Below are 217014 nucleotides of genomic sequence, written 5' to 3'. Positions count from 1 at the left end.
ACAGGGGAGAAGTATGGGCCTACCTCCCGCTTTATGAGATGTGCTCTCTTTGCTAGCATGCTTTGATTTTTATACCCAAGAGAGCTGGAGGCTCTAAAGCCATGACCCTTCAACTTCTCCAACCAAATGTCAGCTACAAGCATTCCTGTGGTGTCTGCCAAAATTCATGCCCAGTCTCCCTAGCCTCTTGTTTCCTCCTCTCTCTTTTTCCTTAAGGCCTCAGGTTTGGTTTTGTTGTTGTTGTTTGTAATATCCGCCTTTAGTCAAACTGAGACATCCTGGGCCTTTCCTAGCCAATCACTGGATGAGCCTGAGAGCTGACAATTTTCTAACGGGAACATGCCCAATGTAACTGAGCTCTATTGAGCAGGGAAGGACAGTCCCTCAGGCTGGCAACCACGTTTCTGATGTAACGAGGGTGGAGCCAGCTGCCCCTTGCCCTCTGCCATTAGTAAGTCTTCAAGGTCTTGGTCACTGCCCACTGCCAGGGTGTGGGTGCGACTGTCAGACCAGTGGCGGAAATGGAGGAGACATTCCCATTTCTCAGTTCACCATGGGCTTCAGAAAACTAGGGGGAAGGAAGAAGAAACAGAAACAATCCTTTCAAGAAACCTGTTAATTAAGATTTAGCTAGAGAGTGGGAGCCCAGGGAACAGCAGGAAGCTTGTCGGACGAGGAACCTGGGGTCTCAGGGGTGGGCCCAGCTCTGCCGTGTTTTGGCGCTATGACTTCGGGAAGGTTGTTTCACCTCTTGGGGCTTCAGTTTCCTCATCTGGTAGGATGAGACTAGAATGGCTTCTAACTTCCCTTTCAGTTCTGACGGTCAGTAAGGCTAGTCTCTGATCTGAACATGGAAATTGGCACCGGTGAGCGAGCACAACTAAGCAATGAAAATTCACTAGAAGCCCTGCTTTATGAAAGAGAGAGAAAAAGAACAGCTGATTCAGAAGGCATCAGTAAAACATATACACATGGACATATAGGCGCACACACACACACACACACACACGAAAACATTGCATAGAAGACTGTGCCAAGAAAGTGGCTGGACTCATTTCGTCCATAAAAGCAGAACCCGGGGTTCTGGGTGGTACGAACACAGCCCACCTCATTGACGGAACTGAGACGGAAAAGATGATGGGTCCTCATGTTGTCAATTCAGGTGAAAGCCAAGAAACATCAATGGGAACCAAAATCTGTCTTCTACTGGAACCATTTTATCCTATGGAACATTTTTATAAATAGTATCAGCAGCATTGCCTAGATTCCTGTTAAAGAATTTCAAAGCAAAGAAAGGAACTTCAAAGACCAGCTCACCTAACTTCCTATAAAAAGGATTTATAGATTCCTTTTATTAGGTAGAGTGATTTTCTCACAAGTTTTCACCAATGTTAAGAGACACTGTACGTCAATATCTCCCCAAGGCCCATGGTCAACTGGATTCAAAGCTTCATAACATGACTCATGGATTTCTGCTTATCCTGTTTCTCCAAGCACCAGTGCTCTTCCCAAAGATGGATCCAGAACACAATGTCACAAAGAGCTCACCCTCACACACCACAGTTTCATTTGAGGGACTCAGAAGGAATAGAGGTGGACTTTGCTCAGAAGCAGTTTAACAGCAAACACATCAGAATATGTGCTTATAAAAAAAGAAAGAAAACACCCTACCAATGACCTCAATAGGCTCACCACCTAGACCCAAGACCCAAACAGTTTCTTCTTGCATCTCCCGATCAGATAATTTTGAACGCAGTAAACACTTTCTCCAGGTTTATTTCTAGAAGGTGAAGGGGCAGAGGTAGGGAAGAGATGACAAATTTGTGGAAAACTCCTGCCAGCCTTTAGACTCCCTTGTGGCTCAGTTGGTAAAGAATCCACCTGCAATGCAGGAGACCTGGGTTCGATCCCTGGGTTGGGAAGATCCCCTGAAGAAGGAACAGGCTCCCCACTCCAGCTTTCTGGCCTGGAGAATACCATGGACTGTATAGTAAGTACTGCTGCTGCTGCTAAGTTACTTCGGTTTTGTCCAACTCTGTGTGACCCTACAGACGGCAGCCCACCACGCTCCCCCATCCCTGGGATTCTCCAGGCAAGAACACTGGAGTGGGTTGCCATTTCCTTCTCCAATGCGTGAAAGTGAAGTCTCTCAGTCTTGTCCGACTCTTAGCTACCCCATGGACTGCAGCCCACCAGGCTCCTCCATCCATGGGATTTTCCAGGCAAGAGTACATGGGGTTGCAAAAAGTCAGACAGGAGTGAACAACTTTCACTTCAACTGGAGGAGGGAAACTTGCTAAGCATGACCACAAGGTGGCGTTGACATCTCCCAGTCACCTTCTGATGATGGGATTGAGGACACAGTGCCTCCAGATTTTCAGAACTCATACCAGACCAGGACCCAGGAAAACTAGCTGACTGATCTGTAAAAGAAACAACAAAAATGGTAGCAAGAAAATGCAAACCAAAATTCCAGAAATAGTTTAATCCACCCTACCCTTCATCTACCAGATCTCCACCCCACTACTCATGGAATACGTAAGACACCCAACACCTATGCCCTCCCACCTGGGAAACCAGCAGCCCTCTGCACAGTGAAGCTCTTATTTCAAAGACACATGTGAAGAACCAAGGTTGCCAATGAGTTCAGTGCCAAACCAAGCAATCTTTAATCACATTTATACTTTCAAAATCCAGTCCCAGAACCAAGCCATAGATTAAGGGACAACAGGTCATTATGGAATCTTCTCAAAAAGCCCTTTTAAAAGCATCATTTGAGAGTGGACTTATGACTTCCTCTTTGTCCTCTCTTCTGGAAGATAAATGGGACCTGTGAGAACAGTGGGTGCAACAAGCAGAGGGGGTTGAAATAGACTAGCTAGTGGCCTGGATTTGCAAATATTCCTGGGGCATGCAAACATTTTTCTTTTTCTTTTTTACCCTCCACTCAGATTTTCAGGAAAGGTGGAACCACTTACTTAGGATATGTGCTTTTCTATGGTTTGCTTTCTTATCACCAGACTCCCATTCAATCTAATCCCTTACTTCCATTTCTTTCCCTCCAAGCGGGACACTAGGGCATCCCAAGTGGCTCAGTGGTGAGGCGTCTGCCTGCCAGAGCAGGGGACGTGGGTTTGATCCCTGGGTTGGGAAGATCCACTAGAGGAGGAAACGGCAACCCACTCCAGTATTCTTGCCTCGGAAATTCCATGGACAGAGAAGCCCAGTGGGCTTCTGGGAAGAGCCAACTCATTGGAAAAGACCCTGATGCTGGGAAAGATTGAGGGCAGGAGGAGATGGGGGTGACAGAGGATGAGCTGGTTGGATGGCATCATTGACTCAATGGACACGAGTTTGAGCAAACTCTGGGAGATAGTGAAGGACAGGGAAGCCTGGCTTGCTGCAGTCCATGGAGTTGCAAAGAGTCAGATATGGCTGAGTGACTGAACAACAAAAGGGGGAACTATGTTTGCATCTCACTGTCCATTCTTAAAACTTTGATAAGGAACCTCAGAAGGATTCACACTTCAGTTTCAATAATCCCAAGAGGGTGGGGTAACCTACTTTCACTTGTCTCAAACTTGCCACAGCTGCAAGAAGGACCTTGGGACCCCAGAGGCCTGTAAAGAATCTGGGAAGGTTAGGAGTGTTGCTTCTTGCACATATCTCCAGACACCAAGAGCTGCTGATTCAGCCTCCCTGGGTGGTGTGTTTTCCTCTCAGTAACGATGGCAGAGAGGTTCTTTGCTCTAAGGACGAGTCATGGGGCTAGCTGCTGCACTGCCTGTAGCCTTTCTCTGGTTCTACCTCAGGGTCCCTTGGCTAAGACCCTGAAGATCTTTGACTAAATGCATCCCTAAGCCTTTGTTGCTTCTACCACTCAACCCCACACAGATGGGACAAAGTTTTCCTCAGCAATTCTGGAGCATTCTGTCACTACCAGGCCAAATGAGCACCCACAGGCTAAAGGAAAACTCTTAAAAACAAATAAGGAAAAAACTCCAGGAAAATGGATGTGTTGGTATAGGTCCACTATGAAAGAATGGCTCGAGTTCATCCTAACTGTATCCAGCCTGGATTTATGGTCTATTCCGGGCTCGTCAAGCTTTGAGAAACAACTGGGAAGGAAAAATTAAATGCAAAACACAAAATAACATAAAAAAAGAAGCTGATGGGTCATTGGAGACTAAAAGCAAGCTCTTCAGAGATGGCCCCGCAGTGAAAATAGCAAATAAACAAACACAACAGGGACCAGGCGTGAGGAGCCCTGGAAAAGGGACCAGCATTAGTCCTTTGGGTGCTGGCCCCCCACCGGAGCTCCCATCACTTCCCCCGCCTCACACGAGGAGGAGCGAAGGCACCAGCAGAGGTCTTCACACCACAGAAATGAGAAGCAAGCGGCTTTCTTTGCTTGCTCCACCTGTCTGCCTGGACCTCGCTTTTCCTTCACAGCAGCCACAAACCCAATTTACCATCTCCAGCATTTCTGATTAATTTTTCAAGGTCACCCCTTGCCTGAAGCATGACTTCATTGCACCTGCAGCACTTCATTGTCCAAATGTCCTTGGCAAACCTCACCGTCTTTGGACAGAGTTGCACTTCCTCCCCACCGGAAATTCTCGCTCCTTCCCCAAGCTTAATAAGGCTACTGCAGAGCATCCAAAGAACACAGATCCTGTTCCTCAGAAAAACCCCTGTCTGCTGTTAATTTCCTAAAACAGCTCCTCATTGTCGGCAGTGAGGCTGGACTGGTGCTAAATTTCCAATTCATTTAACCCTTCTGGTCTCACAGTTCCACTCTCCCAGGTACTCGCATTGGCTTATGGGCACCAGGGGTTCATGGGCTGCAGTGCAGATATCCCAGGAGGCCTGGAACACCAAAGCCTTGAGAGAGGGTTTAGGTCCAGATGCGTGGCCAGGAGGTGAATGCACGGATGATCACATTGTTTTCTATTGTTTTCTTCCCATCAGGCAGCCCCCCAGGCTTCCCCTGGCAGCCCCCCAGGAAGACGCTGTGTTGTTCAGTAATATGCTCAACACAGCTTCCAAACAGCAAGTGTTGGGAACCTTCAGAGCTAGAAAGGCCTCTGAAGCTCATCTAAGCCATCCCTCTCATTTCATTCTCCAGGAAACTGAGGCCCAGAGAGGTTAGGCAACTTGCCCAAGTTCACACAGCTAATTAGTAACAGAGGTGAGATTAAATCTGCCATAGGCTCTTAAACTTTTCTCTCCCCAAATGAAGACTAAGAGAAACGGTATTGATTATATACCTTTTATTTCCCAGATACTGTGTTAGAAGCCTGACATCTATTACTTTGTTAAATCTTCCCCACATCTCAACCCAAGTTTAATCATCTTACAGATGAGTGGATAGAAGAACAGGAAGATTAAGTAACGCGCCCAGAGTCACATAGCTGCTAAGCAGAACCATAACGGGAAGCTCTCTAATTCTAAAGTCCGTGTTTTTGCGGCTTCATGAGGCTGCTGCCCTTTATATTTATTTAGCCACCTGGCCACCAACTTGGATTTGCTAATGTCCTCACAAAGGGGCCACTTCCTCTCTCCTCTCTGTCTTTCAAGAAAAGGGAATTCTTACATCGTTTTTGCCACATACTCCAGGGGACCTTCAACCTCACCATCAGAAGTAAGAAACATCCTGGCAATGTTTTCTTTTTTTTTTAATTTGGGAAATGAAAGAGAGGGTCACTGTGGGAGGAGAAGATAAGGACCAGAATACAAACAGTTTCCCCCACCCCACTCCTTGGAGAACATGAAGCCTCTGTCTCAGCCAACGTTAGAAGAGTGGGCAATTCCAGGGTCATTCTTCTCAAACTGAGGCAGGAGGCGTGGCCAGGATTGAGAAAGGGGACACCCCAGAATAAGCATGGCATGTGCTCCTAGAGTGTCAGTTTTACTCTTGAATTTGGGAGAGGGGGGATTCTATTATTCATGTATTCAAACCAATGCAGTTGGTATCAAATGCAGAAATGCCGAAAATGTTTAGGCTAAAGCCTGTAAGTGATTTGGGCTCCCTCCTTCCAAACTCTCAGGGTTACTAGGACCTTCATGGTTCCTTGCAGGGACAAATCAGTGGAAATTTTTGAGGAATGAGGCTAGAAAAAGGCAGGAGACAAATTACTTTTGTTCATTCCCTGATTTCTTTACCCGTCTCCCTACCTGCTTTCCCCTCCCAGTGGGCAGAGGGGCTCAGAGGACTGTGGCTATAATCTCAGCTCTCTTGGCTACTTTGGGGGATTTACAGGGAAATCAGTACTTGGCAACTTGTATTTTTCACTGCCTGGCCCGAACTCCAGACATGAGCCCCTTTCTCTTATTTGAACAACATTTATATGTAAGGAATAGATGTCCTGGGAGAGATCTCTGCATCCTGGTCCTCTCCCATGTTGGGGCTGCTTGGGCAGCAGTGACATCTCTGTGTTAGACGCAGCAGACGTCATGGCTTACAAAAAATGTCAGCCAGGGAAGCGCTTCCCTGCCAACCCTCTGTCCCCACCCGTGCCCTCTCCGTTGCTGAACTCACACCACGGCCACACAGAGCAAGGTTCAGAATCCACACGAGCTACTGTTAACACACAGACTCCCCCCTTCCTATCATTCCAGCCTCTAAGCCACTCCAGGCCCTAGGCATTCCCAGCTACCCTAAGCAAGTCACCGTGACCTTGAAGGAGCTGTTACCTGGGGCTCGGCAGCTGGACCCCACCCCAGTGGTCTCTAGACTGTTGTTCTGAGAAATCACAAACACCAAATCCTCCAGTCCCTCCAAATTTGAGTTTGTTGTTTTAACCTTTAACAGCCTTTTCAGGTAAAAAATAACAAAGATCGATTTACTCACTTTGTAGCTACACTGTGCCTGGAAAAGCATTTACTTAAAGACTAGAAAGACTAGATGGAAGAAAGGAAAAAAACAAGAACACGTGGTGTACATACTCCTCAGGCGTTAAGTGAGCTGAAATAAAAATAAAAACAGACAGAGGAAGGGAGAGGACAAACCAACTTCCCCCCATCCTTCCACGGCACTGTAGCTCAAAGACTGGAATCTCCGCTTGTTAACCATTGTTAACTAGTATTTTTAGTCCTGGTTGCTTTTAGCCTCTGTAAAGTTCCTTTTTTAAAAACACATTTTCTATACGTTAATAAAAGATCCTGAAGGAATGATGTGCTTTTGTGGAGTCCTGTGGGGAATCCTGGAGACGCACCTTTCTTCCCAGGAAGCTGGCTTTGCCTCTGCCCAGGACCTTCCCCCAGCCCTCAGGTTCACCCGTCACTTTCACCAAAGCATCTTCCCAGAATCACCATTTTGGGTGGTGGAAGGGTTGCTAGACCCAATTCCATGGTGTTTGGGTTGGGGGAGTGGGGGCTCTCCCACACCAACAAATGGTTCTCGAACACTGTGAGTACAGGTGCCTTCCCTGGTGGGCCAGTGGTTAGGATATCAGGCTTCCACTGCCAGGCTCCGAGGTTCGATTCCTGGTCAGGAAACTAGATCCTGCAAATCGCTTGGTGTGGAAAAAAAGAGAATCAGGTAAAGGGCTCAGTCTCACAGGACCACCCTCCACTTCAGACCCCAGTCACAAGCCCAGATTGCTACCCGGGCTTCTGACCAATGGGCTACAAACTGGAGATTCCGGTGACTAATTTGCCAGCATAGCTCACAGAGTTCAGAGGAACATTTTCCTCAGTGCATCATTGGTCTGTTATAACAGGATATTTCTCAGGAACAGCTCCACCTGTTCATCAACCTGGAAGCTCTCTGAACCCTGTCCTTTTAGGTTTTTATTAGGTATTATGTGACTGAGTAAATCATTGGCCCTTTGGTGATTGTTCCAACCTCCAGTCTCTCTCTCTTCTCTCCCTGGAGGTCAGGGGGTGGGGCTGAAAGTTTTAACCATCTAATCAGGTGGTTGGTTCTCCTGGCAACTAGCCCCCATCTTTGCTGCTGCTGCTGCTAAGTCACTTCAGTCGTGTCCAACTCTGTGCGACCCCAGAGACAGCAGTCCACCAGGCTCCCCCATCCCTGGGATTCTCCAGGCAAGAACACTGGAGTGGGTTGCCATTTCCTTCTCCAATGCATGAAAGTGAAAAATGGAAGTGAAGTCGCTTAGTTGTGTCCAACTCTTCGTGACCCCATGGACTGCAGCCTACTAGGCTCCCCCGTCCATGGGATTTTCCAGGCAAGAGTACTGGAGTGGGGTGCCACTGCCTTCTCCGAGCCCCCATCCTTAGGTGTTTCCAAAAATCACCTCATTCACCTAACCAGACAACTTTATCACTTCTCAGCTTTTAGGAAATCCCAAGGGTTTGGGGAATGGTAACCAGGAAAGATGGATGAAGACAAGTATACATTTATTATAAGTCACAGTAACTTAGCCAGGCTGATCTCACGCTCAGTGTCTTGCTACTCCATCTGTGTCCCTTGCCTCCGGTTTTCCCATTCTCTCATCACATCCTCACTATTTCTATCCTCTCCTTCTTCTCTCCACCACCTTCTCCTCCTCATTTCTTTCTTCATCTTTCTCTCTCTTCCGTCTGCATCTCCCACCCTCTCTGAATTCTCCATCTCACCTTTTGCGTTTCCCATCAGGAAAGGTCACAGCTGGGTGACAGCCTCTGCTGGATGCCCCAGCATCACCCAGACTGGTCCTGTCTATGATTTTGAGTTCTTGATCAGCCACAAAGACTGACTCATTGTCCAGTTCCTTCAAGCCTGGGGTGCCCAGTGGTAGCTAGATCGCCAAGGCTCTAGTGCCATCTATGGGCACCAATGGAGAATGTCTAACAGGCACAGCCTGCTGAGCTCCCTACCTGAGGCTCAGTCAGTTTCCAGCTCCTGCTTCTCAGACTTGTCACCTAGGATAACATTTTCCCTTTCTCTCCCTTGAGAACAGACCCAGTGCCCAGGGTCAGATCAACTCTAATCTCCAGGTAACATTAGGTGAGACCCACCCGAGTAAAAGGGCTTTCCCTGGTGGCTCAGTGGTAAAGAATCCTCCTGCCAATGCGGGAGACGTGGGTCTGATCCCTGGGTGGGGACGATCCCCTGAAGAAGGAAATGGCAACCCACTCCAGTATTCTTGCCTGGGAAATCACATAGACGGACTGGCTGGCTACAGTCCATGGGATCGCAAAAGAGCTGGACTCGACTTAGCAACTAAACCACAGCAAGACAGGTAACAGCCCCAGGAGCAGGGTCATGAGGAAAACTTGCCTCCAGTTCAGTTCTGCAGGCACACAGAGCCAGGAAATATGGAGAGGACTGTGACAGCGCTTTAGGTGCCATAAACCCAGATAGGTTCCTCCCCAGCTGGACAGGGAAGGGGCAGGCAGGGAACTGCCCCAGGGAGGTCTACCTGGAGGGCTGGGTCTCAGGACAACAGGAATTCGCCAAAGGAAAGACAAGGAAGGAGCAGTTAGAAGGAGAGCCTGAGGGCATGAAACAGCGTAACCTGTGTGAGCAGGACTAAGAGTGGTGAGTATTCATGTTGGCCTGGCTCCCTGAGGCTCTGGGCAGGGGCGTGGCGACAGAGTGGCTCACGGGGACAGACAGAGCACTGTGAGATTCCAAGGCCAACAGGCAGAGGCTTTTCTCCACATCTCCATGTTAACAGGGGGACAGATTCCCAGCCTTGGAAGCAATAATAATTTTTTTTTTAATGTTTATTTCTCCTAGCCTTTTCCAGGTACCAGCAGGCCTGTCCTCAACCCTTGGGCCATGTGAGAAACAGGGACAAAATCCCAGCTTCCAGTCACATGACAATTTCCCCTGGATGGTGGCAACCCACTCCAGTATTCTTGCCTGGGAAACTCCATTGGCAGAAGAGTCTGGTGGGTTACCATCCAAGGGGTCCCAAAGAGGTGGCATGACTGAGCACAGATGCAGGAAGGCAGAGGCCCTACACAGAGAGGGCAGAGCACTTTTCTTAGCCTTTTCCTGAGCCTCATTTCCTAAAAATTAGATTTCTATAATATCAGACAAGAGAGGCCCCTTTTTAAAGAAGCCACATTTCTGGGTCCTATTTTAAATAAGCCACTCCCAAAATCCATATATCAGAATTATGTTACCAGAGGAGGGATCTTTATAGTATTCGGATAAAACCCATCCCTGAAATCTCGTTCTGAATGTTACCTGGGAAAAGGAGACTAAAGAGACATAGGGATAAAGGGATACAGTGGAACTCAAGGGCATCTCAAGAATTTGTATTTATACCTGAAGAGGCTGAATGCAAAGCTGTGTTCTAGCTTAAACGAGCATAGTTCACTCATTGCTTAAGACCTTAGGGTACATTGACAACCATCTGAACACAGATTTAATCACTGCTGTGTTCTGGGAATGAAGAACTGCCACGGGTGAAATTTAAAAGTGGGTTATTAAGCAAGAGAACTGTTGACAACATTAGTAATTGGTGCAATTACCAAAAACATGACCTAAACCCAGTAGCATCTTCTCCCTGCTAATGATCCCAGCAGTGATCTCTTTGCCAGGCAGCAATAAGGCACATCAGGGTGGAGTAAGAGCCCAAGGGGTCCGTATCTCACCTCCCGTGTGAAATGTACAAGAGTCTCCATTGCCCAGGATTTCAGTTGAGTTTAGTTCTGTTCAATTCAGTTCAGTCACTCAGTCATGTCCGACTCTTCGCAACCCCATTAACTGCAGTACGCCAGGCCTCCCTGTCCATCACCAACTCTCAGAGTTTACCCAGACTCGTGTCCATTGAGTTGCTGAAGCCATCTAACCATCTCATCCTCTGTTGTTCCCTTCTCCTCCTGCCTTCAATCTTTCCCAACATCAGGGTCTTTTCCGATGAGTCAGCTCTTCGCATCAGGTGGCCAAAGTATTGCAGTTTCAACTTCAGCATCAGTCCTTCCAATGAACACACAGGACTGATTTCCTTTAGGATGGGCTGGTTGGATCTCCTTGCAGTCCAAGGGACTCTCAAGAGTCTTCTCCAACACCACAGTTCAAAAGCATCAGTTCTTCGGTGTTCAGCTTTCTTTATAGTCCAACTCTCACATCCATAGATGACTACTGGAAAAACCATAGCCTTGACTACACAGACCTTTGTTGACAAAGTAATATTTCTGCTTTTTAATGTCTAGGTTGGTCACAACTTTCCTTTCAAGGAGTAAATGTCTTTTAATTTCATGGCTCCGCAGTAATTTTGAAGCCCCAAAAAATAAAGTCTGACACTATTTCCACTGTTTCCCCATCTATTTCCCATGAAGTAATGGGACCAGATGCCATGATGTTGGTTTTCTGAATGTTGAGCTTTAAGCCAACTCTTTCACTTTCATCAAGAGGCTTTTTAGTTCCTCTTCACTTTCTGCCACAAGGGTGGTGTCATCTCCATATCTGAGGTTATTGATATTTCTCCCGGCATTCTTGATTGCAGCTTGTGTTTCTTCCAGCCCAGCGTTCCTCATGATGTACTCTGCATAGAAGTTAAATAAGCAGGGTGACAATATGCAGCCTTGACATACTCCTTTTCCTATTTGAAACCAGTCTGTTGTTCCATGTCCAGTTCTAACTGTTGCTTCCTCACCTGCATACAGGTTTCTCGAGAGGCAGGTCAAGTGGTCTGGTATTCCTATCTCTTTCAGAATTTTCCACAGTTTATTGTGATCCACACAGTCAAAGGCTTTGGCATAGTCAATAAGGCAGAAATAGATGTTTTTCTGGAACTCTCTTGGTTTTTTTTGATGATCCAGCAAATATTGGCAATTTGATCTCTGGTTCCTCTGTCTTTTCTAAAACCAGCTTGAACATCTGGAAGTTCACAGTTCATGTATTGCTGAAGCCTGGCTTGGAGAATTTTGAGGATTACTTTGCTAGTGTGTGAGACGAGTGCAATTGTGCGGTAGTTTGAGCATTCTTTGGCATTGCCTTTCTTTGGGATTGGAATGAAAACTGTGGCCACTGCTGAGTTTTCCAAATTTGCTGACATATTAATCCAGGATTTCATGCAACATGCAGCAGGCTCGTAAGTCCACACGTAACTGCATCTCATACTCCTCTTCCGTCATCTGCGTGCAGTGAGCACCTGCTATGGACCAGACCCAGGGGCATTGGTCCTGGACGTGCAGAGATTAAAGGGCAGAACTTTAGCTTCTTTTTGCCTCTTTCTATTTCCGTCCACTGATACCAAACTCCCTATTCCCCAGTTAATATTCCATACATATGTGAGTAAAGAGCCTCGCTTCAAAACTTTTAAAATTAAATAGAGCAAGTTTTCCAAATTTGTGTTTATGTGTTCACAAGCACCTGGAAAGAGATGTACAGTAAAATAATTCAATCAGCTAGGATGAGGGTTGTCCTTTCAATATCGACAATTGGTTTTTTTGGTCTGCTTTTTTAACTCAGACACATTTCAAACACTTCAAGCACTAAGAAATGTGGCAATCAGGGAAATACTTGAATCCAAAAAGCTAACAGAACCTTCTCAAATGACTGATTCCTATACAATCTTTCTTGGGAGGCAGGGGGTGGCGGGGACTGGCATCAGAAGATGTTGTTCTGGTAGTTTGGGGTGTGGATGGCCTTTAATGCCTTGCATAAGAATCACTATGCTCAGAGATGACCACTAAGCACACATTCATAGCTTGTGTAAAAGCTTTGAGTCTGCTCTTCCTGACAAACAATAAGCCCTTTAGAGGTTTCTGGGAAATGAGTATAAATTACAAGAAATGCAGTGGCAATTATGAAAGTTCAATATGCTAGCTGCACAGGAAATTTAAAGATCCAAGGAAAACAGAGAGAACTCTGAGGGGATGCGTAAATTACGTCTGGGTGCAAGCAATACCTGGTGTGATTTGTGACCCACACTCACTTTTTATGACTTTTCCACTCCACAAAAATAAAACCCACAGAGTAATAACCAAAACTCATATTTACAACCAAAGCTACCCTGAAACAATGAGCAGCAATGGCAGCCTGGACTGCTTTTAAAGGAAACCAGCTGACTTACTGACTTAAATGAGACAGGGATCACCAAGGAGGTCAAGGTGCAACCACCTGCCCTCCCCCTCCCCCAGCCCCACCTTGTACCCTTTAGAGACTCTGAGAGACATTTACGTAAATCTGCTTTTCACCATTTTTGTCCCCCACCCAAGAAATGATTGAATTTTAACTGAGTTTGAATTACCATGCTTGCTAGAGGGCAGGGTTTCAATACTGCAATACGATGGACATTTTGGTCAGACAATTCTTTGTTATAGGAAACTGTCTTACACATTGTAGAATATTTAGCAGTGTCACTGGTTTCTACTCACTATACTCCAGTTGGATCACCCCCACCCCCCTCCACCGGCCAAAAATACCAGCAGACATTGCCAAATGCCCCGTTGGGAGCAAGATAACAACTGCTGTCTAAGGAGACTTATCACAAAAGAAGACGACTTCAATACCAGCGTCACTGAAGCAACCTTTTCAGAAGCTTCAGCCAGTCCCCGTCAGTCCAAAAGACAAAAGAGTCGCCCAAACTGAACACTGCTGTAGCTTTTCTATTGAATTTCTTTTTATATAGTTTATAAAAGTTTGAAAAGCATATATCTGTGCTTTTTTTAGTTTCATTTTGTTGGAATTACTCTGGGTACTTTTGTGATATAAGATTAGATTCCAAGGCAGAAAGTAGAATTTATCAGATGGTGCTTACTGAAAATGAGAGTTTGACTTACAAATGGTTCCATTTGTCATAGCTCTCCAGGAATCAATTAAGTTTCAAATCTAGGGTCACTGGGAAATTAGACCTTTGGCTCTGTTGCTTCATCTGATGGACAATAATAAATGGTATCGATTGCCTAACATCCCTAGATACTGCACAATTTCATATGTCCTGAAGGTTGCTTAAGAAAAGAGAAATCAAGGGAGAGTTGGGTAACAAAGACAGGAGCCAGAAAACTCTACTTAGGTCCAGGATTCTGATCCAATAAGCAAGGAGGGCCAACATCAGTGCCTGTGTTGCCCAGGAGAATGTGTACATCCAAGTTACTTGCCTAAGACGGTCCTCTGTGATGCTGGGGAAAGCAACAAGCTAACCAGACCCCCAACCAGGGAGAACTTTTTAATTGGGTCACAAAAATAGAAATGGAGCAAAACGGGGAAATAGATAGTTGTCCGTGAAAGAAATCTACTGCAACACATGACAGACGCACAGCTACCATTAAACCCCTTTCCCCAGCTCACCCTCCCAGACAAGCTCTTCCACAACAGGAAGGGGGATGCAGGGAGAGATGCCATTTTTCAGAGGAGTCGCCAGGCTGAGTTTTCTTTCCTAGTGTCCCAGCCATGCCTGTGGGGCCACTTGGCCTAGTTTTGTGCTTAGAAAAAACTGTTACCATAGTAGATCATCTGTAAAGTTATGTTACCTGCAAAGGTCATTTGGGATCAGGAGAGGATCCACATGGCAGTGTGACTGACAGCTCTCTTGGTTAGATGGGACAGGTCTGGTTCAGTCTCTCAAAAACTTCTGATGAGATCCCTTTCTTGTAGGGATGCACACAGCCACAGAGCTCACAGCAAGGGAGGAAAATGCGGGATTCACAACTTGGTGCCATAAGAAATGCGCTGCTTTCCATCACGGTCTTTTCCACCACAGAATTTTCTTCCAGATCAATAAGCGCAGACCCTCTCCGATTGGGGTCTGGCTTTATCAGATTTCTAGATCATTTGTTTCTCTTCCAAGACCAAACCCTTCGGAAGAGTCAGTCCTCCAGTGTGGTGCAGTAGAGAGCATATTTTCTTTCCAAAGGCTTGGAGAGGGGTGGATTGGAAAAGTACCAGAGAGAAGAGTATTCCCCTCATCTGCAAGCTCCTTGGGGGACAAGGCTAAGTTTTCTATTTCTTTTCCTAAAATTCAACTCAGCCCTCTGTATGGACTCAATACAGAATTGATGTAAACTGAATCAAATTAATCCTATTTCACGTCTACAAAAGAGATTCAGTGAACAACTTTAATTATGCTAAAGTTCAAATAGAGCTCTAAAATAGCACACTCTGAGACTTATTTGAGGAACAGAGGAAAGAACCCTGGATATTAGGTCAGTGGTATATGTGATGGAACCATTTCTACCACTTACTGGTAACACTTCCCAGGGTAAGTCCTTTTGCCTCTCTGAAGCTTAACATCTTCATCTCTAAAATGGGAACAAGAATAGCCATACTTCTTACTTCTCAGACTACCGTGAGAGGCAGACATTAAAATGCACAGAAAAAGCTTTCAAGTAAGTGTTCTCACTACTGGAAATGTGCTAACTTGGTGAAGGTATAAAAATGTTGAAAATCATGCTTAAACCGCAACTACCTTCCCAGCAGTGTTATGAGCTAAAATTTCACCAACCTAGTTCCCTAAAGCAACTTATTGCCTTAAAAAATGCCCTGGGCAAAGTAAGAGCCTCAGCTTGCTATCATGGGTCAGCCGATGGCTACCTGAGAACAGGAGGGGGCAAAAAGATGAGAAGCCAGAGAACAAGGAACAGAGGACACAAGAGTGGAACAAAGCAGGCCCAGCAGAGGTCTGCCCTCCAGTGATTCTTTCGGTGAAGAGAGGTGAAGAGGAGCAGGCAGCGTTGAAAGCCAACCCAATATGGTCCAGAGCTGCTGTCTAAGGACAGCCCGGTTCCGGCTCATCCCCCAACCAGACCCTTCCCTGGGACACTGGATCAGGACCAGAGAGACCCTAGCAGGCACCAGAGACTCTTAACAGCACTCTTTCAGATTCATGGGTGAGATCTGTATTTATCAAAACTCCTCACAGGAGACCACACCTGATTGTGGTTGAAGTCTGCTGGGCTCAGGCGTTAGGCCCCCAAAGGGCATGCTTCACCAGCACAGATGACAACTTCTACTCTGAGGGCTCCCATCTGGGTTCTGGGGGAACTGTGGGCTTCAGTTTCGTTAAGTGCGGCAACTGGGGCTACAACCCAGATGCTCAAGGGACAGAGAGCCCAAACACTGCCATCAGCCCTCTTATATTCTCCCAATACGAGGCTCAGATCCTTACCCTCACTTCTACATGAATATGAAACACGTCTGTAGAATATTCGTATGAAAGGGCCATTGTTCTGGATGCCCATGTCTCAGCCCAGGCTTGCCCTCCAACTTTGCTAAGCCCCACACAAGAAACAGTGTCTTGTTCTGCTCCTCAGTGAGTATGTGCTCAGTCACTCAGTTGTGTCTGACTGCGACTCCATGGATTGTAGCCTGCCAGGCTCCTTTGTGCACGGGATTCTCCAGGGAAGAATACTGGAGTGGTTGCCATTCCCTTCTCCAGGAGATTTTCCCAACCCAGCAATGGAATCTGTGTCTCTTGCATTGGCAGGCAGATTCTTTACCACTGAGCCACCTGGGAAGTCCTTCTGCTCCTCAGAATGGACCCCAAACTTCCTACTGACAGAAGCTTGGTTTCTCAGAGAAGGTCCTGTCCCCACTCCAGAGGTGAGCACTCATCTGTCCCCCTCCAGCTATAACATGGGGACCATAGCTTGTCACAACCCAGCTCTGATTCTGCCTGGTGCTACAGGGGGCAAAAGGCTCATAGCCACCTTCAGAGCCATTCGTTTGTCCCAGGTCCTGACCTAAGAAGAGAAGAGGAACAGAAATTGCCACCTTCACATGAGTCCTCAGCTCCTACTTACACCCAGGGGCATAGACAAATTTGCGGTTCATCAACCAGTGTTTTCACTCTGGTGGTGTCACATGGACTGGACAGATGTGCTGGGCACTAGAGCCCCTCTGCTGCCATTTCCCCCATCAAGGCATGGTGAAAGTATGACAGGAAAGTGTTAGTCATTCAGTCATGTCCAGCTCTTCACAACCCCATGGACTGCAGCCTGCCAGGCTCTTCTGTCCATGGGATTCTCCAGGCAAGAATACTGGAGTGGATTGCCTTTCCCTTCTCCAGGGGATCTTCCTGACCCAGGGATCGAACCCAGGTTTCCAACATTGCAGGCAGATTCTTTACCGTCTGAGCCAGCAGGGAAGCCTCATCAAGGCACAGTGCTGCATAACGAAAGCAAGAGCGTTTCTCCCCACACAGAGAGCCCGCTGCCAAAAAGGCCCCACAGGACAGAGAGGGAGACATGTCCTTCAATATAGCTTCTCATCTGAGCCCCCCAGTTATTCCTGACCTAGAGAATCCATTCACTCATTTTTCATTTGTGTGTACATTCATTCATTCATTTACTCACTCAACAAAGAGTCACTGAATACCCCTTGTCTGTCCTCACTGCGCAAAGAACTGATAGAAAGCTAGGGCCACTAGAGCGCAGAGGGATGGTGAGTGGGTAATACAGAAGCACCCATGAAGGAGGGCAGGACCTCATCAGACAGGGCCTTGCTAGACACACGTGAATTCTGATCCATTTTAAGAGTAGTGGGAAGCCACGAGATGAGTGAGCAGATTCTAAAAAGGAGAGAGATGATCATATATGCATTTGAAAGAGTTGACTCTGGCTCTCCTACAAATGACTAGGGGATGCACAAGATGTGGCTGGGGGGCAAGTCAGGAGTGGTTCTGATGAGAAATCAAGATAGCCTGGGCTCAAGTGGTTTTAGCAGAGTTGGGGAGATAGGCATAGTCAAGAGATGTTTAGGGCATAAATCGACAGAACTCAAACACGTGGATGAGCAACACTGAGGTCACAAGATAGCCTGTAAGATTCTGACTGGATGGACAGTGGCAATGCAGGAAGTTGAAGGCACTAGGTAAGAACCGAAGGCAGGAAATTCCATTTCACATGTCAGATAGAGGCACTCTGAGATATCCAAGTAAGAGGGCAGCTGCATGTACAGGTCTGAAGTTAAAGGTAGGGCATGAGTCAGAGACATCTGGGGATCACATACAGGACCAGCTTCATGGACATGTGACCTACACAGTCACACAAGGCCCCACACTTAGAAGAGCCCCACTCTTGGTCTAATGTTCTGCGGTCATCATCTTAAAATTCTGAACAAAGTGATCCACATTTTCATTTTTCAGAAAGTCCAGTAAATTGTAGAGCTGGTCCTGAACACGTATCCTGATATCAAGATGGATACTGAGAATAACTGAAGCTGCAGACATGGATTCGTTTTGTTCATTGCACAAATATATGGAGAACTCAGTGTGTTTCAGGCATTGGTCTATGCACTGGGGATACAGCAGAGAACAAAAGAGACAAAAATATCTGCCCTCGTGGACTTTATATCACGGCGAAAATGAAAGTGTTGGTCATTCAGTCGTGTCTGACTCTTTGCTACCCCATGGACTGTAGCCTACCAGGCTCCTCTGTCTATTGGGATTCTCCAATAGACAGAAGACTGGAGTGGGTGGCCATATCCTCCTCCAGGGGATCTTCCTGACCCAGGGATGGAACCCATGTCTCTTATGCCTCCTACATTGGCAGATGGGTTCTTTACCACTAGCACCACCTGGGAAGCCCAGCCCTGGCCTCTACCCACTAGATACCAGCTGCACACACAGGCACACACACCCAAGCTTTGACAAACAAAACTGTCCCCTAGGGGCAAAATCATGCCCTGCCCTTTGAAAACCACCCCTCTGAGGACAGGGCACAGTGGCTCAGGCCTAAGCCAAGCAAGAAAATCCTATCCCAGCCCACAGTTAGTGGTTCAAGGCGAACAAAGTCCCAAATTACTTCCAGAAGATTGAGACAAACATTTTTTAGCAGGTTCCAGGAATAAAAGTCCCATTGCCTCTAAATTTTGGGGTTTATGGGTAAAACACTTAGAACCAGTGTATCCTTTTCTTTTCATGAAAAATGTCAGGCTCAAAATGAACCTAACACCACATGAGGCTAAACAGAGATGCTGAAAGAAACTGAGTTCTGATTACATAGTTAAGCTTCAGAATCCAGTCTGACCTAGATTTGTGAAAACATCCTCTTTTTTGTTTCAGACAGTTTCAGTTGGGTTTTCTGTTATTTGATACTAAAAGAATCTTAACCTATAAAATACAGTAAGTAGGTTCATGATATGTAGGCCCCAGGAAATTTTTGACTCAGTCTAAAGAATACTTACCAATAACTTCCAGTTTTGAAAAAAAAAATTAAGAGAAGTTGAAATTGCCTTTTTCCAACTTTGACCTTCACCACAACCATCCTCAAAGTCATGTTGGTTGCATACTTTAATGGATAATGTCAAAAGAGTTCCATCAGATAGCCCCCATCAACATGTCCTGGATTCCTAGCTCATCCAGAATGGTCCCAAGAGACTCTATATATAGAAGAAAGGAAAAGTTAACCAGAAAATTAAATTCCAGATGTTTGTTGCTGTTCAGTAGCTCAGTCATCTCTAACTAATCGCTACCCCATGGATTGAAGCATGCCAGGCTTTTCTATATCTGCTGGAGTTTGCTCAAACTCAAGTCCATTGAGTCGGTAATACCATTCAACCATCTCGTCCTCTGCCACCCCTTCTCCTTTTGCCTTCAATCTTTCCCATAGTCAGGGTTGTTTCCAATGAGTCGGTTCTTTGCATCAGGTATTGGAGTACTGAAGCTTCAGCTTCATCACCAGTTCTTCCAATGAGTATTCAGGGTTGATTTCTTTTAGGATTAACTGGTTTAATCTCTTTGCTGTCCAAGGGACTCTCAAGAGTCTTCTCCAGCACCACAGTTCAGAAGCATTAATTCTTTGGCACTCAGCCTTCTCTGTGGTCCAACTCTCACATCCACACATGATGACCACTGGAAAAACCATAACTTTGACTATATGAACCTTCGTAGGCAAAGTGATGTCTCAGCTTTTTAATATACTATCTAGGCGTTTATATTATTGCTTTGTGATGACATTGGGAAATTAACCCAGCTAGCGCAGCTGTTGTCAAAAACTACAGTCCACAGGGTCCATTTTCAGGGGACACTAAAAATCCAAACTCCTTTACCAGAATAATAAGATAAAACTTACCTTTTTCATTACATTGACATCTGCATCAATCATGGTAAAACTGCAGGCACCTCAGGACAAATCAAGGCAATGGCAACTAACTCTACTCGTAACAGTATTTTTAACTAGCACTAAAAAAAAAAAAAAAGTAGTTTTCCCTTACGAATGTCCTTGATTAAAAAAAATAAAAATTATTAATTGTGTTGCATCTTGATCCTCAGTGCATGTCTTTTTAATTCTGTGTGACTAAATGGGGAAAATTCTTAAAGGACTTTTGTGGCATATCCAAGTACAATAATTATCTCAAAGAAAAGAACTTATGCAATTGTTTGAGTCACCAGCTGAACTTGTTGGTTTTTTTATTTTCATGGAATGCCATTTATACTTGAAAGAACAACTGACAGACTAACTACAGATTTTCACACTTTGGAAGAACTTTTCTTTAAAATGAGCCAAGTGAGCCTGTCATTTTGAGGAAAACAATTGACAGTATTTGCAGCTAGTGATAAAAAATTGAGCTCTCAAGAGAAAATTAGAATTTTGAAACAACTTGTATCCACCATGCTAAGCTTGACAGCTTCAAGAAACTTAAGAAAATTGCTGATGAGATAGGTGGTGATGTTTAAAGACGTGATTGTTTGATTTTGTGTAATAAAATACATCAAATTTGAAATATCTACATAACTCATTGAATGGTTTTTCTATTATATTTCTGTTTTCTACTATGTCACTTTCCTATTGATCTTAGAAGTTATTTTTATATTCTAGATAGAAAGCATTTGTCAGCTATGTGTATACTCCAAATATCTTTTTTCACTCAGTTGCTTGTTTTTCCACTCTTTTATGGTGTCTTTGATAAAGAGAGTTTCTGATTTCAATGTAATCGGGTTTATCAATCTTTCCCTTAATGGTCAGGGTTTGTTGGTCTTGTTTTTTGAGACATGAATATATTCTCTTGTGGTGTTTGTGGTTTTATCTTTTACATTTAGCTTTTTAACCTACCTAGAATTTTTTATTAGGAAGAATTATATGATGTCCCCTTATTTGACTGTTTTGGGCTACAAGATAATAATTTTCTAGAGCTCAACACAATGTATGATGTGGGCAGGGATATATTTTCATTTTTTTCCATATGAATAAAAATCTTCTCAGTACTATGTATTTAAAAGTCTATCCTTGCCCACTGATCTTCAATGCCACCTTTGTTTTTTACTATCCCAGACCCAATACCACATCATCTCAATTATTGTGGCTTTAAAATAACTTGATATCTGTAGAGCAAGACCTCTTACCTTATTCCTTTTATTCAATAGAGTTTGACTATTCCTGTCTTTTTGAACTTCCAAATAAATTTTAGAATCAGTTTGTTAATTTCCACCAAAAAAATTGGTATTTTTCTTGACATTATATTGATCCTACACATTAATTTGGAAAAATAGGCCTCCTCACAGGTTGAATCATCTAGTCAGTGGACACAGAATATTTCTCAATTTACCGTGTCTCCTTTAATGTCTCTCAGTAAAGGATTATAATTTTCTTCTAAGAGGTCTTACACATCTGTCACTGGACTTCCTGCCAGCTATTTTTTGGCTCTGAGATTTGATTTCACTGTATTTACAAGCTAATGTTGGCCTATTATTGTTTCACGAATGCTGGCAGAAGACAGGAGACTCCTGCAGAAAAAAAAAAACTCTTATTACTCCCAATAAGAAACATATGCATTGGTTTTCCTTGATTCGAGTCCCACGAAGGAGCCCAGATGTTCCGAATCTGTCCACGTACTGGGTTTGCTTTATGGTTAAGGATCACAGAGCATGAGAAAACCCATTATTTTATTGCGAGCAATAAGCAAGTTTGCTCTTTGGCCCAGAGGAAGACATTATTTCATCTCTCAAGAACTCTCAGTGCCAAAACAACCTTACGATCAGAGTAGTATAAGAGTTGGCAGAACCATGAGTTCTTGACATATCCAACAAAACATGCAGGCATATGAAAGACTCCTGGAGGAGGACCTCCCAACAGTATTTCTCAGAGCCTTGTAAAAATGTCAAGTTTTTTTTTGTCTGTTGCTGATACAGAGAAATGTCATTGAATTTTTCACATTAATTTATTATCTAATAATCTTGGCGGTTTAGTTGCTAAGTCGTGTCCAACTCTTGCACCCTCATGGACTGTAGCCTACGAGACTCCTCTGTCCAAGGGTTTCTCCAGGCAAGAATACTGGAATGGGTTGCCATTTCCTTCTCAAGGGGATCATCCCAACCCAGGAATCAAACCTGGATCTTCTGCATTGCAGGCAGATTCTTTACCAACTGAGCTACAAGGGAAGCCCTCAAATAATCTTAATAAATTCATTAATTCTAATAACTTCTCCTTGGATGTTATAGGAGTTTTATAAATAAAATGATATTTTGAATAATGAAATGTTTCTTTTGATTCAAACTTTGTATCTTTTCTTCTTTTTTTTTCCTGCTTTATTTCACTGGCTAAACTAGAGTAATCCTGAGGCAACTGATGACAGTACTCTTATTCTTTAGCTCAAAGACAAAGCTTTTGCTGTTTTACCATTATAGATAATGCTTTCTCTAGTCCTCTTCCCCTACTTCTGCCAAAATCCTTTATTAAATTAAATAATTCCTTTCTATTTCCAAGTTTCTGAGCAATTATAATAAATGGACAACATTTTTCTGTATCTCTTAAAATTATTGCATGATTTCCCTCCATTCATCTAGTAATATTAAAACAAATTTAATTTTCTAATGTTAAAACCTTGCTTAATTGAGATAAACTTGACTTTGTCATTTTTATACACTGTTAAATTTAATTGGCCTTTCTTTATGCTTATGTTGGCATTTGAAGTATAAACTCTCAAAGTACTGCTTTAACTTCATTGCACACATTTTGATTGGCAGTATTTTTATTATCATTCCATTTAAAGTAATCTGTAATTTCTCTAAACATTTCTTCTTTGAACTGATTATTTAGCAGTATGCACTCCAATTCTAAACATACTTTTTAAATTACCATTTTATCATTGATTCCTTCCTAATTGGATTGAGCTGAGAATACCCAATCTATGTTATTCAGCCTTTTAAAATTTGTTAAGTTTTGCTTTTGGCTCAACATACAGACAAATTTTTGTAAATATTCTGTGAATTTTGAAAAAAATGCATTTCCCAGTCAAGTCAATTATACATATCCATTAAATCAAGTTTTTTTTCCATCATGTTGTTCAAATATTCTGTATTCCTACTGATGTTTTTTATCTACTTGTTCAATAATTACTGAGAAAAGAGTATTAAAATGGCCCACTATGATTGTAGATTTTCTTTTCTCCTTGTAGTTATCATTACTTGGATAGAGATTTAGAACTTTTGTTACTAAGGTATACGTGATTTTAAATTGTATCTTTTTGGAGAATTAAACTTTTTATTGAAGTGGTCCTCCTTATCACTAGAAAGAATTTGGCCTTAAAGTCTATATTTTCTGATCTTAAAATAATTGCACCTGGGGCCTTCCCTGGTGGTCCAGTGGTTAAGAACCCACCTTCTAATGCAGATGGTGAAGGTTTGATCCCTGGTCGGGGAACTAAGATCCCACATGCCACAGAGCAACTAAGCCTGCGTGTTCTTTTGCCCACACACGCACCACAACTGGAGAGCCTGCACTCTGCAGCTACTGAGTCCACTGGCTCTGGAGCCGTGCTCTGCAACTAGAGAAAGCCTATGCACCACTCTGAAGACCAAGCACAGCCAGAAATAAATAAATTTGGGGGGAAAATAATTGCACCAGCTTCCTTTTGTTTAGATTTTGTCTGATACATCTTTTTTCACTTGTTTCTGTTCACTGTTTCTACATCTTTTTATATGTTTCTTTTATTAATAGCACATAGTTAATTTTGTGTTTCACCAAATCAGATCATCTTTCTTTCTCTTAACTGTGGCATTTATTCCTTTTTGTTCTTGATAGGCTTTATTTTTAAGAACAGTTTTAAATTTATAGAAAAATTGCAAAGATTCTTCAGAGAGTTTTTGTATTTCTCACATCCAATTTCCCCTACTGTTACCATTTTTACATTCATACAGTATACTTGCTCTACATGATGAACCAATATTGATACATCATTATTAACTGACATGTTTTGGAGAGGAATACCATAAAGTGCCATTTTCATCACGTCAGATCAAGTGTACATGCTATCAACATGTATTATCACATGTATTATATGGACCTTGATCACTTGACTGAGATCATTTTTATCAGGTTTCTCTGTTGTAAAGTTAGTCTTCCCCACCCCAATGCCCCATACTGCAGTCTTTGGAAGGAAATTACTATGTGCCACCCATGCTTAAGGAGTAGAAACTCACGTGTCACCTCCTTGAGGGCAGTCTACATATGTAATATACTTGAAACATTTCCGCAGAGGAGAAATCTCTCTTTCTACTCCATTTATTTACTTATATCAATACAGACTCATGGATATTTGTTTCTAGTTTGGCATATAAACCAATGTTACTTTATTTCTTGCTCGAATTGCTCCAGCTTTGGCCACTGGGGGCTCTTTGGGTTGACTCAATGGCCCCTTTGATCTACCTACATCAGTATGAGGTGTCTGTTTGCTTGTCCATTTATTTTTTAGCATTTTCTTTCTTTATGGCACTGTAAGATGTCCATGGCTGATCTTGTATATTTCATGCTCCAGCCATTTCTCCAAGGAGTCTTGTTCCTTTTATCAGATTAACAGCATTACAAACCAAATCTGGGCACTAGGTATGCTCACTACTACTGAGGTGTCATTTCTTTTAAGCCCTTTCAGCTGATAAAACAAAGAAATACACTATATATGGGTGTATATCAACCAGTATTAATGATATTTCACCATTTGTTTTTATATTAGGTTAGAAATGAGTTCTTCTTCATGTCTCCAACTCATTACCAAGTGAATGATTCTAGCCTCGTCCCTAAGCTTACTGGTAAATTTTCATTCCAACAGTGAGAAACTAGGCTCCTACTATCTGCTGTCATTTACTTAATTCTTCAATTCCAGCATGCACGTAGAGCAGTATCAGAATTTCTAACAAGTATGTCCATGGGAAGCAACTTTATCAACTAAAATACAATGCTTATGTTCAGTTGCTTTTGCCTTATAGATTCCACTCATTTCCAAAGTGACTTAGGTCAGCACATTTTCCAGTGTTTTGTTTGTGTGTGCTAAGTTACTTCCGACTCTGCAATCCCATGAACTATAACCCACCAGTCTGTCCTTGGGATTCTCTGGGCAAGAATACTGGAGTGGGTTGCCATTTCCTCCTCCAAGGGATCTTCCCATCCCAAGAATTGATCCCAGGTCTCCCACACTGTGGGCAGATTCTTTACCATCTGAGCCACTGGGGAAGCCCTCCGTCCGGTTCAATGAAATCTTTTTAAATACCTCTGTGATAGAGATTCTATTGCCATAGTTTGAATTCTTTCCTGGGATCCCCCAGACTCCTAAATGATTTTTTTTTAATTTGCATGCATTGAAGTTTAGTGCTTATGTTATAAAGTTCTACGGGTTTTGATAAATGCACAAGGTTATTTATCCACCATTTCAGTGTCATACAGATAGTTTCACTTACCTAAAAAATTCTCTGGGCTTCACCTATTCCCTCACTCTCCTCCCAATTCCTTGGCAACCACTGATCTTTTACTGGTTTCAAGAGCCCTACCTTTTTCAAAAGTCATATACTTCAGTTCAGTTCAGTCACTCAGTTGTGTCCGACTCTTTGCAACCCCATGGACTGCAGCACGCCAGGCCTCCCTGTCCATCACCAACTCCCAGAGTTTACCCAAACTCATGTCCATTGAATTGGTAGTGCCATCCAACTACCTCATCCTCTGTCGTCCCCTTCTCCTCCTGCCCTCAATCTTTCCCAGCATCAGGGTCTTTTCCAATGGGTCAGCTCTTTGCATCAGGTGGCCAAAGTATTGGAGTTTCAGCTTCAACATCATTCCTTCCAGTGAACACCCAGGACTGATCTCCTTTAGGTTGGGTTGGTTGGATCTACTTGCAGTCCAAGGGACTCTCAAGAGTCTTCTCCAACACCACAGTTCAAAAGCATCAATTCTTTGGTGCTCAGCTTTCTTTATAGTCCAACTCTCACATCCATACATGACCACTGGAAAAACCATAGCCTTGACCAGATAGACATTGTTGGCAAAGTAATGTGTCTGCTTTTGAATATGCTATCTAGGTTGGTCACAACGTCCTTCCACAGAGTAAGTGTCTTTTTAAATTCATGGCTGCAGTCACCATCTGCAGTGATTTTAGAGCACCAAAAAACAAAGTTAGCCACTGCTGCTGCCAAGTCACTTCAGTCGTGTCTGACTCTGTGTGACCCACCCCATAGTCATGTCCAACTCTGGCAGCCCACCAGGCTCCTCTGTCCCTGGGATTCTTCAGGCAAGAACACTGGAGTGGGTTGCCATTTCCTTCTCCAATGCATGCATGCATGCTAAGTCGCTTCAGTCATGTTCGACCCTATAGACAGCAGCCCACCAGGCTCCTCTGTCCACAGGATTCTCCAGGCAAGAATACTGGTGTGGGTTGCCATTTCCTTCTCCAAAAGTTAGCCACTGTTTCCCCATCTATTTTCCATGAAGTGATGGGACCAGATGCCATGATCTTTGTTTTCTGAATGTTGAGCTTTAAGCCAACTTTTTCACTCTCCTCTTTACTTTCATCAAGAGGCTTTTTAGTTCTTCACTTTCTGCCATAAGGGTGGTGTCATCTGCATATCTGAGGTTATTGATATTTCTCCCGGCAATCTTGATTCCAGCTTGTGCTTCTTCCAGCCCAGCATTTCTAATGATGTACTCTGCACATAAGTTAAATAAGCAGGGTGTCATATACTTAGAATCATACAGTATGTATCCTTTTAAGACAAGTTCTCTTATGTAGCAAAGTGCATTTAGAGTTTTCTATCTTTTGTGACTTGATAGCTCATTTATTTTTATTATTAAATATTAATAATATTCTGTTTCATGGATGTACCATAGGTACATTTTATACATTCACCTATTGAGGCACATTCCCATTGCTTTCACTGTTGAGTAATAGACAAAAGTTTTCAACTCAGTTGGTGAATACATAGGAATGTGATTGCCATAATATGGTAAATATTTAGCTTCTGTAGAAACTGCCCAACTGTCTTCCAAATTGGCTGTACCATTTTCATTCCCAGCAATTAATGAGAGGTCCTGTTCCTCTGCATTTTAGCTAGTATATGATATTGCCAATTTCTTTGGATTTTGGTCATTTTCATTGGTAAATGGTTGTATCTCATTGTTGCTCTAATTTGAAATCCCCTAAATCACACTTTGCTCAAAATTCTACAAGACACACTTCAGCAATACATGAACCATGAACTTCCAGATGTTCAAGCTGGTTTTAGAAAAGGCAGAGGAACCAGAGATCAAATTGCCAACTTCTGCTGGATTGCGGAAAAAGCAAGAGAGTTCCAGAAAAACATCTATTTCTGCTTTATTGATTATGCCAAAGTTTTTAACTGTGTGGATTACAATAAACTGGAAAATTCTGAAAGGGATGAGAATACCAGACCACCTGACCTCCCTCTTGAGAAACCTATATGCAAGTCAGGAAGCAACAGTTAGAACTGGACATGGAACAACAGACTGGTTCCAAATAGGAAAAGGAGTACGTCAAGGCTGCATATTGTCACCGTGCTTATTTAACTTATATGCAGAGTACATCATGAGAAACGCTGGGCTGGAGGAAGCACAAGCTGGAATCAAGATTGCCAGGAGAAATATCAATAACCTCAGATACGCAGATGACACCACCCTTATGGCAGAAAGTGAAGAGGAACTAAAAAGCCTCTTGAGTAAAGAGGAGAGTGAAAAAGTTGGCTTAAAGCTCAACATTCAGAAAACAAAGATCATGGCCTCTGGTCCCATCACTTCACGGCAAATAGATGGGGAAACAGTGGAAACAGTGACAGACTTTTTTGGGGGCTCCAAAATCACTGCAGATGGTGATTGCAGCCATGAAATTAAAAGACACTTACTTCTTGGAAGGAAAGTTATGATCAACCTAGACAGCATATTGAAAAGCAGAGACATTACTTTGCCAACAAAGGTCCGTCTAGTCAAGGCTATGGTTTTTCCAGTGGTCATGTATGGACGTGAGAGTTGGACTGTGAAGAAAGCTGAGTGCCTAAGAATTGATGCTTTTGAACTGTGGTGTTGGAGAAGACTCTTGAGAGTCCCTTGGACTGCAAGGAGATCCAATCAGTCCATTCTAAAGGAAATCAGTCCTGGGTGTTCATTGGAAGGACTGATGTTGAAGCTGAAACTCCAATACTTTGGCCACCTGATGCGAAGAGTTGACTCAATGGAAAAGACTCTGATGCTGGGAGGGATTGGAGGCAGGAGGAGAAGGGGACGACAGAGGATGAGATGGCTCGATGGCATTACCGACTTGATGGACATGAGTTTGAGTGAACTCCGGGAGTTCATGATGGACAGGGAGGCCTGGCATGCTGTGATTCACGGGGTCGCAGAGTCGGACACGACTGAGCAACTGAACTGAACTGAACTGAATGACAAAATATTGAGGATCTTTTTCATATGCTTATTCGCCATCTAAATTCATTGTTTAGGTATCCATTCAGATCTTTTGCCCATTTTAAACTAATTTGTTTTTCTTATCTTTGAATTGTAAGTGTTCTTTGTAAATTTTCACTTATTCCTTTTACATTTAATGAGATGACTGATATATTTCTGTATGCACTCCACTTAATTTTGTGCTTTCTACATGTTGTATTATGTTTCTCCCCTAACCCTCATCAAAGTCTAAATTTAAATAATATCTTTACTCTTCATCTAGACAATACAAATATTTTATAACACCTTAACAGGTCAGGAAGCAACAGTTAGAACTGGACATGGAACAACAGACTGGTTCCAAATAGGAAAAGGAGTACGTCAAGGCTGTATATTGTCACCCTGCTTATTTAACTTCTATGCAGAGTACATCATGAGAAATGCTGGACTGGAAGAAACACAAGCTGCAATCAAGACTGCCGGGAGAAATATCAATAACCTCAGATATGCAGATGACACCACCCTTGTGGCAGAAAGTGAAGAGGAACTAAAAAGCCTCTTGATGAAAGTGAAAGAGGAGAGTGAAAAAGTTGGCTTAAAGCTCAACTTTCAGAAAGCGAAGATCATGGCATCTGGTCCCGTCACTTCATGGGAAATAGATGGGGAAACAGTGGAAACAGTGTCAGACTTTATTTTGGGGGGCTCCAAAATCACTGCAGATGGTGACTGCAGCCATGAAATTAAAAGAGGCTTACTCCTTGGAAGAAAAGTTATGACCAACCTAGATAGCATATTCAAAAGCAGAGACATTACTTTGCTGACTAAGGGTCGTCTAATCAAGGCTATGGTTTTTCCTGTGGTCATGTATGGATGTGAGAGTTGGTCTGTGAAGAAGGCTGAGCACCGAAGAATTGATGCTTTTGAACTGTGGTGTTGGAGAAGACTCTTGAGAGTCCCTTGGACTGCAAGGAGATCCAATCAGTCCATTCTAAAGGAAATCAGTCCTGGGTGTTCATTGGAAGGACTGATGTTGAAGCTGAAACTCCAATACTTTGGCCACCTGATGCGAAGAGTTGACTCATTGGAAAAGACTCTGATGCTGGGAGGGATTGGGGGAAGGAGGAGAAGGGGACGACAGAGGATGAGATGGCTGGATGGCATCACTGACTCGATGGACATGAGTCTGAGTGAACTCCAGGAGTTGGTGATGGACAGGGAGGCCTGGCGTGCTGCAATTCATGGGGTCACAAAGAGTTGGACATGACTGAGCGACTGAACTGAACTGAACTGAATACCATTTATCATCCTCTAGACTTACCGTTTCAATTAAAGTAGTTTACTTTCATCATATTGTAAAAAGTAAAACCCCACACAAGACGTTATTGGTATTGTTTATGAGGATTTAAATTTGCCCATGTATTTACCATCCTCTCCCTCTTCATTTCTTCTTTGACTGTAAGCCTTCCGCCTGGGATTGCTTCCTTTTTGCATGCAGTTCATTCTTTAGAATTTCCTTTTGAGAGGTTCCTCTGGCAGCAAGTTTCCTTGGTTTGAGGGGTTTTTATTTTATTCTTATCCTTGAAATATATTTTCTCCGGGTACAGAATTCCAGGTTAGTGTTTTTTGTTTGTTTTTTTTTTTCCTCATCACCCTGAAGATCTGATTCTGGATTTCTATTACTTCTTTTGAAAAACTCAACTTTCTATTGTTCTTTAAAGGTAATATATGTTTTACCTTCTGGTAAATGTACCCTCTTCAGATTTCTCTTTGTTGTTCATGTTCTGAAGTTTCACTGTGATGTGCCCAGACGCACATTTATTTTTTCTCTTCCTAGGATTTGTGTTGAATCTGTGTATTTTAGTCTTTTTGTGTGTGTGTGATACCTTTAAGTAGAGTTTATTTCATAAAAATATTGAATCACTATGTAGTACACCCAAAACAAATACAGGAATGTAAATCAACTGTACTTCAGTTTAAAAATATAGTTGATGTCCTTAACAGTTATCAAAAATCCCCAGCTCCTCTCTCACTGAACACTTTCCTTGTTCCATTCTCACCACTCTTCCGAATGGCAATTAGCATTTTTGTTAGATCTTTACATTTTGTGTTCTAAGTCTCTGGAGATCTCTGGCATATTTTCCATCTTGAGTGTCTCTATGCTAGTCTAAACAACTTATCTGACCTATCTTCTAGTTCACCCATTCTCTCTTCACCTCCATCTAATTTGACGTTAAACTCATTCATTGGTTTTCAGTTTGTATTATTATAATTTTCATTTCAATAAATCATATCTTGTTTTTCTTCAAATCTGCATTAAATTAATTACTCAAGGAGTTCATGACACTGAGGTGGCTCTAATGACATGGCAGCCTATGGAATCAAACCAAAATCTAAACCTGTAAAAAGCCTCAAGTTTCTGAAATCAAAACACTAAGAACAACCCATCACAAACAGCCAGTTAGGCTTTAAGCTGTAGTCAATCAAATAATTTCCTTTCTTTTTTTTCCCACTTTCTATGTAGAAGTCTTTCTCCTGCTTCTCTTGGCAGAATGCTCCTAACCATTTCCAGCTTGGCACTGCCTGATTTGAGTAGATTTTTGCTCAAATAAACCACTTAAATTCATAATATGCCTCAATTTAGACATTAACATCTGCTTAGACCCTCATTAGTTTTGTGTTTTCTACAGACATTTTAAACTTGTTTTTTAATTCTTTAAGTAAGATAATCATTTATTTTGGATCATGAGATTGATAATTGCAGTATCTGATGTCTATGCAATCTCAAAAATGACAGAATGATCTCTGTTCATTTCCAAGGCAAACCATTCAATATCACAGTAATCCCAGTCTGTGCCCCAACCAGTAATGCTGAAGAAGCTGAAGTTGAACGGTTCTATGAAGACCTGCAAGACCTTCTAGAACTAACACCCCCAAAAAATGTCTTCTTCACTGTAAGGGACTAGAATGCAAAAGTAGGAAGTCAAGAGCTACCTGGAGTAACAGGCAGATTTGGCCTTGGAGTACAAAACAAAGCAGGTCAAAGGCTAACAGAGTTTTGCCAAGAGAACACACTGGTCATAGCAAACACTCTCTTCTAAAAACAACAGAAGACTCTACATGTGGACATCACCAGATGGTCAATACTGAAATCAGACTGATTATATTCTTTGCAGCTAAAGATGGAGAAGCTCCATACAGGCAGCAAAAACAAGACTGCAAGCTGATTGTGGCTCAGATCATAAACTCCTTATTGCCAAATTCAGACTGAAATTGAAGAAAGTAGGGAAAACGACTAGACCATTCAGGTATGACCTAAATCAAATCCCTTATGATTATACAGTAGAAGTGAGAAATAGATTCAAGGTATTAGATCTGACAGACAGAGTGCCTGAAGAACTATGGAGGGAGGTTCCTGACATTGTACAGGAGGTAGTGATCAAGACATTCCCCAAGAAAAAGAAATTTGTAAGGCCTCTAGTGAGGCCTTACAAATAGCTGTGAAAATAAGCAAAGCTAAAGGCAAAGGAGAAAAGAGAAGATATACCCATTGTATGCAGAGTTCCAAAGAATAGCAAGGAGAGATAAGAAAGCCTTCCTCAGTGATCAATGAAAAGAAATAAAAGAAAACAATAGAATGGGAAAGACTAGAGATCTCATCAAGAAAATTAGAGAGAACAAGGGAACAGTTTATGCAAAGATGAACACAATAAGGGACAGAAATGGTATGGGCCTAACAAAAGCAGAAGATATTAAGAAGAGGTGGCAAGAATACACAGAACTATACAAAAAAGATCTTCACGACCAAGATAATCACGATGGTGGGATCACTCATCTAGAGTCAGACATCCTGGCATGTGAAGTCAAGTGGGCCTTAGGAAGCATCACTGCAAACAAAGCTAGTGGAGGTGATGGAATTCCAGTTGAGCTATTTCAAATCCTGAAAGATGATGCTGTGAAAGTGCTGCACTCAATATGCCAGCACATTTGGAAAACTCAGCAGTGGCCACAGGACTGAAAAAGGTCAGTTTTCATTCCAATCCCAAAGAAGGCAACGCCAAAGAATGTTCAAACTACTGCACAATTGCACTCATGTCACACGCTAGCAAAGTAATGCTCAAAATTCTCCAAGCCAGGCTTCAATAGTATGTGAACCATGAACTTTCAGGTGTTCAAGCTGGTTTTAGAAAAGGCAGAGGAACCAGAGATTAAATTGCCAAAATCTGCTGGATCATAGAAAAAGCAAGAGAGTCCCAGAAAAAAACATCTACTTTTGCTTTATTGACTATGTCAAAGCCTTTGACTGTGTGTATCACAACAAACTGTGGAAAATTCTTCAAGAAATAGGAATACCAGACCACCTGACCTCCCTCTTGAGAAATCTGTATGCAGGTCAAGAAGCAACAGTTAGAACTGGACATGGTACAACAGGCTGGTTCCAAATTGGGAAAGGAGTACATCAAGGCTGTATATTGTCACCCTGCTTATTTAACTTCTATGCAGAGTACATCATGAGAAACACTGGGCTGGAGGAAGCACAAGCTGCAATCAAGATTGCTGCGAGAAACATTAATAACCTTAGATATGCAGATGACACCCTTGTGGCAGAAAGTGAAGAGGAACTAAAAAGCCTCTTGATGAAAGTGAAAGAGGAGAGTGAAAAAGTTGGCTTAAAGCTCAACATTCAGAAAACAAAGATCATTGCACCTGGTCCCATCACTTCATAGCAAATAGATGGGGAAACAATGGAAACAGTGACAGACTTTATTTTGAGGGGCTCCAAAATCACTGCAGATGGTGACTGCAGCCATGAAATTAAAAGACACTTACTCCTTGGAAGGAAAGTTATGACCAACCTAGATAGCATATTCAAAAGCAGAGACATTAATTTGCCAACAAAGGTCCATCTGGTCAAAGCTATGGTTTTTCCAGTGGTCATGTATGGAGGTGAGAGTTGGACTATAAAGAAAGCTGAGTGCCAAAGAATTGATGCTTTTGGACTGTGGTGTTGGAGAAGACTCTTGAGAGTCCCTTGGACTGCAAGGAGATCCAACCAGTCCATCCTAAAGGAAATCAGTCCTGAATATTCTTTGGAAGGACTGATGTTGAAGCTGAATCTCCAATACTTTGCCCACCTGATGCAAAGAACCAACTCATTGGAAAAGACCCTGATACAGGGAAAGATTGAACGTGGGAGAAAGTGATGACAGCGGATGAGATGGTTGGATGGCATCACCAACTTAATGGACATGAGTTTGAGCAAGCTCCAGGAGTTGATGATGGACAGGGAAGCCTGGCGTGTTGAAGTCTATGGGGTGGCACAGAGTCAGACATGACTGAGTGACTGAACTGACTGACTAATGTCTATACAGATCTATTTCTTCTGTTGACATATTTAGTATTTATTCATTGTTAGTTGTTCCTTTTCCTTTGTGGAGGGAGGAGAATTCTTGAGGCCTTGGATGGAAGCAGTTTCGCTCAGAGAGGCTTTGTGCTTATTTTTACCAGATGGTTGGGGCATTGCCATTCTGGAAATATCTTAAAATCTGACGTGAAGTTTTTCTTACCACCTGGGTCATGTGAATTGGATTTACATGTCCACACAAATGTCAGCTTAAATTTTTAATCATCAGGAAGAATTGTAAATATTATTATTATTACTACTATGAGGGCTTCCTGGGTGGCTCAGCGGTAAAGAATCTGCTTGCCATGCAGGAGACACACGTTCGGTCCCTGGGTTGGGAAGATCCCCTGGAGAAGGAAATGGCAACCCGCTCCAGTATTTTGCCTGGGAAATCCCATGGACAGAGAAGACTAGAGGGCTACAGCCCATAGGCCATGGGGTTGCAAGAGTCAGACATGACTTAGAAACTAAACCCCATTGTTCCACCACCATTACTACTATTACCAGCTTTGTCTGATACTTAGGCATCTTACCTTGAAATTTCCTATGTGTGGAAGGGGCACAGCTGGGTTTCATTCTGGCTCACGCTGACACTTAGCACGTGACCCATTTGGGTTCCAGGATTGGGAACAGTCACTGGAGTTTGCTTTCTCTTTGCTCCCTACTCTCTCTCTCTTTCTCTTTCTCTCTCTCTCTCTCTCTCTCACACACACACACACATACACACACGCATACCAGGCACTTGTCCTAAAAAACTGAAAATTGAAGCACAAGTTCATCAGGTTCAGCAACAGCCCTCGGGGTAAAAATTTTGCTTACTTCTCTAGCTTCCTGCCTTCCCTTAGATGTTGGATGGATAAATCCTTGCTGCTATATTTACCAGTTCTTCAGTGCCTTTAAGAAGATTTTAAAAATATACATTAACCAACATTTTTCATAGTTATTAGCAGGAAGATTGTTCCAGATACCTAGTCATTATATTACCAAAGCAGAGCTATGTATTTTCTAAATGTGCAGGTCTGTAGCAATGAAATAATTCAAAGTGAATTCCTACTACACAGGACAATGTGGAGATCTGTACCTTGACACTTTTTCAAAGGGAATTTAAAGAAATATGATGGTAATTGCCTTTTTTAATAATATATACCAAACTAGATGTTTCAGGCTAGTGGGGATTAGAGGTTCAACCTCTGTCCGTGGATCCAGCAAAACTAGCTCTTCTATAAGGAAACAGATTTCATTAATTCTACAAATATTTATAGTGCAACTAATCTACATCCTGAGGATACAGGAGTGAAAAAACCAAGTCTCCATCCTCATTGAATATAAATTCAAATGGAGATTCATGCCTGTGCCTTTCTCAGCACCATGTTCTAACCAGCAGAGTTATATAGCACAGTTGAGATAGAGCTATCAGTGAGTGTCATATTTCCTGGGGCCAACTCAGCAGGTGTAAAAAAATAATAAAGTGAAAAGAGGGTTTTTTTTTTCCCTTTTTTCTTAAACAGCCTGTGCTGCATGGATGAGCCATTATTTTTCTTTCCTCTGAGTTCAGTTTTCTTAAATCTCAGCCCTTTCCACAGTGAACATAATTGGGAGCAACAAGGATACACTGAGTCATTTGCATGACAAACCCTGCTACAGTCAGTCGGTTGCACTTGGAGTTTCTTCCTTTGAGGAAAATCAGATTTCCTTTTGTCCTTTATAGTCCATGTCAAGTCACTGCGCCAGATCTCATCCTCAGGTCTGGGGAGTGAATGGGAAGTTGGATATGCAGTTTAGTGAGTTGGAAATGCCCAAATAAATCCAGTTTATTTCAGGATTAGACGGTCTTGACCCTAATTTCAACTGCTGACAACCTGATTCTACCAGAATACACATGAGCAGACACTAAGTCGCACGATACAGTCTGCAAGCTGGAGGAGACGGTTCCCCCCTTTTAATCTGCTGCATGATCTCAGGTTCATACTTAGAGACCCCAGAGACAAAAGGAGAAAAGCTTCTTCCATGCAAAGTCTTGCCCTCCAAGCCCCTATGATACAATTTAGAAGAAAGCAGGGCACAAAATTGCCCTGTGACTACTTCTGTGTGTATCACTTGCATGTGAGGAAAGAGCACAGGGCAGCATTTTGCAGCATAAATTCCTCAAGACCCTTGCAGTGTTACAGGGAGTTAGGAATATACTTGTCTGTCTCTTTCTTGAATCATCTGTAACTGTACTTACATATTCTGAGAAGTTACACATTGAAGTAAAGAGAACTGTATTATCCAAACATATTCCAAATTTCCAAAATCATCTGATGAAAGCTTTTTTTTTTTTTTTCCTGCCTATCTAGTGTTCCATGGAAACACTTTGGGAACATGTTCCGAGGAGAACTTAGGTATCATCATGGTTGTGTTAAAGTGACAGGATTATGGGTGCCTTTTCTTCGTCTTTTCAAATCTTCTGTCCTCTACATTTTGTTTTGTTTTTTAAAAAGAGCCTCAAATGAAACAGTAAAAAATTTCTGATCAACTGTTCACTACAGCTGAAGTGTTACTTTGTCAAAATATTTATTTCTTTGTGTGACATGCTAGATTTCCATGGCATCACTGACGCAATGGACTTGAGTTTGAGTAGGCCCCAAGAGTTGGTGATGGACAGGGAAGGCTGGTGTGCTGCAGTCCATGGGGCCACAAAGAGTCGGACACGACTGAGTGACTGAATGGAACTGAGCTAATCATTTCTACTGTAAATACTTATATATATATATATATATATATATATATCCCAGTTTTTGGCACTCTAAACTTAAGGACTTCCCTGGTGGTTTAGAGGGTATAGCATCTGCCTGCAATGCAGGAGACCTGGGTTCAATCCCTGGGTTGGGAAGATCCCCTGGAGAAGGAAATGGCAACCTACTCCAGTATTCTTGCCTGGAAAATCCCATGGACAGAGGAGCCTGGTAGGCTACAGTCCACGGGGCCACAAAGAGTCAGACACGACTGAGTCACTTCACTTTAACTTTTAACTTAATATAAACTATATCATAATAAACTATTTTTGCCTCAAAAAAAATAAATTTTGTTTGTTTGCTTGTTTGGGTGTCAAGGTTCATAGTTGCAAGCTGGATGATTGAAGCAGAAAGGGAATAATGATACTGAAAAAATACTGAATTCACCTGAAACTATCATAGCATTGTTAATCAGCTATACCCAAATACAAAATTAAATGTTTAAAAACAAAAAAAGACATTGAGTTGCCCATGGAGGCTCCAGGAGGATCAGAATCAGACTTAAATGTCATTCATTCCAGAAAAGCACCCAAAATTCTCTTGTAGAATTGATCCTGTGAAGACTTAATTGTTGCTTCCCCTGGACACAGACCAATTGCTTCTTCCACTGATAACCCTGATCCTGGACACTGGTGCCTGGGCTAAAACTGTTACCACCATGGACTCTGGAAACTTGATCTAGCTTCCACTGGCACCATTAGCCTCGCCAAAATGGTATCTGCACAGCCAAGGGTCTTTTGGATTCATAGCTTCCAAGTCAAAGTTACCCTCGGTGAATCCAACTCATGAATTGTTAGTCATATGACCATGGTATGCTGCCACTGCTGCTGCTAAGTCACTTCAGTCGTGTCAAACTCTGTGCGACCCCATAGACGGCAGCCCACCAGGCTCCCCTGTCCCTGGGATTCTCCAGCCAAGAACACTGGAGTGGATTGCCATTGCCTTCTCCAATGCATGAAAGTAAAAACTGAAAGTGAACTCACTCAGTCATATCTGACTCTTTGTGACCCCATGGACTGCAGCCTACCAGGATTCTCCATCCATGGGATTCTCCAGGCAAGAGTACTGGAGTAGGGTGCCATTGCCTTCTCCGACCATCCCCTCTACCTATTACAAATTTTACAGCAAGATGAAGAGTATTAGAGATTTATCCACAAACAGCTGAGACTGTAGCAAGCTATAAGAACATGTTATTTGAAGAGCCAAACTCACTCACACCTGTGGAGCTGCTGGCAATGACTCAGGTTTGAATGTTCCAACCCAAACCTCTCATGTATTTTTGCATGTTCACCTCATCACACCAACTCCAAGTAGCCCTTCAACACTTCTCTGTACAGCCTGTATTTTTAAAGAAAATTCTATTGGTTTCTACAATACTGAAATGAAAATGCATCCCTTCTCCTACCCTTCTCCTAACTGGGAAATGCACACAGCTGGTCAGCTCAGTGTGGTGAAGTTAAGCTATGTCTTCCCTAAGAAGTTCTTGGGTGACCTGAGCATGTTTAAGGAACTTTTCAACTGCCAGGAAATATTCAACCACCCTAAAACAGCTGCCCAAGAACAGCCCTGGTATTCTGGGAGTCCAACAGTAAAACAAAGGGAAAACAGAGGTTAGTGGTGGAATGAGCCTGGGATTTTGGAAAAGCAAAGTATGATATGAAACCTGACACCAGGCAGAAGCCAAACCCCTCCTAGATGAACTGTCCACTCAGGGAAAACATGGAGTGTGGGGCAAAGAAAGATAATATCACTGAGGTTCAATAGCTCTACTGTCCAAAACTCTTCTGAAAGAGCTAGTCAGAAGAGAAAGAGCATCTCCTAACTGACCAGAGGGAGAAGAGTTCCAGAGGCCAATAGGCCATCTGGCTATATACACAACATCAAACCAGTCAATCCTAAAGGAAATCAGTCCTGAATATTCATTGGAAGGACTGACGCTGAAGCTGAAACTCCAATACTTTGGCCACCTGATGCAAAGAACTGACTCATTGGAAAAGACTCTGATGCTGGGAAATATTGAAGGCGAGAGGAGAAGGGATGACAGAGGATGAGATGGTTGGATGGCATCACCGACTCGATGGACATGAGTTTGGGTAAGCGCTGGGAGTTGGTGATGGACAGGGAAGCCTAGTGTGCTGTAGTCCATGGGGTCATAAAGAGTCAGACATGACTGAGTGACTAAACTGATCTTGTACCAGTCCTGTTTGGGTACACAAATCATCCCTTTGCTGCTACTGAAATCTTAAGAGCACAATCCATATCCACTCTCTGGTTTTATCTCTGTAACTCCAAAGATAATGGTAAATATTGGTAGGGAGGGAGAGGGGGAGAGAAGGAGAGAGGAAGGGAGGGAGAGTGAGAGGGAGGAAGGGAGGAAGTAAGGAAGAGAGAAAGGGAGGGAGGATATTGAAGCAGAAATGCTATACCACCAGAGATTTCAGGGACACACTGACAAACCCATTCATATTACAGGAAAAGTTTTACTTTTCCAGTTGAAGAGTTCTTGGCTCATGCTGGGAAATTACTTGAAGGACAAGGTAATTCAACACACTCTTCCCCTGGTCAGTTTCAGCACTTCCTCCCATTTAAGGTTTCACATTTTAAAACCATAAAAATAACTAAAGAGTGCAGTAACAGGATTGGCCAGGGCCCATGAATCCCTAGAAATATTCTCACAAAGTCATTGTAGAAACCCAATGTTGTGTGTCTAAGTGGTCTCCAGGGTGAACACATAGCTCCCTCCTAGGGGATATGACTTGGAGCATGAATGGAGTTTTACCTTGGGTTAGAGATGGGCATTAAGAAATAACTAGTTTCCACTGACTGATTCCTAGGCTCCAAGCACACTGCAATCTGGCTTCTGAATACCACCTACTCCAATAAAACTGCTCCAACTAAGGTCACTGACAACTTCCTTATGGGTAAAATCAACAGCCCCCTCATAATCCTTATTTTACTTAATCTTTCCACAACTTTTATCATCTCCCATGTACCTGTTTCTTCAAATCTCTTATTTTTTTAGTTTCTGAATTTCTTATTTCCATTCTAGTTCCTCTTTCTCAGTCTCCTAGCAGCCATCTCTTGCCCTGTCCATCCCGAACCTGTTAATGTCCTCTAGTGGTGATCTTGGTCCTTTGCCAATTTAATCTACTCCTCTAGCAAGGACTCCAAACTCTCATTTCCCACCATACCACCCAGCCCTTCTCAGTTGACTTCTATAAGGGCATGAAGCTCTCGTGCATCCATTGTATATAATTAATAAACTTCTATGTATCTAGAATGGGAGTAGGTATCAACCATCCTGGATGAGAACTGAGAAAACAGTTACTCAAATCATATCCTGTCAGGCTTAATTCTCTCCAAGAACCTTTACTGAAGCTGGATAGCACTGGACCCCTAGAGCCAGCTGCTTAGGAGACAGCTCCACTTGGCTGTTTCACAGATATCACATGTCAATAACAAATCTGTTGCCTTCTCTCATAATTCCTCTTCTCCTGTGTTTCTTAGTTTGATGAAGATTGTCACTATATTACTGCTTCCTGATTTTTCTATCTTTAGACATAATCCATTAACTACTATGGAAGATTAAGATGGGATGTTCTCTTTCACACACACTCCTGTTCCCAACATACACTTTCCATCCATCTTACTTACAATTTAGAATTTTTGTAGGATATTCTATTTATATTATTATAACTATGTAAACACATTTAATAACTGAGCCGTATAATATACTCTAATGACCTTTCCTTTCCTGAACAACTTTCTGTTTTCCCTGGAAATAATTGTGGTCTTTTGTTTGTTTGTTTGTTTACTTAGATTTCTGTAAACAAACCTTAATTCTTTTTTCGTGTAATCATCACTAATTCAACTCCAAACTCTTATCCAATTATGTAAACATCCTTGATGTATTAGAGCTCTTATCAATTTTACTTCCTTAAAGAAACTGCCTACAGATAAACTTCATTGTTGATATCTCACCAGGCTCCCTGCAGAAGCCCTTAGGTCAGTATCTTTAGATCATTTTTCTTGAGTTGGTCATATTTCCAGAGAAGGCTCTTTTCATCTCTTTCTTGAAGGATAAAGATGTGGTTGTCAAAATTCTGAGAGCCTGGTAGAAGCTGAAGACTGAGGATGTCTCAATCTCAGTATGTCAACTTTTACTAACTCACTGTATTTTCAATATGATATTCCCATACTTGATTCAATGTGGTGTCCATTTTATTCTCTAAAGAAAACAACTCTCTAGTCTTCTGTCAGAGTTGAAGTGGGAAGTCATTTTCTTATATAGAAAGGGAGATGATGTGGGGGGTCTAACTCTTTAAAGTAACTTGAACCACTTCTCCTCATTTTATATCCTCCTTTCCTTCTACTTCCAGAGTGTCTGTCACCTTTGATTCCTGAGACTTTGGGGGACAATCTCTGATTCAGATTGGCTTCCCATTTATTAACAGTTGTCCCCACTGCTTACTTAACACTAGGGTTCCACTTTCTCCAGGATGTTGATCAATTACCACTCTTCCATCTATTATCTAGCTTCTAAAGTATTGTTACGCTTGTGTTTTCCCTGTTTGTTCTTATGGTTTATATATTTATAAAAACCCCATTGTCATCTTTTAAAACATCTTTTAATTTTGGCAGGGAGAAATATAATGTATCTGATCAATTTACCTTCCTTAAATAAAAGCTCCTAGCCTTTTAATTATATCTCTTGCTGCTCTTCCAAGGCCACGCTACTTGTAGCTCTTCAAATGAGCTTTTTCTCTCACACATACACATACACACATTTTCATGTTACTCTCCCTGCTACATCAGCTCTCTGACTCCCCCTTCCCCCACCTCTGCCGAGGAACTCCTGTTCATCCTTCACTAGGAGCTCTCACCTCCACCAGGACACTTCTCAGACACTTTCCTGTGACCCTATAGCTCCCTGGACATCTGCTCACCACAGCACTTATCTTCCTGGATAATATCTGCTTATTTATTTTTCTGTTCTTACCCACTGGACTTTAAAGACATACTAATGGATCTCTCACAAGGCCTTCTTCCTCCAGGGACACCTCTGGCAAAAGAACATTTCTTTTAACTAAGTGGAAAATGAGAGACTATATGAGATGCTTCCCTAAGGCAGGGTTCCAGACCAGGAGTTTCAGTGCAAACCACGAAAAAATATTATTATTATTATTATAAAAGTCTCTCTCCTAGATTAGTTCTCAAAGTTAGACAAGAAATTAACTGTCCTCAAAATTATGCATACTGCTTTTTAGTCAAAGCACTTTAGCATTCATCAATTAATTATAGTAATTTACTATCATTAGCTAGCTAATTAAATTTGAAACTGAACCTCCAGAGGAGAAACAACAATTTGGAAATACCACTCCAGGCAGATGTCCATAGGCTTAACTCCTAATTTCTTGACCTTCCATGAAAAATAGTGGGTTCTGGGCTGGAACTGGGCCAAGCAACCATCCCATGCGTTACTCCTCCTCATTACAAGCATCCAAGCCTAGTTCCTCTCCTCTCCAGAGTTTCAATAGCAAACATTTCTGAAAGTGTCCCCCCAGGTGACATACTCATCAGAATCACATTACTATTTTCAAACAGAAGCCAAAGGCCATCTCCAACATAAATACACACAAGATGCAGAGCTTCTCTGGCACTTACTCTTGAAAAAAAAAAAAAGAGAATAAAATGACTAGCGCTATAAACCAAGCCACTCTTTCAGTGTTTGAGGACTGCTTAAAAAGTGCTTTTGTTGGTGTGCTGATAAAATGGACAACCTAGAAGAAATGGACAAATTCTGAGAAAGGTACAATCTCCCAAGCATGAAATAGGAAGAAACAGAAAATATGAACAGAAAAATTACCCAAAATGAAATTAAACCAGTAATTTTAAAACTCCCAACAAACAAAAGTCCAGGACCAGGTGGCTTCACAGGTGGGTTCTACCAAACATTTAGAGAAGAGTTAACACCTCCTTCTGAAACTATTCAAAAAAAATTGCAGAGGAAGGAAAACTTCCAAACTCATTCTACAAGGCCACCATGACTCTGGTACCAAAACCAGACAAAGATACCACGCAAAAAAGAAAATTACAGGCCAATATCACCAATGATATCAACAATATTACCAACGGGCTCCCCTGGTGGCTCAATGGTAAAGAATCCGGCTGTCAACATTTGTCAATAACAAATGTCAACAAGGATGTGGAGAAAAAGGAATCCTAGTACACTGTTAGTAGGAATATAAATTGGTACAGCTTCTGTTGAAAACAATATGAAAGTTTCTAAAAACATTAAAAACAAAACTACGATATGACCCAGCAATTCCACTCCTGGGTATATATCTGAAGAAAACCAAAAACACCAATTCTATAAGATACACATACTCCAGTGTTCATAGCAGCATTACTTACTATACATACACACACACACACACACACACACACACTCAATGGAATCCTCAGTTCAGTTCAGTCGCTCAGTCATGTCCGACTTTGCGACCCCAAGAATCACAACACGCCAGGCCTCCCTGTCCATCACCAACTCCTGGAGTTCACTCAGATTCACGTCCATCGAGTCAGTGATGCCATCCAGCCATCTCATCCTCTGTTGTCCCCTTCTCCTCCTGCCCCCCATCCCTCCCAGCATCAGAATCTTTTCCAATGAGTCAACTCATCACATGAGGTGCCCAAAAGTACTGGAGTTTCAGCTTCAGCATCATTCCCTCCAAAGAACACCCAGGACTGATCTCCTATAATCTCTTACTCAGCCATAAAAAGAACAAAATTTTGCCATTTGTAGCAACATAGATGGACTTGGAGGACATTATGCTAAGTAAAATACATCATTCAGAGAAAGTCAAATACCACATGATATCACTTATATTTGGAATCTAAAAACCACAACAAACTAGTAAATACAGTGTAAAAGACAAACTAGTGGTCAGCCCTGGGGAGAGGGAAGAGAGGAGGGGCAGAAAAGGGGTAGAGGAGTAAGAGGCACGAACCATCAGGTACAAAAGAACCTACAAGGATATACTGTATAACACAGGGGATATAGCCAATATTTTATAATAACTATAAATAAAGTGTAACCTTTCACACTTGTGAATCACCATATTGTGAAACTTTTATAATATTGTACAGCAACTAATATTAAATTAAAATAAACACAGTAAATCATCAAAAAAGTGATTTCGTTGGGGCATAGATTTGGGGGAGGATGAAAACAATGGAATTGAAGAAGGCAAACTTCTACTTAGGTAACTAGTAGTCTCGTAATACAAAACAGACTCCCAGATTTATTTCTCTTCCATACATAAGAGACATGACCTTTCACTTGAAATTTGTGGAGCTTTTCACTTCTTAATGAGAAGGAAAGTGAAGAGAAAAATTACCTGGTGTGTGTTGTAGCCCCACATATGTATTGAAATCACTGGAAACATGCTTATGGAGCATTAGTCCCAAAGCAGTCTGATAAGCATCCATTTGCTAACCCTGAGATGTAACCTCCTAATCCATTAAGGCCCCTACCCCTAACAGGAACAGCTTGGCTTTTTCCCCTTAAGAGAAAGGGAAGAAAAAAGAAGTACAAATATCTCAGGATACAGTGATTTTTCTAAAAAGAGCAAAACACTTCTATGCATTCTATTGCAGATTGCTTATGATGGAGTCTGATTATGATGCTGTTATTATTTACATCACATCACATTAATAAAGATGACAGCAATAATAATAGCAACAAGTTTCAGGTGCTTTCACAGTTTAAATTACAGCTTGTGAAATACTTGAGAAATATTTTATTATCTCCATTTTTACATGGAATCAGGCTCTTGTAGAGAAAGTGATTGTCCATGGCCAAAAGGTAGTTGATGACACAGCTGAAATTCCAACTCTGGTCAGTTCAGTTCAGTTCAGTTGCTCAGTTGTGTCCAACTCTTTGTGATCCCATGGAATGCAGCATGCCAGGCCTCCCTGTCCATCACCAACTCCCAGAGTTTACCCAAACTCATGCCCATTGAGTCGGTGATGCCATCCAATCATCTCATCCTCTGTCGTCCCCTTCTCCTCCCACCTTCAATCTTTCCCAGCATCAGAGTCTTTTCCAATGAGCCAGTTCTTCACATGAGGTGGCCAAAGTATTGCAGTTTCAGCTTCAGCATCAGTCCTTCCAATGAATATTCAAGACTGATTTCCTTTAGGATGAACTGGTTGGATCTCCTTGCAGTCCAAGGGACTCTCAAGAGTCTTCTCCCCCACCACAGTTCAAAAGCATCAGTTCTTCAGCACTCAGCTTTCTTTATAGTCCAACTTTTACATCCATGCATGAATACTGGAAAAACCATAGCTTTGACCAGACGGATCTTTGCTGGCAAAATAATGTCTCTGCTTTTGAATATGCTATCTAGGTTGGTCATAACTTTTCTTCCAAGGAGTAAGCTTTTTTTTCATGGCTGCAGTCACCATCTGCAGTGATTTTGGAGCCCATAAAAATAAAGTCTGTCACTGTTTCCATTGTTTTCCCATCTGGTCATTTGATGACAATTGTTACAGAGTTACTCCATTCTCTCCATGTGCATTAAAGTGCTTATAGCTGAAAATAAAAGAAATCTCAGCCAAAAATTTTAAAAAAAGGGCAATTGATTCAGTGCTTCAGTGACATCAAGGACCCAGATTTTTTCCATTTTTCTTCTTTACTACCTCTGTTAGGTCAAATGTTTTGCCCTCATGGTTTTAAAATGCTACCACAATCCTAGGCATCACCTGTTTAGACAAAGTCCAGACACAGAAAAATGACTATCTCTATAACATGTCCCTTTTTAAAAAGCAGAGGCAACTGCCCTTCACACTTCATTGGTCATAATTTCATCATATGCCCTATCTTAACTTGCCTATCACTTGCCAAGTGGCACCATCTTGATCGACTTACTAGTCAAGATTCAGTGCACTAAGGCTAGGAAAGTGCCCAGTCTCTGCAGAACAAAATGGATTCTCAGAGAAAAGTAAATAAAATTTGTCAGCAAAGAAGAACAGAGGAATGCTCTGGGATTGGGACCAGGTATCACTCCATCAATATGGCAGACCATTTTCTAAAACATCCTGCTATCAAATACTGAAACAAAACATCTGGTAATTTTCTAACTATAATTGATATATAAGGCTACCAGAGTATGTTGGTAAGTCACTTCAGTCGTGTCCGACTCTGTGTGACGCCATAGATGGCAGTCCACCAGGCTCCCCCATCCCTGGGATTCTCCAGGCAAGAACACTGGAGTGGGTTGCCATTTCCTTCTCCAATGCATTAAAGTGAAAAGTCAAAGGGAAGTCACTCAGTCGTATCCGACTCTTCGCGACTCCATGGACTGCAGCCTACCAGGCTCCTCCGCCCACGGGATTTTCCAGGCAAGAGTACTGGAGTGGGGTGCCATCGCCTTCTCTGACCAGAGTATGAGAGAAATGTCAAAGTCCAATATGATTAAATATGTGTGGTGCTAGACATACAACACTGCAGAGGGAACTCCACTAACTGGAAGTAAAGAGACCTGAGTTCTACGAACTAGTGGATGGTTGTAACCTTTCTAATCTTGACTTCTTTCTTTGTCATACTAGTTAACAATGGGAGAAGGCGATGGCACCCACTCCAGTACTCTTGCCTGGAAAATCGCATGGACGGAGGAGCCTGTTGGGCTACAGTCCATGAGGTCACTAAGAGTTGGACATGACTGAGCGACTTCACTTTCCCTTTTCACTTTCATGCATTGGAGAAGGACATGGCAACCCACTCCAGTGTTCTTGCCTGGAGAATCCCAGGGACGGGGGAGCCTGGTGGGGTGCCGTCTATGGGGTCGCACAGAGTCGGGCACGACTGAAGCGACTTAGCAGCAGCAGCAACGGCAATTAACAATGCCTGCCTCTATCTACTTCTTAAAATTTTTCTTACTATAAATGGCTTACTAAATCATTGTTGCCATTAAGCTGAAGTCATTTTCCAATGAATAAACACAACAGGGAAAATTTCTGGTTTTGAAGTCATGTTGAGCGTTCCTCTTGCTGGGTCCTCCCCATGACTTCCTTCTCCTCCCCAGGTCTCAAACAAACCTGAAACATATTTTGTGAATCCTCCGCTCCTGGTGCCTGACCCTGAGCTGTGGACCAGGATGTCTGTCAGCCAGCATCTGAGGGTATTTTCAGAATTCAGTGTAACGTACATTGAACCCACTGTCTGTCTTTTCATCTCAGTGAACTATTTGATGAGGATGTGGGTGTCAGGGATCACAGTGATCCCAGTGAAGCTGAGGAGATTCAGAGGGAACTAACAGTGATTTGACCACTTCTGTTTCTTTGCAACATGAGAGCTGTTTCATCAAGCACTTTTACCTCTCACAAGATTCTTGGCTACCTTTCTCCATGGTTCTTTCTCTCTCTGGTCACATCTTTTGGACTGGGATTCATTCTCTGATTATAACTTGGCTGTGTCTCTCTTACACACTGAGTCAAACTTCACTGCTAGGTTTATCCTAATGGTATGCCCACATCACTCAATTTGTTCTTATTGACGACATTGGTTCTGGTTTACCTTCACTCCTATAATTCAGAAGGCTTTTAGCTAATTGCCTATGAGAGAGCATATCATAAAGCCACGTCCAATTGAACTGGAAGAGACATAGCGATCATCTTGCTACTCAAAGTATGGTCTGCAGATTAGCAACACTGGCTGCTAGAGGCTTTTTAGAAATGCAAGCTCTCAGGCCAGCCCTAGGCCTACTGAACCAGAGTCCACATTAAACAAGATTCTTGGGTGATTCATATGCATATCAAAGTTTGAGAAGTGCTGATTTAAATCAACTACCTCATTTCACAATGAAGTCAAGTGACTTCTCTAAGGTCTCATGGCAAATTATTAACTGAATTGGATTGGATCTCCAGTCTTTTAATTACGAAAACTGTACCACACTACCCTTAAATACTACTGATTCACTTTCATACTTAGTTCACCCAGCTTTCATTTTCATATAGGATGGTAGGCATAAAAATATATCAGTATTTGGGTTACAAATTCAGTTCTGTTACCTGCTACTATGTGTTATTTTGACAACATAGCTTCATTGTATTCTGCAGCCTTCTTATTTTTCATCCCTTGATGTAATAATTAATTCACCAGGACTTTCTCTGGTCCAAATAATGACATGAATAGAGCTTCTCTTTTGAATAGAGCACCTCCTCCTTTGTCTCCCCCTTTTATGACTCCATCAGCTGAATTTGCAAACTAGTCTCTCTAACTAATATTTTATTTAAAATTCCTCTACCTACATTTATTTTTATTTTTTTATTTATTTTATTCCTGTACTTATATTTATTGTGTTTGACTCTTTGCAACCCCATGGACTGTAGCCTGCCAGGCTCTTCTGTCCATAGAATTCTCCAGGCAAGAATACTGAAGTGTGTTGCCATTTCCTACTCCAGGGGATATTCCCAACCCAGGAATCGAACCCGGGTCTCCTGCACTGCAGGCAGATTCTTTACCTTCTGAGCCACCAGGAAAGTCCTAACATACCTATATTTATAAATAAAGATAATCTAAAGTTTTTATTTTAGTTTAGTTCTCAGTGAAGATCTGGAGATTAAAATTATGAATGCTTCATAAAATGAACTGGGAAGCTTGATCAGTTATTTTAAAATCTGTGGATCTCCTAAATGAAGAATTTTGTGGGTCATACTCTGTGGTTCCTCTATATTTTGAACACTTTTTACAAGATCATCCTATTTGAAGGATCATAACTAACTAAAACCAAAAACAAAATAATGTTTTTAGATGAAATATACCTCTATGTTCGCATCTTTCTGGTATCTCTTGAGCAGGCTGAGGATAGGATGGAAGAACGGAGAAGGGGAAAGATGCCCTCAGATTTCCCACTCCATCTCTCATTGTCTTCTACCCTGAAATATAAGAGAAAATTCCATGTATCCACAATCCATGTTTATCTATCAATACCTCCACCCATGAAACGTCCAGTAGCACCCTTCCAACTTCTTTTATTCTGTATCAAGCAGCTAAAGAAATGCAGCTTAAGAATCCTAGGTTCCATTGCAGTACATTCTTGGTGTTCTTTTTTTTTTTTCCATTTCAGTGCCCTCAAAATAGAGAAGGAGCGCTTGGACAGCTCACAGTCACACTCAGGCCTTCTGACGAGGCGTGTGTTAGCAGGCATGGGAGCATCTATGGGGCACTCTGAGGCCCTGAGCTGGAAAGATGTGCTCATGATTCATGTTTCTACAGCAAATGACAAGAGGAAGAACAGAGCCTGCCACTTATTAGCAAGTGTCCCTGCTGTCCTTGTCCTCACACGCTGTATTTCTCCCTTTAGGATTGTCTCGTAACCTCAGGACCAGCCTGCATTTAGAATTTCCTGAGTACCAAAAAAACCCTATAATTTTATCACTACCGCCCCTGCCCCTCAGTTTTCTTTGAGCAATCTTTGTGATTGGAAGAAGCTAAGAAATATACAGGAAGTCTGAAGAATCTTAAAACTTAGTGCTCAAAGACAAATGTTTCTTTCTCTTGATTAATAGGTCAAGTAAGAAATTGCTTCTATAATGTGGTCTGAAGACATTAATCAACAAAAGGTCTGCCTACCTCATATATTTTCCCCTCTCTGGCCTGAAATTCTGCTACTAATTTTGCTGATGGGAGGGAAATTAGTTTCACTTTCTTTTTGCAGGGATGGATAGAACACAGACAGTGCATCCAAATTCGCATCTCCCTCAGTTTGCCCAGGACTAACTTTGCTCTAAAATTTTCATAATGCTCAGGTGGGTAGGGAGCGGGGGGTCCCAGGTGGATATCGGGGGCTGTAGGGAGGAGGATGGTTGTGGAAGAGTAGGAAACACAGAGAGACAAACATTTCCAAACTAGAAGATCCTCCTCCTAACTCAATACTCTATAAAATCCAGGAAGAAGAAAGGCTTGCAGTGCCTCTCAGCCTCCTTCAGCTCCAAGAATTTCCTCTCCTGACAAGGAATTTCCTCTCTTCCCACCCAGCAACTGAGTAGGAGAATAAGGAGGTATAGGAAAAAAAAAGAAAGAAAGAAAATTAGCAACCAATATTTCCTGAAGTAATCTGTGCATTGATTTATTTATTTCTGTATTATTTATATATATGTTAATTTTATGCAAGTAATTCCAGAGTTGTAAGTTGGTTTTACTGTTTCCAGCATGTAGATCTGTGGGGAAACCCTCCTATTATTCAAACACCAAAGCAGTGACAAAACAACTTGAGAATTACAATAGGATGTAAAATACAGGAACAGTGACAAGGTGGTCCCAGGGGTATCTGCAGGCACAGTTGTTAGTTCGCTCTTCATGTTCTGAATTGAAGCTACGGAAAGGCTCAGGATCCAGAAGACTCACCTCCTTAGAGAATATGTTTACTCATTCCTTCATTCTTTCAACAAATACTAAGTAATCTGTAGTATAAGCTAGAAATACCTACTGGGGGCTGGTCATGGCCACGCAGGTATTAAAACACTGCTCTTGTCAGTCAAAAAACTGAAAATCACAATGTGATGTGGTGAGCTGTAGTGGTGGGCTTCCCAGTAGCTCAGCGGTAAAGAATCCGCCCACCAGTGCAGGAGACGTGGGTTCTTCCATCCCTTTATCAGGAAGATTTTCTGGAGGAGGAAACGGCAACCTGCTCCAGAAGGGGGCGACAGAGGATGAGATGGTTGCACAGCCTCCCGACTAAATGGACATGAATTTGAGCAAACTCCAAGTGAAAGACAGGGAAGCCTGGTGTGCTGCAGTCCATGGGGTCGCAAAGAGTCTGACACAACTGAACAACTAAGCACAGACACACACACACACACACACACAAACTGTAGTGGTAGAGTCTTCGGATAGAATGAAGAAATGCATTCAACTTAGAGAAGGTGGTGTGGGGGGTGTGCGCGTTCAGGAGTAACATGGCATGCATAGGGAACAAAGACAACTTATTGTGAAGAGGACGCCAGCAAATCAGACTGGAGAAGCCAGGAGGGGTCGCTCATGAAGAACAGTGTTGAGGAATGTGCACTTCACCCTGTAAATAAAAACTGGGGAACCACACACAGAATTCAATCAAAGGCACATTATAGCCAAACTTAATTATAAAGTCCAATCATCTGCCAGGTCTGGAATATGAGCTGGAGAAGGTAAACAATGGCTGTAGGAAGAGCAGGTAGGAATCATTGCTGTGGTTAGGAGAGAAGTGATAGGAGCGGAAAGTGGGGAAGTGGCCGGGGGATGGGACAGGAAGAGAACTCTATGGCAGGCAAAGCCAACCACATACGGAGAGAGATTGAATGAGAAGCAAAGAAAGGAAGATGTTCAGGATGGCCCTAAAATGTCTTACTTAAGTGACTAGTATAGTAAATGGTGGGGCCACCAATCTAGCTAAAGAACATAGGAGGAAGTTTGGTAAGAAAGATGATGACTTCAGCACAGCCATGTTAGGTTTGATGGGTCTAAGTACCATCCCAGTGCAAGCTTCCAGCAAGTCAATTCAACAGAAGGATCTGAAGTCAGGTAAGAAGTCTGAGATTTAGGAATTATCAGCAGCAAGGTGATAGTGTAAACCATAAAAATGGGTGCACAGACTCTGAGAACTAGGTAAAATGAAAAGGGAGCTGAACTAGTGATGAAACCTTTAAGGAACGCTGAAATATAAAGGGCAAGAAGAGAGAAGATTGTCCATCCACAGGAGATCTGGAGGAAGCAAGAAGAACCAGAAGAGTGAGACTACATAAAAGGCAAAAGAGGGAAGAAATTCAAAAGCCTACATCAAACGCAATAGAAGTACAGCAAAACGTAGATCTTAAACATCTCATTGGATATAGTGGTTAAGAGGCCACTGGTCATTTTCAGTTCAGTCGCTCAGTCATGTCCGACTCTTTGTGACCCCATGGATTGCAGCATGCCAGGCTTCCCTGTGCATCCCAGAGTTTACTCAAACTCATGTCCATTGAGTCGATGATGCCATCTAACCAACTCATCCTCTGTCGTCCCTTTCTTCTCTTGCCTTCAATCTTTCCCAGCATCAGGGTCTTTTCCAGTGAGTCACCTCTTTCCATCAGGTGGCCAAAATATTGGAGTTTCAGCTTCAGCATCCGTCCTTCCAATGAATATTCAGGACTGATCTTTAGGATGGACTGTTTGGATCTCCTTGCTGTCCAAGGGACTCTCAAGAGTCTTCTCCAACATCGCAGTTCAAAAGCATCAATTCTTTGGCACTCAGCTTTCTTTCGGAGAAGGCAATGGCAACTCACTCCAGTATTCTTGCCTGGCAAATCCCATGGATGGAGGAGCCTGGTAGGCTGCAGTCCATGGGGTCGCTAGGAGTCGGACACGACTAAGCGACTTCACTGTCACATTTCACTTTCATGCATTGGAGAAGGAAATGGCAACCCACTCCAGTGTTCTTACCTGGAGAATCCCAAGGATTGGGGAGCCTGGTGGGCTGCCATCTATGGGGTTGCACAGAGTCAGACACAACTGAGGTGACTTAGCAGCAGCAGCTTTCTTTATAGTCCAACTCTCACATCCATACATGATTACTGGAAAAACCATAGCTTTAACTTTGTCAGCAAAGTAATGTCTCTGCATTTGAATATGCTGTTTAGGTTGGTCATAACTTTTCTTCCAAGGAGCAGGTGTCTTTTAATTTCATGGCAGCAGTCACCATCTGCAGTGATGTTGGAGCCCCAAAAAATAAAGTCTCTCACTGTTTCCATTGTTTCCCCATCTATTTGTCATGAAGATGGGACCAGATACCATGATCTTAGTTTTCTGAAAGTTGAGTTTTAAGTCAACCTTTTCACTCTCCTCTTTCACTTTCATCAAGAAGCTCTTTAGTTCTTCTTCCCTTTCTGCCATAATGGTGGTATTACTGCATATCTGAGGTTATTGATATTTCTCCTGGCAATCTTGATTCCAGCTTGTGCTTCATCCAGCCCAGCGTTTCTCATGATGTACTCTGCATATAAGTTAAATAAGCAGGGTGACAATATACAGCCTTGACATACTCCTTTCCCAATTTGGAATCAGTCTGCTGTTCCATGTCCAGTTCTAACTGTTGCTTCTTGACCTGCATACAGATTTCTCAGGAGGCAGGTCAGGTGGTCTGGTATTCCCATCTCTTGAAGAGTTTTCCACAATTTGTTGTGAACTACACAGTCAAAGGCTTTAGCACAGTCAATAAAGCAGATATTTTTCTAGAACTCTCTTGCTTTTTTGATAATCCAGTGGATGTTTACAATTTGATCTCTGGTTCCTCTGACTTTTCTAAATCCAGCTTGAACATCTGGAAGTTCACAGTTCACATACTGTTAAAGCCTGGCTTGGACAATTTTGAGCATTACTTTGCTAGTGTGTGAGACGAGTGCAATTGTGCAGTACTTTGAGCATTCTTTGGCATTGCCTTTCTTTGGGATTGGGATGAAAACTGACCTTTTCCAGTCCTGTGGCCACTGCTGAGTTTTCCAATTTTGCTGGCATATTGAGTGCAGCACTTTCACAGCATCATCTTTTAGGATTTGAAATAGTTCATTTTAACTTGATCATTTTAATGAAATGATGGAAGTTGAGAGATGTTAAGAAAAAAAAGGGGGGGAGAAGGGGACGTGAAGAAGTAAAGACAAAATCCAGCCCACCCTAAAGAGTCTGCATGAGTAAGGAAGAAAAGAGGTTGTTGAAAGCAAGAAGATGTGGATTCAAGGGAAGCTTCTGATATCAAAAGTAACTTGACCAAGTTGATAGAGAGAAGTGGAAGAGACAGGTTGGAGGGGGATGAATGATGTGATTAAGTCCCAGAAAAGGCAGGAAGCCACAGGATCAAGAGCACAAGTGAAAGGATTAACCTTGAAATGTGAGCTAAGAGTCAGGAGAAGTGCAACTATTTTCCTGGGAGGTTGCAGCATGGAATATCAAAGGATGAGGAGCCTCTGTGAATGGGGATTGCAGAGGAAGTTGAGATTTTGAGGAGATCCAGGTGTCAGTTAAGACAAGAAGGTTGAGGACTTTTCTGAAATCTCTTTAGGAATATAGAACAGTGTGTGTTAACAGCGGGAAGGGAGTTAAACACACTCAGAGAATTCTCCAGCCCTTGGTAGGGTAGAAAGTAGTCTGGCTTAAACTTAGGGGACGTGGCAACAAGTCTAAGAGTTCTCCATCTAATGAAGAAAGATTTCAATGTGACCATGACTTCTATTAACACATCCCATAAAACATTAACAGCATCATTACTAATGCAAGAAAACCTTCTCATGCCAGAGTAAATAAAAAATAAAGGTGTGAGCTTAGATACTAGACAAGGTGGCTCTGAACAGGAATTTATGTTTCTGCTAAGCTGGTTTCTGCTCACTCACACTCTTTGTCTTTTTTCATTTACATTTCTGGGTTATTTTCCCATTATGGTCACTTATTTACCTGACAGATGATAGAAGGTCAGCTAAGGATGGAGTAAGATTAGCATATAAACAAGATTTTTAAATAGCTGGAACAGAGAAGGACTTTAGAGCCTGCTAATCACTGGAGACTTGACCTCAAGTGAAAGTGTACTTGGGCAATCCTCAGCCAGCCCTCAGAATGCCCTGCCTTGCCTCTGATGACCTAGAGTGAGTCACCATTCAACTTAGCTATAAGCTGCCACTGTGTCTTTAATTTAGCTCTAGAATTCTGAAAAAAAAACAAAACAAAACTTAAGTCACAAATATACAGTACTTGAAGGAAAGGTTGAATGGTGTAAAACTGAAGACCTTAGACTTAAACCTGGGTATGAATGTCAGTTGTCAGGCCAAGCTTTATTTCCCTTAGCAAGTTACTAGAATGCTGTGTAAGAGAAGTCACCGATGAAGGGAAGTCATCTATGGGTCGAGTTCTTTATGTACATAACCAGAATATCCCCACCTCTATGAGCTTCCTGGCTCAGCTTCTCCCAGTGTAACAGTCTGAGCTTGTACTTAGCCATACTAAGTTAGAGAAATCTAGTTATCTTTTCCAGAATTTCCCAGGTGGAGGCAAATGCTCTTCAGACTCCCATTATCTGCTCATTTCTCAGCCTCCTTCACCATCCACCTCCTGAGATGCTGTCCTCTCTCCTTTTCCAGTGTTGCGTGGACACAGCCCCTTCTCCTTAGGCCTCCACACAGCACCGACAGAAAGCTTTTCCCGAAGGTCTGTGTTCATGGAGGCAGTCACCGATCAGAAAGCAGACTGAAGTGGAATATCACACATCAGGCCAGACAGCATCTCTTGCTAACCCTCCACGCGTCTGGGATCTCAGCCTCCCCTTGTGAGCCTTCCCTCATCTTCTCTTTCCTCTGTATTGCAGGGCCGGGAAACAGACATGTTCTCTTGTGTTATTACACAGGGTATTTCCCGGTCCCCTTGGTGCTCTGCCTCACTCCCCTGTACATTGCCTTCAACAATCACAGAGGGCTCTTTATGTGAGCTTCCACCCCGGGCTATACTTCCAAACAACACAAAGAATCATCAGAGCTTTGAAACAGCAATTTTTCTTGCACAAGCACCAGATCACACATCTGGTCTAAGATCACTGCTCCATAAGTAGAAAGGAAAGGAAAAGAAAAGCTATTCTCTCTCTGTCCTTGCAAATGCCTGGATCCTGAAGTTCTGGGATTCTATTTTCCTGTGATACCTGTGTCACTTTAAATCCCCACAGCAATGTTCTGAGACATGTATTATCATCCTCATTTCACAGATGAGGAAGTTTAAGCTGAGAGAATTGAAATGATTTGCCCAGGGTTCCAAAGCTAGTAAGTAACAGAGTCATGATTAGAACACAGTGCTTGGACTGCTGCTCCCTCCAAATAGCTGGAGGCCACCATGCTGTGAGGAAGCCCAGGCAGTGACACGAAGAGCAGCACCAAGAGACCAGGCATGTGAGTGAAGCCTTCAAAGTCTTTCCAGCCCATGTTAGATATCAGCTGGCGACAGACAAGTGAATGACCCCAGCCAGTGTCACATTGGACAAAGTTATCTGGTTAAAACCTATGCAAATTTCTTACCAAGCCTGTTTTTAAATCCAAAAAGTCAGAGCCCTTCAGGAGGCTTCACGAAGCAAGGTAGGTCACCCAGAAACCAGACTGGGGACGAACTGGGAGGTTGGGATTGACATATATACACTCCTATGTATAAAACAGATGACTAATGAGACTGCTGTACAGCGCAGGGAACTAACTCTGCTCAGTGCTCCCTGGTGATCTAAATGGGAAGGAGATCCAGAAAAACAAGAGATGTATACCCTCATGCTGGGAAAGACTGAGGGCAGGAAGAAAAGGGGGCGACAAAGGATGAGATGGTTGGATGGCACCATTGCCTCAACAGACATGAGCTTGAGTATACTCTGGGAAACAGTGAAGGACAGGGAAGCCTGGCGTGCTGCAGTCCATGGGATCACAAAGTCAGACATGACTGACCGACTGAACAAAATAACTATATATAGATACACACACACGCACACACGTATAGCTGATTCACTTTGCTATATAGCAGAAACTGACACAGCAGTGTAAAGCAACTCAATTCCAAAATCAAAATAAGAAAAGAAAGAAACAAGACTTCTTTCTCACAGACTAATTTCTCCTGAAGGCTCTGCCTGTGCAGTGGGCAAAGAATAACTTAGCCCTGTAGGACCAGAACACCCAAAGGTAGAGCAGATTCTGCTGAGCACAGACCCAAATCAGTTTTTAGTTTCAGGAAAGAAATATAACGATATCTCTGTCCACCATGGCATTGCTGGTGTCTGTGTCTGTAAATCCCCGGGCTTAGCGTCCTCCATGCAGACAAACCATTTCACTACTTGTGTTCTATCCCCATAAATCTCATCTTCCCACCCCAGAGCCATTCTGGCGCTTTGAGCCTCCCTGCGCTCAAAGAACTAGTTTCTGAGCATTTGTAAAACGCACGTCCATGAAGCATCTCGTGTGCGCCAAGTGCTGTTCTACGGCCAATGGATTCCATACAGAAAGGGCAGACATGGGACTGCCTGCTCTGAAGGAACTTTGACCAGGAAACCAGGCAAGAAATAAGAAAACAAATCAGTAAGATATAAAGATGAGGGCTTCATAGTAAGAATTATGATGAAAAACCACATGAGATCCAGAGATGGAGCAGGATGAAGGGAGGTGGGGTGTGGTAGGGAACAGTGTCTATTTTTAAAGACCCCTCTGAAAAAGTGAGTTTTGAGCAAGGACTTGAATGAATCAAGGGAAGGGACTGAATGGAGAAACGGAGGAAGAATGTTCCAGGAGGAACAGAAAGCACATGTAAAGGTCCTGAGGAAGAAAGAGGTTGAGGCTATTCATGGTAGAGCAAAAAGGCACTGTGGCTGGAGAGGAGGGGAGGGGAGGCTGGGCAGGTGCACTGGGATCACGGGGTGGAGGCTTTGCACCAAAGCGGAGAAAGTGGGTGTTCTTCTAGCATGCTCTGGGAAGGTGCTGGGCAACTGTGAGCAGCACACTCTGGCCTGCCACGTGAGAAACAGACTCTAGGGGGGACCAGGTGGAAGCAGAGAGACGAGTTGAGAGATGACCACAACTGTCTAGAAGAGCAGTGATAGTCGCTCGAACTTGAGTGGGAGGACATGATAAGACATGGGATGTGATTTGAAGGTAGAGTGTCTCAATTACACACACATAATTATTATTCAGATCCAGTTCCTCAGCTCTGAGATTTGGAAGCATTTTCATTTTTTAAACTGATGATCAAAAATGCTGAGCTGGGTACTCCATCAGTTCAGTTCAGTCGCTCAGTCATGTCTGACTCTTTGTGAACCCACGGACTGCAGCACGCCAGGCTTCCCTGTTCATCAACAACTCCTTGAGTTTACTCAGACTCATGTCCATTGAGTCGGTGGTGCTATCCAACCATCTCATCCTCTGTCGTTCCCTTCTCCTCCTGCCTTCAATCTTTCCCAGCATCAGGGTCTTTTCCAGTTAGTCAGTTCTTCGAATCAGGTGGCCAAAGTATTGGAGTTTCAGCTTCAGCATCAGTCCTTCCAAAGAATATTCAGGACTGATCTTTAGGATGGACTGGTTGGATCTCCTTGCTGTCCAAGGGACTCTCAAGAGTCTTCTCCAACATCACAGTTCAAAAACATCAGTTCTTCAGCTTTCAGCTTTCTTTATAGTCCAACTCTCACATCCATACATGACTACTGGAAAAACCATAGCTTTGACTAGATGGACTTTGTCAGTAAAGTAATGTCTGTGCTTTTGAAAATGCTGTCTAGGTTGGTCATAGCTTTTCTTCCAAGGAGTAAGCGTCTTTTAATTTCATGGCAGCAGTCACCATCTGCAGTGATTCTGGAGCCCCAAAACATAAAGTCTCTCACTGTTTCCACTGTTTCCCCATCTATTTGCCATGAACTGATGGGACCAGATGCCATGATCTTCATTTTCTGAATGTTGAGTTTTAAGCCAGCTTTTTCACTCTCCTCTTTCACTTTCATCAAAAGGCTCTTTAGTTCTTCTTCACTTTCTGCCATAGGGTGGTGTCCTCTGCATATCTGAGGTTATTGATATTTCTTCCAGCAATCTTGATTCCAGCTTGTGCTTCTTCCAGCCCAGCATTTTGCATGATGTACTCTGCATATAAGTTACATAAGCAGGGTGACAATATACAGCCTTGACATACTTCTTTCCCAATTTGGAACCAATCTGTTGTTCCATGTCCAGTTCTAATTGTTGCTTCTTGACCTGCATACAGATTTCTCAAGAGGCAGGTCAGGTGGTCTGGTATTCCCATCTCTTGAAGAATTTTCCACAGTTTGTTGTGAACAACACAGTCAAAGGCTTTAGCATAGTCAATAAAGCAGAAGTAGATGTTTTCCTGGAACTCTCTTGTTTTTTTGATGATCCAGTGGATGTTGGCAATTTGATCTCTGGTTCCTCTGCCTTTTCTAAGTCCAGCTTGAACATCTGGAAGTTCATGGTTCACGTACTATTGAAGCCTGGCTTGGAGAATTTTGAGCATTACTTTGCTAGCATGTGAGATGAGTGCAATTGTGTGGTAGTTTGAACTCCATCGGGTACTCCATCAGTGCCCCCTGATGTAGGAGGGTTGCCACAGCTATTGGACAGCTCTCAGGTGGGGAGATGAGTGGATTTAATAAAATTGGGCCCCAAAGGAAAGCTTCACGTAACCATGTGCCAGGGTTGCCTGTTGGTTCTCTGTCTAGGCAGCCAGATCAAGCGACAATCATACAAATATCCACTGAGTTTGTCATATTTGCCATCTTGAAGGAAATCTGAGTTTTGTGACATGTTCCTTGGAGAACAAAGTAATTAGGTTTTTAAAGGCCTGATCAATATACGTTGGTAGGTAGAACTAGTTTCTGGACAGAGAAGGATCAATTTGCATAAGGAACCCCAGAATCTTCTAAGAAGGAAGTAATCTGGACCCCTATATGTTTCCCTCAAGGTTTAAAATTAGGAGGAAAATTGGTAGCCCTCACCATGTTTCATTGGCATGGAGATTCCAAAGGTCCCCAAAACAGGAAAGGCCAAGATGCCACGCTGGGGTCCCTGGCTCATCCCAGGAGCCTGAGGTTCATGGGGCTTGGCCAGTTCTGGGAGAACAGGGGCTGAGTACAAGTGAGTCCTCACACTTCAGTTCTAGGGCCCGTGGCTTAGAGAGCTGTGACTTCAGCACCCAAACATGGGGTTCCTCAGTGAAATGGTAGTGATAAGAGTCTGCATCTGTGAAGACATCACAGTACTGTAAATGGTTGTTAGCAGTGGCACCACGCAGCAGCAAGAAAAACAAGCTGCACAGGACCAATCAGACACCACCTCATCATCTCCCATTGTTTGAAGGTATCTCTGGATCCCTTTGGACTGAATGAGCCCCTGGTCTTCACGGACAGTGGGAGAGGGAGGGGCCTTAAGATGCGTTCCTGCACTTCCTGAATATAAGGACAGATGAGGGCCCTAGTGATTAACTGAGGAAATCAAGAGAACCACATATTCGAGAATGGATACATACATGGTATAGTGCATGGTACACCATATATGTGGTAAGATAACTCCATGTAAAGAGAGAACAGACTGCCTTACGTCAGAAAAATGTGGCATCAGCTACCTTTACTCGTAAAGAAATGGGTCATTTTATTTATCCTTTTGCTTGTCTTTATATTTCCTGCAATGAACATGCATCACTTTTTTTTCCAAGAAAGAAAAAAAAGTAAATTAAAGAATATTCACATCCCTCATCAGATCCCTCACCCTGCCACCAAGTGCTCTGTGGGTGACCCTGGGAACCCACAACCACAGATAGCTTCTGGGTGCTCTTGTGGCTCCTGGGACGGTCATAGGTGGTGGTTCCTAGGCTGGTGAGTGGCCAGGGCCTGCCAGCCTCACAGCGGGCATCCCGGCTGGCCTGACCTCTGAGTTGAAGTGTTTCCCCTGCCCAGGACAGGACGGTGGCGGGACCCACCTCCACATCCTGTTATTGATCAGGACTTCCTCAACTGTTCAGGGGGCCCCATGAGGTGGCCACTCAGGGATGTCAGGCGGGGATTCCCACACAAGTTCCCTGATGCCACATGTATTCTTTAAAAAGAGAGTTTCACTTCAGGTACCAGGCATCACACCCACAGAGCAACAAATAGAACCTCTCCTGTGAATTTGCATGCCACAGCCTATCCTCCTGGGGTCACTTCACTGCCACAGACATTTATATATTACCTTCATGTGGTCAGAGCTCTGAGCTGCAGGCTGAGGGAGACAAAGATGAGAACCCTGACTCTGTGCTTCCAAAGATCCTCCAACCCAGAGGGAGGCAGGAGACATAGAAGAGCCTCTGACCCAGGAAGAATGTCCTGTGAAAACAGAGACCCGCAGGTCAGCACGTGATTGACTTCCTCCCACAGCAGCCAAACCTATTTCTGGTATCAGGTCCTGCTTCAACAGGTCTCAGATGCGTCCCCTCACACCCATTGCCATCACCTCTGTGATGGTTCTGCCCTCTCCAGCTCTCACCAAGACTCGCACAGCAGCTGCAGACCATCTTTCAATCCAAATGCACTGCCAGGATTTTTCTAAAGTCCCCTCTCTCCTTTAAAGTATTCAACAGCCTCCTATGACCTTCTATGACCTTCTGTATGAAGTCTTATCTCTAGCATTTGGTGCCTTTCCTAACATAACCTATCTTTCCTTTTTCTCCCTGCCCTCTAGCCCCTAGCAACCCTCTACAGTCACCTCCCACCCTCTCCCCCACCTCAGCCCACACACACACATCCAGAACACTCCAACAAGACCAGACTTAGCAACATTCCTCAAATACAACACAGCCTAGAAGATCCTTTGCCTTGATCTCTGCTTTGTCAAAAGTCTGTTTATTCTTCAAGGTGCAATTTAAACGTCTCCTTTTCTGCAGAGTCTTCTTCAGACCTGAGTCAGAATTAATCCTACCCTGAACCATAATAGTAATTTGCTTATATCTTCTTAATTGCACATATCATATTATGCTTTGCCACTCTCCGCTTAACCTTGAGCTCCCAGGAAACAAACATTACATGTCATTCCCTTTGTGTCCCCCACAACACAGGACCTAGCAGACACCAGACACTTGTTTGCTACTTACTGAATCAAGATGAAAATCATTCTTATGCTTTTCAATACCAAAAAAAAAAATTAAGAAGTGTCATGGTTCAGGCATTGGCTTCACAGATCTCAGATGGTTTTCTTTTTGTTTAGTCACTGAGTCGTTTGGCTGTCTTTTGCAGCCTCATGGACTGCAGCCTGTCAGGCTCCTCTGTCCATGGGATCTCCCAGGCAAGAATACTGGAGTGGGTCAGGATTTCCTTCTCCAGGGGATCTTCCCGACCCAGGGATCAAAACTGCGTCTTCTGTACCTGGGAAACCCACATGTACACTTACACACACACTACTAATTTCAGAGTTTCCCTAGAGAACCTCCACTAATACAGCAATCATCTCTGGACAGGCTGGAAAACTAAGCAACTCTTGCTAGTACAGAAGGCCTGGCCCCAGTGGATATGGCATGTCGATTCAAGTATAATTATTCATACAGGAACACTTTTTTCCAAGCCCTAATATTTCTTCCACATGGAGGGACAGCCACTAGTGTGACACTCCTGACCCTCACTCCACCATGCCTCACTCAGCTGGTTGGTGAGTTAAATGGAAAAAACACCTTCGTCTTCTTCCCATTCCTCTCTGCCTTTTCATGCTCTAAGTCTTACCTGAAAAAATGTCCAGCTACACTATAGCAGGGTAGCTAAATCTGTCCAACTCTGCGCTCAGTTAGCGGGGTCATTTGATTCTCATTATAAGCTGCATCTTCCAACTTAGCCTCTATCAGTAATAAAGAAAAAATTTTTTCTCCATTCTTACTGTTTGTTTCCTGTTTAGAACCCTTAGCAGTGAAGAGGCCCCCAGGCAATACTCATATCTTGACTCAGCTTCTGAAGTGTCTACCCGAGGAACAGCCCACCCTGGGCCCTTGGATATCTCCTAAGGACCCTGGAGTGGCCTTTAGGTTGGGAGTCCAACCCCTCTTGGCACTTAAGAGGATTATTGCACTTGCTTCCAACTGTGGGAAGCTGTGAGAAGCAAATCAGAACATGTATGTGAAACTTTCTGTGAAGTATATCCCAGTACTTGAGTGCAAGGTGGAATTATTTCTGTAGCTGTTTTCATCCTGTTGATGTAAAACCCCAGGGGCCCACCGTGCCATGTTCCACTGACTGTTTGCTGGTACCCTGAGGGGCTGTGTTACACGTGTTCTACCAACATTTGGACCAGCTGCCATGTGGCTCTGGTGAAGCACTTCCCATAGCATCCTCCATGTCCCACCAGATATCAGTGCCCAGTGGCAAGATATGGACGAGCACATTTCCCCTCCTGCTGCATAGGGTAACCAGTTTCTCAGACTCCTGAAGCAGGACGTGCCTGCCCAGGGTTTTGTGGCGTTTACAAGAACTCTGCATATCTTCTTGCAGCCAGTTCCCTCTCCCCTAGGGGAGCCCTGTCCCAGGGCTTGAACAGGTTTGCATGACAGAAGCTGGGTTCACTTCATCACTTCACTCCTTAGAAACCCAGTACCCTGTTACCAGACCAAGATGGTGGTGCTTGGTCCCAGCTTCCACAGGACAAGGAACCTTCTGGGAGGCTCCTGAGTCCCTGACTGGATCACTGGACCAATTTCCCAGGGATGCCCAGACATATCTAAATTCCAGGGGTGGATGCAGTACACCCTTTATAATAATTCGTGACTGGCATGACCAGGCCTCAGGTCTCCCTACAACAGTTATACAGGTGCCCTCCTAATCTCATCCCTATTTCCTGGCCAAGCCCCTTTCAAACCCAGCCCCTGGGTTCCCCTCCAATCCTTGCTTCTCTCTCTCTCCCCAACGCCCCTCCCTCTTTCTCTCTCCCACTCCCTCCCTTCCTCTCTCCATGTCTCCTTCACTTGTCCAAGTAGAAGGGGTGAGATAAGAAGGGTGAGAGGTGGTGAAGGCACAAACAAGAATCAGCCTGGGGATATTTTCCCTCCACTGTTCAAGCAGATCATGTATTTTATATTTTGCCAGCCCTCAGAGAGTGAGAGAGAGTTGGGAGTTTTTACCCTGTGCTGTGTATGCTCACCTCCCTTGGGAAGCAGGCAACATTCCAGCACAGGGCGATCCCACACCCACGCTGAGTTCTGCAGCCTTAACTCCCAGGTGGTCTGGGATTTCTGTGGATGGGGCCAGAAGGGTGGAGAGCGTGTGCCATGGATGGTGCACCTGCCCCTTTAAACGGTCAGGGAGAAACACCGCTTCCTGGAGGGCAACAGCAATACCACCTCGAGCAGCTGGCTCCGCTTGGTGGAACATTCTTCCACACTAAGTCTCATCCTGTCTGCCAGCCCCGAGCCAGCTGGTTTCCTTCTCTGCAGGTCATTCTCTAGGGAGGGTTGGGGGGCAGGGAGATTGGGCAGGAGAAGAGTGTTTAGAGGATGAAAAGGTTCAGGAAGCGTTTTGCTCTCTTCCAAAAAAGGACTGAGCCAGGAGAGCTGAGGGATTCCCCTTCACAAGCCAGTGGTGTTGAGGACACAGGCAAGGGATGCTATCATTTTAGCACTGATTGTCCCGCATCTGGACCCTAAGAGGTCTATGACGCCTTAACCTCACCCCTGCTGCCACACATGTGGCAAACGCTCTGATTGCAAACTCCTAGGGAACACAGTTGGGGAGCAACTTACTCCGTGTTAAGTGTGCAGGGGCTGAAACCAAGACACATATCTGGGAGACGCTGTTAAAGGATGATAAGAAGGCACCCAAGAACCTCCAAAGAGCCCCTAGGATGAGGGGCCTGTGCTAGTGTGAGGCTGGGAGTTACATTTGTCCCCTAAATCCTTCCCCCCTGTCTTTCCCACTTTGGCAAAAACAAAATATCAAAGAATAGAGAGGAGTATTGGTCCACAAACTTGATTGTATGGGAAATGTCATGTGGATTTATGTACTTTGAATTTGACTCAGAGTCCTTTACCCTCCAGTCTAGTGGGAAATTCAACCCAGTCATTCCTCATTCCCATATCTTAAGGCTATGCAAAGGACCCCAGGGATGTTTATGAGCTCAAAATATTGGAGAGGCGCCTCCAGCGCACACTAGTGACTGCACTGTACCTCCACGTGACCCCTTGAAATCTAACCTTCCTGTGACTTTCCTGCAGCTTTAGATGGGGACTGTAGGAGACTGCAAGCCCATTCCCTCTGGAGCCAGGGTCTTGCCCACCTAGGAGTGCCATCCCCTTCAAAATCTTGCCAGCCTCCCATCAGGAAAAGAAGTAGGGGTTCTCCCTCTTTGTGAGGCTCTTTGACCCCCTTATCCCTCCCTTAACAGAGAAAAGGAATCTCACCTCTCTCACCTCTTTGTCCTTGAAGGTCCTAGTCTTCCCAGCTCCTCCCTCCAAGAAAACCTGGATAGAATCTGCGTGAGTTGAAGGCAGTCACCTCAAGCTGCTAGCTGGTAGGACAAATAATCCTGCAGATACAAGTTAAATGTTGGACAAGACAGTTGAGGATCCAGCTTCTGGGGAGCCTGCATTCTATTTTATGTTGAAGACATAGAGACAGGCTTGAGGAGGGCAAGTAACCATGTGCAGAGCAGGGGTAAAAAGGATCCTTGCAGGCAATGCCAGGGACCAGGAAGAAAATCTCCCTAGGGGGTAGGAGGGAGAGTAAGAGTACGCTGGAGACTGAGAGGCCAGGGAAGTTTCTCCATGAACGTGTCCTCCTGCGGGCTGAGGCCTGAACGACAAGGAGCGCGGCACATGGAGAGTGATGGAAGAGCCCGCCAGGTGGGAAAACACCAAACACAAGACTCCTAGTTGGGCACACATTTGACTCAGGAATAACAAATAAAAAGCCAGTGGACAGTTGCGCTGACTTCAGAGTTGGGGTTAGGGACTCAAATCCAGGGGAAGAAGGACTGTCAAGAGGAAACGCTTTTGCAAAGGAGATAAGTGAGTCCTGGAACAACGTAGCAGTCTGGAGTCCAAGGAGGGAGGTGGTGATGAGGGAGCCTCCAAACATGAAGAAGCATGACCACAGACTCTAGAAGCACTGATGACTGACCTGGAGAATTCAGCTTCCCTTTTCTGGGTTATAATTTTCTTGTGGCAGCATCAGGCCCTTGGGAAAATTCTATCAAGTAGCTATTAGCTTTCAATGAGCTGTTTTGGAGCAATCAAGTCCAGGCTGTGTTCTTGTTTTGGGGACTAGATCACAGGAAGCACTATAGATGTGGTTACAACAAGCCCAAAGTAATGAGCAGGGCAAACTGAAGTCAAACAGAGCTGGGAGAAGCCTGGATGACTTGAGGGATGCGTGGGAGAACTCCTTGATGATTTTCAGAAATACTAAGGAAAGGGACAGAATTACTGAAACATGCGGGGGGGGACTCAGACCATGACAGCTGATATTACCAGCGGTGACGGCTGATGGCCAGAAAAATCTCTTAAAAGAGAAGTAGAACTGAACAGATGGCTGAGGTTTAGATCATACTTAGAAGAACTGATCTGGATCTCCAAAACAAAACGCAAAGCCTTCTCTCAAGAACTTCCTTGGTTAAGGTATCTCAAAGCTGCGACAATTAAGTTTCTGGAAGCACTGACCAGAACAGCAGTGTGTCGCCTCTTCCACTTGGCTATATTGCCCCTCCTTAGGCATCACCAGTTGGAGAAGGAAATGGCAACCCACTCCAGTGTTCTTGCCTGGAGAATCCCAGGGACAGGGGAGCCTGGTGGGCTGCCGTCTACGGGGTCGCACAGAGTCGGACACGACTGAAGCAGCTTAGCAGCAGCAGCGGCGGCAGCATCACCAGAAGGAGGGGCCTCATGTGGCCAAGCTTGCTTAGAGGACCTGACGAATCTCCTGATACAACAATGCCAAGAGTGAGATGGGAGAGCTGGGTGAGAGAACTCGGCTCACATAAAGGGCGGAAAAGGCTTGGCATAAGTCAAGGGGGATGGGCAGGATGACTTTCCAATAAGCCTGGTGCTGCTGCTGCTGCTTAGTAACTCAGTTGTGTCCAACTCTTTATGACCCCATAAACTGTAGCCCACCAGGCTCCTCTGTCCATGGGGATTCTCCGGGCAAGAATACTGAAGTGGGTAGTTATGCCCTCCTCCCGGGGATCTCTCCAACTCAGGGATCGAACCCAGGTTTCCCGCATTGCAGGCAGATTCTTCACCATCTGAGCCACCAGGGAAGCCTTCTAATAAGTCTATTGTAATTTGATTAATTCATTCAGTAGAATTGGGAGGCATCGGCAATTTCTGTCCTCATGGGGCTTATATTCTAACTGGTGAAAATGTAACAAGTAATAAAAGCATAATAAATACGTCAGTCATCTGGTATGGTGGGGAGAGAGAAGTGCTTTAGAAAGGAAATGTGGAAGAAGGGAAGGGGGATCGGGAGTACTGGGAAGAGGGCTTGTGGCGCTTTTAATACTGTGGTCCAAATGCGGTGACATTAAGTGGAACATGAAAGAGGTGAGGGAGGGGTTCCCTCAAGCAGAGGGAACAGCCAGTGCAAAGGACCTAACATGGGAGTGTGGCTGATGCCTTGCAAGAACAGCCAAGCATGGCTGGGCCATCGAGAGGGAGCACAGAGTAAAGGGATGACCAGGGCCTGTCCTGTGGGGCCTTATAAGCCACTGTTAGAACTTGGGACCCATCAGCTGCAACAGAAACCATGATAAGCTCCACAACGGCAGGGGCTACACATTTTCATCCCTGCCTCCCCAACACCTGGCACATTACCTGCATCCAGCAAACACTTGTTGAATGAATCACTGCCTGTAAAATGAGCCCTTTATGATGTCCCAGTGCGTGGGCCAATGCTGAGTCATCAGCACGGCCCCCACTCCCTCTCTCCCACACCTCCACGCCCCTCTCCAGGCCTGCAAGCACCCATGATGCAATATCAGGCTGTATCACCACCACCCAAAGGCGCGGCCTCACCCACCCTAAAAGAAGACATCGTGCGTCTCCAGAGACCACATTATCTGAAATTCTTAGAGGAAAGGGCTGGAAACGTAGGTCACTGTGAGCAAATGAAACAAATCAGCCCCTAGTCAGCCTTACCTCCAGGCCCTGCGTCCCTGACTGCGCCTTTTATGGCATCCGCGCAGCCTGCCCCCTCCCACTTCCTGCCCCCTCGCCCCGCCCCGCCCCAGAGTCCATTCACTGAGCATGGAAGATTTCCTCAGGAAGGAATTCCTGTGCAGAGTCAATTAGAACACAAGGCACACTAATCAGCAAGGGAGATGGGTGAATTCATTTTCTTTTCTGAGACGACGGTACCAGTCAGCATATCAGATTTTTTCCCAGAGCCTGAAGTGTCAGTCAACAACTGAACAGAAAAAGGGGGTGATCACAGCCCCTCCCTGGCTCCTCCCCTACCACACTACCTGAAATTCAGGGCCCCAAGGTCCAGCGAGAGACCAGGGGACGTCTCAGGCCAGCAGGCTCCTGTAGGACCTCTCCTCCAGAAAAGAGGAGAGTGACACCGCTGGGCCCCTACCCCTGGGAACTAGATATAACTGAGCTGGGAAGCTTGTAATGAAGCTCTGCAAATGCTTTGCAAATGATAAGGGCCCACCAGCACTGTCCTTTGACTTTCAGAGCTGCGGTAATCTCCTCCCTCCCCAGACGAACTCAAAGACTCCTCACACTTTCCCTCAGTCCCTTCCTCCTTCTCAGGCACCTGCCAGCCTCAGGAGACTAAGAAGGCCAGCACCTGCCAGCCCTGCAGGAAAGCCCACCACACCTGTGAACCCAGGATCAGGGAACAGACAGTGTGAATGAATCTAAAGATGCTCGATTAACAGAAAGGTAACCTCTTCAGATAGATGTTACTGAGAGGTCAAGGGGGTTACTATGCTTCTTAAAATATAGATCTATTTGGTTCAAACCCCCATTTTATATCCTAGGGGGGAAAAAAATCTACTGCCTGCCTTGAGATTTCAGCAAATTGCAAGGGAACCTACATCCTTCTCTCACCTCTGGCTCCAATTTCCTGCCCTTACTGAATTCTCATTTTCTGCTCTCCATAATTCTGCGCCTTTTCCTCCCAACCCTGTCCTCTCACCCAAAAGCAATTATTTTTACAAGCATCAGACGTTAGCTGAATGTTTATTGACGGTTTTTAGGTCATGAGGAATGGGTTACATTTTCTCACCACACAGCAAACGACCTAACATCTGATACCAGCTGTCCTATTTCTTGAACATCCTCTAGGGATTTCTCACAGGCCATGCCTGAATGTGAATCGCCTTGGCTCCCTCTCTCCCTCGCTCCCCCAGGGATTCCCCCACTCCCGGCTCAGAGCACTGGAGTCCCTCCCCTGCTTCGCATCCAAAGCCAGTCTAGGTGTTCCATGGAAGCAAAACCGCTGGACTCTTTTAGCAGGGCCAGCTTCAGAAGACACTTGCTTTAAATGGTGCTTTTGCTCTGTTTTGCCAATGAAATTGTAATTCATAAGGAAGCAAAAGAAATTTCTTCCATTTCATTTTGCAAGCTCACTCCATTATTTGTAGCATTTGTGGCCTGCTATTTTTTGGGCTGAGAGCTTCCAGTTCCATTCATTGCTAAAGAAATAGACTTGCTTACTTTGGATCTTGCACCCCTCCCCCTCCTTAGTTTCATCCCTTCCCCCACCCTAAACAACATCAGCAGTCTGTAAATTGTGTAAATAATGTTTTGACTTTACCAGTCGTCTTTGCCACCAAGTGGTCTAAATCAAAAGACTTAACCTGGGGTCTAGGAACCCCTTAGGAAGCTAAGCAGAAGTTCAGAACATCCACGAATCCCTAAAACTATATGCAACTCTGCCTTTTTCTGAAGAGAGGCTTTATAACTTTAATAAGATATTCCCCCCAAAGGTTTTAGCCATTTATCAGGTAGCTAGAGAGCAGAGCTCTGTGGCAACAATGCAGCCTCAGATGATAAGGTAGCCTTAAACCAGGTCACTATTTAATTGGCAGTTTGGGAAAGAGAATAAATCATTATTTTTCTTTAAAGTAACTTTTCCAAAATAGCTGCTGTGAGAGTTGTAAAAAAAAAAAAAAAATCAAGAGGAGTTAAGAGCAGGGAAAATGAAAATACAAATTCTTATTTTTTACAGAGAATTTTTGTAAATGTGATTCAATAAGCTAGTGCCTAACAGCTAATGCCTTTTCAGAGACATCGATAAAGTGATTCTGAAATGCAGACACTTACTCCTGCATTTCACATTCTGAAGAGTCTGGTTTTATAATCTTAAAATATTAACCATAAAAACAAAGATGAATCAGATACATAGATTTATTGTATTCACTGGAGAACAACTTAGCGCAGATAAAACAACTGCAACAAATGAACCCAAAGTTAAGGATGGATGGAAGCCTAGAGCCAATTAAAGCAAAATGGGAAAGAAATTTAAGTCTGAAAATTGAAGATAAGGGTTGGCAATTATCCTACCATCTAACCAAACATACAACTGCCACGGTTCCGGATGACTTGATGTATTTTTAATTATCCTATCAAGTGTTTGACTCTAGTTAGAAAAAAATGAAATTGACTGTAAAAAAAAAAAAAAGAAACCTTCATCTCTTTTCCCCCATAATTCAGAAAGAGAAACATCATGTCTGCCCACATAGTGTCTCTACATGTAGACAGAGCTGTGCAGTGCCATTAAAATTATATCATAAATTATAGAGAAATAATGCGCACCATCTCCTGATCTGTGTTTACCTCATATTAATTCTCAATTGAATGTGGAAATGTTTAGTTTTGCCTCATTTACATTGTTAATAGTCTTACACTAGATTACTAGGAAACAGATGAGAAAGATCTTTAGAATGTGGCAAGTGGTTTAAAAGTCTTAGCTGAATTTGCCCTGTGGAAGACAATATTATACTTAAGCTCCAGGCAAGAGGGCCCCTGGCCTGGACTGAAGTGTTAGAAGGGCTCCCGTATCTCACAGTTCTTCCCAGGTAGCGCTAGTGATAAAGAACCTGCCTGCCAATGCAGATGTAGGAGATATGCATTCCATTTCTGGGTCGGGAAGGTCCCCTTGAGGAGGGCACGACAACCCACTCCAGTATCCGTGCCTGGAAAATCCTATGGACGCAGAAGCCTGGTGGGCTATGGTCCACAGGGTCACAAAGAGTTGGACACCACTGAAGCGACTCAGCACGCATGCACATATCTCACAGCAGACATAAACACACACACACAGATGATCATGTGAACAGTTCTGTGACTTGGCATCTGGTGCTCAGAGGTGGTGCAGAGTGACCCACAATCCCAAAGATCCACACTTGCTTCCAGCGCCCTTCATGGCCCTAGAGAATACTTCACATCTCCTGCCCATGTCCTCAAAACAGAAGGCGGCTGGGTCTGGATGCCACGAATGTCTGTGGGTTTTGTCCTGCAGATATTGAACCACAGGGAGGATTCAAGCAACAGAAGCACTGAAGTATAGAAGAGACAAATTAGCTTGCCAAACTCTTCCTCTTGGCGTAAACGCAATACCTCTTGCATACCAAATGATTGGTTCCTAGTAAGTGCCAGGTGTCTGCTTTCTTCCGTCTCTTTGTATTCTAATTTAAGGTTCCAGAAGTAATCACAAATGATCACAGTATTTGCAACAGATGCAGGTAGCAGCTGAGGAACATTATGCAATATTAAACAAACCATATCACCCTTAAATTTGTGTATATGGTTGAAGCATGGTATCAGCATTTTTACTGGTAACTAGAAGAACACTGAATGCTAAACTGTAAATGGTTTTGTTTTCATACAAACACTTTAAAGTATTTAATTAAAGTTCAAGAAAAATCATATTACATTTCAGTTTTATTTAAAATACAGTCAATACTTTTTCAAGGAAGATTGAGTAGACATATTTAGATATAGCTATTTCTTCCACTAGAAATCCTGGACATTATACATAAAAATAAAGACAAGAAGTCTCTGAAACAAAGAGAAGAAGGCAGACTGACAAGAGACGTCAGAACCCAAGGAATGGCAGAGTGATGAGTTCCTGGGTTTTCTTTTTGCCTCGTGCATCCCAGACTTAAAGCTGAACAACCCAGCAGCCCAGAAATACTAACAGACAGATAAAACAAGCCCCAACGAAAGCCTTCTCTCTCTAGACAAAGAAATAGGACAAGGGCAGCCTAGCAGACAGAAACAACTATAGACTATACTTTTTAGACTCTAACAACTCTACTCCAGCCAATCCCCACAAGAAACATCTGTGGCCCCATTCCCACCCATGCCAGCAAATTTCAAGTGGGATCCTAGACATCCTCGCGTACATAAGACTGTAATTAGGTGCTTCAGCACTCTCAGTGGTATCAGGGAAGGTCATGTAGGGTGCCCAGACTTTCATCCTCACCACCAGTAATGAGCTCCCCCCAGGCCTCGGTTCAGTGGAGAACACGCTGACAGCTCGAACTTGTACCCCATGAAGCGATAACGAAGAGCCCCTGTCCCTCAATCCCCTCTCCGGTTCTGTCAGAGGCCGCCTACTGGAGAGTCAGCTTTCACCAATGGCCAGCAGTAGCCAGGTCACTCTAACTGCAGAGTCAGTGGAGACCGCATGGGGAGCTGGAACCTCCCCTCCACCCCAAGCAACTCCCTCGGGGTCAGCTGTCAAGAAAGAACAAGCGGATAACTTGGATGTCTACTTCTATTTTGCAGTGATGGAGCAATGTCTCCCCTTCTCCTGACCACCGCTGCTAAGTCGCTTCAGTCGTGTCCGACTCTGTGCGACCCCATAGACGGCAGCCCACCAGGCTCCCCTGTCCCTGGGATTCTCCAGGCAAGAGCGCTGGAATGGGTTGCCATTTCCTTCTCCAATGCAGGAAAGTGAAAAGTGAAAGTGAAGTCGCTCAGTCGTGTCCAACTCTTAGTGACCCCATGGACTGCAGCCCACCAGGCTCCTCCATCCATGGGATTTTCCAGGCAAGAGTGCTGGAGTGGGGTGCCATTGCCTTCTCCATCTCCTGACAGAGGGGCACAAAAAAATTCATGTGTGTGTGCTCAGTCACTCAGTTGTGTCCCACTCTTTGTGACCCCATCGACTGTGGCCCACCAGCCTCCTCTCTGTCCATGTGATTGTCCAGGCAAGAATACTGGAGTGGGTTGCCATTTCTTCCTCCATGGGACCTTCCCAACTCAGGGACTGAACCCGCCTCTGCTGCACTGGCAGGTGGATTCTTTACCACTGTGCCACCTGGGAAATCCACAACAAAATAAATAAATAAAAACAATTTCAATTAAAAATCACTTTTCATACCAACAACCAGAAAAATCTCAAACTGAATGGGAAAAGACAATTGATAGATGCCAACATTGAGATAAAAAAGACATCAGGATAATCTGACAAAGATTTTAAAGCAAACATATTCAAAGTGCTTCAATGAACAATTAAGAACATGCATGAAACAAAGAAAAACACATAGTCTCAGCAAAGAAGTAGAAAGTGCCAACAAAGAAATAAAAGGTACAAAGGAGAACCAAATGGAAACTATAGAACTAAAAAACGATAACCAAAATAGACGCTCAGTGGATGGACTCAACAGTGAGCTGAAAGACAGAACAACAGGCACGGCTCAATCTGAACAACAGGGAAAATAGATTGGAAAGAAAATTAATGGTGGACTTCCCTTGGCAGGAGAATCCCCCTGCCAGTGCAGGGTACATGGGTTTGATCCCTGGTCTGGGAAGATTCCACACGCCTTGGAGCAACTGAGCCCATCCACCACAGCGATAGAAGCCCTGGAGCATGAGAAGTCCAGCAATGGACCTGGGTACCACAGGGAAGAGCAGACTTGAGAAAGCCGACAAGCAGCCACCAAAAGCAAAAAGCAAAGGAAAAATAAATTAATTTAAAATTTTTAATTATACAAATTTTAATTAAAAAATTAATTAGAGGCTTGTGGAACCATAACAAGAGTTCTAATATTCACATCAAGGCAGTTGTAAAGGAGATAGAAAGTGGAGCGGAAGAAATACTCAAAGAAATAATGGCTGAAAACCTCCCAAATTTGCCAAGAGATATATATAGATTAAAGAAGCTTAGCAAACCCCACAGTACTCTTGCCTGGAAAATCCCATGGATGGAGGAGCCTGGTAGGCTCCAGTTCATGGGGTCGCTAAGAGTCAGGCACGACTGAGCGACTTCACTTTCTCTTTTCACTTTCATGCATTGGAGAAGGAAATGGCAACCCATTCCAGTGTTCTTGCCTGGAGAATCCCAGGGACGGGGGAGCCTGGCGGGCTGTCGTCTGTGGGGTCGCACAGAGTCAGACACGACTGAAGCGACGTAGCAGCAGCAGCAGCAAACCCCAAGATTATACACAAAGAAATCCATGCCCAGATGTATCATAATTAAACTTCTGAAAATCAAGACAAAGGAAAAAAAACTTGAAAAAGTCAGAGAAAGACACCTTGCCTATAGGGGAAAAACAATTTGAATGACAGTGGATTTCTCATTAGAAACTAGAGAGGTCAGAAGAATTTTTTCTCAAGTAAAAATATTTTACAATATTTTTCAAGTGCTGAAAGAAAAGACTTGTAAACCCAGAATCCTACCTAGCAAAAATCTTATCTAGGAATAACGGAGAAATCAAGATATTCTCAAATGAAGGAAAACTAAGACGATTTGTCACCAGAAGACCTACCCTTAGAGACTAGCTAGAGGAAGTTTTCTAAACAGAAAAGGAAAAAGAAAAGAAGAGAGGAAAAAAAAATGTGTAAGGAAAAATGTAGGTACATACAATAGGCTTTCTCTTCTTGAGTTTCTAAATTATTTTTGATGGTTGAAGCAAAAATGACAACACTGTCTGATATGATTCTAAGTATACGTAGAGGTAAATTTAAGACTGTTATATAATAAATGGGGAAGTAATGGGATATAAGGGAGACAAAGCTTCTATTATTTCACTCAAGCTGGTAAATTCATAATACCAATAGACTGTGATAAGATATATATATATATACACATACATGTAAATAGAACTTTTATTATATAATGTAATTCCCAGAACAACTATTTAAATAGCTATACAAAGAGATACACTCAAAAATACTATAAACCAAATGTAATTCTAAAGAATATTTAAGTAACCCACAGGAAGACAAGAAAAATAAAACAGAAATGAAAAACATGAGAAGAATAAGAGAAAAAGGAAATGGCACATTTCAACCTCATCGATAATTATATTAAATGTGAAAGTGAAAGTCGCTCAGGTGTGTTCGGCTCTTTGTGACCCCATGGACTGTATTCCAGTTCTTGGAATTCTCCAAGCCAGAACACTGGAGAGGGTAGCCTTTCCCTTCTCTAGAGGATCTTCCTAACCCAGGGATTGAACCCAGGTCTCCCACATTGCAGGCAATTCTTTACCAGCTGAGACACAAGGAAGCCCATATTAAATGTATATGATCAAAATACATCAATTAAAAGGCAGTATCGGGAGAGTGGATTAAAAAACATGACCCAACGATATACTGTCTATAAGAAATTCACTTTAAACATGACAGTATAAGCAGGATAAAAGTAAAAGGATAGAAAGAAATATATAATGCAAACATTAATAAAAGGGAAGCAGGAATGACTATATTAATATTAGATAAAGTAGATTTCAAAGCAAGAAAATTACCAGACCCAGAGGGAGATGTTCTATAACAGGGAAAGGGTCAATCCACCAAGAAGACATAGTAATTCTAAATGTGTATGCACCAAACAATGGGGCTGCAAAATATGTGAAGACAAAACAGACAGAATCGAAAGAAGAAATAGACAAATCTACAATTATAGTTGGAGACATCACACTGCCCTCAATGACTCTCAGAATAACCAGACGTAAAGTCACCAAAGATACAGAGATATCCACCATCAACCAACAGTAATAATCAACATTTATAGGATATTCCACTTAACAACAGCAGAATACATGTTCCTTTCAATTGCCCATAAAACATGTACCAGGAAACACCATGCTGCTAAGTCACTTCAGTCGTGTCCGACTCTGTGCCAACCCAGAGACAGCAGCCCACCAGGCTCCCCTGTCCCTGGGATTCTCCAGGCAAGAACACTGGAGTGGGTTGCCATTTCCTTCTCCAATGCATGAAAGTGAAAAGGGAAAGTGAAGTTACTCAGTCTTGTCCGACTCTTCGCGACCCCATGGACTGCAGCCTACCAGGCTCCTCCGTCCATGGGATCTTCCAGGCAAGAGCACTGGAGTGGGGTGCCATGGCCTTCTCCAGGAAACACCATAGCGTGGGCCATAAAACATATCTCAACAAATGTAAAATAATTTAAATTATGTGGTTTATGTTTTGGGAACTCAAACTGAAAATCAATAACAGAACGATAACAGAAATATCTCCAAACTCTTGGACACTTAAACCACACACTTATAAATAATCCATGGTTAAAGAAGTCTGAAGGATTTTTTAAAACTTATCAAAATGGAAGAAAATAAAAATATAACATATCAAAATTTGTTAAACATGGGTAAATCAGGATTGAGAGGTAAATTTATAACACTAAATGCATATGTCAGAAATGAGAAGTCTCAAATAAATAATCCAAGCTCCCAAATAATCAAGAACTTAGAAAATGAAAAGCAAATCCAAAGTAAAAGGAAAGAAATAATAATGATACGAGCAGAAATCAATGAAACTGATAACATAGAAAAATCAATGAAACAAAAAATAGAATCTTTGAAAAGACAAATTTGGCAATGCTCTATCAAGGCTGACAAAAAGGGGAAGAGAGAGAAAGAAGGACAGGGAGGACATGAATTACCAAGATCAGGAATGAAACAGTGGGTATTGCTATAAACTCTGCAGATCTTAAAAGGAATACAAGTGAATACTACAAACAACCCTACAGGCCTACATTTGACAAATGAATAATGAAAAATAAAAACAAAAACTTGAAAAATTTCGAAGTTCTCTTTGAAAAATTTTGAAATTTCACTTGCAAAATAAAAACTACCACAATTCACTCAATACTAAATAGATCATTTAAATAACCACGTAACTATTAAGCAAGTTGGATTTTTAACTTAAAAACTCCCAAAAGAGACATCTCTAGGACCATATGGTTTCACTCGGGAATTCTATCAAGTATTTAATTAAGAATTAACACCAATTCTACACAATCTATGGCATCTGGTCCCATCACTTCATGGGAAATAGATGGGGAAACAGTGTTAGACTTTATTTTGGGGGGCTCCAAAATCACTGCTGATGGTGATTGCAGCCATGAAATTAAAAGATGCTTACTCCTTGGAAGAAAAGTTATGACCAACCTAGATAGCACATTAAAAAGCAGAGACATTACTTTGTCAACAAAGGTCTGTCTAGTCAAGGCTATGGTTTTTCCTGTGGTCATGTATGGATGTGAGAGTTGGACTGTGAAGAAAGCTGAGCACCAAAGAACTGATGCTTTTGAACTGTGATGTTGGAGAAGACTCTTGAGAGTCCCTTGGACTGCAAGGAGATCCAACCAGTCCATTCTAAAGGATATCAGTCCTGGGTGTTCATTGGAAGGAATGATGCTGAAGCTGAAACTCCAGTACTCTGGCCACCTCATGTGAAGAGTTGACTCATTGGAAAAAACTCTGATGCTGGGTGGGATTGGGGGCAGGAGGAGAAGGGGACGACAGAGGATGAGATGGCTGGATGGACATGAGTTTGAGTGAACTCTGGGAGTTGGTAATGGACAGGGAGGCCTGGCGTGCTGCAATTCATGGGGTCGCAAAGAGTCAGACACAACTGAGCGACTGAACTGAACTGAACTACATAATCTCTTCCATAAATAGAAGAGCGAACTTTTCCCCACTCATTTTATGCAACTAGTATTACTTGATACCAAAACCAGACAAAAATAGTACCTAAAAAGAAAGCTACAGACCAATATCCCTTGTGAATTTAGACATAAAAATAGTTAACAAAATATTAACAAGTACAATTCACCAATATGAGAAAAGAATTATATACCATGACACAAGAGGGGTTTATTTCAGGGATGCAAAGCTGGTTCAGTACTTGAAAAGCAATTGTAATCCACTAGTCAACAAATCAAATAAAGAAAATCACATGATTATATTAACCGGTGCTGAAAAAAATTTTGACAAAATTCAGTATTCATTCATGAAACAAATTCTCAGAAAAATAGGAATAGAAGGAACTATCCCAATGTGACAAAAAAGAATCTATAAAAACCTACAGCTAACATTATACTTAGTGGTGAAACTTTAAATGGTTTTCCCCTAAGATCTAAAACAACGCAAGGATGACTTTCCTCACCACTCTTACTCAACATAGGGCCAAAATTTTTAGCCACTGCAATAATGCCAAGGAAATAAAAGGTATACAGATGAGAAAAAATTAAAATATGAAACAAAATTGTCCCTATTTCTAGATGACATGTATGTGAACCGAGAAATTCCAGATATACAAGCTGGGTTTAGAAAAGACCAAGGAACCAAAGATCAAATTACCAACATTTATTGGGTCATAGAGAAATCAAGGGAATTCCAGAAAAACTTCTGCTTCATTGACTACACTAAAGCCTTTGACTGTGTGGATGACAATAAACTGGAAAATTCTTAAAGAGATGGGAATACCAGGCCACCTTACGTGCCTCTTGTGAAACCTGTATGCTGGTCAAGAAGCAAGAGTTAGAACCAGACATGGAACAACAGACTGGTTCCAAATTGGGAAAGGTGTATGTCAAGGCTATGTATTGTCACCCTGCTTATGACAAACGCCAAACTACATGAATCACAAGCTGGAATCAAGACTGCTGGGAGAAACATCAATAACCTCAGATTTGCAGATGACACCACCCTTATGGCAGAAAGTGAAGAGGAACTAAAGAGCCTCTTGATGAAAGTGAAAGAGGAGAATGAAAAAGCTGGCTTAAAACTCAACATTCAAAAAACTAAGATCATGGCATCCCATCCCATCACTTCAAGACAAATAGGAGGGGAAACAATGGAAACAGTGATAGATTTTATTTTCTTGGGCTCCAAAATCACTGTAGATGGTGATTGTAGCCATGAAATTAAGACACTTGCCACTTGGAAGGAAAGCTATGACAAACTTACACAGTGTATTAAGAAGCAGACACATCACTTTGCTGACAAAAGTCTGTATAGTCAAAACTCCTAGAACAAATACGTGAATTTAGAAAGGTTACAGGATTTAAGATAAATATGCAAAAACCCATTGTTTTTATATAGACTAGCACTAAATGCATAGCCATTTTAATTAAAAATACAAAACTGTTTACAATCACACACAGAAAACAAATGGGTGCAAACCTAACAAAACATGTACAGGACTTGTATGCTGAAAACTATGCAATACTAATTAAGCAAATCAAGAAAGATCTAAATAAACATATCATGTTTGTGGATTAGAAGACTCAAACTAATAAAGATGTCAGTTCTCCCCAAATTGTTACACAGGTTTAACACAATTCCTGTCAGTATATGGGCAAGACTTTTTGTAGATATGAAGATTCTTCTAAAATTTATTTAGAAAAGGTAAAAGAACTTGAATAGCTAAAGGTACTTTTTTGGGGAGGCGTAGGGTGGCGCAGCACTGGGGCTTAGCTGTGGCATGTGGGATCTAATTCCCTAACCAGGGCTTCCTGCACTGGGAGGATGGAGTCTTAACCACTGGAGCACCAGGGAAGCCCCACTAAAACCATTTTGGAATAAAGGATTAAAGTAAAAGGAATCAATCTACTCTATTCCAAGACTTATGGCATAGCTACATTTACTAAGATTGTGACACCAGTGGAGAGATAGACTCTCAGACCAATGGATAGAATAGAGAACCCAGATATAGGCCCACACAAATATGCCCAACTGATTTCTGACAAATATGCAAAAGCAATTCAACAGAGTAATTTTTCAGTAAAGGATGCTGAAGTAATTGGTTTGTTATTGCTGTTGTTCAGTCACTCAGTTGTGTCCAACTCTTTGTGACCCCATGGACTGCAGCAAGCCAGACTTCCCAGTCCTTCACCATCTCATGCTCAAACTCATGTCCACTGAGTCAGGGATGCCATCCAACCATCTCCTCCTCTGTCATCCCTTCTTCTCCTGCCTTCAGCCTTCCCCAGCATTGGGGTCTTTTCTAATGAGTTGGCTCTTTGCATCAGGTGCCCAAAGTATTGGAGCTTCAGCTTCAGCATCAGTCCTTCCAATGAATATTCAGGACTGGTTTCCTTTAGGATTGATTGGTTTGATCTCCCCACAGTCCAAGAGACTCTCAAGAGTCTTCTCCAACATCACAGTGCAAAAGCATCAGTTCATCAGTGTTTAGCCTTCTTTATGGTCTCCATAGGTTTTTAAAAAAAGGAATTTTGACCTAAATTTTATACCTCAAATTTAACTCCAAATGGATCATAGACTTAAATGTAAAACACAAAACTATAAACTTTTAGAAAAATGGGAGAAAATCTTTAGAATCTAGTGCTAGGCAAAGAATTTTTAGACTTGACATCAAAAGCACCATTCAAAAAAGGAAAAAATGGTAAATTTCCAGGGATTAAGATGTGAGCAGGAGAGAAGTGTGTGGCTATAAAAGGGCAACATGAGGGATTCTTGTGGTGGTAGAAATGTTCTTTATCTTAGCCATCAATTTCAATAACCTGGTTGTGAAAATGTGTTCTAATTTTATAAGATAATATCATTGGAGAAACTGGGTAAAGGATATGTGGAGTCTCTGTATTATTTCTTATAACTATATATGAATCTATAATTATCTGAAAATTAAAAAATCAATCTAAAAATTCTATTCATTTGCAATAATTTTTTTCATTTTACTGTATAATTATAAATGCTTTATAACATCTTTAGTAATACACATGAAAAATAATGTCAAATTTTCACTTTCTAATATTTCAGTTCAGTCTCTCAGTCATGTCCGACTCTTTACGACCCCATGAACTGCAGCACACCAGGCTTTCCTGTCCTTCATCAACTCCCAGAGCTTGTTCAAACTCACGTCCATCAAGTTGGTGATGCCGTCCAACCATCTCATCTTCTGTCATTGTCTTTTCCTCCTGTCTTCAATCTTTCCCAGCATCAGGGTCTTTCCCAATGACTCAGTTCTTCGAATCCGGTGGCCAAAGTATTACAGTTTCAGCTTCAGCGTCAGTCATTCCAATTAATATTCAGGACTGATTTCCTTTAGGATGGACTGGTTGGATCTCCTTGCAGTCCAAGAGACTCTCAAAAGTCTTCTCCAACACCACAGTCCAAAAGCATCAATTCTTTGGCACTCAGCTTTCTTTATAGTCCACCTCTCACATCCATACATGACTACTGGGTAAACCATAGCTTTAACTAGACGGACCTTTGTCGGCAAAGTAATGTCTCTAACATTTACTTCCATTTATAACATTGATTAAAATATATTCAAATGCCATTTTGATGATGTCATTCCCTTGTTTAAAAATCTTTCCATGTCTTTCCAAAGGCCTATTGTATAAAATCACGTTAGGTTGATAACTGAAAAAGACACATGTACCCCAGTGTTCACTGCAGGACTAGTATAATAGCCAGGACATGGAAGCAACCTAGATGTCTGTCGACAAAACAAATATTGTACGTTAACGCATACATGTGGGATCTAGAAAAATGGCACAGGTGACCCTATTTGCAGGGCAGGAATAGCGATGCAGGTGTCGAGAACAGTCGAGCAGACATGGTTGGTGGGGGGAGGGGGGATAAATGGGGAGATGAGGACTGACGCATATACACTACCATGTACAAAACAGATAGCTAGTGGGAACCAGCTGTATAGCACGGGGAGTTCAGTTTGAAACTGTGGTAACCTCGAGGCATGAGATGGGGGAGTAGCGGAAGGGACTGTCTAAGAGGGAGGGGATATATGTACGTACACTGTACGGCAGAAACTAACACAGCATCGTAACGCCGCTCTACTCCAGTTTAAAAAATAAGTTTGTGGAACAGCTGACTATCCAGCTCACATGACTTCTTCTTTCTTGGGGCTTTTTGTCCTCCCTTTTTCTCATCCTTCCCCCCGACCCCCAAATAATTCATTCCTTATTCTCCTAAAGTCCCTTAGACTTTTGTTCACAGGACAGTGTGCATGCTTGCCTGAGAGTGCCTCAAGGTTGGGGATGGTACATTTTTCAGACACGCTTTAGACACATCAGAGTTCAATGCTGATTGATAAATAAGGTGTTCGACCTACGGACTGAACAACTGAATGAATGACCTTGAAATACCTTATAAATTATACAACGTAGGTTACTTTTTAACTTCACTCCAGGATCTTTTACAAAGAGAGAGAGAGAAGAACAGAAAAAGATACAAAACCCCATAACTCAGGAGGAAGAGCCCACATAGCAGCAGCACACACAGGGAAGAACGAATACGTGGTTGGAATCATGAACATCACTGTACGGCTTTTATTAATAAGTTTGGGGTCAGGTCCTTTGAATTGTTCTTTAGGACCAATGGGAGAAGCAAAGGTGAGAAATCATTGCGTCATTTCCAGCTACTCAGAGAAGAATCCCAGTGTGAGTCCTATTTGTCACAAAGAGACACAAAGACACATCAAATCATCAAACAGCACATTTCAGTTTTATGCACAGTCCCAGCCTTAAGGAATTTACAATCCACTTTCCACTGTAGTCATTCCAAACACTTGTCTTTAAAGCAGTTTAATGTAGTAAGGAAATAATGCATGAGAAGGAGCAAGGGTTGTTGCTTCAAATAGGCCTGAGTTCAAGCCTGGCTTGACCCTTTGTTAGTTATAGGAGTCTGTCACCTAATTTGTTTCCATGACTGTAAAATGCAATATCAGACCACTTAGCCATGGGGCAGGTACAAGAATTAAATAAGATAATATATGTAAACTGTGGATCACAATGTCTGGCACACAGTAGGTCAATAAATTATGACCATTTCTCTCCCCATCAAAAGCACCAATCTCTGGATTATGAATTTCAAAATGCCTTCAGGTGAAATATTTTTTCTCATTTAAACTGTATTAGAAACTAAAGTCATAACACCAAGAGAATACCCAAGAAAAGTATGATACGTGTAAAAAATGTTACGTTAGAAACTCTGCAGGGCTCTCAGTCAATACTTGTTGACTAGCAAATACATTGTCAGATCATAAAAATCACAGAGATGGAAAGAGATAACAGCATAAAAAGGTAATTTGGAATCAGCACAGGATAATGACTATACTTCAATAAGTATTTTATTTTTATAAGCCACAGTAAAGGAAACTGGAAATCATTTAGGAAAAAAGTCAGGTTTTCTTTTACAGCCACCAGTTTATATGAATACCAAGAGGCAGAGTACCCCAAACGTTGGCATCTCATTGGCAAAATTGCTAAACTAGAAGCAAAAATATTTCACATATTTAGGGGTGTGTGTGTGTATTCACAACTGTGGCTACCTTTTTCTACATGACCCAGGGAGCAGGAGACCTAAACAATCCTACACACCCATGACTGAAGCACCGATTCAAACAAACACTTCCTGGAACATCATTATCTCAAAGACAGGGTTTATATAAAAAATGTTTATTGAGCTTTACTGCATTCCTGGTACCGTGCTGGACTCAGGGACACTAAGATGACGGATCCAGATTCCTGTCCTCAAGAGCAGAAGTAGGCATAGAAGTAAATAATTACGAGTGGAGAGTGACTGGCTATACTTGGGGTATACACAAGGACACACTGAGACACAGAGAAAGCAGTGGTCCATTTAACCTGCAGGATTAAGGAACTATTTCTCAGAGGCAGTAACGACTGAGCTAGACCTTAAAAGATAATATGCTTTTCATGCCAACTGATGGTAAAGGCAAACCAAGCAGGGAAACCCCTGGATGAAGGTCCAAAGACTAAAGATGCACGTGAACTCAGGGAATTGCAACAGTTTCCTGAGAATTAGGACTTTTATAAGTCATACATAGTGTACATATACATACTATCTCACATGCATAGTGTATACATATCTTCCTATCTTTGTGAAATTGGCAGCAAATAATTATTCCAATTTTGTTGATGCATGTACCATGAACTTATACTCCCTATGCCATGAATTCATCAGTCTGCCTAATATTTTTAAACTAAACATGTGGAGGTTGTTAAATGGCCCTCAGTTACCTATGTCTTACTCCTCATAGGTTGCTGAATTTATATGAGACAGGCCACCCACAGTGATGAAGATCCTGGAGGGATGCAGAGGAAGAGAGACTGAAGGATCTAGGGACACAGCTTCCCAGCATGGGCATCTCAATGGCCCAACACAATAACCCAACATCCTGGAGAAATCAACATTCTCGAATTGTCAAAAATACGCTAGAACTGTGAGCAGTACATGAATCTGTCCTGTACATTGTGAAACCTAAGCCTTAGGTTATTTTGCAATATAAAAATAAAAAGTTTGCCATCAAGAAAAAAAATTTAAAAAAAAAAAATTTTAAAGACAAGATGTGCCAATTTGTGGAGAGACTCTCGGCACCCTAGGGTTTTGAGCCATTACAGATCATCTTATTTAGGCTACAGAAAGAGCTGCTATGTCCACAGCAGGCATCACTAAGTGATCTCAGTATGTTTTCCCACTGAACCTGAGATAAGGGGAGGTCAAAGCATCCCTTGTACTGTTAAAAATAGTGCTTTTAGGCACCATCAAAATGGCTCTATGCTTGCATTAAAATTGTCACTTCAAAATGTTATCTACCCAATTTTGTGTCCCAGGTCTGCTACGGAAGGGTTATATCTCCTTTCCAAAGATCACGTAATTTCTTTAAGCTTCTAATCCCTCCCTTGCAAAATGAAGATCTGGACCAAATAACCTCCAAAGTCCCATTCTGACAGTTCACAATTCTGACTTCTCTTTTTACCACATCCAGTTATCCCAAGCCACTATCTATACTAATAACCACTTGCCTTGGAGAGCAGAAGTCTAACCCCTAGTCCCAAAGCCATGCAGGTGAATCCTTGACCCAAACAGCACAGTTCATATGAAATGCCCCATGGGACCATCTGATCAGTGTTTTTGCCCCTTGTTTTGGGCAAATGTGCACTAGAAGTAAATCAGTAAGAAAATGATTGCTGTCCCTGGAGCAGTGACTTGAAAATCAATATTTGCCTTGTCCTCTGTGGTTTCATTTCCTGCCCGGAAACAGAGCTGGGTGCTGCAGATGAGGCCTGAGATGACAAACACTTCTGATATAGGTTCTGAGTTCAGCATGGCTTCCTTTGCTGAGATCTTGCTAAACACGAGAGAAACTTTTCTTTGGTGGGATCAGGCAGAAAGCACAATTTGGATGGACTTCACTCTGGGTTTCCTACTTTGGATGAAATTAGCTGGCATGCCACCTTCCAAAGGGCTTTCCAGCCTCAAGGAACCCTCAAAGTAGGTAGAGAAAGAGGAGGCACCCAAGGGTGCCAGCAGCCAGTGGGCAACAGGTGTGAGAAATGCAGCTGCACTGGGCACCCAGCCAGGAGGACCACAGAGTTGCCCCAGGAAGAGCCTACCCCTCAGCAACACTGGGTATAGCCTTCTACTAGGGCAGTGAGCTCTGCCTGCATATTTATAAGAGCACATAGGCAGTGTTTCAGAGCCTGAATTATAAAGCCAGAAACATGGGTTCAAGTTCCATCCCTGCCCTTTACCACTTCTCCGAGCCTCAGCTTCCTCATCCTTAAAATGATGCTAACAGTAGAATCTAATCACAAAGATCATTGTGAGCATTAAATAAAACAAGGAACAGAAAGCAAAAAAGTAGTCACTAGTTTACAGTGCTTTGCTGAGTTCTGCTTGTGTGTTCAGTCACTCAGTCATGTCTGACTCTTTGCGACTCTTTGGACGATTGCCCGCCAGGCTCCTCTGTCCACGGGATTTTTCAGGAAAGAATATTGGAGTTGGTTGTCATTTCTTCCTCCAGGGGATCTTCCTAACTCAGGGATCAAACCCGTGTCTCCTAAGTCTCCTCCTGCATTGCCGGTGGATTCTTTACCCTCTGAGCCATCGGGGAAGTTCCAGCTGTACTTGAGCCTGAGGCAAAAGGAAAAATCAGTACTACCAAGCTTGTCTTATTTAAAATCTTGATATTTTATGTTGGGCATGAATTTTTCGCATTTTTTAATTTTTAAAAACATTGTATTAAATAATTATTTATCTTGACTATTGAGGGACTTTGGGGAGGTATACCTTAACTCTTGCACACTCACCTAAGAACTCAGTAAATGTGGTTTAACCACCATCATATGATGGCTGCACATCACAATTTAGCACTTAATTACCTAATTTCTTGTATTAGTCATTGCTCTAGGTGGTTATGTCCTGTTTTCCAACTAATTTGTGCACTTATTAAGGGCACAGATTATGGCCTATATCTTTTACTCCTAAAACTGCTGAGTCATAAGAGATTCAAGTAAGTGCATGTCCGGTGATTACTTATAGCCCAAGGCAGACAATTTCCATCTCCACTGTCCTCTAATTGTTCCATGTGTTTAAAGGTTTCTGTCTCATGATCCTTGAGGCCAGAGATGGCATCTGGCATTTATTCTATGTGCCATGTCTGGTGTAAAGGTGGGGGACAGAGAACTGGCAGAGACCTCTGAGTTCATCTGATCCCACCTGCTCACTTTACAAAGAAATTATTTGCTGCCCAAAGAAGTTCAATGGTGTAGTAAAGCCACTCAGTGATAGTGCTGGGGTGAAAACGCAGGTCTTCTAGACTCTTTCTACTCTAGTGCTCTGTTAATTTTGTTTAACCTTGTCATGCCCACTGTATCAAGCACAGAATTCTACAAGTAGGTAAAATTCAATAAGTGATGGAGATGATTGATTTCCGGAACTTGAATAATCTTCTTGGCTTAAACAGGGACTAGGGAGGGAGTCATTGCCTGGAAAAATGACTGTGTATTTACCAGCTATCCACATCTCCTGGCTCAGTGTGGCAAGGTGGTTATGAGAACACTGGATTTGGAGTTAGACAGATCTGTGTCCTGGGTTCACTACTTCCTAGCCATGTGACCTTGGATAAAATTAAGTTTCTTAACTGAATTTTCCTCATCCAAAATGTAAACTTAACAATGGTACTTACCATATAGAATTGTGGGAAATTACACAAAACAGAAGCATGCGATGAGTAAGGAAGACTGTCTAACACAGAGTAAATTCTCAACAATATTCGCAATAATGACTGTTCTAAAAGTAAAGCCCTAAGAGTTAGGTGGGCCATTAGGGGAGACGGATAGAATCATATGTGCATTCATGCATGCACACTCAGTCACTCAGTTGTGTCTGACTCTTTGCAACCCCATGAACTGTATGTAGCCCATCAGGCTCCTCTGTCCTTGGAATTCTCCAGGCAAGACAGGGGAAAGTGAAAGTGAAAGTCATTCAGTTGTGTCTGACTCTTTGTGACCCTATGGACTGTATCCAGGCAGTCTCTCCTGTCCATGGGATTCTCCAGCCAAGAATACTGGAGTAGATTGCCATTCCCTTTTCCAAGGGATCTTCCCAATCCAGGATCGAACCCAGGTCTCCTGCATTGCAGGCAAATTCTTTACCTTCTAAGCCACTGCAAGAATACCGGAGTGGGTTGCTATTTCCTTCTCCAGAGGATCATTCCCATGTAGGGATCTAACCCACGTCTCCTGCAGCTCCTTCATTGGCAGTGGGATTCTTTGCCACTGAGCTACCTGAGAAGACCTAGAGTTATACGGATGGCAATATACCCACATCTTTATGTAATCATGGATAAAGACGGAGAAGAGGGAGCTAAATGATCAATTAAGCACTTAGAATTATGCAAAAGACTAGAGATATCTTCAAGAAAATTAGAGATACCAAGGGAACATTTCATGCAAAGATGGGCACAATAAAGGACAGAACTGGTATGGACCTAACAGAAGCAGAAGATATTAAGAAGAGGTGGCAAGAAGACACAGAACTATACAAAAAAGATCTTACTGTCCCAGATAACCACAATGGTGTGATCACTCACCTAGAGCCAGACATCCCAGAGGGTGAAGTCAAGTGGGCCTTAGGAAGCATCACTATGAATAAAGCTAGTGGAGGTGAAGGAATTCCAGCTGAGCTATATCAAATCCTAAAAGATGATGCTGTGAAAGTGTTGCACTCAATACACCAGCAAATATGGAAAACTCACCAATGGCCATGGACTGGAAAAGATTAGTTTTCATTCCAATACCAAAGAAGGGCAATACCAAAGAATGTTCAAATGCCCAATTGCACTCATCTCACACGCTAGCAAAGTAATGCTCAAAATTCTCCAAGCCAGGCTTTAACAGTACATGAACTGAGAACTTCCTGATGTTCAAGTTGGTTTTAGAAAAGGCAGAGGGACCAGGATCAAATTGCCAACATCTGCTGGATCACAGAAAAAGCAAGAGAGTTCCAGAAAACACTTACTTCTGCTTCATTGACTATGCTAAAGCCTTTGACTGTGTTGTTCACAACAAACTGTGGAAAACTCTTCAAGAGATGGGAATACCAGACACCTCACCTGCCTCCTGCCAATATTGTATGCAGGTCAAGAAGCAACAGTTAGAACCAGACATGGAACAACAGACTGGTTCCAAATTGGGAAAGGAGTATGTCAAGACTGTATATTGTCACCCTGCTTATTTAACATATGCAGAGTACATCGTGTGAAATGCCAGGCTGGATGAAGCACAAGATGGAATCAACATTGCTGGGAGAAATATCAATAACCTCAGATATGCAGATGAAACCACCCTTATGGCAGAAAGTGAAGAGGAACTAAAGAGTCTCTTGATAAAAGTGAAAGAGGAGAGTGAAAAAGCTGGCTTAAAAATCAACATTCAAAAAACAAAGATCATGGCATCCAGTCCCATCACTTCATGGCAAATAAATGGGTAAACAATGGAAACAGTAATGAACTTTATTTTCTTGGGCTCCAAAATCACTGCAAATGGTGACTGCAGCCATTAAATTAAAAGATGCTTGTTCCTTGGAAGAAAAGCTATGACCAACCTAGAGAGCATATTCAAAAGCAGAGACATTACTTTGCCAACAAAGGTCCATCTGGTCAAAGCTATGGTTTTTCCAGTAATCATGTATGAATGTGAGAGTTGGACCATAATGGAGGCTGAGTGCTGAAGAACTGATGCGTTGGAACAATGGTATTGGAGAAGACTCTTGAGAGTCCCTTGGACTGCAAAGAGACCAAACCAGTCAATCCTAAAAGAAATCAATCCTGAATATTCATTAGAAGGACTGATGCTGAAACTGAACTCCAATACTTTGGCCACCTGATGTGAAGAACCGACTCATTAGAAAAGACCCTGATGCTGGGAAAGATTGAGGACACGAGGAGAAGGGGACAACAGAGGACGAGATGGATAGATAGCATCACCAACTCAATTTTCATGAATTTGAGCAAGCTCCAGGAGTTGGTGATGGACAAGGTAGCCTGCTGCGCTGCAGTCCATGGGGTCTCAAAGAGTTGTACACAACTGAGTGACTGAATAACAACAATAATAATATACCCATATCTTTATATAATAGTGGATAAAGACTGGGAATAGGAAGCTAAATTATCCATTAAGCCTTTATAATTATACTGTATCTATCCCATGAAGCCTTATAAATAACTCTGATACCCAACCTATTCTGTGAGATCTCAGTTCCACATAACTGTGACAAGGACCCCACAAGTACATACACACCAGTAGCTTAGCTCCTGAAATCTCACAGATTTCCAAAAGCAATAGGAGACTGGCCCAGCAGACTGCATCCTGTCATAGAGTCAAGAGTGCCTAACTATAATCCCACTTTTAGTTTCATTTCAAGAGAAAACAAACTATATTAGCAAGGACGCCCAATCGATAAGCTGAAGCCCAGACAAATATAATACGACACTCCATGACTTGGAATGTTGCCAGCATAAGCCTGACACTATGAACAATGGATGGAGTGACCCAGGGAAACCAACTGCATAATCGAGTTCACACCATACCCTCATCTACTTTTGATCTTTTTGCCCTCCACACAAAGCAGGGCTCCAAAGCCAAATTCATATGACTCCACAGGAAGATGTAAGGTAGAGGTCCGTGTGAAAAGTTATCGTATTTTTTAGTACTTAGAACTTGAGGGAAAGAGACTTAGATATCCCAAATTTCCAATCAAAGACTCCAATATTTTGCATTTTTGGAGCATCTTTCAACCAAAATCCTGAAACCACTTCTGCTTGTCTGATATTAGCATCTCAGAGAAGCAGCCAAGAGTTTGTTGAAGCACTTTAAAGAGCACTTAATGTTCAAATCCCTTCTGAATTTTGAAAAAATGAGGGAAAACACAAATACTCTACTGGCAATCTGAAAGTTCTGTTAAAATTCAAGGTTTCATGTACACTCGTGGCAGATTCATGTAAATGTATGGCAAAACCAATACAGTATTGTAAAATAAAATAAAGTAAAAATAAAAATTAAAAAATAAAATAAAATTCAAGGTTTCCCAAAATCAATGTGGTATCCTAAATTGGATCCAAAAACAGAAAAGAAAAAAAAAAAAAAACGGGGTGGGGGGAACATTAGTGGATGTATTGGTGAAATTCAAAGAGTCCATAGTTCAATTATTAATACTGAGTTGGCCAAAAAGTTTCTTTAGGTTTTTCCAAAAGCTGTTGCAGAGAAACTTGAATGAACTTTGTGGCCAACCCAACACCATACTAATGCTAATTTCTAAATGTACAGCAGTCACATTAGATATCAGCACTAGGTAAAAATGAATGAAAGATATTTAATATCTCTGTATTTTCTTTGTAACTTGCCTATAAATCTAAAACTATTCCAGAATTCATTCAAAAAGTTATTTTTGAATTAGCAAAAAATTGTAAGTCAGGATTTCTTTCCCAAAGAAACTTAGGTGAGTGAGCGATATGGGGGTTCCTATTCCCTCTCCCCAGTAAAAAGTATATTAAAAGGAAAAAAATCTCCAGTCTTTCACTAGAGATTAACCTAAAGATGGCGGCCAACTCTGTGTCTCCTCCAGATAACATGTTGGAAGGCAAGGGGAACTGGGCTCTCCAGTCTGTGAAATGGAGATCATGACCTCTCTTTCAAGCATCCCCATGGGGAATTAAGCACACAGAGGATGTAGAGCACTCTGCACATATCAGGAGCTGCATGGGAGTGTCATTTTCCTTTGCACCTTCTCAGGACATCCTCACTGGCAACTCCTGTCAGTCTCTAGGGGTGGAAGGATGGCTCCTATATCTTGGTAGGAGGGCTCCCCATGTCCTTGGCCTTGGAGAGCCTGCTGGATGGCTTGGCACCTGGACAGTGAGCTGTGGTGTCTCAGCCCCACCTCTACAAGCACTCATGCTCTGCTGGGCTCCTGTTAAAACTCTCTGGAGGCAGCTCTGTCCTTGCACTACTTTTTCAAGAACAGCCCATCCATCACTGTGGGGGGATACAGAGACAGAAAAACCTATCACTTTCTTAACTAATTTACTTTTTCAGTAAGAGTGAGAAGGGAATAAATGAGTCATGAGCTGAAACTGGGGGGGCTCAACCTTGCCCCATAGACTGGCACTGTGCAAGCCACAAGGTGGGTCATTTCTAGAGCAACCTTTGCTGCCCTTGGCTTGGCCCAACTTTTAATATGTCTGCACTGACTCACTGTCTTTTGCTTCAAGGAAACTTAAATTAACTAGACTTTGTCATTGTGCGACAGTGTAGAACCCACCTGTTCTTCCTGACATTGCCTGGTCTTACAGATAGAGACTATTTGGTGAAAGTCCCAAGTTTTCACATCCTATGTCCATAGGTTGTAAATTTTCTTGAGTAATCTCTATTCCAAATATTCTGCCTTATGGATCCTAGAAAACATCAAAACGTCCCAGAAACGGAAAACGTTTTAGGATGTCTTCTCTCCCCGGCAGCCTCATCTACCTAAAGGTAACCACATGCTCTACCAGCCCATCAGCTTTCTTCATAAGAGGTCAAGGGACTTTCCTGGTGGTCCAGTGATTAAGAATCCGCCTCCCAATGCAAGGATCGTGGGTTTGAACCCCGGTTGGAGAACTAGGATCCCATATGTCATGAGGCAACTAAGCCTGTGTGGGGCAACTACTGAGCCAGAACACTCTGGGACCCACAAATAGAGTCTGTAAGCTGCAACAAAAGATCCCACATGATACACGGAGATCTCATGCACCACAATTAAGGCCCTTCTTTTCATGTCCGACTCTTTGCAACCCATGGACTGTAGCCCACCAGGCTCCTCTGTCCATGGGATTTCCCAGGCAAGAATACTGGAGTGGGTAGCCTTTCCCTTCTCCAGGGGATCTTTCCAACCCAGGGATCGAACCCGGGTCTCCCACATGGCAGGCAGACTGTTTACCACAGAGCCACCAGGAAGCCCTCACAACTAAGGCTGGAGGCAGCCAAATAAATAAATAAATACTTTTTTAAAAAGAAGTGGCCAAGGTACCCATCGGGTGTGTGGGTGCCATCAAGGACAATTCTCATGCTTTTTGGCCACTCAGTATCTGAATCCCCTTCATTGGTGTGCGTCCCTCTCCCTGTGAGGCAGAACTGTTCTCCCCTCTATGGAGCCGGCGATGACAGGTATTTGTGGTGACTGGCCTCCTGCACAACAGAAGGGCTAGCCTTGAACTGCTGCTGCTGCTAAGTCACTTCAGTCGTGTCCAACTCTGTGCGACCCCAGAGATGGCAGCCCACCAGGCTCCCCCATCCCCGGGATTCTCCAGGCAAGAACACTGGAGTGGGTTGCCATTTCCTTCTCCAATGCATGAAAGTGAAAAAGTGAAAGTGAAGTCGCTCAGTTGTGTCTGACTCTTAGCGACCCCATGGACTGCAGCCTACTAGGCTCCCCCCGTCCATGGGATTTTCCAGGCAAGAGTACTGGAGTGGGGTGCCATTGCCTTCTCCGAGCCTTGAACTAGACTCTACCAAATGAACCTCGTCCAGATGTCAAATTGGAAACTAGTCATACGAAAGAGCAGGGATCACACAGAATCCCATCTGCTCATCCAGCTTACAGACATAGCAGGGGCAGCAGACCCAGGACAGTCTCCAGCACCCACTGTTAGCGTGGCAGAGGACAAGCGGCAGTGTCTGGGCTGAGAAGAAGCTGCCATGCGTCTCCACCAGGCCAGTCCTTCAACACTATTGGGCTGTTTCCCCTGGCCTAGGAGCCCCTGGGTCTGGCCCTCTGACCTTTCTGAAAATTCTATGAACCAGAGTCTACTTCACAGGTCAGCAACCTATAGTCACACAGGGCCCCAGGCTCAGCTTACTGACCCTGTGTTTAGTTAAATGGTCAGATTCCCACCTTCTAATCCTTCAAATTTTTCACCAAGAGGGCTCACGTTTTCATTTTGCACTGGGTCCTACAAATTATGTAGCTGAGCCTGCCGTGAGCTGGCTAATAAGCTTAGGGCTTCTGTGCGCCATGGAGCCCTTTGGAGGCCTGATGAAGCCTATGAGGTATATAAAGAATGTTTTGAAATGTACACAATGAAATACATGGGAATCCAGCTATATTAAAATATAGTTTAAATATTTTTTGTAAAACAAATATAGGATAGCATAATAAGTGTGAATTTCATTAGCACATTAAATAAATCTAATGACAAGTCTAATAACTGCTGTTGCCCAGAAGTAGTATGAGCACAAATAATATTCTAGAATGCCTGCAATAACTGAAATGTGACTTGAACATACCTATGAATTCTAAAGGTGATAAAGTCACAGATATCTGATTTGTTGTCTATATTTATAACTGAGGGAAATGCTAAGTTCAGTGAGAGAATTTTTTAAAGTGAGGGCTTCCTGGTGGCTCAGTGGTAAAGAGTCCCCCTGCAATGTGGGAGACCTGGGTTTGATCCCTGGATTGGGAAGATCTCCTGGAGAAGGGAATGGCAACGTACTCCAGTATTCTTGCCTGGGAAATCCCATGGACAGAGGAGCCTGGGGGGCTACAGTCCATGGGGTCACAAAGAGTCAAACATGACTGAGCAACTAACCCTTTGACTTTCGATATAAGTCACAGACACCTTATTTTTTCATTACAGTTTAATTAATTAAAATTTAATATAAACATATCCCTTTTCTGATTCAGTCAGCCAAAGCTGTTGCTTTGTTGCTTACAAAGAGAAGCCTGTAGGATACAGGGGCCTGATGTGACCCAGGCCCCAGGCCGAGCACTGAGCATGCCAGGCTTCTCCACAGAAAACAAGTAAACCAACAGTCAGAGTGGCCCCGAGGGAGTCAAATGCGTATCCAACATAGTTCAGCCTCAAGTGTTAGGATCTTAGATGGGAAAGTGTCAGTGCTGACAGTCCAGGATGCTGGACTCTTACAAGCCCTGGGCATGTTACAAACTGGACATGTTACAAATCCTACATGTGTGGTATAAACCAAGGTATCTAGAGGTTTGAGCACATGGAGATCCCTTCCATGTGGGAAGGTCAACTACTAACAACTAACAACAGTTCTACCACCTGAGAAGGGAGATAAGATACATGACAATATAAACACTGCTCCAAGGCCCACAGTAAGTTAACAGAACACTGAAGAATCCCCTTCCTCAATTTCCCAAACCCTAATTCAGAATCCTTTCTTCTAGTCAATTGTTGTTGCTATTGTTTAGTCACTAAGTTGTGTCCGACCTTTTGCGACCCCGTGGACTGTAGCCCATCAGTCTCCTCTGTCCATGGGATTCTCCAGGCAAGATTACTGGAGTGGGTTGCCATTTGCTTCTCCAGGGGAGCTTCCTGACCCAGGGATCAAACCCAAGTCTTCTGCAGTGGCTGCCGGATTCTTTACCACTGAGCCACCTGGAAAGTCCTCTAGTCAAATTACCTCTCAGATATTTCAACATGAGTTTGTTTTTTGCACATCTCCTAGGAAATATGATCAAAACATACCTCCCCAGGTACTATTCTCTTGTTGCCCTTCCACTCTTCCTTTTGGGGGGAGAAGACTCAAAAGCCCCTCAATACAAGGGAATATCTATCCTTTCAGCACACTTGAAAAGCCCCCATTTATTTAGAAAGTAGAAAACAATCCATTTGCAGATATCTTTAATTTTCCAAAGTTATTTTCTATCCATTGTTACACTTGATCTCTGGGCACATATCACTATCCCTATTTTAGAGTTGAGGAAACCGAGGGTCAGAGAGGCTGTGACTCGCTTAAGGTCACAGAACAAGGAAGAACATTCAGGTTTCTTGCCTCTTAGCCCAGTGTCCTTTCCCCTGCCCATAACCCTCCTCTGAGCAGATCACAACAGAAAGGGAAGAGGTCTCTGAAAGGGAAGTACAATCATGCAGATCATCCAAAAAAAAAAAAAATCAAGACACCCACACCCCAAATTCTGGACAGCAGGTGTCAGTTAGGAAAAGAGAGGCTTGAAAAAGAAAAGAGATCACCTCCTCCTCTGACCCCAGACAGGCTCTGAGCCCCCAACATAGGACAGAATTCCCTTGGCCAGTGACCAGCACACAGAGGCCTTCCCATTCCTGCCTGGGATTGAGGCTCCTAACAACAGCAACAGCAGGAAAAGGGCTTCATGAACATGAAAATAAACAAACTTTCTATTTTTAGCTGGGCTGCAGCTGTGAGAGCTTCATTATTTGCTCTTTAGCTGCAGCCTTCTGAGGGAGGAGAGGCAAGGGGGGAGGGGTGGGGAATGAGGACAACTAGGGACAGTCATGCTGGGAGCCAAATTTTCCACTGCTGAACCTAATTACACACAGGCCGAAGAAACCCACGTCCAGCCTGGAAGTCTGTGGAGTCTGGAGGTCTGGAAAAACCAGAGAGCGACAACCAGGAAGCCAGCACATGACTGGGCTCTCTCCGGGCCATATATAGAAATAAATCATCTTTTGCCTACATGGTTTTTAGAGCTACTAAGAACCATGTCACTGAGTGATCCCATCAGAGGAGTGGAAGATAAGCTAGCAAGAAGAGACCTTTCTGGGTTTCCCAGGTGGCTCAGTGGTAAAGAATCTGCCTGCCAATGCAGGAGAGGCAGGTTTGATTCCTGGGTCAGGAAGATGCCCTGGAGAAGGAAACAGCAACCCACTCCAATATTCTTGCCTGAGAAATCCCACAGATAGAGGAGCCTGGCGGGCTACAGTCCATGGGAACACAGAAGAGTCAGACACAACTTAGTAACTAAACAACCAGAGCCCTTTCTCCCCTTCACTTAGACTCTAGTGGGAACCTTTGTGAATCTCACAGAAACTCGGATCCAGCATCTTCCAGGTTTAAACACACTGGGGTCCAGAATTCCCAACGAACGTGCAATGCTTTCTCCTGCCCAGCCCTCGCTGACAGCAGCAATATCGGGGGCTTGAGAAAGAACAACACTAATGTTGAAGGTGGGGAGTAAAGGGAGCTGTGGGCCCTCTCCTCTGTTTGCCTGGCACAGGACTGGGTGTTATGAGGAGGGAGTTCCAAGCCACCAGAGAGGAGGCACCTTTCCTTATAAATGTCACAGTGGCTTTAGGAAAAGCGTGCACCTGTGACTTCAGAAGCACCTCCTTAGCCATGCCGTACCTGAACCCATGGCATCTTGGATTATGTTCTTTCCCCCTCCTGTCGTAGCCCTTTTCTTTTTTTAAATGTAATTTTATTTCTTCCTTCTTGGCTGCACTGGGTCTTCGTGGCAGACTTTTCTCTAGTTGCAAAGAGCAGGGGCAACTCTGTAGTTGCGGTGTGTGGGCTTCTCATTGCCCATTGTTGTGGAGCTCGGGCTGTAGACTGTGCAGGCTTCAGTGGCTGCCGTTCCCCGGCTCTCGAGCACAGGCTCAACAGCCGTGGCATGTGGGTTTAGTTGCTCTGCGGCATGTAGGATCGTCCCAAATCAGGGATCAAACCTGCACTGGCAGGTGGACTGTCCGCCACCAAGCCACCAGGGAAGCCCTCGTGGCCCTTTGCCTGCACGGTCCCAACTATACGTTCAGTCTTTGTGAGGACACAGAATTGCAGACCCTGAAGCGTACTGAGGAAGGAAAGAATACAGTGCTTTGGGTACTTACAAGGAACACAGTAGGAACACAGAGGACTGGCTTGTCCCTCATTCCTGGAGAGCTAAGATCTTTTCAGGGAATATGGTGGTACCCAAACAAGTAGAGATTAGGTAAATGGAAGAGTTTCTCCTTAAACACTGCCCCCCATGAAAGTTGTTTAGTCATTAAATTGTGTCCAGCTCTTTTGCAACCCCATGGACTGTAGCCCAACAGGTTCCTTTCTGTCCATAGGATTTCCCAGGCAAGAATATCGGAGTGGCAGCAAAAGAGACACAGATGTAAAGAACAGATTTTTGGACTACGTGGGAGAAGATGAGGGTAGGATGATATGAGAGAATAGCATTGAAACATGTATATTGTCATATGTAAAATAGATGACCAGTGCAAATTCAATGCATGAAGCAGGGAACCCAAAGCTGGTGCTCTGGGACAACCCAGAAGAATGGGGTGGAGAGGGAGGTGGAGGGGGGTTCAGAATGGTGGGACACATGTATACCCATGGCTGATTCATGCCAATGTATGGCAAAACTGCCACAATATTGTAAAGTAGTTAGCCTCCAATTAAATTAAATTATTATTTTTTTTAAAAAGAATTCCAGAGTGAATTGCCATTTCCTTCTCCAGGGGATCTTCCCAACCCAGGGACTGAACCTGCATCTCCTGTGTTGGCAAGCGAGTTCTTTACCACTGAGCCACCAGGGAAGCCCCCTCCCCTCCCATAAGAGCATGGCTCTCACATAATAAGATGGTAAGCAGACATAGCAGGACTAAAATATAAAAGAACTTAACCCCACCATCTCAAAAATAGTCAGTTTCTACCTACCAATAACATTGATCATTTTACCCAGCCCAGGGATATTACATTACTGAGCAAACCAAATTACGAGAAAAAAAAAGACAGCATCATAATCTATTTGACTGTGAATTTCGACAGCTAACAATGTAAGTCCTGAAATCTTGGGGCTGGAAGAGATCATATGGGCTACTGAACCCTCTCACCAGCTATAACAACCCCTTCTACAGTATCTCTGCCTGGTTGTCACCCAGCCTCTGCTCCAATTGCTCCTATGATGGAGAGGTCTCCAAGGATCAAGACAACCAGTTACTTCATTTTAAAGGCAGGAATTATAGTGCATAGTGGCTTCCTACCAGGCTGAAGTTAAGTCTCCCAGCCTTTCCACACTCTAATAAATCGCAAAAGGTCACCAGACCAACTTTGAGAGTGGTCAGTTCATTGTTCAAAATCTGCAGCCACTCCAACAACTGATATACAAACTCTAATCTCCTGTGTTGGCAAGCGAGTTCTTTACCACTGATCTCCATCTAAAAGACTGGAAGAGTCTATATCAAAATGTAATACTGGTTATATTTGGTCACCAGGTTTATGGATGATACTTTGTTTTTCTCCTTCATACTTTTGAGTCTTTCCCTACTTTTCAGAGATAGAGAGATTAGGAAAGGATAATCAAATAAATACTGTTACTTACAAAAAAGCTCTACAACGTTAATTCCTTCATGTTGTATCCAATTTAGCTCCCTTTCACTCTTTCTCCATCTTTAAATTCTTCTGCACTGCCTAGATTCTGGCCAACCCACCTCTATCATAAAGGTTTCCTTGACTGCTCCAGCCCTTACTGCCTTTAAATCCAAATTATAAAGTTGAGCACTTTATTATAAGCAGTTTTCTGCTGTTAATTATAGCATGGGTCAGTTCTACATTAGATGTAAATTCCTTAAGGACCATATCATGTTGCCTACCTAGCACAATGCAGCAGTTACTGTGGATTCTCCATCAATATTTGCTAGCAGATGGATGGATGGGTGAAATTCCATTGGGTGTATTTATTAGTGCAGTTGGTTAAAGCATAGTTTGAATCGTTAGAACAGTTCTAATAAATATGTTTTGAATGCCATCTGATCCTATGCTTTTCAAACTAGGGTGCCCACAACCCTGGAGGAATATGGAAAAGTATGTCAAGTGTATAAGTCAAAAAACATTAAATAATGTCTTCCTGTTGTTGTCGTGTCCAGCTCTTTGCTAGTCCAAAGACAGCACCACGCCAGGCTTCTCTGTCCTTCACTATTTCCCAGAGTTCACTCAAATACACATCCACGAGTTGGTGATGCTGTCCAACCATCTCATCCTCTGCTGCCCTCTTCTCCTTTTGCCTTCAATCTTTCCCAGCATCAGGGTCTCTTCCAATGAGTCAGCTCTTTGTATCAGGCAGCCAAAGTATTAGCGCTTCAGCTTCAGCATCAGTCATGTCTTCCTAAAACAAAAATATTCCCCTTCAGAGGAACACTCTGGTGGGAAAGTATGAGAAGCACTTTTGTAGCCCATGTTTTTTTAAGTGCAGGAATTCCCTCTAAGGCTGATATTCAGATACTGTTTGAGTTCATCCATTTAGACTTTGCTTCTAGATACTTTCAGATACCTGTTTATACCCCACCAAGAGATGTTTCTGAATGAAGGTATCATTCATCTTGCAGACAACAGGATAGAGACTGCTGGTCTAGGAGCCAGAACACCTTGGTTCTGGCCCAGTAGTGCAGCCATTGTGGGCAACCAGCCTCTTGAAGCCCCAGCCTCTCATCTACTCTGCCCTCCTAACAAACATTGAATTAAATTAAATAATACATTTGAAATGTCTTTGTAAACTGAAATTTACATGCAAGCTTCTGGTATTATTGTAGTTGTCTTTATCATCCCAGAATCAGTTAATCTGACTGTGTCCCAGGAGACACGTTTTCTTCCCAAATCTGTCCAGTTGAACTAAGGAGAGTAGCTGCAGAGCTCTGAATTGAGCAATTTTGCTTCCCTGGTGATACAGAGGTTAAAGAGTCTGCCTGCAATGTGGGAGACCTGGGTTCGATCCCTGGGTCAGGAGGATCCCCTGGAGAAGGAAATGGCATCCCACTCCAGTATTCTTGCCTGGAGAATCCCATGGACGGAGGAGCTTGGTAGGCTACAGTCCACAGATCGCAGAGTCGGACACGACTCAGCGACTTTCACTTTCTTTAGGTGGAAATCTGGCTCCACCAGACTAGACTCTCATTCATTTTTATATATCTCAGGTTATCCACAGTACAGGGAGAGAATGAATGCTTAATGAATGCTGAATAAATGTGTTTCTATTATTTGGAATTTCTGCCTTCCATCATTTACCTGATTTCTGACAACATTAAAACTCTTCCAAACCTCAGCCTCTTTAACTATAGATAGGTAGAACAGTACCTCCGAGTACTGAAAATTTAAAAGCAATATACATCAGTTGCCTGGCTCATAGGGAGCAGTAAGTCAAAGGCAGTTAAAACAGAAGGAGAGGGTGAGTGTATTTCTGCAACTTAGCAGATGAAGGCTAAATTATTATTTTATGATTTTTGTCACCCCTTCCTTTTACCTGTTATGAAAGAGCCAGCCCAGGGAAAGGACGTTTATTTGCAGCAATGTTGTTCTGAGTCACTGAACTAGTTAAGGAAGCAAATTTCAAAGGCACAGTTACTTGGTGGGCCCTCGGGGCAAAGGGAATAAACAATTCTAGTCTTCACAGAAACTTCTTCCACAATGAATATGCTTGGGAATGGGGAGCTGGGGTTTCCTAGGCATCTCTCTGACAAAGTGACAAGAAATGCTTTACCTTGGCCATGGAAACACTGTGCGAAACCCCCACGGTGGACTCACTCAACAAACTGACCAGTAACCAAGAGCGCTGGGGAAACAGCATTCAAGACACCAACCCAGGAGGCAGAAACTGAAAATGAAAACTGAGCCCCTGCACGCTCCAGAGGTATAAACAAACGGACTTCCAAGCCAGCACCACCCATTTGCCAGCCGCACTGCTGGAAGTGGGGGCTCCATCTCTAGGACTTACAGGAGGGCTCGAGAAAGCACAGCGCAAATGGAGCAGATGGACACGGGTGTGAGAGGAGACCTGGGGATTGCCAGAGGAGACATTTATGAGCTTCCTCAACTTCCCCCAATGCCAAGGTTTAGAGCTATAGTCATAAAAGTAAGATTTCCACCACCCTCCCCCCCCGCCCCCGCCCTGGGCATCCAAGATAAAGCATTGAAGACGCTCTGGATGCTGTGTAGAAAAGCGCTCCCCAAAAAAGTATATTGTCACTGCTCTTTTTAGAGGAGCTTTCATAATTAGAGTAATTTATGTCAGAATTAGACAGTTTAGGGAATGGAAATCTAATTGCAAGAGATAAATATAATAACCGATATGAAAACAGGCTCTCAAAATCTGCTTAGAAATCCAAAGCCAAAATGAAAAAGCAATGCATTTTAAAAAAGGCTACAAGGGGTGGGCTGGAGAGAGGGGTTGGCGGAGGTGTGGCGAGGAAATACTTTCTCAGAATGGTTATAATTTAGCTGGAAAACTCACTGTTTTTAGGATAACCTGCTAAAACTGAACATGCATGAGACTAAAAATAAAAGAAAGCATCTGCAGCACATACTTGGCTAAGGTAAAAAGAATGAGGTTTTGCTACCTTCATGAGGCAAAGGCCATGGAGACTGTAGAATTGAGCATGTCCATTGGCTCAAATCCAGGCCAGGGTTCCTGTCCACAAAGACCCCATGTTCAGGGCCTGTTGGGCCACCCTGAACTCCCAACCACATGGAGTCAATATCGGCTTCTTCCAGCACTCTTTAGGGCTCTGCCATTCGCAGGTCTGTTCCAAATCCCTCTGGAATCCATTTATGTTGCCAGCCTGAACCACCTCTGGGAGATAATCCATCCCATAAATTCATGACCTGCTGCATAGTGTAGTATTTCCGCCGACTTGTCCTGAACTTGCCTCCCTCGTGGTTCCTCAGTGCTGCTGAGTTTCAGGATCTGGTGAACAAGTCTGTGCTCATCCGACCCGCACCATTTATAGGCTGACCATTTCTCCCAACAGCCTGCATCTTGTCAGTCACCCTTCTGACTTTCAATGGGTGCCTTAGGGAATCCAGGCTGCTGATCCGGTACTTTCTGTAGCCCAGGTATGCTTTGAGATCCTTGCCCAAGAGTTGCAGGCACAAATATAGCCCAGGTTAAGGTGAGAGTAAGATAATGTCCTCAGTTTAATATTTTCCTTTCCTGAAAAATGGACTTCCCTTGTGGCTCAGTTGGTAAAGAATCTGCCTGCAGTGTGGGAGACCTGGGTTTGTATCCCTGGGTGGGGAAGATCCCCTGGAGAAGGGAAAGGCTACCCACTCCAGTATTCTGGCCTGGAGAATTCCATGGACTATATAGTCCATGGTGTCACAGTCGGACGTGACTAAGCAATTTCACTTTCACTTTCTTTCACTTTCCCTGAAGAACAGGCCCATTTGGGGGCAGCACTGTCCCAGGTGCAAACACATTATATTTGACATGGCTTCTGGACTCAGAGAGTTTGCAAACTGAAAGGACAGTGTCTGCAGGCAGCACAAGGTGGGTAGTTTCAGGCCAGTAGTGCAAGTCAACCATCTGGTCCAGGGTATCATCAAGAAAGAAAAGCAAGTGTCGCAGACCTGGCCTTCACAGCAGACTATGGTTCTATGCTAAATACCACCCCCACCCCCCAACAATGCCCTCCCGCCTTGATTTTCACACGCCTTGATTTTCAACCCTCTGAAAGAGGCAACAACTTCTGTCCCCAACATACTGATGTGAAACCAGAGCTTAGCAGGTGCTAGAGTTAGCAGGGGGTAGTCACTCAAATCTCCAGTCTCTGTTCACAGATCAGCTTAGTGTGGCTTCTTTTTTTCTTCTAATTAGATGTTAAGGCTATGCCAAAGCTTTTGACTGTGCGGATCACAATAAACTGGAAAATTCTTCAAGAGATGGGAATACCAGACCACCTGACCTGCCTCTTGAGAAACCTATATGCAGGTCCTATATGCATTCCTATATGCAGGAAGCAACAGTTAGAACTGGACATGGAACAACAGACTGGTTCCAAATAGGAAAAGGAGTACGTCAAGGCTGTATATTGTCATCCTGCTTATTTAACTTATATGCAGAGTATATCATGAGAAACGCTGGGCTGGAAGAAGCACAGGCTGGAATCAAGATTGCCGGGAGAAATATCAATAACCTCAGATATGCAGATGGCACCACCCTTATGGCAGAAAGTGAAGAGAAACTAAAGAGCCTCTTGATGAAAGTGAAAGAGGAGAGTGAAAAAGTTGGCTTAAAGTTCAACATTCAGAAAACTAAGATCATGGCATCTGGTCCCATCACTTCATGGCAAATAGATGCGGAAACAGTGGAAACTGTCAGACTTTATTTTGGGGGGCTCCAAAATCACTGCAGATGGTGATGCAGCCATGAAATTAAAAGACACTTACTCCTTGGAAGGAAAGTTATGACCAACCTAGATAGCATATTCAAAAGCAGAGACATTACTTTGCCGACTAAGGTCCGTCTAGTCAAGGCTATGGTTTTTCCAGTGGTCATGTATGGATGTGAGAGTTGGACTGTGAAGAAAGCTGAGCTCCGAAGAATTGATGCTTTTGAACTGTGGTGTTGGAGAAGACTCTCTAGAGTCCCTTGGACTGCAAGGAGATCCAACCAGTCCATTCTGAAGGAAGTCAGTCCTGGGTGTTCTTTGGAAGGACTGATGCTAAAGATGAAACTCCAGTACTTTGGTCACCTCATGCAAAGAGTTGACTCATTGGAAAAGACTCTGATGCTGGGAGGGATTGGGGGCAGGAGGAGAAGGGGACGACAGAGGATGAGATGGCTGGATGGCATCACCAACTCGATGGACGTGAGTTTGCATGAACTCCAGGAGTTGGTGAAAGACAGGGAGGCCTGGCGTGCTGCAGTTCATGGGGTCGCAAAGAGTCAGACACAACTGAGTGACTGAACTGAACTGAACTGAAGGCTCTGTTCCACTCCATTTAGAGTCCACTAACCTCTTGACCACTCTCAAATATCTTTACTAAAAACATGAAAAATAATGAGGATTAAGCAAAATGTAACAGCACCGTGGTGGCTTGTGGCCAGCCATGAGGTCATCAGACCTGAGATTTCTGTGCCAAGAGAATAAAGCAGTAGGTTGTGCTCTAACCTGCTGTTTTGTAAGGACTGCGTCATCCACCCAGAGTGAGAACATCCTGGTCAGTCGCCCACTCCTTCACTTCTACCATAATTGCATCTTCCTCGTAATGCCAGTCCCTCCACAGACTTGGAAGCCTTGCAAAATACCGTGAGCAAATCTGCCTTCTTGCCCACTGCTTTCTCTGCCACAGAAGAGATGGCAGAGAAAGCAGTCTCACTTATCGAGACATTACAGAGATACAAGTTACGTATTCGTGTAAGTGGCTTCAGTCGTGTCTGACTCTATGCGACCCTATGGGCCACAGCCCACCAGACTCCTCTGTCCATGGGGTTCTCCAGGCAAGGACACTGGCGTGGATTGCCATGCCCTCCTCCAGGGATCTTCCTGACACAGGGATCGAACCCACGTCTCTTATGTCTCCTGCCCTGGCAGGCGGGTTCTTTTACCACTAGCGCCACCTGAGAAGCACACCTTATGGTTAGGCCTGGCATTTTCTTTCCCCCATTGATAGCCATGACCATAAAGCCCTAGGTTCAAGTCAATTGCCTCAGTTTCTCTTGTTTAGTTGCTTTCTGCCCTCTCCTCTAAAAACAACCCTTAAAATTGTCACGTAGGCCAGAACCAATGTGTAACATTGCTCCAGCTTTCCAGGAAAGCATCTTCTGTACTCCTTCCTCAATAGACTTCATTCCAGGCCCAAACGTGACCCTTGCTCACATGTGGGATTCCTTCACAGAAGGGGCTTTCCTCCTCTGCTTGATGATATAGTAGTGAAAGGATGGCTGGAGGGACCAGGAACAGACTCAGATCTGGGTTCCACCACTTATGAGTTATCTGACTGTGTGGAAGTTACTGAGCTACTCTGAACCTGAGATTCTCATCTGTAAAATGAGAACAATACTACATCTCACAACTATGTTGCAAAAGGCTGAGTGATGTTATGTGCCAAGCTCCTGGCACACTGCCATGTCCTTAGCATGAAAGGAAACCTCCATTCCCAAATCCTCAGGCCAGCACTCAAGGCCTCATTCCACCCCTGCCCTGACCCCACATCCCTTGCTCAGGGCTCTGTTAGACTCTGGCTTTCAGCTCAAGAGTGTCAGAGGAACCAGTTCTATTAATACATAGGTAGACAGTTTAGACTCAGTGAGGTTAGCGAGTGAGTGTTTTCCCACCTTGGTTAGCATATCTGCTAAGAGACGCTCCTCATCCGGACCCTTCTAAGCAATCTCTCCAGCCCAATCGTCCAATCTCTGCTGGCCCTACCTGACCACCTGTTAGCCCACCTGCTTCTGGAACCCACCTTCCCCCTCTTCTTGTTCAAATCCAGACTGAGTTTTCTCCACCCAGGTTTCTGGCAACGAGGTCTGATCTAATTTCCTTCCACTGGAGGAAAACTTTTCTCTCTCTCTTTCCTTAATGATCCTTGGCATTTCTGATGGGAGTGCTGGGTTTTCTCTTTGGTCTTTAACTCAGAGCCATTTGGTTTCTCCGTCACTAACAGAAACAGATCTCTCATTCCTCCCTGGAAACAGCTGGCGGCCCTAGTCATTTTTAACACCCACCCGCAGAGGCCAAAGGACACCAGCACTCAAGCACAGGAGGTGGAGGGCAAGAAGACACAGCTCAGCACCTGGCACCTGGGCACCTGGCAGAAAGAGTCAAGAGGGCAGCATCTCAGGTCCATGACATGGAAGGACACTTGGACACTCCAGGGCCAGGCTTCCCACACACACAGCACCTGGGAAACACTGAGCCCCCTGCCATGAGTCATCAGAAACTTTGGGTCTGGAGTCCTTCCCACATGGTGGGCAGCTCTTTCATTTCCTAGCTTCCCAGGTGCTGGACACCTGACCACTAGATCCAAATAGAGTGGATGCAGGGCAATACTGAGGAAGAGAGGGGAAGCAACTCTGAGACCTCTGTGAAGGCATTTCCCCCTCTGTCTCTGCTTCTGACAGCTCCTGCTGGAGCACACACAGTTTCTCATGGCCGTGCAAAGTCTTCTCCAAGGTGTTGCGTGTACTGCATCAAACACACAGCGCTGACCATGGGCTGTGTGGTCACTGGATGGAGTCCAGTGAAGGCACTAGAAGCTTCACCCAATCTGCCCCATGGGCACCCTCTCCATCACCTCCCACCCTCTCTCCGAGAAGGCTGCTCCATTAGGAAGAGCTGGGCTGTTTTCCCTTAAGCCCATTTTCCCTCCCAAATAGGTCTCAGGACTCTGGGAACTTTGTTGCGTCTCTGAAAGCCACTGAGGGACTGGTTGGTTCCGCAGGCAGGCAGGGGAGCGGCTGTGTCCTGCAGGAGGCGTGTTCCGGGACGGCTGGGGCACCGACACGTAAGGGCGGGGCGGGGACGGGGGTAGCCGGCGGGAAGCCCGGGCAGGAGGGCACGTCCGGGCCCGTGTGCGCCCAAGTCCAGGGGCACCAGTCCTCCGCGGGCCCGGGCCCGGGGTGGAGAGTGTGGGCCGAGCCCAAGACGCGCGAGGGGCAGCGAGTCTGATTCAGGAAGTCGAGCCTCTGACATCAGGGACAGGACGACTGAGTGGAGTGAAACCTCAAAAATGCGAAGCGTCCGCCCGCGGGAGGGCAGGGGACATAGAGGGCGCCTTTCTCGCCACCGGCGGCAGGTACGCGCGGCGCAGGGCAGCCCCCGCTGACCCTCCCCTCCGGGCCAGGACCGCGCGGGACCCGCAGGGGCTTCCGAGGAGACACCCGGGACCTCGGCCGCCTTCGCTGGGGCAGCACCTGGCGGATCCCCAGGCGACTGCGCCTGCAGGAAGCCCTCCGGTGGAACTCAAAGGTGAGTCTCAAGAGTTTGTTTGGTTGTTGTGTGTGTGTGTGTGTGTTTAAATACTTTTTAAGGTGCCTTCCGTTGGCAAGGGGACTTCCCACTCCTTGCCTCTATAAGGATGAGTCCAACCCCAGAGATCAGTGAAATCTGAAGATCATTTCCAAACAGCTTCTTGCCCCTCACTTCCAGGGTTCCCCCCCACCCCTCGCTTTGCAAGGATTCTCAGCAGCCTGACATCTGCTTCTGGGCTGAGTCCACATGGGTTCCTAGCCGCGTCTGGGGTGGAGTTCTCAGACTCTGACAACAGCTGCCGGCAGGAGCGGCCTGAAAGGGACAGAGGGACATTCAGTTTGCCACGGAAGAAGTCAAGACCTGAGACCCTCCAAAAAGTATGCCAGGCTCACAGGTTTCTGAATTGTTCTAGGCGAAGCCCAATTTTCAAGGGGTCTAAGAAAGTGGCCACAAGAAAAATACGGCCTGGAGCCAGGGCTGGAATGGGAGCCTTTCTGCTATTTCCTGAGCCTCAGGGGATTTGCTGTGACCCAGACTGCTACCTAACTTCTCTGCCTCTCTCAAGGGTCCCACTCCTACTCCCCTCCCCACCCTTGAAGGAGGACACAATGAGACCTGGTTCCCTAGTGTTTTGAAGAGCTTCACAGGAATACATTTTGTAATAGAGTTAAATAAACTATAGACGTTAGCTTGTGGGAACACCAGTCTTGCCCAACCGAAAGGGAAACTGAAGCAGACAAGCACGGCTTTAATTTCTCAGAGAACACTGGCAGTCCACTTGCTGCAAGAATTCTGCTGAATGAGGAAGGGTGGTACCCTTGAGCATCTGAGAAGCACTTTTCTCCCAAAGCTGTTGCATTTAATTCACTCAGCTCAAGAGCGTAAGAACCCGAAGGTAATCTGAAGGGACCTTCATTCTGAAGTCCTGCTGGATAAGGAAGAGCCTTGATTTATATGGAGCACGACTTGAAGATAGCACTGATGCTAGGCTGTTCCTAACCTCGGTACAAATGGTTTCCATGTTCCACCTAGAGAATTTAGCAAAGATGTCACCATCAAACTCCTGGCCTGATGTGTCTACCTGTTGCCCAGTGCTGGGCTGGGGAGGCGGATGTATTGAAAAATCTGATCAAGTCTTTCATTTTATCTGAGATTCTGTCTCCCCATCCCCAGTCCGGATATAACTTTAGGAAAGAAATGCATTGAAAACCAAATGTTTCTCTAGCCTTCAAACTTTGTTAATATTTAACCCGTGGAATGGGCTTCCCTGGTGGCTCATGCGTGTGTGTGTGTGTGCGCTAAGTCACTTCAGTAGTATTTGACTCTTTGCAACCCCGTGGACTGTAGCCCGCCAGGCTCCTGGAGTGGGTTGTCATTTCCTACTGCAGGGGATCTTCCTGACCGAGGGATTGAACCTGCATCTCTCATGCCTCCTGCATTAGCAGGTGGGTTCTTTACCACTAGCATCACCTGGGAAGCCCCTCCCTGGTGGCTCAGTGGTAAAGAATGTGCTTGCTAATGCAGGAAACATGGGTTCAATATCTGGGTCAGGAAGATCCCCTGGAGAAGGAAATGGCAACCCACCCCAGTATTCTCACCTGGGAAATCCCATGGACAGAGGAGCCTGGCAGGCTATAGTCCATGGGGTCGAAAAAGAGTTGAACATGACTTAGAGACTAAACAGCAAACCTGTGGAACAGAGAAAGGATGCTTTCCACCCTCTCCCCTGAATACTAACCCCAAGAGAATAATGAACACTCAACAAGCTGAGTTAGTGATTTCATCAAAGAGAGATGTACATCCATCCCATCCATTCTTTCAAAGTTACTATGCTCACTGTGTGTCAGGCCATATGCCAGGGCCTGGGAGTCCAAAGATAATGGTACAGTTTTTGCATCTGAGGACATGCTGCTGCTGCCGCTAAGTTGCTTCAATCATGTCTGACTCCGTGAGACCCCATAGACAGCAGCCCACGAGGCTCCCCCGTCCCTGGGATTCTCCAGGCAAGAACACTGGAGTGGGTTGCCATGTCCTTCTCCAATGCATGGAAGTTAAAAGGGAAAGTGAAGACGCTCAGTCGTATCTGACTCTTAGCGACCCCATGGACTGCAGCCCACCAGGTTCCTCCATCCATGGGATTTTCCAGGCAAGAGTACTGGAGTGGGTTGCCATTGCCTTCTCCGTCTGAGGACATGAAATTTGGTAAATGAGACAGAGAAACAAAATATAGTTACCCCAAGTGGTACAGTGGATAAGAATCTGCCTGACAATGCAGGGAACATGGGTTTGGTCTCTGGTCTGGGAAGATTCCATATGCCATGGGGCAGCTAAGCCCATGTGCCACAGCCTCTGAGCCTGTGCTCTAGAGAGCAAGAGTCCCAACAAGAGAAACCACCACAGCAAGAAGCTGGCACACGGCAACTAGACAGTACCCCCCACTTGCTGTAACTAGGAAAGCCCTCACACAGCAACAAAGAGCCAAGGCAGCCAAAAATAATAAACAATAAAGTTTAAAAAAAAAAGACTAGTATCCATCATCATAGCCATAGCTATGGGATACTGAAACAGTGCAAAGGGGGAGTGAATAACTCCCCCAGGGGTTACCTGCAGAAGTGATGGATGAGCAGGTGTTGAAAATGATTAGGCATTCCCAGGAAAAGGGTATTCCAGAAAGGGGAAAGAGTATCTGCAAACTCAGTGGTAGGGTCGGAGAGCTACAGGTAATGCAGATTACACTACTATGCAAGCAATGGTGAGCTCTTTCCTGTGGCAGTGGGAATTCATTTTTTAAACAGGGAAAGAGTATGGTCAGATCTGTGTTTGGAGAGAGAACTAATGGCCGGATGGAAGCCGGGTTTGAGAGATAAGGAACAGAGATAAGGAGGACCTCCGCTAAAAGAACGGCAGAGGGAACTGAGAAAAGGGGCATGGACTTTTGCTGGTTTAGGAAGTAGAGTCAGAGGTACCTGGAGACCAAGTGAATGTGGCTAAGGAGGAATGAATGGAACGGAGGATTATAAGGTGTTGAGCTGGGGATGGGAAGGTGTATTGTGATGCTTGTAATGGAAACCACGTGAACTAGAGGAGGCGTGGACTTGGGAAGCAGAATTTGGGAGAAAACAACGAACACTTCAGACACATTTAAGTTGGATGTACTCGGGAGATGCCCGGGTGGAGATATGTGGGAGGCAGTGGGTACACAGGTCTGGAACCCAAGGAGAGGCGGAGGTTGCTCTGCTGTGACTATCTCAGACGCTGTGCGGAAAAGCAGTGTTGAAGAAAAACAAACAGGACTGTATTACACTGTCAATGAGATCGCTAGACACTGAAGGGTCTTGGATTGGTCAGTAATGGCCTACAGATCTTATTCTCATATCACACACTGACTTCCATATGACTCCCACGAGATGACCATGGTTTCCCCCAGCTGTCTTGCAGGATGATACCTAAAATGTTGGTGAGAACCCTGGGTTAACGACACACAGGTGGTGAGGATGCATTTAACCAGCAAACAAATCCCCAGGAGTCACTCCCCGACATGAGAAATGAATACTTTAGTTGAATTGTAAGATCTGCAGGAGATCTCCCCAGAACTTAGACCGCAAGTTAAGGCATGGCCCTTTTGTGGGAGAGTCCTACCTTCATTAAAACAAGAAGGACAACTTTCTCAGATGAATTCTAAACCTCTGTAGAGTGGTCCTTTAGGTCTGGCTGCCAATGCCCAGATCAGGAGTTTATGTGACCTGGTTCGGAAGAAAAAAACACCTTGAACTTGAAACTAGACAGACATGGGTTCAATTCTTGCCTTGACCACTTATTAGCTGCCCTTGCACAAGTCTTTGAATCTCTCAGCTTCATTTCCTTTGCATTTAAAATGGGGATAATTATGTCTCACCAGGGCAATGGTTAGGATCAGAATCAAATTGAAAAAGAAAGTACATTTAATGCGCTATATAAATTGTACGGTTCTATAAAAATGTAAGGGGGTTTTATTATTATTACTAATCTTTCCCCTTGAAGTCACCAAATCAGATGTGCTGTGTAGGTATAGGATTTGGGCAGTATCGTAGGCCCAGACGTGCAGCTTTTTAACTGCATATAATATTTGAAGGCCATAATTAAAGAACTCTCCTTCCATCACAGCAGTGATGGGTATCTGCTTCTCTTTATACTGCTTACCTAACGTGATCAAAGATCAAAGAAGTGAATGGTCTCCTAAAGCGAATGCAGGTTGTACACTGACCAAGAGCTCCTGGAGGCTCATAGGGCTAAAGCAGCCAGGATTCCACTTACTAAGGCACAGACCAACCCTGTTTGCAGCTGAGGCCACCCAAAGGGGACACTTTTTTTCTGTAATCCTCATCAGTGTGCTAGTTGAACCAGCAGTAGCCCTGAATCCGAGCATCTTTCAATGGCTTAGATGTCTCTGTGGTTTTCCTGTCTCCCAGCCAGAGAAGCCTGACATATTCCAACCTAGTGAAGCTCAAGTTTTATGCCATTAGAACTTTCAAATAAACAGACTTCTGATAGGGGCTGGTTGTTGAATAAAGAAAAGGAAGTAACCACAGACTCAGAGACTTCAAATGGAAAAACACTTTAGAGATGAGCCAGCCCCTCCCCCTCACTTCACAGATGAGCAAACTAAGGTTCAGAGAGGGAAGTGTGTGCTGGGATCAACAGCTGGTTAATGGGGGAACCAGCATCCAAGTCCTCGAACCGTGAACACTCTCTGGGGTTTCTATCACCTGGGCCTTCTGTACCTCACACACAGGGGCACAGGCAGGCGCTCAGAGGCTGGCAGAGGGGAGAAGTGGAAAGATTGTACTTAAAGGCTGCATTCTCCCTCCAGTGGCCCCTGGGGGTAACCAGGAGTAGCCCCTTCTTTAAGGGGCTTCTCAGGTGGTGCTAGTGGTAAAGAAGCCACTTCCCAATGCAGGTTAGACATAAGAGATGCAGGTTCAATTCCTGGGTCAGGAAGATCCCCTGGAGGAGAACATGGCACCCCACTCCAGTATCCTTGCCTGGGTCTCACAGAATTGGACATGACTGAAGCGACCTAGCACACACACACGCACACGCATGCGCGCACGTGCTCCTTCTTTACAGCAGTCTCTCTAACACACCCAAGCCTTCTGTTTCATCAGTGTCAAGCCTCAAACTGTTGTTAAGAATTCCCAGAGATTCCCTCAAGAAGGGATACAATACTGGGTGCCTTGCTGCTGCTAAGTCGCTTCAGTCATGTCCGACTCTGTGTGACCCCATAGACGGCAGCCCACCAGGCTCCTCTATCCCTGGGATTTTCTAGGCAAGAACACTGGAGTGGGTTGCCATTTCCTTCCCCAATGCGTGAAAGTGAAAAGTCAAAGTGAAGTCACTCAGTCGTGTCTGACTCTTAGCGACCCCATGGACTGCAGCCTACCAGGCTCCTCTGTCCATGGGATTTTCCAGGCAAGAGTACTGGAGTGGGGTGCCATTGCCTTAATGAACTAAAATCTGGTTTGTTTGGTTTTTGGGGGTTTTTTTCTTAATCTTTTTTTTTTAATTAGAGGATAACTGCTTTGCAATGTTGTGTTGGTTTCTGCCATACAACAATGCGAATCAGCCAAAAGTATCTCTTCCCTCCTTCTTGAGCCTCTATCCCGCCCACCCCCATCCCATCCCTCTAGGTCCCAGGTTGAGCTCCCTGTGTTACATAGCAGTTCCCTGTATCTGTTTTACACATGGGAGTGTATATATGTCAGTGTTACTCTCAGTGCATCCCACCCTCTCCTCCCTCACTGTGTCCACAAGTCTGTAGTTTATGTCTGTATCTCTCTTCTTGCCCTGCAAATAGGCTCATCAGTACCATTTTTCTAGATTCCATATATATGTTTTAATAGACAATATTTGTTTTTCTCTTTCTGACTTACTTCACTCTGTATAACAGACTCTAAGTTCATCCACCTCAATTCAACTGACTCACATTCATTCCTTTTTATGGCTGAGTAATATTCCATTGTATATATGTACCACAACTTCATTATCCCTTCCTCTGTTGATGAACATCTAGGGTGCTTCCATGTCCTGGCTATTGTATATAGTGCTACAATAAACATTGGGGTGCATATGTCTTTTTGAATTATTAAAACCTATTTATTAGTGTTTCATGAAACTTGTCATGAAGACTATTTCCAGAACAATGGGTCTGGAAATACACATGGGTATTTCATTTTGGGGTCGTCATTACACATCAAAATGATAGTCAACTCACTGTTCAGTGGAAAGGCTATGAGTGAATCACAGGAGCTCATGAGACTCATCACAGACACAGAAGAGACAAAACAGGGGAAGGAAAATCTGCAGCACAGTTTTGGATAGACAGTCCCCAGGGCTACCGAGCAGCTCAGGTTTCCCACGTGTCCCCCGCATCAGCCCGAGCCATCTGAGCAGAGCACCACCTGGGGACGTGAGTGGGAGACCAGGCTCGGGCAGCTGAGCTCCCAAACAAACTCCACCCAAACACAGGATTCCTTTCTGAGGGTAACTCCCAAGGGACTGTGGCAGCGTCCGACCCGAATCCCGGCCCTGGGAAGAGGCTTCCTCCCACGCTTGTAAGCAAACTGCTCCATGGAATTTGTTGCTAAGAAATGAAAGGAAACCTAATCACAGCCATGTTTCTTGATCAGAACTGAAGATTTGTAAGTCATTGCAGACTCTCAGCTGTCTTTCTTTTTTTAACAAAGAGCAAGCCTTGCTCTCAACTGTCTATAACTCGTTCCTCTTGGGATGTTTCTCAGTAGACTTTTATTCTTAAATACGACCCTGATTTCAAGCTGGATAAGCTTAAGGAAAGCCCATCCACAAGCAGGAGAGGGGAAAAATGTAATAGCAATAAGGATGTAAAATTCTCAGTCGCATCCAATTCTTTGTGACCCCATGGACTATACAGTTCATGGAATTCTCCAGGCCAGAATACTGGAGTGAGGAGCCTTTCCCTTCTCCAGGGGATCTTCCCAATCCAGGTCTCCTGCATTGCAGGCAGATTTTTTACCAGCTGAGCCACCAGGGACGCCCTCAGCAATAAGGATAGTTGTACATAATAATATTAATACTTTTAGTCTTCTATTGTCCTTTTCAGGACAAAAGTTGGGGGTACATAGGTTTAGAGATGGGTGTGGAGGCAACGGTTTGGGGGCGGAGAATTAGGCAGGGGAAACTGGGACATTGAATTAGCTTTGGTATCATGGGAGCAGAATGGCATGCAGTGCACATGCTGGGTCTTAACCTAAATGAGATGTGGCTGTGGCCACCTTAAATAAGAAAAGAGGAAAGCTGCACACGAGCCCGGAGCCTCTGAGATCCTGGGGCTGTGTCTTTTCAAAACTTCTGATCCTAGGTCTCTCTGCAGCTCCACCAAAAGGACAAAGCACCAGCTTTCAAAAGTCCCTCTGCTGTAAAGACTCCACAGCAGCCCTGGGCTCCAGGGAGCCTCTCAGGCACACTGGCCCCAAATCCCCCAGGAACTAATGCTGGGGTCACAGTGACTTTCCCAGCGATCAGGGACAGGGAGCAAACACATGTCCACCCAACTTTTCTTGCTCACACAGATCTGCAGTGTGCACGCTAGGCTCTCCATAGCTATTGGTTGAATCGTGATGCTACGACTTTGAGGCATACAAAAGTGACAGCCGCTGCTCCCTCCCACCACCCCCGCCAGGCTGCTCTACCAGCACATCAAGCATATCATGGTTGTTTATGTTCTGCTGGGGAAAAGCAGTGGGGCTGGAAGAGAATACACCACTGTCAGGGCCAGCTCTGCAGACACACCCCATCAGTCGGGCTCCTTTCTGATTCTTGACTGATGGCTCCCACCTTCGCCTCCCTCACTCTACCTTCCAGTCCTGACCTGAAACATCCCCTCCTGCCCAAGGCGCACATTCTTCCAAGCGGCAGTTGCCAGAGCAGCGACAGCCACGGCCTAGATGAAAACCTCCAGACTCATTACATGGGTGACCCACCCTATCCCATAATGAGACCGCCCAGGGAGAGGAGAGCACACGGGCACAGCGTACCACCCAGACATGGCCTGATTGCTCAGAGTGCTCCTGGTTTCCAGAAGAGAAACTCAGACCCTTCCCTGCAGGATGTTTGGCCCAACGCCTTCTCTGGCTCAAGAGAAAAGCAATGATATGCCGAGTGCCTTAGGACACTCGCTGCGTTCCAACTACTGGGTTCGTGCAGTTTTGCAGGGAGATATTATTGACCCCTCTGAGGAAAGAGCTGATTTTTACTGTGTTTTCAGTGGATAGATGGCAAGAATATCTCATGTTCAGGTAGAAATACTGCATTTCCCCCACCCTGTCTGGGACAAGAGGAAGGGACATGGTCACAGGGCATGTGACACACGGGGAAGAAGGTCTGATGCTCCTGACTGACATTTTCCAGGAATAAGTCTTCAGATGTTTTAAAAAAATAAATTTTTCTTTCAAGAAGGAATACTTCAACCACTGAGGTATACGGTCATTCAGTGTTTGGTACTGGAGGGAATGAATAAATACACACCAAAAAGATAATCAAATCAACAATGTTATACTTCTTAGACCTTAGTAATGGAAACTATACCATTGTTTTCCATTTACCATCTATCAGCTTTCAATAAATTTTATATTTTCTCCTCCCATTTTTTTTTATGGAAGTGAAATTCACATTACACAAAATTAATCATTTTAACATGAACAATTCATGCCATAAAAAAAGTTAGGGTTAGGGTTAGGGTTAGGGTTAGGATTAGAGTTAGGGTTAGAGCATTTAGTACATTCACAAAAGGGACTGATTAAACGTTTTAGTTGCTCAGTCGTGTCTGACTTTTGTGATTCCATGGACTGTAGCCCGGCAGGCTCCTCTGTCCATGGAATTTTCCTGGCAAGAATACTGGAGTGGGTAGCCATTTCCTTCTCCAGGGGATCTTCCTGACCCAGGGATTGAACCTGGGTCTCCTGCATTGCTGGAGGATTCTTTACCCTCTGAGCCACAAGGGAAGCCCATAGTACATTCACAATGTTGTATTAATAGCATCACCACCTCTAGTTCCAAAATATTTTCGTCATTACAAAATAAACCCCCAGACCCATTAAGCAGTTACCCCTTGTTGCTCCCTCTTCCCAGCTCCTGGCAATCTGCATTTATGGATTTATCTATTCTGATATTTCCTATAAATGTATGCCCTTTTGTGTCTGGCTTCTTTCATTTAGCTTAATGTTTTCAAGGTTCATTCACGTTTTAGCCTTTACTGGTGCTTCATGCTCTTTGTGGCTGAATAATTATTCATTCTGTGTATTTACTATAATTTGTTTAACTGTTCATCTGTTGATAGACACTTGGGTTGTTTCTACCTTTTGGCTATTGTGAATAGTGCTGTTATGAACATGTAAGTACAAAGATTTGTTTGAGTACCTATTTTCAATTGTTCTGGGTAGATACCTAGGAGCAGAATTTTTAGATCTTTGGGTAACTCTATGTGTAACTTTTTGAGGAACCATCAAACTGTTTTCTCTAACATTTTAATCAGCAGATGTAAATTCACTTCCTTTCTTGAGGATAAGAGGCATATGAAGTGGCATGCTTTCCCACACCTGGCCCCTTATTTGTTGCCTTTGATCTTATGCTTTATGGAAAGATATTAAACTCTGTTTCTTGCTGTCCTAGAGATGCAGAGTTATTTGGATGCTTGAGATAGAAAATATCTGGGGGACTTCCCTGGTGGTGCAGAGATTAAGAATCCACCTGCCAATGCAGGAGACATAGGTTCGATTCCGAGTCCAGGAAGATAGCACATGCCGCAGAGCAGCTAAGCCTGTGCACCATGACTACTGAGCCCGTGCTCTAGAGCCCATGAGCTGCAACTACTGAGCCCACACGCCACAGCTATAGAAGTCTGTACACTCTAGGGCCCACGAGCCACAACTAATGAGCCGCTGCGCCACAACTACTGAAGCCCATGCGTCTAGAGCCGGCACTCTGCAACAAGAGAAACCGCTGCAATGAGACGCCTGTGCACCACAACTATAGGGTAGCCCCCACTCTCTGCAACTAGAGAAAGCCCATGTGCAGCAACGAAAGCCCAGCACAGTCAAAAAATAAATAAATTATAAAAAAAGAAAATATTTGGGTAAACTACAAATCCTTCTGGGTGTGGTTAAGTAGTAAGCAATAGGTAACACCAGCAGCATTTCTGGAGGACTGTTTATGTGCCAGGCATTGCATTAAGAAAGTCATATCCTTGCTCTCACTTAATCCTCATAGTCCAACTATAATACCTATTTGACATAGGAGGAAAACTGAGGCCTCTACCAAGAGTTAAGTTCTCTTCCTCTGGCTCCAGAGTGTTATTTATAAGCCTCTCCTACAAAGAAACTGCAACTGCCACCAATGATGAATCAGAAGCTGTTCTGTTACGGTCCACTTTGGCAGATGGATAAAGACGCAGTTATAATACAGTGTGACCAGTGCAATGACAGGTGTGACAATAGGGAGGAAATACACTTAGCCCAGCTCTTAGGTGACAGACTTACCAGAGGAGACAAAATCTAAGTTCCTGTTATTATTTCATTTATAAGTAAATGAGCTTTTGTGCCACTTGGTGAGGCTGGACCCTCCCCCATCCTCCTTTGTTTGGCACCACCACGTCATCATTCCTTGTGCCCAGTGTCTGGCACACAGTAGCTGCTCATTAAACACAGGTTAATAAACACATGTGCTTCTGCAGATGGAACTTCCAGGCCCTGTCACGCTGCTACAGGACTGCAATGCCTGAGACTCAACTCATTTGCTTTCTTGAAACAGCTGTGGGGGCTTCCCTGGTGGCTCGGTGGTAAAGAATCCACCTGCCCACGCAGAAGACATGGGTTCCACCCCCAGTATGGAAAGATTCCACATTCTGCAGAGCGACTAAGCCTGTGCACCACAACTACTGAGGCTGTGCTCCACGACACGGGAAGCCGCCACAAGTCCACACACCACAACCAGAAAGTAGACCCCCCTTGCCACCACTAGAGAACAGGCTGAGCAGCAGCGAAGACCCAGCCAAAAATAAATAAATAAATAAATAAATAAATAAGCAGCTGTGGCCCAGGTATGAGGGAAAGGAGATGAGGAAAGGCCTAGAACAGCTTTCTTTGTTCCCTCAGTCTGAAAACATGAGGAGACAAGAGAAGGCAGGGACCAGGGTGGGGAGAGGGGCAAGGCTGTGAAGACATCTCCCCTTGCCCAGGTGAGGCGTCTGTAGAGCTGTCTGGGATCCTGGAGCAGACAGAATGAACTGCTAAACCACTTTCTCTAAAACTCTAAGTTCTCCGCTTCATCTCAGGATGGGGTTGTTGCATCAAGACTTCCAAACTCATGGCTATCGCATATCTGAGGCAGTTCACCTTGGCCTGCAGGGACAAGCAGCAGCAGCCTGGTGGAAAGATCTCAGCTCTCCCCGGTGGATAATTCCTGCTCCTCTTTCCCAGGGGTTTCCGCTGAGATTCGGCCCTCACTTAACTTCCCTGGTTCACATTCAGCCCCTCTCTTACAAAAGGAGAGCTGTAAAAACTCTTGGGAGCCCTGCTGGCCTTGCTTTAGAAGGCAGAAGCTGTCCCAGCCTGGCTCTGGTTGCATTTTATTTATTTATTTACGTTGGGCCGCACTGGGTCCTCATTGGTGTATGGGCTTTCTCTTGTTGTGGTGAGAAGAGGCAATTCATTGCAGTGCGCAGACCTCTCATTGCTGTGGCTTCTTTTGTTGTGGAGCCTGGGCTCCAGGTGCACAGGCTTTAGTAGTTGCAGCTCATAGGCTCTAGAGCATGGGCTCAGCAGTTGTGACGCATGGGCTTAGTTGTCCCAGACTAGATCTTCCCAGACCAGGGATCGATCCTGTGTCCCCTGCACTGGCAGGCAGATTTCTTAACAACTGGACCACCGGGAAGTCCTTCTGGCTTCATTTTTTTCTCATACACATTTCTTTAAAGTCTTTATGTGTGTCAAACACTATCCTGGAGGCTGTGGGGGAATGTAAAAACCAAAACCAGGCACAGGTCCCACCTGCAGGGGCCTTCTGCCTGTCCCTAGGAAGCTGCCCAGCCCAGCCTAGCCCAGCCGCAGTCATGCCCCCTCATCTAGAGGTGGAAGAAACAGCCTCCCCCCACCCTGGGAATTAGAGCCTGTTCTGGGATCTCTGCCACCGTTTCTTTGCCCACCACCCAGGCTCTGGACTGTGCCACTTGCGGCATCCCCAACATCTGCTTCACCCCTGCTTGGCTGGCTCTTCAGGCTCAACTTAGCTAAGGTCTTCTTGTTCTTCACAGGCTCAACTTACCTAAGTCATGAGCTGCTATTCTGGGTTCCTACCCCAACTGTGAAAGCAAGGTCTTCTTGTTCTGCACAGGCCCCAGTCCTGGTCCCCTCTACTGCTGTAGCCCTACCCTATTATAGCACCTTGACTTGGCCCTGCAGAGGCCATTGCAAAGCTCATGGAGATATGAGGCTTCAGGTTCCCAGGGATGACTGTGGGCACCCTGACCTGGAGGAGGTAACATACAGCCTCACACAGACACTCTCAGCTCTCCGATCCCGTAACCGTTCAGTTGGTTCACTAACCAATTGACGAGCATTTACTGAGCATCTACTATGTACCAACACTGAACTAGGCATGGGGAATTCCTAGAGGAAAAAGCTCTCAAATAGTCTACATCAAGTGGAAAAGTGGATATGAACAGCATCTGTACCACAAGTATACAATAGGAAGACTACATAAGTATCTACAGTATCTTACATGCATTATCAGGGAGGGAGGTAGGAGAGAGGGACAGAAATGTTCAATTGTGATGATCTCTATGTAACTGTGATTCCAGAAAAAGTCCCCAGGTCACTAAATTCTCCTTTCTCTTGCCCTGTGTACTGAGGGCTGTTCAGTACACATAGGTCAGAGTTTCCTCTAGTTTTATAGGCCAGAGCATTCCTCATGGGCTCTGACCAGGACACCCAAAGGCATCTTGCCACACTACACGTGGGAGTCATCAATCACTGTGGTCCCTTCTGCATCCTTGAACTCCCCACTGCTGGATTACAGCAGGAGTCACAAGCTCAACACCCATGGGGCCTGACAGATAAAACTAACATTTATGGAGTGTGGGCCAGGCGCTGCTTTAACCACGTGACAAAGATGATTCAACTCATCTGATTTCCATAACAATTCAATGGCAGAGGGTCTATTCTGATTATTCTTTTATAGCTGAGGAACAGAGGGGTAGAGGGACTTTCCTAAGTCAGACAGCTGGTGAATGGAGGAGGGCGAGCAGCCTTTGACCCAAGCTGGTCCACCTGAGAGAGTGACACAGCTAGTGTGGGCATCCCTACAGGTCTCGCTGGAAGCTGTGTCTCAGCCAGCCTCTCTTCACTGATCACATCCACCCCACAGGCTTCCAGCTTGCAGCCTGTGACCTCAGGTTGCCCTTCTTACACAAAAAACTCATTTGGTTTCCATCAACCTTGGGCTAAATGTTAATAGTACTGTTACATGGGTAGGCTAACTCTGTGTGTGTGTGTGTGTGTGTGTGTGTGTGTGTGAGAAAGAGTTGTTGTTGTTTAACTGCTCAGTTGTGTCCGACTCTTCAACCCCATGGGCTGTAGCCTGCCAGGCTCCTCTGTCCATGGGATTTCCCAGCAAGAATACTGGAATGGGTCACCATTTGGAGCAATCTCTTTGATCTTAGGCCAGCTGGAACTGACTTTGGTTACCCTCATGGCCCCAGATTGGAATTTGGGATTATCTACACATTTAAGAATATACAAAGAAATAAAGCATGTTTGGAGTTGAGAGGGAAGGGGGCAGAAAACTGACTAGCCACTCAGATTTTCTCACGCAACAATCTGCTTTCATGGTTAAACATGAAAAACAGCCCCTGGGCAGGTCCTTGGCCCAGTGCATCATCTTGTTACCCCTGCTCTGTCCTTGGACGTTCAAGTCAGAATAAGGAAGGAGGTGAGGAGGGAGAGCAAGTCTCCCAGTAGCATCTCTTCTCCTCAGGCCACAGCTTTAGGAACTCTCACCTTGGGCCAAGCTGTTGCCTGGAATCCCATGGATTAGAGCAGCTGGCTGGGAGAGTGAGCTGTTTGTTGCCATGGTAACAATGGCAGATTCAAACTCTCCAGATCTGGGCCCGGTGCCTGGGCCACCTTGATTGGCTTCTTTCTCTGAGCCAGCTGTGCTTTCTTGAACAGCCTGGAATCCCTTCATTCTCATCCTCACTGCATTTAATCATCCCATTCTCACGGCAGGTGCCATTTCAAATCCTACCCTCCTCAAAGCCTTGCCTAGATTCCCTCATTGGGATGAACAGCTTCCTTCGTGCTGCTCCCATAACCATTTGCTTGTGTTTCCCTTGGGACATTTAGCTAGTCATGCTTCACTGTTCCCCTGTGCTCATCCATTTCCCAAGCAAAAATAAATTCCTTGTTTCACAGTCTGTGTCTTTAGTTTGGAATCCCTTACCCAGGTGGTTGGCAGCAAGTTTCACATCTTGTTAGGCAGCATTAGCTGGGAGAGCCTTAGAAAAAAAAAGCTCCTTGTGCGCACAGTAGGTTCTCAACGGATGTGCATTGTGTCGAACTGTGCGCCGTAGAGAGGGGAAAGGGCAGTTCCTTGGCCTCCTTGGACTCAGTTGTGTCGACTACCCAGGCTCAGGGAAGGAAGAAAAAAGCCAGCCAAAGGAGTTCCTCTTTCTGAGGAAAAAAAACAAGGAGAACTTTTTGCAGTATTACCAGTGAGGCACTGAGACACTGAATGCAGCACACACTTTCACTACTCAGTTGACTTGGCATCTGAGAATTAGCAAATGGAATGTTAGCAATTCCTGACAGCAAAATGTGTCAGGAACACAGCCAACAGGGACTTTCCAAAAGCATGGCAATAGCCTCACTCTCGTGTGATTTATAATATTCAATATGGCACCCCGTGAGGCAAAGGCCCATATCCATTTGAGGCCTGCGATCTTTGGAAGTCAGGTCTCACTGCTGTCATTTCTGCTTCTTGGCACTGACAGCCTCACTGGAGATCTGAAAGTAGCCAGTCACCAAAAGAGGCCTGCAGAGTGTGCCTGCAGTCTGGAATGCCCCGGGTTATCTGGCATCTGAGCACATTCTGAGTCCAGGCTGAATGAATTCTCCAAATCCAGAATACTGAAATTCCAATTGGTCGATTTTTTTTATCTTTTCCTGAGTATCTTCCGTGTGGCCACAGTGCTGGGTGCGAACCCAGAAACCAGCATGGCAGAGTGGAATGAGCCCTGGATATTTAGGGGCAGAAGAACTGCCACGTCTGCCGTGATTGGCTGTGAGACCTTGGGCAACTCATTGAATTTCAGTGAACCTCAGTTTCCTCATCTATAAATATGGTCATTCACTAATTCAACAAATATTTTCCAAGAACAAAACAGGTGCAAATATTTTCCAAGAACATGTCCCATCAAATATTTTTCCAAGAACAGAACAGGGGGAGTACATTGTGTCTAGAAAGGAAACAAGATGATTAAATAAACAGTGACTCTAAAGTGGGTTGTGGGCTGTGGTGATGGCATAGGGACAGTGACGGGGTACAGGACAGGGGCTCTCATGAGGTCGTTGAAGGTTTCCCAAGGGGGGTGCTATTTCAGCTGAGACTAAATGCATAGAGACCCGGAGACTGGGGAGTACCAGTTGAGGTGGGATTGGGGGACAGTTGGGGGGATTTGAGATAAGCTTTTGTGAGGCCCCAAAGCAGGAAGGCCCACATATCTCAGGGAGTCTGAGAAATGGAATGTTTTATAAACTGGAAGGTTTTATAAACTGGTTGCCACTGTTGATTCCTCTCTGTAGCTTTTTGGGAGTTAATACAGTAAGGAGAGTATCACACTAGGAAATGGAAAAACTAGAACCTGGTCTGCCCTTGGCCACTGACCAGCTTTGCAATTTTAAACAAATTTTGAACATCCATTTCTGTTCTTTAGTTTATTCATCTGTGAAATAGGGCAAGAAATCCCTTCCCTTCTCACATTACAGTGGATTTAATGAAGAAATGTTTGCAGAAGAGAAGCTGTTAAAAAATTAAAATGAGTTATAAGTACAGGGTCTATGCTAGGACTTTCCCCAGTCATAAATAAACTCAAACCCATTCAGGCATCAGTTTTAAGACTGAAGAAGTGTTTGCACCACGGATTTTTTTCCCCCTCCCCTCTGCCTCCCTTCCCAAGGGATCAGGAAATAAATCACAGTTTCTTTCTGATTGGTTTGGCGATATTTCATTTCAGTCCATAATCGCATTTTGTCTAAGGGAGAAAGTACTATTAATAAAGGGTTTTTTTTTTAATTGTAATATTTGTGATTACCAAGCCTGGCTGGTTAGAGCAGACTGCCCATGAGCCCAGGGTGGCCCTTAATCCTGCTCTGGCCAAGGCATACTTTGAATTACCAAAGGGATCAGGTAAGAGAATGAAACATTGACATTGCTACGTCTCTCTGCTCACCAACATTCAGGACTTTCCTGTTACACCAAACCTATGCTGAGCCTTCCAAGCCCCCTGAAATCTCACCAACCTTCCTCAGGAGGTTTCTTCACTGCCTTCCCAGTCCCAAACTCTGTACGTGCTGGCCTCTGTACCCCAGCTCTTGCTTTGCCATCCTATCCAGCTCAGCCTAGCTTCCCTTCTCCCACTCAAATGTCCAACCCTCGATGTGATTACACCCAGTACAGAGGCCCTACACAACCTCCATCTCCTCCAGGTTGCCTCTTCCTTAAAACCTACGCCAACAACCATCACTCTCCTTTCTAACTGTGCATTCATTTTGGCACTTTCTGGTATTTATCTTAGACTTTAATTGCTTATTTTTGAAAATTAAACTGTGAAGCGCATTATCAATTTATAAAGACTCTCATGTATATATAACTTAACTATTAGCCTTCTCATGGATAAAGAACAGGATGTTTGCAGAATTATTTTTATTTTAGTGAGCCAGTAAACAACTTCAGGGAGGCTCTTGAATGTTCTATACAAACCTCCCCACCCCTACCCCGGCCCCCGGCGGTCAGTCAGAGGGCAGCCACCCCTGCAGTTTCTGCTCCTTCTGCTTACACCAAGCAGCCTAGCCCCACCAACTCTTGCCTCCTGTGAAGGATGGAATGTGCTTATCAGAACCTGCCCAGCAGGGTGGACATGCTTGACCAGCCCTTGGAAATCTGGGGTCATTTGGGCACACGGATGATCCAGGCTACCTAGCACCACGGCACCACAAGGGGAAAGAGGAGCTTCGCTGGTTGGGGTGGGGTCGGGGTGAGGTCCACCTATCCATCCATTTGGGGTTGGAGGCAGGAAGACCTCCCAGCATGGCAGCCAGTTTCCCCAGAACTTCAGGCCACTGTGACTACCTGGCAGAACTGAGGGGTGATGGCTGCTGCCCTGTCCCTACACTGGCCTGGAGTAACACCAGTTGTGACTCTTAAGAACTTGTACAGTTCCTGACAGCCTAGGTGCACAGTCACACGCCCTGCTGCTCTGACACAAGGACCCAGGCAGGTGCCCACTTCTAGTCGCTGGTTGACTTTGGAAAGTGCCTGCGTACAGTCAGGCCTTTAGAACTGTACCAGCAGCCTGCCTCCCTCCCAACCCTTCTGCAGAGGTGGACCATGCTATCACTTTCTTGTGTCTCTTCCCAGATTTCTCCCATTTGGGAGATAAATCGAGGCCCCAAGCGACTGAATGAGCTTCCTGAGGACACACGTTAAGTCACAGGTAAGAGTTTGAACTGGCTTCTCATAGCACCATGAACTTCCCCTATGTTCCCAAGCTATCTTTTAGCCAAGAATTCAGCTTGTATGAAAATCTACAAGAGTGTAAACAAATAAAACCATATATTATTCAAAGCCAAGCCTAGGAGTCTAGAGCCTCATAGACTGGCCACTGAGAAGCAGAGCAGGGTACTCACTTCAAGGGCACTCCCAGGCCCTTCTCTGGCTGCTCCAAGCCAAATCCCATCTCTGGGACCCTCTCCTGCCTTCTGACTAGCAGAAGAAGGACTATACATCCTGACCGTTTTGCCCTATCAAAATGTTCCCACCCAATGTCTTATTTCTTCAAGATACTGATACTTTGAGGGTTGGTTCGATAAAATATATATACATACATACACTGGGCTGATAAAATACACGTACACACATAGGGCTGCTAAGGAAAGATAAAGCTTAAGGCTGGTGTAGAGCCTGCTGGGAGAGAAGGTCAGAGTTCCCTGGCCTCTCCCACCATCTCCCCCACCTCCCACTGGCCTCATATGCTTTCCAGAGTGTCTTCCATAATACTTTGAGGTCTCTAGGCAAGGATGGAGCAGAAGTGGTGGATAGGGAGGACGGGCTAGGGCTGAGGGAAGAAAGTGTGTGTGTGTGTGTGTGTGTGTGTGTGCGCGTGCGCGCTTTAGGAACTCTCCTACCCCCACAATCCCCAGCTTAAGCAGTTTCTTCCATCCATACTCCCAAATCACTCATGGGCAATGCCTGCAGCCTCCTTTGGGAAGGTCATTTCAAAGGTGGAGAAGAAAAGACATTGCTATGGCGGTGGAGGGGTACAAAGGCAGGCGAACTGAAGGTATCAGGGGTAAAGCAAAGCCAGTGGCGGTTCCAGAATTCCTCTAGAACAGGACTTAGGGATAGCATCTATTTGCACAGAAGCACCTAAAACTGCATTTGATAAGGCTGAGCAGATGTCACCTGTATCAAAGAAAGAGGGTACTGAGGCAAAAAAGGGGGTGTTACTTGCCTGGGTGGGTGCTCCATCAATGTTTTAGCACATTCATATATATCTTCTACGTTCACCAACAGTTATTTATCAAAACGGTTAAAATACATCTATATCCACACTTGATGTTGGGGACACAGATATAAATGCATAGCGACAGCAAGTGAAGATTCATCCCCCTGTAACATCAGCTCCTCCGCACTACCCTCCCTCTGTGGCCCAAAGTCTGACGAACCTGAACTGTTTCCACACTGTGCATTCCACAGGGGTGAGTTATGACTGGAATGAGAATATTTCTGCTCACTCCCTCTATGACTTGGCCTTTACATTTTAAGCCTTAATATTACAGCAAGGTAGCTTTCAGCTTTTAATTGCCCTGAACTTTTGTTAACATTAAATGAAGGGAAGAAATGGAAAGGAAAATAAAATTGTATCTGTATTGCTTCTGAGTTGCATAATTGTATATTTTTGCCACCCCATTAGTTTTCAACTATTCCAGCCTATAAACCTCTCCCCCGCCACCACTGAGGAAAATAAATCAGTCAGTCATTCAGCAATTGCTGCAAAGTTTGCCAAACTCTGAGTTCTCTAATATTAAAGAGAGTGATGCAACTTTAAATCCAGAGTCTATTTTTTAATTACCACCTGTGGGAGACCCTGAATCACACAAGTGCTTGGCTGTCTTCTTGCTTTTTCTAAAAACATACCTTCCCTCTAAGCAGATATGACGTTAAACATCAGTTATAGCAGTCAGCCACAGACTGTGTCCCCTTTATTTGGGGACCAGAGAAAGCACTGCCCCTCCCCAACCGCTTCTAACTCCAAGATGACCTCAGAGCCTCAACTCACACTTTCCAAAAATAAAACTGTACTTCGGCACTTTACCACACCCACCAAAATTGGCTCCAAAATTTTTTACCAAATAGTTTGGAAGAGTGAAAATAAGAACAGTATAACCCAGGTATGTCACTGTAACCATGACTACAGGTTTTATTAGCACTAATATCAGGATGTGGTCAGATTGGATATATACAGACGGCAAACACAAGCCTGCGTGGTGTCAGAGTGTGTGCCCATAAATTCTCCAAATTGGAAACGTGGCCCTTAATGACTATGATTCATGAAGGACCTGGGGCAGGCGGGGGTGAGGATGGAGGGAGGGTGAGAGGGTTGAGGGAGGAGATTTAGGGTGGAGGGCTGCATCAAGAAGGGAATTCAGGGTTCTAATTTTAGCTGTAATTCAGCTTTTGAATACAATCCTCTAACATGCCCCTACCTTGCATTTAGACTGCGGTTTTCGCAGTGTTCTTTGACGTACCTTGTCTGTTGTTCACAAGTCTTGACAGATGTCTGAGATGGCTAATAGCTGCAGTTCTCCGATGAAAAAGGGGCTCAGAAAGCTTAACTGATTTGCCCAAGGTCAGAAGCTTGGAGGACAAGTGAACCCAGAACTAGAACTGGTTCCTCTTAATATTCTTTCCACCGCACCCCTCTGCCAGCCTTTTATATTCTGCTTGGGACATTTGGATCTGTATTCATTCCTCTTGCAAACATCCCTCTTCCTTATCATTTGTTTAATTAGCCAGAAACCAAGATCAATCCATCAAACTGGAGGTTGACAGCTGGAAAGTAAGGCTTGCCTTTCGTCATCTCTTTTTCAAGCCCCCTGCCTGGCTTCCGGCTACACAGATGACAGCACAGATAACAGGCAGTGTAGTCCCTATTCTGGCGGGAGTGTGTGGTCTTGGGGTTACAAAGTTTAATATGCCTCCAGGGACCAGGTAGGTGTCAGGACTGGGTGAAGGCAGCAGGGTGGGGACTGGGGTACAGGTTAGGGGAAAATCGGTCCTTCTAATGCTCCAGCAGATATGGGTGGTTAGTGTACCCCGATTTTAGGACTCACTAAAGAATGAGAATTGTATATGAAATCAGAGGAGGAAAAATTAAATAAAATAGAAGTGCCTAAGGGTTGGATATAGCTCCTGGGCTGTCAGTGAGCACTCTAAGGAGTTTTATGCCTTTAGGCCCCCAGCACTCACTGTCATGTGTGACATACTGCACCTCTCTTATATTTCCGGTCCTATTAAAATGTGAGCCCCTTAGGGTCACAGGAGGTATCTTAGTTCATCAAGGGTGTGTCCATAGAGTGTGGCACACCTGCCAGGCTTTCAAATGCTTGACAGGTGAATGATTGGTGAATACCCCTTCATCCTAGAACAGAGGGTCCAGAGACGGAAGTCCTCTGGAGAATGGCAGTTCTAGAGCATAACATTTACAGCAGGGTCTTCTGCACTTTAGTAGCTCCATTGTTGTTGTTCAGTGGCTCGGTCATGTCCAGCTCTTTGTGACCCCATGAACTACAAGTTTTGTCCATTCACATGAAAAGTGATCAAACTGCACACGAGACTTCCCTGTCTTTCACCATCTCCCAGAGCTTGCTCAAACTCATGTCCTTTGAGTCTGTGATGCTATCCAACCATCTCATCCTCTGTTGCTCCCGTCCCTCTCACCCACAGTTTTTCCCAGCATCAGGGTCTTTTCCAGTGAGCTCTTCCCATCAGGTGGCCAAAGTACTGGAACTCCAGCTTCAGCATCAGTCCTCCCAGTGAATATTCAGGGTTGATTATCTTTAGAGTTGACTGGTTTGATCTCTTTGAAGTCCAAGGGACTCTCAAGAGTCTATTCCAGCACCACAGTTCAAAAGCATCAATTCTTTGGCGATCAGCCTTCTTTATGGTCCAGCTCTCACATCCATACATGACTACGTGTCGTCTGGCTAACATGGAGCAGTTGGAGGGCATGTGCCTGCTAGTCAGGGCCTGACAAAACGTGCTCCACTGGAGAAGGGTATTGCCAACCACTTCAGTATTATTGCCTCAAGAACCCTATGAACACAGTGAAAAGTAGCTCCATGGCCTTGGGCAAATTACTCAGTCTCTGATGGCCTCAGTTTCCTTATCTGTATAATGGGGATTTAAAAGACCCACCTCCTGCATTCTTGAATGAGGTCCTGTCTGTTGAGCCTTGATTACACACACAGAGTTGGGCACTTAGTAAGAACACAACCAATGGTGGCTTTTGGATTCAACAGATCATTCCCTGTTCCTGTGAAAGGTGATAAGACATTATGCCAACCCTCTGTTTTTGAGGCTTTGGCCTCTGAGGTCTCTGTGTTAAAAGAGGTTAGTCAAAGGAAAACAAGTGAGCATTCTAGCTTAAATGAAGAGGAGAAAGTTGATAGTGATGGACAAGACAAGGTAGCCCTAAGAAACTAGATCCTGGATGTCAGGGCTGAAAGAGGGGCGGCAGCTGAGAATGAATGGGAATAAAATTAATGAGAGAGCAGGGGAAAGGCAGATGAGTCTGCCTTGACTCCTAGGATTGGCTGATTCACTTCTTAAACCAGTTCACAGTAAAAGTGATCAAACTCTGCAAAAGCTCTATGAATTCTGAAAAGAATGGCTGTTTCTACCTTTCACACAATGAGTAGTATAATAAATAGAGTGCTCTATGGTTTTCAAGGCAATTCTAAGGCTCCCACTGTGTGAAGTGTACTTAGGCAATATGCTTTACACACATTATCTTTATACATATCATTCATTCACTCACTCATTCATTCATTCATCCATTCAACAAATACTGCCAGCCCACTTTCTGCCAGGCACTCTGTGGGGTATAAGGAATAAAACAATGTAGTACAGTGGAAAAAAACACCTCGCCTTCTGAGAAATGTGCTGATAGCTAACATTTGTGTTTACGGAAGAGAAAACTAAACTCAAAGTGCTTAAGTGGATGTTGCCTAGACTCCAAGCTGGTATTAGTGAAGGAGGCAAAAGTCCTGACTTCATTGTTTTTTGGTTGAGTAGAAGAAAACTCAAGTTTCCTTGATGATCTAGGGACATAAATATGAGGAAGTTTATAACTTCCTAACAGGCTGGGGATATTATATTCAATCACATTTGGCACTGTTGGAATTTTCAGAGTATCAGAGAGACACGATTTTTAGTGTTTACTCCTAAGAGTGACTGAAAACGACTAATTATTGTCAGAGTCTATGACATGTATCCTTGGGAGACAATGTAATTAGGGAAGGGAAGAGAGAAATGAAAGGAAGAGAGAGAGAGAAAGAGTAAAGAAGAATAAAGTAGCTAGAGACTTAACAGAAAGTCAAAGAAAGCCCAGATGAAAACCCTTTTAAACTCTTTTCATTGTCCTTAAATTATTCTCTAATTATTTTCTACGCATCATCTTTGAGTAGAGAGAAGGTCTTTTTCCTCCACTGTATTTCATAGCATAGCTTAATTAATACTTGATTGATTGAAAGATCAACTCATTTGAACCTGGAGTGAAATGGAGCTTTTTAATTTTCTTTTCTGCTGAACCTGAAATAGAACATATAGTAATTAGGGAAGGATCCCTTGTTATCAGAAAGTCACAGCCACGATGAGCAATTTGTAACAGAGCAAAAGGAAGGTAGATGATTATTTGGGACCTGATAAAGCACACTCCCCACTCCCTACTGCTTTCAGTGATATGCGAGTTTCTTGATCGTTATTTCCTCCTTGAAAGAGTTTCTTGGCTAGGGATCTGTCTGAACAGTGGGCTAAATAGTGGGTAATTGTCATCAAAGTCTGACCACAGATGTGACTGATGGCCTCTTCTCTATGCCTTTCATTACCCTGGCTCTCTCCTCCAAAACCTGGATTGACTAATTTACATTTTTTTCAAGATCTCTTGAGTTAATCAGCATTTCATTCATTCAGGGACATGTTCAACTCTGGGCATCTAAACAGAATAAAACAGGCAAGGACCCAGTTCTCACTGAACTCATTTAGCAGAGCAGGCAGACAGTCCCTAAATGCATACGCCACAGTGACAAGATCACTGCAGGTGAATGAGAAACTTCAGAGTAGGAAGAACTACCAGGGCTGTAAGACAGGATGGCGTGGTAGAGATTCACTGGGGGCTTGGCTTCTCGGATGACTTGGTTAAGCAAGGCTTCCTATTGAGCTAACATCTGAGGTTACAGTAAGTAGAAATGCCTTTGTGTGGAGCTCTGCATGTTATGAAGCTGTTGATCATGCCAAGATCTCAGAGAAAATGGACTGATGGAATTAACAAGTTCCTGCAGGGTGGACAACTCTGAAGTAGGTGTGTCCAGGGCATGGTGAGTGAGGAGGGGAGTACAAGACAAGATTAGAGATGGAGGCATGTCTGGGGTACGGCAAGGAGTCGGTTTGACTCCGCAGGCATTGGGAAGCCGTGGTGGGTGGGGGCAATGTAATCTGGCTCACATGGGGAGAAGAGACCATAAACAAGGAACAGCAGAACCAGAGAGAATGGTTAGGAAGCTGAGCAGTAATCCAGCCGAGGGGTGACGGCGAGCTAGCCACGACATGGAGAGAAGTGGACACATGTGGGATATGTTTTAGAGAGAGAGGCCATGGGAGTGCTGAGGGGTGGGAGTGCTGTGAAATCAGGGGGCGTACATGAGCCTCCTGGGGCTTCTGTGATGAAGCACCGCAGGCTGGGCCCTTTAAACCACCCAAGTGGGTTGCCTCACGGTTCTGGGGGCTGGAAATCTGAGATCAAGGTGTTAGGAGGGTTGGGTCCTTCTGAAAGCCATGAAGAGAGGATCTGTTCCAGGCCCCTCTCCTTGGCTTGTCAATGGCCATCTTCTCTCAGCGTCCCTTCATGCTGTCTTCCCTCTGTGCAAGCCCACCTTTATGTCCAATTTCCCCTTTTCATAAGGAAACCAGTCATATTGGATTATAGACCCACTTTACTCCAGTATGACTCATCTTAACTAATTTATTGATACATCTCCAAAAATGCTGTGTCTAATTAAGGTCATATTTTGAGATAGTGATTAGCTCTTCAACATAGACATATACTCTATATATATGTGTGTGTGTGTGTGTGTGTATAATTCTTTGTGCTGTTCTGCCTTTTAATTTTTCAAAGAAAACAAATAATTATAATATAGTCAGACAAGGGCCGTGATGGTAGGTTATTGGCTCCAGGAGAGCTCAGAAGAGAAAGAAATGGGTTGGGGGAGGTTTTCGGGCAGAGGACTGGCAGCTACAGAAGACCTCCCAGTGGAGTCTGGAAGGACAAGGAGTTCCCCTGTGAATGCACCGAGGGGAGAGGTGAGAAGCCGCTCCAGGCAGATGGAACAGAGCACGTGGCAGTGCGAGAGAGCAGGATGCTTGGGAGAGCCTGAGGGAGTGTGGCAATGGAGGCGGTGGGGGAGACGAGGCCGGGGTGGGAGCAGGAACCACCAGCTCACAAGCGCTTTGTTCCCCTTGCTAAGGATTCAGGATGATCGTACAAGTGACGAAGAGCCAAAGGTGGGCTGAGCGGGGGAGCATGTTCAGTTCAGTTCAGTCGCTCAGTCATGTCCGACTCTTTGTGATCCCATGAATCGCAGCACACCAGGCCTCCCTGTCCATCACCACCTCCCGGAGTTCACTCAGACTCACGTCCATCGAGTCCGTGATGCCATCCAGCCATCTCATCCTCGGTCATCCCCTTCTCCTCCTGCCCCCAATCCCTCCCAGCATCAGAGTCTTTTCCAGTGAGTCAACTCTTCGCATGATGTGGCCAAAGTACTGGAGCTTCAGCTTTAGCATCATTCCTTCCAAAAAAATCCCAGGGTTGATCTCCTTCAAAATGGACTGGTTGGATCTCCTTGCAGTCCAAGGGACTCTCAAGAGTCTTCTCCATCACCACAGTTCAAAAGCATCAATTCTTCAGCATTCAGCCTTCTTCACAGTCCAAATCTCACATCCATACATGACCACAGGAAAAACCATAGCCTTGACTAGACGGATCTTAGTCAGCAAAGTAATGTCTCTGCTTTTGAATATGCTATCTAAGTTGCTCATAACTTTTCTTCCAAGGAGTAGGCATCTTTTAACTTCATGGCTGCAGTCACCATCTGCAGTGATTTTGGAGCCCCAAAAAATAAAGTCTGACACTGTTTCTACTGTTTCCCCATCTATTTCCCATGAAGTGATGGGACTGGATGCCATGATCTTCGTTTTCTGAATGTTGAGCTTTAAGCCAACTTTTTCACTCTCCTCTTTCACTTTCATCAAGAGGCTTTTTAGCTCCTCTTCACTTTCTGCCATAAGGGTGGTGTCATCCACATATCTGAGGTTATTGATATTTCTCCCGGCAATCTTGATTCCAGCTTGTGTTTCTTCCAGGCCAGCGTTTCTCATGATGTTCTCATGATGGGGGAGCATGACCCCATTCTAAGTTTAGGAGATGAACTGAAGAAAGGAAAAACTAGAGACTGGTCTGAGGGCTTGGACAAATGCAGTGACAAGGCGGGTGAAGAGGAGGGCGCCTCTGCTCTTCCGATCCTCCCTCTGCTCCTCCACCCCCTGCCTTCTGTGCTCATGGCGCCAGAACTCCCTGGTCACCTTTGGTGCTCCCAGGCTCCCACTCCCTCCTAGACTGTGCCAAGCTCTTCCCCATGTCCGGGCCTTCACCCTGCTGCTCCCACCTGTGCACAGGTAGACCCTTGTCATCCCTCAGACCTCAGCTCAAAGCCACCTCCTCAGAGGCCATGCTGACTGGGTCCTTTACAGTATCAATAGCATCTCTTGGTTTCCGTGTTTGTGTACCTGTTTAGAGTCCACCTTCTCCCTGTGGAAAACAAGTGGCTTCACCATACCTGCATCATTCCTGACTACATCCACTTGCAGTGCCTAGGGCAGTGTTGACTCACACGAGGAGTTCATGGAATGCAGAAGGAAGAAGGGGGGTGCAACAGAAAGACAGTCTGGTTTTGGGGAAGGACAGAGGCTCATGTCACACTCTGCCCAGGGATATGAGGTCCCCAGAGACAGTATCCCCATCCTCATATTCTGTATTTTAATTCTGAATTGGTTGCTTTGAAAAAGAATGATGAATGGAATGGAGTTAAGAGCCCCCTTACTACAGGAAAACTAGGGGAAGGAGGAAAAAATGCCTTTTAAAGGAGAGCTAAGGAATGGTGGCACCCAGGCAAGTAGAGATTGGGTAGAGGGCTCCCCCATGAAAGGGTAGCTTTCAAATAATAACACAGTAAGAGGACATAACGGGACTTCCCTGGTGGCTTGGTGGTAAAGAATCCACCTGCCAATGCAGGAGATGGGTTTGATCTCTGGGTTGGGAAGATCCCCTAGAGAAGGAAATGGCAACCCACTCCAGTATTCTTGCCTGGAGAATCCCAGGGACAGAGAAGCCTGGTGGGCTACAGTCCCTGACGTAGCAAAGGAGTCAAACACAACTTAGTGACTAAACAACAATAGCAACAAAGAATCAAAGTCACGCCTCCAGAACCATCCCAAGCTCTAAAAACGCAAACAAAATGAGCATCAGCTAAGGAGTCAGGGTGTTTCTTCGGCTGGCCTATTCATTTGGGGTCAGATAATAAGGGCACATGTGTCTGTTGCCAGGCGTGGTACCAAGAGGTTTTACATTTACTGACTCACTTGTTTTCACAACAGCCTATTATTATCAGCTTCATTTTACTATGAAGAAAGTGAGCCCCAGAGAGAGAAGCTGAGTAACCTGCCCAGTGGGATAGACAGTGAGTAGCAGTCAGGATTTGAACCAAGGCTGTTTGGTCCCGTAACCTGCACTCCGGAGCACTTAGCTAAACCCCTCCTGGGTGGAAGCTGCACTACGAGAGACCTGCTAAATGGATCACGTATTTGTTATAATCATTACCAATGTTAGCTTTTTGTCACCTGTATGAGTCAGGATGGGTTAATTGCTATGTCAAATAATTCTTAAATCTCAGTGGCTTCCCCCCACAAAGGTTTCTTTCTCTTCCACTGTTCGCTGTAGTCAGCAAGGTGCCCTGCCAGCAGTCATTCAGGAACATCTCCCACCTCTGCAGTCCCAGGGGCTCTGGAGTCTTTCCCTGGGCCCTGTGCGTTGGCCAGCCAGTGAGCAAGCAGAGAGAGAACACGAAGGACCTCAAGAGAGACTTCAGGACCCAGGTCCACACTCTGTTGTCCAGAACTCAGTCATATCCCCAGGGGTGTCAGGGGGCTGAGAGGCATAGGCTGTCCTGAGCCCAGGATGAGGACATAGTGTACATCTTGTCAACCGCTGTCTCAGTCTTACCTGCAAGGACTTCTATATGGGATACCTGACTGGGGTGGGGGGTCATGCTGGGAGTCAGAAGACATTGGTTCTGGTCCTGATCTCACCAACTGTCTGACCTCCAGCAAGACACAGCCTCTTCTGGTCCCAGATTCCTCATCACTAAAGTGAAGAAACTCAACCACATGACCCATCTCTGGATTCTTCCAACTCAGGAAGTCTGTCTGACAAAGCATCACTTCATTATTTTTAATAACCATAGTGCCTTAATCGTTTCTGTATTGATGACCTATTGGTGCTTTTGTTCAAAATTGCAACCTTAATTATAACATTGATTCTGAAGGTAAACACTACCAATTTTCCCCTAATACTCAATATCCAGTTCCACACCATATATGCATACTCTGCAGGGTGGAGGAAGAGGCTCCAACCTGGACAAGTTACTTAAAGCAATTAATTAAATTGGGGGAAATACAGATCTCTATTTCATCATGCCTTAAGCCAGGTTTAAGTCATAAAGTCACATTCCACTAGCAGATTATTTTCTGGAATCTGACACTTTTTGTACAAAACAGTACTTACATCTATTAGAGGGCATCTGAGCATGCCAGGTTAGCAAGGTGAGAACCGTGAAGAAAATATATACCCAGAGCAGCAGAGTTAATAACTGCTGACTGAGGTTCCACTGTGCCCTCGCTGCCAGAGAGCCTTGGTTTCGGAAGTGTGTGATGTTGTCATAACCAAAGGGATTCTACAAGGACTGCAGGGTGGATCTGAGAGCTGGGCAAGGTTTGGGCAGGCAGGGTACAGAGCCCTGGGGCCGAATAAGATGCTTTATACCCCCAGGAGAGATGGTGGGAGTCTTAGAGACTATTGGATGGGATTCCTATTTTAGGGAAAAAAAAAAAAAAAAATATATATATATATATATATAGCAGAGTTGGACACCAGAGAGGAGACTAGGGTTAGAAGACGAGGAGCAGAGCACAGCCCAGAGACATTCCTTGGTCCCTTGGCCTGACAGTTCCGCTACTGCATCAGCTGAAGAACGCCCAAGTCAGGCCACGTGTCCCACCTGCGATCACCACCCTCAGCCTTGTCCAGGTGCCATTTTCCCTCATCGGTTATAATCATCTCCTCCTGCTCCCATTCTTGGCAATCTGTTCTCTCACCCCACTGACAATGTTCTTTATAAAACACGGAGCCTATTCCCTCCTTGCTTGAAACTCCATGACCCTTTTGCACACACCAGCCATTGACGTGGCTTAGCCAGCCCAACGGGTGTGGGGCCACCTCCCTCATGGGCTTCCTGTCACCCCCATCACCCTCCACACACCCTGCGGCTACATCCAGCCACACTGTCCTTTCAGGGCCTTTTCAGGGAAAGCAACGGTTCCAATTGTTCATCTGCAAAAACAAAGCACAGTGAACACATTATTTCCTGTGTTTCCAGACTTTGGGGAGGGGGGACACTTTATCAAGTGTTAACAACTGAACTCATTGCTGGAAATTTAGAGGCACTTCATCTGAAAAGGTATTGGAGAGTTGAAGATAAATACACCACACATATTACTTGAAAGTGCTTTAGATAAGTTTAGTCTAAGTTTTGAGACTTCTGAGACACCTTTACCACATGACTGCTGTGGTTCAGACCTTAGCAAAGCCATCCTTGCCCAGTACCTGCCCCAGCCTCCCTGATGGGCATCACTCATTTTCTCAGCATCCCAGACTTCTCCTTTGTAGCACTTTCTATGTTACACTTGCACACCAGTCTTCGGGCTTCTTTGCTTCCCACATTGGACTTTGAGCATAAAAGGGACAAGGACTGATCCTGCCTATTTCCTGGATACCCAGGATTCAACCCACTTCCTGGCATGTAGTAGGTGATGCCTAAGTAGTCACAGAAGGGATGAGCAGATGCTGTCCTGATTGTCATTTCTTTCGCATCTCTTTCCCTTAATCCCCACCAGGTCAGCAGGCTTACTCCTTCCCCAGGGCTTCTCTCATGCCCTTAACACAGAGCTTGACCACAGGACTCATCACCTTGTGCTTCTGCTATTTCTGTCTCTCCTCCTTACAAGACAGGAAGGAGCTCAGGGTCTGAGTGCACAGGGTCAGACACAGTGGATGTTCTGTGAATGTCTATTGCATTGAACTATGACCTCAGAAATCGCTAAGGACGGTGACTGCAGCCAGGAAATTAAAAGATGCTTGCTCCTTGGAAGAAAAGCTATGACCAACCTAGACAGCATATTCAAAAGCAGACATCACTTTACCAACAACGGTCGGTCTATTCAAAGCTCTGGTTTTTCCAATAGTCATGTATGGATGTGAGAGCTGGACTATAAAGAAAACTGAGCACCGAAGAATTTATATTTTTGAACTGTGGTGTTGGAGAAGACTCTTAAGAGTCCCTTGGACAGCAAGGAGATCCAACCAGTCCATCCTAAAGGAGATCAACCCTGAATGTTCATTGGAAGGACTGATGCTGAAGCTGAAACTCCAATACTTTGGCCACCTGATGGGAAGAGCAGATTCACTGGAAAAGACCCTGATGCTGGGAAAGATTGTGGGCAAGAGATGAAGGCAGCAACAGAGGATAAGATGGTTGGATGGCATCGCTGACTCAATGGACATGAGCAAACTCAGGGAGAGAGCAAAGGACAGGGAAGCCTGGCATGCTGCAGTCCATGGGGTTGCAAAGAGTCGGACATGACTTGGCAAATGAACAACAATGACCTCCAGGAAAGCAGCTCTGGCCCAGATGCCCTGACTAACTAGAGCAAGAAGTGACCCCCAAGGAGGCTGCCCGCAGCAGGCCTCAGTGCTGCCGCATATGAAGATGAACCTCTTCCCTACCCCTCCTCACCCATGATCCATCCATTCTCTCATTCAGCACATGGCTCCTGAGCATATAGAAAAGGGTCATCACCTCAGCCTGCTCATTCAGCAGTTTTTGAACCTGATAAACTATCCAGAAACACTTGGGTTGTTTGTTATAAACATAAATTTCTGGGCATTTCCTAGACCTACAGAATCAAAGTCTCCAGGAGTGTAATTCAGGCACTTGAATCTTTAACCCCCTTGGTGACTCTCAGGCAGCCAGCGTGGCCAGAGTCAGAGGCCAGAGAGGAGACTAGGGCTGCCCTCCCGAGATCCTGTCATCACCTGAGATCCATGGGTGAGGAGAGAACGCAAGCAGAGTGATCACCGCAACACAAGGTATGGGCTCAATGGAACAAGCGAGGAAAGCCCCAAGGCAAGGTCTCTGTCCCTTTGCCCCCAGGGTACAATGATGAGATGGCCCCTACACATACTCAGGAGTCTACAGCTGCAGCAGAGGAATCTTTTAAGGTTCTGAGAGAGACCTGACCCTCCTGCTTCACCCTACCCATTATAAGAAGGCCAAAGATTTAAACCATATAGAAAGCACTCTGGAGAAGGTCTCAGGGATTTCAGCTGGCTGCCATTATGATCCTTATCATTAACATTTCTAGAAAGCATTTGCTACCCAACAGACCCTATTCTCCAGCTTTATTATTTCACCTAATAGAAATAACAAGAGGCTGGTGCAAAGGAGAATGCCCTGCCCCTTTCTTGGGGAGTTCCAGAGGAAACAGCAGTCTGTGGGCCAGGCTTGGACATGACTCTGGAGCAGCTCTTGGATGTCAGGGATGGACCAGTCATCCCTGTGGCAGGAGCCATCCCTGTACATTTCCAGGGGTTCCGAAGACTGGAGAGAGGCCAGAGCCTGCAGGGGACTAGGTGCTCTCTCCAGGCCTCATTTTATGAGCTCACCAGTCCTCCAGACACTATCAGACGTTCCCCAATGACCCTTCTCCGTTCCTGTTGCCAAAAGCCAGAGTCTAGAATTACAGCCACAGAACTGCTGACCAGCCCTAAGCAGGGAGGTCACTGTGATGCCCTTTGCATTTGAATGGAGTAGGGGTCCATGAAGACTGGGCTAGAGGTGAGAGATGGGGAAGAAAAGCTCAAGGCTAGAATTAGTCCACTGTTATCTGGAGTTCACTCACTACTTTGTAGATTATGTTTCATAGTGTTGTACAGTTTACAAAATGCATTAAACACATTGAGCTCTTAATCTTCACAACCTCATTACAAGGGAAGCTTATGAACTGCATTTTGTAGCTAGCATTTGGTAACTGGCCAAGGTCACAAGAATTAACCCAGGACTCAAACCCCCAGGTCTTCTGGCTCCAGGATCTCTGTTCGCCATCAATACTTCACATGCAGGCAGACAGAAATTTGTGGGAAGAATGAATGAATGACTCTCTCTCAACTAAATACTAAGGAGGATATAGAGATGAATACTACTTGGTTTCTGGAAAACTGAAAGGAACTTCTCCCCTCTTCTCTCTCCTCACACCCACCCCCATAACCACAATCAAGGTTAGTTAGCACCTACTGTCGATTTTACAAGAAGAGACGAAGTATTTTTCAGTGTCAGCAACACTTGAGAGCTGACAAAAGGATGGGGTCTCCCAGAGGGCATTTCTAGGCCGAAGTGTGGCTCCTTATGCAAAAAACATTCCACAGAAGCTCTGACTTTTTTAATTCATACCACCAAGGAGATATTTGATTGTTTCCTGGAAATGCTAATAATGCAACGCTCATAAATACTAATGAAATGCTATAGATTAGCAGAGCTCAGCAAGGAACCTGGGGGGTGGGGGTTGCCTAGAAGAGAATTCTTAGATTAAAAAATATAAAGAATACCTTTTAATCGAATTGTCCCCAGACAGGGTTCCCAAGTGTTAATGAATATTCTCTTTGGCCATATGGAGAGTAGACTCAAATAAGTACCTTTAGGAATCCAGAAGCTAATTATTGACTTAGCTTTTGCTTGAAAAGAAATCTGTTTATTCACATGGCTATTTTAGGTGCCATGGGATGGATGAGTTTGAGCCAAAGTTGGGAGGGATGGGAGGGCCTGGAATGTTGAAATAAAGACGTAATTCAAATGCATGCTTTTATTTCATCCAACTAAGCAACATAAGCTGGAATTTGCTGCTTCTTCTTCTTGTCTATTGACATGATCCCTTGATGATACTAAGTCCTGTGAAATGTACAGGCCTCCATGATATCAAAAACTATACCTTTGTCATTCATTCCTGAATCCTCAAAACCAAACACAGTTTGTGGTACATATCAGGTGTTCAATAAAGGTTTGCTAAATGGCTGAAGTGCTCTCTTAAAACATCTTCCAGAGCTTTCCAGACCCTCTTATCATTCCCTGCAGGGCAGCTCTGATCACAATATCATCCTATTATGTGCTCAGTCGTCTCTGACTCTTTGTGACCCCAAGGGCTGTAGCCCACCAGGACTCTGACCATGGGATTCTCCAGGCAAAAATACTGGAGTGGGTTGCCATTTCCTTCTCCAGGGGTTCTTTCCAACCCAGAGATTGAACTGGTATCTCTTGCACCTCCTAAAATTGGCAGGAGGATTCTTTACCACTGGCATCACCTGGGAAGCCCATTATAGAGCTCCTCCCCACAAAGAAACACACTCTGTGAAGGTCCCCTCTAACCTGGCCACAGCCTACAGCCCTTCACTCTCCCACCGAGCTTCAGGCTCATCAGAAGGTCCCCTGTTCTCCTGCTGATGTTCTGGAAGTTTCTCTGCCTGGGATCTTTGACATCTTTTTCACACATCTGTCAAGAGCCTACTTGTCTCTCGAGGTCAAGTGGCTCTACTTTTATGAATACTGCTCTACTGTTCTCCAGGAGTTCCATGACCTTCTCTCTGGCCGAACCCAGAGTGGGCCCTGATTCACATATGCTCCCCACAGAGACCAGCACGACCCCAGCACAGGAAAGCTTGTCAGTAAGTGTGGTCTGCTGCTGTCTAATTTGAATCACAGAAATCAGTGCAAGGAGCCTTTGGTTCTCGAAACCATATGTGTAGGAAGGATCAGCTTAGAGAAAGGCACCCAAAGTCTTCCTACAACAGAACATAAAAATCCCTCTGGGTCAAAAAAACAGGACCATATAAGGCTGAGGTCAAAGCAAAAATTATGGCAAAGGGAGGAGAATCCAGAGGACAGTGAGGGGTGTGAGAAGGAACAGGCGCCGGGCTGGCTCCACTGAGGGGTCTGGGGAGACCAAGTGTGGTTTTCCTCTGTAAAGAGCCTGTGCACTTGATGGTGTGCAGGCAGGTCCATGGCACGTGATGTTTGACACTGGAGTGGCTCAGGCAAAGCCTCCAGCAAGGACACATAACTTCTCGGGATGCTCATCTTTGTTGCACATTGAGTTTAAGTTCAGATGCCAGTATGCTTTCTATAAACCTTCCCTTGGGCAGGACTGGATTTTTATTGTATGTATCTTCATGCATTTGTGAGGTATCTGACAATGGGAAATAAATTTCTTTGTAGTCTCTTTCTACAGCAAACAGGGATAAATGTTGACTGGGATAAATGTTTCAGTTGATCTGGGGGATGGCAGAGGATTCTATAAACCCTGGGCTACTTGCCAAAAATGGGTTAATTCCACATGAAGAAATCGGAGGCCCAGAGCCACACTATGAATGGCTCAGTCCTTGGGGATCTGGAGCCAAGCTTCCCAGAATCCTCAGGGCCAGCTCTGCTACTCACACACCGTGTGACCTGTGCCTGCATCTCTTTGGCTGTAGGATGGGAGGAATAACTGTACCTACTGCATAAGCTTGTGATAAAGTCCAAGAGAGTCAACAGGCGCAAGGTGCTTAGAACAGTGCCCGGCATGTAAGAAGTGCCATCTTTTAAAAAACAATTTTATTTATTTAACATGTATTTATTCACCAGCTGCGGCAGGTCTTACTGCATCATGTGGGATCTTTCACTGTGGTGCATGGACTCCAGAACGCGTGGACTCCGAAGCACATGGGCTTAGTTGCCCTGCAGCATATAGTATGTTAAGGTTCCCAGACCATGGATCAAACCCATGTGCCCTGCATTGCAAGATGGATTCTTAACCACTGGACCACTAGGCGATTCCCATGAGTCCCACTGTATAACATGATGTCAGGCTCCTTGGGCCCAATGGCACAGAAGCAGGTGCCAATTTATACAACTGCATAAACTGTATAAATAATGTTATGAGGGGGTGGGGCCACATGCCTGCAGACCAGGATGGAGATCCTGGGTGGGGCTTGGATGCACACATGGGCACTGGGTACCTGGGACACCAAGAGTGCGTGTTATCCAAGGAATGAGACCTCCAAGCACAACTGCTGGGACAGCGTGTGTAACACACCACCCCGATGTATAACACACGCACTTATGCTCCAGTGCAGGACAACCCAATGAAGCCTGAACTTCAGAATGACTCTGGACCTAGGTCCCCCTAGTGCGTCCCTCCACTCACAATGCACCATCCAGTTGCTCACTTAAAAGATATAATTTACATGAAGGTGACTTAGAAAAATATCAAGTAAAATATAAAGTAATGTTACCATCCTTAGTTTTTCTGCTTGCCCAGCAGCCTTGGGAGAGTGCTGGACCCATTGTTCAGAGGTCTGGGTGTTCATCACAGCTTTGTGTGTGATGAGAAACACACATGTGCTTGTGTGTAACCTCACAGACAGGTCACCCCACCACTCTGGGCCTCAGATTCTGCATCTTTAAGTGAGACAGCTGGTCAGGATGATTTCTAAGCTCTCCAGCCTGAAAATCAATGACTTTTCGATCTTTGGCTCCTGAACAATGTTTAATGCCAAAAGGTCTCTTAAATTCCTTTGACTCATGCCTGTCCTCCGAGTCTTGTTTAGACCCAAGAACCTGTGGATTCCAGAACTGAAGGCGCCTCTAAGATCTTACACTTGAGAGCTGAGGCCTGAGCTACATGTGGAGAGTTGGAGAAGGTACTATAGGAAGAGGGACCACTCTGGAGAAGCAACCAGAACTGCCCAGCTGCAAGCTTGGGCTCAGGATAGGAGGAGGGAGGCAGCCAGGGACCCCCTTCCAGTTTCCAGGCACCATCACTGATCAGCCTGCAAAACTCTTTTCACTGCAAAGAGAGGAACAGGCAGGGTAGGAGACTTGGGAATATTTGGTTGGGGAACAGGGGGACGAGAGTAATGAGGGAGAGAAAGGTAGAAACAGAAAGACCTGGTTTCTCACCCACAGCATGATGAGTCCTTGCCAGGCCTGAAAGTGGAATGTAAGGAGGGAGGAGACATGGGGCCAGGAAGAAAGCATGAAGGGACCTTGAGAAAAGCAGGAGTGAAACAGGATGAGGACTGATGACCTCTTAGCCTGGGGAGGTCCAGGGCCCCCACGACAGCCAGCAAGACTTGGACATTCTATCTTGTGCTTAAGCTTTCATTAGTGTTAAAAATGACAAATTGTGTTCATGGAAGGTCGGATATGGAGCTGTCCTGTGGGGAGTATGTGTTCATCATTTATCAGGTAGGCTGAAATGAAGAAAGGTGGAGAACTACTCCTGTAGAGGGTCCAGAGAAACAACCCTGTAACCAGAACACTGTGGGATGCACACACTGATTTCTCTAACCATCGTGGAGCACTGCCTATGTGCCAGGTCTGACATCTTATTAACTGTCATATCCTAAGCCCCGTATAGTGTGTACATAGCGAGAATTAGTTAATACATAACTGACTAAATGCATGCATTTATCTTGTTTATTGAGTCTCAATACAATTTCAGTGAACTCTGGAACTCTTTGATTTCCTCCCATTTCCTGAGCCTAAAATCAATGATGTTATTAAAATTATAGACCATCCCCACAGCGTCTCTCTTAAACGATCCACTGTTCTCTCTTTAGGTGCTATCTGTGGCCTGCCCAAACCCAGAGCTGGAAGAGGGCTAAGTTCCAAGTGGGCAAGCCTGCATCCTCTTGTGTCCTGCCCTTGCGGGTGGGCTAAGGGGCTCCTCTGGCCCAGTCTAGCCACGCGCCATGGAGAAAATCAGCATGTTCTTCAGTGCCATCTGGGACATCATCTCCACCAAACACCAGGAGGGCCTCTTCAACAGCATCTGTCTAGGCATCCTCCTGGGGCTGCCCCTCCTGGTGATCATCACCTTCCTCTTCATCTGCTGCCACTGCTGCTGGAACCGGCGAGGTGAAAATGGCCGACAGCAGGAGCAAAACAAGGGGAAGAAGAAGAAGAAAAAGAAGAAGAAGGCTGAAGAAGACCTCTGGATCTCTGCCCAGCCCAAGCTTCTCCAGATGGAAAAGAGGCCGTCCCTGCCTGTCTAGCTAGGCAGGGGGCAGAGGTGTCCTGCCTTGGGAGCTCAGCTGCCTTCCAACCACACCCAATGTGGGGAGCAGAAATCCCTGCAGTGATGCGCTCATGTTCACAGAGGACCTACCCAACCAAGGAGCAAACCTCAGACCGAGTGTCCCCCGGGGCAGGCCTTTCCAGGGAGCATGTGGACAAGTCTTGGACGCTTTCTCAGCATCTATGTGTCCAATAGCAATGCTCTTTACTGCAGACTCAGGCATGCCTTCCACCCATCTCTGGCACATTCCGTATACAAAAGCACAAGGAACATTTATCCATACTTCTTGACATATCTCCCAAATGCACACATGCACAACACCACAGGTACCCAGGCAAGTATATTCTGTTCATCAAATGGTCACTGAATGTCTACTTTGAGCAAGGCCCTAAACGAGACAGTTCATCGTCTGCTCTTGGAAAAACATCTCACAGGAAGGCCTGGCAGATCCAGGCCCACATGCACAATTATATAACAAGAGAAGCCTACGTGCTGTCAATGCCATACACCACTCAGGTTAGAGATGAATGCTCTCCTCTTCCTGTCCCTACATAGCCTTTTACTGGAAATCTTCATATCTGGACATTCCAGCCATCTGGTATCCCCCCGTTCCTATATATTGATAAAGACACACCAAGTTCTTGTGCTTCTGGCCTTTCACCTGGGAGAAAAAGTTGAAAAATCAAAAGCTATAATCTTACAACTCATCACCACTGATGGGTGTTTAATGGTATCCAAGACTTCTCTTTGAGATGCTACCCCCAGCAAGCCTCCCTTCTCCAAGCAAGAACAAATGGCTTCTGGTCATCTTCATGGCCAGTTTTATGCCATCCACTTCAGTGGACTGCCATTGTGTACCTGTGCAATGTATGTTTCACAGATGAAAACAGGATGCTACCCCTGAGCAAGGAATCTCCTATGAACCCAAAGGTTTTCAGTGGGGAAGGAATTAAGACAATCACTGGTACAGTCTCACAGAAGGCACACTGGAAACAATTACATAAAGTTATCATGGAGGTAAGGCATGTCGTAGACAGGGTGCAGAAGTTAGAGAGTCTAAATGAAAGTAGGATGAAGCTATATAGAGATTTATTAATATTTAGCTTGAAGCTCATGCTAGTGCCTTGCACACAGTCGGTACTCACAACTGTCTGTGGATGCTGTCAGATATGTGATGCTATTAAGGGTAAACTTGTAATACCTCACCGAGTCCCCAAGTGACCTTCTCTTCCAAGTGAGCCCATTAATTGCTGCAACAGGTGGAAGTTGGGTATTGAATTCTGAAGGAGGCGGATGCACGCAGGGCCAAGGTTTGGGTTGACAAGTGTGCCCTGAGATCTAAGGACATGTAAGCTGGCTCCACTGTTAGCTGAGCAGAGCATCTCCCCACATTCTGGGCTGAGTTTGGGAGGCTGAATTAATCCACTCACAGGGAGAACTGGGTGGTATTTTGATTGTCTTGTGACCACAGCACAAAGATGGATAATTCCCCACGTGGGAGCAGGTTGTGCTCTCAAAGTTCATTTGCACATCTGCAGGGTAGCTCTCTTGAAGTATTTTCTGACTGAAGCTGTTCTAAATGATGGTGAAATTGCAATTTCATTAATAATGTAGCTAAGCTATGATATTTATAGAAGCAAAAGCTAAATTCTCTAACATTGTTTCATGGAAAATGTCCTCTGTTTGCTCACTTGGGGCAGCTGGTAGTCACCCGCCTTTCAGGTTAAGTCCAGGTCTAGTCCTGAAGAGGCGAGGTGCCTACTGGCAACTGCTGCCCCAAGATCTTCTATCGGAACACCCTGTGAAGCATATTGCAGGCCTGCTTTTATTTTAAAACCAGCCCTGTTCCCCCTTCTTGCCCTAAGTGGGCCTAAATACCCCAGGCACTCAGGCCCCTCAGGCATAAACCTCTTTGACCAGCAAAAGAAGCACCCTCTGATGCTCTGTCCCCTTGTCCTGGAGCATCTGGCCATCCCCTTCACCTCCCGGAATGACTGCTCATCTCCCCACACCTCCCACCACCCAGCAGGCTGAGTTGCTTATTCTGTCTCCAACTCTCAGCCCCTCCTCAAATGGATGACTTGGGGGAGACGTGGAGGCTGACGGCTGAGACTGGTGTCAGATACAATCTAGGAGAGCTGATCTCTGGGATCACGGAACCACAAAAGTACCATAGTTGCCATGGCAACCAGCTGCTAGTCTGAATTAAGACAGCAGTCCGTCGTCATCACCCACGACAAGGCATCTATCTCCAGATGCCGTGCCTCACCATCTTCTATCTGAATGTATCTGCTCCACCTCCAGGTGTGAACACCCAGAAACACGCTTCTCGGTTGCTTCCATAACCCACGTTTGGAGAGCCAAATGCTTGAAAGAGGCTTCTCTCTTATCCCATCCAGCCTCCTCAACAACCTTCACTGGAGCACCCAGAACAGTGTCCAGTGAGTGAGAGGCCCTCAGACTTTGCTGAATAAGTGTGTGTATCAAAGAAGCAAAAAGCAATTATTGGAGCCCACTGCCTTTTCTTCCCACTTCATTGTCATCCTCCTCCCCCCTGTTTTCTTCTCCCATTCCCCTCTCTCTGTCTCTAGGCACCACCCCGGCTCCATCCCTCTCCATCTTCACTTCTCCTTCCCACCCTCTGTACCAGAACTACCACTGGCAGCCAGGGGTCCCTTAGGACTGGAGCTTGCCTGGCCCATCTTGTGGGGGTGGGGTTAGGCTAACAGGACAAAAGAGATGGCAAAGAAGAGGCCTTCTAGACTAGCCCAGGCTTAGGGAGGAGTCCCCAGGCCCAGGACTTCTGAACAATCAGAAGAGGTCTTTCTCCCAACTGCTCAATGGATTCGCTTTGGGTTTTTTGGGGGGTGGCGGGAGGAGGGGAAGATATAGAGAAAGGGCAGTCACCTTTTCAAGAAGAATATAAATGGTCCACATTATATAGCATTTGTTTTTTTTTTTTCCTGGAAAATTTAAATGCAACAAGAAAACATTTTATTTAAATAAAATACTTTGAAACTAAAAAGCCATGTGCAACCTCCTTACTGTGTAAATCAGTTAGTTATTTTCTTGACATTTGAGACTATCCTCTCCCAGAGTTCACCCAGAATGATGGATGGGGCGACTCCCTCTGGGACACCAAAGGCCCAGCCATCCCCAGGCACTATCTTCCCCCTACCAGCAGAGTCAGAGGTCCAAGGACCAGGGGTGAACTCACACCCCACTGCCTGCAGAGCAGACACCTTGGAGAGTAGGCACCCTCAGAGATGCCAGATGCAGAAAAACACACTCATGTTCCTTGGCAACAGTTAGAGAACATTCCCATCGATGAGGTCAATCAATGTCCTCTTAAATAAAAAGGGGGAAAATAGCAAAAACTAAGTAAAAATAGACTCCTGAGTTAAATCTGGTGCTGAGAAGAGAGATCAAAAGTCTCTATAGTAGCAGCAAGGGAGATAGATAGGTAAGTATCTATAGACAGATAAATAGATCATAGCAGGTAGACTTTATACATAAAGAAATAGACAGACATGTGTATGAATGAATAAATGTGTATCTTTTTTTTTGAGTTGGCCGTAGCCTTGCATTGGTTAAGAAATGCAAAGAGGACTTCTCTGGTGGTACAGTGGATAAGAATCCACCTGCGAGTGCAAGGGACACAGGTTCGATCCCTGGTCCAGGAAGATTCCACATGCCAAGAAGCAACTAAGACCATGCACCATAACTACTGAAGCCTGTGTGCCCCAACTACTGAGCCCGTGTACTACAACTACTGAAGCCCACATGCCTAGAGCCCGTGCTCCACAACAAGAGAAGCCACCACAATGAGAAGACTGGGCACCGCAGCTAGCGCAGCCCTTGCTCTCCATAACTAGAGGAAGCTGGTGCGCAGCTACAAAGACCCGGTGCAACAAAAAATTAATGCATACGATGTGATTAACATTTTTAAAAATGTAATGAGTTAAATGTTCCTGATTCCTCCCTTGATGATGCTAAGCCGTCATTAGAGCAAAAACCATCTAGAGCAGCACTGCCAACAGAACTAGGAATGATGCAAATGTCCACTCCCTGCCCAATATAGTACCCTTAGCGGTATACAGCTATTTAAATTAATTAAAATTAAATAAAGCTAAAGGTCCAGTAGCTGACTTACATCAGCCACATTTCAGCTGCTCAACAGCTGCCCACAGCTGGTGGCTACCATCCTGGAGAACGTGGGCCTAAAAGCTAGTAGGGGGAGCAATCAGACACACTGGCAAAACACCATGCTAACTGCACCTCAAGGGCCAGGGCGGGCCTGCACTTCACCTTCCCCACGGCAGGCTGGTATTCCTATGAAAAGTGAAAGTGTTAGTCACTCGGTCACATCCAGCTCTTTGTGGCCCATGGACTACAGCCTTCCAGGCTCCTCTGTCCATGGGACTTTGTTGTTGTTCAGTCGCTCAGTCGTGTCCAACTCTTTGTGATTTTAAAGTCATGGGATTTTACAGGCAAGAATACTGGAGTGGGGAGCCATTCCCTTCTCCAGGGGATCTTCCCGACCCAGGGATCAAACCCAGGTCTCCCACATTGTAGGTAGATTCTTTACCATCTGAGCCACCAGGGAAGATATTCCTCTAGTTGCAGTCTATTCCTGGGTCTCCTTCCCCAGCACACATATTCTACGACCAATTGAGGACAGAGACCTTTCACTCAGCTCTCTGTTCTTTCCTCCAGGACTTTCAAAACTTTCCACCCTCATGCAGGGAATGTTGTCCAGACTGCATCTGGGGGAGGCGGGGCTGCTGCACACCTGGGTGGTTGCCAGAGTTCAGTACCATCAGCTCCACCTGTCCAGGCTCAGCCCTGACGTTTGGGATATGAATGGACATGTGCACAACGCTGTGAGCATTCTCAGCTCACCACAACACTCTCCACTGGCCCCTTGCCCTCTGCCCTTAGTACAATTCCTAAATTGAAAGTCATGGGACTACAAAACTGAAAAGAAGAATGCCTTTATCACCACTTGCAGTCTCTGCCAGAGGTTCAAAGGCATGTTTTGAAATACCTGTGACATTTTCATTCAGGAAGGGCTATGTATGCAACTATCTATTAATAACTCCCTCTGGAGGCTATTTGTTCCATTTACATTTTTGACTCTAGTATGTGCCAAGCACACCAGGTGGCCACAATATACAGGCATTTGGAGGGGCTCACAGCCTGGCTGTGGGAACAGACAAGACAAGAGACCATTCTAGTACAGCTGGTCACTGCTTTCTAAGAGGGAAGTTTCAAAGCTCATGTCCAGTCAGGTAGGGGGCAGGGGTCACCCTGAAGCTGTCACCCAGAAGAGAGCTAGCTGCAGAGGAGGAAACAGGAAAGAGAGGGTACTGTTTGCATCACCTAAAACCTGAAGGCTTAGCCTGGCGAGGACCACCGTCAGTGCGGGAGGCGAGGATTGGGTTGTCCCGATTCCAAGGCTAACTCCAGCTCCCACAATTGTGTAATGTACGTGCCAGACTTAATCTCTGAGTAGAATTAATGCCAGTCAGTATCTATATCAGAGGGAAGAGAGGATTAAATGAGATAATGCATACAAACCGTTTAGCGCAGAGCCTGGCTTATTGTAAGTGCTCAGTAAACGTTCCTTATTATTAAGGACAGAAGGAAGATCATGAGAGACTTGTGCCCTAGAAGTCGAAGGAAAAGAGATGTTCAAGAAGAAAGCCAGAGTCCATGGAATCAAATGGTGCAGACAGGTCAAAGGAGATAGGAATTGAAAATAATGGACATTTTCTGTTCCTGTTGGTGTAATAAGTTCCCTCATTTCACCACAGACTGCACTGCTTACAGTGCTATCAATACTCCTTGAATTAAGGGCTCCCAATTTATAGGATGTGACAAGTGAACTTCTTAAGTACCTATCCTTCCTCGCATCAAGCCCCTCTGCCCACAACTAAGCCACCCTAGGGTGACAGAGCCCCTGGTGGCCAGATCAGGAGAGAGTTCGCGTCAACGTGTTTTTCACCTTACAACAGCGCTTCTCTGGCTGGTGGGCTGCCGTCTCTGGGGTCGCACGGAGTCGGACACGACTGAAGCAACTTAGCAGCAGCAGTGCATCTCTTAGAACATCAACCCAGCTATGTCGTTGATACTCAGATGAGATGTGCTACAGATTCACTGGGTTTCATGGGACAATCACGATGTCACACTCATTTGCTAGATAAGGGATTTTCACAATCTTAATTGCTGTTACAAACATTGCTGTGAAGTCTTCCAGACTTTACATCACTGCCTAGGAAAGCTTCCCTAACCACTCAAGTCTTCCCCATCACAAGATCAGACTACACTCTTCCTACGTCCCCAGCTCTCCATTCCATTTTCACCTATATTAGAGTTAGTCTTTATGAGTCCAGAATTGTAACTTACTCACCATGTATCTCCAATACCTAGCATGAAGTCTTAGTGCATACTAGACGCTACATAAATGCACTGATTAAGGGAAAAAAGAAAAAGAATCACTTGTGGGGTTTTTTTTGTTTTTTTTTTTTTTTTACAAGTGCAGATCCCAACTTCCTCTTTGCCATTCCACTGGATTTATTATATCGTGGACCAGACCAGACAACCTGCTCTTCTAACAAGCACACTAGGTAGATGACAGTGGTCTCTGAACCATACCTTGAGAAATATTATCTAGATATTCAGAAACCAAAATCATCCTATAGTCAAACAAGTTTTCAAAGTGCTACATACCAAGTCTTTCCCCCTCTTTCTTGAAATCTGCAAGTATCATATTAAAAGTTCTAATGGGTACTGGAATAAAGAAATGGGTGTGACTCTGCTGAACTCAGAGTTTTCTCAAGCTTATTTGACCATGAAACCTTATCTTTTAGCACATCTGGAGGAGCAAGGGTTCCAAGGAACACCATTTGGGAAATGCTGCTCTGGGGGTGTGCATAGCCCCATGCTTCATCTGCTGGTCTTCCACTGCTAACACCTCAATTCATAACATTTCCAAGGAAACCTTTTGTGAAATGTAGACAGATTCTCCTTTTCTTTTCTTTTCTTTTACTTAACCTTTCTTTCTCACTCTGCCCTTTCTCTTTCTTCCATCTGTGAGCAAGCCATAATAACCTATTAGCGCCTATTCATAGTAAATATACCTTAGTGTTGGCTAGAGATATACCTTTATAAAAGAACCCGCCTGCCAGTGCAGAAGACAAAAGAGATGCAAGTTCGATCCTGGCTCAGGAAGATCCTCTGGACGAGGAAACGGCTACCCGCTCCAGCATTCTTGCCTGGAGAATCCCATGAACAGAGGAGCCTGACACACTACAGTTCATGGGGTTGCAAATAGTCAGACACAACTGAAGCAACTTGGCACACAGCTTTATCATAAAAAAAAAAAAAAATCCCAAAACTTTGAGTGTAATTATGGAAACTGAAGATGCAAGGCCTCTGTCCTACCGGAGTGCTTTCTACTTCATAAAGGCACTTCCATTACCTCATGTGACTTTTGCAGCAACTGACGTTGTGAGTAAATTCCCATTTTATAAAAGATGAAAGTGAGACCCAGACAAAGTGAGCAACTTGCCCAAACCTAGATTGGAAACCAAAACCCTCAGACTCCTGCCATAGGGCCCCTGGGGCACACAGGGCAATGCGATCCAGTCCACTGATCTGGGCTCCGAAGAGACTGTTAACTAGCAACAGCACCTCCTATAGGTCAAAAACTCCAATAACAACTCCAATAAAGGGCTCTGCCCACAAGTCTTTATACATTCTGTAAAGTCTCCACCGGATCACAAAGGGTCGGACACGACTGAGCGACTTCACTTCACTTCATTGTCTCCTTCAGGTGGTCCACCGCGCAGGGTGAGCCCTGAGAGTTCTGTCTTTTTTTTTTTTTTTTGTCATCCAAGTGCCTGACTTAAGCTTGGATTGCAGAAGCACCCACTTCAAAGACCACTATGCAGGATAAACACACTGCAAACACACACAACTAGACGAAGACCTGGGCCGCCTCCCCGCACTGTGGCGCCTTTGTTTTAGAGATCCTGGGTGATTTCAGTAATTGACTATTTGGGCCACTTGATTTTTTTTTTCTTTTCCTGCACTTTAAATTCACCAGGAAAGACTGATCCCTCAAAATCCTAGGCCCCCACCATGGACCCCAATAAAAGCAGAACCCTAAGCTCACTCTCTCTTGAGCTGTTTTCTCTCTCTCCCACAACCTCACTATGCAGCCCCAGGTAGGTAGTGTAATTGCCAGGCCTTGTAAGAAATAAACCTTTATTTTTTTCAAAGTTTCCTAATAGTTATTGCTAAAGGGTGTCTTAAGATAAGAATCAGAAAAGCCAGTCCAACCAAAACATTGGTTATTAATAGGTTGAGACCAGCACAGAGCCAGCCAGCCTCATTGGCCTCCTTATCCTTCTCTCATCAAACCTAATTTTCTTCACTTGTCAAAATAAGTAATTGTTTCATTCTTTTTTTTTCCTTTTTAAATTGCAATACTACAATACCTTTGTTTTCTACTTCGGTCATTAAAAGTGCACTGCAATCTGTATTATAAAATGAACAGGCTTTTCTGGGCTAACCTGAGAACCTAACTCCTTTGTATACCAATGGAATCAGATCTCAACCCATTTCCCATTTCCTCCATAGAAACTAACACAAGGCCTATTGGGAAGTGGACTCAGCTGGGCTTTAGGAACTGCCTAAAACCCCTTCCAGGGGCGCCCCCCATCCCCTTGCCGGACCACCAGCCCAGTAGACCAGGTTGGGGGAGACAGTCCCCAGCTCACCAGGCAATCTCTTCAAAAGGGTTCCAGGGGCTTCTAACATGCAACTGGGGCTGAGAACAGCGGCTGAGATGAAAAAGGGGGTGGCAGTGGATTACAGTTTCTCAATTACCTGTTTTGCGCGGCAACACTGCCTGTGCAACCACCAATCGATGCTGGATGGCGAGTCGTACCCCACAGGCTGACTCTCCAGATGAATTTACCCGGGAAGGAAGAAACGTGGGACCCGCAGAACTTCCCTCGCTGTAGGAGAGGAAAGGAGCTTTGAGGCTAGAGGTTCCGGGTAGGACCACACTGCCATCTGCTGGCCTGGCCAGGAACAGCGCGCCCCTGAGCCGGGCCGCGGGCTCCAAACGTATTGATTGATCTGCACTCTTTATTGACAGAAACCTCCCGATCCTCTCCGCTGCCCCGGTGAAGGGCTTAAGGGTATGACTTGGAAATATTTTTAGCGGAAGACTTTCTCCTGTAAATGGCTACTTTTCGCTGAGAGCATTTCATTATTTATACTTGCTTTTCCACTCCCACGCTGTAGCCCCTCCCGGGACACTCCAACCCAACCACAGCCTCCCTCTCCTCATACAACACATCTGGTCTTTTCCTTCAGGGCATCCCTTTGATCATAACACCTTGGGTCATTTTTTTTTCTTCTTTCTTTCTCCCTAGCTCCTTCAGCGTTTTCTGGCTTTAGTGATCCTTGAATCCCCGAGAATTCCAAGTTAAAAAGCAGATTTTTTTTTTTTTTTAGTCACACGGCTTGTGGAATCAACCAAGGATTGAACCCAGGTCCTCAGCAATGAAGCGCAGAGCCCTAACCACTGCACCGCCAGGGAATTCCCCACAGCAGAACTCTGGACATCATGTGGCCAACGTCAATGTTGGGACCCTCTTCCCAGAAGAAGCTACTGTCAAGAACAACCAGTTTTAAACTCTGCCATGAAAGGAGCCCTCCCCTCATTTACCACCCATCCCCCTCAAGTCCTGTTAACCCTTCCTTCTATTAACATTACTGATCTGTGCTCTGCGGTTTCCCACCATTTCCGCCTCAGGCCAAGGAAGTCAGTGCCTGCCTGCTTAGTCGCTTCAGTCGTGTCCGACTCTTTGCGACTCCATGGACTATAACCCACCAGGCTCCTCTGTCCACGGGGATTCTCCAGGCAAGAACACTGGAGTGGGTTGCCATGCCCTTTTCCAGGGGATCTTCTCAACCCAGGGATCGGACCTGCATCTCTTTTATCTCCTGAATTGCAGGCGGATTCTTTACCACTGAGCCCCCCAGGAAGCCCTTCAGTACAGTTCAGTCGCTCAGTCGTGTCCGACTCTTTGCAACCCCATGAACTGCAGCACGCCAGGCCTCCCTGTCCATCACCAACTCCCGGAGTTCACTCAAGCCCATACCCATCGCCTATTGCAATAACCTTTCACTGTCTGTGAATCTCTACTTCCTTCCATGCCTCCTTCCATTCTCCAATTTCCCCAAACTTCCCCAACGTCCCCAACTTACTTCCATGCCTCCTTCTATTCTCTGTGTTGTCACCAGACCGGTGTTCCCAAAATATGTCTCACTTCAAGTGTCAGTCCAAGGTTTAAACACCCTCAGTGTTCTCCACTGCCCCTCCCAAACTTTTTCATCTTAGCTGTGGTTCTCAGCCCCAGTTGTATGTCAGAAGCCCCTGAAGCTTTAGAAAGCACAGCTGCACAGGACTCAGCTGAGACCCATAGAAGCAGCATCTCTGGGGGTGAAGTAGGGTCTGATTACGTGACAGCTCCAGCTGATTCTGATGATCAGTGACAGCTGGGACTACGGTGCCAGCTGAGACCACCGTGCTCACATGGCTGAGATGAGTTCCTGCCTGTCTCTCCAGCATGGATCCCCACCAAGAAACCATCTTCCTCCCTGAAATACACCACACTCCATCCATTCTCATTTTTGCCATCAGGTAACCTCATCCCAAGGTGCTCTGCCTGCCCCCAGCCTTTCACCTGTCCCTGGCGAATCCAGATTTGTTCTTCCAGACGTGATGCTGATACCACAGCCGCAGCACTTTCTGGGGCACCCCGCTCTGCTCACAGCTCTCTCCCCATCGCAGTGCCCACTGGGTGCCCCCACAGCTGTCTCCACCACACTGTGGGCAGGGGGTGTGTTCTGCTTATCACTCAGGGCTTGGCTAGCATCTCCCATGGAACAGGAAACCGCTCAGGAGACTTTATCAACTGTTTGTGATACTCTGTCCTCACTTTTACCCTAGTGCCTGGCTATGCCACATGTCCCTTCTATGACAACTTTTGTTTCTTGCTGTTCTTCAGTCGCTCAGTCGTGTCCAACTCTTTGTGACCCCATGGACTGCAGCATGCCAGGCTCCCTGTCCTGCACTATCTCTCCCTGAGTTTGCTCAAAATCATGTCCCCTGAGTCGATGATGCCATCCAACCACTCATCCTCTGTCACCCCCTTCTCCTGCTTTCCATTTTGCACAGCATCAGGGTCTTTTCCAATGAGTCAGCTCTTCACATCAAGTGGCCAGAGTATTACAGTTTCAGCTTCAGCATCGGTCCTTCCAATGAATATTCAGGGTTGGTTTCCTTTAGGATTATTTTTATTTGGTTTGTCCTAACCAGTAGGAATTGTCCCTGAAGCTTCAAAATGCTGATGGCTCATAATCTGACTCTAAGAAAAGTTTCTGACCCTTGGAAATGCAGGTCTACCCAGAAATCTATTCTGGGGCCTATATTCAGCTGCCAGAGCAGGAGCTCCCGGAGTTGGTTACATTAAAATGAGGTTAGGCACAGAAGTTTAGGTCTGGAATGTCCTCCTCCTTCAGGCAAACATCCTTTGAAAATGAGCTCCCTGCCCCTACCCCCACCGACTTCCTTCTCTGCCCCAGTGGAATCCTTGAGGAGTCAATTGAGGTTTTCTCTGCCCTGTCCTTTCAGGGCAGCAAGAACCCTACAGGTGAAAGAATGCAAAAAACCACTCCAGTTTCCCACAAGTTCTCTGGCTACCATGTCAGACGCCTCCTGAGCAAAAAGCCCATCAGCGAGTGGCCCCCTTCACCAGAGCTACTAAGACAGCAGTCACCTGTGCATCAGCAGCCCCAGCCCAGACCTGCAGAGTCAGAAGGGCTGGGGCACAGCAGTCCTCTTCCCTAGGCACATCTGAGAAGCCTGATTCAATTTGGGAAGACCACCCACCAGACACTCCGTACCCCACTCTGAATCATCCCGGGGTTTGATCCACTTTGCAAAGGTGGCTTTCCTTTTCTAAAAAGGCTGTGCCCACTGAGGTGCTCACAGGGCTCCTGCGTCAGCAAAGTGGAGACTTTACCTGCAAACAGGAGATGAGAGGCCTCGGGACTGAGAGGCTGCACAAAAGGACCTGTAAAACTGACAAGGAAATTAGCTCCTGCTCTGGCCCTAAGGAAGCTGGATCAAGACTAAAGACATCTAGACGGTTTCTACAAATATCTGCTCCTCAGAGAGGCTTATGGAGTCCCTCAGGACTGCCACCAATCTCCACCTCCATCTCTTGATCCTACTATAATTTTCTCTCATGGCGCTTATCACTTCTGGAAATTGTATGGATATCTGTTGTCTATTAATTATCAGCCTCCACCGATAGAATATCAGCACAAGGACAGGAAATCTTGTGCTTGGCTCACTTCTAGAGCAGTAGGACTTAGAGTAGACCAGCATGTAACAGGGCTTAATCAGTATTTGTTGAATGAATGAAGGCATGAATGCATGACAGCACACACACTCCAGCAGGGCAAGAACTGGCTCACTCAGCTCTGTGAGCTCACCTCACACTGCCTGGTGAGCAGGCAGAGGCTTAAAGTCTCCTTGAATCAATGAACAAGGTGCAAGCTTGTTTTTAAACTACCAGCCCCAACACCTACACAGTGCTTCATCCAGACTGCCCTTTATCAGACTGAGCAGTTGCCAGGGCATTGCTCATTGCGTGCATAAAAGGAGCCAAGGGGATGCTGAACATTTTAAACGTTGACAAACACTATTCCAAAAGTATGGCTTGGCATTTGGCCAGAGGTTAAAACCTGGAGAACCCGAGGTAATAAAGGACTCCCAATCCTGAAGGAGGATTGCAGCCTGTAGAGCATCCGTCTTCTTCCTCACTCACTCACTTCTCCTGGTTCCAAATACCATTATTTACCATCACAACAGTAAGAGGTCATGGCCAACCAAATTCCATTATAACACTCATATTGTACCTTTGCTTGCACTTAGGTTAAATTTAGAATTCAAGTGCACTTACGTGGGGAAAATAACACACAGCAGATTTTTTTAAATCAGTGTTTTTTTTTTTTTTTCTTGAATAGGCAATTGACTTTTTTCAATGGTTACTGACTTTGCTACAGAAAAACCTTCCAGAGAGATAGGAAAATAAGACAAAAGGATCTGACCTTGCCAAGTGTCCATTCAGACAATAAGCATCTGGTACTGAGCACTTTCAGAAAACCCAGGGGTCCAACAGAATAGGCGGTAGGGGAGAGGAAGGCAGGCGGAGGACTTGATGTTATGAAGGAATGACAAAGAAGAGTCTTTGGGAGGACCCAATTACCGAGAGAGTCAAACTATTCAAGGTTGAAATAAGTGAGAATTTATTCACAACATATGCGGATCTACAAAAGTGATTATGCAGATGGATGGTAGGGGGCACCTCAAAATAGCAGTAATGTGGAAGCTGGGGTTTCCAGCATGCCGGATACCAGTCAGAACTTAGCAAAATTCAACTCTCTGTCTCTTCTAGTTCCCTTGAATAACATCAGCAATTTTTTAAAAGGGGGAAGATTTATGCCTTTTTCCCCCCAAATCCAGTGGTAATGGAAGGTAAGTTTCAGGCTACTATCAGCCCCTTGTCATCAAAGAGAAACCCCTCTTTGGTGCTTCTTTTTAGACAGAAGATTGTATTAATAGAACTACGTGTATATACATATATATATACACACACACCAATTTTGAGATTTCCAATTAGTGAAATACTAGATGATTCTTCACTTTTTTTTCCCCCTAACCCCATATATTTGTTACTGAAGATAGAACAGAAAACCTTGCAGCTTCAGGGCTGTCTCTCCCATACACACCATGCAGCTACTTTTGTATGGATTTTCAGGCCCCCAATATACGTGGGCAAAAGGTAGGTGACAGGGAAGTAAGCTGCATGACTGAGAGCTTGGTGACATGCTTTGTCCTGCAGGTTATCCAGCCATCTCAGAAGCCAGGGGCTACGAGCATTCTTCAAACTTCCATTAGCCAGTCATCACTACTCACCCCACCCCACGTTTACACGGATGGCCCCAACCCTGGGCTGGTCTCCTCTTGTGCCGTATGTAGACAAATGGGCCGTCAGAACGTTCTCGAATTTTCTCCCAGCATTCGCTTCTTTCTGCCCAGGACATGCTCCCCGCTGTAGCCGTGAGGTCGGATCTTCAACTCCACAAAAGGAATGGAGAATTCATGTCCCTTCCATGGCTCCCAGTTCACCCCCTATGTTAAATAAATAAATAAGCCAAGAAATAAACAAGGCAACATCAAGAAGAGGCGCTTGGGAGAGTGGAGTGGGTTACGGCACCAAAGAGTGCCGTACGGCTTCTCTACGGGGAAACCACGCCCTCTCTACTTTGTTCTTTAGTCACTCAGTCGGGTCCAAGGCTTTCACAACCCCATGGACTGCAGTCCACCCGGTTCCTCTCTCCACAGGATTTCCCAGGCAAGGATACTGGAGTGGGTTGCCATCTCCTTCTCCAGAGGATCTTCCCGACCCAGGGATCGAACCCAAGCCTCCTGCATTGGCAAGTGGGTTCTTTACCACTGTGCCACCTGTGAAGCCCATGCCTCTCTGCACAAGGGACAGAAAAGGAGACTGGGATACTTATAAAGGAGAGAGGAATCTGGGAGTGTGTGCCCTCTGCTGGGCAGCTGAGGTTAGACAGGCTGAGGACTGGGAAGCCCCGTGGGGTTGGAGGATAAGGGTGTAAGCCCAGGAGGCGGTGAAGCCAGAGCGGCTGCAAAGACAACACGGGGTCAACCTGGCCAGCAGTGATTAAATTCAGAGTGATTTGCTTCACTCTTTTCCTTTACAAAAAATTAAAGACAAAAATAAACATATTAATTGGCCAATTGTGTAAAATCATTTTCAATTTACAGTGTACAGATATTAGCTCTGGGGTAACGAATAGCCTGCTGAAAACTAAATTTCGCGTTATGACTTTTGACTGGTGAGCACAATAATATTTAATTCACTTAATAACCTTGCAACCTGGCCAATAAAGAGCCCAAGTGACCAATTTTATGTATTTTAATTTGTGAGGTAAATAATAAACAAGAAGCTAAATGCTGTGCAGACTGTGAAAAGCACATTAACCAGATGAATGTCTTTTATTAGCAAATATGGGGATGGTTTAGGGCACGCTGGCTGCTCATTTCAAATATCTGATCTCTGATCACAGCTTCCCTGAGTCAGTCCACATGCAGCCTCCAGGATTCATGGGCCCACCCTCCTTGGTCCCCCTAAGTGCAAACTTCTTCTTCCCTTTGAGAAATCACATAAAGATGAGGAGTCCCTACTGCGTGGTTAGGACCAACGGAATCAGAATGTACCTGGACTTTAGATGTATTAGTATTTACAGTCATATTGGTATAAGGTGAGTTCTGGGGAGAGGTGGCTTCCTGAAGGCTAGGATCAAGATCCAGGGTAGGAAATTAGAAACCCAAGGAGAGGAAATTTCATAAAGTGGGATGGATCAATGATGAGTAGGAACAAAGATGCAATTTTCAAGAAGCTGTGAGGGAGCAAGCAAGAGATGCCTAGTTGCTGGCGAGGAGTCAAGATGATGTTCTCGGGGCATGAGAGTCTGAGAAATCACTGGTAGGAAAGTTTTCGAGCAAGGGATGGATGAGGAGCCTGTGTTCACACTCCTGAAGTGGAGAAACTGGTTTAGCACAACGCTCTGAGCAGGCTTTGGGTGGCTCTAGGATGAAGTGGTGGAGAAGGCAATGGCACCCCACTCCAATACTCTTGCCTGGAAAATCCCATGGACGGAGGAGCCTGGTAGGCTGCAGTCCATGGGGTCGCTAAAAGTCAAACATGACTGAGTGACTTCACTTTGACTTTTCACTTTCACACATTGGAGAAGGAAATGGCAAGCCACTCCAGTGTTCTTGCCTGGAGAATCTCAGGGACGGGGGAGCCTGGTGGGCTGCCGTCTATGGAGTCATACAGAGTCGGACATGACTGAAGCGACTTAGCAGCAGCAGCAGCAGCAGCAGGATGAAGCGGATCCAAGGGTGTGTGTGCATGCTAAGTCACTTCAGTCGTTTCCAACTCTAAGTGACCCTATGGGTCTTACCTAAAGCAGAAAACTATGTTCCCCATGATCAAAGGACAGAGAAAAATAGCTCTGGTTTAACTGGAAGAAGGACTTCCCTGGTGACTCAGATGGTAAAGAATCCACCTGCAATGCAGGAGATCCAGTTTGACTCCTGGGTCAGGAAGAACCCCTGGAGAAGGGAATGGCTACCCACTCCAGTACTGTTGCATGGAGGATTCCATGGACAGAGGAACCTGGGATTGCAAAGAGTCAGACACAACCGAGTGACGAACACTTAAAATTTTCACTTTTAACTGGAAGAACAACTGGATAGAATTCTGATGTGTCTGTTATGGATAAAATGTTTGTGTCCCCTCCCAACCCCCCAAAATGCATACACTGAAGCCCTAACCACCAATGTGATGGTATTCGCAAGTGGAGCCTTCGGGAGGTAACTAGGGTTAGATGGCGTCACCCGTGGTAGGATCAGTGCTCTTCCGAGAAGAGGACAGACCAGAGCTCACTCACGAGCTTGCTCTCTGCCTCTACTGTGTGAGGACGCAGTGAAAAGGCGGCCATCCACAAGCCAGAAAGGCTTCCCACCAGAAACTGAATCTGCTGGGAATGTGGACTTTGCATCCCCCAGAACCATGAGAAATGAATGCCTGCTGTTTAAGCCACCCAGTCTCTATTATTTTCTTACAACAGTTCAAGCTGACGAAGAATGTCCACATGTGAATTTGTAAAGCAGGATGATGTGTGATGCATACCATCTCTGTTAAGCAGTGGGCGGCCTGAGTCCTGCCCTACACTGAAGAAGGGCGCAGCACTGGTGGGAATGCAGAGAGTGGGGGGCTGCAGCAGATGGGCAAAGAGGATCTAGGCCCCAAGGCCATGGAGCCTGGAGAAGGAGCCCTACTGCTCTGTCTGTTGGCCTCTGAAGGAGAGGGGCAGAACACCCGCTGGAGGGTGTCACTCCGGGAACAGAATACGGGTGGAGCTAGTGGTGAAGAACCTGCCTGCCAATGCAGGAGATGAAAGAGATGCGGGTTTGATCCCTGGGTCGGGAAGATCCCCTGGAGAAGGAAAATAGCAACCCACTCCAGTATTCTTGCCTGTAGAATTTCATGGACAGAGGAACCTGGTGGGCTGCAGTCCCCGGGAGCCACAAAGCGTCGGACACAACTGAGTGACTAACACTTTCACTGGGACAAAAAAGATGTTCGCCTGTCACCTACCTCACTATGCTTGGTCTCCCCGTATCTGCCATTGGGGTTGGCCAAGTGGCAGTTCTTGTACCACCAGCCGCCGTGATGCGTCAGGGCACAGTTGCTGAGGGCGATGTCGTTGTCTCGGTCAAAGGTTGTAAACTTCCATCCGTTGTGGTAAGTGAGTGCGTCCCCTGCGGGCAAGCAGAGGTGACAGAGGTGGGTGGGATCCTCCTCTGGCCTGAGAGAGGACCCGGCAGGAAAACCTCTGGGCACAAAAATGCCAGGGGTGCAGTCGGTTATGCCACAAGGAGTCACGCTTTTCTCAAAATCACCGAGATGAGCACACAATACAATGGACAGGTTCTCTCTCCTCGCTTGCCACCCAAACTTCAGGCCTGTTTTTCCAGTAGCTTGAATAGCATTTCCACTTAGAGGCTTCACAGTAAAATATCCAAACATCCAAAACTGAACTCCTCGACATTCCTCATAGTACCAGACCGAACTCACACAACTGACCCCTGTCCCATGCCTCTGTCCCTGCTTCAGTATCCCCGCAGTGGCCCAGACTGGGCACTCCTGAGCCACCTTTGACAATCCTGTTGGCCCCCCACCCCACCCCCCGCCAATGATCCAGCCCTTCCTTCTGCAGATCACTCCAATACACCCCTGTCCCCCACGGCTGCCACCCTGGGGTCTTCTCACCTCTCCAGACCTGTGTCAACACAACAGGCCTCCCAGTTCTTCCAAAGCTTAAGAAGTATCCTTTTTCATCATCTCAGATCTACTTCCTCCCCCGAGGAGTGAATTACTCCTCCTGGCTTTGCAGGCTTGTACCTTGGCTATACTTTCTGTACAACCTCTTAGCCTGCTGTCCCCAAAGGCACTGAGTGTGTAGGGTGGACGAGTCCATCGCCCATGCCTCTGCTTACCTGCTTCTCTCTACCCTTCATCAGTCCACGTCCTCACCATTCCTCGAAGCCCAGCTCAATCCCACTCCCGAGGAAGAGTCTCCTTCTTAATCCTCCCATGTGCCCTCTTAACACACACACCTGAACTTCTAGAGCCCTTCTGGGCACACAGGTACAATTAAGCGCTCATTACAAACTGTCTAGAAACCTGCCTTAATTACTTGACGTGTTTCACTATTTCCCCATCACATTTGTCATTCTTTTACAAGTTTACGTTTTAATTCAGCTCATAAATGGCAATAAGGGCTCATATAAATCCCAAGCTTAATCAAGTCTGTTCCTATGATAACAATACTTCCATTTAATCTGATTTCTGAGTTACAGATCACCTCCACATGTACCTTCTCATCTGATGCCCCTGACAAGCCTGAGGCGTGAGTCAGGCAGCTCTTAGTCCCATGAGGAAGGAAACTCACAGAGTTTGTTCTAGGAACTTGCCACAGTCTCTCAGTCCACTGGCAGCAGAGCCAGGACTCAAAGCTCCAACCTGAGACCCCAAGCCCAGGGTTCTTTCTGGGCCAACAATGCATCTGCAGTTTCCTTATTTCAATAGCAGGCTTTGGTTATGCCAACAAGAATGAGCTCTCTCTGACCATCTACAGCAATGGTTCTCAAAGTTCAGTCCCCGGGCCAGCAGCATCTGTATCACCTGGGAACTTGTTAGAAATTCATGTTCTCAGGCCCACCCCAGTCCTACAGAACCAGAAACTCCAGAGTGGTACCCTGCAGTCTGTGCTTTGACAAGCCCTTCAGAGGCCAGCTGAAGCTTGAGAACTTTTGTCCTGCAACCTCACTCATTCATTCAGGAAACATCGGGTACACCTGGCATGGCCCAGCCTCCAGGAATGCAAACAGTGGCTGGTCCTTGCTCTTAGTTGCGGGTGGCTGGTGTAGATATATAAAGCATTGACAGAACGGTGTAAAGGGAAGGTCTCAGTTTGTCTTTCTCATTTGGGAGCTCAGACGGTGGCCCTTTCATGTCTGCCGTGTTGTTTAGTCGCTAAGTCATGTCCAACTCTTTTGCAACCCCATGGACAATATATAGCCTGCCAGGCTCCTCTGTCCATGGTATTGTCCAGGCAAGAGTATTAGAATGGGTTGCTGTTTCCTTCCCCAGGGGATCCTCCCAACCCAGGGATTGAACCCATGGCTCTTGCACTGGTAGGTGGATTCCAGCAGGCCACCCAGGTAGCCCTCATGTCCACCTAAGTTACTGTTTAGTCACTCAGTCTCGTCCACCACTTTGTGACCACACGGACTGCAGCACATCAGGCTTCCTGTCCTTCACCATCTCCCAGAGCTTGCTCAAACTCATGCCCATTGAGTCAGTGATGCCCTCCAACCAGTTCACCCTGTTGTCCCCTCATCCTCCTCCCTTCAATCTTTCCCAGCATCAGGGTCTTTTCTGAGACACAGCAAAACTTCTTCCCCCATTAATTTTCTCCAATGAAAGAAGAGCAAACTGTCACTTCATTCACAGACATTTCTTTGTCTCCTTAGATTTTCTGCAGATAGTTCCCTACAGTTAAAAATATTGCACAATGGCTCCCTTAGTAACACTTTTAATGAGCACAGTTTACCTAACTTGCAAGTAAGTTCCAAGAGCTGTTTTCTAAGCACCTGTGCAGAGGCTGCTTCTTAAAGATCTCCTCATGGCTATCTAACCTTGGGCGCTGGGATAAAGAAAGGTGAAGCAGGCTGTGGCCTGAGTGTGAGAGTACCCCCCGACCCCCAATCCATGGTGGATTATCTGCCTTCTAATGTTCCAAGGGTAGATAGTGAGTGCTCTCATAAATCAAAAACTAACTTTTCTTTGGTCATCAGGCCCTGGCCAAGACAGTGTTCTGATGTATTAAGCTTATCTCCCCAAGGAAAATAAAGCAGAAAAGTCAATGGTGGTTAGACTCTCTCCCTCTCTGGGAGTTTTAGGAGAAAACACTGATGAGAGATAAGTGCCCGACTTCTAGTGTGACGGCCTTGGGTGGGAGGAGTCAGTGGCAAGCCCTTGAGAGGTCTGAACCCAAGCCCAGGTGGGGCTGCTGAGACGGTCAGCACCCATCTCATCAAAATATCTCTTGGTGGGGGCAGTGGCCAGGGGAGTCCCTACTGGGTCCAGTGGTTAAGAATCCGCCTGCCATTGCAAGAGACACAGGTCCGATCCATGGTCCAGAAAGCCCCCACATGCTGCAGGGCAACTAAGCCCGTGTGCCACAACTACTGAGCCCATGATCCAGAACCCATGTTCTGCAACTACGGAAGCCCCAGAGCCCGTGCTCCACAAGAGGAGCCACCGCAATGAGAAGCCTGTGTACCACAACTAAAGGGTAGCCCCACTCGCTGCAACTAGAGAAAGCCCATGCACACACAGCAATGAAGACCCAGCACAGCCAAAAATAAGTAGATAAAAAGAAAGAATATTAAATATATATATATATATATAAATCACTCTGGAACCAACGCTTCTCCTCTCGCACTTCCTGAGATAGGAAAGATGAGCCAGGCAGCTAAGCCGTCTCAGGCCAGAAGAAGCTGTTAGCATCACATCCCCTGTTAATGACACACAGGCACAGGATCACACGTCTGGACCTTGAACATCTTCCACTCTGAAACCAAGAATAGACTGATGAAAGTGTGATTTGTGTCACCTCCAGCTTTCCCTTTTGTTCATGTGTTCAACGATGTTTTCCTTCTTTAAGTGCCAGTACTTAAAAAATTCACTTCAAAGCTAGGAAGGCACTGGCATTTGGGGTGGAACAACTGTTCACTGTGGGTATTTGGCAACCCTGGCCCCAGCCCTCTGAATGCTGGTTGAGTTCCTCCTCACATTTCTAAGTGTCCGTAGGGGGTGAACCATCCCTTGAGCAGCTCTAAGTCTCTGAAATCAGCTGTAAGTGGCTAGTTAGCCCACAGAAATCCTTCTGCACCACCCTGAATGTCTGCCTATTTAATCTGCCAAAATAGTCTCCAAATTAATGAACAGCGGCATCCTGAAGGTAGAGCTCATAGAATGTCCTACCTGTCTCACTCCAAGAATCATAACCCAGCATTACCTTACCATTACAATTGACCCAGTATTACCTTGCTGGAGTTTCCTTCAAGGAGGAATAATGTGCTGGATTTTTTAAAATTAATTTTTATTGGGGTATAGCTGCTTTACAATGTTGTTTTAGTTTCAACTGTACAGCAAAGTGAATCAGCAACACATATGCTTTAGTCATGTCCGAATCTTTGAGACCCTGTGGACTGCAGCCTGCCAGGCTCCTCTGTCCATGGGATTCTTCAGGCAAGAATACTGGAGTGGGTTGCCATATCCTTCTCCAGGGCATCTTCCTGACCCAGGGATCGAACCTGTGTCTCTTATGTCTCCTTCATTGGCAGGCAGGCTCTTTACCACTAGCACCTCCTGGGAAGCCCTGTTTAGCACAATAGCTGCTTTACAAGGTTGTGTTAATTTCTCCTGTACAGCAAAGTGAATCAGCTACACATACATGTGTATCTGAGTAGGGTTCCCTGAGCTATACAGCAGGTTCTCCTTAGTTATCTATTTTATACATAGCATCAACAGTGTGAATATGTCAGTTCCAATCTCCCAATTCAGCCCACCCCTCCCTCCCACTTTGGTGTACATCTGTGTCTCTACCTCTATTTTGCAGCTTCTTGATCTGACTTCAGTAGAAGTAAAAGTTGAGGGTCCACCTGGATGGTCCGAGTAGGGAAACACTCTAAAACCTCACTTATCCACCAGAGCTATACATCTCTAGTTCCCAAAAGAGTGACAACAGGGTTAAAAGCTGGGGAGAGCTGGCCCATGCCTGGAGATATCAAAATGTTCACTTTCTAACTGAATGCCATGTCCTCTAAACAGTACCTCATCATCTAGGACATAAGCAGCCAGAAGCTTGCTAAATTTCAAAATCCTCCTTGGGGACCAATCAGCACATATAAGGAAAGCTCAAACTCCACTAACCCCCCCCACTATAATTCAGAATTTAAGAGTAAGAATGATAGTACACAGGGGAAGATTAGATTGCTGCCTAAATGCTGCATGAATTCTGAGTCTCCCAAGGCTTCCTATTAAAAAATACATCCTCCACTGACCAGCACTTGTTGGCCTGCACAACCTTAGAATGGGAATTAGCCCCTAATCGCAGTTAAAATGCAAATACAGTCCCCGGGAGGAGAATCACAGTAATTCACAAAGATGTTGACTCCTTTTCACTCATTTTCCCATTAGCATCAGGTCATTTACTGGATTAGGATAGACCTCAGAGAAGGGACATTTGAATACTAGAGGGAGGGGACTAGGTAGCCTGGGAGGGCAGGCCTGAGTGAGGTCCCCAGCAGAAGGCCCATGAGGGCAGTGGGTTCAGGGAGGGATGTGGGCACAAGTGCCAAAAGGAACCAGCCCAACCCCATATCTCATCTGCAGAAGGTGCCCTGAATGGAGTCTCTGAAGACTGGGCTGTTTCAGCCTGAGAAAGAAGGCTGACTGATCACTGTGGTCAAGACTGAACAGGATATTGGGAAGAAAAGGGATGGCCAGATATTTAACCATGTGGGCTGAGATAGAACAGGAGGAGGCCCGAGGGGTCTGATGAAATAAAGCTCATTTTTTCTGGCAAGATACGGGGCCCATTTGGGCCTCGTCCTTCCCCTTTAGTGTGTACCACGCATCTGTGTCAACCAGACCTCGTTAGGACATGGTGCTCCCTCTTAATATCCTCAAGGAGCCACCATGAAGCACGACCTGTGATCCAATACTTTGTATGCCATGTAGATCTGGACTTTGTAAACTGTCAGTGATACATCATTTGGCGGACTTATAACCCTCTATCTCAAAAACTTACCTAACTGTGCTCTGACCTCTAACTGGAGAGACAGTCCTCTTGAGTTTTCTGAAAGACTGCCCCCCGGGTTATAATCCTCGGGTTGGCTGGAATAAACCTTCCATGTCTTTCTTGCTTTTCACTGACAGGTCTAAGAGAGACTGCAGTGTGCACACCCCTTCCACCTCTGGCTGGAATGCAATCTGATCAGCTACAGTTGGTGAAAGAGGGTGAGAGGCAGCGCACTCACTCTTACAAAAGGGCGTCTTGAAATCCCTCTCATTCGATTAATATCCTTAGACTCAACTAAATGCCCATCTGTATTTCCCAATTGTATTTTAACTGGCTTTTTTCTATGCCTGACTTCCACGTTTTTTATGTCAACCCTGAATATTCACTGGAAGGACTGATGCTGAAGCTAAAGCGTTGGCCACCTGATACAAAAAGCCAACTCATTGGAAAAGACCCTGATGCTGGTAAAGACTGAGGGCAGGAGAAGAAGGGGACAACAGAAGATGAGATGGTTGGATGGCATCATCAACTCAATAGACATGAGTTTGAGCAAACTCTGGGAGATAGTAAAGGACAGGGAAGCCTGGTGTGATGCAGTCACTGGGGTCCCAAAGAGTTGGACACGACTGTGCGACTAACACACACACACACACACACACACACACACACACACACACACGTTCCTACATAGCCCCGACAAAGTCAAAAACACGCTAAGTCAAACACTAGACTTACTTGTTAGGGTTTAAAGACTATAAATATAGGTTTAAAGTATAGTATTAAAACAATAACCACACCTTGCCTCTTAAAGAAAATGCTCAGGGTCATAATTCCAGTATTTCATCAGCTGCTTAATTTTGTTCTTTTCCTTTCACGACTTAACACACCACCAACTGGCTTAAATCCAGTGAGACGCTAATTGAGGCTACCGTTCCCCTCCTTTTCAGCTGAACCGTTAATTTCTGTGTTGTCATAGTTGTGTGGAGTTAATGAGACCTAGACTTCTTACTGTGTGAATCAGCACTTTCATTCTTCTGTCTTTATTTATGACAAAGTACCACAATAAATTTAAATAACACACACACAGGCACCACTGTGCGAGAGTGGTAGCCACACTACTGAAGCCTAATAAGAGGTGGGCAGACACCGTGAAATCTCTCGGAATGTGGGTTCATCAGCTAATGTACAACAGCCTGAATTGGGGCAGTAGAAGAGGAAGAATTTTACTGGTGCGGGATCAGTGTGTAACATACAGAAGTTCTGATTTTATGATGGTCAAAGATTGCTTTGACAATTCTGTTTAACCCCCTACAGGGAGCGGGCCTCAACTGTTCAGTGAGGACAATGCACCTTCGTAAAACAATATTCCATCCCCCAGGTCCATGGCAGCGGGCCGACCCATCCTCAAGACACACCAGGCAGGAGACCCCAGCAGGAAGGACACATTTCGTCTTACCTGCCGTGCCTCTGTATTTCCCGACTGTGAGCCTGTACCGCTCCTTGCTGGAGGCCACCTGGAAGGAGTCGTACACGGCATAGGCAGATTCGTTGGCAGTCTGTAAGTCCACTCTCACCTCATAGCGGGTGGGCGTGCCCATGGTGAGGTTGTGTAGCTTGTCAAGTCCTAAGAACAAGGAACAGAATTCTGGTAACCAATCACCCTGTGTGTGTGAGCACCCACCATTTGCATCTGAGACTTTGAATCCCCCAAAGATGCCTTGGCCTTTTCCTCCTGTGATAATGGGAGGGTCCTCCCTATTCCATCTCTTCTGGCAGGAGGGTGGGGGGGCCTGTTTTCTCAACCCATTATGTCTTTAGCACAGTCATGCTTCTGAGTGTGGAAACCATGCCCTCTGGGAGGGAGCAGGGGTGGGGGGTGGGTAATCATGGGATGACTCCTTCTCTCTCAAGCAGGAGCATTCCTACCTATTATCCACTTATCTCACCAAGTGGGAGAGGAGATCAACCACTGACTCCAAGGTCACTGATGGGATTTTTGAACCAAGCAAACCACAAAACTCATCTACTCTATCAGATGCTGCGAATCCACGTGATGAGTTTCTAATTCTTCATTTCCCAATTGATGCTTCTGGCTATTTCATTCTCCACAAACATCTGCTCCAGAAAAGAGCAGAAGGAAAAGGGAGAAAACAATGCCACAATGACTGGCATTCCTCACAGAATTCCAGGGAACCTGTGTGACCGCCCAGTGAGAGCCCAGAATCCCAATCAATCAATAACTGCTCTCCTCCTGTGGCTTCTGAGAAGTTCAGGCTGTAGGCAGATTGTGTGGGGCTCAGATGCAGCATAAAGCCCATGTGTGACAGTCCCACCCTCCCACACACTCAGTGCACACGAGAACCTTCCCAGTGACCCGGCCCCACCGACACCCTGGTGGGCAGCTTCCTCAGTCCCCCCGTCACCTGGAGCTCTTCCTGAATGCAGGGAGCTCCCTCAAGCTGCCTGATCAGCTTCTTAGGGAGGAATCTCCCCTCCACACCCCAGCCTTCAGGGATGCTCAAAGATCATACCAAGCCAGAACTCCTTCAATGGATCCCCGAAGCCTTCCACGTAGGTCCGCCAGCGCTTGAAGAAATCCAGCTGCCCGGTGTTCCGCCTCTGGAAGACCTGAAGAGGGAAACTAGAGTTTCTCTCTGACACACGTGGACAGTCGTGGCTGAATGAGAGAGGACAGCGTGGCACGCTGGGGGCTGCCCTGAAGATGGACAGAAGTGGCCAGGAGGTGAAACTGACAGAGGTGGTGATGGACCGAAGTGGAGCTGAGAGAGAGGAGGACATCAAGACTGGCTTTGGAGTTCTGGGCTCCCAGTGCTGACGGCCATTCACTCTGCCGATCGCTGAGAAAGGGGCTCTGAGAGAGGACAGTTTCCATGGGCCAACATCGCTCATTTGGGCACCTGATGAGTGTGAGTGGCTTCTGAGGCATCCTGGTGAATGAAGGTGCCATAGGAGCTGCTGAACGTAAGGCCCAGAGCTCTCAGGAGCAGGCCAGGCTGGACTTAGAAGGTGAGCACATGTCTGAGATAGTGCTGGCACTCACCAAGTCCAATTTCACTCTCCTCTCCTCCAGGACACAAAGAGACTTTTTATTTTAGCCTTTCTTGCAGTTAAGTTGGAACCATGTGACTTGTTCCAGCTACAGGACTAAAAGCGGGAGCACAGGGTGTGGGGTGGGGGTCTCCCCACTCTCTCCCCTATTGCCCCAGGTCATGGTGCCATGGTGAAGGCTACATGTCAACAGGGCAGAACCATGAGCTGGTATCAATCTGAATCCCTGAGTCACCACTTAACAGTGACTTTGCACACATGAGAAAAAAACCTTTTATGGGTTAAATCACTGGAATTAGGTGTTAGTTTGCTACTACGGCTTAGCCCATTCCATCCTAACTAACATGGAAAGCCATCAGGACACAGAGGGAGATGAAGCCATTGGAAGGATGAGACCAAAACAGGACTGAAAGGAGCAAGTGGCCTAGAATGAGGCCTTGTGGCTCCCAAGATATAAGAGCCATGCACTGTAAGATGAGTTCATGAAGGAGAAAGAGGGGCAGCTGGTGATGTGAAGGACAACTGGGAAAATGGAGAATCAGAAAGGCCACCAGAGAAAAGTGTGCCCGACAGTGCCAAGTGCTGGTGAGAAGTCACGGAGCGTGATGCCCAAACTGCCCACAGACTCTGGTGACACGGAACCACCAGTGACTTGAGCGAAGGCTGTGCTAGTGAGCGATGAGGAGAAAGCCAACCAGTTTCAGCTGAAGAGTGAGTGAGAAGGGACAACACGGAGACATGGTGGGGGCTGTTTCATGAGAGTATGGGCTGCTTTCTTTTCAAAAATACCTCCATCTGGGGAAGGAAGGCAGTGCTGGTCAGAATCACTTGATTCTTTTCTATGAAGTAAATCTAAAAAGCATCCAAAGGCTAAAGACACCTATGTATGCTTTTGCACTTCTAATTCCTTCTGGCCTTGGCAGCCATGCTAGACGCCATCCTAGCTAACCCCACACGTGAGTCTGGAACTCCCTAAGAACGGAGTGGCATCTTCCTCTCCGCCTTCTGTCCTTTGTGCTCCTTCAGAAGCAGAAGCCCCAACACAAATTCCAATCCCCCTCTTTTCCACCATGCTTCACACCACATGCCTTGAAGTTAACCACTTCATCTGGAATTTGGTGAGGTAGACCTCCTAATACTTGAGCATTCTTGATACATTTTTCTCTGGGAAGAGACAGGGAGGGAGGAGAGAGCGGGTTGCCCACAACAGTGCCCAGAGCTCACCGCCAACTCCTGAAGCATCAGTCCCTGTCTGCTGGCCTGGGGGGGCACTGAATGAAGGATGGGGGTCCTGGCAGGGGGTTGGTGACTCAGTCATTTCTGTTCCTGAGCATCAGTCAACTTGTTGTCCAATAGGTTTGGAAGCGGGAAGGAGGTGTCTGCCCCTAGAGGTGCTAGGAGGACTCGTGAGACAGGGTGTGTGAAAGGTAGAGCTGTGAGCAGAACGTAGGGATGCTCACGGTGAACAACTGTACTAACACTCACTAACACTGCTGTTCCATTTCCCCTCTTCTTACGTGTCCATCTTGTAGAGACATCGCCTTCCTTCCCTGGCTTCCTTGATTTCTTTTTTCACTTACTGATCTATGTAACAAGCGCTTGTTGAGCACTTTTAAAGGCTGAACCCAGGGCAAGAATATACAATGCCATTTTACAGATGAGAAAGTGTAGAAAAATAGAGTCACACAGCCAACTATTCGGTGGCTGATGCAAAGATAAAACACTGCCTCATCTTTCCCTGAGGAAGTCTGAAAACACCAGCTGTGTGGAGTCTACTGTTTAAAGAGCATGCCTTAAGATTCTGAGGCTGTTCATTTCCTATCACAGCACCCGGGACTCCTGGATCATGAACAATGAAATCCTAGGGCATCACCATTTGGTTCCATACACACTGCATCAAATTCTTTTCCCACTAATGTAGTTAGTTCCCGTGTAAGGTCAGGCTCAAATCTGATCCCACTCTCCTAGGACAGAGGCTTTACAAAGACATTTGGTCTCTATCTCCAATCCGTGAACGTAGTGCCAAAGCATTTTTTGTTTGCTTCTTTATTTTACTAATGCTTCAGTGTGGCTAGGGAAATTGGGAAAAAAAATTAAAAAGGTTCTGATGCTCTTTGCATCACTATTTAGACCCAGCTCTACACTTACTGGCTGTCTCCTTGGGCAAGTCAGTTAACCTTGACTAGCCTCACCTCTCTAAACTGTGAGATCAAGATGTTAATAGCTAATTTGTCATTCTCTTAAATCAAGGCTTCAGCATGGTCATGAATCACGATAAATCATAAAGGCCAGAGTCTGGCTCATACAGATATAATAAGTGATTATTATATCTCAGTAAATGTGTTAGCTTGCATTTTATAATGTCAGATTTCAAATGAATTGACCCACGGGGATCATTTGTACATCTTGATCAGGCAGCCTTAATTGACTCACTGAGAATCTAGCCCATTCCCTTCGATGAGGTGAAATACCTCATAATGAACTATTTGGGATAACAGAAACCCCTTGCCAAATAAATCTCAAAGGAGAAAAAAATCTTTGTCTGATTCTAACAACAGAGCTTCGTTGTACTCTAGAACTTGCAGTCCTAAATGAATAAATTAGGAGGAAAAAATGAAAATCTCACTTAGGTGCCTGTGGAAAGAGCCTCTCGTGTAGTTCTTAGGACTTGCAAGATGGGAAACAGAAATGGAAATATTTGAGACACTTCAGTGTTCCTTAATAGTCTCCATTCCAGCTTCCCACCCGTAGCCTCAGCTACCTCAGGGCAGAGTTCTGGCTAATCCAAGTTAATCAAATTGTGTTCTTGCTGCCTGAGTGGAGAAGAATTTCCTTAAAAGGATTTGAGAAGCTCAGTTTATACGGGTAACATACTATGATCATCTTTCAGGGACAGAAGACTTTTGAACCCCCAGAACATGGAAACTGCCAGTAAAAGATTTGGTGGAGAGGTTTGCAGGACTCCACATATTTTCTGGAGTGTAGTGGCTTCGAGGAGAACCCTACAGACCTCAGTTCATGTAGCATCTTCAGGAACCTGGGTGAGAAAACAAGATTAGGGAGGGGATGGGGCACTGGGATTGATGGGAACCCAGAGTTATTTCTGGAACTGACCTCTGTGTTCTGGCAAAGGTCACTTGTGTGGGCAAGATGTAAAAGGCAAGCTCCTTGAGGTCGGGGATTTTTGTCTATTTGGTCCACTGCTGGTTCGTTCCTAAGTATACAAAACAGTACCTGACACATAGTGGGCACTCAATAAATATTAGTGGAAAAGAATCATGGATACTCCCAGGCAGACAGACTAGCAACAGGTATCTTTCAAAAAATTGTCCTAGACACACACATCTCTTTGCCTGTGTGAGGCTGGCTTTCAAAAAGGCCACATCAACAGGGACTTCCCTGAAGGTCCATTGGTCAAGATACTGCACTTCCAAAGCAAGAAGCATGGGTTCCATCCCTTATTGGGGAACTAAGATCCCATATGCCATGCAGCACACCACCATCCACCCCAGAAAGCAAACAAACAAACAACAAAAAGACCACACTGGACAGTACAGACTTCCTGCCAGTGGGTAACTACAGGGACAAAGGCAGGGAACTGGCTTCAAGCTTAAAGGGACAGAAGCACAGTGGTGCTGATGAGAAGCAGCAGGTGCAGCCCTATGAGTCTAGTCAGGTGGATGGCCTCCCATGTGACACTCGGTTCCATTATTTTTACAAATCAGGAATGTTCCCCATCTGATCCGTTTCTGCCTTTTGGCCATCAGATGCAGCTTTGTGGATAATAAGTTTTCCTCTTTCCTGCTTATCAGATGGTATCATTTTATCTGCGGCTGCTGCAGTGTCTTTGGTTCCACAGGCCCCTGAGCGAATGAGTAAATGAACATAGTCTGCGCTCTATGAGATCATGCTTTCTCCTTCCCACAGCAAGTGGTGGAAGCACAGCAGGTAAGGCTGCAGGCTGGTTTGGAGCAGTGAGAGCCTCTCACTGTTCACGTACAGGGAGAAGGGGGTAAGGAGAGATGGAAAGATCAGATTGAAAGTCTCAAAAGCAGCTCATCATATAATTGGATCAGCAGATGCAATCAAAGAAGGTACCATGCAGTTTAATGGCCCACAGAGAATAAAACCTCCACACAGATGTGAGATGATCAGAACATTGCAAGTTTCCCTCTTTCAGGGTTTAGCCTTTCATATCAAAGTTCCAAAGGCCCTGCTTCTGTAGGTGGAGCCAGGATGCAGAGCTTGGGCAACAGGCTCCAAAATTCAGAGGACTGAGCCCCCAAAGAGGCCATATGTTTCCATCTTGGACGACCTGAGATGACCCACTGGGAAAACCAATGACCCAGAAGGCTGGAGTCCTAGAATCCGGTCCCGACTTTGTTATTAACTCATGTGACCAACTCAGTAGACATGAGTTTGAGAAAACTTCAGAGGATGGTGAAGGACAGGGAAGCCTGGCATGCTGCAATCCAGGCTGTCACAAAGAGTCGGACATGACTGATAACTGAACGACATGTGACTTGTTCAGGGCGCTTCTCCTTCTGGGCTTCAATCTACCCATCTATAAAGTATGAGCAATATAATCTCTCTCATTCTATAGCTTATATGTGAAGGTCATGTTTATGAGTGTGCTTTGCAGAGAGTAAAATGTAGGCAACTCATGTAAAGAGGCGATTAGTATTAATAGATGGTGATAAACCCACAAGCCTTCCCAAACATCAGCCTGAATTTAACCAAGCCTGCTCTATCCCAGGAATCAAGTACCTCGGGCTCTGTTCTTACAGTTCTCTGTTCTCTGAAAATAGCTGCAAGGCACCAAAGCATCTCTCTCCCATGGATGAAGAAGAAATAGAGCTCCCTGGGCTGAGAAACAAGACACTGCCCAGGGCTCTGTGTGACTCACAGTCCAGCCACCTCCATCTGTGTCCATGTCACAGTACACCTGCAGGGGCCGGCTGGCATCCCCATGCAGGTAGATGGTGTAGAGGCCACTGGCGACGTTGCTGTTCTGCTGAACTTGACTGCAGTCTGAAGGGTGTGGAAAACGGGCACCAACTGGGAAGCAAGCAGAAGGACAGCGTTGTTGGGAGAAAGGCGAGGGAGGAGGGGAGTGGGGCTAGTCCCATATTTTAAGATCATTTATTTTGTTTAGAAATATAATATTTTGGAACCTCCTACTACTCTGCATCTTCCAACTCTTCACTCACGTCTTATTTTTCTCACTCACCTTGCTCGCATCAAAAACCCCCAAATATACTAGTTGTGTGTGCTAAATTACTTCAGTGTCCAACTCTTTGGGACCCTATGCACCACAAGCTGCCAGGCGCCTCTGTCTGAGGGATTCCCCAGGCAAGAATACTGGAGTGGGTTGGCCATGCCCTCCTCCAGTAGGTCTTTCCAACCTAGAGACTGAACCCACGTCTCTTACGTCTCCTGCATTGGCAGGGGAGTTCTTTACCACTGGTGCCACCAAATAAGGTCAAGTTCACATCACTTCCTCCTCTGACCAAACCCCCCCTTCCCCTCCACCAGACAATACTCCACTTCACTCCCTTCCTTCATCTCTTTACCATGGGATGGATTTCTTCTGAATTCATAACCCCACTTCCATTTCCCCTTGTCTAGAGAAATCCAGAGCCCTGTCGCCACTCGCTCTTCCTTGGACACATTTTCTGGCGTGTCCCATGCTTGTCCTGCACTGCATTCTCGTTCAGAGTGCACAAGCTCACATTACCTGTGGAAAGGTTGGTAGATACACTCCTGCTCCGGCGATCACCCTTAAAGGCAACTAAGGAGACAGGGAGGGTGACACCCTGCTCAAGGCCTTGCAACTCAAACCTCTGGTCCCCTCTTCCAAGCTGCAGCTCCTACCAAACAAAGACAGTAGACATTCACTCACCACCCGCAGCACCCTCGGTGTCAACAGCACTCCCTGGTGCTAATGACAGAAGCTTCTTGGGAGGGTAGAGTTTTGTCTTTTTGAGGGCTCAGTAGTAACCCAGAATCCCAGTAGGTTCTAGCTGCTTCTCTTTAGGGCTATGCCATGGAGATTCAGCACTTCTGGGAGCTCTAGCTGGGAACCAGCACCTCAAACTGCCACCAGGGGAGCACCCTCGAGGGGAGCACACATGAGGTCTCCAGCCCTCCAGATACAAGCTGGGGCACCAACAACAGCCACTACTGGCAGCCCACTCCTGGCAGCAACAGGCTAGCAACACCAAGCTGAGAAAGTAATGGGCAAGGTGAAGCTGGCCACTGATATCTGAGGCAGGAAGATAGCTGGGTTTTCAATAACCTTTCTCCCTAGGCTTATAGTGGCAGTTTTACCACTGAAATAATGAATAAATCAAGGTGCCCTTCCTTTTTTCCTTCCTCTCTTTTTTCTTTCTTTTCAAGGAAAGAGAATACTAACTTTCCACTGGGACAAGTCACAAAAATATGTTGGCTTTCTAATTCCAGGTGAGAGGTATAACTCTTGAAATAAGGTTAATCAAATTCATTAAATAAATATTTATTGAACACAAACCATGTGCTAAGTTCCTAACACTTTAGACACAAGGCGAGGCAAAGCAGACAAAAATTCCCTGTCCTCGTGGAGCTAACATTTACTGGGGAAGTAACACAGGACAGATGTGTGGCCAGCGGATACATGACAGGCAGCTAGGAAGGAGCAGGTATGAAGCTTAGTCCCATAAAATGAGACCACATGTATACTGTTCAAAAATGACCACATTTAGCATTCTCCCTTGCATACAGCAAGTGATCGGTAGGGATCAACACATTCATAAGCAGGTTGCCATGGGACCAGCTATTAAGCTGGTTGGCCCCAATGAGTTGCTATACATGGAGGCTGGGGCAGAAGAGAAAAGACGAGTGTCCAGTACCTTCACAGTGCCATCCGGGAACTGGTAGGTCAGAATATAGCCATCAATCTCGGCAGAGGGGGGTGTCCAGGTCAATACTCCACCAGACTGGGTTACGGCAGAAGGATGAAGGTTTTGGGGAGGGTCAATGTCTGTATATAAAACATCAAGTAATTATTATTATTAAGGTAATGAGAAGAGGTAATTTTTGAGATTTCCACTTATATTCTCTCCCTACACATTCCCATTTTCTTCTTCCTATCAAGCAAGTAGCAGGCTCCATTCCTCTTTGCCATAAGGTCTTTAGGATGTATTTTTCTAAAAGTATAAACCCATGGAGGACAAGACGGTTAAGGGGTAAGTTTCAGAGGGAGTGAACCTGGGCTCCCACTTCAGCAGATCTGCAGAGAGTGGTGGTGGTGGTGGTTTAGTCGCTCAGTCTGTCTGACTCTTGTAACCCCATAAACTGTAGCTCACCAGGCGCCTCTGTCCATGGGATGGGATTCTCCAGGCAAGAATACTGGAGTGGGTTGCCATTTCCTTCTCCAGGGGTTCTTCCTGACCCAGGGATCAAGCCCAGGTCTCCTGGACTGCAGGCAGATTCTTTACTGACTGATCTACCAGGGAAGCCACAGAGAGTGGTGAGTATGAGCAACCTCGATCAGCAAAGTCCTGGAGATGGCAGGGCTCCCAAAGTGGCAAGGAAGGACTAAGACCCAATGTAGCATATATATGTATGATGTGGTAAATGGCACTCTGAGTTTGGGCATAGTAGAGGCAAACAGATCTGAAAGGCCCCTGCATACAGAAACCAGGGGCACTCAGCAAATACCTGCCCGGAAAGATGACTGAAAAACCGGATGGGACCCCATGCCTGGCCTTGGAAAATCACCTGAGACCTCACACTCAGCCCTGAGGAAGAGCATGACTCTAAATTTACTGAGATTTCCAACTAGCAAACAGAATGGGAACGTATAATAAAAATTAAGTTGGTACAGCAATATAAAGTTCTGTGTCTTAGGTAACTAAGTGTGCAGCCTTAGAAGCATACCCTGTACAAAATGGGGAAGCAGGGGAGATGCCTGTACAAAAGAGGAGAGAAAGGGAGACGGGATAGCAGAGATGGAGGAAAAGCAGAGATGTCTTCTCATCCCCACGTGCTTCTCCACTCAAACACCAGAGGGAAAGCACGGGTGTGTGCATGCACTTAGACCAGGAAGACTACGTCTCAGCAAAAATTCTAGTCAACGCCACAGTAATTGGTCAGACAGCTCACTTTTTTTTTTTAAAGTAAACAAGATATGAATGGAAATTTCCATTTTAAAAAATCATTATCATAGAGGGTGATTTTAATTTAGAAGTTTCCAAAAAAGATGTCTCCAGGCTATTTTCTACCCAGTAGCATTTCAGCTGAGAACTGAAATGCAGTATTTTAATAGAAATCAGGCAGCTGTTGTTTCGAATTAGGATGTTTTGACAAATTTTGAGTTTCTGTAATATCAGCGTGGTATGGCTTTCTAAAGCATAACATCTGGTCTGGGTTTTATTCCATCCATCACGCGGAAAAACTGAATTTCCTGGTTTCAAAATCAAAGGAAAACCTAAACTACGTAAATATCTTGAGCTGGCTTCTGCCACCCCTTTGACTGCCCACCCATCCCCAGGTTATGAACCTGAGATGTCTGTCTTAGTTATTTCTACATATTGTCTTTAAAAACGGGGAGGGGGCTTCTCTGGTGATTCGCTGGTTAAGACTCTGAGCTTTCACTACAGGGGGTGCAGGTTTGATCCCTGGTCAGGAAACTAAGATCTCACACACTGCACAGTGCAGGCAAAAAATAAAAAAAATTAATGGGGAAAGTGAAACAAAGAGAAGATAAAGAAGAAAGAGAGAGAGAGGAACGGAGGAGGAGGAGCAAGGAAGACCGAGGGAGACTGGGGGTTGAGGGGAGACGGGGATGGAGGAAGGGAGGGAAGGGGAGAAGGAAGGAGGAAGATGCTGACCACCCCAAGAGAGAAGTCCTGGGTATCAGGGAGCCTTGGGCGTGAAAAAGAGTTTCTTTCTACACACCTTTGTTTAGTTCGGAAATTTTCACTATAAGCGTGTATTACTTTTTTACTAAAAACGTCCGTGAACTGTAACTGATAAAAATAACGAATACATTCAAGGCACCTCTCATTCCAGTGGCCACGCATGGTAATACTGTGGCCGCACAGGGGATGGCCAGGCTGTGCCCAGACTGTCCAAGGAGACCCGAAGATGTCAGGGTGGGCTACGTGATCCTATCAGGCCCCAGGGAGGCCTCATCACACACACAAAATACAGGCAGTCCAGGCCCCTTTGGTGGCCAACTGGAGAGGGACAGTGAGAGAAGGAAGATGCTCCACCACTGCCCCCAGTGTGGAGATGGAGGCAGAAAGGGCTTCTCGCCTCCTTCTTCCCCAAACTGGAGCAGAGGCCCAGCCAGGTCCTCAGGTCAGGATGGAGGCCGGGCACTGGGCTGGGTGAAGGCGGTGTGAGGGAGGCCCCCTTCCACGCAGGCTTCCTTCACACCACTTCCTTCCTAAACTGTCTGTCAACGCATTACCTCAGAAAGGCGAAAAGGGAAGCACTCTGAAGAATGCCCTTGGGGCAGCACTGTGTGCCCTGCTCCCCTCCTCAGACTAGATGCGGAGGAAGGCAATCTCCTGTTAGGTGTGAAGGGCTCCGTGGCCCCACCCCTCACAGTACCTGTCGGGGCCTTGGTGTCGGCCTTCCTGCTCTCCCGGTCCCCCTTCTGGGCCCACACGTGGACCGTGTACTCCACGCCCGGCCTCAGGCCCGTCAGGACGGTGCTGCTCTGCTCCTTCCCCACCGGAACCTCCCTGGTGTCTCCATCAGCAGAGGTGTAGCGCACCAGGTACCTGTCGATGACGGCCTGCACCGGGGCCCAGGAGACGGTGGCCGTGTTCTCCGTCACCTGCTCAGTCACCAGGTTCTGGGGGCTGTCAATTTCTTTTTAAAAAGGAAATGCTGAATTTTAGGGCTGAAGGAACACATCACCATTCATGATACTTTTATTAACAATACAATTCCACTGAAAACATTTTTCCAGGGGAAACAAACCCCTGGAAAAATGTTATATTAAAACTGAAAGGAATTTGATCTTCTCCAAGTTTATCGACCTTGGAAATTTTTTGTCCTTCTAGTTCCCATAAAAATAAAAATCTCCTGAGCAACAAGACAAGCGACCCAAATGGCAGCTGAAGGGACCTCTTTTGCTATCTCCATGGTATATAGCTATTTTGTTCCACAGAATTTGAGAGCTGAGAAGTTACATCTTTCAAACTTCTTCCCTTTCATAAAAGGGGAGGAGAAGGGAGATCTAGAGAACTGAAAAGACTTGTCCAAGATCTTGCTGTTTTCTTGCATTAAAACTTGGACTCTGGGGACTTCCCTGGTGGTCCAGTGGCTGAGACTCTGTGTTGCCAATTCAGGGGCATGGGTTCGATCCCTGGTCAGGAAGCTGGGATCCCACATGCTGTGTGGCATGGCCTAAAGATGAAGAAACAAAAAAAAAACTAGACAAAAAACCTAGACACTCTTCCTCCTGAATTTTGAGCCCTTTCACCTTCTCAAGGCCTTTGCTCCCTTTCATCTGCCCTCTCTCACCTGTGCCATCAGTCTCTCCCCATCTCCCGTCATTCCCAGACAAACAAGCTCTAGGCTCTCCCGTCCCTCTGCTCCCCTTAACCGACAGACTTCTCAGGTGAACCCGCCTGTATATCCCACCTTCTGTTCACTCCTCAGCTCCGTGAAGTTTAGCATTTTCTACAGCACATCACTATAACTGCTAGTCTAGGTCACCAACAACCTCATCTTGCCAAATTCAATGGACACCTGTCATGCCCACCTTGCTCGACCTTTGAGCAGCATTTGGTAGAGCTGAGCCACTACCCCTGTCTCAAAACACTCTCAGCCCTTGGCTTCCATGACTATACACTCCACTGGGTTTCTCTTAACTGCCTCCTCCTCTTTGATTTCCATCAGCAACCTGAAAATGTAGGGGAATCTGAGGTGCCCTCTCTTTCTCTCTGTCTACAGGTGATCTCAGCCATGTCCGCAGCTTTATTAATATTCTAGTCATTTACTTAGGGCTGTGTCAGGTCTTAGTCACAGCACGTGGGATCTTCGTTGAAGCATGCAGGATCTTTTCTTGTGGCACGTGGGCTTCTCTCCAGGTGTGGCACGTGGGCTTTCTAGTTGAGGCGCTCAGTAGCTGCCCCCCAGCATGTGAAATCTCAATTCCCTGACTGGGGATCGAACCTGCATCCCCTGCATTGGAAGATGGATTCTCAACCCTGGACCACCAGGGAAGTCCCTCCACAGCTTTAAACACCAGCTGGATGCTCACAGCTCCCCAGTGCCTATCAATTCTGAGCCCCTGTGTTTCTAGCAATTCTGAGTCCCTGACTTATATCTACAAGAGCATATCCACCGCAGCACCTAGCATGTACTAAACACTCAATAAATACTTGTAGAATCAATAAATAAGTCTCTCAACTAAGCAAGAAATCCCATGAGTACCTCAAGCTTAAGCATTTAAAAGTCTTAATGTTCCTCCTCAAATCTGTTTATTGCTCAGAAGATGCCCCAATTGTCCATGTTGCTCAAGTCAGAAACAGATGTCACACTTGGTTCCTCACTTTCTTCCTGCTCCACATCTCATCCATCAACAAACACCGTCACTGATGCCTCCAAAATATGTGCCCTAATGTCCTCTTTTCTCATCCCTATTGCCGCCACACTTGTCCATCTCTCTCTATCAACTCGACTAATCTTCCCCTTCTACTCCTGTCATCTCTCCCATTTATTCTCCTCACTGTGGCCTGAATGACCTTTTTTAAACGAATATTACCTCATTCCATTCTTCTCCTAATAGATATAGCATGCTCCCTCTTTGAGGTACTGGGTGGTCCTATATGACCTGACATTTCCCCCTGCCCCCATCATCTCATGCCACTTTCTCTCCCGGCCTCTATGCTCCAGCGACACCAGCCTCCTTTCAAGTTCTTCAACCATCTCGTGCTGTTCCAAATCAGGGCCACACACTTGTTCTTCCCTCTGCCCAAGATGGCTAGTTTTCCCCAACCCCCTTCTGCCCTTCCTCTACAAGCACGCTGTCCAAGAGATCTCTCTGCAATGATGGGAATAGTGTAGAATCTATATGTTAGTCACACGTGGCTATTGACCATTGGAAATGTGGCTAGTGCAACTGAGGAAATCATTTTTTAATTCAGTTCAGTTCAGTCCTATTTCTCAGTTGTGTCTGACTCTTTGCGACCCCATGGACTGCAGCACGCCAGCCTTCCCTGTCCATCACCAACCCCTGGAGCTTGTTCATACTCATGTCCATTGAGTCAGTGATGCCATCCAACCATCTCATCCTCTGTCATCCCCTTCTCCTTCCACCTTCAATCTTCAGCATCAGGGCCTTTTCCAACGAGTCAGTTCTTCGCATCAGGTGGCCAAAGTATTGGAGATTCGGCTTCAACATCAGTCCTTCCAATGAATATTCAGGACTGACTTCCTTTAGGATTGACTGGTTTGATCTCTTTGCAGTCCAAGGGACTCTCAAGAGTCTTCTCCAACACCACAGTTCAAAAGCATCAACTCTTCAGTGCTCAGCTTTCTTTATGGTTCAACTCTCACATCCATACATGACTACTGGAGAAACCATAGCTTTGACTAGATGGACCTTTGTCAGTAAAGTAATGTCTCTGCTTTGAATGTGCTGTCTAGGTTGGTCATAGCTTTTCTTTCAAGGAGAAAGTAATTTTTAAATTACTGTTAATTAATTAAAATTTAAATAGCCACATGTTGCTAGTGGCCACTGTATTGGATGGGACAGTATAACAGAACTGTAAGCTAGACACATGGCCATCAAGCTAAAGACTCCATTTCCCATTCCGCTTGTGGTGAGGGACACTGTGTCTTCGGTCTAGCCGGGGGAATGTGAGGAGTGACATGTGCAGAGCAGGCATCTCTTCCCTTTCCCACGCCCCTTTCCACTGGCTGGAGTGAGGATGGGTGATGACCATGTATTGCATCCAAGAAGTTCATTTGGGCTTTTCTGGGAAAACTCCCTAGGAATGGCTGAGCAACAATATGGAAGGAGCCTGGGTCTCCTGAACCATGGAGCTATCAGATCAGCCTTGGCACCTTACGCTCTGGCCATTTCACAAGAGAGAAATAAATTTCTTTCTTGTTTGAGCCACTGTTATTTGGGTGTTTCTGCCAATGTGCATCTTTTTTTAAATTTATTTTTAATTGGAGGATAATTGCTTCACAATGTTGTGTTGTTTTCTGCAGTACGTCAACATGAATCAGCCATAGGTATACATATGTTCCCTCCCCCTTGAACCTCCCTTCCTCTTCCCATCCCATCCCCCCCTCTAGGTTGTCACAGAGTACCAGCTTGAGCTTCCTGTGTTATCTACTACTCCCCCATTTCATCCCTGCCCTGTTATTCTCTACACATATGCCATGTTCATCCCCTTCACAAAACTTATAGTTTATAGTTATAAATGCGTTTGCTTGTTGACTATCTGTCTTTCCCACTGGACTTCAAGATAGTAGGAATCATATTTATTTTGTTTACTGCTATATCCCAGGCCTGGCACTTACAAAACGTTCATTAAAATTTAGCTGCATGTTGAAATGAACACTGAACTTCAACTACCAAAAGTTACACTTATTCCTTTAATCTAAACACCACCTATTAAGTAAAAAATAAAATCAAATAGCTTGCTACAAAACAGTACTTTAATGCAGTGGTTTTAAGAATTTTATATTGGCTCTATCTTATTCCCTGTAATTTCCTATAGCTGAAGAAGCATCGTCATTAAAAACACAGGCTTCGGAAGACAGTTTTAAGACATTCATGGTATTACTCAGTACTGAGCCCATTATTATACTTCGTTCTTTCTTTAGGTGAATGGAGTTTGTTGTTTTGTTTTGTTTTACTGTAAACTCCTAAAATGATCCACAGTCCCTGAGGACATGGGCCACAAAAGCAGCAGTGACATAATTCAGCAGCAGTAGATCGGCCCAGAGTGAAAAACCCTAGTTTACTTTTCTTGTCCCTCCTGTTACCTGTCAGGGCCTTGGTGTCGGCCTTCCTGCTCTCCCGGTCCCCCTTCTGGGCCCACACATGGACCGTGTACTCCACGCCTGGCCTCAGGCCCGTCAGGACGGTGCTGCTCTGCTCCTTCCCCACTGGAACCTCCCTGGTGTCTCCATCAGCAGAGGTGTAGCGCACCAGGTACCTGTCGATGACAGCCTGCACCGGGTCCCAGGAGATGGTGGCTGTGTTCTCCGTCACCTGATGGGTCACCAGGTTTTGGGGGCTGTCAATGTCTGGAAAGACAACAACAATCAATAAGCATTATTAATAGGCCACAGAGTGGAGAAAATCACAGCCACCTTGCTGGGGGTGACACCCTTTCATGTTTCGTGGGATTCCCATCCTGCATGCTCTAACTGCATCATGGACGTATGTCTTCTCTCCCCATAAAGACTTTGACTCCTCAAGGAGAACGTACAGTAGACCAAAGCCTGAGCGTCTATACTATTACCTCTACCAAGACTTTAAGCAAGACAAGTCTCTTGATCATTCATTAAGCATATGTCAAATGCCCACTATATACAAGGAATGGGACTAGACAGTTTGCAGGGTTCAGTTGAAGAAGACTTGGTCTCTGCTCAGTGCAGTTCAGTTCAGTCACTCAGTCATGTCTGACTCTGCAACCCCATGAACCACAGCACACCAGGCCTCCCTGTCTATCACCAGTTCCCGGAGTTTACCCAAACCCATGTCCATTGAGTCGGTGATGCCATCCAACCATCTCATCCTCTGTCATCCCCTTCTCTTCCTGCCCTCAATCCTTCCCAGCATCAGGGTCTTTCCAAATGAGTCAGCTCTTAGCATCAGGTAGCCAAAGTATTGGCGTTTCAGCTTCAACATCAGTCCTTCCAATGAACACCCAGGACTGATCTTTAGTATGGACTGGTTGGATCTCCTTGCAGTCCAAGGGACTCTCAAGAGTCTTCTCCAACACCACAGTAGCTAAAAGTTTTGTTTCTAGCATCATGTCAACAAAGACCTCTCAGTTCATACAAGATGATTCTACCCGCCAGAGGCCAATATAAGCTCCCAGAGGAAGAGGGCTATATTCCACTCCCCTTGGGGTTCCCATTGCCTAGGAGGGAGTAGCACCCATGGAAAATGCTCCATATATGTTGTTAAATGAATCGGCAAAATTAAAATCCAGTTTTAATATGCTTTAGCAGATCATAGATTCATTTGTAATGCTGGTTTGCTGGCTAAATCACGGTACAGAAATATAATCATACATCTCTTGCACAATAAGATGAGAATATAACCTAGAAGTTATACCTGAAAATAACACAATATTATAAATCAACTATAGACAGTTCAGACATAAACCCATGCACATGCGTGTGTGTGCTAAGTCACTTCAGTCATGTCTGACTCTTTGTGACCGCCAGGACTGTAGCCCGCCAGGCTCCTCTGTCCATGGGATCCTCCAGGCAAGAATACTGGAGTGCTTTGCCTTGCCATCCTCCAGGGGGTCTTCCTGACCCAGGGGTCAAACCTGCAGCTCCTGCATTGCAGGTGGATTCTTTACCACTGAGCCACCAGGGAAACCAGAACATAACACAGAAATTATCCTTATCCTCAAATAACTCATTATTGTAATGCAAACTGTATACAACTACTCACTTTGGTAGATGTAAAGTCTACTTTTTGAAGTTGAGTTTTGAACACATTACAGTTAATATTCATGGCATTTGATTTTCATTTTCTGTTTCCAATCACAAACTCAACAGGAGAGCCTCAATACTGAAGAGTAGGCTCACACGCTGGGAAGCACTGGCAGGACCTGACCATCAGTCACAGCAGACCTGTAGCTTGGAGGCTGCCAGGTGGCCCTGACTTGTAAAGAAACCAGTTAAAGGGAAATGAGAGGTGGAATATGCAGTACATTATGATGGAACACCATCCTGCTCTTGCATAAATCATCAGCTCTGCCAGTTTTCAGTTCAGGAAACCAAAACTAGATGAGGCATAGCCTTAGCATGACAGGCCTTACATTACCAAAGAACAGTACTGTGTTACCTGTCGGGGCCTTGGTGTCGGCCTTCCTGCTCTCCCGGTCCCCCTTCTGGGCCCACACATGGACCGTGTACTCCACGCCCGGCCTCAGGCCCGTCAGGACGGTGCTGGTCTGCTCCTTCCCCACCTCAACCTCCCTGGTGTCTCCATCAGCAGAGGTGTAGCGCACCAGGTACCTGTCGATGACGGCCTGCACCGGGTCCCAGGAGACGGTGGCCGTGTTCTCTGTCACCTGCTCAGTCACCAGGTTTGGGGGGCTGTCGATGTCTAAAAGGTGAAGTACACTATTAGCAAGCACCAGAGAGTGAGACCATGTTCCTTGGGGTGAGGCAGTCTCCATTCTTATGGTTTTCCGTCTCCTATGTGGATTTTTAGTTGTTTCATGGATGTAGGTCTTCTCACCACAGCTGGAGTCTTGGATCCTCAAGGAGGCGGCACGGGACAGCAGAATGGGCACCGGATCCAGAGTCAGAAGAGCTCCATTCCAATCCCAGCCCGAGAGGCACAGTGGAGGACCACCAGGAGGAGCTGCGGGCTGCAGCCAGCAGACCTGGGCTCTAGGTCCAGCTCGATCATCAGCCAGCAGCGGCCCTGCACAACTCTGCCTCCCCTGGCTGGGTCTCCATCCCTCATTTGTAAAATGTGGGCCTTGCCAAATAGATTTTAAGGTACCATAATATTCCATGAATATTCCATGAATCATCAGCTAACTTTGTGACTTGTCGAAATCATTCACATCTCTGTATTTGAGGTTTCTCAACTGTAAAATGGGGATATTGATTCCTGCTCTACCCATCTCAATGAATCCCTCTGAGTACCAATGAAATGAAGAATATAATTCTCATTCATTGCTGGTAGGAATGTAAAATAGTGCCACTGCTCTGGAAACAATTTGGCAGCTCCTCAAACAGTTAAGCACAGAGTTACCATATGACCCAGGAATTCCACTCTTAGGTATATAGCCAAAGGAATTGAAAACATATGCCCACACAAAAATTCATTCATAAATGCTCACAGCATCATTATTCACCATAGCCCCAAAGTGTAAACAACCCAAATGCTCATCAACTGACAAATGGATAAACAAAATGAATTAGATCCATGTAATGAAATATTGTTTGGCAATAAAATGTATGGACACAAACTACAACATGGATGAACCTTGAAAATATAATGCTTAGTGAGTGAAGTCAGCCACAAAGGGCCACATATTCCATGAATCTATTCATATGAAATGTCCAGAATAAGGAACTCTCTACAGACAGGAAGTATGTAGCTTTCTAAGGCTGGAGGAAGCAGTGCTGGGGAACAACTGCTAACGTCTGGGGTTTGTTTTAGAAATGATGAAAATATTCTGAATTAGACAGTGGTGATGGCTGCACAATTCTGCATATACTAAAAGCCACTGAATCACACACACTATAAAAAGGTGGACGTTATAGTATGTAAATTATAACTCAACAAGTCTGTTCTTAAAAAATGAAAAACAGATGAAAGAGCTTTAAAAATTATGAACCATTACTGTTTAAAAGTGCAACCTTAGGATCCTCAGAATGGAGTACACAGTAATCAAAAGAGAATTTATCCACTAAGAAAGCAGTAAGAATTCCTTGTTCTGAAGAGACTGCAGCGCAAGTCATTTTCCTAAGGTACTTACCTCACAGATCCTAACATGTGGCTTATTTCTTTCCTTTCAAGAAGAAATATTTAATGATTGATCACAGAGTAAATATATAGTTGGAGAGACAGTAGATGGATAAAACCAATCACCATTTATCTTTGCAAGATCAAAGTATGAGGCCAAATGTGAGCCCCTTATTTTGATGTAATGTATAAAAAGGAAGTGAGGGATGGTATGTGGTTTGGCAGAAGTCTACTCTCCTGCTCTTCCAGAAATCATCAATTCTGCCACTGTCAGTTCAGGAACACAAAACTTGACCAGCCATTGACTTCAGCATGTCAGGGCTTCCGTTTCTAAAGAGCAATGCTCCCTTACCTGTTGGGGCCTTGGTGTCGGCCTTCCTGCTCTCCCGGTCCCCCTTCTGGGCCCACACGTGGACCGTGTACTCCACGCCTGGCCTCAGGCCCGTCAGGACGGTGCTGCTCTGCTCCTTCTCCACCGGAACCTCCCTGGTGTCTCCATCAGCAGAGGTGTAGTGCACCAGGTACCTGTCGATGACGGCCTGCACCGGGTCCCAGGAGATGGTGGCTGTGTTCTCCGTCACCTGCTCGGTCACCAGGTTTTTGGGGCTGTCAATGTCTGAAAGGAAGATGCTGATCACTATTCACAGAGTGAGATCTTGTGGCCACGTTGCTTGGGGTGGGGTAGTTTCCTGTTCTCATAATTTTCCTATCTCATATGTCAGGTTTCAGTTGTTTCACGGACATAGATCTCTTTATACATCCAGATTTGAGGATTTTCATGGAGGAAGCACAGAACAGCAGAATGAGCAGTAGACGTGGAGTCAGGAGAGCCGTGGCCCTGGACAACCCAGCTGTCTCCGGCTGGGCCTCAGTTTCTTGATCTGTAAACCTTGCCTTCAGGTTGGATGGACTCAGGTACCTTTGAGCCCTACTGGTCCATGCATGCATCTAATCTCATAAATTATTAACTTGCTTTGTGACCCTGGGCAAGTCACTTCACTTCTCTGCATCTATAAAACGGGGGTGTTCAATAGTTATTGTACATCTCTCCAGGATAGCTCTGAAAACCAAGACCAAGAAATGTCATGTAGAAAGGGGTCTTGACTATAATATGGTTATCAGTGTTTATGGGGAAAAAAGGCATAGGGAGATAACGAGTACATATTCTGTAGAGTTGGGTATCATAGGACTTAATAACATGCCCTTTATAACAGTTTCTGGCACAGAGTGCATGTCCAGTGACCACAAGCTATTTTAAATGACAGCAGTTTGTCGATATTTTACAAATGCACGAGATTATATTTCTCCATACTGCACATAGATAATGTATTCAAAAATGTATTCACCAAGAGAATAATAGCACTTCTCTGTTCCAAATACGGGCATACCTAGTTTTATTGTGCTTCTCTTTATTGTGCATCATAGATATTACACCTTTCACAAATCAAAAGTCTATGGCAATCCTGCACACAGCAAGTTATTGGCACCGTTTTGCATTTGCCAACAGCATTTGCTCACTCTATGTCTTTGTGGCACATTTTGGTAATGCTCATAATATTTCAAACTTTTTCATTCTTATTATATTGGTTTTGGTGATCTGGGATGAGTGATCTTCAGTGGTACTCAGTTTGCTGAAGGCTCACATAATGATGAGCATTTTTAGCAAAAAAGTATTTTTAGTTAAGTAGATACATTTTTTAGGCATTATGCTATTGTACATTTCATAGACTATAGCACAGTGTAAATGTAACTTTTATATGCACTGGCAAACAAAAAATTCATGTGACTTTCTTTATTATGATGTTCACTTTATTGCAGTAATGTGGAAACAAACACAATATTTTAGAGATATGCCTATAGTTGATTGCAAAAGCCATTACCCAAGGTCTTATCTAGACTTACAATCATATGTTCAAGTGAGACCATTCTTATCTTAGCTTAGGCCTGACCCCAAGAAAATCAGTATATACATTCCAACCTGAGGGCCCAAAGCCAAGGTGGGTGCAACAGTTTTGTGGCCTTTGATTGATCAATCAACTAGACTATGAATGAGGTTGGAGAGCACAAAGAGGTGGGACTTAAAGAGTGGATTTCTTTGAAAAGAGTTACACGGAGAGTCCCATGGGTGAGAGGGCCAAGCCTCGAGTAAGCAGTTGCAATAGGATCCCTTACCGACCTGCACAGGTATACTCTAGAGCAAAAGTTCTCAACCAGGGGTGATCTCAGTTCAGTGTGGCATAGGGAGGCTCCTGGCCCCAAATGGGTGGAGGTCAGTGATGCTGCTAAACATGCTACAGTGCACAAGACAGACTCTGCAACAAAGAATTATCAACAGTGCCCAGGTTGAGAAAACATGACCAGGGCTTAGGGAACACCATGGGCTGGTGTCTGACCTGTGCAAAAAATATCTGAGATGTGAAAAAACTGCTGGTGGCCTTGCTGCAGAGAAAGGAGACGCTGCAGCATTGGGGGGAAAAAAAACATATATCTGGCTGCGTGGACAAAGGGTGCATGTGTGTTCCACGTGGACCAAATGTGGACCAAGGCAAGGATAGCCCACCTGGGGTTACTTTAGAAGCTATTGAAGGGAATCACTCAGAGGGGTGAAGAGACCCCACCAGAAGGGCAGTGGTGGGCACCCCCAGAGGTGTGAGCAGAGGAAGAAGAGTGGGCGACCAGTAAGAGAGGTACAGGTGCCCACAGGATCACTTTCACCCACCAGTGAAAGCTGAGAGAAGAGGACAGATGAGCTGTCTCTGAAGAACCCAAGGAAGTGTCCCATGAAGGAAAAGTTGGTTTTAATCCTTGTTGGGCACCATTGGCAGACTCAAGCCAGCTGTGACTGTTACTATCAAGTGAGATCTCTCACCTCTCCTCCTGCTGACCCCTTAACTCCCACACACTAAACATTAATGGGTCAGAAAGTCTAGCTGGCACTCTGGAAGAACAGTGCTTGAAGAACGGAGGAGAAATATAAGAGAAGCCGAGCACGACCCCTTCCGTGGCAGGCAGTCCGCCCACAAATGGCCCAAGCTGATGAAGAAGAGCAGGTTTAACTTTCAATAAAGTATGTACAATTACTTGGATGTAGATATCTTAATTATCAAGATGAAACATATTGGGGGCTTAAAGTGACTTAGACATTTGCTTACTTTGAACCAATAAAACACCATCATTTCTACCAAAAATGTTCATCCAAAGGGCAGAAACAAAAATAAGCACTGTGGAAAGGCTTTAAACTGGTGAGGAAGGAAGAAATTTGGTTTTGGATCAGCCCATCCCTCAGTATGATCATTACTTGTGCTTTCTTTATATTCATTCCTTATGAAGGGGAAGGCTTTAGCTATAAACAACAAAGCAGGTGCACTGAGAACAAAGGACCGTGAGCAGCAACATCAGTGTTGAAAGCCTAAATTTTGGTCTTTAACCAAACAGGACAAGCTACACATTCTAAGAGAAGCCATGCCATGGAAGAAAGGGATACACAATTTCCTATGCGAGGATACCAGTCTGCTCGTCCTTAACCCTCTCTTTCTGTTAAGGTGAGAGAAGGAAAACCGACCTAGACAGACCATGAGCTTAGCAGTGACAGTGACAATACGTGCTCCATTACCTGTCGGGGCCTTGGTGTCGGCTTTCCTGCTCTCCCGGTCCCCCTTCTGGGCCCACACGTGGACCGTGTACTCCACGCCCGGCCTCAGGCCCGTCAGGACGGTGCTGCTCTGCTCCTTCCCCACCGGAACCTCCCTGGTGTCTCCGTCAGCAGAGGTGTAGCGCACCAGGTACCTGTCGATGACGGCCTGCACTGGGTCCCAGGAGACAGTGGCCGTGTTCTCTGTCACCTGCTCGGTCACCAGGTTTTGGGGGCTGTCGATTTCTTTAAGAAAACATTTGGGAAAGACTAAGCCTTGAAGCAACGAGATACCCATCACCCCATCACAGAGATTTTTATCTCCTAGAGCCCTCTTAGCACAAGACAATGGCTTTCCCATTCCGGATTCCCTGGTGGGAGTCAAGGGAGAAAGTAACCCCTTGTTCTCCACATCAAAGGACTGCTCATTATAAACCTGACATACTTCCTTAGCTTCCGACTCCCTAAAATGTGGGAGGAACACTGTCTTCTTAGCAATATTATGGCACATCAAAACAATCCATTAAGTATCTGGCATGATTTTGGGGTATCTAATTTACCATTCTATCAGGGACTACTTCCCAAGCAATCATTCTAGAAGTACTATCATAATCATTGCAATGACCAGATCCTATCAGTATCTTGACTGAGTCTGCTAAAAACACAGCCACTGCACAGCTTTCCTTCTGTCTTCTAGTTGGCTGAGTGGCTCCATGAGTAGCTGTCACTGTCAGGAAGGGCAGCACAATGAGATCACCACTAGAACTCACCGTCTCCTTTGAGCTTTCAGTCTCTTCTTTGCAAAGTCTCTCAACTCAAGACACATCTTTTGCTACCATGCACACTCAAATCCACACCCTCAAACTTCAATCGCCATTGACCATCTTTCTCTTATTACCTGTCGGGGCCTTGGTGTCGGCTTTCCTGCTCTCCCGGTCCCCCTTCTGGGCCCACACGTGGACCGTGTACTCCACGCCTGGCCTCAGGCCCGTCAGGACGGTGCTGCTCTGCTCCTTCCCCACCGGAACATCCCTGGTGTCTCCGTCAGCAGAAGTGTAGCGCACCAGGTACCTGTCAATGACAGCCTGCACCGGGTCCCAGGAGACGGTGGCCGTGTTCTCCGTCACCTGATGGGTCACTAGGTTCTGGGGGCTGTCAATTTCTTTAAGAGATGAAAAAGTGTTCCATTTGCCAACTCACTAATTTGTGAAAGGCCAGCACACAAACAACCAAAATGACGACCTCAACAAATTTCAGAGTGTGTTATATGCCAATAGTTGGGATAACTTAAGGGTTTAATTAAGCAAGTGATCTGAAGAGTCCAAGAATGAGCCATTTGCATTTAATGAAAAGTAAGGTTTACAGACAAAGCCTATATTGAGTCTCAAGTCTATAAACTTTTCTCTACAAGTTGCCTTTGGATAAAAAGAATTCGTCTTCATAAACACATTTGTCCATTACCCTGGATTTACATAGTGTACTTTTTTAGTTCCTGACTCCTTTTACTGGAAAGCAGTTGCTGCTAAGTCACTTCAGTCGTGTCCGACTCTGTGCGACCCCACAGATGGCAGCCCACCAGGCTCCCCTGTCCCTGGGATTCTCCAGGCAAGAACACTGGAGTGGGTTGCCATTTCCTTCTCCAATGCATGAAAGTAAAAAGTGAAAGTGAAGTCACTCAGTCAGGTCCGACCCTTAGCATGGAAAGCAGTTACACTTCAATAAATCTTTGCATCAGATCTAATATTTTCTTTTGGAAGAAAAATATCCCATAAGTAGAAGCTGTCAGTTCTTTCCATATAAAACATTATGTCTGAGGCCAAAGAGCTGGGAGACTTTCAAAATGAATTTATTTGATGTCTAGGTGGATAAAAATAATCCTACTTATCTGAGTTTCTATGCAGTTAAACTGAGTTGAAACCTGGGTTCCACTATTTCCTGGTTGCCAACTTAGAACAAACTGTACAACTTAAGCCTTGGTCTCCTTGTCTCTACAAAGAAGGAAATATCAGTACCTACCTCTGTTTATGATAAATGGTAAATGAGATATTGCATAGTAAATCTTAAATATGAGCTCTTTGCTATTACAAGTGTGACTTAAGGTATGAAATACCACTTTCTCCTCAAAATGTAAACCCTTAAAAAAGTCAAAAATCTAAGAAATCAGGTATAATGATTAGCATGCCTTTAGCATGATTAGCATCCCCTGTTTCAAAAACCACCTCCTTGAAAGGCTGAGCTTTCTGTGACAACAGCTTTATTTCAGACCTGTACACCATAACTTGCCAGGGTGGCCAGGCCAGCTCGGTGGCCTGACAAGGGAGAACATGCCAGAAGGAGCACAGGCGCTCAGAATGTACCACCAACAGCTGACATGAAAGGACAATTTATCCTGGGATTCGGAGCTGCCTTCTCTGTCCCAGCCTCATCTTTCCACACTCCACTCCTCTCACAGACCTACCCACCATAAACACCACTAAAGACAACATTACCAAGATAAGCTGATGTTAAGCCACGACAGAAAACCAGCCTGTCACATTCCCACACCTTTGCTGTTCAGTCGCTCAGTCGTGTCTGGCTCTTTGCGACCCCAGGGATTGCAGCACGCCAGGCCTCCCCGTCCTTCTCTGCACGCGCTGCTCCCACTGCTAACAGCCGCCCATCCTTCTAGACTCTTCAGGTGTCCCCTCCGCCTGTGGGCTGCCGTGAGCCCTCTCACCCCTACCTTTTTTCAGATTCCCATAGTTTCGGGGTTATGTTAATACAACATAAGTCACTGCACTTTATCTTTCTCACTTGTCTTCTTTACCCAGAGGACTGTGAACAAGGTATGAGCGCAAACCACGTCTTTTACCTCCGTACCCCCAGAGCCCGGCTGCGCGCCTGACACCCCCGGCAGTACCACACCAGTAGCTCCTCTAATCTGTGGTACTTATTCACACCGCCCTCACCTGCGAGCAAGGAAACCTCTTCTTTATTACAGCTTTCACTGTCTTAAAAAGGTTGACGCAGGGACTTCCCTGGTGGTCCAGTGGTTAAGAATCCACCTGCCAACGCAGGAGACATGGGTTCAGTCCTTGGTCCGGGAAGACCCCACATGCTACAGGGAGACGAAGCCTGTGCACCACAACTACTTGAGCCCACGAGTCTAGAGCCTGTGCTCCTGAACCAGGCAGGTGACCTCAACGAAAAGCCCACACACCACGACTAGAGTAGCCCCACTGGCTCCACTCGCCACAGCTAGAGAAAACCTGTGCACAGCAACAAAGATCCAGCACTGTCAAAAATAAGTAATAGATAAATAAATGCTTTCTTGAAAGGCTGACCCACATGTTCTATTCACAACACCCCAAATCCTGGTAAATGGTAGGCCACGTGTAATATAACCCGGGATCTGGTAATCTACGGTCAGTCCATCGGCCAAATCTGACCCACTGCCTAATGACATAAATCAAGTGTTTTTAGAACACAGTCATGCCAGTTCATTTACATACTGTCTATGGCTGTTTTCTCATTTCAGTGGCAGAGTGGAGTAGACCACCAGAAACTGTGTGGTCCCCAAAGCTGAAAATATTTACTCTCTGGCCTTCTGTAGAAGGTTTTCTGACCCTGACTTTAAACAAATCTAGATCTCACCACCCTTACTGCCAACTGCTTCTTCCCCTGGAGGAGACAAAGACCATGCGGCCTCAGGAGGCTATGGACCATGAAATGCTTCCAGGTCAAATGCAGATTAACGTGCACTGAATGTTTGTGTCTTTTCAAAATGTATATGTAGAAGATTTAACCCCTCATGTGATGGTATTTGGAGGAGGGACCCTTAGAAGGGAATGAGTTTTAGATGAGACCATAAGGATGGGGCTCTCATGGTGGGATTAATGTCTCTGAGAAAAAGAGGAGACCAGAACCTCCCCCTCTCCAGCACGTAAAGATGAAGGAAGCATCTGTAAGTCGAGAAGAGGGCCCTCACCAATAAATGAATCAACGGGCACCCAGATCATGGGAATTTCCAGGCTCCAAAACTGCAGGAAATAAGGTTCTGTTGTTTAAGCCAACCAAACCATGGTGTTTTGCTACAGCAGCCTGAGCAGACTAAGACACATTTCAAGAAATAAGCACGACTATGATTTATGTAGCACTCTCTATGTCAGGTAGGGGCTTCCCTTGTAGCTCAGTTGGTAAAGAATCTGCCTGCAATGCAGGAGACCTGGGTTCAATTCCTGGGTCAGGAGAAGGAAATGGCAACCCATTCCATTTTCTTGCCTGGAGAATCCCATGGACGGAGGAGGCTGGAGGGCTACAGTCCATGCAGTCCCAGAGTTGGATACAACTTAGCAACTAAACCACCACCACCTCTATGTCAGGTACTTACATGGATTAATTCATGTAATCCTCACACTAACCCAATGATGCAGACAGTCACATGTCCCATTTAATAGACAAGAATCTGAGGAACAGAGTGGAATAAGTTGCCTCAAATCTCTCGGCTAGTAAATGGTAGAGCTGAGATTAAAACTTGGACAGTCAAGCTTCTGAAACCGGATTCCTAACTGATTATCAGCTTCTCTGAGCATCTTGACACTAAGAGACTGTCCAAAACAGAAGTCTATCAATAGGATAGACTAGGATTCCCGTCACGTGTGTGGGACGTCACTGGACTCCAGGATTAGCCTTCTCTGAATTCAAAGTCGGTGCCAGAGGAGGGTCTAAGCAGAAGGAATGTCTGGGATATACATCCCCATGCAGCCTCAGGACACCTGCAGGCCCCAGTCGAGCAGAATGACGGGATGGAGTAAGGGAGCCCTTACAGTTTCGGAAAGCATAAAGTTAGAATTGGTACATTTGGTAAATGGTGACTCAGGAGGCAAACCATTTTCACGGTCTGAAAGAGAGCTCCAGATTACACACACAGTGCCTGTGCAGTCACTGCAAGCTGAGATAAGCATTCAAATTCACTGTCAGCCAAATGTTTTGAGTTTTCACGTCCAAAAAAAATGAAAATTAGAAAGTGTTCCTCTGCTCTGAGAGAGTCACATGTGGAATTTCAACCCACGAAAGTATGACCTTCTGATTCAAACTAAAAGGATGGTCTCTTTTGCTTGAGGTTAAAAAGGGGAAAAAATTCATAATTAAGAAATTTAAAATTGCTTTGGCAACCCCTTGCCCCACACCTGCAAACAAAAGAGCTGGTGCTAGGTGGGATTCGGTCTCTTAATTCAAGAATCAATCTTCACCCTGCCGTGAAGAAGTCTATTTAGAGATGGGAGAGAATAAGAATGAGAGATGACTCCCCTTCTCCTGTTACCTGTGAGGGCCGTGGTGTCCGCCTTCTTGCTCTCCTGGTTGCCCCTCTCAGCCCACACGTAGACTTCATAGGCCTCCCCCGGCCTCAGGCCTGTCAGGACAGTGCTGTTCTGCTCCCTGGGCACCGCCGTGTCCCTGGTCTCCCCGTCAGCGGAGATGTAGCGCACCATGTACTTATCAATGACCGCCCGGACTGGGTCCCAGGAGACCGCCACTGTGTCTTCGGTCACTCGGTCAGTGACCACATTGGTTGGACTATCGATTTCTTCATAAACATAACACAAGAAAGAAAAATTAGAGAAGACCTCTGGCTGGTCAAGGTTACAAGTGTTTCAAGGTTGCATTCTTCTGGATGACCTGGTTCCATAGTCTGTGCAATGCAAGACTCTCCATCATCTATGACAGGGGACAACTGGCCTCTGCTCGAACCCTAAGCTGAGAAAGGTCTTCCTGATGGATGTCCATTTTCAGACCACTGAACACATTAGAGAAAGCTCTTCCAAGTGTGGCCACTTGAAGTGGCTACTCCTTCAAGTATGTCTACCCTTGGTGGGCATGGAGAATACAATTAATTCCTCTTCCCAGAGACCATTCAGCAGGTGGATGGTCTCTTCCTGTACTGTGCTGTGCTTAGTCACTTAGCCATATCCGACTCTTTGTGACCCCATAGACTGTAGCCCACCAGGCTCCTCTGTCCATGGGGATTCTCCAGGCAAGAATACTGGAGTGGGTTGCCATGCCCTCCTCCAGGGGATCTTCCCAACTCAGGGTCTCCAGCACTGCAGGCGGATTCTTTACCATCTGAGTCACCAGGGAGGCCTGGTCTCCTCCTACTTCTCCCCTAATCAAAACAGCTTCACCTCTCTAATTTATGCACTTATAAATTAAAATCTATTCTATCATATTATAAACTTATATTACCAACTTCCCACTTAGTTTCTAGACTCGGCATTTACATCTAGACATGTTCTTGTCTTTCCCTTTTCATAGAAAAATTCCCAGAACTCAATTCATTCATTCAACAATTCACTGAGCATCCATTCCATGCCATGGAATGTAATGGCTCTCAGGAATCACCAATTAACAGGACAGTCAAAAATCCCTCTTCATGAAGACTTCATATTCTAGAAGGACTAACCCAGAACAAAATGTCACAGACACTTTACCCCTCAATAACAGCCTCAGCCCAGAGCCTCAGAAAATTCCTGCTTTTTTCATACTTGTCCCAGTTACCCCAGGGGTTTTCAACCTTTGTTAACCAAGGACACCTACTAAGTACCAGCACCAGAGGGTCTACTTCAGAAGGTCTGAGATATGCCCTGACATCTCTATTTAAAACACAGATACGCAAAACTGCACAGGTGATTCTGATGTACATCAAAGGTTGAGGATCTCCACATTAAACCACATCTTCCCAATTTTTGCATATCATACATGTCCTGGACCCACCATTTATCCTCATTATATTTTATCTTACAGATTCCATTTATAATTTAGTCTTTTATCCAAGATGCCCACTTTCCGTTCCAGGTTCTTACCATTTGCAAACTTAATAAGTGATTCATCTGAGTGCACCCATCAAGGTCACTGATAAAGATGCTTGCCCCAAGACCCCGCCTTACATATAGATTGGTATCCTTCTGGGTGAAGACACACAGAAAGGAAATCTAAGCATTTTTCTTCTTCCTCGTCCTGCTCTAGTTCTCTTGGCCAGGGATTTTCCAGCAGAGAAGTTACAACTTTACATAGCTATGTTCTTTGACATCAGTGCACTTTTCTTGAGCACAGTGGCTGTGTTTTGTGTGCAAGAAAATGAAATACGTTCTATCATCAGACAGTGCATATTTTATTTAATAAATCAACTGCCATTTATTGACCACATATCAAGCATCAGATGCCTTTAATTCATGACTTTATCAGACCTCATAAAACAACATAAGGCATTTACCAGGTTCTCCATGTACTGGTTTTCAAAATTAATAATGGTTACCACTTTGAGATCACTAATTATATGCAAGACTCAGAGAGATTAGATAAATTCCCCAAACTACACAGACAGTAAATGGTAGATCCTGACTCCTTCTTTAAACAATCACACTGAGTGTCTACTTGGAGCCAGAGACTCAGCAGTGGTATGAGTTAAACTGTGTCCCCTTACCAAAAAGATAAATCTAAGTACCAAACCCAAGCACCTCAAAATGTGACTTCATTTAGAGGTCTAGAGACATAGGGTTAAAAATGAGGTCATTAGGGTGGTAGAACCGATCCTTATAAAAGGGGGGAGTTTGGACACAGACACATACAAATGGAAGACAAGATGAAGACACTCAAGGAGGAGACAGACATGTGAACACGCATCCCAGTGTTCACTGCAGCACTGTTCACAAGAGCCAAGACACGGAAGCAGCCTAAAGGCCCATCAACAGAGGAACGGAAAGAAGATATATATTAATATGTATCCATATACACACACACAATGGAACACTACTCAGCCATTAAAAAGAACGAAAGAATGCCATTTGCAGCAACATGGATGAACCTAGAGAATGACTTCTCAGTAAATCAGAGAAAGAGAAATATCACATGATATCCCGTATAATGGGATCCTAAAAAGCCATGAAACAAATGAACTTATATACAAAACAAAAACAGATTCCCAGACTTAGAAAGCAAACTTATGGTTGCCAGAGGGGAGGATGGGGGGAAGGCATAGTTCGGGAGTTTGGGATGGACATGTACACACGGCTATATTTAAAATGGATAACCAACAAGGACCTACTGTATTGCACAGGGAACTCTGCTCAATGTTATGTGGCAGCCTGAATGGGAAGAGAGTTTGGGGGAGAATGGATACATGTATGTGTACAGCTGAGTCCCCTTGTTGTCCACCTGAAACTATCACAATATTGTTGATAGACTGTACTCCAATACAAACAAAAAAGTTGAAAGCAAACAAACAAACAAACAAGGATTGCCAACAAACCCCAGAGGCTGGAAGGGACAAGAAAGGATCCTCCCCTTGAGCTGCCAGAGAAAATGTAGCCCTGCTGACACCTTGATTTCAGACTTCCAGCCTCCACAACCAAGAGACACTCAAGTTTTGTTTTAAGCCACCCAGGTTTTGGTACTTGGTTATAGCAGCCCTGGGAAACTAATATAAGCAATGAAGAGAATAAAGACCCTCTACCAGGGAGCTTACTTTCTCTTGGAAGAGCCAAACAATAAACAAGTGGGGATAGTGTTAGGAAGCCCAACAGGGCAAGGTAAAGGAACTAGAAAGTGAGAGAAGAAAGATACTTGGGATTTTAGAAGTAAGGCCAGTGAGAAGGTAACATCTGAGCAAACAGCCAAGTGAAATGAGGCATCGGGCCATGGACAATCTGGGGGACCTCACTTCAGGCAAAGCTAGCAGCAAGTTCAAAGGCCCTGCTCCATGTATTTGGGGAACAGCAGTAGGCCAGGGCATCAGGACAGAGTAGGGGAGGGGGCTGAGTGGCTGAAAGTGAGGCTAAGGAGGCAAGGGGATGCTTTTGAAAGCCATTGTAACAACTTGGCTTTTGCACAGAATGAGATGAGAAGCTTCTGGGGGTGGCAGAGGCGGGTGGTGGTTCACAGAATAGTATGATCTGACATGTTATAAAAGGACCCCTCTGGCTGCTGGAGAGAGTACAGACTATCGCAGGTCAAGAGCGGCGTCCCCTCGGAGGCCGCTACAACAGTTTATGTGTGAGATGACAGGAACGTGGACAACCGTGGCAGATGAAAGAGGACTGGGGAGACTGCAAAGACAGAGCTGCGAGTCTGCTCAGGAATTTGACGTGACTATAATGACTTGTCGGTTTGGGTCTTGAGCAATTTGCAGAAAGTGGTGACATTTACAGAGATGGGGAGATCTTTGGTACTGGTATCACAACAAATGCTAAAGGAACTTCTCTAGGCAGGAAACACAAGACATGGGGAGATATGAGGGAGGGTAGAGTCTCCAGAAGAGGCCGAGGAGAGGAATGGAATCAAAGGTTTGCTTTTGGACTTATTAACTGGTAACTGGTAGAGTCAAGATTTGAATCCATTCCCATCTACCTAAGACTACAAATTTCCACCTTATACCACTACCATTGGCCTCTTCTTCTTCTTCTTCTAGTATTTATTTGTTTAGCTGCATCCAGCCTTGGTTGTAGCACACAGGACCTTCATTGTGTTATGTGGGATTTCAGGCAGACTCTCTAGTTGTGGCGCGGGCTCAATAGTTGCACACGCAGGCTTAGTTGCTCCGAGGCAAGTGAAGCCTTAGTTACCCCACCAGGGATTGAACCCATGTCCCTGGCATTGCAAGACCGATCAGGGAAAGGCCCCCATCAGCCTCTTCTTATGAAACTATGACTACTACTAAGAATGCAAAAAAAGCAAAAGTGTTAGTCGCTCAGTCATGTCCAACTCTTTACTACCATAGCCCACCAGGCTCCTCTGTCCATGGGCTTCTCCAGGCAAGAATACTGGAGAGCGTTGCCATTCCCTTCTCCAGGGGATCTTTCCAACCCAGAGATCAAACCCAGGTTTCCCACACTGCAGGCAGATTCTATACCATCTGAGCCACCAGGGAAGCCCACTACTAAAATGATAATAATAAGTTGCAAATAAAATAAAGTACGATCTGAAAATTTCTTGCCACCTGAAATCCAGCAGCACTGGACTGGAGGGGCAACTAGAAAGGGGGCATGGTTCCAGACCGTCACCTCTTGAGACCGGGGCTGGGCGTACCTCACACCCACTGGCAGAGTGGGGCTCTTGGGATGAAAGGGCAGTGCGTTCAGAACACAGACACCAGAAGGGCCTCGTCCTGGGCCTCCGGAGGCTCAAGCAGGCTCTACGAGGATGCTCAGGAGAAAGTGTGTTCCCCGAGGGAGAGGGCTCCCCCCTCACCCCATTGCCCCTTTCTGTGCCAAGCATGATTCTGCACATGTCAGGGAGGAAATGAAGAGAGCCTCCAATGGCGATCTGTCACTTTGGGGAAATCAGTGCTCAGTTGGGAGTGGGGACACTTTGACGGGCAAAGTGAGGATGGGGAACCCCCAGAGAGTCCTGCCTCTTGAGGTCCCTGGCCCCCATCCTCTCCCACATCTGTACAACCCCCAGGCCTCTCTCCACCTCTCCCTGCCCCAGACCAGTGCTTGCCACGATGGCTGCCAGGACCCTCAGCCCAGGCCCACAGCTTTATAGGGTGCAGGCTGCCTGCGTGTGCACCCCTGTCGAGATCCATCATATCCACATGGCTGGATGGAGGAAGCCTTATGTTATCATAATCAAGTTTGACAGAATAGTATATGAAAAGCACCTGGCATGTAGTATGTGGTCAATCAATGGCACCTGACTTTTTCAACACATTATAGTTTTACAGGTCATTTGCAAAAAGTGAGATTATGTAACACACCTCTTCTTAGAGAAAAAAAAAGCACATAGGAATAAGCACGAGACAAGGGGCTGCCTCTAGGATTACACACCAATTTAGCTCTGTGGCAGCCACTACAATACTCTGATATCTGGGAAACAGAGATCAGAAAGATTAGAGAATGACCCTCAAAGAAGAAACTGAATGTTTCCATATATCCCCTCGTTTTTGGATTTCCTTTCTATCTAGATAACTGCAGAGCATCAAGGAGGTTCCCGCTAGTTTACTATTTTATACATGGTTGTGTATATTATATATGTCAATCCCAATCTCCCAGTTCATCCCACCTTCTCTTTCCCCGCTTGGCGTCCATACACTTGTTCTCAACGACTGTGTCTCTGTTTCTGCTTCCCAAATAGGTTCATCTGTACCATTTTGCATATATATAACTGATTCACTTTGCTATACAGCAGAAACTAATACAACATTGTAAAGCAACTATACTCTGATAAAACGTTTTTTAACATAAAGAGTAATGAGGGCAGCCTTGCCTTTACATATAATAAAATTATGATAAATCCAAAAAAAAAGAGAGACAGATGAAGGAAGTCTTTTTCTAAAAAAAGAAAGAAAGAAAAAGAAACTGAATTCTTTCCATCACTGCTTGTGGATTAAGGACAGTCCTAAAGAGATGTGTTAGACTGCATCTGTCCCACTTGGGTGAACAGGGCTAAGCTACCACCAAGGTTTATGGGAACTGATCCAGGGAAGTACAGATTTCTGGCACAAGGCCTCATTTTGACACACAGCCCTGAGGCTCCTTCTCCTCCCTGCAACAGTCCCAGCAACCCCAGGAACAGAGAACCAGGGAAAAGCCATCTTGGCTATGAAGAGTGAGAAGGTAGGAGGCAAAATAGAATCATAGTACGTCAGGGTTACAGAGACCTCACTCAGAGAGGACATGTGACTTCTCCAAACTCATAGAGTCAGTGAGAGGCCAGGCCAGCCTGGAACTTGGGACTCCCTGCCCCCTTTCTCTCAACTCCCTAACAACAGCAACAACAACTTAAGTGTTTAAGAGGCTCTTTAAAGAGCTGCTCCTCTCCTTGGTAAATTTCAGGATGGGAATCGGATGCCAAGATACAGATGTAGAAGGAAAGTCCCAGTGATAGGACCCCCCACAATGCACTACATCACTGGAAGGAGCCAACTTATCAGGACCAAGACCTCCCTCTCTGCCAAGAGCGAATATGGGGAACATAAATAGTCTTTTCCATGGAACAAAGCCTTTTAGTAGCCTACTGCAGCTGGCCAAATCCGAGATGAGTCACAGCCGCGGCTCAACTGGGAGATGGGCCCTCCTGCCCTAGCCCCAGCTTCCTCCTCAGGCTGCAATCTCCCACCTGCTAGACACTAGCAGCCCTGGTGGGAACTTTCTCAGGGCCATGGGAGTGAGGGACATCTAAGACAGGAATTACATGGCTTGATAGGAGAGATTCACTTTTGAGTGCATGTATTAGGTGGTGCCAATGGTAAAGAACCTGCCTGCCAGTGCAGGAAACATACATAAGAGATTCAGGTTCGATTCCTAGGTCAAGAAGATCCCCTGGAGGAGGGCATGGCAACCCATTCCAGTATTCTTGCCTGGAGAATCCCGTGGACACAGGAGCTTGGCAGGCTATGGTCCACAGGGTCGCAAAGAGTCGGACACGTCTGAAGCGACTTAGCACACACACACTCAAATAAAGGTGAGGTCCATTTCAGAGAGATCTACAAAACTGGGGATACCGAAAAGGCAACCAAGGAGTTCTAGCACGTAAGGACAGGTTATTCTGCTTTATAACAAGACTCCCCCACATGGTTGGGTAAGGTTACAGCTGTCCTGGGTCTATGCTGACATACTCAACAGCACGGGTCCACACTCCAACCCACGGCCACAGGCTTAGGGACAGTCTTCTCCATTCACAACAGCCACATGTGAGCCACCTAGCTGGCATACTGGAAAATGGCACAGTCAGGGCCTAAAATCTACAGAGACATGGGCTTGAGGGCAGGGACCGGGGACAGGGCCTACACTACTGTTCTGGAGGTGAGTTCACTGAAGCGGTATGTATAGTGCCTCTTCAGTATAGAACTATAGTAGCTATGTTTTCTCAGGTCTCCTCCACTGCTGTTCAATGTGGCAAAAAAGTTATTCAAAAGATATCATATGTAGAAAATGTGCTTACAGAGATCAATCTATCTTCCTGCTGCCCTCTTCTAGCTTTGCTTATGGAAAGCAACCCTAAACTCAAATGTCATTCACTAGTTTACTCTGAATCTCCTAAACTTTGTAGGCCTCAACATTCTCATCTGTAAAATGCGAATAACAATGCTTGCAATGTTAGCAGAAGGACCAAAGATAATGTTCATGAAGCCCCTCGGTACCTAGAACACAGTGGGGCCTCAAAGGCTAGAGATTCTCATTATTTTTCAGCTACAGGGTGTAGATGTGAGGTGGCTGTGAGAGACAGGAGTTCTGAGTGATACAGGAGCTCATCTTGAAACAAAAAGGAGCTAGAGAAGGAAAGTTTTAGGGGCTGGGCCATTTCAAATGAAGCACTGTGTATGGGAAGCAATAACAAGTGTAAAGGATAGTAAGAGTTGCCAAAACTTATTTCATAGCACAGTCTCAGGGGAAAAGTTCTGAGAAAATTGTTAACAAGTGAATATGCTAGACCGTATGTTCTAATGTGCCTGGGAACACGGGAGATTATGAAAAAGCAAGGGGTCCTTTGTTTCAGACTCACTATGGAAAGGCATGAATTACAAACGTTTTAACAAAATCATAAACATAAAAAAGTAAGAGGAAGAATTTGAAACTCATGCAGTCCAACTTTCCACGTTACAGATGGAGCGTCACCTCTCACTGAGGGGCCTGCCCCTCTGGCCATCTGATGTGATGCAGCTGTGAGGGTCTGATGGGGAAGTTTGGGAACGCTTCTCCCTGGAGACCCTGGCCTGGATGGTGCGTGCTTCTCCAGAAGCTGACCTGGTCCTGAGGTTTTTAGAAGTGCTTTTCAGTGCACTTTGAGCATGTTAACAGGGTATGATTTTTCAGTCGACACTTTCTCTTCCATGGTCTGAGTTCCACCGAGTGATTCGTTAAATGGAAAATATCTGAACTGTGCCAGCTCCACCCTGTACGTGCATATACCATTCTTATATTCCAGTGTGTTTTTCCATCTCATGGAATGCAAAACATCTGGAGAAAAGAGAGATTCTTCCCCTCCCTCCTACATTAACTAACAGTCTAGCCAGGTGTGAGAGTGTTTCCTGACCTTAGAAATTATTGTGTCTTTTTTTGTCATGTTAATAAGGTGCATAATACAAATTTATTTGCAATCCAATAAAATATCCCATCCTGCTTTTAGAATGTAATAAGCAATAAAAATACTTCTTGAATGCTCATATTCTAGCTAGGATAATACACTTGAAAGTTTAACTGGCAATTCAAGGCCATTTGTAATTAAATGCTCTAGAAATTCAGGGGCACAGATGGTTGCCATTTAACATGGTCCTAGAAGGCCTCAGTGGAGCGGCCAGTGTAGGGGCTGATCCTGGAGGGATGTGTGATGTTACTTCTGTGAGCCCTTGAAAGGCAAGGACCAGGGCTCATCATCTATGTATCTAAAGGAACCGTGTCTCTAGGATCCAATGATACTCGGCAATTAATGCTTGTTGAACTGACTTAATTGACAGCTAGAGATAACAGTGGAGAATTTTCCAGGCAGGGGTAACAACACGAACAAACCCACGAGGTAGAGAGAAGCCTTCTGTGTTAGGGAACCCCAAGAAGAGTCCAGCTGCAGGAAGGCTTCCTGGGGGGAAATTCTGAGCATGACAATGACCCAGGTTGGATGGGCCCACAGAAGCCAAGATAAAAGGACTCTATCTTATCCAAGACAAGGAGAAGCCAGAGATTTTTTTTAGTCAGGGAGTAAAGAGTATGAAAATTAACCAGAAATTCCCTGGTGGCTCAGATGATAAAGAATCTGCCTGCAGTGCTGGAGACCCAGGTTCCACCTCTGGGTCGCGATGATCCCTTGGAGAAGGGAAAGACAACCCACTCCAGTATTCATATCTGGAGAATTTCATGGACGGAGGAGCCTGGTGGGCTACAGTCCATGGGGTCACAAAAGACACTACTGAATGACAGAAACTTTCAATTTCACAATGAACAGGGGAATAAATGTAGGTGCCCTTTTAGTTTTGCGTCCACCAAAGTGGACATCCTGGGTTCCAGTCCCAGCCCTGTCACTTCCAAGCTGGGCAATCTTAAGCTTAATTTCTGTAAGCCTCAGCTGTCTCATATGTGACTTAAAAATAACAATAAGACCTATCACACAGGATTATAATCAGAACTAAATGAGATAATTCATGAGCAGTGCACAGTTAGTATAATGCCTGGGGCATGGTAAGCTCTCGATTAATTCACAGCTATAGAAAAAGCCTCTAGAAGCAAGGAAAGACCTGCCATTTTCCAACTCACTGATGGTGATTCACTAGTCCACTGTTCATGCAGGCTGCACAGTACACACTGTATGGTTAAAAAATTAATGTATATTTTATCCTTTATGATTGCCCAACTATATAATTCTTTCACATCCCAGCTATGCAATCTGTTAGGCAGCCTAAACAGTGAATTCAGTTCTTGCACCATGTCATTCTTATTCTCACCACCCCAACCAGCTATTGCCAGGACTGAATTGAAAAGAACTACCAAACTTTTCAAGAAAGTCTCCAAATTCAAATATCCCTTCTTTGCCGGCTCTAAGGATTAGCCTTTACTCAGCGACATCAAGCTCACAGCCTCCCAACGTGACTTGGCAGGAGCACAGAGTGTTTGCACAAGGCTCACAATTCAATACTGGCTCAAGCACTGTCTAAAAACTAAAAATTACATAGGACATCTTGCATATAAAACTACCATGATTTCAAATTCTTTTCTGATTAATAAATTACAAACTTACTGTCAAATATTACTGATTCATAGCAACATTTGTCATCATATATTTTCTTAATCCACAGATGCTAAATCTATTGCTACTCCCCTGCGAAAGTCTTTAATATCTCTTGACATTTTAAAGCAAACTCCCTGAGTGTGTTTGTCATGAAAAAACACCTAAATGACAAGAAAAAAGTTATAAATCACCTGTCTTGGGTACTGTGGGGCTGTGTGCCTAAGTCCAAGATAATAAATGCCTTGGAAAGAACCCAGTGATTGAAGCTATTAAAATAAGCAGAAAGGTGTTGGAAATGGCCTATCCCCTTGACTCCAAGAGCCAGGTGGAGATTTTCAACAGCAAGAAAAATGTGAGATAGAAGAAGTTTGCTTCCCCTCTCCTGCCCCACAACCCTCCCCGAGAAATGTCAGTACACAGAGAGACTGGCTGTCTCTGTACACAGAAGTACAGAGTTTTTATCCAAAGAGGAGTCAGCCAAGAATATAGCAGAATGCGAGCATGGGATGCATTCACAGTGCCTCCACGTGGTTCTTACCTGTCCTGCCATTCAGAAGAATTGGCTTGCCCTCGAGGTCTCCCCTCATGGGGATGACTGTGATCTTATATTCCGTCCCCGGCTGCAGACCTGGAAACAAGCAGCCAATGCCAGGTTGAGTACGGGCTCTAGATCCTGGAGCCCCAGCACTGCTCATCTGGGGATTTGGCAGGGCGAGGGGCGGGGCTGTGCATCTCCCCTCAAGACTACAGCCTACCTAAGGCAGCTAAAGAGCTGCAGGACCAGCGGAACATGAGGCATCACTGAGGAGTTTACGGGCCAGAATGGCTGAGATGAATCTGATGAGGCTCTGGTTTCTTCCTTGGGCCATTAAGCACATATTTCCCAATTGTATCTATAGCCCAAATGTTTTTCTGCCCCCGACAATCATTTTCCCTCAAAAGTTTCTTTCCTTCCTATTGTAATAATTCACTTAACTTCTTCCTCTTTATTTTCTTTTTTGGCTTCACTTTACTCGGCCTTTTCTGTTTCTTTTTTGTCCTTAATTTTTTTTGTTTCTCTGTAGCAGCCACCTGAATGCTTGTTCCTTGTGGCACAAAAATTCAGACTTTGGTGACAAAATGCAGGCAAATGGTAGCATGTATGAGGCACACCCCACGAAACATTGAGAACACCAAGATGACCTCTCAAGACAGAAATCAGAGGGTGGAGGGCAGGACAAAACCCCAGAGGGGGACATACCAAGGAGCTAGTAAGCCTCAGGACCCCTCACTTGCACCAGCCCCTTCCAAGGCCATGTGCTTGGGCATTCATGCTTATGTGTCACTTTTCTTAAAGAGAGTCCTGAAAACTGTGCAAGTCTCAGGTGCCACAAAACATTACCCAGCCCTGTGTGGCCCCATTGTGGCAGCCATCTAATTTCCAGTCTTCCAGTGTTTGCTCAGTCACCTGGGATGAGGAATGCCCCACTCCTGGCTACCTAGCTCAACTCCTTCCACATATGCCACTGAACAAACCAAGTTCAACCAATTTCTCAATGTCTCTCTCTCTCCCACACCACATACACACAGACACACACTCAGTTGTTCCGAAAAGAAAGCCCGTCTGCCATCAAATCCCCTCTGAGACACAGAGGCTTCCAAGGGGTTAGCTGACTTGGAAGAACATTTCAGATGTGTAATCTGCTACCCGGGTGCTCCGAGATTCTGGAGTCAGCCCTGGGATGCTGGAGCAGAGTCTTCAGGCCCCTCAGAGTGGGCTGACCTCTGTGAGCTCCTGGAGTCAGGGTTCAGGTGATTCTCAAGGCCTCAGAATCCTCTGTGCACAGCTGAGCCCTGTAGCTGCTGGTCCCCCCTGCTCACACAGTCCCCACCTCAGCATCCACACCAAGCATCTCGCATCCCCAGTGCTGGCTCTTACCCGTGATGTCATATCGGCTCTTGGGGTCACCGCTCTTGGGCACGGTGACCTCGGCCACCTCGTGCCCTGTCAGGGGGCCATACTGCAACTTGTAGTAGTCCACCTCGGTCCGGGGGTTCTCCCATTCCACGTCAAGGGAGTTCTCCGTCTCATCCGTCACCCAGGCAGTGCCAGGCACAGCAAGATCTAGTGCAGGGGTCAGGGAGGGCGAGAGAAAGCGGTGAAGACCAGGGGCCCCGTCTCTAACAGGCTGTTGGCTACCAGGTCAGCTCCCATTCTTGACACTCTGAATGCAGGCTGCAGCCCCAGGACATGCCCTTAAAATGTGTCCTAACACGTAACTGTTGGTTTTCACACTGTCCATGGAGGACAGACTGTCTTCCAGGAAAACTTCTTCCCTATCCCAGCCCATCAGATGCCAAGCAACCCTCCCCGTCCACGTTGCCATGGCCAAGCCCTGAACCTCAACTCCGAGGCCAGCTGTCAACACACTCGGCGTTGGGGGCAGTCACACAGCTCTGAACCAAACATTCACTTTTTAGCTCTTCAGAGACACAGCCCCATGACAAGACTCTCAAGGCCATGTGGAGTTTGGGAAATATATTTCAAATTTCCTGGAATGCAACACTGGGAATATAACCAGCTCCTTCCCCAGTTTCCCAAATTACAGTTGTTTCCCTTTCTCTCAAATTCTCCTGTAAGATTTACCCCTAGGCAAAACTGTAAAACAGAAGAATTTTAACTTGGTCCTTTGAAGGATTCTCCCTGCACCTTCTACCAGATTTTAGCACCTCTCCCAGATACCTGATATCCTCAGCTGCTCTACCTATTGATCCTGTGAAGGAAGAAAGTAACTGCATAGGTCTTCATGCCCTGCTGGCTCAGTCGGTAAAGAATCCACCTGCAATGCAGGAGTTCAGTCGTTAAAGTCGTGTCCAACTCTTTGCAACCGAATGGACTGTAGCCCATCAGGCTCCTCTGTCCATGGGATTTTCCAGGCAAGAATACGGAGTGGATGGCCATTTCCTTCTCCAGTGCAATGCAGGAGACTGGAGTTCAATCCCTGGGTCAGAAAGATCCCCTGGAGAAGGAAATGGGACACCCACTCCAGTATTCTTGCTTGGGAAATTCCATGGACAGAGGAACTAAGCAGGTTACAGTTCATGGGGTTACAAGAGGTGGACACGACTGAGCAACTAAACCATACCACTGCCACATGAAGTATTAATGGCTAAATGTTCACCCATCCACTCAGGAGAAAATGAAAATACGATGCCTGTTACCAAGGAACGGATTGCTGGCGTGGCTCTGTGGGAAGGACTTTCAGGTGCTGGTGTTGGAGTGGGGTCTGGGTCCCTGGGAGTGCTTTGAATTCCAATGGCCACCTCCCAGGCCAGTGTCACCTGGCCTGAAGTTTGGAACAGGGAAGACAAGCCCTAGACTCTCAGCCTCGCCCCTCTCCTCACCTCCCATGCCTTGGTTCTGAAGGTGTTCCCACCAGGCTGACTGACCCTTTGTCAAGGACACAGAACAGAGAATTTGTGTATTGGTCAAGGGGCGAAATCTCAAGGCCTGTGGCTCTGAATGTTTCTGAATCTCTCTGTTATGGATAAAGAGCTTCACGGAGCCTTTTCCCTGAAGCACTCCTTCTGCCTTTCACCTGCCAGCCTCCAGGTTCTTCCCCAAGGATGGCAGTTCCTTGAGGGAACAACAGGTCAAGAGGTGAATAATGAAAACGACCCAAGGGTTACAGAAGGGGTACCACATGGCTCACAAGCGAAAAACCAGGAACTTCATGAAAGAGCTCAAGGTGAGCATGGGGATAAGTATCTCTCAGGCTGAGGTTCCCCAGAGGAACAAACCAGAAAGGGTTTCACTTGAATTGGATTAGACGACTTTGCAGTGGTCTTTGCAAGATTTTACAAGTCCCCAGGGCAAGAAACCGAGAGTAGTTGCTAAGACTTTCAGAACCGATGTCTCTGCTCTTCATTGAGAGACTGTGGGCGCTGTCCTGGCTGAAGACAGGGGCAGTCAGACAAAAACAGAGAAAAGCAGCCCAACAGCAGGGCGCTGGCTTGACTCTCACAGGTGGGCCTCGGTGTTCTCCCATTGAACACACACAATTTCACAGGGACTTCCCTGGTGGTTCAGTGGGTAAAACTCTGTGCTCCCAATGCAGGGGCCCAGGTTCCATCCCTTGTCAGGAAACTAGATCCCACATGCATGCCACAACAAAGATCCTTAGTGCCACAACCAAGACCGGGAGCAGCCTAAATAAATACAGTTTCACAAGACATCAGCAGCAGACAAATTAAGATGAAACAAGACCATTCCAAGATCATGTCTGCACACAGGCCAAACATGAACTGAACATTGTCCAAATCACAAAAATGACTAAACATCCTCCCTTCTGACTAATATGAGTGACTATTCCCCCTCCCTTTTTTAAAAAAAAACCAATGACAGCTTTAGTCTCCCTCTAGTCTGCCCTCTTTCTAGATAAGATTCACTAAGATACCAATCACAGGATTATCCCCAGTTCATGACAGTAGGCAATCGAAAGTAAATCCCTGCTTCCCTAACCCTTCTCTCAGATCACCTAACACAAGTCCAAATCCTACACCAGACCCCTCAAACACCATCTTCCTGAGACACCCGTGGTCTGCCATTGTGTGCGCTCCTGTGAGGCAACAATCAATAAACCCAACTTGTTCAACTATAGGGGTGTTCTGAGAGGTCTTTGGCTAGAGGGCATTGACGATGGCAATCACAAACTGTCCTCCCAAAGAGGATAAGTCCTTCACGCTCTTTCAAACACTGAGCTACCCCTACCCTTTTCTATTCTTACCACCAAAATGGACAGGCAGCCAGATATTTCTGCAAAGATATTGCATTCCAAAAGCCCATCCACCTGGATCTCCCTGGACTTTCCTTCAGAGTTTAGGGGAAAATGGAGGCAGCTCATTTTTATCACACCTAGAACAGTGCCTTTTAATTTTTTTAAAGTCACTCAGTCACGTCTGACTCTTTGCAGCCCCATGGACTATGGACCTTAGACTCTATGGAATTCTTCAGGCCAGAATACTGGAGTGGGTAGCCTTTTCCTTCTCCAGGGGATCTTCCCAAACCAGGGATCAAAGCCAGGTCTCCCACGTTGCAGGCAGATTCGTTACCAGCTGAGCTACAAGGGAAGCCCAGGACAGTGCCTGGCAATGTTCAAATAAATAAGTAAATGTTCAATAAAGTATGCTGAGAAAAGGAATGAATTTGAATCACTCAAACAACTAGGTTTCTCTGAACAATTGAAGATCCTAGGGTTTCATAGGAATGAATAATTTCTAAAGAATGAGCAGTATGTTTGTCCTTCCAAACATCTTGGTAGCATTTAGTGGTGCCCTAGAGATTCTGTCCCTCCAGATCCATCTACCTTCCTGTTCTGTATCCCAGATTATGACCTCTATGAAATGTATTAGCTGGGTTCCCTGGCCCTCTGATTTCCGGTCATGTGCAGCCAGTGAGAGTCACCAGAAGACCAGAAGGCAGGAGAGAGAGTTTGGGCAACTGTTCCCCTTCACTGCCTCCTGATGAGGACACAGTGGACTGCCTGTGTTCCTCTACCAAAGGCACTTCATCAGGCAGCCATCTCCTAAAGCTCTTTCTGGGTCCCAGTACCAACGTCCATCCCCTACCCCTTCAGACTGGGGTGGATCTCCACTGACACCAGCCCTGGAGTATTTCATCATCCAAACCCTATCTATACCTTTATAAATAACCTCTTCACTAAACTTTCTAAGCTGCCCCGTTTGTTCCCTCTCTTTCCTGCTGAGATGAATCTAACTGATACAGGTGGCTTCAGCAGACCCCCAATCATACCAACTTGACCTTGTTCAGAGGCTCATTGAAGGCATGAGGATGCAGGTACCCCCCATGGCTGCTTGTACATGAGTGCCAGGGCAACCAAAGAAAACTCTTGAGAGTCCCTTGGACAGCAGTGAGATCAAGACAGTTAATCCTAAAGGAAATCAACCCTGAATATTTGTTGGAAGGGCTGATGCTGAAGCTGAAGCTCCAATACTCTGACCACCTGATATGGAAAGCTGACTCACTGGAAAGACCCTGACATTGGGAAAGATTGAGGGCAGGAGGAGAAGAGGATGACAGAGGATGAGATGGTTGGATGGCATCATCGAGTCAATGGACATGAACTTGAGCAAACTCTGGTAGATGGTGAAGGACAGGGAAGCCTGGTCTGCTGCAGTCCATGGGGTTGCTAAGAGTCAGACTCAACTGAGCAACTGATGAATAATAATCTCAGGGAATAGAGAAGAGCCTGTAGTTCCCAATCCAGCAGGCTCCATCACTGGCTTGGAGGAGCAGAGCGAGGGGAATAAGAATGGAGACTTTTCTTCAGAACCTAGGATTGCTACAGCTGTATTTTACAAACTCCAATCCAGAGTAATGGCCTGAGTAGTAGAAGGGTACTTCTGGGGACGATGGAAGATGTATAGAGCAGGACCTCTCCTAGGAAACCTGGCTGCTTCCTCACCTGTGGTGGCCAGTAGATGCTGTGGGCTGCTGGAAATCTCTTTCTTCACGTTGCGCAGGCTCACGATGTACTTGGTTCCAGGCACCAAACCAAGGATCTCGTAGCTGTGCTGCTCCTTGGGCACTTTGATCTGCTTCACAGAGAGCTCCTTCCCCAGTGGGTAGTAGCTGAGGAGGTAGTGGTCTACCTGGCTGGAGGGCTCCCAGCTCACCAGCAGGGAATCCTCTGTGCTCTTGAGCAGCTGCAGTCCCTGGGGGGCGACCACTGCACACAGAACAGGAACAGGGGTAGAGACAGTGAGGGAACAGGGGCGGGGATCCATAGCCAAAACGTATTCCTTGAGCACCTACTTTATATTGGGTTGGCCAAATCATAGTATATGGAAAAACCCAAATGAACTTTTTGGCCAATCCACTGCTTAACACTATGATGGTGGGTGTGGAGGATACACAGCCTGGATAAGGCACCATGGTGGACCCCCAGAAGTTATTATCTAGTTAGAAGTTAATATTGACCCCCCTATGTTGCCAGTGATGCTCCAAGTCTTAGTTCAAAACCATCCAACCTATGCCTTTAGCAGAAGTTAACATTAATCTTTAAACAGTCCAGAGATGAGAAAGAAAGCTACAAAAAAAAAAAAGAGAGAGAGAGAGAGCGAGATAGAGAGAGGGAGAGGGAGAGAGAACCAGCTGGGACCAAGATGGTGAATATGACCTCCAACAGACCCTGAGTCTTACTCTACCCTGAATTTCTATAGCGGCATATTAAAGTACATGCCTATCAGCAGCCTTGACTGGGACATTAGGAGTCAAACAATGATAAGAAGAGAGTGGTACCCCACTCCTTTGAAAAAGCACCGCTCCTTCTCAGGCAGACTAATGTACAAGGCACCCCATCATTAACCTCACTCCTCCTTCCTTTGTTTTTACTCTTTAAAATTGAATCTCTCTTGCTAGGTGGGCCAAAAGTTGACCTGTGCACTTAGTTCCCGCTTCTCCATTCTCTGACCACTGAATAAAACTTGTGCTGTAGGGATCTCAGCTTAAGTTTTGTTATTGGCAGCTAGAACCGCAACCCTCCCCCAGCCAGGCAGAGAGCCTTAGCAGGGCCAAGGCCTGAGCAGGGTCTACAAGACTTCATTCAGTAACACCTACACACACACACACACACATACACATTAGATCACCTAAGACTACAGGTCCTCAAAGCAGTGGTATCAGCATCACCTTGGAATTTGTTAGAAATGCAAGTTCTTGGGGCCGTACCTCAGACCTGCTGAATCAGAACCTCTGAAGGCACCCAGGAATCTGTATTTTCACAGGCTCTCCAGGGGATTCTGGAGTAGACTAAATAAAGGTGAGGTGCCCTACTTAGGACAAAATGTAAACTGATGGTTAAAGGGTGCCTGGACCATGAGGGCCGGGTCAGAAGAAAGGCAGGCCCAGGCACATCTCCGCTCTCACCCTGGGCGCAGTCCAGGCCGGTGAAGCCCTCCTCGCAGTAACACTCGCCCGTGTCGCAGAAGCCGTGGCCGCTGCAGTCCCCGGGGCAGCGCTTCTCGCTGCAGTCCTCCGACGTGAAGTCCTCATGGCACTGGCAGACGCCACGCACGCATGTGCCGTGACCGCTGCAGTTCTCAGGGCAGGCGGGGTAGGCACAGTCGGCGCCCACATAGGGCGGCTCGCACACGCAGCGGCCGTCCACGCAGCGCCCGTGGCCGCTGCAGGCGCCGGGGCAGGCGAGCCGCTCGCAGTCGGCGCCCTCCCAGCCATGCTCGCAGTGGCAGCTGCACGTGTCCAGGGAGAAGGTCCCGTGGCCACTACAGTGGCGGCTCAGACCTGCCCGAGAGAGAGGGGAACAGTCAGCGGAGGCTGGAGGGCTTGTGAATAGGGACTCTCCATCCCTGAGAACCCTGAGAGCAGATGATTTCAGGAACCTGCAAGACTCCTTCTGTAGAGGAGGGTGGGGTCTATAGGGAAGACTAGGAGCCTGCCCTCTCCACCGTGGGCCAGACTCGAACCTGCAAAATCTATACTTTATGCCTGAAAAGTCACAGAGACCACCCTAGCCTTTCCCTTTGCATCCCGAGTGCTCCTGTGACTTCACTTGGTTCCCCCACCACCGCCCTGTAAAAGATGCTAATTATTTAGTACTTTTCTATGAAAGAGCCTTAAATGCTCCAACCTGGGTATCAGTGGGCCAGGTTATACTAAAGGGCAGGGCTCCTGGGATGGGCAGGAGAGAGTTAGGCTGGGTGGGAGTTTGTCTTGATTGGAGGAGCTGGACCTAGCAAGTCTGCGTCCTTAGGAAATGAGCTGAAGTTGAAGCCTGAAAGGTGGACCTACAGAAGCTATGAAACAGCCCAGTCTCATTATGGGGATAACAGATGGGAGAAGGGTTAATTAACCAGGCTCCCTTCTCTAATTCCAGACAGCAAGAGGCAGTTGGAAGGTGAGCCAGTCCTGGTGTGCTCACCAGCCCCAGCTCCTGATTCCCAGAACATCCTCTTTCCTTCGTAAAAACTTTTGACGTTCGGGCTGCTCAGGGACAATTTAATGCTCTTTTATTGCCATTTTATTCGCCCGTCCCGTCCTCCGTGTCTAGTTCTGCGTCTGGCCTATAGGAGGCGCTCTTAATGGTAGCAATTTCTTGTAGCATTAAAATGTATGCCAAAGTATCACTGATTATTATTCTCTGGAAAATAATATGGGCAGTTTATGTTGAAAAAAAAAAATGTGGTGATGGAAGTGCTCACTGTTTGTAAAGTCAAATTGTAGTACTTTATTACTAACAAAAGGACAGTTTGCTGAATAATGGGCCATGTAATCTGTACATCATCTCTAGTTCTCAGAACTAGACCAGCTGATAGAACTCTCCTCAACAGACAGTTGAGGACATGAGGAATTTGCCCAAAGTCACACACTAAAGAATGGAGATTTGTACCCAGAACTGAGATTTGTACCCAAACCTGTCTAGCTCCAAGCCATCAGTTTTCTTTCCTCTCCAACCTGTCGCTTCCCTTATAAAGGGAAATAGAGATTGGATCTACAGGTAAAACTGCACCAGAAGCAGTCTCTTCTGAAAGCACTGACCCAAGAGTCCAGACTTTAAGAGTTGCTGGTCCCTCCCTGCTCAGGCTTGAAGATAACCCCTAGAGCTAATACCAGTGATAACATCTCCCTTAGAGAAAACCCAGAGTGAGAGACAGGGCGCTCACAAGCCTGGTAGAACACCCGAAGGTGCTCCTTCAGAGTTTGTTGACTGGATACCAGCTGGTGCACTCACCAGCTGCTCCTGGGCAGCAGCGCTGGGCACTGCACCTCTCCTTCACCTCCGCCATCTCCTCCTCCAGCTTCTTCACCCGGGCCAGGAGGTCCCACACGCTGCCTGCCAGCTCACAGTCCTTCTGTGGCGTCTGCAGGCGGATGTTGTGCCTGAAGACAATATTCTGTTCCTCGGTCTCCTCTGGGGCCAGGAGCGAGGTTCCATCACCACGAAGGGGCTGGGGGTCAGCCTCCACCTGAACGAAGGCAGACTTGGGCACGTCGATCTTGTAGGTGTGGCTGACGGTGACCTGTTGCTCCTTCTCGCTGCATCCAGAAGACTCGAGAGTGGCTGGGGCCGAGGTCGCCAAGAGCACAGAGCCCAGCAGGAGCACCAGGGGGAAGCAGAACCTCCCCTGGAGACCCATCCTTGGGGAGACGGGGAACCGATGCTCCTGGAAGCCTGCATCCAGAAGAACATGCAAAAGAAAGCCAGGGACATCTGCTGATGGAAATTGGCCTTTTTAATGGATTCTAAGGGTCCACGGGAAGCTGAGAAACCAGCAAAAAATTTTCATCCTCTACCTCCTGAGGGCTCGAATTAGATTACTTTTTTTGTTCCTTCTTCACACATTGCACATTCCTGCCTCCTGCTTTGCTGACACTGTTCCTACTCCCTGAGAGGCCCTCCTCTTCATTTCTAATTCTGTATTTCACCTGCACTTTAATAATAACAAGAACAACTTCTTGAAGTCAGGGCATACTTTGTGCCAAGCTTTGCTCACCCTAATCAATCCTGA

General features: G+C 45.2%; 2 protein-coding genes across 2 annotated transcripts; one reads left to right on the top strand and one right to left on the bottom strand.

Annotated features, from left to right (window-relative positions):
• The first annotated feature begins 105750 nt into the window (after positions 1-105750).
• KIAA0040 (KIAA0040 ortholog) lies at positions 105751-143353 on the top strand. The gene is made up of 3 exons (XM_068986568.1): positions 105751-106159; positions 123866-123941; positions 142827-143353. The coding sequence occupies exon 3, from the start codon at positions 142959-142961 to the stop codon at positions 143259-143261; it is 303 nt and encodes a 100-aa protein (XP_068842669.1). The 5' UTR covers positions 105751-106159; positions 123866-123941; positions 142827-142958; the 3' UTR covers positions 143262-143353.
• A 14074-nt stretch (positions 143354-157427) lies between these two features.
• TNN (tenascin N) lies at positions 157428-216642 on the bottom strand. Its single transcript, XM_068986576.1, has 18 exons — positions 216237-216642; positions 214415-214789; positions 212952-213215; positions 208406-208591; positions 207026-207115; positions 196100-196363; positions 191696-191959; positions 190780-191043; positions 187519-187782; positions 183479-183742; positions 179075-179338; positions 176365-176495; positions 175215-175347; positions 174384-174535; positions 168940-169036; positions 167865-168032; positions 160630-160793; positions 157428-157568 (listed from the first exon to the last, which is right to left on the bottom strand). Exons 1-18 carry the CDS (start codon positions 216640-216642, stop codon positions 157428-157430), a joined length of 3891 nt encoding a protein of 1296 aa, XP_068842677.1.
• Between the last annotated feature and the right edge of the window lie 372 nt (positions 216643-217014).

The sequence above is a fragment of the Capricornis sumatraensis genome, chromosome 14 (genome assembly GCF_032405125.1).
Source record: "Capricornis sumatraensis isolate serow.1 chromosome 14, serow.2, whole genome shotgun sequence".
Classification (NCBI taxonomy): domain Eukaryota; kingdom Metazoa; phylum Chordata; class Mammalia; order Artiodactyla; family Bovidae; genus Capricornis; species Capricornis sumatraensis.
The sequence above is the reverse complement of the archived record's forward strand: the minus strand, read 5'-3'. Positions and strand labels throughout refer to the sequence as shown.

Excerpts from the sequence above, each read along its gene's own strand:
- KIAA0040 (XM_068986568.1), top strand. The coding sequence starts at position 142,959 with ATGGAGAAAATCAGCATGTTCTTCAGTGCCATCTGGGACATCATCTCC.
- TNN (XM_068986576.1), bottom strand. The coding sequence starts at position 216,642 with ATGGGTCTCCAGGGGAGGTTCTGCTTCCCCCTGGTGCTCCTGCTGGGC. Across the intron at positions 183,743-187,518 it reads CGACACCAAGGCCCCAACAG|ACATTGACAGCCCCCAAAAC; the intron begins GTAAGGGAGCAT and ends TTGTCTTTCCAG. Across the intron at positions 179,339-183,478 it reads CGACACCAAGGCCCTGACAG|AAATTGACAGCCCCCAGAAC; the intron begins GTAACAGGAGGG and ends CTTTTTAAAAAG.